The sequence below is a fragment of the Globicephala melas genome, chromosome 7 (assembly GCF_963455315.2).
Source record: "Globicephala melas chromosome 7, mGloMel1.2, whole genome shotgun sequence".
Classification (NCBI taxonomy): Eukaryota; Metazoa; Chordata; class Mammalia; order Artiodactyla; family Delphinidae; genus Globicephala; species Globicephala melas.
In genome coordinates this window covers 18,137,671-18,403,198 of record NC_083320.1, presented here as the reverse complement: position 1 = coordinate 18,403,198, position 265,528 = coordinate 18,137,671, and the positions used below count along the sequence as shown (strand labels likewise).

The 265,528-nt window shown below is 55.2% G+C and overlaps 12 protein-coding genes, 1 long non-coding RNA gene and 1 pseudogene across 38 annotated transcripts; 9 read left to right on the top strand and 5 right to left on the bottom strand.

Annotated features, from left to right (window-relative positions):
* Window positions 1–23,334: 23,334 nt before the first annotated feature.
* DNPEP (aspartyl aminopeptidase) lies at window positions 23,335–33,080 on the bottom strand. Of its 2 annotated transcripts, none has more exons than XM_030841081.2 (15): window positions 33,011–33,080; window positions 32,328–32,421; window positions 32,153–32,241; window positions 31,944–32,057; window positions 31,634–31,759; window positions 31,286–31,416; window positions 30,916–30,991; window positions 30,697–30,804; window positions 29,878–29,955; window positions 28,809–28,892; window positions 27,625–27,785; window positions 27,171–27,210; window positions 26,944–27,045; window positions 23,849–24,016; window positions 23,335–23,478 (listed from the first exon to the last, which is right to left on the bottom strand). In XM_030841081.2, exons 1-15 carry the CDS (start codon window positions 33,014–33,016, stop codon window positions 23,428–23,430), a joined length of 1,428 nt encoding a protein of 475 aa, XP_030696941.1. In that variant the 5' UTR covers window positions 33,017–33,080; the 3' UTR covers window positions 23,335–23,427. The 2 variants fall into 2 exon arrangements, with proteins under 2 accessions (XP_030696941.1, XP_030697097.1); XM_030841237.3 differs by lacking the exon at window positions 33,011–33,080 and adding an exon at window positions 32,823–32,946.
* Window positions 33,081–56,040: 22,960 nt separating this feature from the next.
* Window positions 56,041–64,799, top strand: DES (desmin). Its single transcript, XM_030831626.3, has 10 exons — window positions 56,041–56,060; window positions 56,964–57,612; window positions 58,875–58,935; window positions 59,057–59,152; window positions 59,268–59,429; window positions 59,586–59,711; window positions 60,120–60,340; window positions 61,978–62,021; window positions 63,557–63,639; window positions 63,853–64,799. Exons 2-10 carry the CDS (start codon window positions 57,035–57,037, stop codon window positions 63,892–63,894), a joined length of 1,413 nt encoding a protein of 470 aa, XP_030687486.2. The 5' UTR covers window positions 56,041–56,060; window positions 56,964–57,034; the 3' UTR covers window positions 63,895–64,799.
* A 15,127-nt stretch (window positions 64,800–79,926) lies between these two features.
* On the top strand, window positions 79,927–129,197 carry SPEG (striated muscle enriched protein kinase). Of its 13 annotated transcripts, none has more exons than XM_060301797.1 (43): window positions 79,927–80,003; window positions 80,960–81,002; window positions 81,927–81,956; window positions 82,555–82,644; window positions 82,727–82,886; window positions 86,170–87,470; window positions 89,299–89,442; window positions 89,784–89,966; window positions 98,897–99,072; window positions 99,307–99,395; window positions 100,307–100,482; window positions 102,945–103,205; window positions 104,327–104,485; window positions 104,581–104,770; window positions 104,877–105,100; window positions 107,491–107,610; window positions 107,858–107,962; window positions 108,492–108,698; window positions 109,082–109,205; window positions 109,320–109,495; window positions 112,029–112,141; window positions 112,490–112,658; window positions 112,905–113,001; window positions 113,104–113,304; window positions 114,343–114,400; window positions 114,991–115,068; window positions 115,176–115,354; window positions 115,861–115,887; window positions 116,522–116,674; window positions 116,856–116,898; window positions 118,155–118,223; window positions 118,465–120,406; window positions 120,707–120,841; window positions 123,503–123,619; window positions 123,736–123,903; window positions 123,997–124,119; window positions 124,291–124,458; window positions 124,588–125,203; window positions 125,695–125,934; window positions 126,022–126,245; window positions 127,082–127,157; window positions 127,399–127,548; window positions 128,133–129,197. In XM_060301797.1, exons 1-43 carry the CDS (start codon window positions 79,971–79,973, stop codon window positions 128,323–128,325), a joined length of 9,330 nt encoding a protein of 3,109 aa, XP_060157780.1. In that variant the 5' UTR covers window positions 79,927–79,970; the 3' UTR covers window positions 128,326–129,197. The 13 variants fall into 13 exon arrangements, with proteins under 13 accessions (XP_060157780.1, XP_030696350.2, XP_030696270.2 ...); XM_030840490.2 differs by having other exon boundaries at window positions 82,727–83,063; window positions 120,710–120,841; XM_030840410.2 differs by having other exon boundaries at window positions 82,727–83,063.
* A 2,442-nt stretch (window positions 129,198–131,639) lies between these two features.
* On the top strand, window positions 131,640–133,522 carry SPEGNB (SPEG neighbor). Its single transcript, XM_030830428.2, has 4 exons — window positions 131,640–131,767; window positions 132,113–132,420; window positions 133,008–133,149; window positions 133,347–133,522. The coding sequence occupies exons 1-4, from the start codon at window positions 131,640–131,642 to the stop codon at window positions 133,483–133,485; spliced, it is 717 nt and encodes a 238-aa protein (XP_030686288.1). The 3' UTR covers window positions 133,486–133,522.
* A 617-nt stretch (window positions 133,523–134,139) lies between these two features.
* GMPPA (GDP-mannose pyrophosphorylase A) lies at window positions 134,140–141,422 on the top strand. Of its 2 annotated transcripts, none has more exons than XM_030839745.2 (13): window positions 134,140–134,230; window positions 135,124–135,184; window positions 135,290–135,387; window positions 136,512–136,615; window positions 136,884–137,070; window positions 137,423–137,482; window positions 138,536–138,666; window positions 139,767–139,901; window positions 140,015–140,112; window positions 140,279–140,325; window positions 140,488–140,580; window positions 140,682–140,850; window positions 141,123–141,422. In XM_030839745.2, the coding sequence occupies exons 2-13, from the start codon at window positions 135,145–135,147 to the stop codon at window positions 141,221–141,223; spliced, it is 1,263 nt and encodes a 420-aa protein (XP_030695605.1). In that variant the 5' UTR covers window positions 134,140–134,230; window positions 135,124–135,144; the 3' UTR covers window positions 141,224–141,422. The 2 variants fall into 2 exon arrangements, with proteins under 2 accessions (XP_030695605.1, XP_060157778.1); XM_060301795.1 differs by lacking the exon at window positions 134,140–134,230 and adding an exon at window positions 134,237–134,475.
* LOC115843791 (uncharacterized) lies at window positions 138,071–155,637 on the bottom strand. The gene is made up of 4 exons (XR_009564545.1): window positions 155,500–155,637; window positions 155,108–155,236; window positions 153,255–153,478; window positions 138,071–138,461 (listed from the first exon to the last, which is right to left on the bottom strand). It is a non-coding gene; the product is annotated as an uncharacterized lncRNA (long non-coding RNA).
* Window positions 148,566–171,339, top strand: ASIC4 (acid sensing ion channel subunit family member 4). The gene is made up of 10 exons (XM_030839472.2): window positions 148,566–149,909; window positions 165,478–165,622; window positions 165,709–165,836; window positions 166,027–166,189; window positions 166,706–166,762; window positions 168,657–168,810; window positions 170,016–170,107; window positions 170,184–170,263; window positions 170,595–170,699; window positions 170,897–171,339. The coding sequence occupies exons 1-10, from the start codon at window positions 149,328–149,330 to the stop codon at window positions 170,996–170,998; spliced, it is 1,608 nt and encodes a 535-aa protein (XP_030695332.2). The 5' UTR covers window positions 148,566–149,327; the 3' UTR covers window positions 170,999–171,339.
* A 789-nt stretch (window positions 171,340–172,128) lies between these two features.
* CHPF (chondroitin polymerizing factor) lies at window positions 172,129–176,950 on the bottom strand. Of its 2 annotated transcripts, none has more exons than XM_030839140.3 (4): window positions 176,488–176,950; window positions 174,865–175,438; window positions 174,169–174,348; window positions 172,129–173,835 (listed from the first exon to the last, which is right to left on the bottom strand). In XM_030839140.3, exons 1-4 carry the CDS (start codon window positions 176,799–176,801, stop codon window positions 172,576–172,578), a joined length of 2,328 nt encoding a protein of 775 aa, XP_030695000.2. In that variant the 5' UTR covers window positions 176,802–176,950; the 3' UTR covers window positions 172,129–172,575. The 2 variants fall into 2 exon arrangements, with proteins under 2 accessions (XP_030695000.2, XP_060157775.1); XM_060301792.1 differs by having other exon boundaries at window positions 174,865–175,295; window positions 176,488–176,610.
* Window positions 176,951–177,180: 230 nt separating this feature from the next.
* On the top strand, window positions 177,181–183,270 carry TMEM198 (transmembrane protein 198). Its single transcript, XM_060301794.1, has 5 exons — window positions 177,181–177,628; window positions 177,940–178,144; window positions 180,353–180,928; window positions 181,982–182,184; window positions 182,539–183,270. Exons 2-5 carry the CDS (start codon window positions 177,979–177,981, stop codon window positions 182,674–182,676), a joined length of 1,083 nt encoding a protein of 360 aa, XP_060157777.1. The 5' UTR covers window positions 177,181–177,628; window positions 177,940–177,978; the 3' UTR covers window positions 182,677–183,270.
* A 273-nt stretch (window positions 183,271–183,543) lies between these two features.
* Window positions 183,544–203,236, bottom strand: OBSL1 (obscurin like cytoskeletal adaptor 1). Of its 8 annotated transcripts, XR_009564541.1 has the most exons (22): window positions 201,914–203,236; window positions 200,100–200,369; window positions 199,764–200,015; window positions 199,296–199,598; window positions 198,827–199,123; window positions 197,289–197,561; window positions 195,959–196,231; window positions 195,045–195,317; window positions 191,969–192,241; window positions 190,746–191,021; window positions 190,385–190,672; window positions 189,921–190,196; window positions 189,030–189,299; window positions 188,618–188,890; window positions 187,334–187,600; window positions 186,440–186,552; window positions 185,744–185,900; window positions 185,405–185,566; window positions 184,995–185,099; window positions 184,620–184,693; window positions 184,424–184,515; window positions 183,604–183,696 (listed from the first exon to the last, which is right to left on the bottom strand). XR_009564541.1 is itself a non-coding variant. In XM_060301791.1 (21 exons), the coding sequence occupies exons 1-21, from the start codon at window positions 202,923–202,925 to the stop codon at window positions 183,544–183,546; spliced, it is 5,832 nt and encodes a 1,943-aa protein (XP_060157774.1). In that variant the 5' UTR covers window positions 202,926–203,236. The 8 variants fall into 8 exon arrangements, 4 of the variants coding, with proteins under 4 accessions (XP_060157774.1, XP_030694892.2, XP_060157773.1 ...); XM_060301791.1 differs by having other exon boundaries at window positions 183,544–183,692; window positions 184,424–184,693; XM_030839032.2 differs by having other exon boundaries at window positions 184,424–184,693.
* A 629-nt stretch (window positions 203,237–203,865) lies between these two features.
* Window positions 203,866–206,604, top strand: INHA (inhibin subunit alpha). The gene is made up of 2 exons (XM_030839246.2): window positions 203,866–204,245; window positions 205,611–206,604. The coding sequence occupies exons 1-2, from the start codon at window positions 203,984–203,986 to the stop codon at window positions 206,441–206,443; spliced, it is 1,095 nt and encodes a 364-aa protein (XP_030695106.1). The 5' UTR covers window positions 203,866–203,983; the 3' UTR covers window positions 206,444–206,604.
* A 5,904-nt stretch (window positions 206,605–212,508) lies between these two features.
* LOC132597630 (UBX domain-containing protein 2B-like) lies at window positions 212,509–213,237 on the bottom strand (annotated as a pseudogene).
* Window positions 213,238–220,239: 7,002 nt separating this feature from the next.
* STK11IP (serine/threonine kinase 11 interacting protein) lies at window positions 220,240–237,203 on the top strand. Of its 3 annotated transcripts, none has more exons than XM_030838687.3 (24): window positions 220,240–220,545; window positions 222,628–222,833; window positions 223,047–223,121; window positions 223,400–223,495; window positions 223,894–224,001; window positions 224,127–224,198; window positions 225,218–225,344; window positions 225,575–225,678; window positions 225,808–225,903; window positions 226,156–226,197; window positions 226,394–226,540; window positions 226,718–226,802; window positions 227,346–227,642; window positions 227,815–228,020; window positions 228,328–228,444; window positions 228,543–228,720; window positions 230,083–230,307; window positions 230,402–230,505; window positions 231,545–231,642; window positions 231,735–231,913; window positions 232,111–232,192; window positions 232,396–232,466; window positions 232,942–233,189; window positions 233,926–237,203. In XM_030838687.3, exons 1-24 carry the CDS (start codon window positions 220,494–220,496, stop codon window positions 234,073–234,075), a joined length of 3,165 nt encoding a protein of 1,054 aa, XP_030694547.1. In that variant the 5' UTR covers window positions 220,240–220,493; the 3' UTR covers window positions 234,076–237,203. The 3 variants fall into 3 exon arrangements, 2 of the variants coding, with proteins under 2 accessions (XP_030694547.1, XP_030694479.1); XM_030838619.3 differs by having other exon boundaries at window positions 220,467–220,554; XR_004035614.2 differs by lacking the exons at window positions 232,942–233,189; window positions 233,926–237,203 and having other exon boundaries at window positions 220,240–220,554; window positions 232,027–232,192; window positions 232,396–232,463.
* Window positions 237,204–246,878: 9,675 nt separating this feature from the next.
* SLC4A3 (solute carrier family 4 member 3) lies at window positions 246,879–260,965 on the top strand. Of its 2 annotated transcripts, none has more exons than XM_060301788.1 (23): window positions 246,879–247,004; window positions 247,557–247,698; window positions 248,029–248,194; window positions 248,805–249,082; window positions 249,240–249,355; window positions 249,763–249,962; window positions 251,575–251,723; window positions 251,874–252,054; window positions 252,534–252,669; window positions 252,950–253,133; window positions 253,547–253,646; window positions 254,096–254,280; window positions 254,955–255,180; window positions 255,389–255,607; window positions 255,916–256,064; window positions 256,247–256,441; window positions 256,868–257,086; window positions 257,445–257,534; window positions 258,060–258,226; window positions 258,918–259,171; window positions 259,494–259,663; window positions 259,820–259,993; window positions 260,631–260,965. In XM_060301788.1, the coding sequence occupies exons 2-23, from the start codon at window positions 247,648–247,650 to the stop codon at window positions 260,706–260,708; spliced, it is 3,687 nt and encodes a 1,228-aa protein (XP_060157771.1). In that variant the 5' UTR covers window positions 246,879–247,004; window positions 247,557–247,647; the 3' UTR covers window positions 260,709–260,965. The 2 variants fall into 2 exon arrangements, with proteins under 2 accessions (XP_060157771.1, XP_030694369.2); XM_030838509.2 differs by lacking the exon at window positions 246,879–247,004 and adding an exon at window positions 247,242–247,398.
* Window positions 260,966–265,528: the final 4,563 nt, after the last annotated feature.

Genomic DNA, 265,528 nt, shown 5'->3' with positions numbered 1-265,528 from the left:
TTTAATTTTGGGAGTCCTGAACCCCAAACTTGGTGTCCCAAACACTGTGGAAGCTACAAAAAAAAATCCCTGTTCAGATATTTGACTTTTCCACTAGGTTCCTTAAAATCTCGCCCTGCACTTGTGCCATTTAGAAGGTATCTAAGGATGTGAGGGGAATTTGCATGTGGATTTTGGGTTCCCCTCTCTGTAGCTCACTCATTTCCCAGAGTTCTTGCTCAATTTCTACCTGCTCTGGCATTCCTGTACTCCAACCACTGCTTCCTTGGCCATTCAGACTTCCACTCTCTGCCTTTCCTGCCTATTTCCCCGTGTGCTACAGGAAACTGTGAAGTATCATTAAGGGAAAAGCCTGTTAAATGTGGAACTCATTGGTTGCGGGGGGAGGTTTTCCCTTTTTTCAAGGATTATATTCCCTCTAGTTTTTCTTGCTTGGCTGGTCTCCATGTTTTCATACAATCACTTTTATATTTTGTCTAGAGTAGATATGTTAAATGTTAATGGGAGGGTCTGACACAAGCTATTTTATTATGCCAGGAACTGGTTGTCAATGATTTGTGTTGTACATAATATTCAAAAATTGTTTACAGAAATAATTTAGGCCTAGGAGCAAATGAGTGTGAGCCTGCTTTGAGAAGTACAATGCTACAAGAAAAAGGGACATATTGGTCTTTGGGTGGCTTGAACAGAGGTGGGTGTGCTTCTTTCTCCCTTTTAAGATTTCAGACTACCAGAGAAATAGCTATCAAAATGATCAATTATATGTGCATCGATACTGCACCTCTTTTCCCTATTCATTGGAGGGGACCCTAATGTTGAGAGTGATATCCTCAGAAGACCAAGCAGTTTATCAGGCCTATTGGACTTGGAGTTCAAGGGGAGGAATTTCCTTTCCCAAGGGAAAAAAGACCACCATAAAGTGTGGCAGGTGGTGGGGGGAGGGGAAGTGGATGAGGAAAACTGACACTTCAGCTGTGGTCCTACCCTGCCCTGCATTCATGTTATGAATGATGTCTGGAAAAGAGAAAGGGATCAGAAACCAGGCTTCCAGCTGCATTACATCCCCACCCCAAATGTCCTCTCTGTTCTGATCCTATATATTTTACTGCAGAGGCTCTGCCTGGAGCCCACCTGTCCTACCCCCGGACAAGCCCACAGAAAGGGTTTTGACAAAAACCCGCTTAATAAATTCAGAAGCAGGTTGTCCAAGAACTGCTCTTGTAGATGGCATTGCGGGGGGTGGAGGATAGGAATGTTTCAACCAGCTGCAAATTTTGCTCAGAGAAGAAAACAGTTCAAAGAAGCCCTAACATGGTAGGAAACAAGGGATTTTGAATTTGTGTATATATGTGCTAGATTATTCCCCCTCTAAAATGTAAACTCCCCCTCCCCCAATAAGTAACAGGCTCTAATAACAGCCTTGATCTGGGCAAGTCCTGAGGCACAGTGACTTAGCAACTGCCCCACAGCTGGCCTCACCTTGGCTCCTGTGTTTGATCTTCTCTCCAGCCCCTGATTTTCCCTTAGACTTAGAGCCAGTTAAGGACCTTAACCTGGAGAAGAATGGCAGATTCTTGTCTGCAGACTTTACACCATGGTAACCAGTTCTTATCGTGGGGCTCTGTCATTCAGTGCTGATGTGTCACCCTAGCAACTGATCTGGGCAAAGGAAGCACAGTTGCCATGGTGAGAGGAGTCGGAAGCTGTTCCCTCGGTGAGTATGCAGGTCTGGATTCTCCTTGAACCTCAAGCTCCTCTGGGTAGAGTTCTTGGCCAGCTGGAGGTGCTCAGCCCTCTGCAGTTGCTCAGCTGAAGCCACCACAGTGTCCCTTGGACCAAAACAATACTTCCTAACAGATCTCTCTGTTCCACTCTTGCCCTCTATCAGTACATTCTCTGACAGTGCTAAGGTGGTCTTTTAAATTTTTAAATCATCATTCTATTCATTTCTTTAAAATCCCTGGTGATTTTCTTCTGCCCTTTGTGTAAGAACTAGTACTCTATAGTATTACCTGCAAGGTCCCATATGGTCAGTTCTGGGCCTACTTCTCCAACCGCATTTCCTACCACTAGCTGTTCTGTTTATTTTTCTTATGTGCTATTTAAAACTACAAAATACAATAGCCAAGATAAAAACTCACTGGATAGGCTCACTAACAGAATAAGAATGACAGAGGAAAGTGTTAGTTGAGTTGAAGATGGATAAATATAAATGATCCAATCAGCACAACAGAGAGATAACATTGGGGAAGAAAATTAGCAGAGCCTCAGGGACCTGTGGGACAATACCCAAAGTTCAACGTTCATGTCATTGGAGTCCCTGAAGGAGAGGAGAAAAAGGGTAGTACATAAAAAATTATTTGAAGAAATCATGGCTGAAAACTTCCCACATTTGTCAAAAGCCATACACCTACAGATTCAACAAGTTCAGTGAATTCCAAACGGGATAAACCTGAAGAAATCCATGTCCTGATACATCATAATCAAACTTCTAAAAACTAAAAGCAAAGAAAAAAATCTTGAAAACAGTCTGAAAGAAAAACAGCACATCACTTAAAGGAGAACAATAATCCAAATGACTGTGTATATTTCATTATAAATGATGGGAGCCGGAAGTGTAATAACATTTTTTAAGTGGTGAAGAAAGGAACTGTCAACCCAGGATTCTATATCCAGTAAAATGCACTTCAGGAATGAAAGTGAAATAAAGAGGAAGAAAAACTAATTAATTGTCAGCAGACCTGCTCTTCAAGAATTGCTAAAGGAAGTCCTTTGGATAGAAGGGAAATTATATCTGAAGGAAACCTGAAACATAAGGAATAAGGGAGAGCAATAGAAATGGGAAATATCTGGGTAAATATTATAGACTATTCTTTCCCTCTTGAATCATTTAAAATATGTATGATGGGGCTTTCCTGGTGGCGCAGTGGTTTAGAGTCCACCTGCCAATGCAGGGGACACGGGTTCGTGCCCCGGTCCAGGAAGATCCCACATGCTGCGGAGCGGCTGGGCCCGTGAGCCATGGCCGCTGAGCCTGCGCGTCTGGAGCCCGTGCTCCGCAACGGGAGAGACCACAACAGTGAGAGGCCCGCATACCGCAAAATAAATAAATAAATAAAATAAAATAAAATAAAATATGTATGATGGTTGAAAGCAAAAATTATAACATTGTCTGATAGAGGTTTCAATGTATGTAGGTGTAATTGATTCTAATTGACCACTACAACAGAAATGGGGGAGAGTAATGGGACCTGTATGCTGGTGAGATTTCTACATTCCACCCGAGATGGTAAAACAGTGATTATAAGTAGACTGTGAAAAGTTAAGCATGTATACTCTGATCCTTAGAGCAGCCACTTAAAAAAACATAGGGGGCTTCCCTGGTGGCGCAGTGGTTGAGAGTCCGCCTGCCGATGCAGGGGACACGGGTTTGTGCCCCGGTCCGGGAAGATCCCACATGCTGTGGAGCGGCTGGGCCAGTGAGCCATGGCCGCTGAGCCTGCACGTCCGGAGCCTGTGCTCCGCAATGGGAGAGGCCACAACAGTGAGAGGCCGGCGTACCGGAAAAAAAAAAAAATTATAAAAAAAACCCATAGCGGGCTTCCCTGGTGGCGCAGTGGTTGAGAGTCCGCCTGCCGATGCAGGGGACATGGGTTCGTGCCCCGGTCCGGGAAGATCCCACATGCCGCGGAGCGGCTGGGTCCGTGAGCCATGGCTGTTAAGCCTGCGCATCCGGAGCCTGTGCTCCGCAACGGGAGAGGCCACAACAGTGAGAGGCCCGCATAACGCAAAAAAAAAAAAAAAAAAAAAAAAAAAAAACCCATAGGAATATAGTAAAAAACACAATTGATACACTAAACTAGAATACTAAAAACTGTTTCAATAATCCAAAATAAGGAAGAAAAGGGGAAGCACATAATTATGGAGGTTGAGAAGTCCCGTGATCCGCCATCTGCAAGTAGAGAACCAGGCAAGCTGGTGGTATAATTCAGTCTGGGTCCGAAGCCCCAAGAACCAGAAGCACTGATATCCAACCAAACTCAGAAGATGGATATCTCAGTTCAAGCAGAGATAGCAAATTTTTAATGTCGTTTTTTTTTTTTTTTTTTGCTGCACAACGTGAGGCATGTGGAACTTCACCAACCAGGGATCGAACCTGCACCCCCTGCAGTGGAAGCACAGAGTCTTAACCACTGGACCACCAGGGAAGTCCACAGAGACAGCGAATTTGTCCTTCGTCCACCTTTTTATTCTGTTCAGGCCCTCAATGGATTGGATGATGTCTACCTGCACTGGTGATCTTCTTTACTCAATCTAGTGATTTCAAAGGCTAACCTTTTCCAGAGACACCTTCACAGGCACACTCAAGAATAACGTTTTCCTAGCTATCTGGGCATCCCTTCGTGCAGTCAAATTAACACAGAAAATTAACCATCACAGTGAGCAACTGGGAGTGAATCCTGCTGGGGACCCCTGAGGGTCTGTGTAGAACTTAGATTGACCCCCACCAAGGGAAGAATATGCTGAAACTTTTACCCACTAAACTAAGTCCTTAATTGGTTGAGGGCAGCCTCTGAGGGCGTTAAATCCCAGATAGTTCAAGGCTGTCTTGAGCATAGGTAGGCAAGTTCCCTGGGCCTTGCAGAAAATCCACTGGATGAGAAGAGTCCCATGGCTTGAGGTGGGAAGCTGTCAGCACATGCAGGTATTGTCCACCTGCAGCTGCATGTGGGTGCAGAGACAGGCCAGGGGACATGAAGCAGGGCTTCTATGGAGTCAGCTACGCATGTGTTCAATAAATATCTATTGCATGAATACATTGTATCTACGGCTTACAATACTTCCCTGACTAGTCTTCAATTGCCTTGAGGCAGGAACCATGCACTGCAGTGGCCAGGCACAGTTAATATATGATGGGAAAAAGTAGGGTGGGTGGTAGGGGTCAACCTAGTTCATAAGAGCTAGATATAGACAAACATGCTGAGTGTTATGTTTAGCTCTGTCCTTAGATGCAAGGATACAGGGGAGAGGACATGCATTGGCAGCAATGATTAAGCCTGTATTACCAGAGGAGTGTCTCTTAATTTCTCTGGGCCGTATAAGTGGGTGGGGGCTATGGTCTGAATGTTTAGTCCCCCCCAGATACATATGTTGAAATCCTAACCCACAAGGTGACAGTATTTGGAAGTGGGGCCTTTGGGAGGTGATTTGGTCATGAGGATAAGGACCTCATGAATGGAACTAGTGCCCTTATAAAAGAGACCCTAGAGAGATCACTTGCCCTTCCACCATGTGAGGTTATAGCAAGATGGAGCCACCTATGAACCGAGAAGCAGGCCCTGACCAGACACCTAATCTGCCAGCGCCTTGACCTTGGTCTTTGCAGCCTCTAGAACTGTGAGAAATAAATTTCCATTGTTTATAAACGACCCAGTTTATGGTATTTTGTTATAGCAGCCTGAACAGACGAAGACAGTGGGCTTGATACTTTCCCATGTGCTCCCATTTGTGAAGATCAAATGATCTGGGTGTTAAAGTGCTTTGAGAAATATAGAGCCCGAGGTGTGGGGCAGCTGGAGTTTGGTTGAGCAATGGTGGTTAATGTCCCCGCTCCCAGGAGCAAACTGACCGTAAGTACAAACCTGTTAAATGTGCATTATTCTCTGTGTGGTTTCTTGGCGTCTGGTGGGAAGACTTTCCTTCCACAAATGGAAGGAGGACCAAAAAGACACAGCTGAAGGCTTGGGTGGGCAGTCGTTCCAGCAGCAATTCCACCTTGCCTTTTACCCGCCTTAGAAATGGTCTGTGGGAGGAGGGAGGGATCTGAAACCAGGCCTTTGGTGCAGCCAGGGGCTATGCTCTCCGTACCCCATGCCCCAAGCTTCCCTGTGTTCGGATCCCACTTCACTCACCTCAGAGACTCTGGTCGGGTCTAAATCCCACCCATCCTGCCTCCAGACAAGTCTGTAGAAAGAGTTTGCTTGAAAATCAGCTTTAATAATCCAGATTTGGGTCAGCCTGAAATTGCTTCTTGAAAGCACCAGGGAAGGTGTGGGGATGGGAGTCTTCCCCTGAGGCCTTAATCAGCTGCAAGCTTGTGACTCAGAGTAGGGAACAGCTCAAAGACATCCTAAAATGGGAAGAAAGGAGGAATTTTCAATGAATACCCTGAGGCAGGTGTTGCCACTCCCTCCCTCGCCCACCTCACCCTCCAACTGAATTCAGAACAAGTCTCAACAGCAGCCTTGATCTGAATAAACCCTGAGACTAGTGACTCAGGAACTGTCAGACTACAGGCCGTTCCCTGGTCCCCATCTCTAGTTCCGGGGGTTTTTCCATCAGACACGGGGCTGGTCTGTCCCCTGAGCCTGGAGGAGAATGGCAGCTCCTTGTTTACATACTTGACAGAACCCTGGCAAACAGCCCCCATCACAGGGTCAGCCACAGTACCAATGACGAGGTCTAGCAGCCAGTCCAAGCTAAAGAAGCCCCACTGCCATGGTGACAGGGATGGAGACCAGTGTCTTTGAAAAGGGTGAAGGGCTGGAGCACCTCTGAAGTACAGGCTGCCTCCGGATGGAGCCCAGCTAGGAGCTTCCAGGCAATGTTGCCATGATCTTAATCCAAGCTACCAACAGATAACTCAATAGTCCCAAACAGGTCTACTTGTTTCTACTCTTGTCTGCTTCATAATCTATTTTCTTTTTTAAATATATTTATTTATTTATTTTTGGCTGCGTTGGGTGTTCGTTGCTGCACGTGGTCTTTCTCTAGTTGCGGCGAGCGGAGGCTACTCTTCGTTGCGGTGCGCGGGCTTCTCATTGTGGTGGCTTCTCTTGTTGCGGAGCATGGGTTCTAGAGTGCAGGCTCAGTAGTTGTGGCACACGGGCTTCGTTGCTCTGCGGCATGTGGGATCTTCCTGGACCAGGGCTCGAACCCGTGTCCCCTGCATTGGCAGGTGGATTCTTAACCACACTGCGCCACCAGGGAAGCCCTCATAATCTATTTTCCATCAACATCAGTGTGTCTTAGAAAATTCTTATATTTTCCTATTCCTTTCCTTTAAAAAAAAAAAAAAAAAATCCCATGATGATTTCCGAGTGCACTTCGAATAAAACCCAAATGCTGTCTGTAGATTATAAGCCTTGAGTAGTCTTGGGCCTTGTCCCAAGCTCATCATGGTGTCTGTTGCCCTAAGAGCCCTGCCATCACACCTAAGGGCGATTGCAGTTGCCATTCTCCCTGCCTGTGGGACTCTTCCTCCAGATCTCCCCCTAGCTCTTTCCTTGTGTGATTTAGGTCAAAGTTCAAATAGTCACCTCCTCAGACTGTCCTTAGTGTGAAGAAGTCTGAGTTGTGAAGCAGCCCAACCTCTACTGGGGTCCTTGCGAGGAAGGGTAAGGGCAGTGGAAGGGGAAGGCTGGGACCCGGGCTAGCCCTGCTCCACTCAGTTTCTCAGCTGTAAAGATAGATGGGTACCTACTTCGTGGGAGGTTTCCTCTCTGAGCTCCAAAGAACTCAAGGGTCCCAAGGAGATGCCTGAAAACCTTGCTCAGGGGATTTCCTCAACACCACAGAGGAGAGAAAGGGGGAGGCTGAATGCGAGGGGCTCTGGGGGCTCTCCCATTTAAGAACTAAGGACAAAAGCATAATGTATGTACACATAATGTATACGGATGGATGGGCGAGGGGAAGATTAGGGTCATGTCATACTCAAGATTTTCTTAGAAAGACAGAGCCTGTATATATATCTATATATATAGAGAGAGAGAGAGAGATACACAGCTATCTATCTATACATATATATATATTTTTTTTAAGTTAGAAAATCTCTGAAGTAGATTTCTGCAGGCACTTCAAGCTCTGTGCCTATGCTTGATCTTACAGAACCCCGTGCCGCTGGAGGCCCGCAGCCCCTGCATCCCACCGTCGCTGAAATCTGTGTTAAGGTGTCTGTGAGAGACAGAGAAGGTGGGGGCGCCCTCTAGTGGGAAAAGGAAGAATCCCCCTTAGAATCCAGCCGCCCCTGGCAGGCATTTTTTCATACCAATACATTGCCTTTAATCCTCACAGCAACCCCGAGGGTTGCCATTACTACCATACCCATTTCACAGCTGTGGAAGAAGGGACTTGAAGACCTTAGATAATGGGTCCAAGGTCACAGCTGGGCAGCGGCAGAACCAGGATTGGGCTGGCTCTGTCTGTACTGAAAGCCCTGTTCTTTCCCATCCTCCAGGCCCTCTCTTCCAGATGCCTCTCCGCCAGGTTCAGTGGAGTCCTACCATTCCTTATCAGCCAACATCTATCCCCTCCTTCACCCTGCCTCCCTCCTTAAACAGGCTCTTGGTGGGCTCAACCTTCCCAGACAAGGCCGGGCCCTCACCTGCAGCAAGGCCTTGCAGGGGTTGGTCATCTCTTGGTTTAGGACCTCTGAAACCACTTCAATGTTGCTCCCAGTTTACCTTGGTCACTGGGCTCAGAGGGGAGGCAAGGCAGGAATCAAGGGTGAAGAGACAATGGCGAAAGCACTCAAAGGGAAAGAGAGGAGGCCCAAATGGAGGATTTCAAAATCCCTGAGGGAATCTCACCGTAGGGAACAACGGCAAATAGGAGCTGTGCTTCCCAGTCTCCTGCCTTTGCAGACATCACTAATGGATCCTGGGGTTGCTTCTGGCTGAAATCAGACAGCCCCTCTCTTCATTCTATTCACCGGACTTCTGACAGCTCCTACCTGCAGCCCTAACACTTATTCCCTTCCCAGCTGCTCTGTCTACCAGATATGTGTAGTGCACAGGCCTCACACATCTTAGCCTGGTGGTTTTGGTGAGAAAGGCTGCCTGCCCATCCCTTGAGCAGGTCTCTGGGGCATGGAGGCTGGGCATGTGCTCCATCTTCTGAGTCTTCACACCTTGAATGACATCATGGTGGAAGGATGGAATGAGTTGACACTTGGGACAGTTTGATGGGCCCATCCCAGAAGCCAGAGTGTGATTAGAATTTCCACTTTCCCCAAAGTGCATAGGGACCACAGGGCATTGGAGGGATCCAGAGTACAGGAGTTTGTCTTCTGCCAACCTCAGCATTTGAGTCCTGTTCTTGGAAACTTAATTAAACTTGACAAGCTTCAGTTTTCTCATCCGTGAAATGACTAACCTCATAGGGTTGTTGAGAGAATGACAGGAGATAATGCATGTAGGTTTCGTAGCACAGTACTTGGCATGTAATAAGTGATCAAATGGGAATTTAATAATGATGCTGTTGTGAGAATCAAATGAGGCTGAGGATGGAAAGAATGCCTTGAAAGCACTAAGGCATTACTTTCACATTAGACACTATGGTTATTAGGAGTAGTAATTCAGACTCAAAGCAGATCTCTCTACTGAACCCTGCAACCATGAAACTCTGCTTCCAGGAAGGGTCGGACACTTTTCCTTAAGAAATCATTGCCCACTCTCCACCCACATCTTTCATGTCTTCTATTTGCCATACACTTGGAGCTGCCCAATCCCCCGATTCAGAGTCCAGGATGTATGGAGGTGGGTGGAGAGGTTCTGGCTGGGGACCCCGTGATTCCTGGTTCAGGAGCACTTGGACAGCACCAGGGGGTTGGGCTTGTCCCAAGGAGATGGATGCTGGCCTCTTCCTAGTCACCTCTACTGTGCTCCTCTAAAGAATCCAGGTAAGAGCAGCTCCCCTATGAAAGCTGGGAGGCCACCACCCCTGTCTCGCCCAGGGTCTTGGCAGGTGAGGCTCCAGAGATGGTTATGATGAGAGGTCGGGAGAAGGAGATTTTCATTTCAGTTTGGGAGTCCCTCCCTACCCCTATAGCTGACAGGTCCAGCCTCCCTCCTTCAGCTCTTCCAGTCTCTTCTTGAGGCACCAGCTGCTGGGGCACACCTTGCCAGTATTGGAAGGTCCGGTTGATGACCTCTTGGAGGGGCCTGGTCGGCCACGCCTCCAGCTGGCTCTGTCCCTCTACGGGCACAAGAACAGCATCAGCATGGATCTTGGCCAAAAGCCTTCCAAAGGTCCCGGTTGCACAGGAGCTGCACCCTCTCCGTCATCACTCCCAGATCATCCCCCCTCCCCATCATCTTTTCTCTCCTAGCCCTTCACGTTCACCCTTTGCCTCTTCATCCTCTGGGTCTCACTCACCCTTGGCACAGACTTGCAGGGAAGAGCAGAGTCTTTGGGCAATAGGCTGCCTGTGGACCTGTGGACAGACAGGTGAGCACAGCCTCAAAGGACTACAAAAACTGAATGGACAAACAGGTGGACAGACTAGGCATAGGGGAAGAAATTCAGCTGCTTCCTGGGAGGAGAGCTGGAAAGAGTTCTGGAATCCTTGGAAGGATAAAGCATGGAACCTGGTTTCAGGCAGGTAGGATGGGCGAGTCCAGGTTCTTTTCCTGAAAGCCACAGTATATCCAGCTACACAATGTGGGGCATGAGCTTTCGACTACACAGACCCTCTTCAATCCAGGTAGATGGGGTGGGGTGAAGGAGAATCCAATATGTTTTTTATCCTGAATCTCTCTCCTCCTCCAGTTCACAAGCAGATTCTAACATTGATGCAAAAAGTGAAGACCCAATAAAAAGACAAATAACCCAATTTTAAAATGGGGAAATAAAGTATCCATCAACAGATGAATAGATAAAGAAGATGTGGCACATGTATACAATGGAATATTACTCAGCCATAAAAAGAAATGAAATTGAGTTATTTGTAGTGAGGTGGATGGACCTAGAGTCTGTCATACAGAGTGAAGTAAGTCAGAAAGAGAAAAATACCGTATGCTAACACACATATATGGAATCTAAAAAACAAACAAACAAACAAAATGGTCATGAAGAACCTAGGGGCAGGACGGGAATAAAGACGCAGACCTACTAGAGAATGGACTTGAGGACACAGGGAGGGGGAAGGGTAAGCTGGGACAAAGTGAGAGAGTGGCATGGACATATATACACTACCAAATGTAAAATAGATAGCTAGTGGGAAGCAGCCACACGGCACAGGGAGATCAGCTCGGTGCTTTGTGACCACCTAGAGGGGTGGGATAGCGAGGGTGGGAGGGAGGGAGACGCAAGAGGGAGGAGATATGGAGATATATGTATATGCATAGCTGATTCACTTTGTTATAAATCAGAAACTAACACACCATTGTAAAGCAATTATACTTCAATAAAGATGAAAAAAAAGGGGAAATAATCTGAATGAACACACCTTCAAAGAAAATATTCAAATGGCTAATATGCACATGAAAAGATGTTAATACCATTAACAGGAAAATGCAAATCAAATCCGTGATGAGATAACACTTCATACCCAGTAGGGTGGCAAGAAGCAAAAAGATAGATAATAACAAGTGCCAGTGAGGAACCTTTACACACTGCTGGTGGGAATGTAAAAGGGTGCAGCTGCTGTGGAAAACAGTCTGGTACTTCATCAAAAGGTTAAACACAGAGTTACCATATAACCCAGCAATTCCACTCCTAAGTATACACACAAGAGAAATGAAAACCTATGTCCACACAAAAACCTCTACATGAATGTTGACAGGAGCATTATTCATAATAGCCAAACAGTGGAAACAACCCAAATGTCCATCAACGGATGAATGGGTAAATAAAATGTGGTATAGCCACATGACGGAATATTATTCATTAATAAAAAGAAATGAACTTCTGACACATGCCACAACATGGATGAACCTTGAAAACATGCTGAGTGAAAAAAGCCAATCACAACAGACTGCATATTGTGTGATTCCGTTTATATGAACTATACGGAACAAGCAAATCCAAAGAGATAGAGAGTAAATTGGTAGTTGCCTAGGGGATGGGGTGTTAGAGGAAGGAATGGGTAGTAACCACTAAAGGTTACGGGTTTCTTTGGGAGGTATGATGAAAATGTTACAAAATTGATTGTAGGGATGGTTGCACAAGCCCATGAATATACTAAACACTATTTTAAATGGGTGAATTATATCTCAATAAAGTTGTATTAACAAGTCACCAATAAATCGTTTAACAAAAACATCTTTACCCAAACTTATTTTATTGGCTTACTCTTTTAAGTTGATTCATGTTTTTCACCTAAGTAAAATGATTTTAAAAAGAAACTTTGCCACTGTAAATGGAAAACCAGTATCTCTTGACATAGATTGAAGGTGATTATCAAAAACAAAGACAATTAAAAGAGAGAGAGCGAGCACGCGCGAGCAGCATTGTAAGGTGGGGCTTGGGGAGAGGAGCTGGGCCTTTGAGGCAGAGGTCCCAGGACTTACAGGTAAAGGAGGCGACCCTGGGCACAGTCCCTGCTTTCACCGGTACTGAAACCCTGGGCCAGGCACGGCAGGGTCTTGGTCTGGAGGTGGCTCCCGAAGGGAAGGCCAGGTGGTGACGTCAGGTCCCTAAAGGACCTGACGCCCCTCGGGCCCATCCTGCACTCTTCGAACCCCCAGGCCGCAGGAAGTCCTCTGCCTTGGTCTCCAAGCTCAAGGACCGGCGGAGGATCGGCGGAGGGGGAGGGGCGCGAGCGCAGGGAAGGCTAGGAGTCTTCCCGCATCCTCTGCAGCGCCCTCCCGCAGCCGCGCCTCGGGGCTCAGGTCGCGTCGCCCCAACCCGCCTCCCGGGGCTGGAGGGGGAGCCCTGGCCCCTGGCTGGGCCCAGTTCTCATCCCGGGATCGGGACTGGATGCCCGTTTCTCCAGTGGCCTGGTGGCCTGGATCTACGTCCCTTGGCCGACTCAGGGGTCCCCTCCATTCCTCCTGTCGAACCCTCAGTCTCCCCTCGAGCTTGCATTTCTTTGATCCCACTCCATCATCCGCTTTTTAACCCTCTTCTCCAAGAGGCCCTCTTCCTCTCCCCACCGCACAATTTCCCGAGCTTCCGATCTTTGGGCACCTCCCCCGCTCCCCGCAACCCCGCCTCCTGGGTCGCCCCCGCCTTTTCCCAGCGTTTTTCCAGGCGTTGGGGACTAATGGCGTCCCAGCCCCGCCGGCGGCTGTCCTCCGCCACCCCCGCGCGCCCGACACACAGTCTCGCCCCACCGCAGTGGCAGGTGGTACCAAGGCCCCAACCCTGGCTCTTCCCTCTGGGCGTTGGAGTCCTGCTTTTAAGTGTGGGCCCATCCTGAATATAGTTGACCCCCTCTCTAGACTCGCCACTGGACAACACCGCCCCCCATCCTCACCTCCCGCACTCCATACCCCTCTTTATCTCCAAGGATTAAAGGGCGGGGTGATATCGTCCGTAATTGCACATCGGTAAACAGCACCTGGGAGTAGTTCTTGAGAAGCAAGGTCCGGTACTTGGTTACAGGTTAAGACAATGTGCTGGGCGGGGGGTGTGTGGCTTAGAGTGCGTAAGATTGCCCAGGGTCAAATCCAAGCACTTGCAGGCAGCTCTTTCACTTCTCCGTGCCCCAGTTCCTCAGCTCTAAAATGAGGATGACAATAGGACCTAGCTCCCAGTGATCTTAGAAGGATTAATTAGTTTAAAACCCGTAAAGCATTTAGAAATAGGACCGGTCTGACATAGTAAGCACTCAACTGACACTGGCCACTACTGTTCCTTGACTCGCCTTTCTGTCACTGTCTCCCCCTAGGAATTGATACGGTTTCTCTCTACAATAATGTTCCTCTGTCAGTCATATTTTTTTTCTAGACCCCATGCCACTGCCCTTGTTCAAACCACCATCATCTTTTACCTGGTACTGGGATTGCATCTCATCTGGTTGCTTAGAGTAACTGACAACTTGAGGTGTGTCCCGGGAGTCTAGCATAGTGTCTGGTATACTGTAGGTGCTCAATGAATGCTTGTTGTTCCACTCTTGCCTTTCTTTCTTTCTTTTCTTTTTTTTTTTTTTTTGCGGTACGCGGGCCTCTCACCGCTGCGGCCTCTCCCGCCGCCGAGCACAGGCTCCGGACGCGCAGGCCCAGCGGCCACGGCCCACGGGCCCAGCCGCTCCGCGGCACGCCGGATCCTACCGGACCGGGGCACGAACCCGCGTCCCCCGCATCGGCAGGCAGACTCCCAGCCACTGCGCCACCAGGGAAGCCCTTGCCTCCTTTCTTAATAAACTTTCTAAAATACGACTTGAGACACATCACTCCCGTGTTTAATATTCCTCCGCTGCTTCCCTCTACACTTTCCAGTAAACACTAAACCCTGCAAGGCCCAGCAGGATTTAGGCTTACCTTCCTCTCCAGACATTTCCTTTCTCCTCTTCCTCTCTGTGTTCCAGCCACAACAGCCTCCTTTCCATTCTTTGACCACCTGAGCTCTTCTCACAGGTGACCTCTCCATCCTCCATCCTCTTTGTTTCAATATAAAGTCCACCTTCCCAGAGAAGCCTTTGAATTTTTCTTCTCCCTGTGATTCATTTCATGTCCTTTGACACTAATCACTATTTATAATGACTAATTCCTTTGTTTCCTTGTTGTTTTGTTTATTTTTTCTTCTGTCTCTCCACTGGAGTGTGAGTCCCAAGAGGACAAAGGACATGTCTGTTTCATTGGCCACCATCAGTGTCTAGGTCTAGACCTGAATGCTCAATAATATTTGTTGAATAAATGAAAGAGACTTTGGGTCCAGAGACCTGTATGAAACTTCTCTGCCTTGGTGTTCTCATCTGTTCAATGGGTACCTCATGAGGGTGACGGTGACCATGAATTGAAATGACCCTGTGAAAACAGTCTCATTTTATACGAATACATTGTAAGTCGAATTCTGCTTCACTTCATCTTCAGCCTCCTTGGGATTCTCAGACCTCAGCCCAAGCCCCACGAGTGGGTGGATGGCCTTGAAACCCAGATGGGCAGGCCTGGTTTGGTAGAGAATCAGGAGCAGAACTCATGAGTCCTGCTTCATAGCTCATCAGGGAAGAGGGGTGAGAGACCCCAGCTTTTCCAGGGGAACAGAGGCTGCCTACCCTGGTGGGGAGAGGGGGCACTCTGAGTCAACCACACCAAAGCAGGACCAAAGCGGGCCTCAGCCTTGGAGGCTCCCAGGAGCTTCCTGTCTGTGGGTCAGTTTGACTGGGAGGCAGTGAGAGAGGCCTGGGCCACTGATACTGTGCCTCTTCTTAGATATCCTGGGGGGAGATACTATCATTGTGTTGAGGTCTGCAAGACCCAGACAACAGCCCTTTGTCAGGGAACAGGGTCTTCCCTCGAGGACATGATCACCCCTGGTGGAATCCCCTGGAAAAAGAAGCAGCTCCTCGGAGATGGATCAGAACTACGTGGGTATCTGGATGTTGAAGAAACCAAAGGCGCTTTAAGAGGGGCTTCTCAGGGCACGTGTGTGTTTATATGTGTAAATGTGTGCCATATGCATGGGTGTTTACATGTTTTTATGTATATAGAGGCTTGTGTGGATGTGGGAGGAGGTATTTGTGTATAACTGTATGTGTATGTGCCTGTATGTGTGTGCATATGTGTGTGTGCAGTGTATTTGCATTCATTATTTATTGCTCTATTGATGCATAACAAATGACCTCAAAGTAGCTTGCAACAATAAACATCTCTCTCACACAGTTTCTGTGAACTGGGAATCTGAGAAAGGATTCGCTGGGTATTTCTGGCTCAGGGTCTCTCATGAAATTACAGTCAGGATGTCAGGGCTGTACTCATCTGAAGACCTGACCAGGGCTGGAAGATCCACTTCCAATGTGACTCACTCACCCTCCTCTTGGCAAGAGGCCTCATTTCCTTGCCAAGACAGCCTCACCATATGGCTGCTTGAGTGTCCTCACAACACAGCAGTTGGCTTCCTCCAGAAGGAGTGACTCAAGAGAGAGGGAACAGGCAGAAGCCACCCTGTTTTTATAACCTAGCCTCGGAAGTCAGATACTATCATTTCTGTCCCATTCTATTGGCCACACAGACCAATCCTGATATGCTGTGGGAGAAGACTACACAATGGCACGAATAACAGGAATGAAGGATCATTGGAAGATGGGTACCGCATGCAGTATATGCATGTGGGATTGTGTGTGGGGTTGTAAGTGTTTGTGCATGTATATATGTGTGTGTTTGTGTGTATATGTGGGTTTGTATGTATGTAAGTTTTGTGTGTATATGGATGGATGACTATGTTTGGATATGTTTCATGGTATGTATATTTATTTGTGTATGTGTGTGCCTATGAGTATACGTTGTGCATGGGTGTGCATGTGGTTGTGTATGTGTATGTCTGTGTGTATATGTGTGTACCTGTGTATGTGTTATGTTCATGTGTGTGAGGTATGTGTGTGTGTAGGTACATGAATGTGTGCATGTACATTTTTGTGTATGAATGTGTGCTGGTGCCCACATGCAAGAGTAGAAATGTCCCCTCCGTGGAGGAAAGCAGGAGCCAGGAGTAGGGACACTCAGGGGAGGAGTGCCTTTTACTACTGAGACAGTACATGGACCATAGGGATCTAGAGCCCGGAGAACAAGCTTTTGCTCACATCCAGAGTGTGCAGATTCACGGTCCTCTCTGCATTTGGCTCCCCTCTGTCAAGGCTTTCTTTTTGGTTCATTTTTGTTTGAACATTTCAGTCTTGCCTGAGCTGTGCCCTAAGGGAGCAAAGGAAGAGCTGTCTCTATTCCCTGGAAGCTGAGTTCAGTGGAGAGCAGCGCCTTCTGGGGGAAACCAAGGGAGAAGGGCCAGGGCAAGGAGGTTTCCCTGAAGAGACCAATTGACTGTCTCATCTGTTCTATGCCCAGGGCTGATCCTGAGCTTCTGGGGTTGATTAGGCAAGAAGGGGGCATTTCATTACTTCTAATAATGGAATCATATTAGAAGCAACTCCTCTCTTCTTTTAATTTAAAATGTTCCTGGTGCTAACTTTTGTGTTTAGAGGACTTTGTGCTATTTTCTTTTCCCCTCTTTAAAAAAGTATTTTTACCTTATGATTGTGAAAAGTAATACAGATAAAGTGGATAAAATATAAAGGTGCAGCTCAACAGATTATTAGAGCGTGAGCGACCATGTCATAATCTCCAGGTAACAGAACATTGTCAATACCCCAGAAACATCTCCTTGTCCCTTCCAGATTATAACCCTCCCTCTTCCGTCCTTACTCCCCAAGTTAATAATTGGTAGGGTTCCAATTTCATTTTTCCATATGGACATCCAATTTTCAAAGGACAATTTATTGAAAAGACCCATCTGAATTGCCACTTTTTATCACAAATCACGTATCAGATATTCAGTTGTCTCTACTGGTTTTATTGGTCAGTCTACTCTTGAACCAACAATATGCTGTCTTAATGACTACAGCTTTGCAAGAAGCTTTGATAACTGGTAAGGCAGCCATCTTCTTCAAAGATGTCTTAGCTATTTCCATATAGTATATTATATATATTGTAGAATCAGCTTGTCAACTCACACAGAAGAAGAAAAGCAAGGAGGAGGAGGAGAACCCATGACATTTTTATTAGGGTTGCAGTGAATCTGTATATCAATTTGGAGGATAACTTATATTTTTACAATATTGAGTTCCACATCCACAAATGGTGTGCACCTTATTTAATTTTCTCTTTAGAGATCCTGCATATTTTTTATATTTATGTGTAGATACTTGATTTGTATGCTCTGTAGAAGTAATCCTTTGAAAATCTCATTTTATAGCCATTTACGGCTGGTATATAGAAATAGAATTGATTTTGTACATTGAGTTTTCAGCCAGCTATCTTGATAAACTCTTATTAATTCAAATAATAGATCTTTTGGATTTTTCTATATAACACATCATATCGAAAGGAAGTTTACGCCTCCCTTTCCAGCCCTTCTATCTTTTATTCCTTTTCTCACTTTATTACCTTGTTAAGGACCTACAGTACAGTGTTGAATAGAAATAGAATAGCAGCCATCCTTGCCTTATCTCAAAAGAATTCTAACTTAATTTAGCTTTCCCCAGAAGCAGACCCTAGACGAGAATCTGAGGGCGAGGAGTTTATTTGGGAGGTGAAGGAGAACACTGGTAGGGGTGAAACGAGGAAGAGAGGGTGGCCGATAAATGGGGTGTGTTACCAGGCTTGACACTGGAGCTTAATCTTGTTGGAGAGACTCTGCAAGCCAGTGTAAACTACACACATCAGAGTTATCTCACCCGAGACATGTGAGAGCTGGGGTGTTCACACACAAAATCTTGCCAGTCACCGGTTAGAGCTGCTCTGGGGTAGAGAGCATCAGTTCCCAGCATTTCCAACTGCTGTGTGAGTGGAAAACTAGTCAGGCAGCAAGAGAAAGCCTGTGGGCAAAGAAGTGCTGATATTGGCAGTTGGAAGTGGGACCAAGTACACCGAAGAGGGAAAAGTGAGAGACACAGGTGGGTTACCCGCAGTGTCTTCTATAAAAACCTTCAATATTTTATTTTACTCTGTTGTATTTTATTTTATTTTTTAATGTCCTGTCCTAGGGTTCCAAATGTCCTCTGTTTAATTCAACAGTTTATTATTACAAGTAATAGTTGCAGTCCCCATAGGATATCATCAGCTGCCTAGTTCCAAATCTCTCATGCAGTTCAACAGAAGAAAGAAGGAAATAAAAATACTCATTACTGGGATTTCCCTGGTGGTCCAGTGGGTAAGACTCTGTGCTCCCAATGCAGGGGACCTGGGTTCGATCCCTGGTTGGGGAACTAGATCGCACATGCATGCCACAACTAATAGTATGCATGCTGCAACTAAAAAAAAAAAAAAAAAAAGGATCCCGTGTGCCACAAGAAGATCCCACATGCCTCAACCAAGACCTGGCACAACCTAAATAAACAAATATTTTTAAAAAAATCTCATTATTCATGCTTACAGCGTAATTAGGAGACAGAAAATACTACAGACTTTGGTGGTAAAGTGCTACCACCTGGTCTCTGCTGTTCTGAAATCCCATTATATCCACATCAACACTAGGGAGCTCCGTGCCGAAGCAGCCTTCCCTCCCCTCCCGTCAACCCTGCCTGCAAAGGACAGCTCACCACTGCCTTCCTCAGCCAGGGAGAGGCTTGGTAATTATGATACAACAGCATGTGCTCTTTATCACCAACACACTTAGCACTAACAAATATATACAACTGCAGGTACTTCGAAAAAAATCCACCATATCGGCAAACTACTAGCTAACTTAAGAGAAAAAAGGAGAAAGAACAAACACAAGAAAGAGAAGGAAGGGCTTCCCTGGTGGTGCAGTGGTTGAGAGTCCACCTGCCGATGCAGGGGACACGGGTTCGTGCCCCGGTCCAGGAAGATCCCACATGCCGCGGAGTGGCTGGGCCCGTGAGCCATGGCCGCTGAGCCTGCGCGTCCGGAGCCTGTGCTCCACAACGGGAGAGGAGGCCACAGCAGTGAGAGGCCCGCATACCGTAAAAAAAAAAAAAAAAAAAAAAGAGAAGGAAGAGGAGGAGGAGGAAGAAAAAGAGAAAGAAAAAAGGGAGAAAAAATAGAGAGTGGGGAGAGAGAGAGAAGAGAGAAATTATAGGGAGAAATTATTAACCAGCGGGGGACAATGAATAATAAGAGTGCTTTAGAGAACTGTGCAAATAAATGTGAACACTGAGATAACATGACTAATTTCTAAAAACATAAAATTTACAAAAATTGATGCCATTAGAGGTAGAAAGCTTAAGTACACCAATTCCCACACAACAAAAAGAGGAAGTTATGAAAGAACTTTTCCACAAAGCAGCATCAAGTCCATATGGTTTTGCAGAGGAAATCTACAAATTTTCAAAAGTCAGATAATCCTAATGCTATTTAAATTGTTCAAAGCATACATAAATAAATTAATAAAACCAGGAAAACTTACAAATTATTTTTATGAAGCAAGAGTCACATTAATACCTAAACCTGATAACACACCAACAAACCCTGCAAATCAATCTTATTTATGAATATACACGCAAAAATCCCAAATAAAGTGAAATAAAATGTTGTCAAACACAATTAATGACCCATTAAAAAATAATATGAAGTGACCAAATGGGACTCGTTCTGGGAATAGAAGTATGGCTTGATATTACAAAAAATCATCAGCATAATTCTCTATGTTAATAGTTCTAAGAAGAAACAATCAGATGATTATGTACCAGACACAAAAAGCACATGCTGCATGATTCCATTTATATAAAATTCCAAAAAATGCAAACTAATCTATGGTGACAGAAAGCAGATCACTGGTTGCCTGGAGCCCAGGGGTGGAGAGATTGATTGATTGCACAGGGAGTACAAGGAAACTTTTGGGGGGTGATGGAAATGTTCTATACCTTGATTGTAGACATGGTTTCTCAGGTGTACATATCTGTGAAAATTCATAGAATTGTATACTTTAAATGGGCGCAGTTTCTTGTATGTAAATTATGCCTCAATAAAGTTGAAAAATATTTTAAAAATCAATAGCCTTTACTAGCTACACACTGGGGGACAACATCTGTGACGCACATACCTAACAAAGGACTTGGATTCTGAATATATATGTACAAACATTCAGAATATAAGTTCTGAGTGTGTATATTCAATATATGAATCAGTAAGAATAGGATAAACAATTCAATGTAAATTGGCAAAATATTTGAATAGCAACTTCACAGGAGGACATCCAAATGGCCAATAAGCTCATGAAAAAGTGCTCAATATTACTTATCACAAAAATGCAAATTAAAATCCAATGAATAGTCTTCTCACCTCACACTGGTCAGAATGGCCATCATCAAAAAATCTACAAACAGTAAATGCTGAGAGGGTGTGGAGAAAAGGGAACCCTCTTGCACTGTTGGTGGGAATGTAAATTGATACAGCCACTATGGAGAACAGTATGGAGTTTCCTTAAAAAACTAAAAATAGAACTACCATATGACCCAGCAATCCCACTACTGGGTATATATCCTGAGAAAACCATAACTCAAAAAGACACATGTACCACAATGTTCATTGCAGCACTATTTACAATAGCCAGGACATGGAAGCAACCTAAGTGTCCATCAACAGATGAATGGATAAAGAAGATGTGGCACATATATACAATGGAATATTACTCAGCCATAAAAAGAAATGAAATTGAGTTATTTGTAGTGAGATGGATGGACCTAGAGTCTGTCATACAGAGTGAAGTTAAGTCAGACAGAGAAAAACAAATACTGTATGCTAACACATATATATGGAATACTAAAAAAAAAAATGGTTCTGAAGAACCTAGGGGCAGGACAGGAATAAAGATGCAGACATAGAGAATGGACTTGAGGACACGGGGAGGGGGAAGGGTAAGCTGGGAAGGAGTGAAAGAGTAGCACTGACATATATACACTACCAAATGTAAAACAGATAGTTAGTGGAAAGCAGCTGCATAGCACAGGGAGATCAGCTCGGTGCTTTGTGACTACCTAGAGGGGTGGGATAGGGAGGGTGGGAGGGAGGTGCAAGAGGGAGGGGACATGGGGATATATGTTTACATATAACTAATTCACTTTGTTATACAGCAGAAACTAACACAAAATTGTAAAGCAATTATACTCCAATAAAGATGTTAAAAAAAACCCAATGAGTTACCACTACACACCCAACAGAATGGCTAAAATTAAAGAGACCGACAATACCAAGTGTGGGTGAGGGTGTAGAGCAACTGGAACTCTCATACATTTCTGGTGGGTGTGTAAAATGGCATAGCCACTTTGTAAAATTGTTTGGCAGTTTCTCATAAAAACAAGCATGCATCTACCCTATAACCCACCAATTCTACTCCTAGGTATATATCCAAGAGTAATGAGTATTTGTCCACAAATATATAAGAATGTGCATAAGAGCTTTCCTCATCATAGCCAAACAGTGGGAGCAACCCAAATACCATCAGTAAGAGAATGGATAAGGAAACCATGGTATATAAAGGAATAATATTAAGCAATGAAATGAAAAAAAAAAACTATTTCCACATGCAAGCACATAGATAAATCTCAAAAACACTATGTTGATCAAAAGAAGCCAGACAAGTTGAAAAAAAAAAAAAAGGAATCCGAGAATCTGGACCAAAAAAGAGTATATATGGTTCCATATGTGAAATTTGTGGAATGCAAAAACAGACAAATCTATAGCAATGTTTTGTCAACCTTCTGTATCCTTTTGTTTTAGGTGTGTCTCTTGTAAACAGCTATAGTTTTTTATCGAGTCTGACAATCTTTGTATTTTAACTAAAATAGTCCACTTATTTTTTAAGTAACAACTTTGAGATATAATTAGTCCACTTATTAATGTTATAACTAGAGATATTTGGGTTTCAGTCTACCACCTTAAGTGATTTCAATTGCTTCACCTCTTCTTTTTTTTCTCATTTCTCCTTCTTTTGGATTGAATTTTTAAAATTTGTTCCCACATTTTTACTATAAGAATGTTCAAACAGGGCTTCCCTGGTGGCACAGTGGTTGAGAGTCCGCCTGCTGATGCAGGGGACAGGGGTTCGTGACCCGGTCTGGGAGGATCCCACATGCCGCGGAGCGGCTGGGCCTGTGGGCCATGACCACTGAGCCTGCGCGTCCAGAGCCTGTGCTCCACAACGGGAGAGGCCACAGCAGTGAGGGGCCCACGTACCGTAAAAAAAAAAAAATTGTGCTAACTGGTGTCTTTCCAAATTTTTGGATATCAATATGAAAATTAATTTTTATATAAATATGACCATTTAAGTTTTTAAAAACAATATGATGCATAAAACAATAATATTGCTTGTGGGATTTAAAATATATATGATTAAACTGTATGACCACAATAGCACAAAACTCAGGAGAGATAACCTGGTTAAAGTGTGCTAAGTTTCTTATAATGTCCAGGAAGAGAGTGAAGGAATCAATCAATACTATCCATTGACTTTTCCTATTTTGATTTTTTTCAGTGATAATTGTTTCTTGGTAATGGTTAACATAAGTAACACCAGTGGCTGCTAAGTGGAGTGGATGATGCAGGGCGATGCTGAAGGCCGGACTGTGTCCTTCTTTTGGCAGCGCCTGGGAAAGATGGGGAGGGACTGGGGGAGGGAAACAGCCTGGGCTGCACAGGGAGGCTCTGGGGGCATCTAATGTTGAGCACCCAGACCTCAGAGGGCTGAGCTGGGCTCCTGAACTACTCTGGGATGGGAAGGACTGGGGATGGCAGAAGTGACCTTCCCATAGTGAACCTACCATCTCCACCCACTCAGGCATGAGCTTAAAAAAGAGAAAAGAGATTTGAAGTCAGGCCTCCATCAGCTCCCAGGATTTGCAGGCTCCTCTACCTGTACCCCAGCTGCCCGGTCTGTTCTGGTTCCAGAGGTTTAAGCCGGCTGAACGCCCACGCCTCCAATCTCCAAAGAAGCACAACAGAATGAGTTTGAGTGAAAAATCCACTTTAATAATCCAGCTTCAGCTCAGCTGAGAACTTCCCGTCTCAAGTGCAAGAGAAGTCTTTCCAAGAGGCCTCAATCCACTAGGAGGTTACGGCTCAGAGAAGGGAAAAGCTCAAAGAAGCCCTAAAATAGAAGGTAACATGGAATTTGAGATTAGTGGAGACCAGATGGGGGTGCCCCACTGCTCACCGTCCACCAACATGGCCCCAGCTAGAGAGGAAGGCATAGCTGCCTCACGCACACTTGACAACTGCCCCAGGCTTCCCATCCCTGATCCCCTCTCTGGCATTTCATTATCCTCTGGGGGCTGATCAGGGCCCCTGTGCCTTGAGAAGAATGGGGACCCTTCTTTTCCTACATGGTAGCACCAAGACAACCAGCCCCATGACGTAGGCCAGCCACTCAGTGACGGTGACGTTGCCCCAGCAACCAATACAGGCACTAGATGGGGAAGGAGCCCAGTTGCTACGGTGACGGGTGGGGTGGGAGTCACCTTGAAGAGAGTGAGGGTCTGGAGTACTCCCGTGGTACAGGCTGTCTCCCGGATGGAGTGCATGGCCAGTTGGGGGCTGCCTAAATCCAGCACCCGCAGCCCCAGTCGAGAAGCCAAGATAGGTCCAATGGTGGTTCCGCAGGGAGAGTCATTCCGGACCATGAGATCCTGGGGAGGGGAGGAGAGGTTCATGAGCAACATGAGGTGTGTGTTTATTAAGGCCCAGGAGGAAGTCACCTTAGAACTGCAGGGCTGCAAGGGGTCTGGTACATCGTCCACTTCGACCAGCTCGGAGGGTGAATGTGACCAGCACAAAATCACAAAGCCAACACTAAACGGCAGGCCCAAAGGACAGTAGATTCTGAACTGGTCCCATTCTCTGCATCTGCATTACCACCACCCTAGGCCAGCTACCATCACATTGCCTCCCATGTAATCCATTCCCCACATGGTGGGCAGAGGGATTTGAAAAATATGTGTATCCTGTATGCCACCTTGTTCCTTAACATGCACCCCTCCCTACCCACACACAAAGAAAAATCACTCAACAATCTTAGTGGTTTTAAAAATATGGCTATTGGCATTTTTAAACTATTTTATTTGTATTCTGGTAAAAAAGTAAATAAGAAAATCATAATATGATGTTAGACATCAAGATTTTCCACATAAGGGAAAAGAGAATTACAAAACCAAATAGAGTAATAACTATTCTTTCTTAAAAAATGAGAATCACAGTATTAACTCACCTTTTTTAAAATACATATATTTTTTCCTAGCCATGTCCATAGAAATGGCTCCAAAGCACTTCCCCGCCCCCAATAACAATGAACACTTATGGTGCCAGACTTTGGTCTCTAACATCAGTGTCCATCAAAAGCTACCAAGTCTGGGGAGAGAAATGAACAAGATGAGCCTGCGATTTCTTATTGTGCCAGAAAGCAAGACAACTTTCCAGAGTCATGACAAAGGCCACAGGAGTTATGTTGAAAGGGCTCCCACTGGTCAAAGTCATGACAATTTGAGCATGAAATAACATGATTACAGTGGACCAGGTTCACACTGAACCAACGAAACTGAACCACTGAAAATCTATGATTCTACATAATGATCATCAAAAAAGGAAAAGAAAAGAAAAACTCCTCGTGTTTGCCAGCATTTGAGGCAGGCATTAAAACACCTCACCTTGAAAAGTGGTTATTTAAGGGAAAGAATAACATTTGTCCTGTCTTTCCAGGAGGAACCATACTTTACAATAACCAAATGGCCCTCTTGATGGGGGAAAGTTCTACTTCACAGAAGAATGACAGCTAATAAACGTAAAAGGAGTAAAAGAATGGGGGGGGGGGAATTTTTCAGTAAACTCTAATGAAATTATGGATTTAGGCAAAGATTATCAATTGGTGTTAAAACCAGACACCTTTCTGGTTGATGGGGAACTCATCACTTGCACAGGTTTACTATCCAATCAAAAGAGGAAAACCTCCAGATGGTGGAGGGATTTGGGGGGCACGCCCCCAAATCCAGTGATCAATCTTATTATCGCTAAGAGTGAATCACCAGATAATATGTGGATGACACAACAGGAAGAACACACCAGTCATGATGTCTTCTGGACAAAAATGTTTAACTTGAATCCACTGACCCTTTAGATATGAATTTTAGATTATAGGAGATACAGGGGCTAGAGGCACAAGCTCAATGATGCCAAGAGGAAGCAAATCCAGGAAGGAAATTATAAGGGAAGACCAGCCTGGTTTCTTCAACAAGTCAATGTTACTTAAAGAAAAAGAGAAAAAGAAAAAGGAGGCGGTGCAGCTGTGCTAGATTAGCAACCAGATATAACTTGTGGTCCTGAACTGGAAACTAAAGTGGGACAAACAACTGTAAAGGAAGTTTTGGGGAAAACTGGGGAGAATTGAAAATGATCTGTACATTAAATGAGATATATATTTACTGAAACAAAAATTCACTGAAATGGAAACGTGGAGAATACTCAGTGAAAAAATAAAGCAAAAGATATATCTAAAATGATTTCATTTTTTTAAAAAACATGTGTTAAGTATATACATAGAAAAAAATCTGGAAGAATATACACAAATCTCTGGGGATTGTTTTATTTTCTCATTTCCACTTATATTTTCTAAAGTATACATGTCCTGCTTCTGCTGTAAGCCATTAAAGAAAAATCCCCTAACATCTTCCTACTGCCTTAGAAGAAAATCCAAACACCCTTCCACAGCCTAGAAGGCCCTGCATGACTGGCCTGGGCAGGCTTCTCCCCGGTCTCCCTGCTGCTCTCACCCTGGCTCCACCACTCTGGCTCTGGCTCCCCCTCGTAGACCAAGCTCACTCCTGCGCCCCTGGGAGCTTCTGCCCTTGTTCCCTCTGGCAGGGATGCTATTCACTTCTAGCTGCCTTGTTCTCAATACTTAGGTCTCAGCTCAAGTGTCACCTCCTCAGAGAGGCCTTCCTGAGAATGGAACGACTCAGCTCTACAAGGGGGGCGTGGCCCTGTGCAGCAGAGAGAGCCCTAGGCTGGGGATCATTGCAGGGTCCTAGTCCTGACGCACCAGGACCCGCCTGCTATGTTTGTCACTGGAGCACCTGAGCCCCAGTCCCTGATATATGTATTATCCTAACACGTGTATTATATATTGCTTATCTCCCTATCTTGTTCTCTTCGACTAGATGTGCCATTGACGATGAGTTCCAGGTTTCTCGGCCCTGAACTTCTCTAATGGAAGCCGCCAAGGTGTGTAAGAGAGACACAGAGGAGCTGGGGGTGCTGGGTAGGGAAGAGGCAGGACTAACCCACTATGTGCCATGAGCACACTGTACCTTGAATTCCATTTTACAGGTGTGAAAACTGGAAATCAAGGCATATTAGGAGATGAGCCCAAGGTCACAGACCAGCACCATGGCAGAACCAGCACTGATCCCAGCTCTGCCTACATCCAAACTCCAATGCTCCTCACTCTACTGGGACACCCACCCCCCACTAAAGACTATCTACAAGGCTTCCCTCATTGGGGAGCCATCTGCTTGTGCCCCCCCACTCCCTCCATCACCCCTTCCCAGGTAGGGCCCACCCTCACCTGCAGGGGCACCCCGACAATGCTGGCCACCTCTCGGATCAGGGCCTCTGAAACCGCATTTGAGGCGTAGCGTTGCTTGCTGTTCACCTTGATCACAGGGCCCTGGGGAGAGCAAAACCAGGAGTCAAGAGTGAGGCAGAGATGGGTGAGAGGCCCAGAGGGAACAAGATTAGGGCCTGGAACCAGCCAGGCCTCCAAGTCCCCAAGGAGAAGCAGGAGCCCCTCACCTTGTGGAATAAGGGCCGGTGGTTCTCCTCATGCTTGTCCCTGTAAGAGACAGAGAAGGGACGGGGATGGCAAACAGGAGCTGGGCCTGTCAACACCCACCACTCTCCCATAGCAGACATCACTAATGGATCACAGCATTCTTTCCCACCCAGCCTGGCAGGACCTGAGAATCACGCTGAACACAGTGCTCCAGGCAGCCTCCAGCTACAGATGGAGATAGATTTGCAGATAGAACCTATTTGGATTGGTTAGGCAGCCATGACTTTGACCCAGCTGAGCCTTGGAGCAGTCAAAATGAAGTCCCCTCTGGGGACTTCCCCCTCTGGGGGACGTCCTGGCAGAACGAGGAGGAAGGGGAAGGGGAGAGGCCCAGGCCCAGGGCTGAGCCTGAAGGCAGGTCACGCTCGGGTCTCCGGCTGTGTGAGGACTGCGTGCCTGGCACGGGAGACTCACAAGTAGTTGGGGTGCACAGCGTGGGCCATGTCTGCGCTGATCATGTAGGACTTGGGGATGGCTTCCTCAAAGGCCGTCAGGCGCTGGGGCGAGGCCGAGATCCGCCGCAGCACCAGCTCCGTCAGCAGTGACTGTGCACCCTGGGCACTCTCCGACCCCACCTGGTGATAGCAAAGGCCTGGCTCTAGGGGTCCGGGCTCGGGGGCTGGAGCTGGAGGCCAGGCAGAGGGGCCCACTACCCAGACTGGCCCAGGACCCCACTGAGTCAGTGGGTGGGGAATGTGGGCTGTTATCAGCACCTTCCCAACCCTGTGCCACCAAAAAGCTGATGGTGAGCTGGGGCCAAATTGATCCTTGGCCACCTCCGGGGCAGAACCAGCACTTTCCAGTCTACTTCCCTTCTTGGTTCCCTTCCTTCTGCCCTGACCCTCACATCTGGGGCTTAGCACGGTGCCCCACCTAACTGGTCAATCTTCTTTCATGCATGTGACAGAGGCTGCTAATTGTCCATGATCCCTTCTATAACAGAACACCCGAGCTGTAGCTGAGCATCGGACCGCCCAGCTAGAGATGACATTCCCAGCTTCCCTTGCAGCTAAACATGGCTATGCCAAGTTCCAGGGAAAGCAGGCAGTGATGAATGCCACCCGTGGGTCATGCCCTTAAAAGGATGGGTGGACACTGTCCCTTTGCCCTTTTCTTCCTTCCTAACTCAGTACAGACATGGTAGCAGAAGCTGGACAGCCACCCTGGACCCTGAGATGGACACCATGTGTTTGGGGTGGCAGAGACCTGTCCTGAACTGCTAACTCTGATCTGTGTGGTTACCTGGAGAGAACTGTGCGGCTGTGTGGGCTCTTCCATGGCATCTAAGCCTGCACCCTAACCCAAGCACACAAGGAGAGGACCCAGCCTGGGCTAAGTCCTGGGGCCACCAGGGTAAAAGGGCAGAGTCCCTGTCCTCGAGTAGCTCACCACACGGCACACAGAGAGACGTGAGAGGTGTGGTCACGCTAAGAGCAGATACGTGCTGATCCAAGGGGACACCGAGCGCTGAGGAAGCACAGGCAGCATCCCACCTGTCTTTGCAGCCTCCAGTACAGCCCTGGCTCGCCGCGGCTGCTGGACACGGCTGGCTATAGAAGACTCTCCGGAGGAGACCCTCCCCAGATCCCCTCACGTACCTCTTCGTTGTCGTACAGGGCAATCATGCGCACGTGAGGATCCGCGGCCAGGGAGGCAGGGGCTGCGCAGGAATCGATCAAGGCCTAGTTTGGGGAGAGAACCAGAGCATCATCCTCCCCACTCCTCCTTCCATAACTCAGCCCACCAGCACCTCGGGGGTTCACACTCGCCTGCCGGCTTCCCACCGTCATGGCTGGAGTGAAGCGGGCTCAGCCTGTCACTGGCCTGCATCTCGCAGGGCGCTGCGTGGTAAGAAGACATGCAGGGCCCTTTACAATGGGATGGAGAAACCCCTCTCTGAGTGTTCTCCCCCACGCAAAGGCAGGAGGATGTGTAAGACGGAGGGGAAGGGCTGAGAATCCTGGCAAGTCAGAAGGACCACACAGATCGTGTCAACTAATCGGCCTCAGTGAAGAGACTGAGGTCCAAAGAGGAGACTGTGACTCCGTGAAGGTGACACGAATGGCTGGCTGGCTGCACAAGTGGACATGGGTCCCACGTCTCGCTCTGGTCTCAATTACAGCCCACAGTGTGTCTCCAGGAACAGGATGGGGCACAAAGGAGAGTATGAAAAGGACAGAGGGAGGAACAGGGATGAGACGTGAGAAAGAGAGGGCAGTAACCAGGGTAGAAAGATGGTAGGGAATGTCAAGGTGACCAGGAGGAAGAGAGACCACACCACTGAGATCGCAAGGTTCAAAGACGGCTGGATGGGCTTAAGCCAGGGCTTGGCGGGGAAGGCGAGCAGGGAGCAGAGACAGAAGGATGATATTGCCATGTGGGATTCAAGAGCCTTTCCTATGAAGCAAAGATTAGCTTAAAGGAGAAGCAACAGGAGTAGGCTTAGGACAAGACACTGTGATGCCCTAAACAACCTCTCAGCCTTCCCTCTACCTCAGCCCCTGGCCCCAGGCCAGTGCAAGGATGGGGCCAAGAGGAGCGATGCTGACGCTGCAGCGTTTAGGCCCCTCCCCATGGCCCACCCTGCACCAGGGGCCTTCCTATGACCCATAGGGCTTGAGGCGGTCCCCCCGCCCCAGTGCTCCTGGGGGTGCCCCGGCTCCTCACCTGCAGGGCACAGAAGCAGCTGTGCAGATTATCCAGCCGAGGGGCAAAGATGAACTCCTCATAGGCACCACCCAGGACCTAGAAAGACAGGACAGCCATCCTGACCTTCATCCCCTCCGCCGGACTCACCCTCTTCTCCCAGCCCCAAAGGGCCTGTACTCGAGTGAGTCTCCTTGGTTCCTTGTGCAACCTCTCCCAGCCCCTGGCCTAGACCAAGCATTAGGAGCCCGCTGTGCAGAGCTGAGCAGAGAATGGAGAAGTGCCGGGCTGGAGCTGAGGGATGGGAGGGTGGAGGCCCGTAGTTCGTGACCAGTTCCTGTGGGACAGGAAAAGGGAGGGACTGAACAAGAAAAGAAGACGGAAAACCAAGGAAATAAACAGAGGAGACCAGATGAGAAACAGAAGCAGCGTATGTTCAAACAAGGCCGAACGTCCAAAGACACAGCAATCTCCTACTGTCGGCAACTGGGAGAGACACAAGGACCGGCTCCAGGAAGAGGAGGGCCACATCCAGGCCTCTTGTCCTCAGAGGTCTGGAACCAGCACAGGTCAAAGTGGACAGGGACCCCTGTAGCAGAAACTCCTGGGGAATCTGTGGAAAGCTGATGCCCAAACCTCACTCTACAGTCAAGTAGGTAAGTCTGAAGTGGGAAACCTGCCCTTTTTGAGACCCGCTGCCCTGGAAGCAGAGCGGGGTGGTGTCTACTGGGAAAACAGGGGTGAGAGTAATTGGGGGACTGGCAGAGGTGACGAGCGCTTGAGGGGACATGCTGGGATCCCAGAGGTCCCCACCCACGAGTTCCTGCAGCTGCTCCTCACCGCAGGCTGAGTGTCTGCAAGACACAGCTCCATCTCCAAGATGTCCTCGGGGCTCAGCCCCAGATGGGCACAGAGGAGGGACATGAGCACTGAGTGGTGCCGGTCATCCTGCAGGGCAGAAGGATGCTGGGAGGAGGGTCCGCTCCCCCCTCTCTCCCCTTCTCAGAGGCCAGTCTCTTCCCCCCTGCTCACCCCTTCCCATGGGCAGGAGGCTCTTACTACAGCACTGAGAGGGCCTGGCTCAGGAGTCCCCTTCTCCAGCTCTTCCTGGACGGCTGTAGCAAGAATGGGAACCCTGTGGGGAGACACGGAGGGGGTGTGTGTGGGGAGGACCGGAGGACACAGCAGGGCAGGACACTCCTGGGCTCAGGCATCCCCTGATGGGGAACTGCCCTGGTCCTTCAATTCCCAGCTCGCTCCCCATATGGCAGGGCTGTGAGGGCCCTTGGACATCAGCTGGGTCCCAAGAGTAGAGCCTGACAGTGGCCACCGTTAGGTAGTGGTCTCCCAGGTCCCAGAGGGGCCCCTTCCATCACCTGGTGCCACACCCTACCCCTCCCAGTCACCACAGCCTCCACTCCAGTCTCACAAGTGCATCTCCATGTTGGGGCCAAAGTTCTCATTGACATTTCGCTGCAGATGGATGGCCAGGTGCGGGATGCGAAGAATGGGCTGGTCCACGTGCACCAGCCGCTGCTCCAGCCGGCCTGAGGTAGGGCACTGTGGCCAAACAGGCGGGTCAGCCCAGGGTGCCCTCCCCCAACTGCGGCTGGTTAAATCCCCCACTTCACCCAGACTAACCAAGGTGGTCCTCTGACCTGGACTGCCCCTACCCCCCTTTCCCGGGGTGCTCTCCACAGGTTCCCTGAAGGAAAGTGACAGTTAATCTTCAGGCAGCTGAAGCTGAGAGCCTCCCAGATCCAACCCCAGTTCCCACCTTGACAATGACACGTCCAGCCAAGGTCAGGTCACGGTCAAACCAGGTGCTCCAGATTCCACCACCATAGGTCTCCACACCAACCTGCTGGAAGCCCACCTGGCTGCGGCGAGACCGCCGTTTCACCTGGGTGGGATGATGGGGAATAAGAATTCAGCGAAGGCCACCCGACACGATTTGGAGATGAGACAGACAACTGACAAGCTAAGTGACAGAGAAGGGCCCCAAGTGTGGAGGAAGGGGGTGACAAGTCTTCCTCCCTGCTCACCCCCTGATGCCTCCCCTCCCCAGCACAGCCCCAGTTCCTTACCCGGAGGCAGGGGCTGTCCGTGTGGGCCCCAATGAGGCTGAAACCGTTGCCAGGAACATACTGGCCACCCACAGCAAATGCGATGATGGTAGAGGAGTTCCTGGTCAGGAAGTACTGGGGTGGCGGTTTTGAGTTGGATTAGCCAGCCAGCTGGCGCAGGACTTCGAGCCCCAGCCTAGGTTCCTGCTTCTCCCACCCCACCCTGGTACCTTGCTCTCGGGCTTGATATCCCAGCTCTCCGTCTCCTTGAGTTCATGGAAGCCAGCCTGGAGGAGGCGGTTGCGGCACTCGGCCACAGCTGTAGGGAAAGAACCCTCTCACAGCGATGGAAGCCGGTAGGAGGCACACCGGCCCCCACCTGCCTCGGCTGCCCTGGTCACTCACCGTGGAAAGGAGAGGGGCTCCGGTTCACGAACTTGATAAGTTCCCGGGCCGCTGCTTGCACCGCCTCCTTGCGGGCCCTGCCGCTCATGGCCACCTAGCGGAGTGGGCGCTCAGATTCCTACGAGGTCTAGGACCCCTGATCTATCTAAGCTTCGGGAACTCTCCCAGCCAACCCCCACGAAGTGACCGCTCCAAGGCTCAGACCTCTGCTTCCGCCCCTTTCCTCACCGAGGGACGCAGATGCCGGGCCTCCAGCCAACCAACCAACCCCCAAAGTACCACAACCCGCGCTGCGCTCCCCGCCCAGCTCGTCCCGGACGGCGCGCCCCCGAATCCGAGCTTCAGCCCAGCCCCCCCAAGTCCCCGACCGGCTGGAAACCCCGGTCAGTTCCCAAACTCCGAGCTCGCAATCGGGCCCCTAACTCTGGGCCGGCCTGTACCGAGCGCGCGATCCCATCCAGGAACCAAAGCCCTGTTCTCTAGGGAACACCCCACCTCGGTGTCTCGCAGGCCACCCTTTAACAACCCCAGGAAGGTAAGGTCACCCGGGGCCGGACTTTCGGTTTCGTTTAGGGTCGGGCGGAACCCCCACGTCAGCAAGCGCGCTTCTGAGCTTGGGCCCGAGCGTGCGCCTGGCCGGGTCTGCGATCGAAGTTCGTGCGGGGCGAGCGGTGGCCACCTACCTGCATGGCCTTACGCGTGGGCCTGAGTCCGCTCGCACGGCCCGCCCCCACTCCCGCTGCCCTCCCCGTCCCGCCCCGCCCCCGCCGCTCGCCCCGCCCGCCCCGCCCTCTCCACGGTGGTAGCGGGCGCCCTCTGCCGACCGGGAGGTGCTAGGACAGCCGGGAACCGCCAGCCCCCGCCCCTCCCCCGGGTCAGGGAGTCCAGGTAAAAAAGTCCCTGCTAGCTCACCTGGGCCGAAGGGTGCTGTACAAAGTGCTCTCTCTCTCCACAGGCACCCTGGTGATAATAAAAGCAACGTGGCTAATGTTCATGGAGGGTTCACAATAAGCTTTATGATAAAGCTTAATGTGCTAGCTTAATCTTCACCACTGCCCTATCAACTTTATATCTTTACTGTCCCCATTTTATACGTGACCAAACCGAAATATAGAGACGAGTAACCTGTCCAAGGTGGTAAGTGGCAGAGGTGGGGTTTGGACTCAATTAATTTGATTCCCGGGGCCTGGAATAACCCATTTTCAGACCTTCACTGGGCTTTTTTCTTGGTAAACGTTACGTTACATGGGAGGTCCCTAAGCAACAGAGAAATTAATGGCTTGTCCAAGATCACATAGCTGTTTGGATACATCTGGAATTTGACTCTGACATCTGTACTCTTTGCCCTTCTTAAAACGACAGAAAAAGACAAACTCCATATGTTCTTGGAGGCAATTCCCATATTCCTGTGTCAAGAGTGGTAAGTAGCAATTTAAAAAACCCAGGCAGGGACTTCCCTGGTGGCGCAGTGGTTAAGAATCCACCTGCCAAAAAAAAAAAAGAATCCACCTGCCAATACAGGGGACATGGGGTTGAGCCCTGGTCTGGGAAGATCCCACATGCTGCAGAGCAACTAAGCCCCTGTGCCCAACTACTGAGCCCGCGTGCTACAACTACTGAAGCCCACACGCAGCAATGAAGGCCCCACACAGCCAAAAATAAATTAATGAATAAATAAATTTAAAATAAATAAATAAAACCCCAGACACACACCAGTCAGAAAGGCCATCATCAAAAGATCTACAAACAATAAATGCTGGAGAGGGTGTGGAGAAAAGGGAACCCTCTTGCACTGTTGGTGGGAATGTAAACTGGTACAGCCACTATGGAAAACAGCATGGAGTTTCCTTAAAAATAACTAAAAATGGAGCTACCATATGATCCAGCAATCCCACTCGTGGGCATATATCCGGAGAAAACCATAATGCAAAAAGATACATGCACCCCATTGTTCATCGCAGCACTATTTACAATAGCCAGGACATGGAAGCAACCTAAATGTCCATCGATGGAGGAATGGATAAAGAAGATGTGGTATGGGCTTCCCTGGTGGTGCAGTGGTTGAGAGTCCGTCTGCCGATGCAGGGGACACGGGTTCGTGCCCTGGTCTGGGAAGATCCCACATGCCGCGGAGCGGCTGGGCCCATGAGCCATGGCCGCTGAGGCTGCACGTCTGGAGCCTGTGCTCCACAACGGGAGAGGCCACAACAGTGAGAGGCCTGCGTACCACAAAAAAAAAAAAAAAAGAAGAAGATGCGGTATATATACAATGGAATATTACGCAGCCACAAAAAGAACGAAATAATGCCACTTGCAGCGACATGGATGGACCTAGAAATTGTCATACTGAGTGAAGTAAGTCAGACAGAGAAAGACAAATATATGATACCACTTTTATGTGGAATCCAAAAAAATGGTAAAAATGAACTTATTTACAAAGCATAAATAGAGTCACAGATGGAGAAAACAAACTTATGGTTACCAAGGGGGAAGGGGGGGAGGGACAAATTGGGAGATTGGGATTGACTTATACACACTACTGTATATAAAATAGGTACCTAAGCAGGACCTACTGTATAACACAGGGAACTCTACTCAATACTCTGTAATGACCTATATGGGAAAAGAATCTAAAAAAGAGTGGATATATGTACATGTATAACTGATTCACTTTGCTGTACAGAAGAAAGTAAAACAACATTGTAAATCAACTATCCTCTACTAAAAATTAGTTTAAAAAGTAAATAAATAAAACCCCAGGCCCCTGCCTAGCCATCGATTCTGATCAGGACTTTGGTGGCCCCTAGGTTCAAAACAGGGGCCAACTACCAGGGTTGTTATCAACATTCCAGGGATTACAGGTCGATGGAGCAATCTGCCGTTTATGTACTGGAGTAGGAATGTCAGGGGAGTGGGGAGTAGTTGGAAAGATCCTGCTGCCCTCAATTCAAAGGAGTAGATATTGCAATAGAGTATTCAGGAATATACACAATAGGTGATGGGTTAAATTCATGGCATTCCCTAACCATTCACTGCAATGCCATTATGTATAAAGTTTCACTGCTGAGCGGAACATGGAGAGAACATTCTTGTTCTCTGAGGAGCCAGAGGCTGGCTGCTGGGGAAGGGACACACTCAAGGACACGGGTAAGGGAGAGGGACTCAAAAATCTTTAACAGGGGTCTTCCCTGGTGGTGCAGTGGTTGAGAGTCCGCCTGCCGATGCAGGGGACACGGCTTCGTGCCCCAGTCCGGGAAGATCCCACATGCCGCGGAGAGGCTGGGCCCGTGAGCCATGGGCGCTGAGCCTGCGCGTCCGGAGCCTGTGCTCCGCAACGGGAGAGGCCACAACAGTGAGAGGCCCGTGTACCGCAAAAAAAAAAAAATCTTTAACATTCTGATCACAAAAAAGAGTACATGTTCACAGCATTGCAAATCAACTATATTTCAATTTTAAAAAAGTGAAAATAAAACTTAATTCAAATAAAAGTGCATTGTCTGATAGTTAAAAAAAGAGTATATGTTAATGTGAGCAATTCAAATATCAACAAAATGCAAAACTTAGAAAGTGAAACTAAATGTTTGAAAAATGGAACAGCCAGTCTTAAGAAAAACAAAACCAGGAATTCCCTGACGGTCTAGTGGTTAGGACTCCATGCTTTCACTGCCAAGGGGGCAGGTTCAAGCGTGCCAAAACAAAAACAAAACAAACAAAAAACCCCCAAATCCTCTTAAGAGACCAGAAATCTACAGCAGACATTAGTAGGGAAATATAGAAGTGTCCCTGTTCAAATCAGAAGCAAGGTACTGATGAAATATTATCACTGGTAGTCAGTGTGGACCTGCAGTCAGAGCCAGTGTCACAAAAGAAACAATTATATATAGAAAAGCACAGTCTGTCACTATTTGTAGATTATTTGATTAGCAAGAAAATAAACAGACAAGCTGTTAGAACTGGAAGAAGGGGTGGCCTGATTGGAAAAATCATAGGCTTTCCTGTACAGTAATCAACCAGAAAATATAATAGTAAAAAGGTCTTATTTACAAGAACAAGAAATACTATTAAATTCCTAGGAATGAGCACATGCATGACCCAATCTCACTGTAACCAGGGAAATGCAAGTGAAAAATGAGATACCATTTTTGATTTGTCAGATTAGCAAAAATGAAAAAGATTGGTAATATCAAATGTCAGAGAAGGCTTGGAGTAATGGAGTACGCTTTTCTACCCAATTTCTGTGGTGTGAACGTTACCCGTGGCTGATTCTAAGCTACCAACGTGAACTGAATGTGGAGTTGGGAAGGAATGTGGAAAAGTACACCATTGTGCAGATTTCCACCAAACAGATGTAATAGACACAAATAACCTTAGGAACATAGATTTATAGTAAAATAATTAGGAAAGTGATGATTTTTGAGTATTTATTATCTCTGTTTGTAATATAATTTATTTAATTGTAAGTTTAAATAATTTCATTTTTAATGATTGCTGTGTTTCACACTAGGACCACAGAATTCCTGGAAATTTGACAATCAGTTCTTGTGAGCCGGTCCAAGTCGGTTCTACCACACAACTTCACCCACACTCCACGCCTTTGTTCCTCAAGTTGTGATTCGTTGACCTGGGAATTTTTCAGAGATTCAGAATCTCAAGGTTTACCCCAGACCTACCGAATCAGAATCTGCATGTTAACAAGATCCCTAGATGATCTGAATTCACATTAAAGTTTGAGACACAGTGTTTCAGAGTACCGTAGGGCAGTAAAAAACAATGTGAGGTCAATCTTTATGTATTATCATAGGAAAAAGGGCCAAATTTATTGAGTGAAAAAGAAAGTAATTTCCAGAATAATATTTATAGGACAAGAGTATTTTGGTAAAACTCTCACAGTGAGCTAAATTCCTAGATTTTATATAAATATGTATGTAAATTCATGGAAACGGGTTTGGAAGGAAAGTGGTCATCTCTGGATAAGGAAATGGTATTGGGTATGAAGTGAAGAGTCAAGGGGGGACCTCGGCTATCCAAAAAAAAGTCTCTGAGAATCATTCTTGCCCTCAGCCTCCAGAGAAAACCTTCCCTACCAGCCCTTAGTTGGTGTTTACAATGCTACCATTATTCATTTATCTTCTTGGTTTAACAACTATTAAAGTGCAAATGCCTGTGAGTTACCATAGCAGTAGGTTACACATTTCAGTGTGAGTTGATTTGATATGTGGGTCCTTTCTGATCCATCAGTTTATGAGAGAAGGTTCCTAAGTAGTAATTTGTCACATAATGCATTTGGGATACAGAAGACCAAAGCAAAGCTGTAAGGAAGAGAAGGCATGTGGAGTGTGTGGTGTGTGTGTGTGTGTGTGTGTCCTGCCCTGTCTGCTAAAATGGATGCAGTGAGGAGCTGAATCAGATGATCTTGATTTCCTGATGCCAAGATAGCCCTGGGTATCTCATTGCTGGTAGATATCTTGGTTGTTTCAATAAGTAAATAATTTGCTTCTGGGTAGAATGATAGGCTCTTGCATAACACGGTACAATTTGTTCTCTTACGTTGTTGTTGGAAGGGCACTTTAGTTTCCAACACGTGTCTTCTGCTCAAGTCCTATTTTCCAAGTAAGACTCAGCTGAGTGAGAACTGCAAATCCCAGGATGCCTTGAGATAAGTAGCTCAGGCAATATTATAATTTTCAACCAATCATTTTCTAGGAGGGAGGTTTGAAAAGCATTTTATATAGTTACAAAGAATGAAGTGCCTCTACAGGTACCATTTCCAAGATATATTACTAAGTGAGAAGACAAGGTGGTGCAGAATAGCTGTTATGGCATGCTGTCATTCGTGAGTATAAATACACAGATACACACATATTCTTATGTGTTTAATGTACGTCAGGAGCCACAAAAAAATGGTAACTGACTCTGGAAAGGAGAACTGGGGTAGCTGAGGGCTGGGGAGGTGGGTAGAAGAAACACTTTCTTTATCCTATAAAAAGGGTTCCTAGGAATCCTTTTGCACTTTTTGAATTTTTTTCCTATGTGTGTACATAGAAAAACTTTAAAAAACTAAACTAAAAAGTAACAGGTGGAAAGATGATCTTTAAATACTTTCTGTGACCATAATTTTTGTTTTCTTCTGTACCCTGAGTTGGTAAGCATTTGTTGGTTAGCATTTAACCCTAAAGCCTTCAGTTTAGAAATACCTACTCAGGGGGTTCCCAGGAACTGAGATCCCACAAGCGTGCGGCATGGCCAAAAATAAAAAATAAAAAACCCCACTTAAAGCTGTATTATCATTATCGGGACTTCCCTGGTAGTCCAGTGGTTAAGACTCCGTGCTCCCGATGCAGGGGGCCTGGGTTTGATCCCTGGTCAGGGAACTAGATCCCACATGCCACAACTGAGATCCAGCGCAGACAAATAAAGAAATTTTTTTTAAAAGTTACATTGTTTATTTTAAAAAATCCATATTATCCTCTGATATAGAAATTGTGTCGTTTGTGTTGGATGGAATGTTTCTTTTGATATTGATATTTTAAACAAAAAGTAAACTGCAAACGAGGTAGGGAAACCCTCAGAAAAGGGTACCCAACTCTATTACTTCCTCACCTACACAAGAACTGCAAAGTAGTGATCCTACCTCTTCCCCGTTCCTCACTCTTCTCCTCTCCACTCCCCTCCGACCCATCATAACTCATGTGTTCCATCTGTAATCACTCGTTTGCACACACGTCCGTGTTCCTTGCTTGCTCTAGGTCTGCTTACTTGTCTGGCGAAAACCCAAACGCTGACAGCAACCAGTTCCCCATGCCTCATGTCTGCACCTGGCCCATAGTAGATATACAATGAATATTTATCGAATGGATGAAATTTCTTAAAGTGATTGTTATTTGTGAGAAATGGCCCTCGTAGAATACTCCCCAGCAATAAAAAGGAACAAACTATTGATAACCGTAGCAACTTGGATGGATCTCATAGGCATTATGCTAAGTGAAGAAAATGACAAAATTATAGACATGGAGATCAGAGGAGTGGTTGCCAAAGGCCAGGGAAGGTGGGGGAAGGGATGGGTGTGACTCTAAAAGAGCGGCGCAGGGAACATCTTTATAGTGGTGGAATGGTTCTGTATCTTGATTTTTTTAAAAAACTCTTTTTAGATCAGACTATTTTTTACAAATATTTATTTATTTATTTGGTTGCACTGGGTCTCAGTTGAGGCAGGCGGGCTCCTTAGTTGCGGCATGTGAACTCTTAGTTGCGGCATGCACACGGGATCTAGTTCCCTGAGCAGGGATCGAACCCAGGCCCTGTGCATTGGGAGTGCGGAATCTTAACCACTGCGCCACCGGGGAAGTCCCTGTATCTTGATTATAATAGTGGTTGCGTGACTACACATGTGATAAAGTTAGGGATGCCTGTTAAAATACAGGACACCCAAATAAGTTTGAATTTCAGATAAACAAAGGATAATTTCTTAATATAAGTGTGTCCCAAATATTGCATGGGATATATTTACACTAAAAATAAAATTTAACTGAGTGTTCTTTATTTTATTTTTATTTATTTATTTTTGCGGTACACGGGCCTCTCACTGTTGTGGCCTCTCCCGTTGCGGAGCACAGGCTCCGGACACGCAGGCTCAGTGGCCATGGCTCATGGGCCTAGCCGCTCCATGGCATGTGGGATCTTCCCAGACCGGGACACAAACCCGCGTCCCCTGCATCAGCAGGCAGACTCTCAACCACTGCGCCACCAGGGAAGCCCTGTCCTTTATTTTTATTTGCTAAGTCTGACAATCCTGGATAACATGGCATAGAACTGTTCACACACATTTCACCAATGTCACTGGCCTGGTTGTGATACTGTACTGTAGTTGTGTAAGATGTAACCATTGGGGGAAACCAGGTGAAGGGTACACAGGACCTCTCTGTACTATTTTTGCAACCTCCTGTGAATGTATAATTATTTCAAGATAAAAGGTTTTTTTTTTTTAAAGGCCCTCAAAAGAAAACCAACTGTTCCTGTGATAAAAACAAAGAGATATAGGGAAGTGCTGGTTATTAACCTTGGGAGTTTTATGCAGCATTGTAAAACCAGCATGTCACATAGGTCTTAAGAGGTTTCCCTCTCAAATGTCAATGACCTTGTGTAGTTATTGACAGTATAACAAAGTGGTTAAGCACGCGGGCTCAGGAGCAGACACCCCTGGGTTTAAGTTCTAGCTCCTTCATTGACTGGCCATTTGCAGTGCTGTGATGGAGCCAGCTCACTCTCACCCCTTCCAACTCCACATTCAGTGACTTCAGGCTGGTGGCTTGAGACCGGCCTGGGAGTATTTACACCACTGCAATTGGCACATCCTACAAATTAGGGCTTTGTTCTTTTCCTCCAGAGAGCTGACTGTTAAACATTTACCGTCATAACACAGATATTGAGCCTCAGTTTCCTCATCTGTAAAATGGGGGAAGATAACAGTAATAACCTTATAATGCTAGGAGAATTAAATGACATAATGCATGTGAAATGCTTATCATTGTTTGTCAAATAATAAATGATCAGTAAATGTTAGCTATGATTACACACTACTATATAGAAAATAGGTAAACAACAAGGACCTAGTGTATAGCACAGGGAACTATATTCAATATTTTGTAATAACCTATAATGGAAAAGAATCTGAGAAAGAATATATATATATATCTGAATCCCTTTGCTGTACACCTGAAACTTAACACAACATAGTAAATTAACTATACTTCAATTAAAAAAAAAAGGTTAAGAAAAAGCTGTTATCATCTCTCAATCTTATCTCTCATACTAAACTGTGAGCAACTTGAGGGCAGGTTTATGCCTTACTTTGATACCTTTAGTGATTGGCACAGGGCCCGAAACACATTGAGTGCTAAACATATGTTTAGGAAATTAATGAATAAACCACAAATAGTAGTGACTTGAGGGGCTACACCTCCAGAAAAGGCACATTTCATCAGAGGCGTTTTAGGGCACACTCCTTGATCTTTAATCTTGGAGGTTTCAGGCCCTGTAGCAGGCAGCTGGGGAGTTCTGGGGAGCACTCACACCCACAAGGCTAGTGGCTGCCCTTGCAGGCGTGGCCCTGACCCCCTAATGTGCCCCTGCAAAGCCGGATCATGCCCCCAGGTGGCAGGGAAAGACCCTCACCTCAACTTCTAGGAGCCAAGATGGGGCATTTCTGTCTCTGAACCTCCCTGACTAGAGGTCATTTAATCCTCGCTGGATTTGGCCTGTTTATTTTGGTGAACGGGGCTGTTTACTTTCAGTTCGTATTTCTAGGGGTGCCTGCTCATTTTTCTTCCCTATTATGTACTCTTTGCAAGCACTTGGGTTTGAGTAAATATGTCTATAAAGATCCAGGGACTGGCTTATTCTCTGTCTGGTATTTTAATGGCCTTTAAACAGTGTCTGCTCAGGTAAGCGTTTTATAGATGAATCGAAAAGTTAGAGAATTCTGTTCTCAGTGGCTACTGACTCCTTCCAAGCTGACGGCTGGCCACCAGCAGCCTCTGAATCACGGCTTTTCATTAGTAATAAAGTATCAAAAGCCGACACCCATCTCTGGACAGAGAAACCGACCAACCCTGGGCAGCCAGATACGGGACCTGGGGACTCTGGTAGGTATTTCCACTCCAGGGCAGTGTTTAGGATAAGAAGACCTAGAGTGCTTTTTAAAGTGCAGATTTCACAAGCCCCACACTTGAAAATTCTTCTTCGGAAGATTTGCACGAAGGCCCAGGGGATGCGCATTTTTAACCGGCTGTAAATAATCCTATCTTTAGACCATTCTGAGAAACACTAGTCTAGATTCCCCAAACCACGAGTACCAATGGGTGGGCTGCCCTGGAGCTCAGTGCCCTGCTGTGGGGTGACACGGAGAGAAGCTAGGGAACTAGATTGGGCTGTTTGGAGCATTTCCTTTTTTTTTTTTTTTTTTTGGCCTCGCTGTGTAGCTTTCAGGACCTTAGTTCCCCAACCTCTCAGCAGTGAGAGTGCGGAGTCCTAACCACTGGATAGCCAGGGAATTCCCTGTCTGGAGTATTTCCATCACCGCTTAGCACACTGTTCTGCCAAAGTTAACCAAGAGGATGATGAGTATGTTCTGGTGAGCCCCTTGCTCAGGGTCTAATTTCTCAGCAACTTGAGGACAGGGACGAAGTCTTGTTCACCTTTTTATCCCCCGAGTCCCCGAGACAGTGCATGGCTCACAGCTTGGCGCTCTACACTGTCTGGGACATTCCCACAGGAGAATACGGGCCTAGAATGCAGCCCTGGTTATCTCAGGGTAGCCTGGGAGCCAGTTGTTGGGAACGGACGCGGCGGAGAGGTTGAGCGCCATGGTCACCCGCTGGCCGCCTCCTCCTGAGCTGAGGCCGGGTCTGTCAGAGGCTGAATGGACACCACCATCTCCTCCCCCTGCCTTGGCCCCTTTGCTCTGAACTGCAGGGTCCTGGTCTATCCCACAGGGCCCATTATGATATCATCAATGCAATTTGAAACAGTAAGGTCCTCACAGCACCCAAGGGTCAGTCTAGCCTACTGTGGCCAAGGGTCTAAATGATGACCCTTGACCTGGGGAAGGCTGTCCTGTATTCCAGGAGGCTACAGCAGTCTATTTCCCCTGCTCAGACTGTGAGCTCCAGTAGGCACAGCCCTCGTTGGCTTTGTTCATGCTGAGTCCTTAGTGTCTAGCACAGTGCCTGACATGTAGTAAGTGCTCAAAGATTCTTTTGGGTGCACGAGTACATGAATGAGAGGCTTGGCTGGCTCCAGCCATCCATTCATTTATTCATTTGACAAATATGTTTTGTGCACCTGTTGCAGGTCAGGCTCTTGTCGATCTGAATAAAACTCCTTTTCTGTCCCAAGGAGCTCCCAGCCTGGTGGTGGGATGCCAGAGACACATCCTTTGTGTAATGCTCCCTGACAAGGGCTCTATCCGAGGTCTAACGGAGATGGGGTTGCAGGGAGGAGCGCACGGTGGCAACGACAGGCTCTTAAGCCAGAGAAATGGTACGTGGTCTGGCAGGATTTCCCCGGCCTGGGTAGGTGAGCCCCATTGGCCCCAGGGCTCTGCCTGTGTGGACAACCAGGCTGCTTGTTTCTGCTACTACTGCAGCAGGGTGCATCTATAGAAGCAATCTATAGCACACCATTTACAGCCATAACGAAAACACAAAAATCAATCCCCAGCACTCACTCCCATCAACAAACGTGCTTGCAGAGCCTCGTGAGTGTGGCGCACAGCTTTAAGGTGCCACGGGAGATACAGGGATGAAAAAGTGAGGACTCTGACCCAGGGGACTTTGAATCTCCCTGGGGAGACAGGACACATGGAAATGAGACGATCAGTCACAGAGAGCGAAAGAGGGTGTGCCAAGTAGTGAATGCAGGTTCTGGAACTGCACTGCCCAATACGCCAGCCACCAGCCACCTGAGCAGCTTGAAATGTGGTTAGTCCGAATTGAGAGGTGCTGTACGTATAAAATAATGTATACATCAGATTATGACAAAATATTCATATATCTCAATTTTTGACCATTGCTTACATGTTGAAATAATAATATTTTGGATACATTGGGTTAACTATATTATTGATCTCACCTGTTTCTTTTACCGTTTTAAAAGGTGGCTACTAGAACATTTGAAATGACATATGTGGCTCCCGGTTACATTTCTGTTGGACAGCACTGGTCTAGGAGTTGAGGGGACCCAGCGAGGGCCCAATAGCCTGTGCTACTACAGTTGGGAAGAATTCTGAGGAAATGGAACAATTAGGAGAAAGCAACAGAATACTGAGGAAGGGTGTGGAAAGACATTTGAGAAGTTTGATCATGAAGGGGAGGGGAGATGGCAGCTCAAGGAGGCAACAGAGTCCCAGGAACCATGTACACATCACCGACCCAGCCCTTCCTCCCGTTCCTGACATCTTCCAAAAACATGGTGGTACCTCCAGTCACCCTCCCATGCAATGACTCTGGAGGAAGGCTCCTTCCTCTCAGTCCTGGACAATGGGGAGTTGGCCTATGAGCTGGGGTTAGATGCTAAGTATTGGCTGATTCGATCCCGGGGAAAGGGAAGTGGTGGGGGAAGGGAAGGGAGCTCAGGGACCCCCGTGCTGGTGGAGCTAGGAGTTCGGTCAGTGTTTGAAATGGGGAGGACTTCTCAGAGGAGCAGAGTGGGAGGGGGAAGTCAGCCCTGAAAGCCGGCCAGACAAATCATCCACTGTGGACACGTCTCATCAGGAGACATCAGGCAGCCTGGATCTGACGTTCCTGCCTCTGCCCTCCCACTCAGCCACACGGAGACGCCGTAAACACTCAGATACAAGGATTAACTCTGCATGTGGCGTCTGGGACACTGTGAACAACTCTCGGCAGCTGTGTTTTTGTCTGTGTTAAAATTGATCTTTCTAACCCCCAGCACCTAGGATGTGGGGCCTGGTACACAGCCAGTGTTCAATAAATATCGATGGATGGAGGAAGGAAGGAAGGAAGGAAGAGAGGGAGGGAGGGTGAACAAAATACAAATCTGTCACAGCCCAGAAGTAGATACTTGGAAGGGGCTACACTTGTTCTATGCTAGAGTTTTGGATGTGGGCAGCAAGAGGGGTCTCTCACAGGCCAGATCCCATAGTGTCCAGGTCAGAGGAGAACCGATGCCCAGCACACAGCTTTCCACCACCCAACCTCCCAGCCGCAGGGCCCTGGGCCCACAAGCTTTGAGAGACAGTGTATGTCCAGGCTGTAGCCTTCCTGGGTTAAAGCTCTGCTCCTAGTCTCGTATCCTATTAAGTACTTTTTAAAAGTCTCTTACGGCCTCTGTAAAAGGAAAGATGATGTGAAGAATTCCAGGAGGGTTGGATGAGCCTGTACCGGGCTGGGGGTGGCTGAGTTAGTTCCTGGACCAGCAAAGGAAGGACTCCCGAAGCACACCAGAAGCCTGCAGTTTTCCGATATGGCCACTGGAGGGCACTTCAACCATGTAATACCAGTTCTCCTCCACCTCTCTCGTCCTTGGAGAGCCCAGATTTCAACAAAAGTTTAAAAATCATCACAGTAATGATAGCTGTCCTGGTTGAATATCCAATAAGGGGCTAAACGCCTTAAACATATATCATCTCATTTAATATCCACTACAATTGTGAATTATTTTAGCTATTTAGGAAAAACTGAGGCTTAAAGGAGCCGAAGAATTTACTAAAAACCCCCTAGCTAAATACAATTTGGGAGTAAGAACCTGTACCCAAGGCCTTGGGCACCGACCATAAACAATGAATACACAAGAAGCTGAAAAGGAGACTGGATAGAAGCAGAGAGTCTGCTACACAAATATCGTTACTGAACAATTTACACATATATGAAATTGGAAGACCGCTTACAGATAATTTGTACGTTTCATACAGTAAGGCTTCTTTTCCCCCCTGAAATGATGTAATTAAATAAATGAAGTGTTTCACAATTCATGGTGTCTTAACTTGGAGGAAATAAAGTCATTGTAATACAAGGCAGGAAAAGATATTTTCGTTTAACACTTAAATAGCACTTACCATGTACCCAGAACTGTTCTCAGCACTTTATGTAAAGTAACTCAATCCTCGTAGCCACCCTCTGAGGGATGCACTATTATGATCCCCATTTACAGATGAGCAAATGGAGACTTGGAGAGGGAAGCAAACTGCTCAAGGTCACATGGCTGGTGTGAGGCAGACCTGGGATTAGGGGCCCAGGCAATCTGTGGAATTTGGGAAACCGGGCTTAAGCTGGCCCTTGAGAGGGAAGAGGGTAAGAGTTTCATAGGAAGAAGTGCACTGTGGAGATGAGGGTATTCCAGGCAGAGGGAATTAGCATGGGCAAAGGCTCTGAGGAGGTGGGAAAAGACGAGGTGAGGAATCAGGGTCGTGTCAGGCCTGGGCTATGGAATCCACATGGCAGAGACTTGAGCAGCCAGAGCTCCCTGGGGCCTCCTAGGGGTGGGGAAAAGAAGAGGGGAACAGCAGGAGTGCCCGGGATGGGGCTAGGTGGGGCGGTGCTCCAGTGCAGGGAAGAGCTGAGGCCACCCTGCCTCCACCCCGCCCCTCTCCAGGGACCGGCAGTTTGGGAAGTGCAGTGTGTGCTCAGGAAACAGTCAGATTGCATTACAGGGAAGATTAAAGGAGCTAAATTGGGCCTGGGGCTGGGGGAGGTGTGCGAGAAGGGAGCAGCAAAGGGCCAGTAGCCGGACGACCAGGAGAGGCTGCCGGGAGCTAGGGGTGGGGGCGGGGATCCCACATCGGGCAGGAAGCCCTCCTGACCCCAGTAAGGCTGGAATGTGGGGTCACCAAGCAAGGGCATCCTCACTTAGAGGGAGCTGGGGGACGGATGGGGGCAGAGACCCAGCAAACCCGGCTGGGGGTTGGGGGGCAGGGACCCTGGGGGAGGTGGAGACAGAACTGGAGGGGGAGGGGGAGGGGAAGAGGAGTGACCTGGAGAGGAGGGGAAGCTGTGGGCAGAGACTCAGCCGGAGCCCCGTCCGGAGAGGGTGTCTGGCACTCCAGACCCGTCCAGGCTGGGGAGTGGGGACACAGGCTGCCAGTCGGGTGTTGATGGGGAGCCCGTTGCACTACACTGAGAAGCCGCTGGAAGTGGCCTGGGGCCCTGGAGCACCCTCCTGCTGTCCCAGCTCCCCCTTCCCAATCCCCTCCCCCAGCCTGATTGGCAGCGCCGGCTGTGGCCCCTCCCAGCCCCCAGGGCAGGTGGTCAGTGGTCTATTCTGGTACCCAGGATGGCTGGGGAGCCTGGGGAAAGGCAGAGGGAGAGCCTGGCCCATCTTTTTGAGGCTGGATGGGGAGAGGGCAATGGGGGGGCTCTCTGGGACAGTTGGGGGGTAGAGTTCTGAGCACTGTGGGTGGGGAAACAAAAACTCCAGTGCTCTCAGTTTTCAACAAATTGTATCTCTCAGGACCTTTAAAATTGGGAAGAGGAGTGTATCTGGGATGTCTTTAGGCTCTGGGGCCTGGGAGCTGGGCAGTGGGAATCCCCAGCAGCTGACAGTAGACCCCAGAGTTTCTTTAGAACCTTGAGGCCACAGGACCAAGCCCAGCCCCCAGTCCCAGTCTTCCAGGCAGCCTCTCCAGGACAGAATTGTGGGTACTGTTGCCTAAGGCCTCCTCCCAGGCCTGTTGGGGGCAGTCTGGGGCCAGGGTGCCCTGAAGGGAGCCTCTCCAGCCTGAGGGGGAGCCCCAGTGCCTGACTGGCCTGAGGGTGGCACAGGGCAGAGTGGCCCCTATATTCCCCAGACAGGAAATCTTCAGTGCCCCCCAGCTCCTGTGGGATGAAGGCCAGAGTCCTCTGCTGCTGGTCCCTAACTCCCTAAAACCTGCCCTTTCCAAGCCCAGCCCCCTCTCTGGAGGGCAGTGGAGTTGGGGAGAGGAGCTGGGCAGAATGTCAGGAGGGATTTGTCCACTACTGGACAAAGGACTTTTCAGTGGAGATTCCCAGGTAAGGCCAAGTTAAAAGGGGAAGGACCTAGAGCTGAGCCTGCCAAGTCAGTCTATGGCAAGGACTTAGCGACCACGCAGAGAAATGAGCTGGGTTTCTAGGAGCCATGGACTAAGGCTCAAAACCAGACTTTGTTTTTACTTGCTGTGCCACCTTAGGGAACTTACCTAACCTCTCTGAGCCTAGTATCCATAACTGTAAAATGAGGTGAATAGTTACTTCCCAGTGTTGTGAAGATCAGAGATGCAGTGATTTTATATGGCAGGTGTCCAGAAGACCATGCCTAGTATACGGTAAGTGGTAGCTACGTTATTATCAGAGGCAGCACAGCCTGTGATAGAGAGATTTGGAGTCAGGCAGTCTTGGCTGTGAATCTTGGCCCCCTACGTGCTGTCCTAAAGCAAGGACTCAAGCTAGTTCCTGGACCTCTATGACCTCTATGAAACAGTTTCCTTATCGGTCCAAAGGGGATAAAATATTTTAGTAATGGCTGGCACCTACTGAACACTCACTGTGTGCCAGGCACTGTGCTAAGTGCTTTACGGACAATTTCTCATTTAATCTTCCTCAAATCCTATGCTGTTTTATCATTTTACAGATGAGGAAACCGAGGCTCAGAGGGGTGAAGCAACTCACCGAAGAGTGGTAGATCCTTGAACGCGGGCAGCAGCCCAGCAGCTGCTCCCCAAATTCCTCCCCTTGTCCCTACGTCCACAGAGTCAAATGGAACTTAGGCCATTGACTGTCTATCTGGACAGGTGTGAGAGGGAAGATGAGTGGGGCTATAAAAACACTGAGAGACCAAGAATGGGTGTCTTCTGGAACCCAAGACTCAACTTTCATTGTGTATTCGGATGATTCAGAGAATGAGCATTTGAGCCAGCAGTAAGAACAGCTCAGGGTGCTGTAATGGGCTGTGGTCTGGAGTGGCAGAGAAGACCCCCGGGTCTGAGTGGACTCCAAGCTGACTGTGACTCAGTTGGCTGGAGGAAGAGGCGGTTGAGCCTATAAGGCTATAGATAGCAACTGTGCATAGCGGCCCTGTGAGGTCATTGCCAGCCTGCTCAGCCCCTGTTTAAAGCACTCTACAGCCTCAGAGGATGTAGAAAACCTGGAAAGCACCCAAGACAGCAGGGATATGACCAAACTGGAGGGGCTGAAACCAAAAAAAGCCTATGAAGAAAGATGAAAGGAATGGGGATAAAGCAGGGAGAAGAGAGGGCTGAGTGATGGCACTAAGAAGCTGGCAGAGAATTCCAGGGAAGAAAGGAAGCTGCTTTTCTCTATCTGGGCTAAGGTCTAAGAAAGAAAGAAGGGGCTTACATTTCAGCAGAGGGATTAGAGTTAAGCCTTGAGTGACTCTCTAGGGTGTGAGTCTGTGGGTAGGTAGAGAAGCCCATGAAATCCCCTTCCACGGAGGATGGAGCAGGGCTCAGTGCCACCCTACACCTTCTCAGCTGCTCTCAGCTCACCCTGACACCTTCCCACTCCAATTCTCACACCCCTGCCCCTCTTCCACCCAGATATACCCTAGTCTGGTCAAAGAGAGTTTTCTCTTGTTCTTCTTGGGGGTTTCAGCTGAGGGGAGTGTGCGTGTTTGTGCTGGGGAGAGAGGGCTCCCCTGCCTCTTCAGGAAATGGCTCAGGACTGGGGGGATTTGGAGAAGTTCAAGGGTATCCTCCACAGATAGCTGGGGATCGTGGGGAGGTGGCTGGATGTGGTGGGGGGAGAGATGTGCGGGGACAACTGAGACTCCAAGAGCCCAGGAGGGGGTGGGGGGCTGCATCCATTTTGTTGGGCAGGACCAAACGCTCACACAGTCAGGATGGGAGCCAGGGGAGAGGGAGGAGGAGAGGCCGGGCAGTCAGGGGCAACCTGGGGGGAGGGAGAACGTGTGTCCATTTCTGCTGGCAGGTGTAGCCACGTCTCATCAACACATGGTGGGACTGGGTCTGTTCTGGGGATGCGCCAGTGTCTGGGTTTGGCTTGATGATGAGTCTATCTGAGCAAAAAGGCTTCAGAGAAGGCAGCCCAGGGAGGCAACTTTTCAGAAGAAAGGGTCTCTCTCATTCCTCTTTTGGGGGTCAGAATGGTGGGGGGGGGGGATGTCCAGGATATTTCATTTTAAGCAAGGAGAAACTGAAACCCAGAGAGGGGATGCAGCCAGTCCAAGGTCACTCAGCTTATCCAGGGCTGCCCAGGACTCCGGCCTCCTGACTCCCGGCCATCTGCTGCTCCCAATGCACCAGGATGCCTTCCTGGGGACCTTCCCTTCGTGCTAGCAAAGCCCCCTCCTCTGCCGTCTCCATCCTCCCCGCCTCAAACCTCTTACTGATTCAAATAACACCTGAAATTTACAGGATGCTCAGAGTCCAAAGAGCACTTTCATCTCCACCGTCTCGTTAGCTCCTCCCCTTGAGGCTCAGCTTCCCCCCACCTCCTTCTCCCCAGTCTGCAAGGCATCCTATTTGGTAGAATTTGGGAGCTGGGAGGAGGTGAGATTAGCCTCAGACTTCTCCTACTTTGGCAGAAAACCTGCAGCGCTCCATGTCTGTAAAAGGAGTGTGGGGCTGGAGAGTGTTGGAACCGGGCTGCGGAGCCTCCCCAGAGAAGGAGCTAGGTCAGGGGGGTGGGGTGCCGTGAAGGAAGGGGCCCAGGAGAGGGTCTGGGGTCGGGAGGTGGAGAAAATTGGGAGAGGGAGGCTAGGAGGCCTTAAGCCAATGAGATGTGGATGGTGGCAGATGAGAGGGGGTGGATTGCGGGCTGAGCGTGTGGCAGGGGGGTCAGTGCAGCGCGGGGGAGATGAGATTCAGGGAGAATCCTGACGCCACCCTTCCAGCTGGGCCCCCCAACTCAACCTCCCCCTGGTGATATCAGGAAGGAACAATTGCCTCTGGACATTCCTTCCCTTTTACAGTCACTCCAGGCTCCTCAGCCGCCTGTGGAGCTGAGAGGAAGATGGGGGTGGGGCGGGCAGCATGGAAGGGGACCGTCAGGGGGAGGAGCTCTGGGAACACTGAGGCAGGGAGGGTTCAGCCAGGGACCCCTCCATGTCCCACCCCCTGAGCCCAAAGACCCAGGATGTCAGAAGCTGTGAGGGCTCCGGAGATGACCCAGCCTGATCCCTTTTCACATCTAAGCATGACAGGGCCAGAGAGGAAACAGGAATTGCCCAGGTAGTTCAGATGGTTAGTTGGTGAACTTCCAGGATAAGCACCCACATCTTAGCCTCTGGCTGACCACCCCACCTCCACACCCCCTTGCCTGGGCCTCCTACCTCCCCACAAAGTGCTAAAGTTGAGGCAAGAGCCAGGTCTCAGAGTTCATACTTGCCACACTGTCCCCAAGGCTCTCACGTAATGGCTGTCTCCTGGCCCAGCCCATCTTGGGATGGAAGCATGAGGATGCTGGGAAACAGAAAGAGGAGGAGGATGGGCCCTGGACAAAGGGACAAAGGCAACCCTGGAGGTGGTCGGTCAGTGGAAGGAGGGTGCACCGTGGGGGGGCATCAGCACCCGTCTCACATCTGGGATCCTGGAGTAGACCGGGGTGGATGAGATACTCCCTGACAGGGCCAGGTGGAAAAGTTACTTCTGGTTCTCTCCTTTTTGACCTCTTTCAGTTTTTTCCTCGATCCAAATGCCCTGTGCTGGCCAAGTCAGTGTCCCCATCCCAGCGATCTATCCATAACAGCCACCTGCCCCCTATCCATGCCATCTATGGGGTCTGGGAGGTCCTTTGGGTAGCCAGAGCCCTTGTCTTCTAGGGAGCCCTCTGTGAGGTTCAGTGATCTGCCCAGGCCTCCACAGCCCTCTAGTCACTGAGCTTAGGGGAAGGCAAGGGAGAGCTTGGCAGTGTCACCCAGCAGAAAAGAGGCTGTGTGGCTGAAGTGGGGTGAACCCAAAGGAGAGGTGAGTGAGCTGAGGTTGGCAAGATGGGCAGGGCTAGTTCTGTGGGGCCTTGGAGGCTATGATGAGTTTGGGTTTTGCTGGTTCATTAGTTCAGGGAAGGGAGAGAAATTGGGAATGGTGAAACAGGCAAAGTCTCCAAAAGGCGTGAGCACTGCCCCCAAATATTTGAAGACTGGATCTCTGAAAGCGGTTTCTTCTTGCTCTGTTTGGCTCCCAGGGCGGAATAATAGGCATAGCAGAGACGTCTCCTGGGTTCAAATATAAGGAAATGTTTTCTAACAGCCAAGCTGTCCGCTATCCCATAACAGAGGCTTTTAGGTACCCAATACTCTTTGTGGAATGGAATGGGCTGCCTGGAGTTCCCAGGCAGTAGAGGGGTTCAAACTAGAGCAGTGCTTGCTGGAGTCACAGTAGAAACTAGTTAAGCCTTAACTGAGAAGTGGGGGTGTGGGATTGGTCAACCTCATGACCTATGAAGTTACCTCCAACCTTAAGTTTCCAAGATTCTCCAAGGTCAGAGTAATCTGGGAAGATTTCAAGCAAACAACAAGACTGCCTTCCTTCTGTAATTGATTTAACAAAATATATTGGTAACACCCATTGTACAAGGGACCGTACCATGTACACACATTTATAAATTGTCCCCTTTTCCCGGCAAACCCTGAATGAAATGGTTTGTCTTGGTGGACCTTCCCATTCCCAATATTATTTAGCTCAGGTGAGAGGTGTGCCCATAAAATAATGTGAGTGCTACTTTTTTTTTTTTAGACACCTTACCAAAATTTATATGTTCAAAAGTTTGTCCCAAGGATGTTCATATCAGCATTGTTTATAATAACAAAAGACTGGAAAAAATATAAATGTCTCTGAATAAAAAATTGGCCAATTGGCCAAATAAATTATGGTAAATCCATTCAGTGAAATACAAATGAGGAGGGACTTCCCTGGCGGTCCAGTGGTTAAGACTTCGCACTTCCACTGCAGGGGCCATGGGTTCCATCCCCGGTCAGGGAATTAAGATCCTGCATGCTATGCGGCATGGCCAAAAAAAAAAAAAAAGGAAAATAAATACAAATGAGGATATTAAGAATGACTCAATACCTCCCAATAAGGATAAAAGTAGGACAAGACAGCTCTCTTGGTGAATTCTACCAAACATTTCAGAATTAACACCAACCCTTCTCAAACTCTTCTAAACATTTGAAAAGGAAGGAATATTTCTTAACTCATTCTATGAGGTCAGCATTAGCCTGATACCAAAGCCAGACAAAGACATACAAGAAAATAAACTACAAATCTATATTCCTTATAAATATTGATGTTAAAATTCTCAACAGAATATTAGCAAACCAAATTCAACAGCATATTAAAAGGATTATACACATGATGACATGGGATTTTTTTCCTGGAATGCAGGGATGGTTCAACATATGACAACCAATCAGTATAATATACCACATTAATGGAATAAAGGGAAAACCCCTCATGATGAACTTCATTTACAATAGCAACAAAAAGAATAAAATACTTATAAATAAACATAACCAAGGAGACATAAGATTTGTACATTGAAAGCTACAAAATATTACTGAAATAAAGAAGACACAAAAAAATTGAAAGGCATCCAGTATTCACTGATTGGAAGACTTAATATTGTTAAGCTGTTAATAATACGCAAAGTGATCTGCAGATTCAATGCAATCCCTATCAAAACCCCACCAATGTTTTTTGAAGAAATAGAAAAATTCCTTCTATCTAAAACTCATATGGAATCTCAAGGGACCCTACATAGCCAAAACATCTTGAAAAAGAACAAAGTTGGAGGATTCACACTTCCTGATTCCAAAACTTACTACAAAGCTAGAGTAATCAAAACAGTGTGGTACTGGTGTGAGGACAGATATGTAGGTCAATGGAATAGAATAGAGAGCCCAGAAAAAAACTTCACATATATGGCTAAATTGTTTTCAACAAGGGGAAAAGGACAGCCTTTTCCACAAATGGTGTTGGGAAAACTAGATATTCACATGCAAAAGAATGAAGTTGGACCCTTACCTTATACTATATATGAAAATTAATTCATAATGGATCAAAGACATAAAACTATAAAGCTCTTAGAAGAAAACACAGCGGATGACATTCTTCACATTGGATTTGGCAGTGATTTCTTGGATATGGCACCAAAAGCACAGGCAATAAAGAACTGGAGTTCATCAAAATTTAAAACTTTTGTGCATCAAAGGATACTATCAAGAGAGTGAAAAGGCAACCCACAGAATAGGACCTCTTGAATTATGTGCCAAGTACATTACCCATCCAGATAAATTATCATTATTTTTAGGAAGTCCAGTTCTAAGCAGTCCTCAGGGGAGTCTAAACTCTTACTCCAGTGGTGCTCCCTGCCTGGTTCAGAACATGGTTTGGAATATGCTCCTCTTTCACCTGCCTTCCAAGCCTCAGAGTGTTGTTTCGCTGCCCTCCATGCTAGCAGATCCTCAGGGGTGGAACCGAATTTTGGAAGCAGCTCCAAGTGGTTCAGAGCCAAGTCTGGTAAATGTTGATTTTGACTAGAGAATAGATGGCGTAATTTATTTATTTGTTTTCTGCCTCATTTCACTAAGGAAGCAAGGCCTTGGGCTGGTCCGAAGGGCAATTTCTTTTTGTGGTCTGGAGACTATTCACAGAGAGGAGTCCCAAATATGTTCTGTCCTCCCTAGTGTTGTGGAAATGGTTGCACGGTCTCCTATAGTCTATTAGCCAGGATTGTTTTGGTTACAAGTGACAGTAGCCAATACCAAGTGTCTCAAGGAAAAATAAAGGAAAAGTTTATTGGCCCCAAAGCCAGGAAGGACACTGGGGAAGCTCACAATATTGAGGGCAGAACTGCAGAACCAGGGCCCCAGGGGATGGAATTTAGGACTTCTAGCCCTGCATTCTCCTCCTCTCTAGGTGTCTCTGTTTCTCCTGGCATGCTGACCTCTCTTTCTTCCTATGTCAGAAAGAACTCCCCGGTAGGCAGGAAACATGGTTACCACAGGTTCCAGTTTAGTAATTCCAGTTCCATCTATAAATTCCAGGGTAGGTCTCTGATTGGCCCCGCTCAGGTCCAGGCCTGCCCCTTGAGCCAATCACTGCAGTCAGAGGGATGCAGTTATAAGACTGACTGGGAGCTGAGTCACCTGTCCACTCATGGCGGGTGTGTGTGTGTGTGTGTGTGTGTGTGTGTGTCTGTGTGTCTGTGTAGCAAAATAAGGGGATGGGAAAGAAAGCTTGCAGTCTACTTTGAACTAAAACAAGGACAGTGCTGCCTGGGATGTGCTAAGGATTCATATGATCTCCAAAATTCTCCAGGAGCCTACAGTCTAGTTTGGGAGACGAGACACAAAAATAACCAGAATACAGCAGCTTGCACCGACTCGAAGGCTGGATAAGAATACCTGGAACTCCCCACCCACCTCATAAGCTCGTCTCTAGGATAAAAATTAGAAACTGAATGTGAAAGGGCTTTGCAAATACAGCAGCAACAAAGCCCTTTGCAGTTCACCTGGCACATTCACACCCACTCTGGGGTCAGACTGCCTCAGCCTCCTGAGCTATAAAACGGGACTGGTACTACTTCCTACCTCATAGGGTTGTCAGAGAATTGGGGATCATGGGTGGGGAGTGCTTAGCAGAGTGGCACACAATGGGTGCTCAGAATACATAAGGTGTTATTATCTGCATATGGTCACCTGAGCCTCTTCAAAGCCCTAGACAGTAGACACAGCCAGGCTGACCATTCCCACTTTATAGTTGAGGACACAGAGAAGTGAAGGACCTGCCTGCTTGTAATTACATCTGCTGGTAATGGCAGAGCTAGGGTAAGACCAGTCCTCTATTTTCAAGCTTTGCCTTCCAAAAGGGTCAGGCCTGAAAGAGGCCTGTAGAGTGCCAGGTGGAGGTACAGAGAGACAGCCAGCATTCATGGAGAAATAGGGATGTCCTTAGGGGTCAGCCAGTGCCTTGTACTAAGGAGGAGGCCTGTGAAGCGATGGACAAGCCCTCTGCAGGGCTCCCTTCCTGCTGGGGGCTTGGAGCGTTATGGGGGCGGGAAGTGATTGGGGCTCATCACCCCAAGCCTTGCTCTGCCATCTGACACCCTTGTCTCCTCAAGTACTTGGCCCTCACCCCGCAGAGCTCATCTCCTGCGCACTTGTTTCCCGGACTGATATATTCTCCTCTATAAATACCAGCTCTGGTATTTGGGACTGGCAGGCAGCTGTTGCTGCCAGGGAGATGGCTGGGTCGACATGAGGCTCCTGACAAAACACAAACCCCTGGTGTGTGTGGGCGTGGGCGTGGGTGGTGTGAGGAGGGGGATGAATCAGGGAGGGGGTGGGGGAGGGCTCAAGGCGGGCAGAAGGCAGGCGAAGCTGGTGGTGCGGGGTTGAGAGTGTACAGTTATGTTATAATTGTTATAATTGGAAACTGAGAGCCTACCAGGCCCTTTCTGGAAGTCACCCTGTTGTTTATAAACTTGAGGCCCTGCCCTCACCCGGAGTGGGGAGGAAAAGGGCCTTCACTAGTTCAGAGGGAAACTGAGGCTGGGAGCTGGAACCCAGGGGCTAGTGGACACACCTGAGCAGGAGGGCTCTGGCGGGGATGGCTGAGTGCCCCGGGCTGGTCCCCCCCATCCTCCCTGCCTGTCTAGAGACACTCATCCTCTAGGCCTGGCTAGTGGGCTCGGGGTCTTTGCCTGAGCCCTCCTGAATGTTCGCCACTTTCAGAGACTCTTTAGAAAAAAAGGTGATTTGGAGCCTTTCTTGGAAATAGGCCTTGTCCCTTCAGGAAATGACCCAAAGTATCTGCTTGCAGCAAAAAGGAGCCCCTCAAACTACATGGAAGCGTCTCCCCTGCTCTCTCCCCTGCCTGCAGGCAGGCGGGCCTACCTGGGGGCTCCAGACATGCTTGAGCCCTGGGTGAGGCGATTGGCAGGCCTGCCCATCTTCTGCCCCCCTAGGTCCACCAGCCTCTCCCACGCCCCTCAGGGGGCCCCCACCCGCCGGCTGAGGGGCGAAGGCTTCTTGCGGGGGAGCTGGCCTCCCTGCCCCCACGCCAGAGGCCGCCCTTTCCTGGCAGGACAGCGGGATCCTGCAGCTGTCAGGGGAGGGGCGGCGGGGGCTGATGTCAGGACGCATACAAATAGTGCCGACGGCCTGGGGCCCTGTCTCCCCTCGCCGCAGCCACTCTCCGGCCGGCCGCCCACCGCTTCCTCCTCCGCGCAGCGCCGCCCAGCCTCGCCCTCGCCGCCACCATGAGCCAGGCCTACTCGTCCAGCCAGCGCGTGTCCTCCTACCGCCGCACCTTCGGCGGGGCCCCGGGCTTCCCGCTCGGCTCCCCGCTGAGCTCGCCGGTGTTCCCGCGTGCGGGCTTCGGCACCAAGGGCTCCTCGAGCTCGGTGACATCCCGCGTGTACCAGGTGTCGCGCACGTCGGGCGGGGCCGGGGGCCTGGGGTCGCTGCGGGCCAGCCGGCTGGGGGCAACCCGCGCGCCCTCCTCCTACGGCGCGGGCGAGCTGCTGGACTTCTCGCTGGCCGACGCCGTGAACCAGGAGTTCCTGACCACGCGCACCAACGAGAAGGTGGAGCTTCAGGAGCTCAACGATCGCTTCGCCAACTACATAGAGAAGGTGCGCTTCCTGGAGCAGCAGAACGCGGCGCTCGCTGCCGAGGTGAACCGGCTCAAGGGCCGGGAGCCGACGCGGGTGGCCGAGATCTACGAGGAGGAGCTGCGCGAGCTGCGGCGCCAGGTGGAGGTGCTCACCAACCAGCGCGCCCGCGTCGACGTCGAGCGGGACAACCTGCTGGACGACCTGCAGCGGCTCAAGGCCAAGTGAGGACCCAGCGCTCCCAGAACCCCCCTCTCCATGGGCTGGGCGCGGGAGGCTAGGCCTGGGGCTGGGTCCAGCTGTCAGCACCCTGTCGTATGTACCCAGGGAGAGGGTCGTCTACCTGTGTCTCCCCAGGAGGGGAGAGGGACGCCAGGTCTCTCCCCTGTGCCCGCAGTCTGCAAACGAGGAATTTTCTTGGGGACATCATGGGGTGGAAACGGGAGACCTTGGGAGACCAGGTGCTTCTTAAAAAAGCATCTTAAGTTGCTGGGGGTTGGGCAGGCACATGAATGGAGAAAGGAGGCCCATGTGCAGTCAGAGGGAGAGGGGAGGTTGGTAGGAGACAAGGAAATCTGGGGCCAGCAGTAGCTGTCAGCTCATCTGTGATGAGGCCCTGCGGATGGGGGTAGAGAGGGCATCTTGGCCCCTGGGCCCGGCTGAAGCTTTCCAGGGGGGAGCGATAAGCTAGAGGAAAGCGGAGAGTGGGTGGGGGCCGCAGCCCTTAGAAAGCTTGGAGGACCAGATGGTGGGCTCCACCAGGCTCCCAGTATGTACAGGCAGCAAATGTAGTGAGCCGAGTCACTGGCCCACTACCCAGGTCACAAATGTTAAATGAACACCTGCGTGGGCCAGGCTGGGGCTGGGGCCTGGGAACGCAGAGGTGGATAAAATAGACATGGTTCTTGGACCTCCCTGGTGGCGCAGAGGTTGGGAGTCTGCCTGCCAGTGCAGGGGACAGGGGTTCGAGCCCTGGTCCGGGAAGATCCCACATGCTGCGGTTCGAGCCCTGGTCCGGGAAGATCCCACATGCAACTAAGCCTGTGCACCACAACTACTGAGCCTGCGCTCTAGAGCCCGCGAGCCACAACTACTAAAACCCGCAACAAGAGAAGCAGCCACCGCAATGAGAGGCCCGTGCACAACCAAGAGTAGCCCCTGCAACTAGAGAAAGCCCGTGCACAGCAACAAAGACCCAATGCAGCCAAAAATAAATAAATATTAAAAACAAACAAACAAAAAATAGACATGGTTCTTAACCCCAGGGAGGTCACAATCTGGTGGGGACAGACTTCCAGGGTGTGGCTCCAGGGCAGAGATTGGGCCACTTCCTGTTCCCTCCCTGTGTGGGCGGGGCCTCCTGTCTCTATCCAGCAGCCAGGCCTCCTTTCTCTGTCCTGAGCCCACTCCCTGGACAGCCCCCAGTCAGTCTTCTCCACTGCCAGTTTTATGCCCACCAACTGTCTGTCCTGCCTGTCTCTGCCAGGATGCAAGAGGAAATTCAGCTGAAAGAAGAAGCGGAGAACAATTTGGCTGCTTTCCGAGCGGTGAGCCCTCTTTGGTCCCCCAGCAGCCGTACCCCTTCTGTCCCCTCTGTGTCGCCCTTGGTCTCCCTCTGCCCTGACCGGGTGATCAGTGACCCTCTCCCTCTCACTTGACCTTCACCAGGATGTGGATGCAGCCACTCTAGCTCGAATTGACCTGGAGCGCAGGATTGAATCTCTCAACGAGGAAATTGCGTTCCTTAAGAAAGTGCACGAAGAGGTATGCCCTTGTGAAAGCAGCTGGAAGGGGGGTGGTGGTGCTGGGCTCTGGGAATGGGGGTGTGAGGATACGTGCGGGGCCTGGTCGGGGACTGAAGCCCAGCTGTACCCTGCAGGAGATCCGTGAGCTGCAAGCCCAGCTTCAGGAACAGCAGGTCCAGGTGGAGGTGGACATGTCCAAGCCAGACCTCACGGCTGCCCTCAGGGACATCCGGGCTCAGTATGAGACCATCGCGGCTAAGAACATCTCGGAAGCCGAGGAGTGGTACAAGTCAAAGGTGGGACTCTGGCCCCTCTGGCCCCCTCAATCCCAGTTTGGAGGTACTTCCTATGGCTCCATCTTTGGGGAGGAGGGTGATCCTGGGGTCTCCATGCTCCCTTGCCCACCCCTACCTGTGTCCTGGTCATCTCAGGGACCCTCTCTTTGCCCTTAGGTGTCTGACCTGACCCAGGCAGCCAACAAGAACAATGATGCGCTGCGCCAGGCCAAACAGGAGATGATGGAGTATCGCCACCAGATCCAGTCCTACACTTGCGAGATCGACGCCCTCAAGGGCACTGTGAGTCCCTGCCCACCTTGCCTGGTCTAGCCCTTCCTGTCTGCAGCTCACACTCTGTGACCTCAGGCCCATCATAGAGTCTCTGTCTGCTCAAATCTACCACAGGGATAAAAAAGATAGGTGGATTCCCATTGGGGCTCTCAGGAATCATGGGACTCCTGCATGGAGGCGAGGAGGCCAAACAGTCATGCTCCCTTGTATCAGTTCTGTTCTCTGAGTTTCCACATGAGACTTCATTTGAGTTCATAGTTCCCTGGCTCAGAAGAGTTTGACAAGCCCTAGACTTGGCCATCTGGTGTTGCCTCCCAGCCCTGAGGCTGTGCCTCTCTCCATCCTGGGCCCCGAGTGTCCCCCCGCTACCCCGCCCCACTGCAGCCTGTCCTTGACCCGGGCGCCCCTCCCCTGCAGAACGACTCGCTGATGAGGCAGATGCGGGAGCTGGAGGAACGCTTTGCTAGTGAGGCCGGCAGCTACCAGGACAACATCGCACGCCTGGAGGAGGAGATCCGACACCTCAAGGATGAGATGGCCCGCCACCTGCGCGAGTACCAGGACCTGCTCAATGTCAAGATGGCCTTGGACGTGGAGATTGCCACCTACCGGAAGCTGCTGGAGGGCGAGGAGAGCCGGTGAGGGGCTGGCCGTGGGCTACTGGGGGGTGCTGGGGGCCCATTCCTGCCCTGAAGCGGGGCTCGGGATCACCTTCACAAGATCTGGAAACAATATTATACAAGTCCACCACTCTGCTAATTGCAGAGAATTAACCAAGGCCACCTGGGTAAAAAGTGATTTAATTAATAGCTTTTATAAAAAGAGAAGTATAAGTATTCCCACATCCATCTTCAGAATTAAGAATCAGCAGCATAAAACCATATTCAGCAACCAGTAATAAACCATTACTGCCAATCAAGAGAGAGATGGAAGCACAGCGGGGAATGATGAGGAAGGAAAGGGAGGGGGCAGATAGAGACAAATAGAGACAGAGGGGCTTGGACACGATAGGCTAAGAGAGAAGGTGCGGAGACTCGTGCTCAGAGGGTGCACACACACGCACATGCACGTGTATATGCACACATATGCTCATAGGAAAAGAAACAATGATACGCTCAGAGCAAATCACCTCTAGACACAGAAAACAACATACAACCAGAAAGGGACACGAGGGAACCTTCTTGATTGATGGAAACGTTCTATATCTTGATTTCGACTGGTGGTTACATGTTTGTAGACACTGATCAAAACTCACTGGATTGCACACTAAAGATCTATGCATTTCACTATGTAGACTTTTTTAATATAAATTTATTTTATTTATTTATTTTATTTATTTTTGGCTGCGTTGGTTCTTCATTGCTGCGTGTGGGCTTTCTGTAGTTGTGGCGAGCGGGGGTTACTCTTCATTGTGGTGCGTGGGCTTCTCATTGCGGTGGCTTCTCTTGTTGTGGAACACAGGCTGTAGGCGCAGGGGCTTCAGTAGTTGTGGCATGTGGGCTCAGTAGTTGTGGCACGCAGGCTCAGTAGTTGTGGTGCACGGGCTTAGTTGCTCCATGGTATGTGGGATCTTCCCAGACCAGGGCTCGAACCCACGTCCCTTGCATTGGCAGGCGGATTCTTAACCACTGCACCACCAAGGAAGCCCCTTCACTATGTAAACTTATCATCAATTAATAACAAGTCAATTACTCAACAAAATGATGCCCATTGATACTCACAAAAATGATAAAATCTGAAGTTTAAAAAGATTGGCAGACATATTTAGATACAGATTTATACAAAGAAAGATTTCAGATATTGTAGAATAACATCTGCATATAATGACCCCTTAAGTGGCATTGCATTTTCCCAGCACTAGGCATAAATGGGGGTGGCAGCTCCTGGAACTTGCCCTCAGATGAATGGGCCAGAGGTTCCCAGCCTGCCTGGAGGGTGGGCACACACGGTGGATGTCACCCACAGCTGCCGTTGATACACCCTGCAGTGCCGAGGGCAAGAAGCAAATCCTGGTGCAGTGGAGGGTGCAGTGGGGTCGGGGGTTCTGGTGTCACACCAGCAGGTCAGAGATGGAATGGGTGATCCTTCCAGAAGGGACAGTTCCTGGGACAGCTGGAGTTGGCCTTTGGCCCCATGCCCCAAGCAGTGTTGAAGTCAGTGGGACTGGGACAGCTGAGGATGGTGTTTACAGAGGACCAGGGCAAGCTTTGAGGGGTGGTCACAGAGAGAGATGGAGGGTCCTAACCCTTTGGGGGCTTGGTCTCTCCCCTTTCAGGATCAACCTCCCTATCCAGACCTTCTCTGCCCTCAACTTCCGAGGTGAGTGCATGTTGGCAAGTGGAGGCTGGGGTGGCAGGGGATAGGAGTCCAGCGTGGGCACTACCCAAGGCCAGCCAGGAGGGGAGGATAGAACCGTAGGGACAGGGCTGGGGTCTGGGGAAGAGAAAGGGGGCTGCTACAGGAGGACGGGGGAGTTTAGGTAGAGGCGCCTTCTAACAGAGGGAGCTTTTAATTTTATTTTATTTCATGGTATTGTATTGCATGACCATGTCCCCTGCACCTTCTGGGAGTATTGAATGGCCACTAGTTTCTGTTTCCGAATATGCCCGAACTCCAAGGTACCAGGGGTGTCCTTGGGGACCAAGCATCAGGAGCATCTAGAACCACATATCCTGGGCTACAAGGCACCCACCACTCACTGTCTGTTTGGCAAGTTGCCAAGCACTCCCCCCACCCCCGCCCCCGCCCCCAGCTGCTTGTTGAACACCTCCAGTTTGCTGGAGCAAGACGTTGGGTGCATGCTTTAAAAAATGAAGCCAAACCTTAGCAAAGCCAAACAATTAAAAGAACGAACTCCTAGGGCATTCTGCCATTCTGATGTTAGTAATATGCAGATCGAGTGGTTTCCAAACCCCAGAGAGCAGAAAAACATGCTATAATAATACGTTAGGAAGCAAGCTGGAGTCCTTGGCAGCTTCGCCTTTCCTAGATCAAACCTTTTATGTATTCGATGTTCATTTTCATCAGGAAAAAATACACGCTGTGCTTCACCGAGTCACAATGTTCATCACATGCTGGTTGCCTGCTAAGGAGAGTCACCAACACCAAACTCATAATACCAAGGACCTAGATTTGACCCTTCCCATAAAACTCAGAACATCTCTTTTCAGTTAGTAGTTTATCCAGACACCAAGTGTGAGCCTTGCATTTCAAATCGCTTAATGCTTTTACAAGCCAATAATTCTGGGCCATTATAGGGAAAGTACCATCGTTACCATTTAACAGTGGGGAAACTGAGGCACAGAGGGACAAGTGACTGGCCAAGGGCACCGTGAATCAGTGACTGACTCCTCTCCATCTCTCTTTCATTAAGACATCAAACTGCTCATCTGGAGTCTTAAGGGGGCTGGGTACCATGAGGTCCTCCAAAAGAGTATCTTGGTTCTGGGCTTTGGGGTCCCGTCAGGGTACAAATTCATGCAGGGCTCTCCTGCAGCCAGGGGTGTAGAGGGAGCGAGGAGGTGTGTGTGTTGGGGGGTGGGGGGGGTGGGAATGCTGGGCGGCCTGGGCCTCGGGGATCCCCTGCCGCCCTGAACCCACTGCACCCGGAGCATATCTGTTGGCTCCTGACCTTATCCCAGCCCTGGGACAGGTCCCTGGGTCTGCAGAGCCACCTGTTGGGTGCTGGGCTTAAGGACAGGTGAGGACATTTTGCTGAAAAAGTAACAGACCCATCTTGAGGGGTTGGGTGTCTTCCGGGCTCTGCCCGGTGGGACCAGGGAAGGACTCCCAGCCACAGGAAGAGCCCAGGTGTGGCCTTGGTCAGGCTGAGTATGTGGATGGATCTGTTATAGAAACAAGCCCCGAGCAAAGGGGTTCTGAGGTCCATACCAAGAAGACAGTGATGATCAAGACCATTGAGACCCGGGACGGGGAGGTAAGTGGTCTGCCTGGTCCCCTTACTCTTGGAGGGGGGCCTCTGGGGTGTGTCCGGGGGGCTGTCAGCCAGGTGCTTTCCACCAGCTGTGCTGGTTCAGGCTCCTGCCTGGGGGCAGAGGGGATCCTGCTGTGCTGGGGTGGAGGTGGCCCAGGGCCATGGCTCCGTTCTCTGGCCAGCACTGGGTTAGACTGGGTTTCTCTTCCTCTCCAGGTCGTCAGTGAGGCCACACAGCAGCAACACGAGGTGCTCTAAAGCCAGAGACCCCTCTGCCATCAGAGACCGTCCTCACCCCTGTCCTCACTGCCTCCTAAAGCCAACCTCCTTCTATCCCAGGGCACCACACCCAGACACAGTGCTCCCCTCACAGCCTCTGACCCCTGCTCACCGACCAGCGCTCCCTCACAGGGGACGTGGCCGAACCCTCCCAGGCACAGGGAGCCCCCCGCTGTATGAGGTGTGGATGTTGGAAGTGAGTGAGCCTGGCCCTCAGCTGCCCTCGTAGTGTGCTGGGCAGAGCCGGGATGGAGACAAGGCACAGCAGTGACCCTGCCCCTCCCACACCTGTGACCTCAGGCTCTAGCCCCTGGCTTTGGAGAGGACTCCAGCGCAGGGTGTAGGGACCCCGCAGGGTCAGGCTCAAGCCCCATGGACCTCCCCCACGCCCCCTCCCCAGCCTGAGTCAGAAAGGGCCGCATCCTCAGCAAGCCGGGCAGGTGACTAGGGACACAGCCCTCTGCGGAGGCTGTGGGGCTTGAGACTGACCCCGTGGTCCATTACTTTCCCAGGGTGGACTTAGAAAGCAGGGGCTGCAAGAGGGAACCCCCGAAGGTGCCAGATGTGGGAGCAGGAGATTCAGAAGGAGAGAGGGTGGGCGAGATGCTAGAGAGAAGAGAGGAGAGAGGCAGAGAGCGGTCTCAGGCAGGTGGCCGGGGTGCCCACTTCCCTGTGCCTCCCCCTCCCCTGCTGCAGAGGCTCTGGACAGAAACAATAAAAAGAAAAGCACAAGCCTAGCATGGCCTCTGCTGTCTTGGCTGCCAGGTCTCCTCTGGGGAACCCCAGGGCCCCGTCGCACCACCTCATGAGATGGACTGTGTGCTGCCTTCCTGCCCAGCTAGACTGTCCCCCGGGGCCTGTCACCCCTTCTGTCCCCAGAGCCTTCCAGCCTTGCTGTATGTGTGTAGCATATGGGGGAGGGGGCTGGGCAGGGGGCTTTGGATGGGGAATCACAGATACCTCTCCTTAGGCCCCAGTTCCAGGACTGACCCCACAGACTGGCTCTGAAGTAGGGCTCCCCCGGTCCCTTTCCTAAAGAAACTTACACTTTCTTCCCCCTAAACCTGCATCTTTTAAGCTCAAAGCCAGATTCAGGAAAAATAACAAGGTTAAGAAAAATAGAAAGCTCTATCTTGTTCTTGGAGAAGAAGACTCGATACTCTAAAGATGTGATGGCAAGTCATCCTATGTTAATTTATAATTTCAATGCAATACAATCTCAATTAAAATACCAAAGGGAAATATGGGGAGAATTTGGGAAGATGGGAGGGGAAGGTAGGACATATTAAAAAAAAAAGGAAATCATGGAGTGAAACGTTAACACAGGTACGTTAAAGGTTTCTGTGGGGAAACCTTAATTATTCAATATAGGGCGTGGGGGCATTTGGGTAGCCCTGGGCGAGAGCAGGAGTGAAAGCTGTCTGTCTTTTCACTGCTTCCAAAAAATAACTTCCAGGTGGACAGAGATTTAGGAAGCTTGATGGATCCATGTAGGTCTCAGCCTTCCAGCCACTCCTCAGATTTAAGGGGTTACACTTTAGAGGTGGGAAGAGGGTAGAGATCACAAACGTGATAAATTCGGACAGTCTGTAGGTGAAATAACTCTAATGGGGTTTTCCTCTTAAAGTCCCTGGTGTGCCATTCCTAACTGGCTTTTTCCAGAAGCTTCCAAAGCCTTTCTGGTGGGACTTTCTCCCCCTCCTTGGATGTGGCCTTGGCTCACAAGTTGCCAGGCTCCCCCTCTAGCTTGTGTGGTCCCTCCCTCCAGGAAGGACCCCTTCTTTGACGTATGCTATCCTTCACCTTGCCCTGGGAGCATCTGGGGCTATACCCCATGTCCACACCCTCTGTCACTGGTGATTAAGGTCCCTTTCTTTCCCCCCCAATTCTCCAATGGAGTGAGCCCTGCAGGCCCCAGAATGCCCCCAATCAACTGGTGGTGGAACCCCAAATGAAATTAGAAGTAGCATTTTCTGTGTCTGCACAGTGGGATCAAGGAGGAGGGACGGGTGAGGGGCTTCTTAACCTCGAGCTTGTTGGGGGTGCTGGAATCAGAGCTAGTCTCTCTGTGAGAGAAACACCTGGGTGAGGTGGGCCCGAGTGGATAAGTGGTGGTGTGTGTGTATCTGTGAGTAATCTCCGGAGCCTCTCACTTCTTTCTTCTTTCCCCTGAATGAGTTCCATGCGCTTACCTACCCCACAAAGGATAAAGGGACACAGAGGTCAGAGAAGGTCTTAAAGTCATCCCTGCCTTCCCATAAAAGGCTTAGGTGCAGGGACTTCGCTGGTGGCGCAGTGGATAAGAATCCGCCTGCCGATGCAGGGGACAACTAAACCCGTGAGCCACAACTACTGAAGCCCGTGTGCCTAGAGCCTGTGCTCTGCAACAAGAGAAGCCACCGCAAGGAGAAGCCTGCGCACCACAAAGAAGAGTAGCCCCGGCTCGCCACATCTAGAGAAAGCCCGCGTGCAGCAACAAAGACCCAACGCAGCCAAACATAAATAAAATTAAATCTTAAAAAAAAAAAAAAAAAACTTAAGTGCAGACTGGTCACTAAGAAGGAGAGAGTGTAGGACTTTTAGACTCTCAGATCCAGACCTCAGAGTCCCCCAAGCAATGACCTCTACAATGTGGAAATCCCCTCCCCAGCCTTGTCCCACACCTTGATGAGCAGTCCTCAGGCTCTGCTTGAATGTCTCTGGGTCCGAGAACACAGTGCCTCCTCGGTAGCCCCTTCTAGCTGGGACAGCTCTGAAGGTCAGAAAGTCCTTCCTTCTCGGCACACATCTGCCCCTGTGACGGCTATCCACCTGTCCTCAGAGAAGAGGGGAGGCTCAGGCGAAAGCATTCTCTGAGCAGAGCCTTCCTGGGACTGGAGAGTCTGGAGATTCTAAGCCCTCTGCTTTGTCTTTCTCCTTAGGAGCTGAGCAGTGACCCAGGAATCTAGGGCAGAGGAGACTGATGTGGGGCTCCCAGAGAATGGACAAAAATAAACCAAAAAGGATCTGGGTCTCATGTGGTCATACACATACACCCAGACCTTCAGTGTGCCCTCACCCCGTGCCCACACATGCACCCCATCATGGCCGTGACAAAACCTCTCCCTGCTCCTTGGGACACTGGCATCTCCTCCTTCAAGACTCTGCAACCACCAGGTGTTCATTCACCCTTGGCATTGCTGGGTTTTACCTCCTTCAGCCATGAGTCGTGGGGGAAGGGGAAGGGAGTTAGAAGATCAAAGTAGTGGTGCTCCAGTGGGAGCATATGAGGTGGGGTTGAGCCCTCGGTCCTGTCTTCTGCTCCTCTGTACCCTACCCACAGCACCTCTGGACCTTCTGCCCTCCTGAGCCTAACCAGAAGACAGTGGGGTGTGTGATTAACCAGAAATCATGCAGTTGGAAGTATTTTATTTTCACTTTTTTTTTTTTTTTGAGGTATGCAGGGTTCTCACTGTTGTGGCCTCTCCCGTCGCGGAGCACAGGCTCCGGACGCACAGGCTCAGCGGCCATGGCTCATGGGCCTAGCTGCTCCGCGGCATGCGGGATCTTCCCGGACCGGGGCACGAACCTGTGTCCCCTGCATCGGCAGGTGGACTCTCAACCACTGCGCCACCAGGGAAGTCCTATTTTTACTTTTGAATACAAGCAACAAAAGGTTTAATGCGGCATGATGTTTGTTTAATTGTAGAGTACAACCGTATAAATAGAGAGTAACAGATGAGGTCTTAATATGTGTTTGATTCAGTATTTTTTGAGCATATAGACTGTTTTCTAAAGTACTGTGGAGGAAAGTTAAGCTAAATAAAATACACCCTGCCCTCTAGCAGCTCAGAGTGAAATAGGTAATACAGTTCTTATGGAACAGAACCCAGTTGTTACACGTGTTGTTAAAAAAATGTGAAACTCCATGAGAAAAGCAAATAAAAATGCAATACCAGCATGATTATTTTTAAATCTGTAATCAGAATATTGCAAACTCTTCTTAGAAAATCTAGGAAATACAAAATTTATTAAAAGAAAACCAAAATCACTCTACTCAGAGATTAAAAAAAAAAAAAAAAGACCGAATACTGAGAAATGAGAGGGCTCAGGGAGCGCTAACCAGCTTCGCACTGGACCGGTGGGACCAGTTCCAGACCAGCTCAGGCCCCACTTGAGGAGGTGGAGTGGGAAGGATTGTGGAGGCAAATAGGTCCCTAAGCCAAGAACTGAGGTGTCAGTGGGTACTTTCCTACCCTGTCTGTCCACTCTGGCTACCCTGCCACCCCTCTCCCTGGAGACAAATCATTCCACCCATTCACCGCCTCCCTCATTCCTCCTCTGACCACAAGCCTGACCAGGGCACACATGCAAATATATCATAGACCTTTAATTCGACACCTAAAATGTCAGCTACCCAAGGGCAAGATTTTCATTCATTTTATTCACTTCTACATTCCTGGTGCCTGGAAAAGGGCTTGGTCCATAGAAGGCGCCCATCAAATATTTAAATACTTGTTGAGTGACTACCCACTGGGCCCTTTTATTTACTTTTCTCTAAATTAAGTATTTATCAGAAAGGCTGATGGTCCCCACTTCATTCACTGATTCAACAAACAGTGTGCTTTTACCATGTGCCAAGCACATGGTGCATCATTGTGACTTGGAGGAAACTCCCCATGGCCCAGAGAGGTGGGGTGAGCTGTCAAGGTCACACAGCGTATCATTGGCAGAGGAGTACTGGGGCCCCTGCTCCTTGGCCTCCAGAGCGCGGATTTCTTTCCATGACACCACAGGCTTGTGATTGCAAGGCAGGGCAGACTGGCAGTACACACCAGCTCGGTGCCAGGCCACAGGGCACTGTGGGGCCATTCTGAGGGACATATGAGCGCCTTGCAGCCAGCTGCTCTGGGTGAGAGCCCTGGTTAGGGCCTGAGGGCTTCCAGTGCCACAGCTAGTGCAGGCTCCTCCAGGAGAGGGCGTCCGCGACTTGCAAGGGCCTGTACCCTCCCTACCCACACACTCCTGCCCACACCTCAGTGAATGCCGCCATTATGGACATTCAAACAGAAGATGCACAAGCCATGTTCCAGGCTCTGTGCCAGGCCCTTTTAAATAGTTAATATTCATTTTAATATTTAATATACTAATTTAAAGCCATCACAACAACCTACGTCAGATCATGTAATTCCTTGGCTCACAAAATCCTCTGAGATGACTTCTGTTTTCACTAGGAATAAAAAAGCCATGGCCAGGCTTCCCTGGTGGCACAGTGGTTAAGACTCCACCTGCCAATGCAGGGGACACGGGTTCGAGCCCATGAGCCACAACTACTGAGCCTGTGCTCTAGAGCCCGCAAGCCACAACTACTGAGCCTGCAAGCCACAACTACTGAAGCCCGCATGCCAAGAGAAGCCACCTTAATGAGAGGCCTGCGCACCGTAAGGAAGAGTAGCCCCTGCTCGTTGCAACTAAAAAGAAAGCCCGCGTGCAGCAATGAAGACCCAATGCAGACATAAATAAATAAATAAATTTATTTTTTTAAAAAAAGAAAAAGCCATGGCCTACAAGATTCTAGGTTATCTGACCTCTGCTGCTTGTCCGACCTCTTGTCCCTCCAGTCTCCCCGCTCACTCCCTCCAGCCCCGCTGGCCTCCTGGCTCTTCCAGAGCCCACAGGGCCTATCCCACCTCTGTCTGAAGCAGTCTTGCCCAGACTTCTACCCCGTTTGCCTCCCTACCCCTTCAAGATTGGCTCAACTGCTCCTAGCCAGGCCAATTCCCATCATCACCCTGTTTGAAAGTGCAAGTCCCCCACTACACTCCCATCTCCCTTATCCTGCTCCATTTTCCCACAATACTCATATTCTTCTAATGATCTCTATCATTTCTTTATTTCTTTATAGTTGTCTCCTTCCTCGAATATAAGCAACATGGGGGCAGGAACCCTCGTCTGTTTTGTTTGCTGCTATTTCCCTAGTGGCTAGCACAGTGCCAGGCACACAGTAGGAACTCAAAAATGTTTGTTGAATGAATGAGTAAACCCTGAGTTGGGCTACCCCCAATTTATAGATGAGGAAGCTGAGGCTTAGAGATGTCAGGTGACTTGATCAAGACCATACAGTTCATTTATTCAACCAACCAGCCAACCAGCCAACATTTATTTGCAGACCACCTACTGTTTTCCATGCAAATTTTTGAGGCACTGTGGCAGGAAGTTTTGGATTATTGGTTTTTAAAAACAGTCTTGAATCCTTTGGTCTTGGTGTTCCATCTGCTTACAATGTCTTCCCCCACATTTTTACTTTTTAGAATTCAATTTACATTTAAGAATTCAATTCAGCATCAGTGGTTGCCTGGGTTGGCGGAGGGGGCGAGGTTGATTACAAAGGGGATGCTCCAGCCAATCTTTAGGGTGATGAGACTGTCCTGTACGGTCCTGGGGTAGCAGATGCACAGTTGTCTGCATATGTCAGAACCAGGAGACCTGCACATCACAAAGAGTAAAAGCTTTAATGTATGTAAACTAAAACCAAAGATTTTATTCCTCCAGGCTCTTGGTCCCTGTAGGCATAATTCAGTATTTAAATTGTTTCTTCTCTGCCCTCTCCGTGCACACACAGACACAAGCACACTTTGACTTGGGCCTCCCAGAATGACGGGGTGGGGGGCGTGGGGGGTGAATAAGTACCTTTTTCCATCTAATGACTCCCGGCTCCTCCTTTGACTCCCCCCTACCTTTCCCAGGCTTCATCCCTCAGGGCTCAAGGTCAGGCCTGGGTCTCTCACCTAAACATTTTTAAACTTTTTATTTTGTGATAATTGTATATTCACATGCAGTTATGTGAACTAGAAACAATACAAAGGGACTTCCCTGGTGGCCCAGTGATTAAGGCTCCATGCTCCCAATGCAGGGGGCCCAGGTTCGATCCCTGGTCAGGGAACTAGATCCCACATGACGCAACAAAGAGATCGTATGCTACAACTAAAAGATCCCACATGCTGCAACTAAAAGATCCCACATGCTGCAACTAAGGCCTGGCGCAGCCAAATAAAAAAATAAATAAATATTTTTTTAAAACCCCAATACAGAGAGATCCTGTATATCTTTCACCTGTTTTCCCCCAATGGTAACATCTATAGTACAATATCACAACCAGGAAATTGCCATTGATATAGCCCACCTTCTTCAGGTTTTACCAGTTTGCGCACTCAGTGTGTGTGTGTGTGTGTGTGTGTGTGTGTGTGTGTGAACACGTGCATTTAGTCCTGTGCAATTTTACTGCATGTGTAGATTCATATGACTACCACCAGTCAAGATACAGACTGTCTCATCACAAAAGTCTCACTTAGACTTTTAAAAGCAGTAATGTCCTATCTTTTTTTTTTTTTTCGTGGTACGCGGGCCTCTCACTGTTGTGGCCTCTCCCATTGTGGAGCACAGGCTCCGGACGCGCAGGCTCAGTGGCCATGGCTCATGGGCCCAGCCGCTCCGCGGCATGTGGGATCTTCCCAGACCGGGGCATGAACCCGTGTCCCCTGCATTGGCAGGCAGACTCTCAACCACTGCGCCACCAGGGAAGCCCTTTTTTTTTTTTGTAATGTCCTATCTTGATGTTTCTCAAGGTACAACTCTTAGATGCATCAGAGTCACTGGGCTACTGATGTACCCATTCCTGAGCCCTCCCAGCACCCCATGTTGAACCTGCACCTCTGGGAGTGGAGCCTGGAAATCTGTATTTTTAACAGAGGCCATATTTTGAGAACCATGGGTCTAACTGCCTTCCACATCTCCCATCTCAAATCCACCCTCCACAACTGTGGCTGCTAGAGGGATCCTTGTAAAACACAGCTCTGACCACATTAGCCTACTGTTTAACGCCCTGCCGTGGCCCCCATCAGCCATCAGGATAGAGACCTTAGCAAGCAAAGGTCCTCTTATCAGGCCCCACCTCTCACCTCCACTCACCTCACCCCACTGCGGTTCAATCCCTCCAAACTCCTCTGATTCTTTTTTTGGCTTCGCCGTGGGGCTTGCGGGATCTTAGTCCCCCAACTAGGGTTCGAACTCCGCGCCCTCGGAAATGAAACCGCCGAGTCCTAACCACTGGACCGCCAGGGAAGTCCCCAAAGTCCTCTGATCCTTGGCACACGTCATCTACTTTCGTCATGCTCTGATTTTGGTCACGCGGTTCCCTCTGCCTGGAACATCCTCCCCACTCTTCTCTGCCTGTTGCAACTCTATACAACTACCCATTTTTTACAAATGAGGACTTGGAGCTTGAGAGAGGTTTGATGTCACCCAGTAAGTAAGGGCAGGGAGCCAGTCCACCTGACTCCCTGCTCCAGGTCTTACTGTTCACCACGGCTGTCCTGGAGGCTGGGGGAGGCCACTGGTCCCTCTTCCCCAGGGTCTGCTCACCTCCACTTGGGCCTGCCTGCCCATCTGCCTCTCAGAAGTCTCACCCAGGACCTCCTCTCCCTCTCCCCCAGCCGCGTGGGGCTGGGAATCAGGGGCCTGAGAGGAGGGAGGAAGGGAAATGGGAATGAGCCAAGGGTAACCCGACTCCATGAGTGGGTGGCTGGAGGGGGTGGGGCACACCACGGGAGGGGGCTTGGAACACGTCCTCGGGCACCCCGTTAAGCCAAGGCGGGCGATGGGGGCTCCTAGAGGGGGAGAAGGAGCAGAGTGGAGTCCAAATCCCCTCCTCTGCTGCCCCCTCCTTCCACAGCTCCCTCGGCAACCCGAGCCGGGGGGCCTAAAAATAGCCCCCGAGGCGCAACCGCGGCCGCCCTGGTGACCTTCTGGGTAGCACAGGCCGAAGGCGGGCGGGCAGCAGGAAGGCAGGGCGCCGGTTCCCCAGTACTCATCTCCCAGGGCAACATCCCCCGGGTGGCCCAGTGGCCGTCTGGTTCCAGCGTCCCCCCAGCCCAACTCGCAGAGACCATGCAGAAAACCCGGGGCACGCGAGGCGAGGACGCGGGCACGAGGGCACCCCCCAGCCCTGGGGTGCCCCCGAAGAGGGCCAAAGTGGGGGCCGGCGGAGGGGCGGGGGCCGGGGCGCCAGTCTTCCTGCGGCCCCTGAAGGACGCGGCGGTGTCTGCGGGCAGCGACGTGCAGCTCCGGGTGGTGGTGAGCGGGACGCCCCAGCCCAGCCTCAGCTGGTTCCGGGATGGGCAGCTCCTGCCCGCGCCGGCCCCTGAGCCCAGCTGCCTGTGGCTGCGGAGCTGCGGGGCGCGGGATGCCGGAGTGTACAGCTGCAGGGCGCAGAACCAGCGGGGCCAGGCCTCCTGCGAGGCTGTTCTCACAGTGCTGCAGGTCGGAGGTAATGGGGAGGTGGGGGCCAAGCCTGGCAGGGAGGGCCGCCCACAGGTAGAGAAGGGGTACCTGGGACACACCGGGGAGGTACCTGTTCATCCAGCCTTCTTCTCGCATTTCTGGCTTCTCAGCTGTGCTGACCCAGGAGTGCCCATCAAGAGAAACGTGCAGGGAAAGGGGTGTCAAGGTAGAGAGGCTCCCCACAGAAGGTCAGAGGTTAAGGGTCAGCATTTGGTAAGCAAAGCCTGAGCCCTACCCAGGCGTTTCTGGGAATTCCATAGTGGGAACCCTCCTAGTTTCCCTGTAGAGGGAGGCTTCCTGGGAAAATGGTTTTCATCGGCTCTGATAATTTAGACTGGAGACTCCTAATCAGCCTCTTACAGGTGCGCGCATGTCTGAAGGATGAGGCCAGCTCCCCTGGTGTGCTGCGATGTTGAGGGGATGGGTTAGAACCCCTCACAGTCCACTGCTAGGGCAGGCTGGGGTGGTCAGCACCAGGCCGGTTGGAGGAGGCCAGTGGGTGGACAAGTACGAACAGGGTGCAGAGCATCAGGGAGTAGAGCTAGGGCTGGGGGCTCCTAGGCATGTATGGAGGTGAGTGCTTGAAAATCCACATGCAAGCACGCCCGTGTGCATGTGCGTGTGCACGTACGGGCTGTGCGGGGGTCTGGTGGTACCAGCAGTTGAGAGGTTTGTGGAGTTGGTATAGAAAGTGCATGGGCCATGTGTGTCTGAAGTTCAGAGGGCATGGAAGGGGGATGCTTAGGCCAGTGTTGGGGCCCCAGCCTGTGTGTGTGAAGGGGTGGATTATGCCCGCATTCCGGGCCAGAAGGGGAGGGGTACAAGACTTGGCCTGGTGCTCAGGGTCCTGCTGGGACAGATGTGGGTGCAGGCCAGGGCGGAATCTCCTTGGGTCAGTGTTTGGGCTTCCTTTTTGACTTCCTCAGCCCCAAGCCAGTTCTTCTCTAGGCTGAAGACATAGCCTCAGCAGACTGAGTCTTAAGAAATAGAATTCTGGGCTTCCCTGGTGGCGCAGTTGTTGAGAGTCCGCCTGCCGATGCAGGGGACACGGGTTCGTGCCCCGGTCCAGGAAGATCCCACGTACCGCAAAGCGGCTGGGCCCGTGAGCCATGGCCACTGAGCCTGCGCGTCCAGAGCCTGTGCTCCGCAACGGGAGAGGCCACAACAGTGAGAGGCCCATGTGCTGCAAAAAAAAAAAAAAAAAAAAAGAAAGAAAGAAAGAAACAGAATTCTGAGGAAGTAGGCTGCAGCTGGAGGAGATGGCAAAGAGCTTGGGGTCACTGAGTCTGTCCTGGATATTTTCAAGAGGGAATTCTCATTCCAGCTGGGTAGTGTCATATAGGGTACATCCTTGGGGGCTTAGGGGGAGGCATACCATGCCACCCGGGTTACAGTGGGACTTGGGGGCTCTAGCATCCTGAAGGAACTCAGAAGCTGGAGGGAAAAGAAGGCCGCAGGGTGCAGCTGTGTCAGGAGCTGGAGCAGGGGTTCAGCCTCCCTCTGTCAGCATCTCCACTGTCGCTCTGGCCCCGCCCTGCCCACCTTCCTCTTCAATGACACAGAGGGCCAAGGCTGGTTCCTCTTGGCTGCCTTTGCACCTGGCCAGGTAAAGGCTTTCCTTGCACCCTTCTGGGGTCAGGGGCTGGGGCCCATCCTGGCAGAGCTCTGAGCTGGGGAAGGATTGGACTCCTTGGGGGTCTTTGCTCTGATGCCCTCGGCGGCAAAGGGGACTGAAAATAGAACATAAATAAAGGCACAATAGATAGATTGATGAGAATACAACTTGGAGGAAAGAGATATTGGGCAGAGAGAGGAAGCGCTGAGAAGGAGCTTGGTGTCATAATGTTTGTTTAGAGTCAGAAAGGACCACAGAGAACCGCAGGTGCAAAGGCTGCCTTTTACAGGTGAGGACACTGTGGTCCAGAGCAGAGGGAGAGGCCATCACTAGCCAACTAGCTGAAAGACGAACAGCTAGTTATGTCCATCCCAGAACTCAGAACCCAGTCCTTTTGGCTTGGGCTCTGGGGGCATGTTACCTCTTAAGTTCTGGAGGGAGGAGAGAGAAAAGGGAAGGGGAGCTGTCCATTGTATGGAGGGTAGCCCAGCCCTGGCCTTTCTGAAGATGAGAGGCTCCTAGCCTGTTCTTGTCCCCCAAAGTGGGGAGAATGACATCATGCTAGATCTCCCCAAACCCTCTGTAATCCGGGTGGCGTGGTCGGCAGAGCTGAGCCCTGGCTGGGCATACCTAGCCAGAGGCCGGGACGACGGTCTCCAGGCTGCTGTGGCAGAACAGCATGTTTGAAAGGCTGGGGTGAGGAAAAGACCCTGGGTGCTGGGGGACTGGATTGGGGGCCTTTTGCCAGTCATGTTAAAACAAGAAGAGAGTTGGGCTGCAGCAAGTCACATTTGAGAACTTTTTCATGCTGGTAAAATCTTTGCCCCAAGAGCAGGTTTATAATTATGATTAATTGGTAATAATTCTTAGTAGTATTGATAATTCGTAATAATACGAATAGCTACTATGCCGCTGTGTGGTAGGCAATATGCTATTGTATCCTTTGATATATCATTTAAGTCCCACAGCAACCCTAGGGAAACTGAGGCCCAGAGGGATTAAATGAAGCATCTTGGTTGTACTGATAGGAGGTGGCAAGGCAGGGATGGAAGCCTGGGTCTGTCCCACTGCAAAGAACCACATGCTTAACTACTATGCCCCTCCAACATGATTGGCAAGGGAGGGGCTTTGCTTTGGTGATGTTGGGGGACTGACTGGGTGAGTCTGTCTTCCTCTTCTTCCTATTGCCCGCCTTCCACCAGTCCCTGCCTAGTGACAGGTCCTGGTCAAGGTCAGTTGGGCAGGCAGCTCAGCATTGCTCAGACTTACTCATGGAAAACTTTCTTGGTTGGGATCAACAGCAGGAGGACTTCAGGGTTCTCGAGGAAGTCCAGCCAAGACCTGGCTACAGAGGGAAGAAGGCTGTATCCTGGCTGGGATTGCTGTCTGGCTCGGCAAGACAGGGTGAAGCTAAGGTTCCTGGCGCTCCTGAAGCCTGAGATGTTAGCTCAGGGATAGAGGGATGTTGGCACGGCTGGGGGAGGCTGGGGCCTTGAGGAGACAAGAGGGCTGCAGGCAGGAGAGTCTGGAGGATGGGAAACAGGAGGGTGGGATTTGGGGTGCAGAAATGAGGAAAGACCAGAAATAGTGAAGACGGCAGAGATGCAGGATACTTGCAGAATATGTCACATGTGTAAAGCACCCTATCTCATTTTGGTATTTAAACTTCTAAGCTTCAGGTTACTGTTATGACCATTATATGTAGAAGAAAACTGGGGTTCAAAGAGGGAATTTACCCCAGGTCACATGGCTAGTGAGCTGGCAGGACCAGATCTGAAAGCTGGGTCTCTGGGTCTAGGTCCACAGTGCCTGTCCTCAGAAAGAGAAGTGTGGGAAGACTGAGGCAGGGATCTGTCATCCTGACCATCCTTCTGTCAATATCCCCAAAGCCATCTTCTGCCTCAGTCTCCAAGATAGGCAGGCATGCTTCTCTCTCAAAACATCAGGCTCCCACTTGCATGGGCTAAGGAGCCATGTGCCAATCAAGTAACCAGAGCAAGAGCCGCCATTAAAGCTTGGGGCATGTGTGACCGGAGCAGGAGGCCTGCACTGAAGGATGGGGGGTGAGGAGGAGAGAGCACAGCCAAGGGAGGGCCCAAGCTGACGATGCTCACCGTGTTTGGCAGTTGGAAGTCTCATAGCCAGGGCCTGGGAGACCCTGGTGCCAATCAGAAGGGCCAGAGGTCAACAGATGGTAGTGAACCACGCAGGGGACTTGAAGGCATGGAGAGGAGAGATTAGAGAGAAGGAGAGAAGGCCAATTAGCAAAGGAAAGGTGGTGAATGCACCAGGAACTGCATGCGGGTAGATTGTGCAGTGTCATCTTTTTCACCTACAGTGTGGAATGTCCGGATGAAAAGCCAGGAGGAAACTAGTATGGAGTTGGGAACGGGTATTTACAGTGGCCCCCTTCATTCATGCCAAGCCCTAATTAGGGAGAGAGGAGGGGCCAGACAGAGAGCCGTGAGGAGTCCTGGGAGGGAAGAAAGGGAAGAACAGAGAGCGCATGAAGTTAGCCAAAGCCCGTGCAGGAGAACTTTCCTGAAGCTAAGGCAGGCCCTCCCAGGAAGATGCCGAGTGGAAAGCAAGATCGTCACTTCTCCAGTTTCTGGAAAAGGGTCTGCGTCAGAACAGAGGAGGAAGGCTGGAGAATGAGCTGCTCCGGGAAGATTTACAGTCCCCATCCCCCCATCCCCATCCTGTCCACCGGCAGCTCTGTCGTCCCTTCCCATGTGTATTGAGTGCCCACCGTGTGCCAGTCACTGTGCTAGGTGCTTGAGATTTATAAGTGGGGGGGCGGGAGGGGGAAGACCAAAATTCTTGTCCTCCTAGAGATGACATTCTAGGGAGGGGACACAGCTTATATGCAATAAACAATAAATATGTGAAAATGCTATAGTATGTCAGAAATACAGAGCTGGGTAAGCAGGAGGAAGGAAGGGAGAAGACCGAAGCAAGGCAGGAGAGAGAGGGGAGTGGGGGTCTGGCTCAGAGGAGGGTCTGTGTGAGAGATGAGGCACGGCATGACGACGGGTTTTCTCTGGTTGAGGAGAAATGCTGGCGGGGCAGAAGTTGGAAGTCTGGTTTGGGGAAATGGCGGGGGAGCCCAGCTGCCCAGCCTTGGAGGGAAATGGGACATTCTGGGGCCAGCTGGGGCCCCGAGAGCATGCCCCAGGCTGGCCTGTGTCGGTGAGCAGTGCAGGCCCAGAGCAAGAACCCAGAATCTCATGGGCCTCTCCTCGGCCCAGCTGTCCCGTCACTCACGCCTGCTGCCCATTGGTTATTTTTGCTATGGAATGTGCCAGCCCCTCGGATTCTCCTGGGCAACAGGGGCTCAAGTTACTCCCTCTCCTCACTCAGCTCCCCCATCTGTGAGTGGGTGTGTTTGGGGGTGGGCAGGGAAAGCGCCTGTGTGAGTCCAGGGTCCTCTGGTTGCAACTGATGTGGACATGCACATGTACCCTCTCATTGCACGTCCTGTGCGTGTGTCTGTAGGCGCAACCTCTGCTTCTGGGGGTCTGGGAAACAGAACCACCTGTAGGCACTGAGATTGTACAAGACATGACCTAAAACTTTAAAGGGCCACAAACTCAAATAACTTCAGGAGCCAAGTAGAAACTGAAAAGGAGCGAGCTGCAGTTGTCAGCAGCTGAATTTGAGCGTGTTTGCCGTGCAAAATATTGGGCAGGCTGAACAAAACTCATCAGTTGGCTCTGTATTTATTTTGGACCCATGCTTTAAAGAAAAAAAGTTAGGCGTCCCACTGACCAATCAGCACATGAGGCTTTATGGGACAGTGGTCAGTAACTCAGTCACAGTGCCTGGGTTAGAATCCTGGTCTCCCAGTTACCGGCTCTGTGACCTTGGGCAAGTAACTTCTCTGTGCCTCCGTGCACAGATTAAATGAGTTTATTTATATCAAGTGCCTAGGACATTGCTCAGTACATACTAAGCATGCTGTCAGCATTAATGATGATGACTTAGTAGTCACATCTCAGAAACCAGATTGGCATTACTTGTGCAGGCTGGGGTGGGAATTTGGATCTGGGGACCCATGGAGGCACAGAACCTGTGTGGCTTTGGCTAAGTGATAGGACTTCTCTGAGCCTTAGTCACTTACCAGTTAAATGGAGTCAGTTACATGTTCATAAGGGTTTCAAGCTCACCATCTTGTTGTCAATAAGGTAACGTTTATAAAGTGCCTGGCATTTAATAAATGCTTAAGAAACTTAGTTATAATGATTGTTGGGGCGGGTAGTTTTGTGTAGGCAACATATGCATGGTACCAAATAAGAGGAGGACAAAGAAAATTTGGTGAGTGTGCTCACCTGTGAATGAGAAGGTGGGTTATATGTGTGAATAATAGGAGCATCTCTGGGCACCTTAGCTCGTGTGTGTGTGTGTGTGTGTGTGTGTGTGTGTGTGTGTGCGCGCGCGTGCGCGCGCCAAGATGCACAAAGTACCTATCATCATGGAACTCGAGGGCCCTCTCTGGCTTTCCTAAGCAGCCTGGGGGGGTTCGCATTCTGGGTGCATGTCACTACGAGGATCCTTGCCCTGTGTATGATCTGAGCGCCCCCGCCCGGCGCCACTGCCCTGCGGCGTGTTGGGTACTGCCTAGAAAGGCGGACGCGTGCGCATGTTTGTGGAGTGAGCCAGTGGAGATGCGGCTGACCTTCCGGAGCAGCCCCGCAGGAGGCGGGTGGGGGTGGTGTGGACGCCGCGTTGGACGGCCAATGAGAGAGTGGCCCGAACTCTCCTAGGGGCCACTGCACCCCTTTCTGTGCCTCAGTTTCCCCAAGTGCCGATGCGGGGCGGGGGGGCCGCGAGTCAGGTGATCGTCGCCCCAGGGGACGCAGGGGAGCAGGCGAGGGAAGGGGCGTCCGGTGGGGGGGGGTGCGGGCTGGCGGGGGAAGGGCCGGCTCCGGCCGCCGCCGCCGCCGCCGCTGCCGCCTTCCCCCCGTCTGGGCTCCCGCGGCCCCGAGGCTCCTTCCGCCACCGGCGCCGGCCCCCGCCCGCTCCCTGCCTGCTCCCCGCCTCGCCCCCGGCCCCGCCTCCGACTCCGCCCCGCCCCCGCCCGTCCCCTCCTCGCCCGGCCGCCGGCCCGGCCCCCTCCCCCGCCATGAAGAAGCTGTGGGTGAAGAAGCGTTTCCAGGTGAGGGCTCTGGGGGCGGGCGGCGCAGGGAGGGGGCAGGAAGGGCTGGGCGCCCCGGAGGGAGGGCGGGTCGCCGCGGCCGGGCCCGGGGAGGGGGCGCCGGAGCCGCGCCTGCCCAACCCCGGTCCCCAGGGCCGCGGGCCGGGCGCGCTCCGGGGGGCTCCCCAGCCTGCGTCAGGCCCCTCCCATCGCCCAAGCGCAGACCCCTTCAGCGCCCGCGACCCCCGCGACCACCGGGGAGGCCCCCGCAGCAGCCCTCGGCGTGGAGCGCCCACGGGCTTCTGTGCCGCCTCTCGTCTCTGTCCAACCCCTGGCCCCCGCCTGGCTCTCCCCAGCCCCCAACTCCGGAGCCTTCCATCTTCCGGTGCTCCTGAAAGCACCGCGCAGGGATCTGCGCTGAGCTCAATGCATTCCCCAAACCCTGCCCCGTCCTCCGCGGACCCGGGCCTCCTTTCTGCTTTCGTGAGGCTCCGGCCCTTTGGGAGATCTTGCCCTCTGCCCCTTCATCACCCTCCCTTGCCCTCTTGACACCTATCCCAGATGTCTGTCCTTGCCCCAGCAGAAATCTGTGTCCTGGTCCCTCCATCTCTCAGTCATCCAAGCATGTTCCCCCCACCCACCTCAGTCTCTTCCTTCACATCAGTCAACCTCTGTCTCTGGGGGGTGTCGCTCAGGTCCCCAGTCCTCTGTCCAGCCTTTGGCCCTTAGTCCTCTCTCCTTCCTCCCCGCTCCTCCCCAGAGGCATGCTGGAGCTCCAGCCGGGAGGGCTGACAGGCAAGGAAGAGTGGAGACATTCCATACGGGGGAAGCTAGCTGCCCGGGGTCTCTTCCACTTCCCCCACCCACATTGGCCCCTGGAATGACTTTCTGTTTGATATAGAGGTTTGGTCAAGACGTATAGGGAGGTCAGGAGCAAGCCTTCCCCTCAACAACTCATTCTGGCTTTTCTCTTTCAGAAAACCGGCCACTCCCGCCGGGCCTTTGGCCGACTCACCCATGGTGCGTGGACCATGAGCTGCCTGCTGTAACCCATGAGCACTCCTCCTCTCGGTTCATGTCCCTTCATGAGGCACCCAGGCCTTGAAGATGGCCCATGAGATGCGGGACCCCCCACATGCCCACACTCACCCACTCACCCAAGAAGGCCCCTTGCAGCTGAGAGAGGGCCTAGCAATGGGGGTGAGGGGTTAGCTGGCACACCCCATCATGGGCCTGGGCTTACTGTTCTCCATCTGTGGGCCCTGTGGGGATGAGTTCAGTGCCATGCTCCTATAACCAGTACACGGCTCCTGCTTGTCGTGGCACCCGGGGAGAAACTGAGGCACAGAACCTGATAGAATTTGGGGAAGTTAAAAAATGTGCCCAGGAAACTTTGCTCCTAGCCTGACTACATTTCTGAGGACCATTCAGCAGTAGAAGAGAGAGATCGGGAAGAGGGTGTCTGTCACATCATGATGCAGAACAGATGGGGAGGTTGGTTTGAAAGGAGAGGTCACGTGCAGATGCACAATGCAGATATTGTAATAGAGGGTGGGCCTGACCCTTAATGGGGGGCCTGGGTCTGTGGCTGGGCCGAGCACAAGTAGGTGTGTGTATGTGTGTCCGTGTGTGTGTGTGGCCAGTGGGAGCACCAGTGAAAGTGCCAAGGATGCCAGGTCGCTTGGGTAGTTAGTCGAAGAATCCGCCGAAGCACATGGGCTCCCCAGTGCGGGGCCCCGTGGAGCCTGCAGGCAGTCAGTGGATGAGAGATGCTTTGCCCATCCCAGGTGTCTCCCTCCCCCCACTTCCATCCCAACAGGGCAGCTCTGGGCACTGGGTAGCCTCATGGCCCCTCTGTCCTGCCTGCCCACCGTGCCCTGCCCCACAAACCCTCTGATAACAGTCTGTCCATGTCTCTCTCCTGCTGCTCCTATGGAAGCGAAGTTTTCCGCTCCTGCAGAAAGCAAAGTTACGGTAGGAAACTGGCTCCTGCCCTAGCCCTCCACTTCCCCACTTCCCTGCGCGACCCCGGCCTCTCCTCACCCTGCCTCAGCTGCACCCTGATGTGTTCCGGCTGGTTTGGGGTGGAGGACAGGCTCGCCCTGCGGTTGGTCGAGTGCCCTGACAGTACGACTCTGAGGTGACTCCCCTTTGTTCCTGGGGTGCCAGGACCCAGAATTTAGAGCCTTGGAACCTAGGACCTTATTATTTGGGGGGCTGCACAGGAACTTAAGTTATCACTGGCAGGGGAGGAGGGAGAGGGGCTGCAGCCCGCAGTCCCCTAAGTGGCCGGGAGGGGGGACTGTAGGTAGCTTTGAGGGCACCACCAGGGAGGCAAGGGTGAGGAGCCAGGGCCCCAGAGATGGAGCCAGAGGACTGGCATGGGAGGGGTCACCCTGCGCCTCTCAGGATGGGCAGCGGGATGTGGGGAGAAAAGGGGGGGAAGAGATAGATGCTGGAAGCCCTGCTGGTGGCGATACGGAGCCTCCTGTGGGGGAGGCAGGAGGTGACAGAGGGAAGAGTTGGAGTCGGAGGGAGGGAGCCCTGCCCACACAGACCCCTTCTGCTCCAGACTCGGAGACGGGCGAGGATGACATCAGCGACGTGCAGGGGACCCAGCGCCTGGAGCTTCGGGATGACGGGGCCTTCAGCACCCCAACGGGTGAGCTCTCTGGGGCGCTCACAGAGCCGGCAGGCGGCCTTCCCACAAGAGGTGCCTCGCTTTACTGTGCTCCTTTCTCTAGGCGGCTCCGACACCCTGGTGGGCACCTCCCTGGACACACCCCCGACCTCCGTGACAGGCACCTCAGAGGAGCAAGTGAGCTGGTGGGGCAGCGGGCAGACGGTCCTGGAACAGGAAGCGGGCAGCAGGGGTGGCACCCGCCGCCACCTGGGCAGCCCAAGGCAAGCACAGGCAACCGGGGCCGGGCCACGGCACCTGGGGGTGGAGCCGCTGGTACGGGCGTCTCGAGCTAATCTGGTGGGCGCAAGCTGGGGGTCAGAGGATAGCCTTTCGGTGGCCAGTGACCTGTACGGCAGCGCATTCAGCCTGTACAGAGGACGGGCGCTCTCGATCCACGTGTAAGTAATGGCCTCACCTGGGCCCGCACTGTCCCACCTTACCATGCCATCCTGCACTGCCCCTCACTGCTCGTCAGCCTCCACCCCCCCATCCCCTGCACCATCCATCCCTCTGTGCACTTCTCCACCCCCCCCACCCCAACTGCTTCCACTCCTGGCCCCAGCCACCCACTCTTGTCTTCCCACACGGCTCCATCCTCCTCCTGTGCCGTCACCACCCACACCCTCCTGCTGCCACCTGTCCTGGCTCACTGTGCCATCTCCATGGTCTCGTGGACCCCTCTCTGCCTTCCTCGTCTCCTCCAAAATCTCCACTCTCCCGGGGGCCCTCTCCTGCCTCGCCCATTCAGGCTCCAGTTGTCCCCAGGATCCCCCCCCACCAGGGGCCCCCTCCGTGCCTGCTGTCTCAGCAGCTGCTGCCTTTTCATCTCTCTGCACATTCCTGTTCCCATGTGGGCCTTTTTCTGGGAGGAACTGAACCTTTCCGCACGGCAGCTCCCGGGAGAGCAGGAGGGAGCAAAAGAACACAACCAGGAGACAGAAGCGAGCGAGGCGGTCAGGGGGTAGTTGGGGCCAGGGGCCTGGGAAAGCAGGGGGATGTGAGGTGCGTGGAAGGCAGGGGGCTGGGGCAGGGAGGAATGGCGGCGATGGCGGGGGCCTAGGGTGGAGGCAGAGGGCTGGAGTGATGGAGGTGGCGGCATGTGAGGATCTTGCGGGAGACGCCCAAGGGTGGGGTGAAGGTTGTCCTGGTAGGCGGGCGGTGAGGAGCAGAGGTGTTGAAGGCATTGCAGCCATTTTTGGAGATTTGAGGCCGGCAGATACAGGAGGGAGTGCTATGGTAGAAGAGGGGAGTGGCTGATGAGAGAGGTATTAGGGGGCATTTGGGGAGCCGATGGGGGGCCTGATTCGTGATGGGTATGGGTGTGGGGGGGAGGTACCATCACGGAGGAGAAAGAAGGGGCCTGGTGGGGGGAGGCGTCTGTGAGAGTGGCTGAGCTTGCTAGTGGTAGGCAGGGGAGAGGTCTCGGGCAGGCGCAGGGGAGGCGCCCTTGCTTTATCTGGTTGGCGTTAGCCAGGCACTCCCGTGCCCTGGACTTGCCTTTTCCTTCCCTGCCTTTCTTTGCCAGGCCCCAGCCTGTGCCTGGAGTTGCTATGGCAACTTCGGAGGAACCCATTTCCTTAGTGATATCTGTGGTACAGAGGCTGGCCTAGAGCTCGAAACTGCCGGCAACAGGCCTCCTCTGCTGTCCCCAATTTCTCTCCATGCCTCACCCAGTTCCCAGAGGCCATTCCTCAGGGACTTTGTTGTCCCTCCCCCAGAGTAGACTCTGCCTCCCTGTAGGTGGCTGGCTGAGGTTCTGCTCCCTAGGGCACTCTGGATTGCATCCCCGCCCCCCATCAGAGGTGAGGTCTGCAGTGTAGGTGGCTGACCCGGGTAGTTTAAAACACTCGGCCATCCCTAGAACTTCTGCTCTTGGCCAGTACCGTACTATTTCTCCTCCCTTCTGTGCTGCCAAAATCCCATTTTGCAGGGAACAAGGGCTCAGAAGCCAGACTACCTGGGTTTCAACCTAGCACCAACCATTTACTAGCTGTGTCACCTAAGTAAGGCACCTCACCTCTTTAAGCCTGTTTCTTCATCTGTAAATGGAGATAATAACAGTCCTGTCGCAAAGGACTGTTGTGAGGATTAAATGACTCAGTGCATTTTAAGCATTCAGTACATGCCTGACACATGACAAGTACTCAGGGAGCCACTTCATAAGTTTTTTTGTTTGTTTGTTTTGTAAATTTATTTATTTATTTTTGGCTGCGTTGGGTCTTCGTTGCTGCACACGGGCTTTCTCTAGTTGGCGGCGAGTGGGGGCTAGTCTTCCTTGCGGTGCGCAGGCTTCTAACTGTGGTGGCTTCTCTTGTTGCGGAGCACGGGCTCTAGGTGCGCGGGCTTCAGTAGTTGTGACTCGCAGGCTCTACAGCACAGGCTCAGTAGTTGTGGCGCACAGGCTTTGTTGCTCTGCGGCATGTGGGATCTTCCTGGACCAGGGCTTGAACCCGTGCCCCCTGCATTGGCAGGTGGATTCTTAACCACTGCGCCACCAGGGAAGTCCCCATAAGTTTTCCTTAAGCTGTCTCTTATGTGTTAGGTATGACGCTAATATCTCAGATTCCTTTTCTTGCTAATTTCTATGCTTGATGTGCCCCTAAGAGTCCAGATGGGGGAAACTGAAGCCCAGCTCTTGGGCATCAAAGCTCTGCAGGTGAGAGGGGCACTCTGGGCTGACCAGCTCCTTCCCTCCTCCTCTTCTCCCACACCCACTGTTCAGGGCCACGCAATAGTTATTCGGGAGCTGAGTTATTCCGGAGCATACCCCTCCGGCGACTTTCTGTGTTTCTTAGGGGGGTTTCCAAGGGCTCAAGGTAACTTTCCCAGGGACAGGACAGAGTCAAAGCCCTGTACTGGGGGCAGATTTATCAAAGGGAACAGGAACCTGGGTTTCCCACTCCAGGGACCCCAACTGCCTGCCACCTGCTGTTAGCACTGCTGAGGGGCTCAGGTCTGAGGAGGTGCTAGGCAATCTCAGGGATAAGGGCATTGCTCCTGGAAAGCTTATGCCTGTTCTTCCAGGGGCTCGGTGAAGGGGGTGTGTCCTGCTGAGGATGGGCAGGGCTGTGGGGGCCAGCTGGGGGCAGGAATGAGTGGGAGGCTGCATTCCTGAGGGGGCCCCTCCCCATTCAGCCCTCCTGCCTTCCCTCACCCACTTCATCCTTCGGGTCCTAAGCCTCATTCTTTTCTCTCCCACTACTCAGTTCTGTTTCTGCTGTCTCCCAGCTTCTGGGGCTGGGGGGAGGGGGCTGGCCAGAGCCCCTGGGACTGAGTCTGTACCTGGACCCAGCCACCAGCCCAATCTTCCGGTGCCAGAGCTGCCAGCCTCTCCCCAGCACCTGCTCTGGCTGTGCCTTCCTCTTGGGGGGGGGGGGAGGAGGGGCTGGCCCATGTCACCCCCAAGCCTTCCCAGCATGCCCACCACCCGATTCCTGTCACGACCTGAAGGTCTAGGAGGGGAGGCCCCTGAATCTTCTGCCCCTCTTCGTCTTGGTCCTGCAGCAGTCTCCCTCAGAGCGGATTGCACAGGGAGGAGCCTGACCTTCAGCCTCAGCCGGCCAGCGAAGCCCCCAGTCGCCCGGCCCTCCCGCCTCCCTCCAAATCCGCGCTGCTGCGCCCACCGTCCCCTCGGGTGGGTAAGCGGCCCCCACCGGGACCCGGAGCCCAGCCCCCAGGCCCCCCGCAACCACCCCACCGGCGCACCCGGGAGCCGGTGCCGCCCGAGGACGCCACAGCCGAAGAGAAGCGAGGGAAAAAGTCCAAGTCTTCGGGGCCCTCGCTAGCGGGCACAGCGGAGTCCCGGCCCCAGACGCCCCTGAGCGAGGCCTCAGGCCGCCAGTCGGCGCTGGGCCGCTCGCCGAGGCTGGTGCGCGCCGGCTCCCGCATCCTGGACAAGCTGCAGTTCTTCGAGGAGCGCCGGCGCAGCCTGGAGCGCAGCGACTCACCGCCGGCGCCCCTGCGGCCCTGGGTGCCCCTGCGCAAGGCCCGCTCGCTAGAGCAGCCCAAGTCCGAGGGCGGCGGGCCGTGGGGCACGCCCGGGGCCTCGCAGGAGGAGCTGCGAGCGCCGGCGGGCAGCGTGGCCGAGCAGCGACGCCTGTTCCGGCAGAAGGCAGCCTCCCTGGACGAGCGCACGCGGCAGCGCAGCCAGGCCTCTGACGTCGAGCTGCGCCTCGCCCAGGAGCTGGGCCGCATCCGCCGCTCCGCGTCGCGGGAGGAGCTGGTGCGCTCGCACAAGTCCCTGCGCGCCACGTTGCAGCGCGCTCCGTCCCCTCGAGAGCCCGGCGAGCCGCCACTCTTCTCCCAGCCCTCCATCCCCAAGACCCCGCGGGCCTTGAGCCCCGACGCCGCCCAGCCGCCCCCTCCCAGTGTCGCGGGGAAGCCCGGGGATGAGCCAGGGAGGCCCCGGAGCCGCGGGCCAGCGGGCAGGACGGAGCCGGGGGAAGGCCCGCAGCAGGAGGTTAGGCGCCGGGACCAGTTCCCGCTGACCCGGGGCAGAGCCATCCAGGAGTGCCGGAGCCCCGTGCCGTCCCCGGCCGCCGATCTCCCCGAGACCAGGACGAAAGCGCCCCCGGGTCGGAAGCGGGAGCCCCCGCCACAGGCCGTGCGCTTCCTGCCCTGGGCCACGCCGGGCCAGGAGGGCGCTGCTGTGCCCCAGACCTTGGAGAAGAACAGGGCGGGGCCTGAGGCCGAGAAGAGGCTGCGCAGAGGGCCGGAGGAGGACGGCCCTTGGGGGGCCTGGGACCGCCGAGGGGCCCGCAGCCAGGGCAGAGGTCGCCGGGCCCGGCCCACCTCGCCTGAGCTCGGTAAGGCCTCGGGGAGGGTAGAAGAGGTGCTGAGACCTGGGTGGAAGCGTGTCTGGGAAGAGCGAGGCTGCTAGGCAGCTGCAAGGGTGCGGTGTCGCAGGGTAGGCATGGACCCAGGTTCGAGTTTGAATGAGGGATTGTGAAGGCCCCTTGTGTCTAACCTGCCCGCTGGTGACGCAGTGTGAGAGTGTTTTGTTGGAGGCTGGGCGGAGCCGAGGTGTGAGTAGAGACCTGGTGCCCAGTGTTTGCTATAGGCCCCCTGAGTCCAGTGGCCTGCTGGCCCTAACGGTGGACCTAATGGTGGGGGGAGGTACTGTGGGAACCTAAGGAGCCCCTCCACCCCCCCACCCCTCTGTGGGGGAAGAGACAGAAGCCCGTCTCAATAAATAATTGGTCATGTCCCTATTACAGGTGAGCTTTGGGCCAATCAGTTCTCAATATTTACCTTCCCATCCCGGCACCATCTCCTGACCCATCATAGCTGTTGAGATCTGACCCAGCCTGCCTTCTAGCCGCCTCCTCTCTCCCATCTTTGAGTCCCTGCATGGCTGAGCTGACTGTGTGTTGTCTCTCAGTCTTCCCGTGGGTGGTGGCCAATAGCCAGAATGCCCCTGCTGCCCCTAACTCTGCCTAACTGAACATCAACTTGGGGCCATTCCTGGAGCGAGATAGAGGAAGCCGTCCTTCGCTCGCTCCCACCTCAGCTGCTTTCTCAGGCCAGATACCTCCACCCTCTGCTCCTAGGACGCCCTGTCAGTGTCTCTTTCAGTGCCTATACCACCCCTGGTTGGTTTTTTTTTTAATCACGTTATTTTTCATTTTAGTATTACTGTCTCAAAATCTTTAGAGATGATTAGGAATCTGTTCATGGTCCTGCTAGCCACATTGTTGCATATCCACAGCCATGTCCCAGGCATTGTGTTAACTGGGCACTTAGGGGTGTTACTTTATTTTAATATGTATGTTAGCTCTGCAAGATGTTGGGCGTTATTTATCAGCTCTATCTTATAGATAGAACTGAGGCACAGAGCTTATCTAATTTGCCCAAGGTTATGTAGCCAGAAAACAGCGTAATTGGGATCCTCTCTGTTCTTTTGGCTACATACGCTGTGCTTTAATCTAGCTTATAGAATGTTAGAATTAGAAAATACCCAAAGAAATCCACAACAGTGGAGTTTTATGATCTCTTTGTGTGTACAAGCTTCCTATAAGCAGGGACTGTGTCTTATTTCCTGTTGTGTCCCTGGTACCTGTACAGAGTAAGCAGTAAGTGCAGTGTTACTGTTTGATGAATGAACACAGTCTAAGCTGATCTTCATGAGTCCTCTCAGATGGCTACCGGAAGCACCTGCCACTCCCTCTTTTGAATCCAGTGGCATCACTAGTTTGATAGTTCATCACGTGTTGCCCTGTGACACTGTCATTGCTCAAGTCTTGGTTTGCTGTTGGTTTGTCTTCTGTCTGTTTGGAAGCTCGTGAAGTCTTGTGCCCCTGAGAGCACCTTACACAGGGCCTGATCTGCCATCCCTGATGACTGATTTGTGTAAAGACGTACACAGCACAGTCCCTGTCTTCCTCCAGAAACCAGCACTCTAACTGTGGCTGAAATTGAGCAGCCAAACCACTGTAGAGTACAGGCCACCCTGTCCCGTTTAAGAACTCCCTTCTGTCTTCCTTTCTTTCCTGTCTCAGGACATTCAGGAGAGAGACCCTTTGCTCCCTAACCCTTGCCTTCTAGAAGCCCCTCTCTCTGGGTTTGCCCTCTCTCCCCCTGAGTCATCCCCACAGGGACCGTGTCCCCTTACCCTGTCACCCATGTCTCCGGCAGAGTCTTCGGATGACTCCTATGTGTCTGCTGGAGAGGAGCCCCTGGAGGCTCCAGCCTTTGAGATCCCCCTGCAGAACGCGGTGGTGGCCCCGGGGGCGGATGTGCTGCTCAAATGTATTGTCACCGCCAACCCCCCACCCCAAGGTGAGCTCTAGGCCTGGGGCCAGGCTAAGATTGAGAGAGGGAGGGGAGATCCCCCCTCCCTACCCCCCACCCCAGTCCTCAGAGGGCGGGGTAGGGTGGGTGAAGAGGGGAGATCATCTGCTCCATGGGGCTGGCTGGACTCCTCTGTGTGTGTGTTAGGGGAGCTTCTCCAGAATCCCTTGAGAGAGGGGAGGGCAGGCCTGGGCTTCTGTGACTGAGGGGCATTCCTCGGGTTTCCCTAGGGTGGGAGAGGAGTGCCGTGGGCTCTGTGTGGGGTGGGGCGAGCCCTAGTGGGCCCCTTTGGGCAACGGCAACCTAGTTATCCCGCTGCTTCCGCACAGTGTCCTGGCAGAAGGATGGGTCCTCGCTGCGCAGTGATGGCCGCCTTCTCATTCGGGCCGAAGGCGAGCGGCACACCCTGCTGCTGCGCGAGGCCCGGGCAGCCGACTCAGGGAGCTATACAGCTACTGCCACCAACGAGCTGGGCCAGGCCAGCTGTGCTGCTGTGTTGGCCGTGAGACCTGGTAGGGAGCCTGCGGGCCCTGGGGCCGGGTGGGGCGAGCAGTGACCCTTCCCATTCCTAGCCTGGAGCTTGGGCTCTCAACCAGTGTGCAGTCTCTTCTCGCGTGTTGGCTGCTCTGGTGGAAGCATTTTAAATGGCCCTGGCCTCAGGGCAGGGGCCAAATTCCCGGGCACACACCAGATGGGCCAACTCACGAAGTCATTGAAATTTGTCTTTAGCGTCATCTAAATGCCATCCTCCCATGGCATTTTCCTGATCAGGATCCTGTGGAGAAGGCAAATTATTCTTGAATCTCAGAGAAAAAGAGTCTCCCAGCTCAAAAGGCTTAAAAGCCATCAGGAGTCTTCTGAGGCCATTTCCCGTCTACAACGGTCACCCTCCCCACCCCCACCCCCGCAGTAAAAAGAGATGCTTTTAAGTGCCACAGCCCTCCCCCACTCCCTTGCCCCTTCTGTGGAACCCAGAGCCCTAAAGAAGGTGCAGCTGAGAGCGCCTTTCGGGAGGTGGCAGTGGCTGAGGCTACCTCGTTTTCTATTTTTATGAAAGTCCTTTCTGGGTGTCAGACTACTTCCTTTGGATTTAAGCCCACTTTATTTCAGGTTGAGGAGTGGTGTCAGTGTGCATGGCCAGTTCAAGTCATTCAGGTTGCTGGGCCTGACAAGGTGCTAGCCGTGGGCGGGGAGTGGGGAGGGCGGATAGGTGAGGCTGGGTGGGGGGTGTTCCAGGAGGAAAAGTCGCAGACTCAACCCTTAAGGATATTATCACTGGGTAGTGAACTTAGATCAGAGGACCTGGGTTGGCGGACAGTGCAGGGCAGATGAACTCAGTGCCTAGGACAGCCAAGTGGTCGGTCAGTGTTGTGGGATGCTGGACTGAGAGACATCAGAGCCCTGAAGGGGCCTGGGAATTAGATGGGCAGCGGGTGGGGCCGGGCATGCCTGGAGAGGGAACAGCACGTACTGTTCTGTCCGCTTTCACTCAGTGCTGCAGGAGGCAAGATTACAGAGCCCGATCTGCTGTGGTCCTGGGGCCTCAGCACCTTCACGATTGGGGAGTTCTCGGTGGCATCTGACCTGAGTCCCAGTCCTGCATTAGATCCTTTGGGCCGCACATGTCTGGCTCTGCAGGACTGCAGGTCTCCCTCTTCCTTAGCTTAGGTACACCTCCCAGGAGCCCGTGTGTTAGGCTTTCTCCTTCTCCTCACCCCTCCCGCCACGCTGAATCATACCCATCCCTCCACTGCATGCTTCCGTCCTTCCATCACCTCTGGGATCTGCCTTCTGACTCAGCTCCCAGCTCCCCTTAGGTGGCTCGGACCTGGCTCCAGGACTCCGGTCGATACCTGGCTTGGGCTGAGGTTTGGCACGGGGTTGTGAGCGGGTTGCCCCAATACTGGCTTGGGGCCATTTGGGAGCCTTTTAAGGTTGGGAAGGAGGCTTGGGCAAGGCAGCTGTCAGCACTTGACTGGGAGTTCTGCGTTCGCCACGCAGAAGCTCCCTGCACTTCAGTTTCCTCATTTGTAAACCAGAGATAATTATACCGTCCTTACGAATGAAAGCAAATGTGTGAACGAGCTTTATGAACTGTGAAACTGTAGATAAATGTTAGTTGTTAGCGTCATTAAGGGGTGGTGTGCACAGGAGCATGGGTTTCCACGAGGCTGCTGGGAAACTGCTTCTTCCTCTTCTGCCCTTTCTTCAGACTGTCTGTGCCTTGGGGACTCCTCCCCTGCCCTTGCCAGGCCTGCAGTCCCTCCATATTTCCCAGTCCCTGGGTCTTCAGCCCATCACAGCATCTCTGTGCCTCCTCCACCCCGGGGAGCCAGAAAGCTTCATCACGGGAGTCAGCTGTAGCAGGCATCGCAGCCAGGGAACAGCTTCTGTAAGTCAGGCTGGCTGGAGGGCCCCAGGGCTTGAGGGGCAGGCATGTGACTCTAGATTTGGCTGTCGTGGAAAAAGCAGATTTTCTTACCCTACAAGGCACTGTTTGGTCCAAAGCAGCTGGACGGGGGCCAGTGGACCCAGAGAGCAGCAGAAATGGGCGGAACCGGTGGGTGGCACAGACATTAGGCAAGGGAGGGGGTCCCACTCCTGGAGTCTGTCTGTCGGGAGTGAGGGGGCGGAGCAAGGGAAGGGTGTGTGCGCCGTGGCTGGGAGTGGAGCGGGTTGGGGGAGGGAGTGTATAGCGTCTTGGGGGAAGAGGCCTCACGGAACCACCTCCCTTTCTTGCTCCTCACAGCCCCCCCTGCTAACCAGGGCTGGCTTACCAGTGACCTCTTGGGGTTCCCCCCTCAACAGGACCAGCTTTTGAGATCCCACAGATCTCAGTTCCTGGTTGGGAACTTCGGGAACAGGGAGAACTGAAGAGGTAGTTCCCTGGGTGCTGCGATCTGGGGGGCAGAGCCTGTCTTCACTGCCTCTGACCGCCCCACCCCAGCCCTGGCTCCCTCCCAGCCTGCTCTACCCCGCTGGTAAACTTCGGAGACCATGGTCATGCTCCCAAAGCGGGTGTGTGGATTGGGGCGGGGGCTTGGGGAGTGTGGGAGGTGTGCTTAACCAAAGCTAAGCATTCTCAATGCTGCCCGCACCCATCACACAGGCCTTTAGTGAGCACCAGTCGGGTGCTGAGTGCTACATCTCTCTAAGTAGTTTCTTGTGTTTGGAGAGTGCCAGATACTTTTTTCCAAACCCTTTCACATTTCTTCCCTTACTTGAGCTGCACCGCGCCATGTATACCCCTTGAAGAGGGACATCTCAGGTAGTAATATTACCATTTTACAGATGGGAAGATGAAAGCATAAAGTGACAGAGTTAGCACAAAGCCAGCAGCCTTTACTGAGCATCTATGATCTGCCTAAGAATGTTAGAAGCACCAGGTGATTTAGGGTGCTGGAAGCAGATAAACTTAGTATGGATGGCAGAAGAAGATGACACGACTCCTTAGCGTTTACTGCATGCTTCGTGCATATCAGGCCCTGTGTTGGCTGGGTTATCACGTTTAATCCCCCACTGGGAGGTAGCCTCTATTATCACGCCCATGTTACAGATGAGGAAGCTGAGACTTGGAAAGCTTTAGCAAGTTACTCCAGAGCATCACTAATCATAGAACCGATGATAGGAATGTTCTGACGTGCCCTAAAAGGGTAGCCACTGGCTACATGCGGCCGGCCGTTGAGTACATGAAGTGCGGCTAGTGTGACTGAAGAGCTGACTTTTCCATTTTACTTTAGTTAAAGTGCACTGAAATAGTCTAAGGAAGCTAGTGGCTACCCTGTTGGTGTGCTCAGCTCTAGGAGCGAAGGCCACTGGGAGGCCAGGTCGTGAAATGAAGCCCTGTCCCTGGGTCTCCCAAACCTGTACTCCTAACTACTGTGCTGTATCATCCCTTTTCCCACTACTCTGAAAGGGTTCAGGGTTAAGGTAGAATTGTGAGCCTGAGCTCCTGGGGCAGGGGGTGGAGAGGCGGAGACTATCGATGCCCTCTGTGGGTGGGTCAGCCTGAGGGGAGGGTTCCTCTCCTTCCTCTCTGAGTCCCCACCTTCCCCGTGGCTCTGGTCCTGCTTTGTTTCCCTGAGTGCCTGGTGTGCCCATCCTCGGCTCACCCCCACCGCAGGCTCTGGTCAGGAGTAGGGGGAATATAGAGGATTCGTGCACCCGGGCCTCCATCCTGCTGCCTTCAGTCCTCCCCTCAGGCACAGGTCTCATATATTTGAGCCCAAGGTTCTAGAATTTTCCAGCTGAGACCTTGGCTTCTATACTTCCCCTCAGTTGGCCTCATCTACAAAGCAAGGGTCATTGTAACTCCTGGGCTACTTCCTTGTGAGGCTCTGTGGGGCTAATGATTTACTAAGGACATTTTGGCCAGAGGATGAGGCTTAACAAAGCTCATTCTGGTCCCACCTATAGGACCACCACCACCATAACAGAAAAGAGGTGGTTTATTGGAGGTCATGAGTATAAAAGGAAAGGAAGAAGAAATCACGGCAGCAACATCTGCCCCCCTCTTTTCCTGGCCCTGGTCTTGGCCGGCTGCTGCAGAATTACAGGTTTTCCCTTGGGAAGGCAGTGGCTGCCCATGGAGAGGATCTTGAAATGCCACACGGCCCTTTTGTCCATCCTTGATGGGGGTTTGGACAGCATCTAAGAAACCAGTGTGGTCCCTTGACCCGACTCAGCACTCCCTCCCCACTCCTGTCTACCAGAAGCAGGTCGGCCCCAATCGGTGCCCTTCCCCAAGGCTGTTACCTCAGAATGGGGGTCCTCACGCACAGCTGTCAGAAGAATGAGGGTGGGGAATTCCCTGGCAGTCCAGTGGTTAGAACTCAGCGCTTTCACTGCCGAGGGCCTGGGTTCCACCCTGGTCGGAGAACTAAGATCCTGCAAGCTGTGTGGTAAGGCCAAAAAAAAAAGAAGAAAAAGAAGAATGGGGACCTAATCTATCATGGGTGCCAATTTATCTAAACGTGCAGCAACCCCAAGTAACACACGTAGGGAGTTAACCACTTCCATGGCTGGGTCAGGCTGCCCAGGTGAAATGCTCTCCGCTTCGTTGTCCATTTTAAGCCGAAACGGAAGCATTCTCAGCACAGCCCTTCTCCTTTTCCAAGGGGAGATACTCACGGCAGCACCTGCGGAAATTCCCAGCTGCAGGCCAGCCCTGTGCATTCTTTTCCCTCACTTCCGTGGTGGGATTGCACAGCAGACATATATAGAAATCCTGAGACGGTGCGTGTGGAGAGCCGGCTGTGAGCCGCCAGACCATTTATGTACGTGCTGTGAACCTCCAGCACGTTACTCCTTCCTCAGAAACCTCACGGAGCTCCCCTTCGCCTTCATAGTGAAGGCCACACTCCTGGCCTTGACCACCTGGACCTGAGGATGACCCAAGGGTGGCTGGAGGCACCTGCTCCAACACTCCATGTCCACTTCTTTCTTGTTTACCCGGTTCTGAGCCAGAAGGTTGAGCTACAGTTCTCTGCACACACTTTCTGCCTTTGAGCATTTGCTCAAATGGTTTCCTCTGCTAGGAAACCTGCTTTTTCCTGCTTAAACCAAACTCTTAATTCTAATACCACCCTTCCATCAGTTTTCCCTTCTTCCCTGAGCCAAAAGCAATGTCCTGCTCTCTGTACTTGTCTGGCCTTTATCTGCCCCTCTCTTGCCACCTTATTCGTGCTTGCTGTTGTAGTCGTGTGTGTATCTGGTTTGTCATCCCAACCAGCCAGAGGGTTCCTGAGGACATCACTGTGTCTTCACCCCTGCAGCCCTTCCAGCCATACCTGAGGCCCTCCTGGACAGTCAGGGGCTGAGTGGACCACAGGGACTGTGTGTGAGGTGGCAATGGGGGTAGAGACTTTCACAAGGCCCTGGAAAAACCTGGGTCCCATGCAGAGGCTGGGCGGGACTTGCATCTGCAAAGGGTAACGAGGATCTGCCTGAGAGTGGAGGTTGGGATGGCAGAGGAGACCACAGAGTAGTGGTCCTCGAAGTGTGGTCCCCAGACCAGGAGCGTCGTCAGCACCTTGGGAATGCGTTAGAGATATGTGATATCAGCCCCAGCCGGACCTACTGGATCAGAAACTCTGGGGCTGGGGCCCAGCGAGCTGTGATTTAGGGAGCACTCCACGCGATTCTGGTGCCAGGTGAACTTTGTGCAGCACTGCCGTGAGGCAGGGACCTTACGCCAGGTGGGAGGCCAGGTGGTCAGTGCGAAGCATGTGGGCTGTGGAGCCAGGCCTCCAAGGTTCGGAGCCTGGCCTTGAAGTTTGTTAGCCGAGTGAGGTGAGACTTAGTGATACTACCTTTTTGGGTTGTCCTCCTCCCATGAGGGTCCCTAAACTTTTGTGTGCATAAGAATCACCCTGGGGGGTGCCTTTTAACAAATTTCCCATGTTTCTTCAGGTCAGAGTAAGGCCCAGAAATGTATAGTTTAAACAGGCTCCCAGGTAGTCCTGATGTGGGTGGTTCAGGGACGACTCTGAGAAACCCTGATGTAGAGGGCCCTGTGTGACGCCTTTCATGTAGGTGGCTGTGACTATATCCATCCTGGGGACACCTTAGGGGATGTTGAGATGCACTGGTCTGGAGATGAAGGGCTTCCCAACTTGTGGGCTCCCCAATGCCATTATTTTCATTAAATGAATCTGACCTGGAAGCAGCGTTGAAAGGCGAGACAAGGGCACAGAGTGTGTAGGGGCAGCACATGGCGGGCATATGTGCATCTTAGATTTGGGGGGCACCTGCTGCCGTCTCCTTGGCTGGTGTAACTGTGTTTCCCACAGTGAGAGCCAGGCTTGTGGGTGGAGCGGGGCTGGGATATAGGGACAGAGATGGTTTTGGCAGTGGGGCCAGTGAAAAGTCGGGTGGCGCCAAGGCCTGGTTTGGAGCCCCAGAGGCTCTGCGAGCTGGAGACAAATCCTTGATCAGCCTCCTTGTTCTTGCAGTTCTGGGGGTACAGAGGGGTGAGGGGCCACTGCCTTGTTTTGAAGAGGCCTAGTTATGACTCCTGTGGAGCCTGAGCGTCCTGCCTGGGCTGCTCTGACAGTTCCCCTCTCTAAGGGGCTTGAGAATTCTTGAATCGCTTGGTCCCCTGATGCCCCTAGGGGTGCTATTCCCCCAGACACCACCAGGGGTCTCTGGCTGCCTGCAAACCCTGCCCATCCAGCTCTAATCTGCGCAGTCCCTCCCTGGGCCCTTGAGCTGCTTCAGTGCGGCGCAACCTGGAAGTGACCCCAGAGGGGGAGGGAGTGTCTTCCTCCAGGGACCGTGCCGGTGATCTCAGCATCAGCTAGTGGCCCAGCCCGGAGCAGAGGCCCATCAGGCGCCATCCTGACTTCCCTTTCCACCCCTATGTCAGGACAGACGACCTGAATGGTGCCCCCGCCCCCGCCCTTCTTCACTGGGAGTGTTGGGAAACACGGGTCACAGCTTGGGAATGTGGCCCTGGGGCATGGGTGATAGGAGGCGGGAGAAGGCCATGTGACCTCTCCTCAGCGGCTCCCCTGCTCTGCTGCTCTTCTCCAAGCCCCATCGCCACCAAGTCCAGATGGGTGGTAGTTGTGAGGGGTCACTGAGGGGAGCAGCCCTCATCCTCCTGACTGTTGGCTCTGGTGGGGCTGACGGGGTGGGGGAGCGTTGCCAACAGGTCCCTGGTAGAGCCTGTAGGAGGGGGGTTGGGTGCAGACCCAGGAACGGGGGGAGGGGCGGGGGGAGGGTTGATGGGCCAAAGCTGCCATGGCAGGAACGGGGAGGCAGAGGTGGGATTCCGGGCCCCTCAAGTTGAGGGGCCAGCATCTCTGGGAAGGAGGCTGAACAGCTCTCTGATTCTTAGCACCAGAGTAGACCGGGTATGGCCCGGCTCCAGAGTATTTGAGGCTTGTTGGTGTGGATTGCAGCATCAGGGATCTTGGCAGTTTGGTCAGGGAAAGGGGCACCACAGGGGCCATTTGTCGTCAGTACCTCCTCTGGTGGACACATCAAAACAAATGGGTCAGTGCGAGCACGTTGGCCGCTGCAGTGAAGTACCACCGCCATCTTCCCTGGGGACTGAGGCCCCCGTCCTTTGAGTGGAGGTGCCACTGAGGGGGCTTTGTTTGTCAGGGTCCAGGAGCTGTAAGGAGAGAAAAGGCAGATCCCGCTGCCTGGGAGTGAGCAGGGTGGCTAAATACAGCTGGCTGCCCCTCCCCTCCCCCCCCCCCCCACTCCGGGGCCCAGGCTGCCTGTGGCCTCGCAGGCACCACCTCCCCAGCCAGCTGCCTGCCTGCCGCCCAGCCTGTCCCGGCCTGGCCAGCCCTCACCTCCTCCTTCCCCTCCTCAGGCTCCTTCCCCTCCCCCAGGACCTCGTGCAGAGCCTTAGCAGAGTGAGTGGGGCCAGGCAGGCTGGGCTTCTGCTCCCTGGGGAGCGGCCGGCGGGGGGTGGGCAGTGGGCAGGCAGCCGGAGGGCCTGGTGCCAGGACAGAGCCTTCGGGGCAAGCGCAGGCTGGGGTCCGCGTGCAGAGTCTCGGGGTGAGTTGGGGTGCAGCCCTGCCCCTGGCATAGCCAGAGGGGCTTGAGGTGGGGGGTCAGGAGGAGGGCCGGGGGCTGCGGCAGATTCATGTCTGTATTTGGCAGTCGGATAGGAGCCAGCTCAGTGAGGCTGGGCCCCTGGCCAGTTGCAGGGGAAGGCATCAGGGCTCTGGGGACACCCCTCCCCCAAAGCAACGCTGGTGCCCCCTCCTCTTCCCCAGGCTGAGCCGCCCTTCTCTGTGGATGAGTCAAACTCTGCTTTCCCAGCGCCTGAGAGTTCTGGGGGCTCTGCTGTAGGGATGGGGCCAACAGGTGTCCCTGGGGTATCTGGGGCAGGAAGCTGAGAAGGGAGCGGGGGAAGGGCTGGCTGGACAGTGCCGCCTCATTGGCCCTGGCACTGAGGTCAGGATAGGGCTTGTCTGAGGTGTGTGTTCCTCTGCACCAGGCCCGGCTCACCCGAGAAACAGGTGTCCTGGTTGTGCCACTCTGGGGTCCAGAGACATGAACTGCTTGCATTGGGAGCCTGCAGTTCTGTGCAGGGAATGTGGGTTCCCTGCTCCAGTGGAATTCCAAGTCTCCCACGGCCCCTCTGGTGCCTGAATCCTTTGCCCCAGGCTGTTCCCTATGGTTCCATCACTCAGGAGGATCAGGGTCAGGGTTCGGAGAGTCTGTGGTAGAGCACGAGTCAGGGACTCAGGGACAGGAAACTCCTGGGCAAGGTTACTCAGCGAGTGAGTAGGAACCCCGGGGAAGTGAAGTCAGGGCAGGGCTGGCCTGTGGGAGCTGCCTGAGCTCCTGGGTTCTGGGATATTGCAGACCTTATCAGGACCTTGACCCCAGGCTGTCCCATCCAGTTCTCTCTGTCTCCCTGCCCCCCTTTCTCCCCTGGCATCTCTACGCCACTACCTCTCCTATGTCTCTCCTCCAGGCGGGTCCACGTCCCCTTTCAGCAGCCCTATCACCTCTGACGAGGAGTACCTGAGCCCCCCAGAGGAGTTCCCAGAGCCTGGAGAGACCTGGCCCCGAGCCCCCACCATGAAGCTTAGTCCTGGCCAGAACCGCCGTTCCTCCGACACTGGCTCCAAGGCGCCCCCCACCTTCAAGGTCAGATCCCTGAGGCCAGCCCCCAGATCCCTGGGTGCCCCTATTCCTTTGTGTGGCCCCCTGGTCTTGGGGCCACGCCAGGCTCCAGCAAGGCCTGGAGCCTGGTCCCGTTAGCCCTTCTTATCCAGAGCCAGCCTTAGACTGGTGTGGAAGAGGCCTCTGTCCCAGATCCCCCTGCCCCTAGGAGCCAAAGCTGGGCCTTGTCTCACCTGACGCTTTGGGGTTCCCCTTCAGGTCTCACTTATGGACCAGTCAGTGAGAGAAGGCCAAGACGTCACCATGAGCATCTGTGTGCAGGGCGAGCCCAAGCCCGTGGTTTCCTGGTGAGTGGCAGTCACTGCCAGCTTCCCCCGCTCCAGGCTGGGCCCTGTGAAGCCTGGCTTTGGGTGGAGGGCAGTGGACCCTTTGTGGACTTCCCAGTGATCTGCCCTAGGGGGCCTCATCCCAGGTGCAGTGGGGCCGCTGCCCGCAACATGCTGCTGCCGCCCCTTGCCTGGCGTTCATGCTCATTCAGGGCTTCCCCTCTGGGGAGGGGTTTGGGTAACACGTGGTCTCCTGTCTGTCCGCTTGGCATGACTAGCCAGGAGTCATCTCACTCCTGAAGAAGCCTGTCCCCTGCCATTCCCACCTCAACACCCATCCTTTGACAATAGGGTGATTTTTGAGGCCTGTTCTGCGCCCAGCCCTGTGCTAGGCCCACACACGACAATTTGTGTCTGAGCTGCCAGAGTCCAGAGTTAAACTCGGGCCTCAGCTGCAGCGCTTCATCCCAGGTGCCATTTGATTACTCAGTTCACTTAGCTTTCTGTTGGTTTGGGTTCTGTTTTTTCATTTTTAATTGATTATCTAGTCCCCAGTGTGATCTTTTAACATTCATAGTCCTTTTGGGAAGTGGGAAAGCTATCTGTCCATTAAAATAAATAAAAACAAAACATGAAATCTAAGAGTTGTTAAGATCTGAATAGCTTTGGTGCTGCTCTGAGTGCAGTTAGGTTCCAAGAGGGGAGAGACCCAGGTGGGCAGAGGGGCTGGAAGTTCCTGGAAGGGGTGGGATGGCAGAGTCAGGGTGAAAAGCTAGCCCCGTAACCCAGGGGTGAGGGGTGCCCACAGTCAGCGGGATAGGTCTGAGGAGTGGATAGATGATGTGGAGGGAGGGGAGGCCTGCAGCCCCACTCCCTCACGCCTGCAGGTCAGGACCTTGGGCCCAGGGACTGAGTTCTAGCCCCTCTGACAGGCTGAGAAACCGTCAGCCCGTGCGCCCAGACCAGCGGCGCTTCGCCGAGGAGGCAGAGGGTGGGCTTTGCCAGCTTCGGATCCTGGCCGCTGAGCGGGGCGACGCCGGCTTCTACACCTGCAAGGCGGTTAACGAATATGGCGCTCGGCAATGCGAGGCACGCCTGGAGGTCAGAGGTGAGTACCTCACGCTCTCTACGAACCCCCTGCCCTGGACCCCGCCTCGTCCCTGCCCAGTTGTCAACTTTGACACTAGCTTAGTTATAGCATGCCACAACTGAGAGGGCCTTCGAGGTCCGGAAGTTCAGCTGCTTATGCTGTACTTGAGTAAACTGAGGCCCAGAGAGGGTAGGTGATTTGCCCAAGGCCACACAGCAAATTGTTCAGTGCTCAGCTTCCTACACAGTACTGCCTTCCCTACACTCAATCACGCCTGCCCTGGTGCCAGCCAGAGAGACCCTGCTTCCTGTTGCCGGCCGTCCTCCTCCCACACTCTTCCAAGCCTTTGTCACCTTGCCCTTGCCAGGCCCCTTCCTCATACCCACTCCCCACTCATCTCTCGCCTCCTCTGTCCATCCCACGGCTATGCAGAAGATACTGTGGTTGGGGGTGGCAGTGGGGAGTGTCTGATAGTTGGACCCGTCCGGAGGGGCCCTTGGAGTGACTTGGGCATGGAGCATCGCAGGGCCCCGAGGGGTGTCAGGGTGAACAGAGCCGGGAACTGTGGAGAGGACTGGGCCCCCGGTCTCGGGGCATAAAGGCGGGCGGCCTTCTGGGCGTCAGGGACGGCAGGCCCTGGCCAGGCTGCCCTCGGGGGTAATGGTTTTCCTCGTGAGGGCAGGCCGTCTGCCTCACATTCTACTCACCCTTACCTGTGGGCAGTTCAGGGCCAGGAACTCCTCGGTAGCTCCACGCTCAGCCACCACTGCTCTCTTCCTGGCAGAGGCCAGCTCTGAGAAGACCCCCAGCCCCCTGTTGGAGCCTGGACGCTGAGAGTCATGTTCAGCTCCCTGGGCCCCCCAGCCTCAGTTCCCCTGCCCTGTGCCTCCGGCTCCTGTGGTTGCCACCTCCTCTGTCTCTGAACTCTTCAGCTCTCAGCCCCCCGAACCCAGCCCCACTCTCTGACCTGCTCCTTCCCCTCCAGGGTCTGGCTCTGCCTTGCTTCTCTGTGTTAACCCACATCTCGGTGCTTCTCTCTCTTTGGAATTCTTCCCACTATCCCCCAGGCTTTGGGGTGCCCCTGACGCCTAGGAATGCCTCTCCCTTGGTTGCCCAGGGCTTCTGCCTGCCCAGGAACCCCGGAGACCTGGCTGACTGCCAGCCCTCACCCCAGGGCTGACCTTGGGGGAGCTGAAAGTGGCAGTGCCGCCCTGGCCGTTTTAGGGGGGCCCTAGCCAGGTCTGCGTGCGCGTGCGTGCCTGTGCTGCGTGGGTGTGCGTGTGCTGCACTAACCTGCCGCTTGCTGACTGAGGTTTTTGTCTGTACACAGGCGAGTGAGCTCAGGGGCCGCCTGCGCTCCCCCCGCTACCCTCCGAGCCGCGCCCCTGTCTCAGGCACCTCTCGGACCTCGCTGTGTTTCACTGCCTCCTGCCCACAGACCCTGCCGGCCCGGACCCTGTCCCAGCCTCCCCTCCCCTCCCCACCCACGCAGCATTCTGGGATAGCCCATGAGCCCCTGTGGACCCTTCCTCCCCCAGTGGACATATGGCTGGGCAGGCTGGGAGCCCCCCCACGGACTGAGTGCCAGGAGGGGGCGGCCCTGAGGGGTATCAAGACCACCCCCCAGTCTGTCCCCGAAGGGGAGCACCCAACGAGTGCATGTGCTGCCGCTGCTACAGGCCCTGTCTGTCTTTCCGTTTGTCTGTCTGTGTGTCTGTGACAGTCAGGGAAGGATGCCTCCGAGCTGGTGTGGGGTGAGGCAGAGGGGGAGAGGACAGGGCATGGCATCCATAGGATGGAGGGGGCCAGAGGGGCAGGGGGCTGTGGACAGGTGGATCAGGGGGCACTGACCATTCCTGAAGAGGGGGACATGGGCACTGACCATTCCCGAAATGGGTTTCGGATGGCACAATACTTTTTATTTCACAAGAGACCAAAAGCCAGAGGCCCCTGGGCCTTGTGCTGATGAAGAGGCCTGGCTGAGTTCTGCCCCGGGGCGGGCTTAGGGCCCATTTGGGGCTCCCTTGTTCACGGCGAGGGCCAGGGCTGCTCTGTCTAGGAGTGAGGGAGTTAGCCAGGCTCGGCGCAGGAGTAGGGGCCTGCTGTAGTGGGTGTGGACGTGTTCAGAAGTACCTGTTTCTTAGCTCAAATAAAGTCCAGTTTGTACCCAGCTGGTGTGCTGTGTTTTCTTTTTCCGCCGCCGTCTCTGCCCCTATGTGGCCCTCTCAGTTTTCATGCCTTTGATTCCCTCCCACTTCCCCTGAGTTCACCCTCTGTCCCACGTGGGATCGCCATCCTGAAGCCAGGCCTGGGAGCTCCTTGCTGTCTTGGCCTGCTGGGTGGGTGGGCTTGCCCTGTCTCCAAAGGAACAAAATGCATCTCTCTCTCTGTGTCTGTCTGTCTCTCTGTGTGTGCGTGTGTGTCTCCCTTGCCCCGTGTCTCTCTGCTCCACGTGTGCCCCTTGTGGCTGCTTCCCCCAGCACACCCTGAAAGCCGGTCCCTGGCCGTGCTGGCCCCCCTGCAGGACGTGGACGTGGGGGCCGGGGAGATGGCGCTGTTTGAGTGCCTGGTGGCAGGTCCTGCCGACGTGGAGGTAGACTGGCTGTGCCGAGGCCGCCTGCTGCAGCCCGCACTGCTCAAATGCAAGATGCATTTCGATGGCCGGAAATGCAAGCTGCTGCTCACCTCTGTGCACGAGGACGACAGTGGCGTCTACACCTGCAAGCTCAGCACAGCCAAAGGTAACTGCCCGCTTGGGCCAGAGGGCTGCCGCCGGCACCCGAGAGCTGGAGGGAGGGGAGTGGAGGTGAAGGACCGGCGCAGAATAAGACGCCCAGGAAAGGGAGCTCCATCTCCTGGGAGGAGAGCAGTGGGGTGGGAGATGGTGCTGTACACCTGCCTCCATAAATCAGCACTTGTTGGCGCACCGGGCACACAGCACGTTGTGTCCGCGTTCGCTGTGGTTCCTGTTAGGGAGCCAGCTGCTGAAGTGTGGTGACCACACCTGCGCTTGGCTTCCAGTTCTTGCCCTGCCACGTACCAGCCACGTGACTTCGGACAAGTCACTTCATCTCTCTGAGCTTTAGACTGTTCATCTGTAAAAAGGGATCATAATACCTATCTCATAGGGGGATCGATAGGACTAATGAGATAACGTATGTAAAGGACAAAGCACGGCACCTGACAAGGTGTGGACCTAATAAATGTCAGCCATTATCATTATTAACGACATCTCTGACCTGGTCCTCGTTCTCATTTGAAGAGCTGAGATAACGCCTCATCTGGTTGTGGTGTTGAGCACCTAAGGTGACACTAGAGGGGCTTTGTAAGCAGGAAAGGATCAGGTCAGCGTAAGGGGCTCTTATTTCCCCCAGAAGATTCTGTGTGGGGTGGTCGAGTGGGGCACAGGGGCATTTGCTCTGGGTCTGGGGTGCGGGTGAGGGAGTGTGTGGGCATGACCCATGGACAGAGGAGAGTTCCAAGGGTAGGGGAGAGGGGTGTGGGGGAGGGAGTGGGCTCGGCTTCTAGACCCTTCTCCTAGAGCTGTGCTGAGATTCGTCCTGGGTGGGCAGGATGAGGTGAGGGGGGAAGAGCCAGGCCAGGCCCTGGACTCCTGCCGTATCCCCAGCCACCGTGGCAGCCTGCCGCCCACCCTTGCTGACTGCCAGCCTCCTGAGATGGTCCGCTCTTTAGATCTTAACCATCGCCTCACTCGGGTGCCCTGGGACCTCGCTGGGCTCTCCCAGCCTCCAGGTTCTGGCCCGGCTCCTTTTTCCTGCCCAGCACGAGGTCAGGACCCACGGGTCGGGGTGCCTGGGGCTCTGTGGGCTTCCCTGCCCCAGTGCTGACCCCTCCTCACCAGATGAGCTGACCTGCAGCGCCCGGCTGACAGTGCGGCCCTCGCTGGCGCCCCTGTTCACGTGGCTGCTGGAGGACATAGAGGTGCTGGAGGGACGCGCAGCCCGCTTCGACTGCAAGATCAGCGGCAGCCCGCCCCCCTCTGTTACCTGGACTCAGTTTGGTATGGCCCTCTGCCCTGCGATATTGGGGGACCCCCAGGGCCAGAGGGGAGGGCCCCTGGCTGAGGCTGCTCTCATGCCCGCCCCTCCCTCCCAGGCCGCCCCGTGGAGGAAAGCGAGAACTTGCGACTTCGGCAGGAAGGAGGTCTGCACTCGCTGCACATCGCCCACGTGGGCAGTGAGGACGAGGGGCTCTACGAGGTCAGTGCCACCAACGCCCACGGCCAGGCCCACTGCTCAGCCCAGCTCTACGTGGAGGAGCCTCGGACGGCTGCCACTGGCCCTAGGTACCGCCCGGGGCCCCCGGTGCTGCCAGGGCTGCCTCTGTGGGGCCCTGGCCCTGTGGTGGGAGGTGCAGCTCCGGGCCTCTGGGCAGTTGTGTGGTTCTTACAGCTCGAAGCTGGAGAAGATGCCGTCCATCCCTGAGGAGCCGGAGCAGGGCGAGCTGGAGCGGCTGTCCATGCCCGACTTTCTGCGGCCGCTGCAGGACCTGGACGTGGGACTGGCCAAGGAAGCCATGCTGGAGTGCCAGGTGACCGGCCTGCCCTACCCCACCATCAGCTGGTTCCACAATGGCCACCGCATCCAGAGCAGCGATGACCGGCGCATGACACAGTGTAGGTGTCCGGGAAGGGACCCTGCGGGTGTCCCCTCCAGCACCGTCTTTGCTTGCAGTGCCCGCCCCCTCTCCCCACCCTCGGGCCTTCCTTTCCTCACCTGGTCAGGGATGGGGCGTCTGGGAGAGGGGAGCCCAGAGAGGCTATGGGGTCACTGCCTCCTTCCTTGAGCCCACAAGGCGCCCATCTGCTGGGTCACCACTCTGGGCCTCGGTGTTCTGTTAGCACTTACTGGACTGGCAGTCCAGCCTGCTGCTGACCGTGGGCAAGTTACAGAACCCCTTCAGGCCTCGGTTTCCTCATCTGTGGTAGGCTTGTGGGGAGAACTGAAGCAGTTAATACACAGAAGCGCTTAGAGCAGGGCCTGGCAAATAGCGCGGGGCCAGTGAGTGTTAAATCTTAGTGTTACTGCTGTTACTGCTGCTACCGTCGTGATCCGTGTTGATAAAGTGATGCCCCTTGAGAAATTCCAGTGAAAAGCCTGATGTGGGTCGTGTCTGGCATCAAAAGGATGCTTGGTCCAGGGTTGTTCAGTAGTAAATAAGGAAGACAGAGCAGGGAAAAATACTTTCTCACGGTGTATCTCAGTTCCATCCTTGAAGGAGTCTGAGTCTCGTGTGAGAAAGTCTACCTGTGCCTCATCAGACAGTGCCACCCCATGACCCGTGGTGGGCTCCTCTTACGGCTGCCACGTGACAAAACTCCCCTCTCTTAAGCGCTTCCTGAGTGCCAGGCCCTGAGCTCTAAAGGCCTGACGTGATGATCTCACCTTCCTCACCACGGGCCTGTAAGGCAGGTACTATGACCCCTGTTTACAGATGGGGAAAGTGAGGCTTACAGAGGGACAGGGGTTTACCCAAAGGCAGACGAATACTGTCTGACTTCCTAACCAGGATGTCCCCTGTCACCCGTGCCCCACTCTCCCCTCCCATCTCCAGTGTCACCACTGCGGCTCTGCCCCTCCCCTTGACCCCCTCTGCCACTGTCTTTGCTCAGCCCACAGGCTTCCTATCTCTCAATCTGCTCTGAGGCCCCTGGTGGGTGTCTTTCTCAGGATCTGAGCCGGCGCCTCTGCTTCTGTCTGTATCTGGGGTCAGTGGCAGCCCTGGGCTTCTCTTCCTTTATAAATAGTGTCAGCAGAGATGAATGAATGGGTGGGTGTTCCATGCAGAGATAACCGCTAAGAGAAGGGAGGGGGTGTTTGGGGATGGCCCTGACGTCAAGGAAAGAGGACAGTGCAGATCTCTTCCCCTTCACCTCCCGCCAAGGATGGCCTCCTGACCATCATTCAGGAAGCACGGTGTAGGGAGAGGGCTTTGGAATCAGAGGGAACCAGGTTCAAGCCATGGCTTCATCATTTATTAGCCGTGTGACCTTGGGACAAGTTCGTTAATGTCTCTGACCTCACTGGTAAAACGAGGATACTCTTGCAGGGTTGCTGAAAGGATTATGGAGAAAAAATGTATGTCAAGTATCTGGCGTGGGCTGGGTACAATGCAAACAACTCTTACCGTAATTTATAATCTAATATATTTGCACTTACTGCATGCAACACATCCAGTTCTGGGCCTGGCAGGACATACAAGCTCTGTCATTAAGGAGCTTACAGGAGGCGTGATGTGTGCAAGAAAAGAGGAAGGACCACCCAAAGCACCGTGGGCTGGGCGCTGGAGGTCCCGGGGAGGGAGTCAGAGATGGAGGTGCAGAGGGGACCAGGGGTGTGGGGAGGAGTTCCCAGGGCTGACACTCACTTGAACTGCATCTTGAAGGAGAAAGAGGCCTTAGGTAAGAGGAGAGCTGTCCAGAAGGGAGGAATTTTGTGAGCAAAGGCCTGGAGAAAGAACTCATGTGGCTGTTCAGGGACCTGATGGTGGGTCAGGGTCAGGACGTGTAGGAACAGCAGGAGGAGGCCGGATGGGAGTTTAGGCAGAGGGCTTTGGAGACCACCTGGTTAGCAGTAGATGCCATTAAGGTCCCCAGATCGAGAGATCACGTGCGATGCTGCTGGTGGGGTGTGGACCGCACGCGGGGAGGCTTTCATGGGCTCTGAGCTGGAGATGGGACCGGCAGTGGCTGTGAGGATGGAGAAGAGGGGGCTCTCCAGGGCAGGAACCCGCAGAGGGTGAACTGGCGTGGGAGGAGGATGAGAAGTGGCTGGGCCTGTAGTGCTGGAGGGACAGGCAAGAGGTGCGGGGCTGCAGGTGTGCACTTGGTAGCCTGGGCCTAGAGTGTGCTGCATGATGGACACCCTTCTTGTGTCTGCCCCACCCTTCCCTTCCACCTGTAGCGGGTGGGAGTGAAGGGCCTGGCCTGGCCTGGGGGGCATGGGCCCACCCTCCAAAGTATCCTCCTAGCTCAGACGCGGTATCACTGTCCCACCCCGCCCACAGACCGGGATGTCCATCGCTTGGTGTTCCCCACTGTGGGACCTCAGCATGCTGGCGTCTACAAGAGCGTCATTGCCAACAAACTGGGCAAAGCGGCCTGCTATGCCCACCTCTACGTCACAGGTGAGGCAGGTACCCTCCCGGTCAGCTGTGTGCACAGCCTAGCCTCTGGCCCACCCAGGGGCCTGGGTGAGGGCAGGGCCTCCACACCAGCTCCCTCCCCCTCGGTCCCCCGGGGAAGCCGGCTGGCCTTGCCTCTGCCCCCCGTGGCTGTGCCCCCGGCCCCCAGCCCACTGCCTGGAGGCCTGGTGATCCTGCGGGGCCATTGAGCCCAAAAGGACCCAGCGGACGGCGGACGTGTGGCTTTCAGATGTGGTTCCAGGCCCCCCAGATGGCGCCCCACAGGTAGTGGCTGTGACCGGAAAGATGATCACACTCGCATGGAACGCCCCCAGGAGTCTCGACATGGCCATCGGTGGGTCCCAGCCACACAGGGCTATGGGTGGGGGCGGGGCCACTGAGGGCACCAGGAGAGGAGGGCAAGGCCCAGGGGGGCCTACAGGTGCGGGCCTCTTCCCCACGGTGGACAGAGCCCTGGCTCTGGGTCAGGAGAGGAGAGAAAGGGGGGCTGCCACGTGCCCTTCTCTTCTCAGAGGGACTGGGTGCTTGGGTCGTGGTCCTGGGGAACGCCTCTCCTTCCCTGTGCACGATCTCCTGCTGCTCTGTGCCTCAGTCTCCCTACCTCAGGAAGTAGCAAGGAATCGGGACTAAGTCAAGGTCCCTCCATGCCTGTAACTGGATCCCATGCCCGACACCTCGTGGGCTCTGAGCCTGGACAGGCCTGTGGCTGGGCAGGAGCAGATAGGGGACGGGCAGAAGCGACAGGAGAAACTGAGGCAGGTCCTCAGAGCAGACTGATGATGAATCCCTGAGTCCCGAGCCAGCTGAACGGGGGCGGGGGGCACCCCAGCAAGGCCTGCCTCTAGCAGCTGCCTCCCCACCAGACCCGGACGCCCTGACCTACACTGTGCAGCACCAGGTGCTGGGCTCAGACCACTGGACGGCGCTGGTCACGGGCCTGCGGCAGCCTGGGTGGGCGGCCACCGGGCTGCGTAAGGGGGTCCAGCACGTCTTCCGGGTCCTCAGCACCACCATCAAGAGCAGCAGCAAGCCCTCGCCCCCCTCTGAGCCCGTGCAGCTGCTGGACCGCGGTGAGCCTGGGGTTCTGTGGAGCGGGGGCGAGAGCTGCTGGGCCAGGGAACTGGGCGTCCGTGGAGGAGGCTCCAGGGCCGGTGTGGACGTGATAACTAGGGCGGGACTGGCGTGGCTGGGCGCGACCCCTACCTGTCAGAGCACTTCCTTCTTACTCCTAAAAGGAGCGCACGCAGTGGGCAAGGCTGAGGCTCTGTGTCCAGTCCCAGCGCTGCCGCTTGCCTCTGGCTGAGCTCCCTAGACAAGTCGCTAAACCTCTCTGGACCTCGGCTTCCTCGTCTGTAAAAATGGAGCTCGCGTGGCAATTGGGAGGGTTCAAGGAGCAGTGGGTGCTGAGAATCTGGTGTCGAGCCCAGCATAGAGCCAGCCCTTCTGCTCCCAGGCCCGCCCCTGGAGGAGGCGCCTGCCGTGCTGGACAAGCCAGACATCGTGTGCGTGGTGGAGGGACAGCCTGCCAGTGTCACCGTCACCTTGAACCACGTGGAGGCCCAGGTCGTCTGGAGGAGGTGGGGCCCACCTGGCATGCCCTACTCCTCACGTGAGGCAGTCCCGCTCCAGCCGGCCAGGCCGACCTCCCTGGGGCTGGATCTTGGGTGACCTCCCTGTGCTGTGTCCCTTAGCTGCCGAGGGGCCCTCCTAGAGGCCCGGGCGGGTGTGTATGAGCTGAGCCAGCCAGACGATGACCAGTACTGTCTTCGGATCTGCCGGGTGGGCCGCCGGGACGTGGGGGCCCTCACTTGCACTGCTCACAACCGCCATGGCACACAGGCCTGCTCGGTCACACTGGAGCTGGCAGGTAGGTGACAGCCGCCTCCTTCCCTCCCCTTCCTCTGAGGCCCACAGCCCTCTCCTCACACCCCCAGGTGAACACACCTACCTGCCAATCCTAGGTCTCCCCTCTCAGGCCTGTCCAGCTAATGGCCATGATAATAGCAGTACTAGTAACAACAGCAGTACTAATAAGATACTTATTGAGCACCTCGTATGTGCCAGGCTCAGTGCTAAGTACCTTACGTGTATCACCTCATTTAATATTTACATCAACCCTGTGAGATGGAGTCAGTTATTATCGCCATTTTACAGATGGGGAAACTGAGGCCCAGAGAGTGTGCTAAGAGGCCCAAGGTCACACAACCTAATAAGTGAGGAGCTGGGATTCAAGCCTGGATGCCCTACTCCAAAGCCAGACAGTGTTCTTCGATCCTGTGTTAAACACAACAGGAAATAGTACTTCAAATGAAACAAACTGGGAGGAGGTGGGGGACCAAGTCAATTTAAAAAAGAGAAAGGCCCAAGTGAGGCATCTTATCCCCAGACTCCCAGCTCTGGGGATCCTGGCTGCTGCCCTTTCACACAAGCCTGTTTGACAAGGCCTTCCAACCTTTGCAGTGAGGACCCTTTTTATAATTTCTCCTTTCGAGATGTAGTCTCTCAGACTGTAACATGCATGAAGTAGTAATTGTCTTGTTTTCCGGTTTGTTAATTAACTCTAGACATATGTAACTGCCACTCCGAACGTCAGATCAGCGTGAGCTAAACAGTGTTACCTGCTGAGTAGATAAGATTCCAAGCAACTGCAGAGAAAGTGACATTTTAGTTAGCACAGGCCATCTTATCATGGGGTAAATGTACACATCCTAGTGCTTTAAAAAAAATTGTTGAAGTTCACTTGAAGCCTTCTGATCCTTTGACCTTCATAGACTGACCTCTGTCACTGCCCCCATCCCCACTCCCAGCAGACCAGGGACCAGATTCCTAGAGGGCAGAGCAGGCAGCCTTAAAGTAGGAGAGAGGTGGCAGTAGGGTGTGTGAGGAGGAGATACGGGGATGCTACTGGCCCCGCGGTAGATGGGGTACTGGTTTCCCTTTTATGTGTCTTCCCCCTTTGCCCAGCTTCCCCCCACCTCATCCCGGCACTTCCTACTCAACTGCCACTTTGCTCCTTGGTTGTGTGTGTGTGTGTGGTTTTGTCGGCCGCACTACGTGGCTTGAGGGATCTTAGTTCCCCAACCAGGGATTGAACCTGGGCGCCCCGCCCCGCCCCGCCATGCAGTGGAAGCCCGGGGCTAACCACTGGACCACGAGGGAATTCCCAACTGCTTTGCTCCTTGACAGTACCATCTGCAGGACTCATCTTTCTTCCCAGATATAGGAGGAGCCTTGGGGTTTGGGGAGGCTCTGGACACTGAGAGCCCTGCAGCCAGCCTGGCTGGGACAGTGACTGAGGGAGACCGAGTCCCAGCTGGCCAGGGCTAGAGCAGGCCTGGGGCTTGGAACCACACCCCCTCCTGCTGTGCCCCACCCCCTACCCCCCAGGTGGGTGGAATGGCCTCTTTCCCCCGACACCTGCTCCGCTGATGCATCTTCCCCAGGATGACCTCCCCCTTTATCTGTATAAAGGCTGAGCTGTGTGCCTGTGGCCGGGTAGTGCTCCTTGCCCAGCACCCCTGCTTTTCCCTCAGGGCCTCTCTCTCCCACTCCCTTTAAAGCCCAGATCCTCAAACGTTCTCAGAGGAGGGGGAGGGCACCAGGAAGTCATAGGCTTCTTCGAAAAGCACAAGCACATTGGAATATGTATTTAATTCCATCGTGAGAATTAGAAGCTGCTTTACCAGGAAATAACACAACCGCATGTTATGTGCAGAGAATAAAGTCAGTCACATGTGGGAGAACTAAACTGAGAATCGGTACCCGTGGATTCATCTTGCCATCTCCCAGATGGTTGAAGGCCCCTTAAATATTTAAATAAGATTCAGAGAGAAAACTTCAAGATAGAGGCAATGCCCTCCATGAACTTGATTCAGGGTCATAGACAGCCGCCTGCAGGGCCCAGGACGGTTAGAGTTCGAGAAGCCCACGGTAGGACTGTGCTGAAGGGCCACCACCCACAGGGGGCAGTGTCGGCCACTCCTTGCCAGCCCATTAATGCAGTGAGGGAAGCAGCTCAGGACAGCCAGTCCTGATTTTCCAAGAGAGGCAGGAAGTCCAGATTTCTTTTGTGTGTGAAAATCTCCTAATTTCAAAGCTGGCAAATGAATACTGAGAGCCAAACAAAGCAAGCCTGCGCCCCCGGCTTGGGTTTTCTGGGATCTGGAGAACATCACGTTTGGATTTGCAGGGACAGCGTTTGGTCCAGGCCAGGAACTCATGTTGCTGGGGGTGGAGTTTGAGAGCCCCAGGGTGGGCTGCTGGGGCTCTGGGGGGGGGGGGGCAGGGGGGGTCTGGTGTTTCGCCTGAGCCAGTTTCTGAGGGAGGGCTTAGAGAGGCAGGCCCCGTGACCCCCATATTCTCTCCCCTCCCTCCCCCACCCTCACCCCTGTGTGTTTCAGAGGCCCCTCGGTTTGAGTCCATCATGGAGGACGTTGAAGTGGGAGCTGGAGAAACCGCTCGCTTCGCCGTGGTGGTTGAGGGGAAACCACTGCCGGACATCATGTGGTACAAGGTCAGAGGCTGACGAAGGCGTCCATGGAGTCCGAGCTGGGGCTGGCCAGGAGCCTAGGGGGAAGGGAAGAGTGATTTCCTGGGGGCGTGGGAGGGGTCAGGGGAGCCTGGACAGAGAACAGAGCAGTTGCCAGAGTTGTGATAAGGAGGAGGAAGTGGGACCCAGAGGCGCTGGTGAAGCTGGGAAATAAGGGTGGAGCTGATCCTGGGTCTGAGCAAGGCCCCTAGGGCGGAGATAATGGTGGGCCCTAAGGTAGGGATGAGACTGGGTCTCTGGCGTGGAGGTAAAGCCGGGTCCCAGGTGGAGGGGAAGCCAGGCCTGGACTGGAGGTGACGGCCACCTCTGCAGGACGAGGCGCTGCTGACCGAGAGCAACCACGTGAGCTTCGTGTACGAGGAGAATGAGTGCTCCCTGGTGGTGCTCAGCGCGGGGTCCCAGGACGGAGGCGTCTACACCTGCACGGCCCGCAACCTGGCTGGCGAAGTCTCCTGCAAAGCAGAGTTGGCTGTGCACTCAGGTGGGCTGGAGTTCAAGAGGAGTAAGGCCAAGGGCTCACCCAGGAATCCCATGTGAGCGCCCTCCCACCAGGAATCACTCACCCGGCCCTTCACACCAGACCACCACCTGCTCCAGCCCCAGCAGCGCTGCCTCGGGCGCCAGCATTCTCGCTTCTCTTCCATGTCTTCCACCTGCCCTCCCTGTCCCAGTCTCTGCCCTCGTTCCTTCTTGCCCTCTCCACCTAACACCAGGCATCTCTCCTCAGCTCAGACAGCTATGGAGGTGGAGGGGGTCAGGGAAGACGAGGAGCGGCGAGGAAGGAGACTCAGCGACTTCTATGACATCCACCAGGAGATCGGCAGGTGTGGGGCTAGGAGGGGGTGTGGTGTCCGGGGCCCAAGGGAGGCTGGGCCTGAGGCTCAGCAACTGCCTGAGCCCTGTCCTCTCCCCATGTCCTCACCCAGGGGTGCCTTCTCCTACCTGCGGCGTGTAGTGGAGCGAAGCTCCGGCCTGGAGTTTGCAGCCAAGTTCATCCCCAGTCAGGCCAAGCCAAAGGCATCAGCGTGGCGAGAGGCCCGGCTGCTGGCCCGGCTCCAGCATGACTGCATCCTCTACTTCCATGAGGCCTTCGAGAGGCGCCGGGGACTGGTCATTGTCACCGAGCTGTATCCTGGGACAGGCTGGGTGGGTGGGGGAAACATGGCCTGAATGACTGGTCCTTGTAACAGCCAATTAGCAACACGTTTCACACTTTACAAGATGGTCCCATTGACAGCTGGGAGTTCTGAAGACATCTTATAAATACTTCACAGAGTGGAATCTGGAGACTTGTGTGAAAAACAAAGTTTTTTAGCTTAAATTTACATAGCGCTTGATGTGTGCCTGGCAGTGTTCTAGGAGTTTTACAGATATTAATCTATTTAATCATCGCGTATGCTTATCTCTTGGAATTTTATTATCCTTATTTTATAGATGATGAAACTAAGGTATAGAGAAGTTAAGTAACTCACCCGAGGTCACACAGGTGGCAAAAGGCGAGTGATTTTTATCATGAAATGCAGTACAGTATATCTGAACATTTGCAGTGACCCCATTAATACTTGGCTTTATTTGAGAGGCTCTTCTCATAAAGAATGGATTTTATCCTTTCATAAGAGCTATGGTTAAACAAAGTCACACTGAGGTAAGGATGCTGGATGGTTGGCTTGTCACTGCCACCTGCAGGGTGACCGTGTCCTACATGCTGGCCTCCCAGTCTGTACTGTTCGAACCCAAACCTCAGTAAAATGACAAATTATTATGTGTCGTGGGCCTTCTGGGTCAATCTCAAATAGAGTCAAGGAGTTCCATCCACAGTCAACAAAATGCTGCTCTAACTTGATCCTTATAGATACTTCACAAGGTGGGTGAGAGGAGTCTTATCCCTGTTGGACACCGGAGGGAACCTAGGCTCAGAAAGGTTACGTGACTTGCCTGAGATCCCACAGCAAGTGAGAGTTCAAGCAGGGTTGTCCCATCTAAGCACCCAGATGACAGGGGGAAGAGGGAAGGTGCGGTTGCTCACTGGTAGCAGATGTGCTTTTCGGGGAAGGAGGACCCTGTGCTGAGCTGGGACCCAACTTGAGCTCTGGGGGTGGAGGGCACTGCCTAAGGCAGGCCCAGCAGTTGGCACTGGTCACTGTTCTCCTTGATCCAGGACATAGCTGCACAGAGGAGCTGCTGGAGCGAATGGCCCGGAAACCCACCGTGTGTGAGTCTGAGGTGAGGGCAGTGGGTGGTAGGGGCCAGGTTGGGCACCAGTGTTCACCCACCTGAGCTCTGAGACCCGAGGGGTGCGTCCTGGGCATGCCATCTGTGCCCACGAATAGGCCAGGGGTGGTGTGGAGAGCACTGTTAGGTAGGCAGCAAAGCCCCCTTCCCCCATCAGAGCAGACCCCCACGCTGGGACTTAAATTGTCTTCTGAAAACTTCGGCACCCACCCTGGCCCCCAACTCTGTTGTTTCCCAGTATTCCTCACATAAAGGCTCCTCAAGCCTTACCCCAGAAGGAGCCCCATGTAGACTCTGTTCAGTCTCAATGCTGTCCTGCCATGTAGGGCAGTACAAGTTGTGCACTGCACAATTCTTTTTATTATCATGCAAATGGCGCCCTCCTATAATGGTGCTGTGCCCAACTTCTGCAGCTGTATATGGAAGCCCTGAATCTCAGTAACCCCCAACCTATGTTTCAGCCCCCTCCACCAGCCACCTGAAGGCCACTTCCCAAGCATGGCCTGGCTTCTTGCTACAAGCCTGGTGGTGATCAAACATAATACACCCCCCCTCGGACTCTGGGCCTCCTGTTTCCACAGATCCGGGCCTACATGCGGCAGGTGCTAGAGGGAATATGCTACTTGCACAAGAACCATGTGCTGCACCTGGATGTCAAGGTGAGATGCAGGTGTGGGGTGGGGAGCAGGCAGCACCTGTGGGAGCCAGGCACTGGGGTGTCCTCCCCGCTGCACTCAGCTCCCATGTCTTGCCTTGTGTCCTGCAGCCTGAGAACCTGCTGGTATGGGATGGTGTGGAGGGTGAAGAGCAGGTGAGGATCTGTGACTTTGGGAACGCTCAGAAGCTGACTCCGGGAGAGCCCCAGTACTGCCAGTATGGTACACCCGAGTTCGTGGCACCCGAGGTTGTCAACCAGACCCCTGTCTCTGGGGTCACTGACATCTGGTAACGTTGGCATACTGGGCTGCTGGGACGGGCCAGGGCAGCTTCCCTCAGTGCCATGCTGAGGGCTCGCTCAGTGGCACAGAGGAGCTTTACTAAGCCCGGATGCCTACTGTGACAGTTGGCTGGTGGCATTGCTCATGGGGGTCTCCTGCCCACGTCACTACCTCCCCCTCATCCATCAGGGCTGACCCAGTCACTCAGGGCCTCAGCCCTCACAGTCCTGGGTGCTGGGCCTCCACACCTACAGCCACCTTGTCTCCCCCAGTGAGGCAGGCACAGTCTCTGGGCTTCCTAGGCCGGCCCTGCCATGACCCTTAAGTCCTCCAGGCATGTCGGGATCTCTGGGTTCAGGGTCCTCCTCCAAGGAGGCAGCCCTGTGCCCATTTGTCCACGGTAGTGTTCACAAGGAGGACCTTTCCTCAGTAGATCAGTGGTAGCAAGAGGACTGCTCACTTCCGGTGGGAGCTGGGCTGTCCTCTTACCCATCCACTCTCCTTTCCCCTCAGGCCCGTGGGTGTCGTCGCCTTCCTCTGGTAAGGACCCCTCTGCACTCAGGACCCCGTCTCCTAACAGTCTCGTAGCAGGCCCACCCCTAACGTTTGCAGAGCCTGGGGCAAGAGAGAAGTTGGGGGCCTGCAGCCTGCCTCTTCTCTTCCGCACCCTGGTTCCTTCCTGCACTGGGAGGGGCCTCACATGCGTGAATGTGGATACCCAGACTGAGTGTCCAAGCTCTGTCCGCCACCACACCCCTCCATAAGGGGTGGGCACACGTGGCGTGCTTGGGAGGCCAGTGCCGGCTCAGTGCTATTTAGGCAGGGAACTAGTCCAGAACATGGGCTACGAAGGGAAAGCCCAGGCTCCGGGGGCATATCCCCTTGGCACAGGCTCCTCACCTCAGGGACAGGCCGTGGCTGGAGGAGGGCTGGAACAGGTCCTCTAGAGCACGGGCCTGGGATAAGGACCTGGTGGCCCAGGTCTCAAGGCAGTACTGCCTCCTTGCCCATTCAGGGGATCGAGTAGGGGCAGGACAGGCCAAACTCTGCAAGATTCTGCCCAGATTCACCCAGCCTCCGCCTGTCCCCAGCCCTGTGCTCCCACTGGCACCCCACTTTGTCTCATCTCAGCCCCGGGGCCCACCTCTCACTCCAGCCATCTCCACCCCTGCAGCCTGACGGGAATCTCTCCGTTTGTCGGAGAGAACGATCGGACAACATTGATGAACATCCGAAACTACAACGTGGCCTTCGAGGAGACCACGTTCCTGAGCCTGAGCAGGGAGGCCCGGGGCTTCCTCATCAAAGTGCTGGTGCAGGACCGGCTGTGAGTACGAGGCCCGGGGAGCCTCCCCCATGCAGAGTCCCCTCACGCCGCCCCTACTCCTGCCCAAGCCTCCGCCCATAGACAGTCAATCCCCCAACTCCTTAGGGGCCCCGCTTTCCCAAACATTTATTGAATGAATGAATGAATGATAAATCCCTTCTTAATTCTCTTTCCTTTGCAGGAGGCCTACCGCAGAGGAGACCCTAGAACATCCTTGGTTTAAAGTGAGTCTTGTCTTGCAAAATGGTGATAGAAGAGGTGGAAGGAGTGAGAACATTATTAACAGCTCCATTTTATTGAGTCCCTAGTGTGTACAGTAACCATGATATACATTTTATTTACATATGATCTGTTAGCCTGACAATAGCTGTACAAAGGAAGGTATTATCACTCCCCTTTTGCTGATAAGGAAACGGAGGCTCAGCTTGGGGTATCATGGACTCCAAGGCACAGGTCTGGACCCCCACCCCTCATCCTAGGATGCACATCAGTGTTCTCCCTGGCTCTCGAGAGCAGCCCCAGTCCTCCTCACTCCTGTGGCTCGCCTCCATCCTGCCCTGGTCCCACACACTGTGCTTCGTGGGTGGCCTGGCTGTCTTGTCCTCTTGGCTTTTTTTTTTTTTTTTTGTGGTACGCAGGCCTCTCACTGTTGTGGCCTCTCCCGTTGCGGAGCACAGGCTCCGGACGCGCAGGCTCAGCGGCCATGGCTCACGGGCCCAGCCGCTCCGCGGCATGTGGGATCTTCCCAGACCGGGGCACGAAGCCGTGTCCCCCGCATCGGCAGGCGGACTCTCAACCACTGCGCCACCAGGGAAGCCCGTCCTCTTGGTTTTGAACTCCCTATGGCAGAGTTCTCACTCATCTTCAAATTCCAGCACTGCAGGGCACAGCGCCAGGCAGAGGGAGGGGTTCAGCAAATGACCCAGAAAGAACGACTGAGCAAACCATCCAGGGAGCATTGTGCTGGGTCAACAGAAGGCTGAGGTCATTCTGGTATCTGTACTTGGAGTACAAGCCTGGTCTCTCAGATCAGAAATGAGCTCTGAAAAGGTGGCTGAGGGAAGCATCTGAGGTCTGGCCCCGCAAGGCTCCAGATAGATGTCTGGGGCACTGTCTCTACATGGAGACAGATGGTGAGCTGGGGAGCAGGGTTCAAGCTGGGGGCCTGAGCACGGGCCTCCCAGGGCAGCCAGTGTACCAGGACAGGGCCTTGAGCCCTGGCGTAAGCTCTGAAGCCTGGGAGCCACCGATTTCCTGCCTCACCGCTTAGGTTCAGACAATTCGTCCACACGTGGGAACCTTGAGTGTGGGAGTTATTGTGACAGATCCCCTGGGAAAGGGAGCCCCGGGAGCCCCAGGGGCCCAGACTCAACGCTGCTCTGTCTGCTGTCCCCTCCTGTGGACGTTGTCTCTCCATTGCCAAACCTGGAAGCTTAGGGTTGACAGAGGACTTTCCCTCAGGCCCTTTCTTGGTTTACAGGCACACGCAAGGGGCGCAGAGGTGAGCACGGATCACTTAAAGCTATTCCTCTCCCGGCGGAGATGGCAGGTGAGTTTGCCTGGGCCCTGCTCTGTGGCTTCATCTTCTCACTCTACAGCCTCCTCTCTCTAACCCTGCTTTTTCTATCAGGTGCCCTCACTTCTGCTCATCTGTCTTCATCCACCTTTTAATTCTCTCAGCTCCCACTTCTGCCTGCCGTAGGCCTTCTCCCCCGGGGATGAGGTGGGCCTGAGTGGGTCAGTTTGGCCCCATGGGTCCCTCAGGTCTGACTCTAGTACCCTGTCTCCAGCGCTCGCAGATCAGCTACAAGTGCCACCTGGTGCTGCGCCCCATCCCTGAGCTGCTGCGGGCACCCCCGGAGCGGGTGTGGGTGGCCGTACCCAGAAGACCACCCCCTAGTGGAGGGCTGTCGTCCTCCTCCGATTCTGAAGAGGAAGAGCTGGAGGAGCTGCCCTCAGTGCCCCGGCCACTGCAGCCTGAGTTCTCGGGCTCCCGGGTGTCCCTCACTGACATTCCCACTGAGGATGAGGCCCTGGGCGCCCCAGAGGCTGGGGCCGCCACCCCCATGGACTGGCAGGAGCAAGGAAAGGCCCCTTCTCAGGACCAGGAGGCCCCCAGCCCTCAGGTCCTCCCCTCCCCAGGCCAGGAGCCCAGCCCCCGGCGGGGAGAGCTCCGGAGGGGCAGCTCGGCTGAGAGCGCCCTACCCCGGGCCGGGCCGAGGGAGCCGGGCCGGGGCCTGCACAAGGCAGCGTCTGTAGAGCTGCCGCAGCGCCGAAGCCCCAGCCCGGGGGCCACCCGCCTGACCCGAGGAGGCCTGGGCGAGGGCGAGTATGCCCAGAGGCTGCAGGCCCTGCGCCAGCGGCTGCTGCGGGGCGGCCCTGAGGATGGCAAGGTCAGCGGCCTAAGGGGCCCCCTGCTGGAGAGCCTGGGGGGCCGTGCCCGGGACCCCCGGCTGGCTCGGGCGGCCTCCAGCGAGGCAGCACCCCACCACCAGCACCCGCCCGAGACCCGGGGCCTGCAGAAGAGCAGCAGCTTCTCGCAGGCTGAGGCGGAGCCCGGGGGCCGGCACCGCCGAGCTGGGGCGCCCCTCGAGATCCCCGTGGCCCGGCTGGGGGCCCGCAGGCTGCAGGAGTCTCCCTCCTTGTCCGCCCTCAGCGAGGCCCAGCTACCTAGCCCGGTGCGGCCCAGTGCCCCTAAGGCTTCAGAACCTCCTGTCGCCACACCCAGTGATGCTGCACAGCCCTCGGCACCACAGCCTGCCCGAGAGAAGGCCCCAGAGTCCACGCCAGAACCAGCCCCCAAGCCTACACAGCCCCCCCTAGCTCCGCAAACCCTAGCGCCCCCCCTCACACCCTATGCCCAGATCATGCAGTCGCTCCAGCTGTCAGGCCACGCGCAAGGCCCCCCGCAGGGTCCTGTCGCATCGCCGTCGCAGCCCAAGCCCCACCCGGCTGTGTTCGCCAGGGTGGCCTCCCCACCTCCGGGAGCCTCCGAGAAGCGCCTGCCTTCAGCCGGGTCTCCGCCAGGGCCAGCCGAGAAAGCCCGGGTCCCTACGGTGCCCCGCAGGCCAGGGAGCAGTCTCAGCAGCAGCATCGAGAACCTGGAGTCGGAGGCCGTGTTTGAAGCCAAGTTCAAGCGCAGCCGTGAGTCGCCCCTGTCGCGGGGACTGCGGCTGCTGAGCCGCTCGCGCTCCGAGGAGCGCGGCCTCTTCCGCGGCGCGGAGGAGGAGGACGGCATGTACCGGCCCAGCCCAGCGGGAACGCCGCTGGAGCTGGTGCGACGGCCTGAGCGCTCCCGCTCCGTGCAGGACCTCAGGGCGGTCGGGGAGCCGGGCCTCGTCCGCCGCCTCTCGCTGTCGCTGTCCCAGCGCCTGCGGCGGACCCCACCCGCGCAGCGCCACCCGGCCTGGGAGGCCCGCGGTGGGGATGGGGAGAGCTCAGAGGGCGGCAGCTCGGCGCGGGGCTCCCCGGTACCGGCGGTGCGCAGGAGGCTCAGCTCCACGCTGGAGCGGCTGTCGAGCCGCTTGCAGCGCAGCGGCAGCAGCGAGGACTCCGGGGGCTCGTCGGTCCGTAGCACGCCGCTGTTCAGCCGGCTGCGCAGGGCCACGTCTGAGGGCGAGAGTCTGCGGCGCCTGGGCCTCGCGCACAACCAGCTGGCCGCCCAGGCCGGCGCCACCACGCCTTCCGCGGAGTCCCTGGGCTCCGAGGCCAGCGCCACGTCGGGCTCCTCAGGTGAGGAGGGGCCCAGCGGGAGAGTGGAGGGCGAATGTGTGAACGAGTGTGTTTAGAGTGCGGGTGTGGAGCTGGGATGACAGGTGCGCTGGAGGGACGCTCTGGGAGAAGGAGAGGGCCGGGGACACCCACCGCAAAGAGGCTCAGGTGTTTCTTGAGGCCCTGAGGACGGAACTGGCAGGGCTGGGCTGACGCAAGGCCGAGGGGCAGAGGCTGGTGTGGGAACAGGCTAGGGTCGGGGCCAGAAGTTCTCTGTCCTCTCGTACCGGCTGGGCAGGTGCTCATGGGCCTGGTTCTTAGCAGCTCCTGCAGAAAGCCGAAGACGCCTGCGCTGGGGCCTCTCTCGGCTGCGGAGGGACAAGGGGTTGTCACAGCCAAACCTCTCTGGCAGTGTCCAGGAGAATTTGGGTCACCAGTATGTGCGCAGCGAGTCAGGTAATAGAGGCCTGCTCGGTGAGTAGTCCCCTTTGAGCCTCCCGGAAGGTGGGGAGATGGCCCACGTTGGGGGAGCCCTGGCAGCGGTGGAGGGAGCCTGGAGTCAGGAAACGACAACAACAACAGTAATAGCAGCAGCTACTGTTAATTAGCAATGCCAAGCGTCCTATTAAGCACGTTACAAGCATTGCCTCACTCAACCCTCCCACATTGCTTAGGAACTATTCTTGGCATCTCCCTGTCTTACAGGTGAGGGAACAGAGGCTTAGCCATGCTAAGTAGCTTGTCCAAGTCACAGAGCTGGTAGGGCTGGACTGTATGACCCTCTGCAGTCAGAGCCCACAAGTCGCTTCGCGACATCGTACCAATGCCTTTCTTGGGCCAGCCTCCTCCCCAGAAGGTCTCTGTCACTGGGGTGTGGTACTGACAGAGCTTGGGATAGGGCTCCCTGCCTCTCAGCCCCCCTGCAGATGTGTGTATGCGTGAACACGCTCCCAAAGACACCCTTTCTCTCCCAGCCTAGAGGCCCGCAGTCTGGACTGTGCCTCCAAGCTTCCATTTCTCTGTAGCCCCAAACACCCGATCGCCCCTCCCTGTCCCGTCTGCCCCTACACAGATAAGCAGCCTCCAGGGCTCTTTGCTGGGGGGAGGGACACCTGAGATATGCCCTGGTCCGTTCCTCTTGCCACTTGTCCTGGGGCTGCAGGGAGGGAGGTATTCTCCACCTGGGTCACCACAGTCCTCTACCTGAAAGGGGGGTGTTACTCAAGGACGACAAGCAAAGGTTCAGGAGGCCAGAGTTTCCGGACCAGCCTGCAGAAAGCAGCAGGCCCACCAAACCTGCTGCGAGCAGGACCTTTATCAGTCACCATCTGTCCTCCTCCAGTTTCCGATAAAACTCCTCAGAACTGTCCCAGACGCGCCTCAGCCAGGCTTGCTACTGGACACGTAACCGTGTCTCGCCTTGGTCAGGGGAGCCAGGACATCTCACTCGAGGCAGTAGACGGTGGGGCTCTAGTGAGGGAACAGGAGGGAGGGAGGCCAGCTGGTGGGGGCAGTGGTGGAGAAGGAGCGGGGAGAGAGAGGGAAACCAGCACTGCGGCCTGGGGACAGCTGATCCCTTCCCACCTGGGGCCTCCCTCCCACCTCCGTTTTGCTTGTGCTGCTGATTTCTTGCCGAGGCGAGGCCGTGTCCCATTACTTCATCCTCTCCCTGCTCCCCGCAGGAAGAAGGCCCCATGTCCACTTTACCAACTAGGACTGGCCCCTGGGGAGATGGGGGTGGGACTGGCAGAGCTGGGCCAGGGTCACCTTTCACCTCTCCTCCTCGGCTTCCTCTCTCTCCCCCCTACCCAGTACCCTCACTTGGTCTGAAGGCAGCCCACTGATGAACCTGTATTCACTTTATGTTATTGGAGCCTCGGTGTGGGACCCCTCCTTGGGGAATACTGGGGTACAGTGGGAGAGGGGGCACGCTGCTGTCCTGATCACCCACTTCTGCAGATCCTCTTCGGCCCAGTTCAGCCGTACCCTACTCCCTCCTGATTCCGCAGACAGGCAGCAGCTGGGGCTCCCAGGGGTAACTACCGCAGCTCTTTCTGCCCACGTGAAAGAAATCCACCCCCACCCCCACCCCACCCCCCCATCCCTGGACCAGAATGGGATTTTTCTAAAAAGCCATTCCCAGGGAGCAGGAGTGCAAATCCTCATGGCACTAAGAAGCCACAGGCCAGCAAAGACATTGGCCATCGCAGCCCTGCCGTGGGCCCATTCACCAGCCAGCTGTGAAGCCAGCTTTGCTGAAACAGCCTCTTCCCACGGGGGTCTGTGCCTGGCTTCTCTACTGGGCATAGTAACAAGATAATAATCAACAACAACAATAGGAGCTAACACCTTCGAGCATTTATTATATGTTAGACATCTGCTAAGCGCTTTATGTGCCTCTTTGAATTCTCATAACAACCCTCTGAGCTGGGTGTTATTATTTTCCTCAATTTACAGACGGGGTCCAAGGCCATGCAGATATTGTCTCTTTCCCCTTCAAAAGCTCTCACCACTTAGCTGACCTGAGGGAGTGCGTAGAAGGTCTGGGACGGGCTCCCCAGACCCCAGGGGGCGTGAGGGATGGGGGAGACGGACACACGTTCGGGGTCTGCCCCGGGTTTGCCTTGGCTTCAGGTCTTTTGAGATGGCACGTTTTGACTGAACATTTGTTCACTCCTGGGAGTCTCAGCTCAGGTCACCAGCTCCTGTCTCTTGCCCTACGGTGCCCCAGAAGTAATAGGTATTGCAGGAGCTTAACCACTGTAGTTTTTCAATATTTGGTTTTGTTTTATCTAATAAGTGCTTACAGAGCACTTACTTAGTGCCAGGCCCTGCTCAAAGTGACTTACAAACATATGAGGTAGCAACTACCAAGCATCTTCAATAGTCAGTAGAAGATAATTCTCACACAGTGAGTGCCTGGCAAACTGATGCTTGCCCCAAAGGCGATTCTCAAAGGCAAGGCCTTCCACTTCCCCCTCTGACTGGGAAGAGACGGCCTTTCAGTCTGCTCCCCGAAGGCAGCGCCAGCTCTCACATGCATCCATCCTCCCGTCAGTCAGCAGCGAGTGAGCCAGGGGCCCCGCAGACCCAGGGCTATCTTTGCTCTCCCTCCAGACTTCCCCCCGGTCTTCCACATCAAACTCAAGGACCAGGTGCTGCTGGAGGGAGAGGCAGCCACCCTGCTCTGCCTGCCGGCGGCCTGCCCTGCACCCCACATCTCCTGGATGAAAGGTGAGGCGATCACTTCTCCCCCAAGGCCAGGGGATGTTCAGTGGGAAGTGGCAGCTGGGGGTGCCCAGAGGGGGGCTTCGCTCAGCAGCCTCTTCCTGCTCCTCCTTTGCCCCCAGACAAGCAGTCCCTGCGGTCCGAGCCCTCGGTGATCATCGTGTCCTGCAAAGACGGCCGGCAGCTGCTGAGCATCCCCCGGGCAGGCAGGCGGCACGCCGGCCTCTACGAGTGCTCAGCCACCAACGTCCTGGGCAGCACCACCAGCTCCTGCACCGTGGCTGTGGCCCGTGAGCCCGGGGCAGGGACCAAGGGGGCTGTGATGGGAGATGGGCCCTAAGCTAAGGCACAGGGGCTCACTGTGGCTCCCTTTCTCTTGCCAGGCATCCCAGGGAAGCTAGCTCCTCCCGAGGTGCCCCAGACCTACCAGGACACGGCACTGGTGCTCTGGAAGCCAGGAGACAGCAGGGCACCTTGCACGTACACGCTGGAGCAGCGGGTAGATGGTGAGGGACCGGCAGGCTGGTGGGGGCGGGGAGGGAGGGCGGGTGGAAGGCAGAGAAGCTGGGGAGACGAGTGCCTTCCCCGGGCACAGGTCCCCAGGCTCCTCACAGATGGCACTGGGAGCTTGGGCCACCCCTTCTGTGGCCTCAGCCCCTCCCCCATGCTGCCTGTAGGCGAGTCTTCCTGGCATCCCGTGAGCTCGGGCATCCCTGACTGTTACTACAATGTGACCCACCTACCAGTTGGCATGACTGTGAGGTTCCGTGTGGCCTGTGCCAACCGCGCTGGGCAAGGGCCTTTCAGCAGCCCTTCTGACAAGGTCCTCGTCAGGGCCATGCGAGGTCAGTGGGACAGGGTGGGGCATGTCCAGAGAGGGCAGGGGACCCTGAGTCCAGGGTCCGCCCCCTCCTTGGAACACCCGGTTTTGCCCTTGGGGCACCATGGTGATGATTTTCTCTGTCTCCACTTAGACGTCTCAGCTCTGCCATCTGCTGCTCACAGAGATGCCCCTGTTACCTCAGGGCCAGCCAGGGCCCCGCCTCCTGACTCTCCTACCTCACTGGCCCCTTCACTGAGCCCCTCCCCAGCTCCTGCCCCCCCCGGCCCCCAGTCAGCCCTTCTCAGCCCCTCATCTTCCCCAGCACCCCCCAGCCAGGCCTTGTCCTCACTCAAGGCTGTGGGTCCACCACCCCAAACCCCCCCACGAAAGCACAGGGGCCTGCAGGCTGCCCAGCAAGTAGAAGCTACCCCACCCAGTGCCCAGGTCTCCCCGAGTGAGCCCAAGTCTTCCGTCCCCGACACTGGGACCCCGACCACAGCTTCCACCTCTCAAGGGGTGAAAACAGCATCTTCCTCAACTCCCCTGTATATGGTGACCTCCTTTGTGTCTGCACCACCAGCCCCCGAGCCCCCAGCCCCCGAGCCCCCTCCTGAGCCCACCAGGGTGACTGGGCAGAGCCTCAGCCTGGCCAAGGACGTGGTCAGCTCCCCTGGGGGTGGTCCCCCCAGTGCTCCCAGGCCAGAGAGCACCACTCTTCGAAAGGGCCCCCCTCAGAAACCCTACACCTTCCTGGAGGAGAAGGCCAGGCAAGCAGGGCCGGGGCTGGGGAAGGGAAGGAGGACAGAGGCGGGGAGCGTGTGGAACTTTGGCAGCACAGGGATTTGGAGAGGAGACCAGCCTGCTGGGGCCTGGGGAGGGGGCAGGGAGCCGGGACATGGGACGGGATCTGGGTCCTTAGCATGATTAAGTTCAGATTTTCTCTGTGCCAGGCCCCGCGCTAAGCGCTTTGGCCATATGATCTCATTTAATATTGACAATGAGAGGGAGACACTGCATTATTCCATTCCACAGATGGGAACACTGAGGTTGGAGAGGTTATGGGATTTGCCTGAGGTACTGAGCCAGTTAGTGGCAGAGCTGGGGCTGAAACCCAGGTTCCTGGGATTGAACTCCAGAGCCCATCCTGGGAACCACAGCATTCTTGCCCCCAGCAGTCGCTGCTACTCCCTGCTTAGCCCACAGAATGCAAGTGTTCCCCTCTCTCCTCTGAGCCTATGATATGCCCCCCAACACACAGGGGCCGCTTTGGTGTAGTGCGCGCCTGCCGGGAGAATGCCACGGGGCGAACGTTCGTGGCCAAGATCGTGCCCTATGTGGCCGAGGGCAAGCGGCGGGTCCTGCAGGAGTACGAAGTGCTGCGGACGCTGCATCACGAGCGGCTCATGTCCCTGCACGAGGCCTACATCACCCCACGTTACCTCGTGCTCATCGCTGAGAGCTGTGGCAACCGGGAACTCCTCTGTGGGCTGAGCGACAGGTAGCTGGGCATTCTGGGGGAGCAGGAATCGAGGATGGGGGGAGCTGAGCTGGGATATCACCTGACCCACCCCCGCCACCCCTCTAGGTTCCGGTATTCAGAGGACGACGTGGCCACCTACGTGGTGCAGCTGCTACAAGGCCTGGACTATCTCCATGGCCGCCACGTGCTGCATCTGGACATCAAACCAGACAACCTGCTCCTGGCCCCTGACAACGCCCTTAAGATCGTGGACTTTGGCAGCGCCCAGCCCTACAACCCCCAGGCTCTGCGGCCCCTTGGCCACCGCACGGGCACGCTGGAGTTCATGGGTGAGGGCACCATGCCAGCCGGGGGGGAGGTGGGGTACTGCCAAAGGGGCAGCAGCCAGGGCTCACCCCACTTCACTCACCTGTGTGCCATTTATTGAGTGCTTACTGTATGCAAACAATGAATTAAGTCCTTTCCATGGACATTTTTCAGTTTCTCTTTATAACAGCCCTGGCGATTGGCATAATATTACCCCTATTTTACAGATGAGGAAACAGAGGCGCCGTGAGGTATTTGTTCAATATCAGACAGTTATAAATGGTAGTGCCAGGACTCGATAAAGCTAGAAAGACAGGAGAATCAATGATTAATTTACGTAAAAAAGGGAAACCAGCTACCATTTAGCTGCCTGCTAGATACTTTCTGTTTGTCATCTCCATTCGAGTAATTCTGCAAGCCACACTTTACAGCTGAGAAGATGGAGAGCCAGACAGGTTTCGTACATTGCCCAGGGTCCTGTCGCTAGAAGGGGCAGGCTGGGATTAGAGCCAGCCAGGCTGATTTCAAAGGTGCTTAATCTCGGTGTGGGCCACACCTTTTGTGAATGGGCGCCCACCTTCGGAGCTGATCCAGGAGAACTTGTGACCCTGGTTCTTAGCTCCTCTGCAGTTCTGGGGACCGCCCACCATTCAGTGCCTGGGCTGATTCCTCAGGTGCCCCACATCTCCCCTGGGGGCCGCTCTGCCCGCTGAAATCCAGGGCCTGCTGCTCTGATGTACCCATGGTCTGGTGACCTGGGCACTGTCCTGCTCCTCAAGCCCCCAGGGGCCTCCTCTGCCTCTCCCTGGTCCCTTACCACCAGGAAGCTCGTTCAACTTGGCCTCTTGTCTTCTGTCAGCTCCTGAGATGGTAAAGGGAGACCCCATCGGCTCTGCCACGGACATCTGGGGAGTGGGTGTGCTCACTTACATCATGTGAGTGCCCCCCAGGACCCACCCTCTGCCTGTGCCCTCCCCCCCCACCTCCCCAGCCACACATGCATGTGCACACTCGTGCACGCACACACACACACACGCACATACACACACGAGTTCCCAGGTGCGGGTAGCCTTGTGTCCGAGCGCTGTGCCCCTAAGAACCTCCACACTAACGTCCCCCTGGACCTGTGAGTTGACCCTCAGTCTGCATCTGTCAACTGAACTGTCTCCTCCACAGGCTCAGTGGACGCTCCCCGTTCTATGAGCCAGACCCCCAGGAAACGGAGTCTCGCATTGTGGGGGGCCGCTTTGATGCCTTCCAGCTGTACCCCAACACGTCCCAGAGCGCCACCCTTTTCTTGCGAAAGGTCCTCTCAGTACATCCCTGGTGAGTGGGTCCCACACCTGCCAACCTCCCAGCATTACGTGCCTCTGGCCTCAGACTGCCCTGGCCCCGCCCATGCCTAAGCCCCCACCTCCTCCCCCGCCCCAGTAATACACTGCTGCTGCTGCTACTACTACTTTTCCTACTCCTACTCCTCCTAAGTGGCTGCACTACCACCATTTAAAGCCCATAACGGGGCTTCCCTGGTGGTGCAGTGGTTGAGAGTCTGCCTGCCGATGCAGGGGACACGGGTTCGTGCCCCGGTCTGGGAAGATCCCATATGCCATGGAGCGGCTGGGCCCGTGAGCCACGGCCACTGAGCCTGCGCGTCCAGAGCCTGTGCTCCGCAATGGGAGAGGCCACAACAGTGAGAGGCCCGCGTACCGCAAAAAAAAAAAAAAACAGAAAACCCATAACAGCCCTATGATGTAGGCAGAATCACTGTCCCCATTTCAGAGACTGGGAAACTGAGTCCCAGAGTTGTCTAAGCTCACTCACTAGGGGCAAAGCCCTCTGGGAGGGTGGGGCCCCCTCCCTGCTCTGGGAGCCATGCCTGCAGGCTCACTGTCCCTGGCTTCCCCTGGCAGGAGCCGGCCCTCCCTGCAGGACTGCCTAGCCCACCCATGGCTGCAGGACGCCTACCTGATGAAGCTGCGCCGCCAGACGCTCACCTTCACCACCAGCCGGCTCAAGGAGTTCCTGGGCGAGCAGCTGCGCCGCCGGGCCGAGGCTGCCACCCGTCACAAGGTGCTGCTCCGCTCCTACCCAGGCAGCCCCTAGTGGCTCGGACCACAGCCCGGCCTCGGGCTTCGACTCGGGGTTCCTGCTGACGCCCCCTGGACATTCCAGGGCCCACGCTGAGCCGGGTGGGCCCGGGGCTTTGGACACCAGCAGCAGCAACATCCGGCCGGGCTATTACCTCATGGACCTGCGGGGACAGAGACCCCGGGCTTTGGCCAATGCCACCCGGCCAGAGCCAGAGTGGGAGACCCGTTGTCCAGGCCTGGTGGGGTCAGGAACAGGAAGAGGGGCAAGAAGGGAATGGGCAAGTGACGAGGAAAAGAAGATGAGGAATAGGGAAAGGGAGACTCTCGGAAGGTTCTGGGGGAGGGAGACAGTGCATCTGCGGGAGAACCAACCCAGGAGGGTAGGAGTGGCTGAAGAGGAGGAAAAGCGGGGAGACCAGGCTGTCTACAGGCCATGGGCTGGGAGTGTCAGTGAAGCAGGAACAGGACATGTAGACGGTGCCAGGAAGCCAGAGCCAGTATGTGAGAGAGGGCAGTGAGGTGGGGGAGGGAGAGGAGAGCCGACTCGGGTGGGGCTGGGGTGGCCAGCTGCCAGCACCCCCAGAAGGAGAAGCATGGAGGGCTGGAGGCTGGAAGTAGTGGTCTCTTGAGCCAGCGCTCTCCTCCTGTCCCAGTGGATGCAGCTCTGGGCACTGTGCTGGCCCGAGGATGTTCTCATCACCTCTCCGTGGCCTTCGCCCCTCTGCCCATTAATATTTATTTATTTATTGACTTTTATGAAGTCTCTCTGCCATCCAATCCCTACCGCCTATGTTGTCCTGACCATCCCCGAAGCCATTCAGCTGTCTGTGCAGCTGTCTGTCTGTCTGTCTGTCACAAGGAAAATAAAAACGGCAAGCAGCAGGACCTATGTGTGTGGTCTATGGGGAGGGATGGCTAGGGGTACGGGGGGTGCACGATGCTGGGGGTACTGGGACAGGGGCATTCCAGCCTTCTCCGGGCCAGTGAGAGCCAAGGTATACTAGCTATAGCACCTTGGGACCTTCCTGCCCCACCCCTTGACCCTCCTGGCCCCTCACGTCTCCCTTATTCCTAGAGGGAGGAAAGATGTAGGTCTGTATCTCCATCTAAAGTTTCTGGAATCCTGGCAGGACCACTGAATCCCCACCACCGCCCTCTAACCAGACTGGCGGCCCCCACCTCTTCTCACATGTTCCATCATCACAACTGGGAGGATGCTGGGCTCTGGAATAGACCAGCCCACACCCCAATCCAGGCTCAACCTTCTGCACTCTGCCCAGGAGACAGGGCAGCTCTGGTCCTGACCCCTGGGGCAGAGGGGGTTTCATCATGATGATTGGTCAGAGCAGGATGTGTAAAGAGCTCTAGAGGAAGCCAGGACAGGCCCACGTGCCCACGCTGTCAGTGTTGGAGCACCGATCTGGACACATGGGGTACCAGCAGCACAGGGCAGCTGTGAGCGCTCTGGTTGGCGTGTCTGCTGTGATGGGGCTGTAGACGAGCATTTTCCTAGGGCCCAGGGACACTCAGTCTGGACCTTCTTAGTCCCATGGCAAGCCAGGGTTCTGCTGGGGGCTAAGGGGCCTTGACTCTAAGTGCCCCCTGCGGTGCCACGGAAGGGTCACTGGGTCCTATAACTGAGCTGCCCTGCCCTGAGGTGGGGGGAGGGGGAGCCAGTTCTTGTGTCCAGAGGGACTTTTCCCCACACCCCTCCTCCCATTGCAACTCTGCTCTTGGCAATGTAAAAGGAATAAAGGCTTTCACCATGAGCAGAGGGACCTGGTGCTGGTGTGTTGCTGATTGAGGTTGAGGGCCTCTTGGATGTAGCCCAAGCAACCCTTTGCCCAGCCCACCCCAGTCTCTCTGGCTTCCCAGGACCCCAGGGAAGAGGCAAGCCCCACCATCATAAAGCCAGCTGGAGAGGCCAGAGGGACACCTTTCCCACCTGCCATTTTAGCGATGAAGATATGCAGTTTGCCTGTGAGAAGCTCTAATCCCCTACACACTGCAAATGTTTTCATATAAAAATCAGGTGCCTGAACTCATATCTTGATAAATGGTAAAATTCTTCTCCCCCGTCTGATCTTGAGCTTCCTTCTCATCTCCATTGGAAATGGCATGTGAACTGCTTGTTCCAAACCCGGAGGAGCAAAGGTAATTTATGTCAGCAGAGCCATGTCAAAATTGCTCTGATCAAAAGGTGACAGTGCTCCAGACCTGGGCAGGCAGTTACAAGGAATAGAAGCAAGGCTTACCTGGTGCCCTGGTCTGGGCAGACTGGACTCCAGGCAAGTCTCAGAGGGATTAACCCCTTCATCCCAGGTGCTCTGATGCCCCTGTGCACCAGCTGATGCCCAGAGAGGGAGCTTGGCTTGGGCAGACCTAGAGTTTTAGAGTCAGTGTTAGTGCCAATCTCCAGGGACAGTGTAGCCCAGCCTGACCGACCATGTCACATGGAGGGGAGTGAGTGGGAATGGGGTGGCAGGAGAGGATGCTCTTCCCCAAAGTCTTTAAGGTCCCCTCTAGGTTTATCTCAGTTTACCACCAGGAGGCACAGTGTGGAAATGACAACCCTAGACTCCTGGGGTGGGGGGAGTAAGGCGCTTCCAGATTGGTTCTGACTGCCACGTGACCCTCTCATAATTGGCTAGATGGACAGTGAAGTCCATCGCTATTCTGGCCTCAGTCAAGGGCACCTCCACAAACACTCGCACCCCTTCACTGACTGTGTCCAGGAAGGACACGTTGTCCCACTGTCCAGGGACTGACCTGAGTATAAACTACCCCAGCAAGGAGCTGAGTCTCTTGTCAACCTGAGGCCTTGTCTGTTCCTCCTGGGAGTGGGATGGCTACCTCCTGCTCTGGGAGGGCATGGGGCCACATCCAGCTGCCCAGCTGTCAGGGCGCTGACGTGTGAGGCACCCCAGAGCCGCTCAGGTTTCCCCCCGGGGCTGCCCCTGTGGCTGAGTTAGCATCCCAGGCATTCTCAGGCTAAATAAGGAGCCTGTCTGGGTCAGGGGGCGGGGGCTGGGGTCCCCAGGGGCTTGGGGCAACCACGCCAAACAAGGCAAGGAGAGGAGAGATGTATAAAACCTGGGCCTGGGGCTGAGCACCTGCCCGTGCCCTTGCTGTGCCATCTGGAAGGGCTCCAAGCCTCCTGCTACACAGCCAGTGGACCCGAGTCCCGAAGTCAACCCCTCACGGTGAGTTCAGATCCTCAAGTCGGCCCTAGACACTCCCACGTCAGGAGATGTTCTGAATCTGCTGGGAAAGGGCTGAAGTTTGGAGTCTCTGTCAGCCTAGACCCCTTTGTTTTCTGTTCTCCAGATGTCCAAAGCAGCTCCTGCCAAAAAACGAGTGGCTGCAGCCCCGCCTCCAGGATGTACCCTGGATATCAAGGACCCCCAGGTCCAGAGAGCGGCCATTCGCATCCAGGCCTCTTACCGGGGCCACAGGTGAGGGGGAGCCCTGGAGAACCTCTGGAGGAAGGGAGCTGGAGCTGCAGAATGCTCATGACTGCATTTGGGGGATGGATGGGGGCTGAGCACAGTGTCATGGACCACTAGGGTCACTGGACTTAGGGGAGAGCAGTTACTGAGGTGTGGAAGGGTGGCTGACACAGAGTAGACAATTTTATTAGGGTAACAATTCAGTAGCCATCACCTTCCCTACCCACCCCCATGTTTAAGGGTCTAGTGGGCTGAGGGGGTGGGCAGGGGACGGTGTACGGATGGACAGGGCTGCAGGCCGGCCAGGGCCGTGTCATGGGAGCTCTGGGCCCTGACCTGGGCTGCGGGTAGGTCCCGGAAGGAGCTGCGCGAGAAGGGGCCACCGCGAGTGCTGGAGCCGCTGAAGGATGTGGTGCTGATTGAGGGCAGCGCGGCTAAGCTGACTTGCCGCATTTCGGCTTTCCCGGACCCATTCATCCGCTGGAGCAAGGACGGCAAGGAGCTGCGCGACGGGCCCAAGTATCGCTACGTCTTCGAGGACCCTGACGTAGTCGCACTGGTGGTGCGCGACGGCGAGCTGGCAGATCTAGGCCAGTACAGCATCAACGTAACCAACCCCTTCGGCCAGTGCTCGGACTCCGCACGCATCCTCGTGGAAGGTACGCGCGCCCTGGGTGCAGGGCCACCGTGCAGAGCAGCACCACACAGCGGGCGGCCGCAGCCGGCTCCAGCCGCGTTTACCTCTGAGCCTTGCCGAGTCCGGATGCGGATGTGACCCAGCCCCGGCACAGCCTAAGGCACGGAAAGGGCGCAGCGCCGGCCGCGCGCAGTCCTTTCCTACCCCAGAATTGTGTCCCATACAGTCTAAGAAGTCCGCTATGGGCTTCAGTCACTCGATTCCAGGGCCTCAAGGTCACAGCGAGCCAGAAGCAGAGCCAGGGTTAGAGCCCTGGTCTTCTGGCTCTCAGCCCAGGGCAATTTCCAAGGCGCCGGGAGATGTGTGAACATTCCCGGACTTTCACCCCTAGAATCTCTTTTGATCCTCCCTTCACCTCTGCGAAGGGCAGGGTTAGTCCCGTTTGACAGTTGACGAGATGATGCCCCAGAGAGGCTAAAGACTTGCTCAACGTCACACAGAGAGCTTAAATCCATCTCCTATTTAGAGCCGGGTATTAGCTGGGGAGGTGATGCCCCCGCCCGCCTCACCTCTAGGTTCCTCACTGGGTGGCCCTTTCCCTTCCTCTAGTACCGGCGAAGATTCAGAAGGGACCGAGTAACACTAAGGCGCGCAAAGGCACCACGGTAACGCTGACTGCCGAGATCATGGGCGAGCCTGCGCCCGACGTGGGCTGGACCAAGGACGGGGAAGACATCGATGAGGACGACAGGTGTGGGGGGGGGCGGGGCTTGTAGCAAGGACAGCGCCTGGAGCAGGAGCTTGGGCGGGCAGGGTCCAGAAACTGGAGGGAGTGGGATGGGGGCGGGGAATTTGGGAGGCGAAGAACAGAGCTGGATAGTTAGCTCGACCCGACCAGGGCGCGCGTAAACTGACCGCAGGCCCTGTCCTCCCCTTCTTCCCACCTAGAGTGTTTTTCGAGATCGGCAGTACCACCACGACGCTGACTATCCGCCGGGCCACGCCTGAGGACAGCGGCAAGTACGAGGTGTACGTGGAGAACAGCCTGGGCATGGACCAGAGCTTCGCTCGCGTGGACGTGGCCTGAAAGGGACCCTCAGACACTTCACCCTGGCTGGAGCCCCGGGTGGGTGGGACAGACAACCCTCCTTCATCTTGCTTAATAAAGCTGCTCTCGCTGACCCTCCGCGTCTATTCGGTTCTTTTGAGACGCCATTTCCCCTGCATTTGCACCCACGCTTTATTCCCAGACCTACACCCCGAGGTCACAGAATGTTGAGGTCAGAATGTTTGGGGAGTGCCTAGTCCAGTGCTTCATTCTGCAGACAGTAAATCTGAGATAGAACTTCCCTCACGGTCAGAAGTTCCTTCACTTCCCAGACAGACTGGCAGAGGAGTCTACGACTCCGCCTTCTCTTCTTTTGTATGCCTCAAGCCCCACCCTCTCCTGGGGGTTTGCACTCTGGGCCCTCCCATTTCAAGGCTGGCCACACACCCCTCAGGACTGTAGCCTCGCTCTTCCCTGTGACCCGGCTCTAGGCTTTGGCTGGTACCCCTGGGCCCTTTCCTAGACAATTTAGGTCCTAATCTTAAATTCCAACCTCTGCTTCTCAGGCGCCATCCCTCTTATTTATAGCCGCCCCTAGATTCCTTGGCCACGCCCCCGTACTTTCCCATAAATCCACCTCCTCCCTCGGTTAGAAAGCAAGGAGATAGTAAGAACTACAATTCCCGGCAGACTCCGCGAAGGAGTTCTCGCGACTTGCGCGAAGACACGTGCGCGGAAGGAGCAAGCAGTAGTGGGCGACAGATCTGGCAAAAGGGAACTAATGGTAAAGGGAGCCAGTGGTAAAGGGACCAGGTGGAGGGGCGGTGTAAGGAGTAGGGGGCAGAGGACGGACGGTAGACCGAGAGAGACTCGGAGGCCTCGGGTGGCTCTCCGCACTTCCGCTCTTGTGTTGGTTCCACAACCCCTGGCTACGTGAGGCGTAGTAGTTGTGGGGTTCAGAGGGTCAGCAATCAGTTCTCCGAATCCAGAGATTCAGTACTTGTCGTCAGTATCGGTACTCAGGGCTTGGTAGGTTCGGTGTTTGGGATGCTAAAGGAATCTGTCTTTTGAGTCAGGGTCCATCACCTAGAGATTGGTTTTAGGATTCAGGTTCAGCCTATGTAGTTTTTTTTTGCTAGGATTTGGGATGCATCAGATGCGGATCAGTATTAGTTCAGTACTTGGGATTCATTCTTAGGATTGTAGTTAAATATTTGGGGCTCACTCAGGGTCTGGGGTTCAGTATTCAGGCTTCACTATTGGGGTTCAGGGCTTAACATCTAGAGTGAGGATGCAACAATTGGGAATCGGTGGGTTTGGGGTTTCGGTTTTTTGAGGTTTGGGGTCTGAGAAGGGCTTCTCTTGCTGAGTTTCTGAGTTTGCTGAATTCGTGGCCAGAGGGAGGTCTGTTAGGGGTCAAATTGTGGGGTGTGAATTTCAGAATTTGGGTGAAATCCCTGTGGGATTTGAAGACTGCCTGGAGGCTGGGCTAGGATTTGAGTTGTGTGGGATTTGTGAGGTGTTGTGCCCGGGGCAGGTCTATATTGAACTTCGGATTTACATCCTCCGAGGGGACTAAGTGTTGCTATTTGGGTTTTGGGGGCTTGGTTGGGGTATGAGTCAGGTTCCTGGGTTGGGGTGTGAGATCTAAGCCTGACTTCTCTGTTGGGATTTGAGGTTTAGGTAGCAGTCGCCATCATGCTCAAAGCTGTGATCCTGATTGGAGGCCCTCAAAAGGGTGAGGAGCCAGGGGAATTGGGGGAGGAGGTTGGGCTGGAGTGGTCGGTGGGGTGGGGACAGAGGGAGGCAGGAAGCTGAAATGTGCTTCTTTCTCCTCTCCCAGGGACTCGCTTCAGGCCTTTGTCCTTTGAGGTGCCCAAACCACTCTTTCCTGTGGCGGGGGTCCCTATGATCCAGCACCACATTGAGGCTTGTGCCCAGGTAACCCCATAGGCTCCCCTCTCCCACCTCACTTCCTGCTCATCTCCTTCTTGCTGTATTTCCCCCTTTTCCAACCATGACCTTCCCACAGGGACCACCATTTACAAGTGAAAATGTGAATGTCGCCCCCTGGAGTTGTGCGGTACAACTGCTCTGCTGTCTTCCTCTAACCTAGTGTCTCCTCTGGCCTCCTGCTCAGATTGCACTCCTATGTATTTTTAAAGCATGGAATGTGAGATCAGGCAAGACTCTTAGAGACAATTTAACACTGCAGCAAGGGGAACCTTAATGATAGCAAAGCACAGGACTCATACCTTTGCTCATTGTGGAGCTAATTTCTTTATTGCTTTTGATATTGAGGCAGGCATGGTTTTATTTGAATCCAGTCTCTGCCTCCTATAAGGACTTGAGAGCACATTTCCCATCCTTTCTGAGCCTTAGTTTCCTTATTTGTAAAATGGAGGTGATTAGACCTGCTTTGCGGGGTGGCGAAGCTTGCAATGATGTTTGTAAAGTGCCTTGTACAATGTAGGTGCCTGATAAATGATATCCTCATCTCAAGCTCAGATTGACACATAATAAATATGGGGGGGAAATTATGGGTTATTCTTTTTTTTTTTTTTTTTTTTTTTTTTTGCGGTACACAGGCCTCTCACTGTTGTGGCCTCTCCCGTTGTGGAGCACAGGCTCCGGACACAAAGGCTCAGCGGCCATAGGCTCACGGGCCCAGCCGCTCCACGGCATGTGGGATCTTCCCGGACCGGGGCACGAACCCGTGTCCCCTGCATCGGCAGGCGGACTCTCAACCACTGCGCCACCAGGGAAGCCCTATGGGTTATTCTTTAACGCAGCTTGGTAGGCAAAATCTTCCCTAGGGTGAGCCCCAATTCAGATGTGAGGGGGCAGGGGATAATAGAATAATAAAAGGTTAAAAGGTCAGGGACTGAGACTTCCTCCAACTTCCTCATTGTCCAGAGGAGAAAACGGGCCAGAGTGGGAAAGTGAGTGCCCAGGGGCCCCATAGCTGAGAATGAAACTGGTCTCTCCAGACTTATGGGCCAGTCCCAGGGATTTCTCCCTCCTATCAGATATTTTTTTCTTCCAACCTCTTCCCTTGTCCCCAGGTCGCTGGGATGCAGGAGATTCTGCTCATTGGCTTCTACCAACCTGATGAGCCCCTTACCCGGTTCCTAGAAGCTGCCCAGCAGGAGTTTAATCTTCCGATCAGGTGTTTGTGCACACATGCTGTATGGGGCTGGGGAGTCAGGGCCTTAAGCCTCTGGTTCTGGGGAGTGGGGTGAGTCAGCATTCGCCAGACTTCACCCTCACACGCTAGGAGGGTTCCTATTTGGGCATCTTTGAATCCCTGAGTATATTGCCTTCTCTGTGGGCCTCGGGCAGGTATAACCCTGGGAACAGGAGTCGTCAGGTGCCCAGGCTCCTGGTATCTGTCTCCTCTGATCTCACTGAGCTGGTCCTGGGGTCCCTGGGGACAGGTACCTGCAAGAATTTGCCCCCCTGGGCACAGGGGGTGGTCTCTACCATTTCCGGGACCAAATTCTGGCTGGAGGCCCCGAAGCCTTCTTCGTGCTCAACGCTGACGTCTGCTCCGACTTCCCCTTGAGCACTATGTTGGACGTCCACAGACACCAGCCGCACCCTTTCTTGCTCCTTGGCACCACGGTGAGGGGGCCAGGGGGGCTGGAGGGTGCAGAGGGGGTGATCCAGAAAGGTTTCTGGGATGCAGGATGTCAGGGAGGCAGGGGCAGCCCAGGTGGTGGGATCAGGCATCAGATGTGCCTGAAACCCCAGCAGCGGTGGAGGTGGTGGCGGAGACCCCAAGCCCTTTGGCTGCTCAGCAGTAGGGAGCGGGCGAGGAGTGGCGGCAGCTGTCAGTTCTCACCCTTGCTGAAGCCCTGTCCACAGCAGCAGAGATGCGTGCCAGGTGTTATAGGAGAGGGAAAGAAAGAAAGAGAAAACAGACCTTGCTGCCGTGGAGCTGGCAGGTCACTGTCTCGGTGTGTCTGTCTTTCAGGCTAACAGGACACAATCCCTCAACTATGGCTGCATCGTAGAGAATCCACAGACGCATGAGGTGAGAGCAGGGAGGGGGCTGGCTGGGCGCTTGCTCTGTGTATCATCATTCCCACTCCGCCTCTGGAGAATGCTGGAATGCTTTGGGATGGGCCCCAGTCTTCTCAGGCAGGTGGGGCATACCCTCAGTTCATCCTATATCCCTTCTAGAGAGATCGTTGAGAGTGAAGGGGTAACAGTGGATGAATGATCAGGGTGCTATGAGAGCACAAAAGGAGGCCCAACCCAGCCTTGTCTGGGTGGGGGAGGGGAGGGCTCCCTAGAGAAGGCAAGGTCTGAGCTGAGTTTTCGATTTGTTTAGATGACGGAGACAGGAAGGTATTGCAGGTAGAGGGACCAGCATGTGCAAAGGCCAGGAGGCAGGAAACAGCAGGCCCCCAGAATTATGGAGGGAGGCGCATAATCAGCAAGGCAGAGAGTCTCTGTCCTTGTTTGTGAAGCTCCCTGTCCCTGAGTCTGACTGACTTTCATGCACCCCTTTTATTTGTTCAAGCTTCAGTATTAAAAATACATATAAACACACACACACACACGAATTTTTTTTTTTTTTAAGTTTTGTGCTAGGCACTAGCTAGGTGTGAGGGAAACACAGCCGAACGACAATCCCTGCTTCTCAGGAACCCTTGGACTAGTGGGAGAGACAGTCAAAAACCAACCATCGCAAATGATACAAGTGCTACCGGTGAGGTGTGGCCAGAGGCCAGGGGTGCCCGGACCTGAGAACCCAACTCTGGGGCAGAGTGGACTCATAGAGGAAGTGACAATGCCAGCTGGGTTTTGAAAGCCGAGTTTTCCAGATGAAGAGATGGGAAGGGACATTTTCGGCGCAGGCGTGCAATAGCATGGAGCCGTGTTCTGGAAGCTCTGGGAGGTGGGGAGGAGAAAGGCCTGTAGTTCAGATTTATCTTGAAGGTGAAGGCCAGCCGCAAGATGCGATGCAGTCTGCATTTTAGGAAGACCACTTCGGCAGCAGGGAGGACCTGGAGGTCAGAGGGTCTTAGGGGGTGATGGCAGTGGCCTCTCCTCCACTGATCCCAGCCCACTGTGTCCTCAGGTCCTGCACTATGTGGAGAAACCCAGCACTTTTGTCAGTGACATCATCAACTGTGGCATCTACCTCTTTTCCCCGGAAGCCCTGAAGCCCCTTCGGGATGTCTTCCAGCGTAATCAGCAGGATGGGCAACTGTGAGGCAGGCCCCGTGGCCCTGAGACCCCAAGTGCCCCCGGTCGCAGACCGCCCCCCCAGTCTCTGCAGGCTCCTTCTCCTGAGCCCCCGCTCACCTTCCTTCCCCTTCTCATCTCTATTTGTCCTCTCCAGCTGAGCCTCCAAGTCCCTCCCTTCCTAACCTCATTCTGTCCCTCTTCTTATCCATCCCAGTTCCTCTTCTGTCACCGCCTGCCCACTCCCCTTCTGGTCCATTTCTCTCAAGCCCTGAGTGTCCCAGAGATGCCTTTTAGAACAGACGGCAACACACACAGTTGGGTGCACACAGGCTTGAGTGAGAGACACACACACACAGACACACACACACACACACACACACTGTCTCTCTCTCTCGCGCGCTCTCTCTCTCTCTCTCTCTCTCTCTCTCTCTCTCCCCCTCCCTCCCTCTCAGGCTGAGTGCCCCAGAGCCCTGCTGGCCACAAGCCAAAGTCCAGGGTCATCCTCCTAGGCCTGCAACCTGTTCCTTTCTGTGGATCCCTGCCTTTGCTCCCTCCTCCCCCACCCGTCTCCCCATCTCAAGCCTCATTCATTCATCACCATCTTCTCACTCCTACCCATCTCTCTGCTTCTCTCTCCATTCTCTCCCGGCCTCTCTGTCTGTTTCTGCTGAGCTGGCATCTCCACCATCTCTCTCTTCTCTCTCTTTCTGTGACTGTCTCTGCCCCCACCAGCTGCCTTCCTCTGGGGTGAGTCTGTCTGTGTTTCATTCCAACCAGTGAGTGAGAGGGAGGGTGACCAGAGGCGGGGTTCAGAGGAGTGGATGGGGTGGGGGAGAATGGGAAAAGGGGGAGAAGCCAGGTCTGGTCGAACTCCATGTGGATGTGGGGCAGGATGAGCAGCAGGTCTGTGCATGGGGACACAGACAGCTCAGGGAGGAGAGGAGGTGATGTGTATGCGGGTGATGGGAGAGCTTCCTGGGATGTGAGCATCCTTGTGGAACAGATCTGAGCAGACCTGGAGAGGTGGTGGGATTCACTCTCATTCCTATCCCCAGGAGACTGCTGGCCCCTGCTTGGGCTCAGCTGGGGAACTGACGTCAGCATCACTTCCTCTGTGCCAGGGAGGACTCGTCAGGCTTGTGGCCTGGGGCAGGTACCATCCGCCTGGAGCAGGATGTGTTCTCCGCCCTGGCCGGGCAGGGCCAGATCTATGTGCACCTCACTGATGGCATCTGGAGTCAGATCAAGTCTGCAGGGTATGGGAGGGGCCTCTGATGGGGTGGTTGGGTCACCTGGGGGTTGAGACTTTGGGGTGGTGGGCACAGGCCCTGCTGGCCCCTGAGCCCCTGCACCACTTTCTGGCCCCCAGCTCAGCCCTCTATGCTTCCCGCCTCTATCTGAGCCAGTACCAGCTCACTCACCCAGAACGCCTGGCCAAGCACACCCCAGGGGGTCCACGGATTCGAGGTACCCATCCGGCCCCAATTCCTAACCTTTGCCCCCAGCCCAGCCCCCCTCCCCTCTGAGCTGTGACTCCTGACCTTAGATCCAGAGGTGAAGTCTCAGTCCCTGCCCTCCCTGAACCAGATGTGGTTTGGGGTATTTGCCCCCAGATCCTCTCTTCTGCTTCTAGGAAACGTTTACATCCACCCAACAGCTAAGGTGGCCCCGTCTGCTGTGGTAAGTGATGGCCCAGCCCAGGGGAAGCATGGGTGGGGCAGTGCTCGGAGTAGCGGTCTCTCCACTTTGTCACAGCCTGTCCTATGGCCTCACGCCTTATCTGTTTTATGAGGGGATTGGATTGGGGGCCCTCCAAGGCTATGGTTGTGCTCTTCTCCACAGCTGGGCCCCAACGTCTCCATCGGGGAGGGGGTGACCATGGGCGAGGGTGTGCGGCTCCGAGAGAGCATTGTCCTCCATGGAGCCACACTGCAGGTAGGCACCCAGGCACACACGGCAGCCGTGGCACCCCGAGAGGCTGAGGGGAGGGGTGAGCCCCTTCTCACCCCCTCACCTCACATCGTCCTGTTTGGCAGGAGCACACGTGTGTTCTGCACAGCATCGTGGGCTGGGGGAGCACCATAGGGCGCTGGGCCCGCGTGGAGGGTACCCCCAATGACCCCAATCCCAACGACCCCCGAGCCCACATGGACAGTGAGAGCCTGTTCAAGGATGGGAAGCTGCTCCCTGCTATTACCATCCTAGGTATGCTTCCCAGGGCCCTAGGCTGTGAGAAACCTCCACAGGTGATGGCCATGCCCTGTGGGAGCATTTGTGTGTGTGTGTGTGTTTATTCCTTTAGCAAACATTTACCCAGTGTCTGCTCTATGCCAGGTCCTGTGTGAGTCACGGGGGGCATGAGGCCAGGGCACAGATGGGCAGGGAGGGATCCCTCCCGGATGGCGGTGGCCCCCAGCTCTTTGCCCCTCGCCTCCCCTCCCCACGGCCTCCCCCTGGTGCCCTTGTCCACACTGCAGGCTGCCGCGTCCGGATCCCTGCCGAGGTGCTCATACTGAACTCGATTGTTCTGCCACACAAGGAGCTGAGCCGCAGCTTCACCAACCAGATCATCCTCTGAGGGGGGCTGCCTGAAGTTCCCCCCAGCTCTGATCCGCTCCCCTTGAGGCTCCTGCCTGCATGGCCAGCCTCTGTCCAGGAGGGAGCGGAGGAAGCCAGCCAGGCTCTTCCTGTGCACGCGCACGCGGGGAGCAACGTGGGTGGCCGGGGGACTGGTGGCCTCCCTCTCCACTCCCTAATAAACCCGGGTGAACCTTGGAGCCGGTAAGGACTCCGCTCGTGCCTGGGCTGGGGGGTGAGAGTGGAAGGGGGGCAGCTGAGTCAGTCCCCCCCAACATTAGCATTTAAATTGGAGTCGTTGCTTCGGGCTCATGAATAATGAATCTGGAGCCCTGGTAAATCTCCCCCTCCCACTGCCTCAGCCTCTCGCGCTGCTCTGGAGGAAGGCCCTCAAGGCTCCAGCCGGCTGGCCCCCGCCTTCACCCCTACCCCGACGCCGCCTCCCTGTTCCTCTTCGCTGGGCCTCGCTCAGGCTCCAGAGTGGAAGGATTCCGAAGGGAAGCGGGGAGGATTTCGCCTGGGCAGTGGGGTGCGGGCTGGGAGCGCTGGGCCTGAGGTTGGATCCCCCGGAGCCGCCCTCCCCGGGTGCTGCCGAGCCCCGGCCCGGCCTGCTTTCTGCTCTGCCAGCTCCATCTGCTCCCAGCCTGGCTTTTGGCGGGGTCGGGGGTTTCTCTCCCGCCCGAGGCCCCGTATCTGCCTCCTAGTCCCTGGCAGGCAGGGTGGCCCTGAGCTGGTGCCTTTCTCTCCAGAAGCACAGTGGGAGCTACTCCATTCTGGGAGGGGAGGGGCCCTGGCCACCTCCCACCACCCTGGCTCTGCTCTTTGGGGGGGTCTCAGTCTTCCTTTCATATTCCTGAAGCCCCAGAGATACCCAGCCACCTCTCGTGTTTGCCCACGACCCCCGTGTGCCCCTCCCGGTGCCCCCTTTCCCCAGCTGTGGGTGCAGAGCTTAGTTGCCAGATGAGCGGGTAATGATGGTAATCTGCTAATTGAGAGGAATCTAATTACCCGAAGAGAATGGGGGGGGCAGGGCGTGGGTGGGAGGCAGGAGGGGGTCCTGGCAGCAGGCAGGGTGGCAGGCAGCAGGGTGCTGGGGCCTGGTTATCAGCACCAGGGTCTGGGACAGAGCCCAGGATTTCAGAGCTTCAGGGCTGGGCTGTTAGGAAGATGCACTTTCTCAGGAGCTGGGCTGACGGTGGCCTGGGGATTGGGCTAGGTGTGACCACCCAGCCCCTGGAGGCTCTGCAGGCTGTGTCAGAGCGCGTGTGCATGTGAAACAACCGGGGGTTTTAGCGGTCCTGACCTACAACCTGCCTGGACGCAGCCCTTCTGGTTCCCGTTCCTGGTCCCTCCAGTCTCTGCCTCCAGCCCACACCTTCCGTCACCTCTGTATGGGGTCCGGAGGGGTCTGCAGATGCCTCCTCTGGGCTGGGGTCAACCCCCTGAGGTCAGGGCTGGGAGAGGGGTGGGCTGCAGGGCCAGGGGCTGGGTCCCTTCCTCTCCTCTCCCCAGTCCTGACCCTTCTGTTCCGAGTGGTTGGCAGAAGCCATGGCAGCTTCATCATAAATATGATAATTTAATTATTTTCTCAGCAAAACACCGTGAAATCCAATAAGTCTGTGTCAGGCCCTGGCCCCCGGGACCCCCCCTCCTGGGCCCAGTGGGGGTGGGGACAGGCACTGGACAGGGACGGGGTCAGTGTTTAAAGTGAAGGGGGGCTGGTGAAGCTGAGGTCTCTGTGGAGCCCCCCACCCACCCCACCCCATCCCCGCCACGCGGAGGGCGTTACTGATGTACGCGTGCTCAGGTGGAGCGGGGTCTAAGGAGAGAAGTTCCGATGCCCCCCACTCCTCTCCAGCCTCGTCTGCCCTGGGAGGGCCTAGCATCCCTCCACCTCTGAGGCCACAGCCCAGAGCCCAGGATGTGGGAGTACCCTGTCTCTGGAGGGGAGAGGGCAGGGAGCCCCCTTCACCACCTCTGGGACCTCACTGGCCCTGTAAGGGTAGGAGGGTGCTGGCCCTTCGAGAACAGAGGGAACTGGGGTGGGAAGTAGGGGATGAGGGGGGAGGGATGCGGGGGAGGGGTGCGCTCCTGCCATTAGTGCTTTTTTCGGTTTCCATAAAAAGATTATTCTGTAAAATCAGCGAGGGGGAGCGAGCTGGGGGCCGGGGAGTGGGGGCGGGTCCCTGGCACTGAGCTGGATGGGGTGACAGAGGAGGAGAGCTGGGGACCGACCGGGACTGAGCGTGGAAAGAAATTTGGATGGGCTTCGGGAGCCAGCTAGGGGGAAGAGGCCGAGCCAAGAACGCAGACTGGGGGCAGGCTGGCCAGGATGGGGCGGGGGGAGTGCCAGGGCCCTCATCTCCCTCCTGCCTGGGCCTCCTTCCCACCCCCATCCCCATCCCCTCCCCCTGGCACTTAGCAGCCATCATAGGGGAGCAGATTGCAGCCCCCTCCCCCTCTCCGGGAAGCAGGCACAGCTGGGGCCCTGCCACATCTGCCGCATCAGCACGGAGCACAGCTGGGTGTGCCCAGAGCCGCGCTCCCCAAAACACAAAGTTGGGGCGGGGGCCAAGGAGAGCCCAGACCCCTGAGACAGACGCACTGACACTTCTGCCAACAGACACAGACTCCTCGAGGCGAAGCTACACTCACCACCACACACGCTCCCTCGTGTGCAGAGACAGGAGAACTGACAAACATGCAATTACTCTGCCCCGCCTGCCGCCCCCACCCCTTCCTCCTCCTTCCCTTCCTTCCCTCCAGGCTCCCCTCCACCGCCTTGGCCACCTCTGAACCGCTCTCGCCCTCGTCTGGAGGGAACAGGGGCTTCACCCTCCCCAGGCACACGCTTCTGGGAGGCTTGGAGAACAGGAGAGCAGCGGGTGGTAAGGGGCATCTGAGTCCGAAGCTTGAGCCTGGGGAAGCCAGTCCCCCGCTCCATGCCCATGCCCCTTCCCACAAAGAAACCCCCTCTGAAGCACTGGTCCTTGCCACCCTGGACGTGATGGGGTCTCCATCCCAGGGCGGACTGGCTGGGCACCCTGGAGTGTGGTCAAGGTCCCCGTGACACTCTGTGTTCCACTGGCCGCCTCAAGGAGGTGCTGTACGTCCAAGTTCTAGCCAGAGGTCGGCTCCCAGGGCCGGGCCCTGGCACTCCCGTCCCCAACAACCTGCAGCACCGTCCACTCAGCAACGCACCCCTCTGCTTAGCTTTGCTACCCCAAAAGGCGCAGGGTATGGGGCCTCCGTCGGTGGCGGAAAAGTCCCCCCTCCTCAGCAGGGGTGATCAGGAGTCCCTTCTCCCCGCCTCCACCATCCCGCTTCCCAGGCGATGACCACCTCTGGCCTCTGATTAAATCCTGCCCCTTGGCAGCCCTCGTTTCTCCGCGCTCATCTCCTTGGCCCCGGTGTCTTGCCCTCAACCCTCTCCTCCTGCCTGCCCCCACCCCCGTGTCCCACGCCTCGTCCCCGCCCCTGCCCCTCAGAGCTTTAATCCCTGCTGCTGCCGTGCCGCCTTATCTGCTCTCAGCAGCTTTCCCTGCTGCAAAGCCCTCTCCCCCTCCTTCTCGGGATCTTCTTCCCCCCTCCTTCCCCGGTTCTCTCTTCTCTCTGACCAGCACCCCCTGGCCTGTCTCTGCCTCTCAGGCCCCCCATGATGACTCCTGGCTGACGCCAGATCTGCACCCCAGTGCCCTTTGCTCTCTCTCCAGCCTCAGCCCCGAGGTTGCAGCTGCCCACCCAGTCCCACACTGATCTCCTTCCGCCTCAACCCTCCCCCGCAGGCCCCACAGACTTGGTCAGTTTCTGACCAGCCAAGATTTTCCATCTTTCTTCCTTCCCTGCCCTCCATCTCCTGGCCCCCTCCCCCGGTTCTTCCAGCAGCCCCTCAACCTTGGACACGGTCCCCTTCAATCCCAGTAACCCACGGCCTCGGCTTGGGTTGTTGGTGCCTGCCACAGGAGAGGGCTCAGGGCTGGGCAGGGCTGGGCTGGTCCTTGGACAGGGTAGGGTGTGCAGAGTGCTGGTGGGCAGTGGGGGCAGGGCCTGGTGGCGGGACGCTAACCCTCTTCAGTTGCCTCAGATCACGTCCGGGCCTCCCCACCCCCTTCGCTGGAACTCTCATTAACCGCTTCTCCTGCCTCGTCCGCAGCATAAATAACCCAGATAAATCAGCCGCCGTCCGCCCCCCGCCCCTCGGCCCCCGCACAGCCCGTTTGTCACCGCTGCTCGCTCACCAGCCAGGCCTGGCCCAGTCCCGGCCTCCGCACCCCCCCCATCCGTGTCCCTTCCCACCCACGTCTGTCCCACGCTGGCTCATGCCTTGGTCCGCAGCAGAGCCAGGCCTGGGACAGGTGTCTGATCTGGGCAGGGTGGCAAGGGGTGTACTCTGCGAGCAGGGGGAGACTGGGCCCTCCCCCTAGAATGCTATCTAGGAGTTTGGGGGTCATGTCATTTAGGAGTGGGGCCACCCAGGCTGGGAGTCTAAGGCCCACAAATGGGGGAAAGGGGCAAATGCAGCTCAGCTTGCGGGTCCCTGCTGGGAAGAGGGAACCCCAGAGCTCGGGGTGCGGGATGCGCCTTGGAACCCGCAAGCAGGATCCTGGGACGTCTCCAGGTCTACCTTTTGGAGCATTTTGCCCAAAGAAAAACCTCCGTGCCCCCTACCAGGTGCTCTGAGTCAGGACCCTCCTGCCCTCCCTACCTCTCTGCCCCCCATTCCCGTGCCCTGCCTGGGCAGGCTGTACAGATGGTACTCTAATCTCTGCCTCTCAGTCCATCCACTGTTCTGTTAGGAAGCCTAGTTCAGCCCCTGGGGGGTGGGTGGAGAACTGGACTGCGAACAAATCTGGGGAATGGGGACAACTGGTGGGCAGAGGATGTCTGGCTGAGGCTTCACATCCTGACCCTGCACTCCACACTCCCCCCCGCCCCCCCCAACCTGCACCCACATTCCCACCCCCAGAGTCCTTGGCAGCCCCTCCCCCTTTGCTCACACCCAGCTTGGGTCCTGGCTAGCCACACTTGGCCCTGATGCTCACTGCAGGGGGCAGCTGGTCCCCTGGGAGTGGGTGGGGGAAGCAGGGAAGGGATGGGGGAGCTTGGGCGCAGGGCTGGGCGTGGGGGTGGGGAAGAAACTGGGCTGGGCCCCAGGGACCAGCTGGGCAATGAGCCGGGGAAGCAGCCGGGAGGCTAAATGAGGGAGATTATCACCCAACTGCAGCCGGGCAGAGAGGGAGGCAGGCAGGGAAGGGGGGGGGGAGGGAGGGGAGAAAGGACGGGGGCCAGAGGGAAAAGGGGTGTAAGCGGACAGGGTGGGTGATAGAAGAGGCTGGAGGAGTAGGGGGAAAAGGCCAAGGGACGGGCTGAAAGGACATGGTGGGGGCTCCCACTGAGCACAACCATATTCCTGGGGCCTGGGAGACTGGAGGATGAGGGCTTGGGGACAATTGAAGACAGCTCGCTGTAGGGCAGCGGGGGGTGGGGGGCGGAAATGCAGCTAACTGCTGCTCCACTTCCCGCTGGCCTAGAACTCCCCTCACCATCCTGCCCCTGCCCCGCCCCCCAGCACCGGCTTACCACCCAACTTCATTCCTCCTAGAGGTTGAAGGCTCCCCGACATGCCCTCAGGAGAAAAGAGGGCGTGCTTCGGGCTCGTGACGGAGGCCAGTATGTTGGGGAGAAAGACCCTGTGATCTCATTGGATGGCAGGACAATTTAGTGACACACACTGAGTCCTGGGCGGCAACCAGTGCTGGGGAGAGCTTGGGGGGCAGTTCCCCGCTTTCCTGGCAGAGCCCCAGACTGAAGTAACCTTAAAAAAGCAATTAAATCACCTTTAAAAAAAAAAAAAACCCAGTAAAGAAAAATCAATACCAGGAGAAAGGGGAAGAGAGAGGCTGGGGACGATAAGGAGGTGGGGGAGGAGGTGCTGGAAGGGTCTGGTAGTCCAGCAGGGAGGGGTGAGCGTGGGAGGGGGCTGCCCCTGGGCAGCGGGCAGAGATGGGGACAGTCTGTCATCGCTTGGGGGCTCCGGGTGCCAACCCCTTTCCCCTCTGGGATGCTGCCAGATGCAGCCCCTGAGACCCCAGGGGTCGCAGCTCCCCAGCTTGGGGGGGACGGCTGGTGGGGAGGCCCAGCCAAGGGGCCGCTGGAGACAAACCCCAACAGGGTGCCCCAAAGGGCCAGGGTTGGTGGGCGGCTGTGTGTGGGTGGGCTCCGTGCTGGGGTGACCTGTGATGGACGGGGCCTGACCCGGCCTTGCAACCAAGGGTGAGCAGAGTGGTTCCCTGCTCCCCAGGGGAGCCATCCCTGGGCCCCTTTCCCAGGCTAGGCGCAGGGGCTGCGACCGGCAGGGCAGGCCCGCCGCAGGGGAGAGGTGGCCACTGGGCAGCGGGGGGACCTCGGACTCTAATCCCCAGCAGCTGCTGTTTCCCTCAGATCGATTCCCTTCTCACTTTTTTTTTTCAGCTGCCGGTTCCGCGGCTCGGATCGATGGAGCTGCCTCCCCCACCCCTCTGAGCTTCCTCTCCCTGCTGCTCATTAGTGCCCCGATTAATCAGCCCCCCACCTTTCCTCTAGGGGATGAGTACTTCCTGTCCCATGAGGGCTCTCGCTCTCACACGGGCACCCACCCCCAGAGCACAAGCTGCTCACGGTGACCACCCCCACCCTGGGGGCACCCAGGCATCACCTCCTCTCCGCCGGCCACCAGGGGCCCCATCCCCGCCTGTGATAGCAGCCCGCATGCCTGCTTCCCCTCCGCCAGGCGGCAGCCACCCCAGGGCTCCCCTGCCCCTCTGCCAGGCGCCCCCGTATCCGTTTCCCTAGGACTGCGTTCCTTCCCATTCAAGCGCAGCACCTCTCTGCTCCCTCCAGCACCCCCATGTGGGCTCTTCCTGACCTCCGTTCCACACCCTCTCACCACATCACACCTCCTCTGCTCCCTGGCCTGTCCACCCAACACGCGCCCCCAACCCCCGGCCTGGCAAGGGATTTGGGAAACATTTGGCGAAGCAAAGCGGCCACAGATGTGCAAGTCAGCCAGGGTGCCCTCTGTCCCAGACACATGAGACACTGAGTTTCGGGGGTGGAGGTGAAGTCGGGGAGAGGGCGGCCAGCATCCCAGAGGGGGCGGCCAGCATCCCAGAGGGGGCAGGGGTATGGTGGGTGTTAAGTCGGGAGCAAAGCTGCAGGGAAGCCACGAATCTTGGTGGAACCACCATTGTCCCCTTGTCTGTCTCGCCTGCCCTTCTCTGCTCTGCCCTCCCCTCCCCTCCCTCATTCAAACAAGTGGCTCTCCCAAGGAGTTTCTGGAAGCCGCCGTGAGTGGGGTAGTGGGGTCAGGTGGTGGCTGGGTGGCTGCAGTCAGGAGTCAGGGAGGCCAGGAGGTCGGGGATGGAGTCGGCTGGCCCTTCCTGGGGTGCGGTCCAGAAAAGTGGCAGAATGAGCGAAGGACTCCGGGTGCAGCCCTCCTCCCCGGGTGGCCTGGGAGTGGGGCCATGCGGGGACCCCACGAATGGCTAGGGTGTAGCAAGAGTTTGGGGCTATCCCGACGAGGTCTCAGGCAGCAGGGACGGGCGATCCCTGTCCCGGGCTGGGGGCTGCCCCCTCCCCTGGCCTGGCTCCTGCCGCCCGTGCCGCCGGTGAAACGCTGTTGACATGTCCTGAATTATTAAGCACGGGGTGGGCTCCGGAGCACATGCTGAGCGGAGCGGCTGGGGCTGCGCGGCGTGGCGGAGCAGCGCTCGCTCCCTCGCTCCCTCGCTCGCTCGCTCGCTCGCAGGGACACACGCAGGGGCTGACAGCTGTGCCGGTGCTGATAAGGGAAGCCACAAGGAGACGATCGAGGAGAGAGACAAGCGGCGGCAGAGGCGTCAGCGGCAGCGGCAGCGGCAGCGGCAGCGCCAGGGCTGCGGAGTCGCCGGGAGTGGGAGTGACTCCCCCACCTCAGGCCCCCACCCTGTCCCCGTCCTCTTCCCGTTTGCCCTGAGTTTAGAAGAGCAGCCGCTGCCCCCGCAGCCACTCCGGAGGGCACCGGGGGCTGCTGGCCAGGGAGGGACAGGGGCAGGTAGGCTCCAACCAGTCCCAGCAGCTGGGCACAGATGCCGATCGAGATTGTGTGCAAAATCAAATTTGCAGAGGAGGATGCGAAACCCAAGGAGAAGGAGGCAGGGGATGAGCAGAGCCTCCTGGGGGCCGCGCGGGGGGCATCAGCCCCCCGGGACCTGGCCACCTTTGCCAGCACCAGCACTCTGCACGGGCTGGGCCGGGCCTGTGGCCCAGGCCCCCATGGACTGCGCAGAACCCTGTGGGCACTGGCCCTACTCACCTCGCTGGCTGCCTTCCTGTACCAGGCGGCCGGCCTCGCCCGGGGCTACCTGACCCGGCCTCACCTGGTGGTAATGGACCCGGCTGCCCCAGCCCCAGTGGCGGGCTTCCCGGCCGTCACCCTCTGCAACATCAACCGTTTCCGGCATTCGGCACTCAGCGACGCCGACATCTTCCACCTGGCCAACCTGACCGGGCTGCCCCCCAAAGACCGGGACGGGCACCGTGCCGCTGGTCTGCGCTACCCGGAGCCCGACATGGTAGACATCCTCAACCGCACTGGCCACCAGCTCGCGGATATGCTCAAGAGCTGCAACTTCAGCGGGCACCACTGCTCCGCCAGCAACTTCTCCGTGGTGAGTCCTGCCAGCCGGCCCGCCCAGCCTGGGGTGGCCAGAGGCTGGCGGTGGGGGAGGGAGTGGTGCGCAGGGCATCCTCATCAGGGCTTCCCCTCCTGCCGCCGCCAGAGGCTGGCCTCGTGTCGCCCCCATGCCCGGTGTTGCCCTCGGGCTCCCCAGCATGGAGCAGTGGACGCTCGTGGGGGCTTACCGTGCTGCTGCTGCCACTCTCTTCGGGCTCTGCCGCCGCTGCAGAGCCTAGGTCTGGGGGCCAAGGGTCCTGGAGTGGGCCCGGGGGCCCAGAAGCTGGTCAGCTTGCAGGGGAGGGATGCACCATGCTACAGCCGGACCAAGTGACCCCCGCTTTTCTCTTGCTCTCCTTTTCTCCTGTGGTCACTGGATTCTTCTCCCCACCCAAAAGGGCGATGGGGAGAGGGTGTTCTGGGGGCTCCAGCAAAGGGGGGACTCAGGGCTGCCTCTGGGGGAGCTGGCCCGGCAGGCAGCCTGGACAGAGCCGATCTTCGCGTACACTGGGTGCCAGTGTCTCTCACACACACCCCCTTTCACTGACTCGCTCACACATCCCTCTTTCACGCTGCCCCTCCAGCTTCTCCCGCTTTGCAGGCCCTCCCTCTGTTTCCTGGTTCTTGCCCGGCTCTGGCTCTTACACTGAGGGTCACTCATTCACTCTTAGGTGCATGGCTCACCCTCACTGCTGCCCAGCGCGCACACACGCACACACACACACACACACACACACCCCTACCGCATGGGGACATAGTTTCCTGCACACTCTCTCACACAGTGTCCCTGTCACTACACTCACGTGCACACCTGCACACCCACGCACCCAGAGAGCTGCTCATCCCCGTGCCCACATCCCAGCTCTTACTAAGCTGCTGAGGACAGGGTCACACCGTGGATGCTGTCCCCTCTTGTGACACCCCCACCTGCCTCAGCCCCTGCTCCCCGTCTCTCACATATGTGCAAACACACACACACACTCTCACGAGGAGTGGAGTGGAGTGTTGGCTTGGGCTACCCTCCCATGCACACCTCCCACAATCGGGTGTGTGAGGTGTGTGTGAAGTGTGTCTTGTATGCTGTCTGTCTGTCTGTCGGTGCTCCGTTCACCCATAGTCACAGGCTGTCTGTTATTCCTAGTGCTTGAGTTGCTGTCCCCAGTCCACAGTTTACCCCCGGCATCGTGTACGTGTGGTGTGTGTGGGGTGTGTTTTCATTCTTGTGACCACCGCCCAGCGCGTGTGCAAATACATAGCATCGACGTGGTGCCCATCCAGCCCAGCCTCCAGCTCCAGCCCCAGATGGGGACCTTTTCCTTCTCATGGCCCGGCGCCCGCACGCGGGCTCTCATTCACTCACTGCCTCAGTAGCACCAGGAAACATGCTCCACCCGTGTTCCTGCCCCCACCATGCCTGCAGCCTCGGGGTCCTCCTGCCATTGGATGGCGGGAGTTGCGTAGAAATGGAGGAAGGGACGAGAAGGAGGATGTGCTGGGAGAGGAACCGGGGCGGGGAGGGGATGGCGGGGGCCTGTTGTCCAGCTGCACGCCCCTTCTTCCAGGAAAAATTCAACGCTCTCAAAGCGATTGTCCCTAAGGAGCAGTGTGTGAATGTGGCCTTTCGGGTCCGTGGGGCTCCTCTGTGAGACATCGTCACTCCTGAGTTTTGGGGGTGGGGACAGAGCCCGTGTCAGCAGGTGCTGTTGGGGCAGAAATCAATGGGGCCTTTGTGTCCCTGAGTGGGAGTTTGTGTCCCAGGCCCCGGTGAGGGGTGGAAGGGCAAGAGGAAGAGTAATGAAGCCTCAGGGGGAGGGGAGGGAAGGAAGAGATAGAGGGGCAAGGAAGCAAGGTGAGGGAGGCGGGGGGTAGCTGCCTGGCCTCCAGGAAAGGAGGAGGTGCCTGGAGGATATGGGAACAGGGAGCCCCCGGATTAAAGCTGGCGAGTCCCTGTGGATCTGGGGATGGCCAGGCAGAGGTGAGGGTGGACATCCCACAGGCCCTTTCGTACCCTGAGGATGGAGAGAAAAGGACAGAAGTTTGTGGGTCTCTGCTCTGGGGCTGCAGCAGGACAATGCGGGGCAGAGGAGCAAAGCAAGCACGGGGGGCCAGGGATTCCCCTTGGATCCACCTGTCCCCCCACTCAGCCTAGTCCCCATGCCCTTCTGCCCAAACCCCACCCCCCATGTGCTGAGTGTAACTCTCCCTTGGACCTGGCATTCCAAGGCTGAGTCTGCTGCCAGTTTACAAGGGTCTGGGATTATGGTTGGGATGGGATGATCCACGGTAACGGGGAAGATGGGGGTGTATTGTGTGGGCAAGACTGGAGAAGGGGTATGGAGACAAAGACATCAGGGGTCTCTGATGAGGACATGAGGTCCACAGTAGACTCCGTGGTGAGAATATGGAGCCCGTGATGGGGATGTGGGATCGATGGAGGGGTGATGGGTGCAGGAATCAGTGGTGGGAACCTGCCAGGGCACGTGTGCTGAGATGGTCAGAGACAACGACGCGCTTTGGGGAAGGTATGTGTTTTCTGTTGCTTTCCCCATTTCCTCCTTCCCACTCCCCACTCTGCTGTGACCTTTCTTCCGGAATCCAAGTTAATAAATGTCACATTTTCCAGCCTATTTTTACTCCGGGTAAAATGCCCTCCCCCAGTCCCCTCAGCTGCCGCTCTTGCTTCTGTTACCACTGCAGTCGCTCTCACCCCCACGCTCCCTAATATCCCCTCACTGATTCCCAATCAGTCCCTCAATCAACACGGAGTTCTGAGCACCTACTGTGTGCCAGGCTCGCTGCCAGGTGCTGTGGTGGAGAACAAAGAAGGGGAGCCCTGGTCCCCAGTCCCTGTCCTCAAGCAGCCTCCACTCTTGTGGTGGAGCTGGGATGGGGACACTTAAAAAGCTTTGCCAATGGAGGAGTTAACCAGCCATGCAAGCAGTGTCAGGAGGTGCCGGGATTAATTGCCAAACGAGGTTACATGGATAGTAAGAGCCTGGGTTCAGAGAGAGGGGCCATTCTGGGCTGAAGAGGGCTGGGAAGGCTTAACGGATGAAGCAGCCTGGGCGAGGTTTGGAGAGGAGGGGAGGGGAGAGAGGCGAGAGAGAGGAGCGATGCTTCCACCTCTCCACCCATATGCCCCTCCACCCAGCTCACCCCATCTCTTCTCTTCGCCGCCCCCCTCCTCACCCAGTCTCATACCAACCCACTCCCACCTCCACCACCACTTATATGTTCTCTCTTCCTCCTCAATTCCTACCGCCGTCCGCTCCCCCAGCCCAGCGCGCCAAGCCCCATCTATACTTTCCCCCCTGCGGCTGCTCTCAGCCTGCCCACTTACTAGAAGGCAGAAATCACTCTTTCTTCCTAGGCTTCGTCTCTTCAGCTGTAAAATGTGGCTCTAAATTCCAGCGTCTCCTCTCAGCTGGGGACTGTACGGTGGAGTGGTCAAGTGTGTGGGTTCGGGAGCCAGACGGTCTGGACTCAAACCTTGGCTGGGTGGCCTTGGAGAAGTTAGCTTCTGTGAGCCTCAGTTTCTGTATTCGTGATATAGAATATTAGAACCTAAAAAAATTCGGGTGGTTGTGAGGATTAAAAGAGGTGGCTGTAAAGGGCATAGCACACTGCCTGGCACACACACCACGTGCACTCAGAGTGTCAGCTGTTAGAAATGCCACCACCCCAACTCCTGGCTCTCTTTAACCTGACTGTTCCCAGCACCACCTGCTGTTTTCCAACCTACGTGCTGGCATCTTCGCTAGTCTCCATCACCTAGCCTTCCTCCTCTCTTGACCCTCAAGCCTCCGCCCCCCACCCTATTATAGCATCCCCATGCTTCCCAACCCTCCCCAGGTCTCAGGCACGCGTGTGCATGTGTAGTAGTGCATACACTTGAGATCCGTGCTGTCCCACAGAACACTCTGTGATGACGGAAATGTCCTGCATCTGCGCTGTCCAGCGTGGTCATCATTAGCCACACAGGCCAGTGAGCATCTGCAGTGTGATTAGTGTGACAGAGAGAATGAAGGTTCTATTCAAACAGCGGGGTGTGGCCAGTGGCTGCCATATCAGACAGTGCTGCTCTAGGTGGTCCTGGGGACGTGGTTCAGGCTGCCAGGTTGGTCAGGGCTAGGCTTTCCAACGGGCATCAAAGGATATAAAGTGATGGTGGTGGGCTGTGATCAGAAGTCCGGCCATCTCCTCTCCGGGCTGAGGTCCCCGGTTGAGCTGAGGATGGGGCCTGTGTCTGGGGACATCGAGGTGTCTGGAAACACCACCGAACAGATACACCTTTCTTCCCAGGTGCAGGACATGACCTTGGTCTTTTCCATTCTATTGTCTGGAAAATCGAGGCATGGGGAAGGCAGAGAATCCACGAGGAGGCAGGGGGAGGGCCAGCCCCTCTCTGTGGGGTCCTCCGGGGTCCAGGCAGCCCCCGGAGGTGCAGGTGACCAGAGACCTGTGGGCACTTCCCTGTTTCTATCCCCTCTCGGGCTGTCAGCCTTCCCTCCCCGCCTCCCAACCCTCCTTCCCCACACGCTGGTGACTGCCGTGACTATTAATCACTCGCCCTGTTCTCTTCCTCTCTGCTAATCAGGCACAATTAGACAAGGCCTCTTCCAGCTGGGCAGTCCTCCTCCCTGCCCCCTTCCCTCCTCTCCCAGCCCCACCCCAGCTCAGTCGGGATGGCTCTGAGGCAGAGGGAGCTGCGTGCCAGCCCTCCCTCACTCTCTGGCTCCCTCAGCCCACAATTCCAGGCTCCTCCGCCATCCCCGGCCTTCTATCCAAGCTTCCTCCTGAGCCCGCCCCTTCCCTGGTGTGGTCAGGCCGGTACTGACAGTCTCTGCACCCACTCCTTGATTGCGGGAGGGGCTACTCCACAGACGTCCCAACTCCAGGCCTCCGCCACTGGCGCCGAGGGCCTGAGGGCTGCCCCTTGCCCCCGCGACTCCGGAAGGGAGAGGATTCCCACTGCGGCCTCTCATCTACCGGATGAGCTTACCTCGGACCCTCACTCCCAGCCCAGCCCTCCGTGCCCTCCGGCCCCACCTTCTCCTGAGGCGTGAACCTGGAGAACGTTTAGTTCAACATCTAGTTCAGGGGTGGTCCTGCCTTCGGGAGCCAGGCAGATCAGGTCTGAGAAGGCACACAGTAGGGAAGGGTGGGGTATGAGGGGAAGTGAAGGTCACTTACCCTTGAAGGGAGCAGCTGTTTCTCAGCCCCAGCTAACTGTTGCCCTGTGGTCAGGGATGCCCGGTGTTAGGGGGTCTTCCAATTTGTCCAGAGAAGCCCCGAGTCTTGATTATTTTAATTAAAAATTTCCTGAGTAAAAAAAACATTCAGAGGTCTAGCTACAACTCCGACTGCAGGACCCAGCGTGCCTGCCCTCCCCACCGCCTGCCCCACTGCTGGCTGCTGCCCCTCAGGCCCTCCTGGAGGGGGCGCTCTCAGCCTGGCCGCCTCCCATTGGCCGGTGGAGTTGCTGGAGGGGGATTTGAGCCCAGCAACCAGCGGCAGGGACTGTGACTGTTACCCGGGGCTGGCCTGCAAGGGCAACGGGGAATGCCAGGAGGGACGTGCCCCACCTGGCCCTGCTCTGCAGCCCCGTGGCCTCTTCATTAATCAGGCATCAGCCCCGAGCTGCGCTCATTATCAGCTCAGCTTCTCGTGGCACTGCCGGAAGATGCTGATTAGCCTTTGAAGAAATGGCCCCCGCGTTTCCCTCTTGTCCTCCCTCTTTCTGCCCGTGCTCCTTCCTGGACACCCACCCCGGCCCTTCTGCTTCTCGGGAGGAATCTGCTCCCTCTCGCGGCTGGTGGCAGGCCTGTCTCTGCCAAGCCCAGGCCAGGGACAGAAAGGACCAGGACCAGGGGGCAGGGAGGCAGGAGCGCCCCAAGGAGTACTCGGAGTGCAGAGTTTCGGGACTACTCAGGCTGAGGTCACTGGGCGGAGGAGGGGGAGTGAATGCGGGGTGGAGACTCAGGGTGGCGGGAAGAGATGGACAGCCTCCCTGGAGGAGGGAATGAGAGGGCAGCCTCAGGCTGTTATCAGTGTTTCCCTGTCCTTCTCCTGGCAATGCCACCTCCTTGGAGCAGCTGGGCAGAGGGGGTGGGGACAGCCAGAACCGTGGACAGGAGGCCTGAGGGTTTGGGGTTTTTGTTTTTTGTAAATCCTGGTGGAGGCTTAGGGTCTTGGAGCCATCCCACATGAATGGCGGGTGGGAAGGCAGGAGGAGGACAGAGACCCCGTGGGTGGAGATAAGAGGCTTCAGAGTGCTGTGTGTTTTCCAGAAGAGGGAGGGGGTATCTGCAATTCTTCCCCGGCGCTCAGGCCCCGAGGAGGCCGGGGTTGGCAGCGCTGAAAATCCAACCTCCCCCCCCCCCGCAAATGTTCACCATGCCCTTGGGACACCCATTTTCAGTCAGAGGGGGAACAGTTCCAGAAAGACAGGCACAGGCAGCAGCAAGAGAGTTCAGAGAGGAGCCACGGGATGATTAAGGGGAAATGGAGGATTGATTTAGGAGGAAAGATTAAAGGAGCTAAATCCGTGGCGCTTGGCTCAGCGGTGACTAAGCGTGGACAGGATAATAGCTTTACAAATGTGTGAAAGGTGTAAATACCAAAGGGGGGGAGGGGAGGCGGCTCGGCGGGCCAGGAGAGCGGGGCTGGGGGCTGAGGAGGCCCCCGGAAGGGCTGGGGGCCCTTGGGCGACTGCCCGGTAGGGCTGGCTCCTCTCCAGTAGGGGTGCAGGGGGAGCAAACGGGGTGTCGGGGAGCCCCGGGTTCCAAGCTGGGGTTCCATTTCGGGGCCGCAGCTTCGCCGGCCTGTGCTGACCTCCACGTCCCACTCCCGCCCCGCTGAGGATCTGAGGCCGCGGGTTCAAATCCCATCCGAGTCCCTCTGCGTCCCTCGGCACCGGGCCTTTCCCTCTGCATCCATCCGCTGGGGCCCGGGCCGCCGCCCCGCCGTGCCGGCTCGCGCCCCTCGCTCCTCCCCGGCCGCGGAGCGCGGCGGGAGGCGGTGTCTCCCTCCGCGGTGGAAGCCTTTGGCGCGGCTGTGTGCGGAGGTCACTTTGCCGAGGAGCCGGGAGCCGGAGGAATGCAAATGAGGCAAACCCCGGGAGGAGAATGGAGGAGCCCGGAGGAGACCGGAGGGAGGGCGCCCGGGCGCCGCGATGGATGCCGGCCCCGCGGGAGGGAGGAGGGGGGCGGCGAGGAGCACGAGGCGGTGGGTGCGGCCTTCTGGGTGCGGCTGGGCCCAGCCTGGAGGCTCGGGCGCACTCACCCACCTCCTCCATCTCCTCCACCTCCTGGGTCTCGGTTCCTGAACTCCCTCCTGGACACGGATGCGATCCACTGTGTAGGCAAGCTCTTAACGAATAACTTTGCATCGAGGGCTGGAACGTCAGGGAAGGACTTCGTTACAAATTAAAAATATTCCCGTCTGCAAAACTGACTTTCTAGGGTTTAAGGCCTATGCGGTCACTACCTGGGAACAGGTTTGGCTGTTTACCTGCGTCCTGGAGACCCCGCTCTCTCCTCTCCAGTGGAGACGCGGCGCTCCCTGAGATCACCGTGTTCTTCCACGGCCCCAAGGGCTCCGGGCTCCCAGCTCCAGCTCGGCCTCAGCCTGGCCTCAGCCTGGAGTCGTACGGCCTTGACTGTCTCCTACTTCTCCACTACTGCCCACGCGTTTACATTTGCTCAAACGTCGTGCCCATTTCCTCCTAGACTCACAAGCACTTCTACCTTGGAGAAGAAGTCGCCTTGAAGAGCACCTGGGTGGCTGGGGGCTGGGGGGATGCTGCGTTGACCCTGAGGGGGAGGGCAGGCGCACTAGGGCCGGGGTGGGGTGGGGTGGGGGGTATTCTCCCTGTGTCTGACTGTGGTGTGATCGGATGCCCTTCCTGGGTGGATGAGTGCGCTTGCTCTGGGAAGCTTTATACTCTCCAACCCAAGTCGAATTCCCGTTCCACTCTCAGGGGACTTGGATTGGTCTCCCTATCATACCACCTATCCCAGCAGTAGTGATTTGCCTGTCCCTGGGATTGTTGGTTTTGTGTGCTTTGTTCACCACCGCTGTATACCTGGCTCCCAGCCTAGGTGCTCAATAAACACTTTTGGAATGAATGAATGCCTTTGGGGCCAGATAGCCAGCTCCCTCAGGGCAGAGACCAGTGATTTTGTTCTCCGAATCATCCCCAGTAGCAGGCATAGTACCTGGCGTATTGTACAGGCTCAAGGAACGGTGTTGGACAAGTAAGTGTGATGTGAACACCCACCATTTCTTTTTTTCTTTTTTAAATAAATTTATTCATTTATTTATTTATTTTTGGCTGCATCGGGTCTTCGTTGCTGCACGTGGGCTTTCTCTAGTTGCGGCAAGCGGGGGCTACTCTTTGTTGCGGTGTGCGGGCCTCTCAATGCAGTGGCTTCTCTTGTTGTGGAGCATGGGCTCTAGGCGCACGGGCTCAGTAGTTGTGGCATGCAGGCTCAGTAGTTGTGGTGCACGGGCTTAGTTGCTCCACGGCATGTGGGATCTTCCTGGACCAGAGCTCAAACCCGTGTCCCCCCGCACTGGCAGGTGGATTCCCAACCACTGCGCCACCAGGGAAGTCCCCACCCACCATTTCTTAAGCACCTCCTATTCACTGGGGCTGTGCCAGGTATGTTTCAGCACGCAGTGGCTGTTAGCGCAGAGTCCAGTGCCAGATCACCTGGTTCCCTCCTCTGCCACGTCATGTGACTCTGGCCAGCTCCTTACCCTCTCTGGACTTCCACTGTCTTGTCTGTAAAATGGAGATGTTTAGAAACCTCCAATAGAGGGTTTTTGTGAGAATCAAGGAGTTAATTGATATAAAAGGCTTAGGACTATGCTTGACACAGAGTAAGCACTGAATAAATGTTAACTGTGGCTATTATCTGTGTACATTATCTCTTTCCTCATAACACCTCTGACATGCCTATTATTATTCCTGTTGTACAGATGAAAAGTGGCGGGTCAGAGAGGTTAAATGACTGAACCCGAATCCCACAGACAGTAAGGGCAGGGCTGCAGGCCTGTGCCCTCCTCTGATAGGACAGCCAGATCTCAGACCCTGGGGGGTTTGCTCTGACAGAATTCCATCCTCTCCCACAATTGCTGAGAGGGCCTTTACCAAGGTGCATGATGCCGTGTGAGAATGGGCCCAGTGGGGAGCCGAGATCAAATGGCCGCACCGTCTTGGCAAGGAGATTCCCTAAATGGGCTCCCCTGCTTTCTTGAGCACCTTGCACACATCCCTCTGGACTTATCTCTGATCTTCACTACTAACCTTAGGAGGAGGAATTACCATTCCCCCTTTTACTGATAAGTAAACTGAGGCTCAGAGAGGTTAAATCGCCACCCACGGTTGTTTGTCCAAGGCTGGGGGCAGAGCCAGGACTTGAACCCTATTCTGTCAGCTCCAAAATGTGCACCCATTTTTCCATGTTATGAAGCTTAGGTGGATCCTTTTCCAGCACCAGATTCAATGGTCGATCTCTGCCCCAGTTTGGGCCTTACTGGTCTCCACAACACTCTTATTACTAACATTGAGGCCTCATGTATATGATGTTACCTTGCAAATGCCTTTCACCTACTTCATTTCTTTTGAGACTTATAACAAACCTGTGAACTAAGTCGAGCAGGAATTTCTATCCCCACTTGACGGATGAGGAAACTGAGGACCAAAGAAGTAAAAAAATCACTTTACTAACCAAGGTTACACAGCTGTCACTGGTGGAGCCAGAGCTGGGATCAGGGTCTACTGACCCCCAGGGGGGTGATGGAGGTTAGTGGAGAATGCTGGGGCCCAGTGGGGGGTGGGGGACTGGGCTCAGGTTCTGAACGTGCCCTCTTTTTTCTGTATGTCTTTGGATATGTCCCTTGCCATCTCTAGGCTTCCAATTTGGCCTTTGTACAGTGAGGGTTTGGACTGAGTTACCTCCCGGTTCTGACCAGCGCAGACACCTTAGGCATTCTGAGTTGGTACTATCTTCCCTGGCGAGGACAGAGGAGGAGAAGGCTTGGAACCTGGGTGCTTGGGCCACCCCTGAGTGAAGCTGGGGCCCCAGGACCATCTGAATTGGGATGCCGGCCACAGTCCAGGGCAGATGAAGAGGTACCCACTTCCACTGGCCCACTCTGGACCCCAGGGCACTGCAGGATTAAGGGGAGTTCGCTCCAGGGGCCTAAGTGAGAGGCATGGGGCCGGACCACATCAGGAGAGGGCTGATGGAATTTGGAGGGATAAAGCAGCCATGGAAAAGAGGGCTGGGGGGAGGTGCCAAGGCCTCGGCAGAGGCAGGGTGCCCAGAAGGCACTGGAGATAAAGCCCAGGCTGCAGATTAGCGCTGGGATTAGCCCAGCCTGGCTGTTCCTGGCTGCTTCTTATCTCCTGGCGGCCCGGCGGAGGAGCCCTCTCCCCCACCGCTCTGAGCCCTGGCCCTGCTAATTGCCTGTTAACCCTGTGGGCTCCTTGACTGCAGGGAGGATGAGGGGTGGGTAAGAATGCGAGGAAACGGGAGCTGTGGACAGATGGAACTCAAGGGACTGAGAGAGAAGCCACTGCTCAGAGGAGCAAGCTCTGGACTGATCTCTCCGACCCTGATCATCGTCTAGGGCAGACCTGGAGGGGAGGGAAGGGCGCCTGGGGAGGGGTTCCTGGCTTGGGGAGGTGGCTTCAGGCCCAGGGAAAAGTCAAGAGGAGGAATACAAGAGTCAGTGACTGGACACCTACACTGGAGAATAGAGAGAAAAGGAAACAGTATAGAGATGCAGCGGGCAAAAGAACAGAGAGGCTGGGGGGCAGCCAGGCCAATGGGAGAAAGACGAGGCCAGGGGGACGGACAGGCTGACAGAGGGCAAGGGACAGAGACACAGACCAGATGGATAACTGATCAGATGCTGAGGACAGACAGGCCAGGAGGATGGAGAAAGACCTGAGAGAGAGACAGATCAGGCGACCGAGGCTAGGGAGATGGACAGACCCAGGGCAGGGTCCAGGCCAACACTAAAGGGGAGGTGGTCTGAGAGGGACAGGCAGAGGGCTGGCAGGAAGGAAGCTGGTCCACGGGTCTGCCTGCAGCATGGACACAGACCTATCTAGAACCCGTCCAGCCTAGGTCTGGAGGGCTTCAGCCCAGGGCCAGGGGGATGGACCTAGGAGTGAAGGCAGAGAGCAAGGGAGGGCCGAGAAGAGGGAGAGCCAGACGGAAGAAGAAGGTGGGCTCTGAGATGGGGACAGGGCCCAGAGGCTGAGGCTGGTGGGGGGGGGATCTGGAAATAGCCCCTTGGCCCATCAGGGCACATCCTAGCCCAGGAGCTGCCCCTTTCCGTGGCTGGACTCTGGACCCTCAACTCCTGTCCACACACCCTCCTCTGGGGCCATTCAGGAGAGAGCAGTGGACAGCCAGTGGGACCCTGTGGCAGAGCGGCCGTGCCGTCTCCATGGAAGAAGATGTGGGCTGTGCTGCTACCAGAGTTCTGCCACTTAGGAGCTGGTGGTTCCACCCGCTGCTGCCTGCCTGGCCCAGGGACCGTCTCCAGGGCAATGCTCTGCTCTGCTCTGCCCCACAGTCGGGCCTGACCCGGGCTGTGCAGGTGTCCTGGCCCTGCCAGTCTGGCCTGTCTACTCCCTGCAGACCATTGTCCATCAGCAGACCCAGAGTCCTTCCACCCATCTCCCTTTGTCACCCCCACTCTACACAGTCGCCTCAAGGGCAGGCGTACCAGGTAGCCACCACCATCTGAAGCCATTGGAGCCAAAGCCTTCCCAGTTGGCTCTGCCCTGTACAGGGAGAGTTTCAGTGTCAGGTAGCCCGTGTCTGTGTCTATGTGGTGGAGGTATCGAGCAGGGAGGCTGCCCCAGCCCCACCCAGGTTCAGGAGGCTACCAGACTCATTCATTCACTGAACACCTACCAGGTGTTTTATAAGCACTAACTCTGCTTTGGCATCAGGCTCAGTTCTGCTCGAATCTCTGCTGTCATTTACTTGCTGTGTGCCCTTAGCCAAGTCATTTTCCCTCTCTGAGCTTCCTCAACATGAAATGGGGGCTACAATGCTTACCTCATGTGGTTTTCTTGGAGGCTCAAAGGAGAAACTAGATCAAAAGTACAGGACCCAGTACAAAGTGGGAATGTTTGATAATGTCCACTTTGCATTCCTTCCCTCGACCTCACTCCTCCTTCTGCAAATTGCACTGGGCTCTGGGGATACCAAGATGATGAAACGGGGCTCCCAGCCTCAGGGAGTCCATGGTCCCATGGGAGAGACCATGACAGTGCCCAGCGGTCAGGGTCAGCCGCTGCACACCGGGGGGCGCGAGTGAGCAGCTCACTACTGGGATTCCCCCATGCAGCCCATGCCTTGTTTAGCCTCCCAACTGGAGCACACACTGAAAAACGGCTGCAGCAGCAAGAGCTGATTCCAGCATCTTCTTGGCCCAAAATAGGAAGGGGATGAGTGCTTTGAGATTTGGGACAAATACTTACATATTCCCCCCATCTGCCTTGCCCCCACCACTGAGGACACAGGGATCTTGCCCTCAGCCCTCTTCAGGGCTCTCCTCCCTCCAGTGGCATGTAAAGCACAGGTCTAGAGTCAGCCTGTCTCGCTGGACTCTTGCCCCTTCGACTAGGGCCTTTCTACTCACGGTGCGGTCTGCAGACCAGCAGGTTGTTAGAAATGAAGAATCTCAGTCTTGCTGCCCAACACACGTTTACTGAATCAGAATCTGCATTTTAGCAAGATCCCCAGGTGCTTTGGGTGCACATTAAAGTTTGAGAAGCACTGATCTTGGAGACCTTGGCAAATCAGCCAACCTCTCGGAGCCTCAGTTTCCTCATCTGTAGGATGTAGGATCATTGTGAGATTCGATCGGAAAGAACATATTAAGCATTTAGTGCAGTGCCTGGGGCAGAGCAGATGCTCTGGGACTGTCAGTGATGCCTACTCCTGCCCCCAGATGGACACACAACAGGGAGCTGCGGCAGGGGTGATACAGACAACGTCAAGGAGTGGAACCCAGAAGGTGGCGAGGGTGCAGAAGGAGGGGGGAGGGACAGGTGAGGAATTGAATTGAGAGGCAGCAGATATGGAGAAGAGAGTAAGGAAGGTATAGAGGAGTGGAGTGCAAGGGAAGGAGGGATGGAGGAAAAGGGGTCGAGCGTTGAGACTCCAGTCTTATTTCAGCTGGATGGGGTTGAAGCAGGAGCCGGGGCTTGGGGTGCTGTAAGCTTGGGTTGGGGGAATTGCCAGCAATGGATTGTGGGAACACCTTGGGTCTTGCATCTCAATGAGTTCCACCTCTCCCCCTAAGCTGTGTGACCTTGGGCAAGTCACATCACCTCTCTGAGCTCTGGTTTCCTCATCTGTATTAATCAGGCTAATTAAACCTACCTGATACCAGAGTGGCTGAGGAGATGAAATGGGGTGGCAGATGCTGCCATGTTTTGTAAACTGTGCAGTTCTTGTTATTTGCGCGCTTTTGTTTTGGGAATCTGAGGCAGGGTGTTTGGGTGATAGAAGAACTGTCTTGAGAGGGGAGAATCAGCAGGGCAATTAAACTAGGGGGATGGGGATGGGAGACAACCCTGCCTCACAACGAGGGCACCCCCAGGCCCCCAGTTCTTAGAACTCCTCGCTCCTACTGCCCTCCACCCAGCCCTCTCCCTTCCACAGCCTCCCTCTGGAGCCAGGCACTTAGGAGTCTTTTCCCCTTACACTGCCTCATGCCTTTTCTCCCAGCTTTCACCAGAGTGAAAATGTTCCCAGGGACAGAGGCCGGGGAGAGAGAGAGTGATTGAGTGCGCTGACCTCCTTACCCCCAGGGAAGGTACCGCCTGTGATGGGTTTGACCCGGGGGCTGGTCTCTGTGGGGTGAGCCTGGCAGGGGGGAACTCCCATCTGCCTCTCCCTCAACTTCCTCCCGACCCCAGCTGCTAGCAACTCCCATCGGTAGCTCTGTCCCCGCCAGAGCCTCGGCTTCCATCTCCGGGGCTGCAGCGCCATCTGGTGTTCACATGGGAGGACTCTCTGCAGAGGAAAAGCGAGATTGGCTGCTTCTGCGCCGGCAGAACCGCGTATTAAAGTATTCCTTGTGCCCCGCCCTGGAAGAGGTGCTGGACTCATTGCCCCTGTGCAGCATGAATTCTAGTGGGGGGAAGATGAGCAATGAACAAGGAGGCAAACAGATAAGCAAGATCATCTCAGGTCTTGATGAGGACTTTGAGCAAACCAACAAATGCTTTTGATGAGGGGAGGCTGACACTGGGAACGTGTGTGTGGTATAGGAGTGTGCATCTGAAGAAGGGACACTTAACCTCAGGCTTAGAAGATGAGCAGCTAGCCATGCCAACTGGGGGCAGGGGAGCATTCCAGGAGAGGGAACTGCGTGAACAAAGGCCTGGGCAGGGAACTCGCTCCGAAACTTTGAATTTGTCTCAGAGATCTGGGAGTGGAAAGGCAGGAGACAGAGGCAAAGGTTACCTCATGTGGAGACTTTCAGGCAAGGGAAGGAATTTGGCTTTATGCTCTGGGATATGGGAAGCCATTGGTGGACTTCAAGTTGGCAAGTGGCTTGATTGGATCTCCTCAGTTTAGAATGAACACTCTGGCTACTGTGTAGTGAATGGCTTTGGAGAGAGAGGCAAAGACCGATGAAGGGCACCAGTTAGGAGCCTGCCGCCGTGGCCGGGGGGGAGATGATGGTGAAAGGGGAACATGAGATGGAAGGAGAGTAGATGGATTCTAAATAGATATTGCCTGGGACAGCAGCTGCATTGTATGCCTGGTCACCCCTGTCCCATATCCCAGCAACCAACCTACAGGGAGAGGGAGAGTTCAGGGATTCTGACTTGAGAAACTAGGTAGGTAGTGGGGCCCTTTACTCATAAGAGGAGAATGGGTCGGGGACAGGATTTGGGAAGACATCAAGAGTTCTGCTAATTTTTAAAATTTTATTTATTTATTTATTTTGGCTGTGTTGGGTCTTCGTTGCTGCACGCGGGCTTTCTCTAATGGCGGTGAGCGGGGGCTACTGTTCGTTGCGGTGCGTGGGCTTCTTATTGCGGTGGCTTCTCTTGTTGCGGAGCACGGTCTCTAGGCACGCGGGCTTCAGTAGTTGTGGCACGCAGGCTCAGCAGTTGTGGCTCGCGGGCTCTAGAGCACAGGCTCAGTAGCCGTGGTCCATGGGCTTAGTTGCTCCGCAGCATGTGGGATCTTCCCGAACCAGGGCTCGAATCTGTGTCCACTGCATTGGCAGGCGGATTCGTAACCACTGCGCCACCAGGGAAGTCCAAGAGTTCTACTATTGATATGTTAAGCTGGAGGTGCCTTTTAATCATCTAAGAGAGGATGTCAGTAGAAATGATGGAGCTCAAGGGAGGCTGGGCTGTCGGTTGGTTGCTGGGATATGGGACAGGGGTGACCAGGCAGGTCTGGTGGCCGTCACAGGGGACAGGGAACCCTAAGCCTAAGGCATTGTCTTTCATCTCCCCCTTCCACACCCCCGCCCCTCCCGCTCCTGTCTCTTATTCCCAGGTCTATACTCGCTATGGGAAGTGTTATACCTTCAACGCGGATCCACAGAGCTCACTGGCCAGCCGGGTGGGGGGCATGGGCAGTGGCCTGGAGATCATGCTGGACATCCAGCAGGAGGAGTACCTGCCCATCTGGAGAGAGACAAGTACGCAGGCGGGAAAGGGACAGGGGCTCCGGCCTGGGTCCTCTGCCTAGGGTGGGTTTCCAAAGGTGCCCATCTCTACTGTGCAGACGAGACGTCGTTTGAGGCAGGCATCCGAGTGCAAATCCACAGCCAGGAGGAGCCACCCTACATCCACCAGCTGGGCTTCGGCGTGTCCCCAGGTTTCCAGACCTTTGTGTCCTGCCAGGAACAGCGGGTGAGCACCTCCAGCTGGGTCCTGGGTCAGGCACAGGGCTGGGCCTTTGGGCTCAGAGGGGATGCTGACCAGATCTGCCCCCCAGAAGCTCACATCCCACCAGCCCTCACATGGACTTTACTGGGGCTGTGGGCGCCGGAGGGCCGGGTGGGAGGTCTGTGCGTGACCCCGTCATGCCCCACCTCTGCAGCTGACCTATCTGCCCCAGCCCTGGGGCAACTGCCGAGCGGAGAGTGCGCTCAGGGAGCCTGAGCTTCAAGGCTACTCAGCCTACAGTGTGTCTGCCTGCCGGCTGCGCTGTGAAAAGGAGGCCGTGCTTCAGCGCTGCCACTGCCGGATGGTGCACATGCCAGGTGGGCACCCCACCCCCTGCCAGCTCTCTGTGTCACCCTGCCAGGCTCCAGAACCTCCAAGGGCAGAACACTGCTCATGTGCAGGGGGGCAGGTGCACGTGTATGACAACATGTGTGCATGTCTCTGCCCACGTGAGTGTACATGGTATGTGTTCGGGATTTTATGCATGTTTTCACGTATGCATATGGGATGCACACGTGCATGTCTGTGTGCCTGTTAATATGTATTTATGCGTACATGTACTTGTGCATATCTGTACTTTTGTACTTGAGGTTGTGTGCATGTGCTTGAACACGTGCATGCAAATCCATGTGCATATGTGTGTGTGTGCAAGCACGCATGGATTTACGTGCATATGTGCATGCGTACATCTCCATGCTTCTATGCACAGGCATGTATAAATTCATGTGCACACATTTATGTGTGTGCATGCATGTATGTGCCCACATTTGGGAATATGGGGGGGGAGAGTGGATGGAACTATAGACTCCAGGAATAATCTTCTCTCCTTTCAGGCAATGAGACCATCTGCCCGCCAAATATCTACATCGAGTGTGCTGACCACACACTGGGTCCGTGCTGCCTTCTCCCCTCCCCACCTCTCCGGCCCCCTCCTCCTCTTCGTCTCTCTGTGCACCCTGGTCCTCACTGCCTTGCCTCCCCTCCTCCCAGTCTCTTCCTGGGTGTTTTTTTTCCCTGGGGGTTGAGCCTTATCCCGTACCTCCAGGGGTCTGAGGACCTTTGCAGTTGTGGTAGAGAGAGCAGGGTGGGGGGTTGCAGAGAACCGGAACTGAGAGTGAAGGGCGGGGCTTCTCATCTTGCTTCAGCCAATGAGCTTGCCTCTCTGGGAAAGTGAAATGTCTTCTCCCTTGGTATGAGAAAAGATGTATTGCTGGCTACCGGTGTGGGTAAGGCAACCCCATCTGTCCATAGGTGTCGCCTGATCCACACTTCATTCATTCATTCATTTATTCATTCTACAGGTGTTTGCAGCCTGCACTGGGGCCAGAGGTAAAAGTGGGAACAAGAGCTCTGCTCTTGTAGCGCTTACCGCCTGGCGGGGCTGTGGACGGGCATCACAGCACCGCGTGTTAGTCCTTGTGTAGGGGAACCTCAGCGATCCTACAGGGCCCCAGCAAGGGCATGCAGCCTCACCTGGGCAGGCAGGGAGGATTCCCAGAGGGAGTGACATATGAGCTGAGACTGGAAGGATGTGGAAGAGTCAGCCAGGTGAAAAGGGGGGACATGTTCTAGGCAGTGGGAACAGCTCGTGCTAAAGACCTGTGGCCAGAGAGAGCGTGTGTGTCTGGAGCCCAGAAAGGTCAGTGTGGCTGGAGGTCAGAGAACAAAGGAGGGCTTGGAAAGAGCGGGGGAGGCTCTGGGAAGCCAACAATGGCTTAAGGCAAGGCAAGAATGTCTTCTGATTTTAGGAAGGGGACCCTGATTAGATGTGAGGATGGATAAGCGGGGAGGAAGACTAGGAACAGGGTGACCGGTCAGGAGAGCTCGGCGGTAATCCAGACGCTGGGGCCACGGGGGCGGCTTTGAGGTGCTGCGGCAGTAGAATCACACCTTCTCTGTCCCACACACCAACTGCATCTGCCAAAGGGGTGATTGAAGCGTGTTTAATGAAGGAACAGATGTAAGTGGGGATAAGGGAACCACAAGGGGTGGTGAGACTCCACAGAACTAAGGAGCCTTTCTTGCCCCCGCGCCTTAAGGGGCAAAGGAAGGGGTTGCTACTGGCACCCAGAGAGGGACCTGTGGCTGTCTGAGATGGACAGGAGCCGGGAGCCGGGACCACAAGTGAGGAAGCCTGGCATCTCTCCCCTCCTTGCCCTGTGATCCTGACGGGGCCTCCCATTGGCCAAACCCAACCCAAAGCCATAGGACAGGGAGTCTAGGTGATGCATTTGGCAGAGATTGGCATCCTGGGACAGAGCAAGGTGGGGAGAGTGGAGAGTGGATCTGTGGGGGCGAACATACTGAGCATAATAACCCTGCCCATTTGTCCTTCTGTCCGTCCATCCATCCATCCATGTATCCACTCATCCATCCACCCATCCGTAGGCATACGTGAACACATGCATACATCCCATTCATCCCAGCATCCTCTCCAAGCCCCTCATGTGTCTGAGGCCTCATGTGGTTAATTAGCTCTGGTGGGTGGCCCGTGCCCTCCCTCTGAGCCAGGAGGACCTCTCTGTCCCAGGGGGCTGGGCAGCAGAGGGATGAGCCTATAGGAGTGTGCTGGGGGTTCTGCCTCCGCCCACTTTCTTGGATGGTCTGAAGCTGGTCCAGGAAGGGACTCCCAGCCAGTCTCCCCCAGGCAGTGCCAGTGCTGGCCAGACCGGGCCCTCAGTTTGGGTGTGCCTGCCTCAGGACAGCCCCTAAGCTTCCTCCCTGCAGCTGGTGTGCCTCTGGGCCATCCCACCCCGCACAGCAGCTGGCGCCTCTGTGTTGCAGATTCCTTGGGTGGGGGCTCCGAAGGCCCATGTTTCTGCCCTACCCCCTGCAACCTGACCCGCTACGGGAAAGAAATCTCCATGGTCAAGATCCCCAACAGGGGCTCAGCCCGGTACCTGGCAAGAAAATACAAGCGCAATGAGACCTACATACGGTATGTATGTGTGTGTGTGCGTGCGTGTGTGCGTTTGTGAGTGTGTGTCTGTGTGTGGTGGAGGCCACCCTCAACAGGCCTGGTGCATGGTGGAGGCTGGGAGTGGGCTGCATCTTTGTTAATAATGAGTCTCCTGCCAGGAATGCCTTTCACGATCTTTTTCTTCTAGCTAACCCCTACCCATCCTCCAAGTCACATCCTGTGTCTCCACCTCCAGGGGAGCCCTTCTTAGCCCAAACACCTTTCATCTGCACCCCCACAGCACCCTGTACATACTTCTGTCGTTGCATTTACCCACTGTTTTGTGTTTGCATGTCCTTTGCACGTCTGTTTGTGCGTCTTTCTCCCCCAGCAACCTGGAGCCGCTAAATGCATGTCCAGTGAATGCTGTGCAGAGGGAGAGGAACTGGAAGGGATGGGGGAGGAGCCAGGTGGCCCACAGGAGGGGTCCCACTGAGCCTTGGGCCTGGTACCCTGCAGCCAATCTACCAATGCTGAGCATCCTCTGAGTGCCAAGCCCAGCGCTGGCTCCTATGGGGACAGAGATGATTATAACACAGAACTCATGCCACAGTTTGCGGATGGGGCCGTGTTTGAAGGTGTGGGACTGATTCTTAGGCCCCAGTAGAGATGAATGTGCATAGGGGAAGTAGAGGAGGCATGAGCTGGGCCTCTGAGCATGCCGGGTTTGGGTCCGTGAGAAGAGGAGAGAGGGGAGGCATCCCAGTTAGAGATCTATGGGCTGATGTCAAGACCAGCCTGAGCAGCAGGGAGGCTGTGTGGAAAGAAGCAGATAAAAAAGCGGTTTGGATAAGAAAGTACAGTGCAGCTGATCATGGGCAGTCTTGAAGGTCTGGAAGAGGAATTCTGGAGTAGACTGTCAAGCAATAGGGAGGCACTGAAGGTTCTAGAGAGGTATAGGGATGGGTCAAAGTGAAAACTATTTGCTGCTTTAGAGAAGGCAGGGTTGGGGCGGGGAGTGGGAATCTTGCCGGCCCAGGAGTTTTGTTTTATTCTCCCAGGCCCTTTGCTAGCCCTCAAAAGATGAAGCTGACAGGCATCTGGGCCTGTCTCACCTCACAGCTTTTGGGAGCTTCTTGGCACAGGGGGGCCTCAGATCCGGATCTGCTGGGCCTGGGATGTCCCGCCAGCCGTCTCCTCAGGAAGACGGCCCCTTAAGGATACCCTGCTTCCTGTCTCTACAGGGAGAACTTCCTGGTCCTAGATGTCTTTTTTGAAGCCCTGACATCCGAGGCCATGGAGCAGCGAGCAGCCTACGGCCTGTCAGCCCTGCTGGGTGAGCCCCAGCCCCGATTCCACAGGGGTGGACCGGACCCGCCTGCCCCCTCTGACCCTGCTCTCATGCTCCCCAGGGGACCTCGGGGGACAGATGGGCTTATTCATCGGAGCCAGTGTGCTCACGCTGCTGGAGATCCTAGACTACATCTATGAGGCAAGGGATGGGGCCCTGGTGGGGGCCACCCAGATGGGGAGGGGCAGGTAGGAGGAAGGGCTGGGGGGAAAGCAGAGGGGCAGTGCAGGCTTCCTGGTGGAGCTGGACTGCCGGAGGTCAAGCTCAGGGTCATTTACCAGCGTCCCCTGACTGGTGGGAAGGCCCGAGCGCACTGAGGAGTCAGGAGAGGGGGATGGGTGAGGAGGACTGGGGTGTCCTAGGGGGGGTTTGCTGGGCCAGCAAGTCGTATGAGGTGGGCCTGGTGGGGCCCGTCCTTCTCCTCTAGCGAGTTTCCTGAGCCCACTGCTATCCTCCCACCCCGAACCCCCAGGTGTCCTGGGACCGACTGAGGCGGGCGTGGCGTCGTCCCAAGACCCCCCTCCGGACCGCCACTGGGGGCATCTCCACTTTGGGGCTTCAGGAGCTGAAGGAGCAGGTGAGGGTGAGCGCTGTATACAGCCAGCGTCCTCTCCCAGGACTGAATCCCCCCATAACTTCTGAACTAGCCTGCGGGGGGGGGGGTTCCTGGGCTCCCCTGAGGCCTCTGCCCCAGGGGACAGGGTAAGGCTGGCTGTGTGAGGCCTGGGGGTACCACGTGAGCTCTCCCCGTCCCACCCGGTCTTCGCCTCGCAGAGTACCTGCCCAAGCCAGGGCCGCGCTGAAGGCGGAGGCACCAGCGGCCTGCTCCCAAACCACCACCCCCCGGGAGGCCTCTTTGAAGACTTCGCTTGCTAGGATGGTGCTGCGTCCAAAAGGACCCAGGAGTCTGGGACTCCAGCCCAGATCCCCACCGTAGCCTCCCGCTCTTAGGACCGAAGTCTTGGGGGCAGCCCAAAGCTGAGGGGAAGAGGGCGGTGCTCACTGGGAGGGTGGGGACTCGGTCCCTGCTCTCACCCACCCTAGTGCCAGCTGCTTTGCACAAGGGTCCCTCTTGTCCACACCCTCCACCCCCAGGCTGGTGCCCAGGGAGGGCTGGGGACCAGGCCATGGGCCCCAGTGGAGGGGAGGAGAAAGGGAGGTGGAAAAAGGGGCCCACCCCAGAGGGGGTGGAACCCTCTGTACATTTGTATATATTTAGGGAGGACAGGGTGGGGGTGGGGACACAGATGTAGCAGGTGGGTGGGGCTATGAGGGTCAGTAATTTAGAGACAGCCGGGGTCCCAGCCCTAGAGTGTCAGCAGGAGAGGGCAGGCCCCCAGGACTCAGGACTGCTGGGCTGGTCCTGCTTCCTGCCCCTCTCCAGGCCCAGCATCCCTTTTGGCAGGGGGAGTGTGTGCTCCAGCAGGCCTGGTCCAGCTCCCAATTCCCTCTGCCCCAACCGCACTCCCAGAGTCCCCTCCACAGGGAGAGGCAGATCCTTCAGAACTTGGCTGAGCTTGGGGGTGGGGAAGGGGGCCTTCTCAGGCCTCTCTGCCTCCAGTCTGGTTTTATAAAGTGCTGACAAAGTTGGGAATAAAGAGGCATAAAGAATTCTCTGTGTGTATATGTGACTAAGCTGGGAGCTGGGGCGGGGCTGGGCATATGCATGACTTGGTCCCTGGGAAAAGGAAATGCAGGCCCCAGCCCGGACAAGGAGCCTCCGTCCTCAAAGCCCTCCCTGTCCCCATGTCTGCCTTACAAAAACTCAGGAATCACTAGCCGGGACTTCCTGGTGGTCCAGTGGTTAACATTCTGTGCTCCCAACGCAGGGGGCCTGGGTTCGATGCCTGTTCAGGGAACCAGATCCCACATGCCACAACTAAAAGAGCCCGCACGCTACGACTAAAGTCCCGCATGCCACAATGAAGATACCATGTGCTGCAACTAAGGCCCAGTGCAGCCAAATAAATAAATATTAAAAAAAAAAAAAAAAAAAGAACCATTAGTCCACACTCAGCCAGTTTATTAAAGGCAGGGAGCTTCATCAGGACTGCAGAGGAGAGAAGTTGGGAGACACCGCCCCTTCTCTCTCAGCTCCCCCGCTTCTCCAACAACTCATCTACAGCCCAGCCCCCCAGGGGACCCTAGGAGGTGGGGCTGGCGTCAGGCAGATTGCACTGCATAAATACTCGGAGGCCACAGCCTGAATCAGCAGCGTCAAGAGGGCAGGGAGACCGGGTTTGGGGCAGAAAGGGGTGGCTCCAAGGGTACCTCTTCCAGGGCTTGCTCTAAGCCCAAGGGTCCCCCAAGCCAGAGAGAGGGGGCCAGCGGGCTGCCCTGGGGTCTGAGGCTGCGGCCAGCCCTGTCCTGCGAGGCTGGCAGGTGGCTCCGGGTGGCTGGGGAAGAGCGGGGCGGGGCACCGCCTTGCCAGGGTTCAGGGGCGCAGGGCGGGGTCAGGTGCTGTTGCCCTGCTCCTGCTCGAACAGCAGCATGGCCAGCTGGGTGCGGGAGCCGAGGCCCTCGAGCGCACTCTGGCGGCAGCGGTGGTACAGGTCCTCGCTAAGCCGCGCGCTGCACGTCTGGGCCCGATAGCGCTGCAGCAGCGCGGGCTCCACCGCCCGCAGCACGTGCAGGCTGGAGAAGCGCAGGAACAGCTCATACACATCCAGGCTCTCCAGCAGCTCCTCCTCCTGTTCCGAGGCCGCCGCCAGCCGCGCTCGGGCCGCCACGTAGTCGGAGTTGTAGAAGCAGGCCTCATTGGCTGCCTGGCGATCAAAGCGGCCTGTGTCTCGGCCTAATTCAGGGGGTCCCGGGCCCTGGGGTGGGGCCACGGCCGGGTGGAAGGCCTGGAAGTGCATGGGAAAGAAGGCTTGCCAGCCAGAGATGGCATGCATGCGGCAGCGGTTCAGGAAGTCGGGGGTGAGCACCGTGTCTGGCCCGGCCAGCAGGAACAGCGTGTCCAGTGGGTGCTTCTTGGAGAGCAGATCCATGAGGCGCAGCGGTGAGGGTGTGGCTGTCTGCACGCTGAGCCAGGGCACCCGGGCACCGGGGAAACGCCGCTCCAGCTCTGCCACACGGGCCTTGACAGGTGCAAAGACATCGGCGTGGGCCGCCCGCTGTGCCTGTCGTGGCTCATACAGTAGCAGCAGGGTCAGGGTTGCTGCAGAATCGCCAGGCTCCAGTGCGGCCACGGCGAAGGCCTCCAGGAAGCCAGGGGCCAGGTCACACTCGGCTGCAGCCAGTGGCAGTAACACGGTGAGACGCGAGGCCTCGGTGACATAGGGCACGGGCAAGATCTCCACGCGACTCAGTGGCCGTAGCAGCTGCACTCGGCGGGTGAGGGGCCGGCGGCCACCCTGCGGGGTCAATGCCTCCAGCTGCAAGTCCAGCGTGTACTCCATACCCCGGGCAGGATCGAAGCGTCGGTAGCCATTAACCAGCTGCTGCTTCTGGAGCCGCAGGGCCGGGTGGTACCGGCGGTTGAGCTCCTCCAGGGCTGCCCCCAGAACGTTGGCCACATCAGCCTGGTCAGCCCCACGCAGTGGGCAGCGGGGCGAGCCATCAGCGCAGGAGAAAGCATGCTGTTCTGTGAAATAGTCCCAGCGCAGCACCTCAAAGCGGGAGGCCGGGCGGGACGGTGCTGGAATGCCCACGGGCCAGGTGGCTGCCCACTCCCCATCCGCTGCCAGACGGCTGGTGTTCTGGATCTCCCACTGGGTTGGAGGAACAGGCCATGAGCGAGGCATAGACCACAGGGGCCAGCACACAGCTGGGGGGCTGGGCAGGCAGAAGGTGCCACTCAGGACAGGTTCCCAGTCCCTTGCCAACCTCTGCCCACCCAGGGCCCCCCCTTATTCTTTCCCCAGATGGAGGCAGCCTAAGAGTTAAATGGGGGTCTCTGGAGAGGCTCCAGAGAAAAGGTAGAAGCAGACAGGGACTGGGAAGCAGGTTTGTTCTGTGATTCTTGTGCTAATTTTGTATTTCCCTGGGATCTCTGAGACCTCTCGGGATGCCCTCACCCCCCCCACCTCCAGCCTAGACCATACCTGTAACTCCTGGATCTCCTGGTATGTGCGTTCCAGTTCAGCTCGGGCAAAAGCCTTGTGCAGCTGGTACATGTGTACAGGGTCACGGACAGGGTGAGCTGTCAGGGCACTGCGGAAACGAGGGTCCCCCTCCTGCACGGGCTCCCCAGGGCTCAGCTCCAGGTAGCTATAATGGACTCCCTGGGGAGAGGAAGGGAAGTGGGAAACATGAGGGGACAGTCGCCCCCCCCGACCCCACCCCACCCCATAGTTTGTGTCTCATCCCTCTATCCTATGACCTGTTGTGGACTTGGGGTCAGAATTCTGTGGGCTTCAGTCTACCGTGACCAGTTGTGAGCTTGTGTGACCTTGAGCAAGCCTCTGCTAGCTCATCTGTGAAATGGGCATGCATCCTATCTCAGAGCTGTCCAGGGGCTCAAATAAAATAATAATGGCCAACACCGAACACCTACTGTGTGCAAGCCTCCCTTATTTTTTCTAATCCTTATAACAACCCTGAGAAAAAATTATTTCCATTGGTACGGATGAGGAAACCGAGGTTCAGGAGATTCAGTAATTTACCCAAGGTCACAGGGATAGAAGATGACAGAACTGCATGGAAACCCAGGCCCATATCTCCAACCACCCCCTCTGCCTCTCAGGGAGAAGTGCACACGCCCAGACAAGAGGCACCAGTGGGGTGGCTTATCTTCCTACCTCGTGGCCGCCAGTGCAGCCCACCCCGGTGGCATCGAGGATGCAGCGGCCCAGCCACTCATCCGGGTGCGCACTGACGATGTCGTTGCGGCAGGCTTCCAGGTGGGGGCGCAGCTGCTGCAGCAGCGTGCGTGACAGCAGCACCCCAAAGCCACCGTGGCAGTAGCGGCCTGGGGCGGGCTCTCCACTGATGAAGTCCTGGGGCCGGCCCAGATAGAGGTGGGCAGCGGCTGCCAGGCTGAGGTGGCCAGCTAGGCGAGCCAGTCCGTGCGCCTCCGTGTAGGTGGCATCGGGCACTAGGAAGAACCAGTCAAAGTCGTTGCCGTGCTGCTCCAGAAGGTGGCGCAGTGCCAGGTGCAGGTGCCCGATGGGCCGCTCCTCGCCTAGCGTCACCACGGCCATCCCCGATGGTGCCCGGCGGCCCCGCGAGCCTGTCAGGAACACCACACGCTCTAGCCGGTGCCCCAGCGTGCGGTTCACAGCCACGCCCAGTGTGGGCAACGTGGCCTGTGAGGTCAGCACCGCCACGAGCAGCCTCTGCCTGATGCCCAGCTCTGTGCTGATGTAGCGGGTCCTGGGGGTGGGGGAAGAAGATGGCACAAGGTTACTAAAAAGACAACAGGGCAGGTAGAGGGCAGCATACACAGGTTCCGGCAGGTCATGTCCTCTTTGGGCCTGTTTCATTTATGATAGAATAACAACCCTCCCCCAGGGATCACGAGTATTTAAATGAAATACTGGCCTTACCATAGTGCTTTTGGGAGATGGCATTATCCATGCAGATATGAGAGATATATTTGGGGTCTGATTCCCTGTTTCATTACTTAGTGGTTGAGTCCTTGAGCAAGTTATTAAACCCATCCGAGTCTTGGGTAGCCTCATCTGTAAAATGGGGCTGATTGTATCTCTTTAAAGCACTTAGCCAAATGCTTGGCATATAGGTGCTCTACACATCATGTATACACTAATTTCTAAATAATATGCCATTATACCACAAATACATCACATAAATGATGTAACAGAATAAACGGCATAGAGATGTAGTGAATGTGTTTGGGGGGGTCAGGGGTTCCAGTAACTTACCTTCCGTAACACAGAAGGTAAGTTGCAGAACTGGAATTTGAACTTGGTGTTACTTCGGAGAAATTATTTCAACTCATAGGCACAGAGGCATTAATGGAATGGGTACATCACCCTTTTCCCACAAACCTCCGCCCCCCCCCCCCGCCAGGTGCCCACCCAGGAACAAGAGATACAGGTAATCCTACTTCTCTCTTTTCTCTTTCCCTCTCTCTATGCACCCACTCTATATACTAGTCATTTCTCTAAACCTAATACTGAGCCAGGGAGCTATGAGGACCTTTGGGGGGGGGGTCCATGGGGTCAAGCAGGTTTAGGGCAGAGGCGAGCAAGTTCTGCCCGGGCCTGGATGGGGCCCAGAGAGGCCTCAGATGGGCTCCAAACCTCCCTGGGAAGCAGGGCCGTCGGAAATTATCGGGGCCCAACGACTTCCTGGCCGGTCAGACCCTTCCTTCCGGGGCCTGACCCAGCCCCTGGCGGCCTCCACTGCGCGTCCGTCCCAGCCGGTTCCCAGCGGGTGGGGCTGGCGAGTCTGATCCCTACCTGACGGCCTTTTTGGCGGCCTGGCCAGGCTGTGCGGGGTGGTAGGGCAAGACACGCGGTTCCCAGTTCTCCCCGGCGCCTGCACCGGCCCCGGGCCTCTCGCGCTCCGCTCCGGGCTGCACCGAGTTGGGCCGGCGCGCCGCGTTGGTGTTGCCGCGCGGCGGCAGCTCAGAATCTCCGGGTTGGGGCGGCCCTGGGCCACAAGGCTCCTCCACCCAGGTGACGCTGAGCAGGCTCAGAGTGAAACCCAGGGAGATGCCCACGGCCACGGGCCCTGCGGGCCGCAGCACCGACAACAGCAGCGATGCCCGCATGGCGCCCGGACCGCGGGCCCCCGGCCCTGGAGCAGCCCCAGAGCAGCAAGAGGAGGCTTCGAGGGGGCGGGACCGGGGAGGGGGCGGATCCGGAGGGCCCGAGCCAAGCGGGCGGGCCCCCTCCCTCCCCGCCGAGCAGAGCCCGCGGCCCGAGCCGAATCTCCTGCGCCTCGTTCCGATCGCCCTCCAGCCGCCGCTCGGTACCGCGCGGGTCCCGGCGCTGGGCGCGGGAGCCTCAGCCGAGGCCGCCGCTGTCCGACGTGTCACTGGGAGGGCCCCGCCCCCGGGGTGGGGTCTCGGGCTCCGGCTACCGGAGAGGGAGGAGAAGGGGGAGGTTAAAGGGGAAGGACCCCCGGAAGTGCCCCCTCCTCAGTGCGGGAGAGGCAGACGTCGGGGGCGGAGTCCCCGACCTCCCCCCGGCGTGGTTGGTGCGTCCTGTGTGACGTCAGAAGCAGCCCGCCCCTGCCTGGATGGTGCGCCCTGAGTGACGTAAGGAGCAGAGGCCGGAGCTGTCCATCAGCACCAAAGGCCGCGGGCGGGCTCAGGGCATGGGGCCGCGGCTCTGGGGCAGCCCGAGCCCCTGCTCCTGCTCCTTTCCCTTCCCCAGGCCCAGCCTAAGTGCCTGGACGTCGCGGGACTGGAGTGCCAGCCGGTGTCGGAGGCGGAGCGGCGTCGCCGCCGCGCAGGGACCGGTCCGTCCGGCTCAGCAGCCCCCTTCTCCTCACCGCGGACTTTTACCGGACACCAGTCAGCTGGAGCCTCTGGCGCCCGGCAACCCCGGCCGGAGAGCCTCCTTCGCTCAGAAGCTCAGGTCGCCTCCAGCCCAGGTAGATCTTGGACAATCCCAGATTTAGCCGCCCACAGACCAGTCTCCTGGCTGCCTCCTCACCGGCAGCACACTGCCCTCATCTCCCCCCAACCCCGTCCCCCTTTTAACTTCTTCATCCCAGCTCCCTCTAGCCAGGCACTTTCCCCCCTTTGTCTTTTGTCCCTTACTTCAGGGATGCTTCCAGAGCTGTGTGATGTGTGCACCACTCCTTTGTCCACTGTGTCCTTCCCTAGTTCTCCACTCCTACTCTCACCCTCATCCTGGTGGAGACCCAGGACTCCTCCTTGACCCCAACTTCCTCTCTGTCAGGCTGACGTGGGAGGGTGACTCCCTACTGTTCCCAGCACTATGCCGGGCACTGCGGCGACACTTCGGTTCCAGCTGCTGCCCCCCGAGCCAGATGATGCCTTCTGGGGTGCACCCTGCGAACAGCCCCTGGAGCGCAGGTACCAGGCACTGCCAGCCCTCGTCTGCATCATGTGCTGTCTGTTTGGAGTCGTCTACTGCTTCTTCGGTGAGACCCCATCTCATTCCTCACTCGGGCCCCCCACCGTTTCCTCAAGTTATTTTCCTGAGGCACCCCAAACGTTCTTTAGAACTTTAGCACTACCATGAACTATGTTTCGTTTCTCTTTTTTTCATCCCACACGTTTGTAGATAATTTAGACTGTAGATCCTAGAGAACACAGGGTTTTGAATTAGGCATGCTTGAATTTGAACCGGGTTCTGCACTTTACTAATTATGATGCCTTGGGCACATTGAACTTTCTAAGCCTCAGTTTTCTCATCTGAACAGTGGGAACAAAGATATTTGTCTCACACGGGGGGCGGGGGCGCTGTGAGAATTAGTAAGCACTCAATAAATAATAGCTATTGTGGTGAAGATGTGTTTAGGTCACTGTGCTAGGTAGGCATTGAAAACGTTTAGGAGGGTGAGTTAACATGGTCCCTTACCACAGGGCATATTGTCTGATGAAGAAGAGACTTCTGGAACATTCACATCTGTGATACATATTAGAGGAAGCTAAATGATACATATCAGAGTCACACACATGGAGATGTGTGTACGAGTCAGCCTCCAGTAATTGGGGCTGCTGTGTGTCCAGGACGCACAAGGGAGTTCACTTGGAAAGGCAACTGGGGGCTGAAATCCAGCCCATGCTCTACTTGCCAAACTCTAGACCTCGGCACAAGGCTGTTTTGCCTAGAGGAAGGCACAACTCTTTTATAATTTGCACCAAGGTGCCAGATGGTCTAGTGGAGTAAGTGCCCAGTGACTCTACAGCAAGAGGTACAGAACTTCAGGTAAAAGAGAGCTTTATGGGCTGGGCATCCAAGGAACGCCTCCAGGCAGGGCATTATAGGTGACTGGATGAAGTGAAAAGGAGGCTTGGAGGTCTGCGTTCCAGGTTGAGCAGAAGTGGGGCAGGACTTGTGCTCGGCAGCCTTTACATCTCCCCCTAGAATGGCTGGATAGTAGGCAGGGATGGGAGCCAGATGGTCCCTCCACTTCCACCCCCAGACTCTGGACCAAACAACTGCAGAGTGGGCAGGGGGAAGAGCCCCTCTAAGGGTTCAGGACACATTCTGGGTCTCCAAGGAGTCTGTGTCACCTCGCCCCCTCCACTATTCCTACCCACTCCCTCCACAGTTGCTCAGTGCAGCCTGCCATTCCCTCTCCTGGGCTTCCCTGACAACCTACCCTTCTTGGAGGCTCCCATTCTCGGGCTCTTGGACTCTTTGAGCCCTTGTGCATGCCCTACTCCTCTTTCCAACCCCAGAACCTCCTGGACTCCAATGCTTCCCCTCATTCTTAGAACGGACTCTTCTCATTATGACCTTTCTCTTTGGCTCTCCCTGACCCTTTGACCCCCATCTCTGACTTCCATCTTCTCAGCTTTCCAGGATCTACAAGTCCCTCACACTTCCAGTTACCCTTAATGGGCCTAATGGCCCTATAACCTCCATTTTTCTGAAAGACCACAACCACTATTTCCCCCGATAATCCTCTCTGACCCCCTATGACTCCTTGTAAGGCCCAGTGACCCCTAATTACCCCCCAGCTATCTCATTACCTTCCATCCCTCTGACTCCCTCTATTACTCCTAACATAGGGGAATCCCTATGACCCCATTGTCTGTTTGCCCCCACCACGATTTCAGTGATTCCATTTCTCTGGCTTCAATATTACCCTCGCTCAGAAACCGTTTCATACTCTCAGTGATTCCACATCTGTCAATTCCCCTGACCTGAAAAGACCCCATCTTTCTGAACCCGTGTGACCTCACCTCTCAAGTTCTTTCTGACTTCCAAATACCTCATGGCTCTGAACAATCTCTCTCTAAGGAGCCCAGTGACTCTACTGCTGATCCACTGTGACCCCAGTGGCCTCTCTCTCTGACCTCTATGATCCCAAAGACCCCAATGACCCTATTACTGAGTCACTCTTGACTCCAGTGATCTATTTCTATCTCAAAAATCCAATACTCATCTCAATGACTGTCTGTTTTCCCAGTGACTCCCGATGACCTGTTTCTCTGATCTTCCTTGACCCCAGTGGTCCCTTCACTGCCGCCCTCAGGACCCCAATGACCCCCAGTTCTCTGATCTTACTGTCCTGCCTCTGGTTCCCCTGGGATTCCTTGTCCTTGACCCCTCTGACCTCCTACCTCCAGCCCAGTGACCTCATTTTGGTCTCTCACTAGCCGCTGTTCGCTTCCAGGTTACCGCTGCTTCAAGGCAGTACTCTTCCTCACTGGGTTGCTGTTTGGCTCGGTGGTCATCTTCCTGCTGTGCTACCGAGAGCGGGTGCTGGAGACGCAGCTGAGTGCCGGGGCGAGTGCAGGCATCGCGCTGGGCATCGGGCTGCTCTGCGGGCTGGTGGCCATGCTGGTGCGCAGCGTGGGCCTCTTCCTGGTAGGGCTGCTGCTCGGCCTACTGCTCGCCGCTGCCGCCCTACTGGGCTCCGCGCCCTACTACCAGCCAGGCTCTGTTTGGGGCCCCCTGGGGCTGCTGCTGGGGGGCGGCCTGCTCTGCGCCCTGCTCACGCTGCGCTGGCCCCGCCCGCTCACCACCCTGGCCACCGCCGTGACGGGTGCCGCGCTCATCGCCACGGCTGCCGACTACTTTGCCGAGCTGCTGCTGCTGGGGCGCTACGCAGTGGAGCGTCTGCGGGCCGCCCCCGTGCCCCCCCTCTGCTGGCGGAGCTGGGCCCTGCTGGCACTTTGGCCCCTGCTCAGCCTGATGGGCGTTCTGGTGCAGTGGCGGGTGACCGCCGAGCGGGACTCCCACACGGAAGGTGAGGAGGCACAGGCCAGGGTGGGTGTGAGAGAAATGGGTGCTTGAGGGGGGTGGGTCTGAGCGACGGTGCATGGGGGAAGGAGCTGTACACACCAGCAGCAGAAGGCCTCAGCTGAGTTAGAGAGCTGACCGGCTCTGGCTCTGGGAGCTTCAGTGCCGGGACGGGAGCTTCAGTGCCACCATTCCTGCCACAACAACAGATGGAGCAGCGGCTCTGCGCCAAGCCCATTCCAGGCACTGGGGATGCAACGGAGACAAAACAGAAGAGGCCCCTGCCCTGATGGGGTTGCATTCAGGGTGGGGGAGACAGACACTAGACACGCAAGTTAACAAGATAATTCCCATTGTGTGGAGTGCTATGAAAGGGACGTGCAGAGTAATGTGAAATACAGACAGGGTGGCCAAGGAAGGTCACCTGGAAGAGGTGACATTTAAGCAGAGACCTGAAGGATAAGGGGCCAGCCATGCAAAGAGCTCGAGAAGAGGGAATAGCAAGGGCGAGGGGAATGAGCTTGGCCTGTTGAGGAAGTCGGGCGGGAGTGGTGGGTGAGGGATGCCGATTGTGTGGGTGCCGTGGGCCGTGATGAGGACTCTGGATTTCATTAGATGGGTGGTGAGATGCCACTGGAGGTTTAAAGGAGGGAGGATATAATCTAATTTAGCATTTGGGATGCTCATTCTGGCTGCTGAGTGTAGAAAGCATCAGGGAAGGCAAGCACAGAAGGGGAACCATGGAGGAGGCAGGTTAGTTGTCCAGTCGAGAGATGATGATGGCTGGTCTAGGTGAGTCACCTATGGCTCCAGACTGGGAGAGGGGTAGCAGCTGGGAAGCAGGCACCTAGAGTCTAGGAATCTTCCATGAAGACCTTTGGAAGAAAAGAACTGTGGGAAGTCCCATCTGGGAGGTGGGACACCAGGAAAGTAAAGGAGGGGAGGTTTCGGATGAGGGGAATCTGGGAGCCTGGAGCCCTCAGGTTAGAAGGGACAGGGAGGCTTGGGCGAGGTGAGGCACGTGGGCCTCTGAGACCCTGCTCCGCCCACCCCTTCACAGTGGTCATCAGTCGGCAGCGCCGTCGTGTGCAGCTGATGAGGATTCGGCAGCAGGAAGAGCGCAAGGAGAAGCGGCGCAAGAAGAGACCCCCAAGGCCTCCCGCTAGAGGCCCCCGGGCTCCTCCAAGGCCTGGGCCCCCTGACCCTGCTTATCGGCGCAGGCCAGTGCCCATCAAACGCTTCAATGGAGACATCCTCTCCCCGGTGAGCACCCCGAGTGGGGAGAAGGGAGTGTTGTAGACTCTGTCCAAGCAGGACTGGGCCTTCCCCAGGGGCTGGTCACTGTCTAGAAGGCCTAGCACTTGTCCACCCATCGTAACCCCTGTACTGGGAGCCTGATGGGTTGGGGAGAGGTGTCCTGAGCGTGAGTTTTAATGAGGTATAGTAGGGGGCAGCATCTCAGTGCTGTGGACTCTGGGTGTGGTGAGGTCCTAGGCCGACAGCAGACCATGACACGTCTCAGGCTCGTGACAGTGCAGGCTGAGCATGTCTGCCTGGGTGGCTTTCAGGGCAGGGGTCTGCAGCGGCACTCTCACACCTGTGTTTACTCTCCCACAGAGCTACATCCAGAGCTTCCGGGACCGGCAGACAGGGAGCTCGCTGAGCTCCTTCATGGCCTCGCCCACAGATGCGGACTATGAGTACGGGTCCCGGGGACCGCTGACGGCCTGCTCTGGGCCCCCTATGCGGGTATAGCAGTCTCTCTGCTCCTGCCCGCCTACACTCATCGGTCACCAGCTCTGCCAGTTTGGGGAGGCCCGCTGGGCCATGACTCAGCCCACCTGGCCCTGTGGCCTTTGGCTGTCTCCTTCCCCACCCCGGAGAGGGATGGCCTGGCCGCCAGAAGGGAGGACCTATCTCAGGCTGCCTGGCCTGAGGGGAGAGCCTCCTCCCAAGCTCCCGAGGGGCTCCTGAGGGACGCGAGTGTGAGCCCCGCTGGGGTGTGCTCAGGGTTGTGAGTGTGTCGCCTGTGTGTGCGTGCGTGGAGGGGTGGGCTTGGAGAGGACACTGGGACCCCTGCCTTAGATTTCTGACTGGTAGGGCTTCTCCAAGGGTGGCCCTGCCTCCTCTCCCACTCCTGGGGTCCCATGGGCTACTCTCCTGCATGTCTAAGTGGAGGAGGTCTACCTTCCTCCCCCATCGCCTCCACCTCTCAGCCAGACTCATCTAAGACTTCTTGTCTTTGTCCATGGGGCAAACTGCAGCAGCCCTCACCCTGGTCCCCTGTCCTCTGCAAGCCACCAGCCTGAGGGCAGTGGCAGGGAATGGGGGTGGGCGGGTGCTGCTCTGGGCTGGGTCAGGGCAGGGGGCTGGGGGAGGGGCTTCAATGCACGGTGCATGTCTGGTGTCGGTCATGCCACCCTGGACACCTCATGCTTCTGTCTCCCCCCCACCCCACCCTGTTTGACATCTTTTATAAACGTGCCAAACTGTGAGGCTTCTGCCAGGAGTGGTGGTCTTTGGTGGCTGGTACTTCCATGGGCCAAGATGGAAGCACTGCAGCCCTTGGTCCCCTGTGTCACTCACTACACAGGGGCTCCAGGCAAGTTCTGCCCTCCCACGTCACACAGAGAGCCAGGAAAGGGGCTGCACCACTTTTATTGTCTCCCAACACCTCTGGTTCCCCTCCCTCCCCACCCCTTCCCAGGGTAAGGGCATGCGCCTTCCAAGCTGTCCGAGGGCACCCGCCTGGCCTGGTTCGGTCCTCCTAGCTACCTGCGGAGGAATGACTGCGAGTGGGGCTGGGGAGACAGTGGGCACCACAATCCTCTCCCCTGGCAGAGCCTGGGCACCCAGACAGCAAGAGCTGGGCCCTCACCCTCTGAACCACCCTTTCTAGGCCTCTGTCAGGGCTGTCTGTGGGGGCAGGAAAGTGAGGGTGGCCAGTCAGAGGTGGGGAAAGGTAGGCACCTGAAGGGAACACAGGAGTTCAGGTGGAGAGGGGGGCACCTCCTAAGTGGAAGAGGAAAGAAATGGGACTAGCAGAAGCCCTCTGCCCAGGCGGAGCGCAGCTTGCTGAGATGGGCAGGAGCCAGCTGGGCAGAGAGCAGGAGAGGGTGAGGGACAGGCGGGGGGCACAGACCAGGGGCTGGTAGGTGGGAAGGAGAGGAACTTGGGTACAAATGGGGCATTCAGGAGAGACGAACATGGTCCAGAGGCAGGAGGGAGTAAGGAGAAGCTCGGACAGGAAGGGGTGTAGAAAGGTGGAAACAGCTGCCCTGAACCAAGTGGTTCCTGTTGAGAACACGGGACTCCCTCCTCTCCTCAGCCCTGGCTGTGAACTCCCGCCTCCCCATTCCACACCTCCAACACATCTCAGAACCAGCTTGCCGTCCCAAGTCTTGGAAAATCTGCAGGAGGTGTGTCTCAGCCCACCAGCTCCTAGGAGACCCCTGGCCAGCCGACCTGCCTTTCTGACCTCTGCCCCGTCGGCTTTACTCACCCTCTACCAGCAGCCGTGTGTGGGCGCTGTCCTGGCCGGCCTGGCAGCAGTAGGTGCCCTGGTCCTCAGGTCGCACGTCATGGATGACCAGGCTGTGGGTGTGGCCATGACTGCGCAGCTCGTACTTGTCTCCCGGGCACAGCGCGACCCCCTCCCGCAACCAGCACACTTGGCCCCCCGAGCGGGACACAGTCACCTCCAGCACCGCCCGGCGGCCGACCAGAACTGTCTTCTCGCGAGGGGGGCGGCGGCATATCTGGAGAGGCAATGCTGGGGGTGGAGGATGAGGGCTTAATAGGGACACGCTGGGTCCCAGGAAGAGAGACGCATCTTCCCTCCCGCTGTGGCCTCCACTCCTGGTCTTAGACCTCTATGCCACCACCCCGTTTCTCTCTACCCTCAACCCAAAGTCTCCTGCTCCCCAGGAAATACACTGCTCTCTGTGATCCGCCGCCGGAGAGCCCCGGGAGGAAGGGGTGGGGAAGGTAGGGTTCCTTGGACCAGCCGCCAGCTTGCCAGTTCCAGGGGTAGACAGTGTTCACTCCAGGTCGTCCATGCCCCAGTTGCTTACCCTCCACCTCCAGCTGAGCCACGGACTGGGCGGGTCCCGCCTGGAAGCGGACCTCACCAGTGTCCTCCGCGCGCAGCACGCTCAGCACCAGAATGTGTTTCTTCCCTGGGGGTGAAGGGGGCGCTAGTGAGGCCGGAGCCGCCTCTGGGGAGGGTTCGGGCATGAGGGTGGGGCCAGAGTAGGTCCCCGGGTCGGTTCGGACGCGGTAAATGTGCGCTGGGCGGGGCGGAATTGAGATGCCGAGGGGTAAGAGGGCAGGTCCAGGACCGAGGGCTCAGAGCTGGGGGCCAGGGAGAGATCGAGAGACTGCTCCTTGGGCCGTGGGGCGGGGCCCATTTGGCCTGGAGGTGGGACTTATCCTGGTAGGGCGGGGCAGCGAGGGGCCAGAGCGGGTAGAAAGTCGGTCAGACCTTCCTGTCGGATGCGGACGCGGCCTCCGGGTCTCAGCGGGCGGCCTCCGAGCTCCCAGCTCCCGGTTGGCTCGACCTCCGACACGGTGCACTCGAACGTGGCTCCGTCGCCTTCGCGGGCGCGCACCGACAGAAGCTCGGAGAGGACAGACACCTTGCGCTCTGGGGCGGAGCCGGGGCCGTGAGGTGGGCGGGGCGGAGCGGAGGGGGCGGTACCCTGCCCCGCCCCCGCCCCCCGCTCCCCTCCTTAGACGCCGCAGAGCAGGACCCCGGGGCAAGTCCGGTCCGCAGACCCGGCACCCACAGCAGTGCCCCGCCCGGGCAGCGACCGGTACCCACCGCGAACCACCAGGTGGACGGGCCCGGCTCGGGCCATCCCCACCACGCAGCTGTAGGTCCCGGCGTCCAAGGGACCGCAGCGCCGCAGCTGGAGAAGGCGGCGGGTGCCGAGGGCCTGGAGTCTGAGCCGAGGGCTGGGGGTGAGCGGTTGCCCGTCCTGGGGGCGGGAGTTGCAAAGGGTCGCGGTGAAAGCTCGTCTGGGCACAAACGGCCCCTGCCCTCCTCGTAGGCGGCCGCTCCCTCTGTTTGTGCCAAGCGGTTTCGAGGCACGTTTATGCTGTGGAGCAGGGCCGTCCTGCGCCTTCCGGGACCTCGCCAGGAGTCTCATTGGGAAGGTGTCACCCTTTGGGGACGTTAGGGCTGAGAACGGAGCCACGGGCGCGGGAAGCCTAGAGTCATGTACTGCTCATACCAGCCATGCGTGTGGATTCTGGACCAGGAAACCTGGATTCAAATATGGGCTCTACGTCTGCCCCTGGGCAATACTTCACCCCACGGCGCATCAGTCTCCTTATAGATAACATGCAGATAATAAGACCTGCCTCATAGGGCTGCTGTAAGGTTTAGAGGATCAAATGTAGAGTAAATCTTAGCACAGTGCCAGGCGCATGGCTCAGTGAGTATTAGTTATTTCTGTTGGGGGTTGTTACTGATGTTATGATGCCGAGGTGGGCTGGGCTGGGGCTGGGCTCTGACCTTCTCCCAGGTGACATCAGCCAAGGCCTGGGAAAGTTCACACTCGAAAGTAGCTGTGTCACCCTCGGTCACTTCTAGGTCCTGTGGCCCCCGCACAATGGTCACTGGGGCCTCTGGGAGTGGGAGAAGGCAGACACATTGGGCACAAGGGGTCACTGGTGGGCACATTTAGACAAGGTGATCAACAGAGGCCACCAGTGAGTGGAGCGCATGCTGGGACAAAGTGGTCTAAAGGGGATGCTGGTCAGTGGGGGGGACATGCTGGGGCTAGAGGGGCATAGTGGAAACTGAAGCAGAGATGCCAGTGGAGCTACCCATAGGCAAATGTGGTCAGTGGGGGCCACACTGGCTGGAATGGACAGGAGACACTGGCCAGTGGGGGACACCATGGGCTCACAGGAGCAATGGGGGAACCCTAGAGCAGATATGGTCGGTGGGGAACAGACCAGGGCTGCAAACAAGAATGGGAGATACTGAAACAGAGTTGCCAACGGAGTCACCCTTTGGCATAGTCAGTGGATTGTTGGGACTTGGGTGGTGAGAGGGGCACACTCAGACAGGCAGAGGGGGCTGCAGCAGGCAGGCGTGGTCAGTGGGCTCACACTCAGAGTGGCCAGCAGGGCCATGGTCAGGCAGACAGACACCACACCGGCACAAGCACCTCACAGCAGCACAGTCAGTGGTCCATTGGGACGGGGGGGTTGGTGGAGACACACTCAGGCAGGGCACTCACTGGGGCCACACATGGCCAAAGGGTCAGGGGAGTCAAACTCTGGCAGGGAGGTCAGTGAGGGCCACACTGGGACAGGGTCAGTGGGGGCCACACGGGTAGTGGGATCGGTAGAATCACACCCAGAGCTGTCAGCAGGCAGGCAGCGGTTCCAGAGGCCGCACCTCTCACAGTGAGTCTGGCTGCACAGCGCAGGGCATCCGCAGTGAAGGAGATGCAGCCCGAGTCGGCCAGGCCCAGGCCACTGAGTACCAGGCAGTGAGCGTGGCCCTCTGCGTAAATTTGGCATGTGGTCCCCGGCTGCAGCCGGACTCCACCCCGGGCCCACTCCCCGGTCACATCCTCCTGGGACAGCTCCAGCTGGAAGGTGGCGCTGCCCCCCTCGATGACGGTCACATCCTCCAGAGGCCGCAGCACCCTTAGCTGCCTTGCTAGTGGGAGGAGATGGGGGAAGAAGGAGGATGAGGGCTCCAAATCTGGGCGGGGCTTTCGGGCCCCCCTCCCCCCCCCTCCCCCCCTCCCCCGGCCCGCCACACACACCTTGGCTCTGCCGGCACCACCCCTAACACCCAACCTTGTAAGGCCTTATAGAACTAAGTTCAGAACCAGGGTGCAGGAAGAAGGGAGCAGAGCCATTCAGACTTGGGTGGAGAGAGGGGCTTACTAGGGTTAGGAGAGGAGATACATGAAGGGGGTGATGTGTGGTTAGGGGGGTGAGGAGTTTGGGTGAGGGGTGCTGTGACACTGGAAGAAGCACAGAATTTGAAGTCAGACACACCAGGACTGGACCCTGCCACATAGTTTGTGTGCTGTGTAACCTTTGGCAAATTGCTTGACCTCTCTGGGCCTCAGTTTCTCCAGCTATACAAGGTTAATAGCATTGAGACATGGGTTTATTGTGATTAAATGAATGAAATAAATTAGAAGAGTATACACACCACCAACAACCATTTACCAAGCTCTCTGTGGGTATTTCTCATTATCCCAGTCAATGTTCCCAAAGACCCTTTTTAAAGAAAACTTGGCTCAGAGAGGTAAGTAATTTGCATGAGGTCACACAGTTAATACCACACCATCTTGGGGGAGTGGGTGCTATTTGCCACCCATCCCTACTTCTCAGCTGGGCCCATGTATCCCGGGGCAGGTGACTGAAGGATAAACACGGCAAGTCTTTCTGGAGTATAATATTTACGTTTATAGCAAAGCCAACTTGGACATACGAAATGGAATGCAAAATCCACATGGACTTCTAAGGTAAATAGAAAACATTAGAAAAAGAAGAGTTTTGCTTTGGGCAGGCTGCTTCAGGTCACACTCCTGGGGGTCAGCCAGGGCTGACTTGCCTTGTGGCGAGGGGCACTTTGGTGGGGGTCTGAGGGGCCCTGGGCCAGCCAGGAGAGACTGTGCCACGGGGCGGGCGATGTGTTAGGAGAGGACGGGGCACTCACGCTTCACGCTGAGCCTGGCCAGGGTGCGATCGTGGTGGCTCTCGCAGCCGTAGGTGCCCTGGTCGGCCAGTACGACACCGTGGATGAAGAGGCGGTAGATGTGGCCATCCTGGGCTGTGGACAGGCGGGAGTCGGGTGGTAGGGGTGCCCCACCTCGCACCCAGCGCACGGCCCCTGCCGCACCCACTCGGCCTGTCTCTACTTCGAGGCACACGTCCTGGCCTTCCTCTGCCCGCACGTCCTGCAGCCGCCGCAGGAACAGCAGCTCCGTCTCTGGGGAGAAAGAGAGAGGGGGCCGTGGAGCCTGGTGGGCTGACCCCCTGCTCCCTCTCAGGGATCTGTCCCCTGTCATGGCCGGGGCTGGGAGAATAGGTTCAGGAACAAGACTATTGTGTCTCCATCAGGACCAAACCTCGAACGTGGAGCCGGGCACTTGTGGATGTGCCCCCTGCTTGGGCAGTCACGGTCCCCGCGTCCTCGAGCTGGCAGCCTCGCACGGTCAATATGCGGCTTGAGCCATTCTGGGCCACCTCTAGCTGGGGCCCTGGGGTGACAATGGCCCCATTGTGCAGCCAAGTGACGTCGGCGTCCGGTGGGGAGACTTCACACCGGAACGTGGCATCATCACCCTCGTGGACAGTGAGTGGTGTCAGCTCTGAGACCAGCTTCACCGGCGGTGGTTCTGGGGGTGGGGTCAGGCAGTGAGGTGGGCTGGGTCTTTCCGCCTCCCTCCTCCTCATCCCCTTTGCATTCCCTCACCTCCAGTAACAGGCCCTCATCCTCCAGTTATTGAACAGAACCTTCCTGAGGACCTACTGTGTGTCAGCCATGAGGTGTTTCAAAGGACAAGACGTCAACGCCCTGCTACTCCTAGCCACTTCCACCCAATGCTGGCCTGGCACCCACCTCTCTGACTCCCTAGTAATAGTAGGTCATTTACTATGGACCCAATTTATCTCATTTAACTGTCACAACAGCCCTATAGGACAAACATTGTCCCTCCACTTTGGAGCTGGGGCTCAGAGAGTTTAAGTAAGTTGCCAGTGTCACACAACTACTGGGAAGCAGAATCTAGATTGGAAACTGGTGTGGGTGGCGCTGACTCCAGAGCCCTGCTTTTAACCACTGGTCCGTGCCCCTCCTATTATTTGAGGGTTCCTGGAAAAGGGAGCCCTGAGCCCTCATCCCAGGAATAGTCACGCATGCATGGGTTGGAGCCAGAGGCAGAGAGGTGGGGTCGGGGCGCGGGGGCCCAGAGTGGTTCAGGCGTGTGGCCCTTGGGGTGTGAGTGGTGCACTGTTACCTTCCACGCTGACGAGGAAGATGCGGCTGTCCTGGGGCGTGTCGCACAGGTACTCCCCGGCGTCCCTGCTCCGGGCCCTCTGCACCCGCAGCACCTGCCTCGCCCCGTCCTGCTCCAGCTGCACCCGCCCCTGGCTTGCCAGGCGCTCCCCGTCCTTGTACCAGCGCACAGGGCCTCCCGGCCCGGAGAGGTGCACCACCAGCTCCAGGTCCCCGCCTGGGGTGCTGCGAACCCTCGTCTGGGCTGCCTCGGGGTCCACCACCCGCACGGGGGGCTCTGTGGGCTCAGAGCCGGAGGTCACCAGGAGGGAGTGGCTCGTGGGCTGGGAGGAGGGCAGTGGGAGGCAAGACAGGGAAAGGGACCGAAAGCAGTGGGGCAGGGGGTGGGCCAGGTGTGCTAGAGAAGGGGGAGACTCGTGGGTTTCGGGGTGCGACTCTCAGGCTTCCTGCCCGGGCTATACTCACCAGCCACTTGGACGGTGAAGCTGAGGCTGGGCGCCCCCGGGGCTGCCCCTGCCTGGCAGGTGTAGAGGCCTGCGTGGACCGGGTCTGCAGCCCGGATGCAGAGGATACGGCGGGGGCCCTCGGCTTGGAGCTCCAGGCCCTCACCCTCCTGCACCGGCCTCCCGTTGTGGCTCCAGAAGACGAGGGCGCCAGCCCGGGACAGTTCACAGCTCAGCACCAGCGGCTCCCCGGGGGCCACGCAGAGCGGGCTGGGGGCTGCCTCTGGGGCAAGGAACTGGACTGGGGGCTCTGGACAGAGAGGAGAGGTATCAGCTCGGTGATGCTCCCACCTCCCGCACCTTGGCTGGCCGGGAGCACCCACCAGCCAGGCTGACGTTGAAGGTGACGGCTTCATCACGAGTCTCGCACACATACTCCCCGGCGTCCTCAGGCTGGGCGTGGGGCAGGGTCAGGGTGCGAGCGGGCCCCTTGGCACCCAGCTGCAGGGCATCTGACGCGTCCACCTCCAGCCCATCCTTGTACCAGCGCACCTGGGACCCAGCCGGGGCCACCTCGCAGCGCAGCTCCACGCGCCCTGGAACCCCGAACTGCAGGTCCAGGGAGCGGGCCGCCGGGTGCACAATCCTCTCTGGAGTGGCTGGTGGGTGGATAGAGAGAGGGGAGAGTGGGCTCGGCCAGCAGGCCTCTACCTGCCTCCCCACTGGATTCTCAGCCCTTTGCAGGGCAGCTCTTGGGAACGGTGCCACTACAATCCGTGGGCACTCACCGTGTGCCAGGTGTTGTGCTAAGCGCACTGCAGCTCTTTGCTCAGCTACTCCTGACATTCCCTATTGTTGGCTTCACTTTACAGATGAGGACCTGAAGCCTCTTTATAGAGAACTGACTTGCTCTAGGTCACACGGGAAAAAAAGAGGTAGACCCACACTCACAGCCACATCTGTCTGACCCCGATGCACATCCCTCCCTACCCCCACCCGCACTTCCTATCCCCTTTGCCTGCTCTGCCTCCGATCACCACCCGAAAACCCCTCTATTTTCCTTATTTGCTGCCTGTCCACTCTCACGAGAAGGCAAGCTCCATAAAGACAGGTTTTCTCTCCCTGGTTCACTGCTGTATCCCTCAGCATTCAGCACAGTGCCGAGCACATCAGCATTTGTTGAATAAGTGAATGAATAACTCTCCTTGGTTCACTGCTGTATCCCTCAGCATTCAGAACAGTGCCGAGCACATCAGCATTTGTTGAATAAGTGAATGAATAACTCTCCCTGGTTCACTGCTATATCCCTCAGCATTCAGAACAGTGCCGAGCACATCAGCATTGGTTGAATAAGTGAATGAATAAGTGCTCCTGGAGGCTGGGCTCTCTCCACCAGGTCTCTGGTCATTGTCCTGGTATGATTTGGGCAAGTCAGGGCTCTCTAATGGCTGAGAATGAGGAGGCTGGGGGAGGGGGAAGGCTGGACAAGGGGAGAGCCGTGTGCAGCAGTCAGGGACCCTGAAGGTGCAAGAACTGGGAGGGTTGGGTGTCTGTCCCTCAGCCTCCTGCCTCTTTTCCTCCCCAGGGTGTCCCAGAGACCGCCCACCTGTGACGGTGACAGTGAAGAAGGCTGAGTCGTCTCCAGCGTCGCACACGAACTCGCCCCCGTCCTCGGGCTGGGCAGCAGGCAGCACCAGGCGGCGGCGGGGCCCATCACTCTCCAGCACCAGGGCCTCACTCTCCTCCACCTCCAGCCCATCCTTGTACCAGCGCACGGGGGCGTCCTCCCGCGACAGCTCACACGTCAGCACCACACACTCCAAGCTCACGGCGACCAAGGTCACCTCGTCCCGGGGGTGTATGATGCGCACCGGGGGTTCTGTAGAGTGGGGACAACCACAGCCTGTCACAAACTCACCGTCAGTCTCCCTGGAGCCATCTGGCAGCATGAAGCCCCGGTCACCCACAATCATAAGAGTAATAAGGATAATAATAGGCCCGAAATCTGTTCTCTGAAATCCCTGGGGCCAGAAGTGCTTCAGAATCCACAATGCTTCCGATTCCAGAAATGGTGCGTTCATCATACATCACCTACCGCCATCAGCCCCCACTGTGGTCCCCCCATAATCAATCACATTAACATTTCTGCAGTGTAACATACAGATTCACCCTAAGCAGGCTACTTAAAAAGTACAAATAGCTTCACAGAGTTAAGTTCAGATTTTACTGAAATGACTTTTAATACCAAACTTACAAAAAGCCTTTTGATTTTGAGCAGTTTTTTTTTTTAATTTCAGAATTGTGGATAAGGGATGGTGGATTTGTAATAGCAAGTACTTATATACAGCTTGCTAGAGTTCCAGGAACAGTCATAAGCACTTTACACCCTCGTAGCAATCCTAAGGAGTAGGTATTATTTTATACCCATTTCCCAGATGAGGCAACTGAGGCATGGTGTGATTAAGCAACTTCCTTATGGTCATAGCTGGCTATACCTACTCAAGGGCAGGAGGAAGAACTACCATCTGATAAAGGGAGGGTCAGACTCTGCAAGCAGTGGTAAGGACTCCAAGCCAAGGCTTGCAGGAAACAGTAATGAATTTTGCATCTGTGCATGAGTTGTCAACACCTAAGATTTCCCCAGGGATATTAAATGCTGTTTCTAGGAGTTCATCTCCAGCTGCTCTGGAGTGGTCAGTCTCTCACAGAAAGGAGCCATGGCAATATTGGTGGTGACCAGTGCACTGAGCCCGGGCCTGCCCATGCTTTCACGTACCTTGGAGGTCTCCCAGAATCAAGTCTCCACGACACTTTCGTGTTCCTTTAGCATTTGGCCCCCTTGTGGCTGGGCTGGGGAACTGCTAGCTTCCTGGTCTAGGTCTTTGCAGAGGCGTGTAAGGGCAGATGTGCCCACCAGTGCACACTGAGCCCTTGCCTCCGCCTCCTCCCTAACTGGGCTTATTCTAAGAGTCTACAGGATGCAGGCTGGTTCTCTGAGGCCCAGCACCACCAGTAGATTGCAGAGTGCGGCTGCCTGAGTGGTGGGGGAGGTGATGGAGGCAGTGGAGTGAGAATGGGGTGCAGCCATGGGGCTGGGGTGCCTGCACAGCTGTGGCCCACAGCTTGGCATCAGACTTGATTCTCCTGGTCCACACAAGGTGTGTTGTGTGAGCCTCTCACGAAGAATCTGGTGTTTTGCGGGAGGCCAGTTATGAGCTGGAATGTGTGTGTCTGCGGCCATTATGTCTGGCCAGGGGTTGGGGCGGGAGAGGTTGAAGGGATTCACTACGGGACAGAATGTGTGCAGAAAGGCCTCTTCGGCTTTGTGACTTGTGTGCTTCTGGGGTGCAGGGAGTCGGGGGGCCCTAAGTAGCTCAAGCCTAGGCTGAAGCATTGTTCCTAGGGCAGGGCAGGGACAGGGCAGGGTAACCAGATGATGCCAGCATCAGGATGGTCGCTCCAGTGCAGCCAGTGGGTTCTTCTGTGCCGCCCAGAGCTGCCTAGGTCCCACCCTCCCCATCCCCCTCACACACGGTGGGATTGGCGCTGTGGGCTGCAGTCCCAAAGTTTCTGGCACTGAACCGTCACTTCCAGAGTCCTCCTGTGCTTTCCCGATTGGAACATTCTCCCCCCACCTTCAGCCCAAACCCTGACCCCCACTTAGCTAACTCGGCCGCTGCTCCAGATGGCCACTTCGAAGGCACTTCCTGCCTGCCAACCAGGTCATCAGCCCCCAGCTTTGGGTACCCACTGCACCCTATCACGACACCCGGCAACCCTCACTCTGAGACCCTCTAATGTGCCCGGCTCTCCTGCCAGTCTGTGCACTCCCGGAGGGACGTGCGCGCGTGCGTCTGTGAGCTGCTGAGTGGCCGTCCGGAGCCCACCCCGGGTGGCACGGCGACCGACTTTCCCCGAGGCCCTCCCTGACCTCCTGCTCTCTTGAGACCTCACCCCTCACAGCACTTGTCACGAGGTGTCGCTGTACATTTATTTGCGTGTTTATTGGTTAAACACAGGGGTCGCAAACTCAAATGCCCACGGGGGCCAGGTAAGGTAAGGTCAGTGGCTGAAGTGGTCTGGGGGGAGCAAAAAGGAACAGCGGGCAGGGTGGGACAGAGGAATGTGGGCCCCGTGTTACAGGGGCAGCTGCTACTCAGCGCCAGCTGTTCGTCGCCAAGGGGGGAAGCGGGACCAGAGGCGCCGGGTCTTCGGCTTTTTCAAGAGGACGCATAACTCCGGGTTGTTATTTGAACTGTCCTGACTTTGGTAAGACTCTGCAGGCCAAACAAAACATATCTGTGGGCTGTATGGGGCCCTAGGGACTGCCCGTTTGCGACCCCTGGTTAACGGCTGACTCCCCAGCTCTCTGGCAGCTGGGAGCAGGGACCACGTCTGCAATACGCACCAGTGACCTGCAGCACCTGGCCCAGTACCTGACACGTAGAAAGTGCTCAGTAAACGAGCCGGTGGAGGATAGCTATTCCTGGCCCTGGGCGCCGGGGAGGAGCCTGCTTATTCAAACACAGACCCTGGGGTCTTCCGGGCAGGGCCCCCCGGTCCATGCACCTGCAGCCCCCCTCCCCCCTCCCCCACATGCTAGCTAGGGGCTATGTGGCCAGCTCCCGCAAGGGCTCAGGACTGTCCTCTGGTGACCGCGGGCAGCTGGGGTGGGCCCACACCTGTGACAGTGACGGTGAAAGAGGCAGACTCGTCATCGATTTCACACAAGTACTCGCCCGAGTCCTCCAGCTGGACGGCGGGCAGCACCAGGCGGCGGACGGTGTCCTCCTTCTGCAGGAGCAGCGCGGGACTCTCCACCACCTCTTCGCCATCCTTGGTCCAGCGCACCTCGGCCCAGGGCCGGCAGAGCTCGCAGGTCAGCACCACACGCTCCAGGCGCACGGCTGCCACGTACACCTTGCCGCTGGGATACACGATCCACGAGGAGACATCTGGAGGACAGGGACAGCTGTGGCCGGGCGTCAGGGGCTGGGGCCGAGGTGCCTGGCTGCCCCACCTGGTCCACGCCTGTTCCCTACTCCGGGAAGGTGGGCTGTGTGTTGAAGAAGAGGGTCTTCCCTCGGACCATGGCTCACAGCTGCTCGGACAGTCAGTCACAGTTGGGGCACGGTGGCACAGTGGGGACTGTGGTGTCAGCCTCGGCTGTAGAAACTCTTTATATTCTCTGGGTTGGGACAGGGACAATACGAAGGGTAGGACTGGGGAGAGGAGGGTTGGGTGCCCAGATGGAGCTGGGGTCTCCTGCAGGCCTCAGACCTTCTGACCCCTCTAGTGCCTGGGCGCACCCACCCTAGACCCTGCCCTGTGGTAGCACTGCCACCCCTAAAGCTCCCCTTGGAAGATCTTCAGAACAGAGAAGGCAGGCTTTCCTTTGACTGATGTAGCTGTGACTGGTGTGTTTATGACAATGCATTTTCTGCGGGTGACTGAACCTCAGGGTGCAGAGCCTGGTTTGGGGAGAAAGCTAGGGGAAGGGAAGCAGGGGCTGGGAACAGTGGCCCAGGAGTGTACCAGCTGCCCAGGCAGGGGCAGGGCACACCGTCCCCCTCCTGTGGACTGCCTGGAGCCCCACCTGTGATGGTCACGGTGAAGTAGGCGCGCTCGTCCCCAGCGACGCACTGGAACTCGCCCCCATCTGGAGGCTGGGCGGCGGGCAGCACCAGGCGGTGATGGGGCCCCTCGTTCTCCAGCACCACGAAGTCGCTCTCTTCTACCTCCTGCCCGTCCTTGTACCAGTGCACGGGGGCGTCCTCCCGGTCCACCTCACAGGTCAGCATGACGCACTCGGAGGTTATGGCGTGCACGAACACGTGCTCCCGGGGATCCAGGATGTGCACGGGGGGGTCTGGGGGGAGCAGAGATGGGGTCACACAGACACCCCAAAACAGGAGACATGAGTGCACACTGGCTGCTTGGCTGGGGTGGGGTGCTCTGGGGCAATGACACAGACGACTGAGGGTGTGGCGGGTGAGGTGTGACCGATCACATGGCACTGGAGGGCTCTGTGAGTTCCCAGAGGATCAGAGGGGGGTGGCTGGGGACACAGAGGGCTTTGTCTAGGCTGAGAGGAGGTCACATCAGGGCCGTACTTGCTGCTTTTTCAAGGAAGCCCCCGGAGGGCTGATCGCAGGACGGGGAAGAGGTGGGAACAATTTAGTGGTGATACCGTGGGGCAGCGCTCCCTATCACTGGTACATTCAGGCAGGGGCCAGAGGACCTTCTGGCAATGGGGCCACTCAAAGTGAGAAGATGGAGCTGGATCAGTGGTTCCTGAGTTGTTCTCCCAGAGTGGATCTCCAGGCTCTGTCCTGGATGTTCTGGCTCTGGAGGGCTGGGGGAGCCTATGCACTTACGGCTTCCAGGGTGGTTCCGAAGCAGCCAGACATGTACTGGCTTCTGAGAGCCTCTGGACCACTGCACCTAAAACTTCCTTTTGACCCTGGCCACCTGGGGCAGTGGGATAGGCAGTCCTGGGTGTGAACCCAGCTAGGGTATTTGCTGCCGTGTGATCGTGAGCAAGTTGCATAACCTCTCTAAACCTCAGCTGCTTCATCTGTGAATGGATATGTACTGCCCCTCACATAGTTGTGAACACTGAATGCAAGTGTACATTTGAAGTATACAGCATAGGAACTGGCTAGTAGGTGCCTAACAAATGTTAGCTCCCACCTCCCTTCCCTTAATTGAACTGAGGCCCCCCCACTTTCCCACCCGCAAAGGCTACATGGGGGCCAAGTGTGCTGGAGGGTGGTGCATGGGCAGTGTGATCTGCAAACATGTCCCCTTGCCCCCTAGGGCCCTTCGGAAGGGACCCCCGAGCAGGCAGACCAGGGGGGCAGGGTTCACACAGCCCCCAGGGTCAGCCTCAGCTTGGGGGAGCCCAGGCCGCCACGGTCCCTGACCTTGGACGGAGACGCTGAAGAAGGCTGAGACCCCTTCCGTTCTGCACTCAAACTCGCCACTGTCCTGGACCTGGGCCTCAGGCATGATCAGGCGGTGTTTGCGCCCATCCATCTTCACCACCAGCGACTCGCTCTCCTCCACCTTCTGCCCGTCCTTGTACCAGCTCGCTGGGAAGTCCACCCGGGAGAGCTCACAGGTCAGTACCACCCGCTCCGAGGTTGTGATGGTCAACGACACCTTGTCCTGGGGGCTCAGGATGTGCACCGGGCTCTCTGCTTGGGGAGAGGTGTGGTCATGTGCGGCACCCTAGTTGTGCTCTGCTACCCCAATAAACACCCCACTCCAGGGTATGTGCTCAGGGTAGGGGGGTGGGCACATCAGGCTGGATGATTGCCATCGATGCATTTGCTGGTTTTAAAAATTAGTTTTGGGCTGGGACTTCCCTGGTGGTCCAGTGGTTAAGACTCCACACTCCCAGTGCAGGGGTCACGGGTTCAGTCCCTGGTCGGGGAACTAAAATCCCGCATGCCGCATGGCGCAGACAAAAAAAAAAAAAAAAAAGTTTTAGGCTTAAGACCAACTCTTAAGAGCAGTGGTTTTAGTGTGCATAAGAATTCCCAGGGAGCCTGCTGAAAATGCAGATTCTTAGGCTCCTCCCCCCAAGCGTGCAGGGGCCCGGGAATCTGCATTATAGACCAGCCTCCACATGACTCTGATGTTAGTGAACCTGGGTTGCACTTTAGAAACGCTGCTCTGGTTGCTGGTTATTTCTCACTTTGTCCTCCTCTTGGGATGCTGGCAGCTAACCACCTCAAGGCCCTGCACTTGGGCACTGAGGAATTCCTTGACTGGCCGTACAAACTCCAGCAATGGTGCAATGGCAAATGCCAGCATGTTCCCTGCACTTTCAGACCCCCACCAAGATCTGTCGTCCTCGGGGAGGCCTCATTCCCTCTCCTGCCCTCTTTCCCCAGGTGGCAGAGTGTGATTCTGAAGCCAGACCGCCTGGGTTCATAATCCAGCACCAGCACTCGTTAGCTCTGTGACTTTGGGCAAGTCACTGAACTTCTCTGTGCCTCAGTTTCCCCACTTGTAAAACGGGATGACAAAAGAACCCATCCTGTAGGGCTGTTGAGAGGATTGTGCTAATTAACATATACAAAGCGATGTAGGATTGTGCCTGGCACACAGAGAGTTGCTCCGATAGCGTCAGCCGTTACGCGATAGGGCAGGAAGCAGTCAGGGACCTGGAGCCGAGGTCTGTGTCTCTGAGATGACACACATGACAGAACCCTGCACAAAGTGCCCCAGAGAATTTCGCTATGATGCTGGATAACCAGGGGTCCCCCATATGTTGCACACGAGTTGAAACTGAACCTCGGGATCACTGAGCCCTCTACCTGAGCTAGCTCACCATGGATGCCCCTTACTCTCCTGGCCCAGGTGTGAGAAGCAGCAATAGCATCTGTCGCATTGTGCTAACGGGACTTCTGTGTCTTGACCCTCTCTGCCCACCCTGGTCCCCACCTGCACGAACCTTGGATGGTGAGGGCAGCCGAGTCCTGCACACCTGGGCAGCTGAAGCCAACCAGGGCCCCGCTGTCCTGGTGCCTGACAGCTTGCAGGATGAGTCTGTGCTGCAGGCCCTTGTGCTCCATCCGGTACCGCAGGGCCCCAGGCTCTACCTGGCCCTCTGGCTCATTACTCTTGAGCTCTTCCCCATTAAGGAACCAGGTGCCCTGGATGATGGTGGAGAGATCGAGGGAGAAGACGGCATCTTCCCCGTCATATACCTGCACGTCGTCCAGACCGGCCACCAGGCGAGCTGTGGGCACTGAGATGGGACAGAGTTCGGCCATCAGAACCAGGGGGCAGAGGGCAGAGACTGGCAGGTAGAAGGCATATAACAGGACAGGGACTGAGGGCCAGGGAAGGGAGGAAGGTGATGGGGAGGGTGTGACTTGGGGTGCAGCGGTTGTCAGCCTGGGCTGGCGGGACCGACTCACCGAGGTGAGCAGACCCATGGAACACGACATGGGAGCTGCGGCCGTGTTCGCTGACGGTGCAGACGCGGAAGCGGTAGTCGCCCTCGGAGGGCACACAGTCTCCCGGCACCTCCACGGCCCCAGCTTTCTCAATGCTGAAGCACTGGATCCAGTCTTCTGAGCCCACCTCCTGCCGTTCCAGCCGGTAGATGAAGGGGGTCTCGGGAGCTGGCTCGGGAGGCTTCCAGGTCAGCAGGACCGTGTTCTTGTGGCCCTTGAACATTTCTGCCAACACTGGGGGTCCCGGGGGATTGTGCTTGACGCCTGAGACAAAGGCAGGGTTTGCGTCCGAGCCCTGCGCCAGCCTCCCACAGCCCTCTGACCTTAAGTCCACTTTGCCAACCCAGACTGTGGCATCTGATCACCTTCCAGCCCTGACCCTCCTGTCCAGCCCTTGAGGAGGCTGCCTAGGGATTTTCAGGCCCTCACATTTGACTCTGAGCAGAGTGGTGGTACGGGAGTTGCCCAGGCTGAAGGTGACCTCGCCAGCATCTTCTCGGGTGACCCCTGGCAGGACCAGGGCATGCATGTGGCCGGAGCTGCTCTGGCAGGTGGCCGGCAGGTCCTCCCCATCTCGACTCCAGCGCCCTTCCACCCCAGCCTCGCGGGTCTCCACCAGCAGCACCGCGTTCTCTCCCTCAAAAACATCAAGCTTCCGGGGCAGCCGCTTCAGGATGGGCCCTGAGACACGGATGGGAGTCCGTCAGCCCGGGGTCTGGGCATCTGCCTGCCTCGGTCTCGGCCTCCTCCCACTGGCCAGCCGACCTTTGACTGTCACATTGGCCACGGTGCGCACCCGGCCGCGCATCTCGCACAGGTAAACTCCATCGTCATCTGCCTTCAGCCTGTGGATGATGAGGCGCCGGACCGTGCCCTCCTCGATCTGCTCGTACTTGCGGCAGGGCAGCAGCCGCTGGTCCTCGCGGAACCAGGCCGTGGGAATGCGGGAGTTGGGGACTTTACACTCTAGCACCACAATCCCATGCTCCCGGCCCTCCACGTCCTGCAGGGGCCTCGTGAAGCGGAGGCGAGGCTCTGTGAAGAAGGGAGAGACCAGAGAAGGCTCTGGAGAGGGCCCGACCAGGAGAAAGACTCTCCTCCCATCACCTACTGCCTAAACCCACATTAGCTCCGGCCATTTGCTCTTCTCCCAGAGCCAGCAGTCATTGTGAAATCAGAGAAACCCCCAGAAAGGAAGTCAGGGGACCCATATTCTCATCTGACCCTGACACTCGCTAGCCACATCACCTTGACCAAGGCCATTTTCATGATCCTGGATCTCAGTTTCTTTCCTCGTAAAGTGGAGAAAGGGATGGAAGGGCTTGGACCACATCAGTGATTTTCAGATTGTTCCCTGGGGCCCTTCACAGGCACCACACACAATTCTGCAAAGGTCTGAGTTGAATTTCGTTTTGAAAGTACTTTAACCACGTTCAAAACTGCATTTAACAAAAAGAAAGCAGGATGATGGAAGCGGCCAGTGGGCTCACTTGGGCTGCTGGGGAAGCACGTCTGTCTTGTCATGCGGCTCTGGGAAGCTGTGTCATCATGTGGGGCTTTTGTCTCCTCGGGGGGTTAGAGTTCAGCCCTGCCTGGCCAGTTTGTACGCCTCAAACTGTACCCAAGAGGCCACCACTGTGGCACAGGTGCCACACGCTTCACTGCGTGCCAGGCAGGGGTCAGGAGATTTGCCAACTCTTTTTCCTCTGAGGGAACAAGTTGGGTAATAACTAGTGAGGGTATAATGTCATGAGTTGTGATGAACTCCTATTACGGAGAGCTTTAACTTCCAGTGTGAGTTTGGGGTGTTTTCCCTCCCTGAATTTTCTATTTATGAGCAATGTAAGCAGTTATTAAATACTGTTGGGGACTCAACTTTGATATATAAATTTCCTCTCCTTCACCTTCTTCTTCTTGCAAACCTGAGAGCAGTCTAATGAGTGAATAGTCAAAAATTGCGGGGCATTTTTTTTTTTCTCCCTTTGGTGCGAATCAGGAATTTCTCAATGTGACACCTGCAACCAGGCCTTCCCCATAGGGCTCACAGACTAGACCCAGTTATGTGTGGTTCAAATGTGTATATTCAATGAAATAGACCCCTTGTTCTCACTGACTGACTTTATAAGTACATGTTATAAATTTGGATTTAGAAGTTTACACCCACAAAATGATCTTTTTATCTGTCTTATTTATTGGGGCCCCAGATGGGATTTCCATCCGGGGACAGGTTGGTGAAATAACAAAGAGGTTGAAAAACAGTGAACTACAGGAGTTGTAGGTCCCTCTGGGTCTGTACATGAATCATTCCTTAAAGCCCTTTATCTAAGAGTGGTTTTCCACCATCTGCCTCAGAATCATTTGGGGAGCTTGCTAAGAAGTTCCTGGAGTAGGTACCCTGCAGACCTACTAAATCCGAATCCCTGGGGGTTGCGAGGTGGGCGGGAAATGGCATTTTAATACTTAGCCTCCCTTACTCCCCACCGTCTTCTGGACACTGAGTGGGGCTGGAGTTAGGAGGGTCTGGGAGGGCGCTGGAGGCCCCTCCCCAGGGCCCCGGCCGCCCGGGGGCGCCGCGGTACCTTTAACATGCAGCTGCACGGCACTGAGCGTCTGGCCCGCCGAGTTGCGCGCGGCACACACGTAGAGCCCGCGATCCTTGGCCTGGCAGTAGAGCACCTTGAGCACGAAGCCGCCATCGCGGTCGCGGTACATGAGGCGGCGGCGGTCAGGGAGCAGCGGGTGGCCCTCCCAGTGCCATTCGATCTCGGGCTCGGGCTTGCCCATCACGTAGCAGCGGAACTTGGCGTGCTTGCCCTCGTTCACCCAGAAGGTCTTGGGCGCGCACTTGAGCGGCTCCACCACGGGGTTGGGGGCCTCGTCCGGGTCCTCCGGCGGGCTCTCGGGGGGCTGCTGCACTTGTAGCAGCGCGCCGGCCCGCGCGTGGCCGTGCGCGTTGCGGGCGTGGCACACGTAGACGCCGGAGTCGGGCAGCCGCGCCGCCAGGATGCGCAGCGCCAGGCTCGCGCCCGGGCGGCCCTCGGCGCGGCCAGGTTCGAGGGAGAAGTGGCTACTGTCCCACACTTCGTCCAGCGCCATCCCGTCCTTCTCCCAGTACAGCGTTGGCACGGGGAGGCCCCCCACCTGGCACTCCAGCACCACCTCCGCCCCCCGCAGCACCCACTGGGACCGGGGCCCCGTCAGGAACACCGGGGCGCCTTCCCCGGCCCCGGGCGGCGGCCGCGGGCGTTCGGCAGGCTGGGGCTCGCGCTCGGGGGCCGGCGGCTCCAGCACGGTGACGGCGGCCGCCGCGTAGGCCTCTCCGGCTGCATTGCGGGCGCGGCACACATAGACCCCCGCGTCGGTGGGCAGCGCGCCGCTCAGCAGCAGGCCGTGCTCGGCGCCGTCCGCCGGGAAGCTCAGGCGCTCCGAGGCCGCCAGCTGCTGCCCGCCCTTCTCCCATACGACAATGGGCGGCGGCTCCCCCAGCACCACGCACTTGAGCTCGGCCTCGGCGCCACTTACCACCCGCACGGGCCGCGGGAAGCGCAGGAAGCACGGGGGGCTCCCCTGGTCCCCCGAGCCCGCCTTCATCGCGGCGGCGCGGGGGAAGGCCGGGAGCGGCGGCGGGGCCCGGGAGGCGGGGCGCGTTTGGGGACCGGGCGCCGGGACTCGCGGAGCTTTCCCCTGGCCGCCCGCTCCCGGTTCCCCTCCTTACCCTCGGCCCGGAGCTGCGGGTCTGGCGGCGGCGATTCCCGGGCCGGGGCCCAGGGCTCAGGGGGCAGTCCTTCCTGTTTGCCTCCCCAGCGAGGGGCCCCTCAGACTCCCCTGCCTGCGGCCTGGCTTCCTGCTCCGGAGAGCCAAGTCTTCCCAGCCCCCTCCCACAGCCAGGGCCTCTTTCCCCTCCTCCCTCCCACCTCCAGCCGCCAGGTCCCCAGCCGCCCGCCAGGCTTGGGCCTGAGTGGCAGAGGCGCCTGCAGCTGCCAATCCCCAAAATATTCTCTGATGACACAGCTGGAGGACGAGAGCCCAGACTGGCTCCTCCAGGCCAAGTTTAGAGCAGGCGGGACCACCTGGCCCCCGCCCTAGCCCCAGTTCCAGCCCCCGCCCCAGCCCTTCCCCCCAGGACTGGCCCAGCAGCTACGCGGTTGAAAGGGGCCCCAGAAGCTCTGAGGGGCTGGCGCGCTCTGTCTCCCTGACAAGGAACGCTTTTAGGAGCTGGCAGACCCCCAGCTTCCAGGCTCCTGTCCCACCTGGTGTCACCTCTGCGCTGGGTGCTGGGTTGTGACTCACTCTGTGTGTGTGTGTGTGTGTGTGTGTGTGTGTGTGTGTGTAGCGGGGAGGGGTTGTACGTGTGGGTCAGGTCACTTGGGGTGAAAGCCCTCGCCAGCCCCTCCCCCACATTCCTGGCGGGAGTGGGAGATAAGGCTCAGGGCCACAGACATCTACGTCAGAGATAGGAGGTCTCAATGCCATGGGCAGGGGCAACTGGACTGCGGGGCGTGGGAAGGGCTGGGGAAGACTGGGGTGAGAAGGGTAGAAGAGGGCGGGTGGTGGGATGGGGAGGGCAGAGTGGGGAGGCCCTGGGCAGACCCTGGCAGAAGGGGTACGGGGCAGGGTGCGGGTTCACCGTTGGCAGGGCCAGGTGAGCTATGTGGCCTCAGCTGCTTCTCTTGCTGCTGGCCCCACGGGGTGGGCATGGCTGCCATGGGCCGGAGCTGGACCGGGAACTTGTCCTGGCCAAGGTGAGGGCCCTGTTCCTGGATGCGTTGGGAGCCCCAGCAGTGACTGGGGAAGGTGGGAATCCTGGAGTCAGGCGTCTGCCCCGAAGACATGCTGTGAGGGGCTTCATGCGCAGGGGCTCTGAGCCCGAGGAAGAGGATGTCTCCCAGGCCATCCTTTTCCCGGCTACAGGTAACGAGGGTGGGGAGCTGGTAGCTTGACTTTGGTAAACAGTGTGGTACTGCAGGGGCTTGGGAGCCAGGCAGGTCTGCGTTTGAATCCCAGACCTGCGACTCAACTGGCCTTGCAGTAATGGACCAGTTACTGAACCTTCCTGAGCCTCTGTCTCCTCATCTGTAAAAAGGGCAATAATGCCTGCCTCTCAGGATTAAGTGAGATGGTGTATCTAGCGTGCATGGTTCACAGGAGGCATTTGGGAGATAGTCGTCTGGGAGGCCAAGGGTCTCTAGGGACAGAGATATCTGGGCATGGGCCCCTTCCTGCCATCTTTCCTTCTATCTTTGCTTTTGTTCCCTGCTCCAAACACTGTTTCTTTAGCCCCAAGTAGCTGAGACTTTAGAAGGTATCAGGGATGCAGGAGAAAGATTAGCTGGGAAACTAGTCTACCTTCTGTTGAGTTCTCTCCTCATCTCCCCATGTTGCACTGACTCAATGAGTAAAGCCCTCCTGTGGCTAAACTTTCTTGTAATCTGGCCCGCTTTGCTCTCAGAGAGGAACCCTTGCCTCCCTGCACTTCGGGCCCCGTGCAGCACAGTGAGTGTGGCTTTGGGATCAGGCAGAGTCCCAGCCTGGCTACTTAGCAGTTAAATGACAGTTCATCTTTCTAACCCTCAGTTTTCTTATCTGCAAAATGGATCAATTGTGAGGTTTATATTGAGATAACCCACATAACCCTACAGCCCAAGCTGCCAGTTCTTCAGCTCATGCTGGTTCATGATCGTTTGGTGCCATCTATATACCTGTCAGGGTAAGGATGCCAACTGCATTTTCTTAGAAAGCACTGTCCTCGTTCTGAGTTACATCCTTTCTCCTCCCCGCTCCTCCTTCTCCTCCTTCTTCTTGGTGTTAACCTGCCTTTTTAAGGTGGAATTATTTTAAAGACTTTCTCATGCAGTATTTCTGACACATAAAAAGACATAAAGAGTAATATAACGAGTGCTTGTGTACACAGCATTCAAGGTACCATTTCATAGTATCACATGAACAAAAATTTAAATATAACTATCAATTCTAGGCCTTGGTGAGGGGAGAAAGTGCAGGCCATCTTACACGTCGCTGATGGGAATATTAATTGGTAAAACCACTTCAGAGAGAAGTTGGCAACGTCTGGTATTTTTGTAGTCCTTTAATGATGAAATAACAAACGGGGAGCCTCTGTCAGTTCCCCCTGAGACTGAGGAGAGTCCCGCTCTGGCAAAGCACTCAGTAGGGCGCTTGGCAAGCTTATGAGTGGCAGCCACATCCCTCCTGCTGAGGAGGAGGGTCCCGGGTTCTGCCAGTCAGGGCTGCTCTCTCCCTTCCCTCTGCCTCCTACAGGTGCTCGCCTCGGGGACAAGCCAGCTGCCGGAGAGCTGGCCCAGGAGGCCAAGGAGGGCCTCTTTACATATGTGTTCCGGCCATCCCAGCACACACGCAGCCGCCAGGTGACGTCGGCCCAGCTGTGGTTCCACACGGGACTGGACAGGCAGGAGACAGCAGCCGCCAATAGCTCTGGGCCCCTGCTCGGCCTCCTGGCACTGTCGTCCGGGGGTCCCACAGCTGTGCCCATATCACTGGGCCAGGCACCCCCTCGCTGGGCTGTGCTGCACCTGGCCGCCTCTGCTTTCCCTCTGCTGACCCATCCCGTCCTGGTGCTCCTCCTGCACTGTCCTCTCTGTTCCTGCTCAGCGCGGCCCGAGGCCACCCCCTTCCTGGTGGCCCACACTCAGGCCAGGCCTCCCAGCGGAGGGGAGAGAGCCCGCCGCTCCACGCCCCCGCTGCCCTGGCCTTGGTCTCCTGCCGCGCTGCGCCTGCTGCAGAGGCCTCCGGAGGACCCCGCCGCGCATGCCGACTGCCACAGAGCGGCCCTCAACATCTCCTTCCAGGAGCTGGGCTGGGAACGGTGGATCGTGCACCCTCCCAGTTTCACCTTCCACTATTGTCATGGGGGCTGTGGGCTGTCCACCCCGCCGGACCTGTCCCTGCCAGTCCCTGGGGCACCCCCTACCCCTGTCCAGCCCCTCTCTCTGGTGCCAGGGGCCCAGCCTTGCTGCGCTGCTCTCCCAGGGACCATGAGGCCCTTACGTGTCCGCACCACCTCGGATGGAGGTTACTCTTTTAAGTATGAGATGGTGCCCAACCTGCTCACGCAGCACTGTGCTTGCATCTAAGGGGGTCCATCTAAGGGGGTCCTGCTGGTGGCCGAGTCGCCACCATTACCAGCCTGGAGGAAGGGCAGGGTTCCCACCTCCCCGCTCCTTCCACCTCTCTGCCTGGAGGCTCCCCTCCCTATCCCGTCCCTGTCCCACGGGTAACGTGACAATAAACAGCATAGTGCATATGACTCGGTGTGTATTCTTAGGCTTCTCTGACACGTTGTGTGTGTCGGGGTGAGGTCTGGGCCCCGGGAGCATGGGATTGTGGGATCTCAGGTCACTCAGCCTCAGTTGACCTCAGAGATGTGGGGTTTACCAGCTGTAATTGGATGTGTATCTGGTAGGAAGCTACAATGCTTGGGGATGACAAAAAGGTGCTTCCCAGCTCAGGACAGCCACTCTGGAGCCAGAACTGGCCGTCATACAAGCTGGACCTGATGTGTCGGTTGGGTGGCCTGCTGTGCACACCTCATAGTGCCTACGCCCAAGTGGCCTAATCGCCCCCTCCTTGCCACACTCTGCCCTAGCTGATGGATGCCTAGCTCAAGGTCAGGCGATTTATAGATGTGCCCTGTGTATCTTTACATAATCCCTTAACTCAGCCCTTAATGTCAGAAGGTGGAAAGGCAGAGAAACCATTTGCTCTTGTGTGAACTTGTGCCCACACTGAGAGCCCAGAGTGCACAGAGTCCTTTTCTTTTCTTTTCACGTTGCATCTCCTATCAGTCCATTCTGCCCCACCTTGACCGGGCCCCACTTCCCTGGCCTTCCTGCTTTCTTTTTCACTCCCCTCCTTCTCCCCTTGGTCTTAGTATCCTCCTGCTCTGCCCTAGGTCCTGGCTCTCAGCCAGTAGGTTCCATCCAGTCTCCCTTTAAGGGGTGTGTGTGTGTGTGTGTGTGTGTGTAGGGGAGGGTTGGGGATGTTCAGGTCCCTCAGATCGAACTCTAGAGCACTTCCTGATGTTGACTGCACAACTGCAAAGTGTAGTTATGCTAACACAAGACTCCCTCCTACTAACCCAGATCCACGGGGTGTGGGATGGGCCGGTAAGTTCCTGTCCCAGGAGGGGGTGTGGAGGGGGGACAATCCCAACCTGTCACCTTAGGCTAATGCCTTCTCGATACTTGAGCTGAGCTGGGTGAGCTATTGTTCCTCACAGCACCAGAGCCCCCAGGGCAGCCCACTCCGACTGCATGAGGCCCGGTCTCAGTTGATGCTGCTGCTAGGGAGTTGGGAACTCGCCTGTTCACAGGCCTGGGTCTCTCCAAGCACCTTCATCGACACCCAGCATTGCAACTGGTACGCTCAGGGCCCCTGGGCTCCCCACTCAGGCGGGGGACTGGGGAGAGGGCTGGTTGGGCTGGGCCAGTGGTGGGAATGGGAGATTTTCCTCAAGGCCGTCTAAGCACCGCTCTCTCCCTGTCTGGCTTCCCTTGCCTGGTCACCCCTGCCCTGAGCGGGGCTTGTCCCTGAGACCTTCAATCCTCTTACTAGGCTTAGGATGCTCCCTCGTCCTGCTGGGGCCATCTAGGACCCTGTGATGTCCAGACTTTCCCTGTGCCAGGGATTGGATGTCATCTGAGGGCTGGGGACACTCTACCTAGGGCCACAGGGTTCTCTACTAGGCCAGTTAGCAGATGGGTGTTGCTAGGGAAGTGTTTTCACATATCTGATACAGAGTGAGAGAAATGAGTGCCACATAGTAACTTTCACAAAGCCAAAGGTATTCTTTCTAAAGGGCTGCCCTGTATTCTAAAATTATCCTTCCTGTGTATGTGTGTCAATATGTTATTTCTTTTATGATATCATAGTGATGGTAGACGGTAGGGGTTTGGTTTGTTTGTTTGTTTTTAAGTTTTTACTTAACAAAATTAAAACTTGGCAATTCTAATTTGGATCCTAAGATTTTTCTTTGTAATTTCGCTGCTGAAATCTGTGAAATCCTAAAGTCTGGGAGTCACTGGGATGGGCCACCCTTCCAGGGTCTCTAAGGCCTTTGATTCCACTAACTTAGCAAGTCAGGAAGAAATGTTCACCCCTCCCTAAGAGGGGCCAACAGTGGCTAAGAAAATCTGTCTTCACTCCTGGCCATGAGACTAAAAGCAGTAGACTTCAGAGATTTTCCCTGTTCCCTGTGGTAATCATTAGAGACATTTTGAATAATCTTCACTCAGAGACAAATTGAACAGAAAATTCAACTCAAACTGGCTTAGACCAAAGAAAAATAGAATTAAAAAAATCACTGGCTTATGACAAGTCCACAGGCATAGCTGGCTAAGGTATGGCTTGATTCTGGGGTCAAAAGACACTACTGTACCAGGATCCAGCTATAGGCTCTACGTCCCCTGATTGGGCTCCATCCCAGGTCCAAGGCAGCCTGGGCAGTTCCAGCCTCTCATCATCACACCACTTGGTCTAGTAGGAGGGAGTTTGCTTATAGAAGTCCCAGATTGGGTCTTGGTGGCCTGACTGTCCTGATTAGGGTCATGTGCTCCTCCAAGAAAGGTGGCTGAGGGAACAGAATGAGTTAATGACTTAGATCATGTGTCCTACCCCTGGAGTCCAGAGCCTAAAGCACAAGGTGAAGTTATTACCTGCTTCCCCAAAGTAGAGTGCAGTTACCACACAAAGGTGGGATAGATGCTGAAAGAAAAGTACCGCTGGTTCCTCCTCCTAATTATGTCTCAAATCAAGCCCTTTCTCTCTCTCTCTACATAGACACTATTTTGCCATTTAAAGGGAACTTCTTTTTTTTTTAATTGAAGTATAATTGATTTATAAAAATTGTGTTAGTTCCAGGTATACAGCAAAGTGATTCAGTTATATACATATTTTTTCAGATTATTTTCCATTATAGGTTATTACAAGGTATTGAATATAGTTCCCTGTGTTATGCAGTAAATCCCTGTAGCCTATATAATTTATGTATAGCAATTTGTATCTGTTAATCCCATACTCCTAATTTATCCCTCTCCCCCACCCCCTTTCCCCTTTGGTAACCATAAGTTTGTTTTCTATGTCTATGAGTCTGTTTCTGCTTTGTGTATAGATTAATTTGTATTACTTTTTAGATTCTACATATAAGTGATATCATATAATATTTGCCTTTCTCTGACTTACTTCACTTAGTATGATATTCTCTAGGTCCATCCATGTTGCTGCAAATGGCAATATTTCATCCTTTTTTATGACTAATATTCCATTATATATATAATATTCATATATATATATACACACATATATATGTGTATATATATACAACACTACATCTTAAACCAATCACCTGTTGATGGGCATTTGGGTTGTTCCCATGTCTTGGCTACTGTAAATAGTGCTGCTATGAACACTGGGTACATGCATCTTTTTGAATTAGAGTTTTTGTCTTTTCTGGATATATGCCCAGGAGTGGGATTGCTGGATCATACGGTAGCTCTATTTTTAGTTTTTTAAGGAATCTCCATAGTGTTTTCCATAGTGGCTGCACCAATGTACATTCTAAAGGGCGATTCTTGATTGAGCAATTCAGCAGCCTCCTTAACCAGTCTCTAAGCAGTCACTCCCTACCTCTCCAGTCTATGTCACACCTGGTGCGGAGAGGATAACTTCTTTGGTGATTTTGTCCCTTAGGTGATGAAAAACTTGTCTACCCAAAGTTCAACTTGCTTTGTGTGGTGTAACAGCCCTTTACAATAGACCCTACACCTATCCTTGCAGACTTGGAGTGATACAGTCATGAGCTAAGGGATGCCAGCAGCCTCTACAGGTTGGAAGAAGCAAGGAACAGATTCTCTCCTGCAGTCTCCAGAAGGAGCCTGTGATTTGTTACTTTACATGGCAAAGGGGACTTTGCAGATGTGATTAAGGTTACTACAGACCTTAAGGTGGGGGGAGATAATTGTGGATTATCCAGTGAGCCCAATCTAATCCCATGAGCCCTTAAAGACAGAGAATATTTCCTGGCTGCTGTCAGAGAGTTGTGATGATAGGGAAGAGTCAGAGAGATGCAATGTTGCTAGCTTTGAAGATGGAGGAAGGGGGCCAAAAGCCAAGGAATACAAGCAGCCTCTAGAAGCTGGAAAGGCAAGGAAATGATTCTCCCTCAGAGCCTCTTGAAAGGAATGCAGTCCTGCCGTCACCTTGATTTTAGCCCAGCGAGACCCATACCAGACTTCTACATAATCGTAAGATCATTAATCTGTGTTCTTTTAAGCCACTAAATTTGTAGTGATCTGTTACGGCAGTAACAGAAAACTAACCAGAAACAGTGACCAAAGATGAGGTGGTGTCTGGGAAGAAGCAAACCCTTTTCTATCATCCCTGATGTAGTCTGCCTCATCCAGGAAATACGTGGCTGCAGCACAATTCAGAATATTTATGCTGGTCATTCTTTGGACCAAGTATGTTTGACAAAAAATACATTCCTGAATTTCTACACTAGTTTTGTCTTGGAGTAGAATATATTCTGGGTTGAGCAGTTAGAATAGTGTTAACATAGGGTGTCCCCTAGAAAAATGTGTTGAATGAAAAAATGAATGTGATCAAGACAGGCTCTGAAAGGGATTGTAATCATTTGAATTTTTTTTTTTTTTTGCGGTACGCTGGCCTCTCACTGCTGTGGCCTCTCCCGTTGCGGAGCACAGGCTCCGGATGCGCAGGCTCAGCGGCCATGGCCCACGGGCCCAGCCGCTCTGCGGCACGTGGGATCCTCCCGGACCGGGGCATGAACCCGTGTCCCCCGCATCGGCAGGCGGACTCTCAACCACTGCGCCACCAGGGAAGCCCCTCATTTGATTTTAAAGTGCTGTTTAACACATATTCCCAAGGATTGCTGACCTTAATGTCTTTTTGTTTCTAGTTTACGATGGTCATAGTTCTATAGGTAACAATGCCAAGCTGTATTATTATTTTTTTTTTTTGCAGTACGCGGGCCTCTCACTGTTGTGGCCTCTCCCTTTGCGAAGCACAGGCTCCGGACGTGCAGGCTCAGCGGCCATGGCTCACGGGCCCAGCCGCTCCGCAGCATGTGGGATCCTCCAAGACCGGGGCACGAACCCGTGTCCCCTGCATCGGCAGGCGGACTCTCAACCACTGCGCCACCAGGGAAGCCCCAAGCTGTATTTTTTTGATACTAGTGATATAGCTAAATCAATAAGTCAAAAAATGCATAAAATCTTAATAGGAGAAATAATTATTGAATGATCAAGCTAGTTCAAAATAAGAATACAAATACTTTTCAGTATATATCAAAAAAACCTTATTTGACAAAAAAAAATGTTTCTTAATGGCTGTTGGTCAAGGCAGCATCGAGAAACTTGAATGCAAATTCTACCAAATGATTTATCAAAAAGGGGTTTTGTTCATTTTTTTTTTTTCCTGCAAACAAATGTGGTTACATTAACACTGAGCACATAACAAACTGGTTTGCCTGGATGTTTAAACATTATCAACATAAAACTAAAACATATTTATCTCAAGATCTATTACTAGTCCAAATGTATCTATACTAAGGCTGGAAGACAGAATAAGAATAAAACCAAAATGTATCTGTAAAGTAATAAAAATAATTTGATTGTTTTTATGCTGGAAGTATGTTTCTTGTTAATACAGCACATCATCTTTCTGATCTGCTACTGCTTGGATATTCTTAAGAATATCTGTTTCAGGCTCTCATCAGTGAGCTCTATGGAAATGAAGTCCAAGAATAAAGTCAAGAGTTGCAAGTTCAGGATGGGACTGTACAATAAAGTCCGGAACATCCGGGATCCTGTGTGTAATGTATTGAATGACTCTCATTGGCTAACCTGATTGGAATTTTTGTCATTGGCATGGAATCGTCAACAGGAACAACTGCATTAAGTACTGACTTCTCTTCTGGAGAGGAAGGTGTATTGACTATTTCAGGTGTAAGGCTTCCAAGTTTTTGCTTTCTCTACTAAACCTTATTTGAACCTTATTCTAGGTTGTATGTATTCTTGATCTTGATGATCCTCCATATCCAAATTCACTTGGCCATTCTGAACCAGTTGCAGAAGCGCCAGAGGAATTTCTTTTGCCATCTTCTGACAGCAATAATGCCACTTTAAAGGATTTCTAATATTAGTTGCTGAATTTCAGGTATACATGCAAAGAGAGTCACCGTTCCCTTAACAGACTCAAGAAACTGAGCATTTGTTGGGTTCGTTGTAAGGTCTCAATTCTCCATCATCTAAATGGAAACTGTTGCTTCACAGTTTAAGCAGAATCTGATATCTTGAAGCTGATTTTCTCCACTGATGCATTCAGATCGCATACGAAAGGAATGACCCGATCTGTATCCTCCACCTGTAGATGATTTAGATTTGTGATCACCCGAAGCTCTTGAGGCTTAATTCAGAGGGACAGTCCCATGTTCCCTTGCCTCTTTGAAAAGTTCATTCACAATTTTCCCAGTAGAAGGTCAAATTATATGTAATCCACTGTACCCATGTTCACCTGAATAGAACCTTACTATGGAATGATGTGGTGGTCAGCACCTTAAACAAGTGAACATCTCCCCAATAGTGGGAAAACATTTGGGGTGGCATTTGTGGGCTTTTAAAGACTGTAATTTTAGGTCTATCAGATTAGGAAGATTTGCATTTCACTTCATACAATTCTGCTAAGGCCAATTTATTTCTTGATACATCATCGCTTTGATTGTTTTCAGTTTTTTTTTTTTTTTGCAAGCTCTTCATATTCTTATTAAATTCTGCAAATCCTGTGCTTTTGGGGGCCACAGCCCTGAAGACCTCCTCTCCCTACTCTGCGGGCTAGGTGCTGCCTTGGCCATTTTCCACCAGCTCCCTGGCTTCTTACCCTTTTAATGTTTCTCTCCATCCCCTCTCCCCCATTTTGTCCTACTCTTTAGTGTGAACAAATTTACTAAAGTCTTTGCTCACCATTGCTTTTAGCCTCTCACTTCTTTTTTTTTTTTTGCGGTACGCAGGCCTCTCACTGTTGTGGCCTCTCCCTTTGCGGAGCACAGGCTCCGGACACGCAGGCTCAGCGGCCATGGCTCACGGGCCCAGCCGCTCCGTGGCATGTGCGATATTCCCGGACCGGGGCACGAACCCGTGTCCCCTGCATCGGCAGGCGGACTTTCAACCACTGCGCCACCAGGGAAGCCCTCACTTCTTTTTCTTGGGCTCCTTTTTCTTGGTACTGATCTATCCTCTTTTATTATTTATTTCAGAGCAAGTCTGTAGGTGATAAACTTTCTGAGTCCCCCACTACAGAAAAAGTCCTTTTATTTTTGCACTTGAATGATGGGCTGTGTATGTAATTCTAGAGTCAAAGTAATTTTTCCTCTGAATTTTGAAAAATTCTCTCCCTTTGCTTCTTGTATCCTGTTTTTCAATGAGACTACATGATTCTCATACCTTTGTAGTTCATTTTTTTTTCCCTCATTGGAAGTTTTCAAGATTTCCTCCTTACCATGGCATCTGAAATTGCATCACACTAGATCTCATGTTAGTTTGAAAAAGGGATCCTAACTGGCATTTGGTGGGCCCTTTCAAACTGAAGATTCATGTTTTTCTTCAATTCTAGGATATTTTGTTCTTTATTTGACTCTAACTTCCTCTCATATTCTTTCTATTTTCTTCTTCAGAACTTTATTATTGGCTGATACTGAAAGTGTTAGATCGATCCTCTGTGTATCTTAGCCTTTAAAAAAATAAAATACTTTGCATATTTGGTGTTGTGCTATGTGATAGAAAAACGTATTTACTCAGTCCTCCGGGTCACACATGTACCCTTTAGCTGTGCTTATTCTGATCATTCTTTTGAGGATTTTGTTGCTTCAGAATCATGTTCAATTTTTCAGTTGATTTAAAACAATCAGTGTGATATCCTTTTCCACTCAAGAATGCTACAATTATTCTAAAGTCTTGGTCTTGCTCTGTGATCTATTTCACTGCACGAAAGCTCCTCTATGCACTGATATCTCTTTTAAGATGTTGACTTTCTCCCAATGTTTGGTAATTATTGGTTGGAAGCTCATCCTTTACCACAGATTCCAGTCTGATTGTTTGTACCCTCCTTGGCAAAGGGGGTATGAGATAATGTCATGGTGTACATCAAAACCTTGTCAGTTACCGTTGGCAGCGGCATATGCTGTGAGGTAGGGTGTCCTGGCAGCTCATCTTCTGCAAATGGGTGCTCCCTTTACCTCCTACGTGCCACCAGTCACCAGGAACACTGTCCTTTCTCTCCATCTAATGATCTTATATCCACTGCTCCTACCTGAAGGCAGATAATCCTGCTGGAATTTCTTGGCCCCAGGAGACAAGAAGGGGGAGTGTGTGTGGAATGGCTGACGTGCTGTGGCATGCTGAAAAATCAGTGCGCTGTGGATGGCCCTTGAGCCCAGGACCTCTCAGGATCCGCCCTCTCTGGGCACAGAGCGCTCTTGCGGCTCCTATGGTACTCTGCTGCTATGCACATTCTGAGCTGTGGTTTTCTCCTCTGACCAACTTGCACCTGCCATCCTTCTTTCAGGGATTCCTCATGATTTCTGGCCCACCACGGGCTCTCCTTTTTGTCCAGGATGATTATGAATTTATTTACTTATTTTTATATGTTTTCTGTTATTTCTAACCATTTGGGATGGGAGGTAGAGGCTGCAGCATGTATTCAGTTGGCAGTTTTGGACAGGAACCATCTCCCATAGCACTGTCTCTACCATAACATGCATCATGTTTGTGATAGACAGCATAATGGCCCCTTCCCCCAATGATGTCTATGTCCTAATCCCCAGAATCTGGGCAAATGTTATACCTACACTCTAAATTTACACAATGTTATATGTCAAATTTATTTAGTTAAAAATGTTATGTTATATGGCAAGGGAGAATTGAGATTGTGGATGGAATTAAAGTTGTTAATCAACTGACCTGAGAATAGGATGATTACCTCGGATTATCCAGGTGGGCCCAGTGTAATCACAAGGGTCCTTAAATGGGGAAGATGGTGGCAGAGTCAGTGTCAGAGTGATGTGATGTCAGAAAGACTCAGTCAGTCACCACCGGCTGTGAAGATGGAAGGGGGCCATGAACCAGGGAAGCAGGCAGCCTCTTGAAGCTGGAAAAGACAAGAGAACAGATTCTCCCCAGGAGCCTCCTGAAAGTAACAAAGCCCCGCCGACACCTTAATTTTTAGCCCAGTGAGATCTAGTTTGGACTTCTGATCTTCAGAACTATAAGATAATAAATACGTGTTGTTTCAAGCAACTGTTTGGTGGAATTTGTTACAGCGGCAATAGGAAGCGAATACAATGCTGAGATGTGATTACAGGAGTCTCTCTTCCACCACACTGCCAGCCTTTGAGAACAAGAGCCATACTGTCGTCGCCAGTGTTTACCCGGAATCCAGCACAGGATCTCACACATAGTCAGTGCTCAGTAAATGTTGGTTGAACGAATGAAAGAATGAAAGACTGCTCTGAATTTGAGGTTCTACAGAGGCTCTGAGATTCCCAAGCAGGCTCTGCCTTTCCCCTTCCCCTGGTCCTGGAGACCCTAATCCCTCTGATCTCGCTTGTCTGCAGGTTTTATTGCTATTCCATTTGCAGCTTCTTCCCTTGCTGTGGACCATTTCTCTCATCTCTTCAGCCCTGCGTGTAGGCAGAATTGAGATGGAAGACACTTGGCACATAAGTACCTGACTTTACCACAGGCCTTCCCTGGGTTATGCCTGAAACAGTGACTTTTTCTTCCTCTCCGAGACTCTGCCTGCTTTCTTCTCTTCTCCATAGCTGCCTCCATTCACATTTCCAATCAGGCTTTTGCTGTTTTCCCACCAGCTGGAATGGGGAATGTAGTTTTCATCTCATCTTTTCCTTTCTGTGTTCTGAATTAAGCACAAGGCCGATCTTTCTTATAGCCCTTCTTAACCCCCTTCTCAGATGATTCCATGGGTTTCCAGGCTAGGTAATGAAAAGAATTAAAGGCACCCTCAGGTGACCTCAGGTTTTCTATAAAGCCACTCAGGGAATCCCTCAATATATTTTGTGCAGAACTGCAAATTCCTCTTGGGCTGGGTGACCATGGCTGCTGTTGGGTCACTGAAATATTGTTATTTTGTGGCTTTTCAGCCAGCCATTCTCAGGCTCTGGCTTCTCTCATTTCGCATTGAGCTTGGCTTCTGCCTCTCCAGCTTTCCCTCTGTGCACCTCACATTCAGTCTCTCCTGGAACCAGGCAGGATGCTTGGTCACGGTCCAAAGCAGAGTTCTCATGCCAGATCTCCTCCAGTACTGCTTATTTGTCCCATATGTTTGATTTTGGTGACTCGATCAATGCCTGCACCAGTCTTTTGTGGCTCAGTCTGGCAGCAGAGCCAAGAAACATGGTATGTGGTTACTAACATAGAAAGAACTGCCTCCGACCACTCAGTCCTGGGGCTGAGGGGGCCAGGCGCACAGACAAACTAGTGCAAGCTCTTTTACTAAAATCTATTTTTGGAGGTGATATGCACCTCTTCATTCCTTTCCATTGTGCCCCCCTCCCCTGCTGCCTTCCTGATCCATGAAGATACCTAGTTGAGGAAACAAAGAAATCATGCAATTTCACCCTCCCTACCCAGAATGCAATTTCAAGTGTGAAATTTTCATTATGGAGGAATCCTTAGGTTTCGGTTATCCGATCTGCTGCAGGAGTCTGTAGCACCAGATGGTGAGGTCCAGATCAGAGACAGTGGCTCATGTCCTAAAGGTGAACTTCTGTTCCCCCGTGGGCAACAGTCCAGGGAATTGCCTGCTCCAAGGCAGCAGAAACAAGCAAGCTTTGGACCGGGATGCTGAAGTTTGTATCCTCCGGTAGCTGACTTTGTCATTCTTGTATGAAGATACCCTCTCTTTCCTTCTCTCCATTCCTGCTGCCTAAGTTATAACCAGCACACCTTCCCTTACCCCTTTGGTAACAAGCATTTTGCAGATGCCACCCCAGGGAACTTAGGGGTGGCAGGGAAACTACCAGTGGCAGCCGCTTACAACTCACTTTCCTCCTCACACAATAACATGGGGCTGAAACCTGATGCACATTTCTGATTTTAGGTGGAGTGTTATTCCTGTGGAATAAAACTCAGAAGAGTGTTTGTCAATTAAGAGCATGATGTCATGACATTTCTTTGAGGAACATAATTTCATTCATGGTAACATGAAATTATGCAGTAGCAAGCCCTGTATATTACTTTCTAAGGATAATTTTTTTTGAAATGGCATTGCATGTCTTTTTAATAAAGATAATAATTCTTTAAGAGGTGAATTGAAATTTGAACTTTAAAGAGTCCTTAGATTTAATTGTTAAAATAATGTTTAGCTCTTTAATCCTCCTGGAATTTCATGTGTGTGGTGTAAGGGAAGGAACTTAGTGTTTTTCAGATGGGACAGCTAGCTGTCCCAAAACTATTGAACAACTCACTTTTTTTTATACCATTAAAATCAATTTTATCATGGATAGTAAAAAAAAAATCCCCATGTAATCTTGGTTGTTTCTGTCAATATTTGTCCATCTTTTTGTCAGTATCATGCTGCTTTGGTTACTGTGGCTTTATAGGACATTTTGTTATCTGGTAGGGCAAGTCCCCTCTAAGTGCCTCTTATTTTTTTTTTCCCTCGAAGTTTCTTGGCAGTGCTCATATGTATAGTCTCCCAGAGGAATTTAAGAATCAACTTGTCAAGTTCCAAAATCTTCCCACTGAAATTCTGATGGAAATTGCATTAAATTGACATCATTATAATACTGAGTCTTCTCATCAGGAACATGTTATCTTTTAATTACTTAGGTCATTTCTAATGTCCTTAAAGTTCTCCAGTTTTCTTCATATATATATGGCATATTTCTCAAAATGTTCTAGGTCCTCTCTTTTTCTGTTATGGTGAATGGATAATTTTTTCCCCTTTCAGACTTTAAGTTTTTGCAAAGGTTTTGTTTTAGTCCAGGTCCTTATGGTAGCACTTTACAGAAATACACTCAAACTAACTTAGGGGAAAAAAAAAGGGGTGGGGTGGGGAGAATTCTTTGGAAGGTGGCCAAGGCCTGCCCTGCAGGCCAAGGGCAGAAAGGGGAGTGGGCCTCACACAGGGCTGGAGAAAAGAACTGCTTGGTCTCTTCTTGTTGCTTCTCTCAGGAGATGGTTTCCTCTCCCTCTGTAGTTCAGCTTTCTTTGCTGCTTTTTGTCCCCCTTTTACATTCAAGGGGATGCAGAACAAATATGGCTATAGGAGCTACCCATGTGAATGGTGAAAAACGATGTGGGCTGGAGAGGCACCTCTGAAATTGATTTCAAAGCACTACAATGTCACAAACATCAAAAGAATCTGTCTCTTCTTGTCTAAAAAGGATAGAATTAGCAGTAACAGTATGGGAGAACCCGCCCTCCCAGGTTCCAGGCAATTGCTAAAAAGGGACTGACAATCATCACCCTTATGGGATTAATAATTCAACAAAAATATATTGAAACCTACTGTAGAACACAGGGAACTCAATGCTCTGTGGTGACCTAAATGAGAAGGAAATCTAAAAAAGAGGGGATATATGTACAGGTATAGCTGACTCACTTTGCTGTTCAGGGTAAACTAACACAATATTGTAAAGCAACTATACTCCAATAAAAAAAACAAATATATATATATATCGAGGTCCTACTTTTACTTCATATTTTTATACTGCTTCGCTGATCATGACGTGCTTCCTCGTAGTCGTTTCACTGCCTTTTAGGGTTTGGGCTCAGACCACACAAAGTATGCCATAGTCGCCAAACTGTGTGCTTTAGTGGCATAACTTGCCATTTCAAATAATTTGCCTTCAGAAAAGAAGATCCTTCAAATTTTGCAACTTGGGATAAAGATGCCTATGACCTTATTCCTTATTCCTACTCTCAACTGGCTTACGATTCATTTTGAAAATAAATCAGAAAATTGGGCACTACATTAAAAAAACCCAACCAACCAAACAAACAAAGCCTCCTTGAAAACAAGAAATTCTGTTAAGAGACATTATTCTTAATCTAATTCTGTAGTCGATGTCTGTTATTTGACCGGGAGCCAGGTGAAAGCTACAACGGGAACTTGGCAGTCTCAGCAATATCGGTTACTAATTGAACGACCTTCCCAAGTAACCTAAGCTTTGTGAATCCGTTTTCTCATTTTCAATCCCGAAACAATAACAACTTTTAAATTCAGGTGTTAGAAAACAAAGTAAAAACAACAACAACAACAAACAAAGGACGAGGTGCACGTGGAAGGCTAACAATCGCTAATGAGAAAGCCCGATATTGATGAAGGAAAAAAGAAAAGCGAGTCTGGAGCGAGATTAAGTAAAACTGTCAAAGAAACCCCAGAGATGGCACCTCCGCCAGCTCCAGCTCTTTCACACAGATGTCAAAAAAAGTCCCTCCATGGCGGACATACTCTCCTTTAATTGAAAAAGGAGTGTTCACGTTGGACGAGTCTTTTTCTTACTAACAGAAAATTCCTTTTCTCTAAACTCTGCTTCCCCACCCAGTCTGCAAACAAGGAGTCAGATTTTCCTCACTGGCTCGGAGGAGCACCGCCGAGCCCAGCGGGCGTCTCAGGACGTGCGGAGCCCACAGCTGGGTGCGGTCGACGGAGGCCCAACTTGCAGCAGTGGTCTGGGCTCAAGCAGCTGCCGCCGCAGAAGCCCCGCCCTCGACAGAACCAGCGGGCACCGCCCCCCATCCGACACGTTCGCACGACTTAGGGCGTGGTTTCCGGCAGCGGAGGCCTGCTTTACGGCCGTCCCTCCCGCGCGCCTTTCTTCCGGGGCGGGACTTCCTGCCCATTATTGATAGGCGCCGGGCTGCAGAGCTGGTGGCAGGATTATACAGAAAGCTCAGTCTGGCTGGCCAGACCTCATGCTCCTTGAAAAGGCACCAAGGAGGAGCTCTTACTCGCCCTCTTTTTTGTTTGTTTTTCTCTCGGCGAGGCCTCGGTTTGCGCGGACGTCTTGGCCTTTTGGCACTACCACCCACCTGAAGCTCTTCCGCTTCCTCTTTGTTCAGGCTCCGCCCCCAGCGTCCTGTGGCCATGACTACCGCCCCGCGGGACTCCCTGGTGTGGAAGCTCGCTGGGCTGCTGCGTGAGTCCGGTGGGTAGACTTCTGGTTGGGCTGGGGCGAGATGGGGTACTTCCTACCTTCCAGAGACACGCCCCGTAAGAGTCGTGGGGTTACAGCTGTTTAGGGTTCCGAGGGTTTGGGTGTCGAAGAATTCATTTCTTTACTTCTCTGGGGTTTGTTCGTTCTGTTGTTCTTTGTCTTTGACAGTCTAGACCTTAGCCATCCTTCGAGGCCAAACTCCAGTGCCACTTCCTTCATGCGTTCTCTGATACTCTCAGAGGGAAGTGATGGTTACTTGGCCGTAAGCCCCTCGAGACCAAGGACTGGTCATAATCCTCGTTCTGTGGCAAAGCACTAAGTTTAGCATAATTAAAAGCACGAGATTTGAAGTCAGACCCACCTGGGTTGGAATCCCAAGTCTTTCAAACTTGACCAAATTGTTTAAGTTTTCTGAGCCTTACTTTTCCTCACCAGCAGAACGACATAATGATTGTACTTATCTTAAAGGTTGCTATGGGGATTAATTTTAATTCACATAAAGCATTTAGAACAACGATTGCATATATAGTAAGTGCTCAAAATTGGTAGTAATTATTATAATTTCTTTCCTCGGAGCCTGGGCACAGTGGAGCCGTAGTCGTTGTTCAGTAATGGATGGCATTAGTTGTGGTAGAACAAGTCCTGGCTTTGAAATCAGATGGACAACTTCCTACCAGCTGTATGATCTCAATCGAGATTCTTCTTTTAAGTCCAATTTCCTTATTTGTAAGAGAGTGTTAGCAGTGCTTCTTAGGAGATTCTGATGACATTTAAATGAAGTAACATATGTCTGGCACATATTACTCAACGTTAGCTGCCTTCCATCACTCTGCACTCCTATTGATGGTATCTGTGGAATCTCTATAGCATTTTTACTTTCTGGCTTGTAGTATTAACTGTGCACATGTCTTATCTCTGCTTGTAGACTGGGAGGCTCTTTGAGGGTGGGGAGAATCCTTGAACCTTGTCTGTATCTCCTCAGTGTTTAGTACATAGAAAATCCTTCATACAAGGTTGTAGGATTTGATAATTCAGCAGAAATCTGACTTGGTTCCAGGGGTTAGGGCTGATGGTGTGTGTGTGTGCGCGTGCACGCGTGCATGTGCAGGGACACAAGTGACTAAAGAGGTAGCAGGAGGGAGAGTGTGGCAATGATGGAATAGATTTGTATCTTGATTGGAGTGGTGGTTACGGGAATCTACATGTAGCAAAATAGCATAGATCTATATATACACATTGTACCAATGCCAATTTCCTGGTTTTGATATTGTACTCCATATAAAATATAACCATTGGGGATTAAATTTTAAAGGTATGAGGGACCTGTCTGTACTATTTCTGCAAAATCCTTCTAGTCAATCCTTATTTTTTCAAAAAACTTTAAAAAAATTCCCTTCGCCTACCTTGTAGTTGTACTTTTTTAGTTGCAGTAATGAATACCAAAGATGCCCTCAAGGATGAGAGTCTCATTGGAGAAAGCAGTTTTAACATGGAGAGCAATAACAATACCTTAGTGCTGTAGAGTGGTTATTTCCATGACATGCATTTTAGTGTTGTTTGAAAGTTTCTGTAAGTGTGCATGTTACTTTTGCAATCAGAAAAAAAATACAGACAAAGCAATCAACTTTAATGTAAAATGAGTGATTATGGGAAAAAGTTCAGCAGTGTTGTGTGTTGAGAAAGCTTCCGGGAGAGAAGGTACGTCTCAAGCTGGGCAGAGTGGAAGGGGGTGTGTCAGAAAATGAGGAAGCTGGGAACCAAGTCGACTGTATTTCCAGCACTGTGAGTAGGCCCGGCTCTTTTGAGCAGAAGGTGAAGGAATATTTAGAAAAGTTGGAGTCTTGTAGCGAAGCAGTCTGCTATATCAGGCTGAAAAGTTAGGAGTTTCTGAAGGTAGAGGGGAGCCGTTGAAGACTTTTGAGCAAGGAAGAGGTAAAAATTTGATCCTGTAGTGGAGGATCGACAGTACGGGTTGGAGTGGGTGTATGCTGGGGTCACAAGTCTTAGAATAAAAGGAAAGAGCCTTTTCTTATGTGCTCCTCCTGTCTGCTCCTCTCCCTGCAGGGGATGCAGTCCTGTCTGGCCGTAGCACCCTGAGCCTGCTCACTGCCGCGCTGCAGCAGCTGAATCACGTATTTGAGCTGCACCTGGGGCCATGGGGCCCTGGCCAGACAGGCTTTGTGGCTCTGCCTTCCCACCCTGCCGACTCTCCCGTCATCCTCCAGCTTCAGTTCCTCTTCGACGTGCTGCAGAAAACACTTTCACTCAAGGTTCTGGGGTGGGAATGGGGTAGGATATACAAAAAGCCCAAAAGAGCAGTGGAGGCGGGGCTGGGGGTACGGCCTAAGTGCACGAAGTCTGCAGGGCCCGGATTCAGATGAGGTGAGAGCTGTGCTTGGCCGTGCTAGGGAAGAGAGGCCAAGGAAACGGACATGTGCTGGACCTCAGTGACCTGAGTGTTTTTTTTTTTGTTTTTTTTTAAGCTGGTCCATGTCCCAGGTCTTGGCCTCCCAGGGCCCATCAAAATCTTTCCATTCAAGTCCCTTCGGCAGCTGGAGGTATGGGGTGTTGGGGGATGTCGGTGCACAAAACCCAGCATGAGCAGCCATTTGGGGCAGAGAAAGAGATGTGGCCTCTTTTGGTGGGGTGTCGGGGGCAGACCTGAGTGTGCTCGTTGTTCTGCAGTGCTGTGCCACCCACTCTCATCCACTTAATGCTGCCCTGAACCATAGGTGGCTTCGTCATCTTTTCCTGCCTCCCTGTTGGGAGGTGGGGATGAGACCTCTGTCTTCTGTGAAGTTCAATCTTCCTCCCTCCCTCCCTTCCCTTGCCCCAGCTCCGAGGTGTCCCCCTCCACTGCCTCCATGGCCTCCGTGCCATCTATTCCCAGCTGGAGACCCTGATTTGCAGCAGGAGCCTCCAGGCATTAGAGGTGAGGAGGGTGAGGGGTGAACGTGGATGCCTTGTCCTGAGAGATGTGGAGGACCAAGCTCTGGGGTTCCCCCTTCTCTGCAGCCTTCCCTGCCTCCTGCCTCCCACCTCCCTCTGGACCCAGTGTCCTTGCTTCTTCTGCTGTGTTCCTGCAGCACTCTGTGCCTGTCCGTATGTTTACAGTCACACCTAGCATATTGTATGCAATATCCTCATGTCTGCCTCCCCGCTCTGCCCACGGTGAACTCCTTGGGGACAGGGCCCTGGGCTTTCTTTAAGTCTTCATCTCCAGACTGAGTTCAGTGTATAAAGAGTGAATGAACGGCCGGCTGATAGAGCGTGGTCTTGGCATGGTAGGGAGGGGAGAGTGGAGGTAACAGCGCCTGCCTGCCTGCGCAGGAGCTCCTTTCAGCCTGCGGTGGGGACCTCTGCTCCGCCCTGCCCTGGCTGGCTCTGCTCTCTGCCGACTTCAGCTACAACACTCTGACTGCCTTGGACAGCTCCCTGGTGAGTGAGCCTCAGAAGGGGCTTTGGGGAGCTGGGGAACGACAGGGATGGGTCCTTAGGGAGGAGGGCCAGTTGGCTGCCTGGGGGCGTCCCATTTTCCACTTCCTTTCCCCATCCTCCCTCAGCGTCTCTTGTCAGCTCTGCGCTTCTTGAACCTGAGCCACAATCAGGTCCAGGACTGTGAGGGTTTCCTGATGGTGAGTAGGAACAGCCTGGCTGGCCCCAGCCACTGGGGCCTCTGATTGTTCCGCTCTGACCCTCTCTCCTGGACTCCTTTTGCTCCCACCTTGCCCTTGCCCTCGCCCCCAGGCCCCTAACCCCCTTGGAGCCACATTCTGGGAGGTGATACTGTTTGGAGGCACAGATTCCAGCATAAGACAAAGCAGTGTTCAAATCTCAACTCCTATCCCTGTGTGATTTGGGACAAATTAGTTAGTCTCTCAATTTTTTTATCTGTAAAGTGCACATCCTAGGAGTATCTACTTTTATTGTATTAAAATGATTGTGAACGGTATCTGATGTTACTTAGCCCAGTGCCTAGCTCAGAAAAGGGTAGCTTTCGTGGTGAGGATGAAGGACACTTCTCCCATGTCTCCCTGTTAGATAAAGCTGGATACTAGTTAAAATGGTAATAAACTATTTGTGATATTTGATTAGTAGTAAAACTATTTTAATCAGTAATAAGCTATTCAGCGTGAACTGAACTCAAGTTTGATTTGTGCATCGGTGGGCGTTCTCAGCGGAGAGTGAGCTAGTGGAAAGGGGGACGATGGGGGCCTTGAGCAGATTCTCTCCTTGACCAAACTCTAGACGAGTTCCTCTGAAGTCAGGGAAGTGGAAATTTACAAAAAGCAGGAAACGGGCATTGGTCTGTGTGAAACCTGTCTGGTCTGCTAACTGGCACTTTTCGAAGTCCCATGGAGGCTGGGAGACCTGGGCCCTATCTTCAGGCGTTGGCTGGAGCAAACTAAGTCCTTCTGGCAGCCTTGAGTTTTTCTGGGCAGCAGTGTAAGGGGACTGGAGTTGTCATTCTGGAGCTATCGGAAACTGGTAGATTTGTGCAAGCCTTAATGTGGAGGGAGGTGGGGGGGATGAAATCATTTGTGCTGACAGTCTTTATAGGCCAAGGTTGAGGCCTAGTTGAGAAGAGGGTTCAGAGGAGCCTGACTAGAGTTTGGTCAAGGAGAGAATCTTCCTCACCCCCACCCGCTCCCAGGACTTGTCTGAGCTCTGCCATCTGGACATCTCCTATAACCATCTGCGTCTGGTGCCGAGAATGGGACCCTCGGGGGCTGCTCTGGGGACCCTGATACTACGAGGCAATGAGCTCCAGAGCCTGCACGGTGAGTGGGGGAGATGGGGCGGCCAGGCTGTAGGGGAGGACAGGGCAGACGTGGAGGGGAACGGCGGCAGTGTGAGACTCAGGGCGGCCTGGGACCCGTGTGCCCCCAGAGCCTCTCATGCGGCCTTCGGGCAGGTCTGAGGTGCCCAGGCTGGCCTTTCTGCTGTGCCCCCCACCCCCTCCACTCTTGCTCACCCGCATGCCCCTCCTCCCCTCTCACCCCTGCCCCAGGCCTGGAGCAGCTGCGGAACCTGCGGCACCTGGATGTGGCCTACAACCTGCTGGAAAGACACAGGGAGCTGTCGCCACTGTGGCTGCTGGCTGAGCTCCGCAAGGTGAGGACCCAGGAGCTAGCTTTGCGCCCCTCCTTCCTTCCCTCCCTCGCCCCCATGCTGAGCCGCTCAGCATCCCTCCTCACACGGGGGTGCCCGAGGCCTGCCTCAGCCTCCTCTTCCTGTCCCCAGCTCTGCCTGGAGGGGAACCCTTTGTGGTTCCACCCTGAGCACCGAGCGGCCACCGCCCGGTGCTTGTCGCCCCGTGCCAGGGACGCTGCTGCTGGGGTGAGTGGTCTTCCCGCGTCTGCTCTGCCTTCCCTTTCCTGCCTAGGCCTCCCCAGCCCCTGCACCCTCTTGCCTTTCCACCCCCATCCCTAGGCTAGGGACCAAGGCCTCGGACCCCCTGCCTATCATGCTGTTCCCCCTCGCCGACCCTGCTGGTGCTTACAGGGCTAGGAGGACCCCCAGCCCTGGCTTGGGGCTCCCCAGGGCGTGTGCTCCCCACCGACACTACCCTCCCCTTTTATCTTCACTCAGTTCCTTCTTGATGGGAAGGCCTTGTCACTGACTGATTTTCAGGTTCGTGTGGTGGGAATGATGGCGGGATCGACTTGGGAGGATGTGAAGGGAGGGCACTGGCTGAGGAAAATAGAGGGCTGTGCAGGAGGGGGCTGCCTGCTCAGCTGCAAGCGGGTCCCGTCTCTCAGCGAGCTCGGGCGGGACAGAGGTGCTCCCTGGCTCCGACCTCTTTCTCCTTCCTGTTGCCCCACGCCAGACCTCCCCATCCTCAGGCCTTGGCCCCATGGCCCCACCTCTGCCCCGGCCGGTGGGGAGTACCACAGAAACCTCCGGCGGCGCTGACTTGAGTGACAGCCCCTCGTCGGGGGGCGTTGTGGTCCAGCCCCCGGTTCGTAAGGTTAAGGTAAACGGTGTCCTAGGCTGCCTCGTGCCCGGGGTTGGGTGCCTCAATGGCGGCTCTGGTTAGCCAATGCACTGGGAGTAAGTAAGGGCTTATCCTTGCCTGTGGGTGTGTATCTTGGGCAGGTTGGGTGTCAGGCCCCTGGCTTTCATAGAATGTGGTCCCTCTACCCAACCTCAGAGCCGAGTCCGTGTGAGGCGGGCGAGTATCTCGGAACCCAGTGATACGGACCCGGAGCCCCGGACTCTGGACCCCTCCCTGGCTGGTGAGTTAGCCCCTCGCCAGCCCCCCGCCCCTGTCCAGCGCGCTCCAGTCTCTGGCTGGGAGGACTTTTAGTTTTGGTGGAGTGGAGCATCGTGAGGGGCCTCGTCGTCCTTCCTCTTTCCTTTTAGTCTGGGGAAGAGAGAAGAGACTGCTCCTGGGCAGCACTTATCAAAGGGTTTTTCAAAGAACACTGTTTTTGTTGGATGTCAGAGGTCAGGTGATGAAAGGATTCCGTGGCCCGATCAGTCTGGGAAAAGCTGTGTTAAACGAGAGTTAAGTAGTTTCTTCAGGATGCCTTAGGACCTTAAATGTGCTGCTCGGTCTGTCCAGTCTCCCAAAGCAGCAGGTGCTGCGTGCTTCTGAGTCGCACGTGACCACGGTGTCCCACAGAAGGCGCTTTGGGCCGTGCTCCTTCTGACCTGGCTCTCCCCCTGCCGTCGCAGCCCCTTTTCCTTCACCCTGAGGGGCACGCTCAGAAGAGGCCGGGGCCGCCGGGGACTGTGGCGGTCTGGGCTCGCTAAGCTGCTCTCCCCCGCCTGCCCAGGGTGGTTTGTGCAGCAGCATCGGGAACTGGAGCTCATGAACAGCTTCCGGGACCGCTTTGGCCGTGACTGGCTGCAGTACAGGAATCACCTGCAGGCCTCCGGGACCCCTGCCCTAGGCACCCTGCGTCCGGGCACACCGAGCCCAGAGACTGTATGCAGCCCTCCGCCCCCTGAGACGGAGTCTGCACAGGAAGAGGCAGAGGAGGTCGGGGTGGAGCCGGAGCCGCAGGAGGAAGAGGAGGGAGGGGAAGAGGAAGAGGAGGAGGAGGAGGGGCAGGAGCCACGCGGAGTGGAGGGTGAGTGCGCGGTGGGCGTGGAGGCTGGGGCCAGTGGTGGGGTGCGTCTGGGAGTTAGGAGACCCCAGGTGCGGGGTGGCTGACCCCTTGGGAATGGACGGCCACCCCACGGGGGGCAGAGTCTTGGCTGCCTGTCTCTCCTTACAGGGTCCCTCTCTTGGTCTCTCCTCAGTGGAGCTCTGCCACCCCATGTTGGTGTGTCCCCTGGAGGGGCCCGAGGGCTTGCGGGGCAGGGAATGCTTTCTCTGGGTCACTGCTGGCCACCTGTTTGAGGTGGAGCTCCAAGCAGCTCGAACCCTGGAACGGCTTGAGCTCCAGAGTCTCGAGGCAGCTGAGATAGAGGCTGAGACCCAGACCCAGAGTGAGCCGGTGCCCGAGGTGAGCGACGGGAGCCGGGCTTCTGGAAGCGGTGCTGGGCTTCTATGGGAGCCGGCTCTGACAGCATGGCGTCGGGCGCCAGGCACTGGGCGGCGTGCTTCCCACACTCTCTCTGAGCTTAGAGCCTCGGAGGGGCGCTGAGCGGGGCAAGGTGGGCCCCAGGCGGCCTGGGAGGCTGGGCTGAGGAGCAGAGCTTCTGGGCTGGAGCATGGCGGTCAGCAAAAGCATTTTGACGGAGTCCAGAGCTTTGTTTTCCTCCACGCTCTCAGTATAACCCTCATCCCTCCGACCCCCTCTTCCTGCGCAGGGCTCAGATCCACGCCCTGGGGGCCCCGTCCTCGTTCTCCGCTTCTCCTACATCTGCCCCGAGCGGCAGTTGCGTCGCTATGTGGTGCTGGAGCCAGATGCCCAGGCCGCTGTCCAGGTGATGGGGCCTGGCGTGGGGCCCAGGAGGCTGCGGGAAGTTGGAAGCCCGAGGGCTGGGGTCCTGCTCACGGCGCTGTTTGGCCTGCCCTGTTTCAGGAGCTGCTGGCTGTGTTGACCCCAGCAGCCACCTTGGGGAAGCATCAGCTTGGGGAGGCGAGGGACCCTCCCGGCGGCAGACTCCAGTGTCTGCGCTGTGGCCACGAGTTCAAGCCAGAGGAGCCCAGGTCGGGACTGGACGGTGAGGAAGGCTGGAGGCCTCTGTTCCGGAAGACAGGTACCAGCCCTGCCCTTGACCTCCCTACCCACGCGCCTCCTGCTGCTTCAGGGAAAATGGTTTTGAGGTGGGAGTGGGCAGGGGGAGCCCTAGGGCAGAAAGGAGCGGGGACCAACTTTTCTGCCTGGAGGAAAAATTAAAACCAAAAAAAGAAAGAAAAGAAATTACATCCTTTTTCCCCCTTTAAAGTCAGGAAATACTGTCTCTGTAACTGCTTAAACATACCCATTAATTTTTCATAACTTGGAGCCTTTCCCTCCTTCTTTTGACTAATATGTCAGAAACTACATAAAACCTCCTGAGCCCCCACTGCAGTGCTGGGTTGTCTTGCCGCTGGGTAGGATGCTGTGGGAGTTGGCTTAGACTGTCCTTCCCTGACTGACCTTGTGAGCTACTTGATACCCAGTAGTGCCTCGTGGCATCTCTTCACATCCTGTTCTCTAAGACGAGAGGTTTTTCCATTATAGACCAGTCAAAAGCCATGTCTTTAAAGACACTGAAGAAGAAAGAAATATGTTTGGTAACACTTGCGTTGAAATGTATGATTTTTTTTTTTTTTTTTTTTTTTTTTTGCGGTACGCGGGCCTCTCACTGCCGTGGCCTCTCCCGCTGCGGAGCACAGGCTCAGCGGCCATGGCTCACAGGCGCAGTCTGCTCCGCGGCATGCGGGATCCTCCCGGACCGGGGCACGAACCCGTGTTCCCTGCATCGGCAGGCGGACTGTCAACCACTGCGCCACCAGGGAAGCCCTCAGGAGAGTTTTGATACAACGTCAAAGGGTCTAGCACGTTCCCAGTGCGTTGTAGCTGCTCAAAGAATGTTTCCTTTCTCATCGCTGATCTGTGTCCTGGAATCTTTACCCGATTCCATTCCGTCGTCCTGACCACCTTCTAAGATAGATACCATCATCATCCCCGTCTCACAGATGAGGCACCAGGCACAGAACGCTTAGGTGGCTTGTCAGAGTTGCTTAGATGACAGCCTTCAAGTAATGGAGCCTGGAATCGGACCCTTATCTGTTGATTTGGGGCTTTCAGACATCAAGTGTATGCCCAGCCCAAGGCTGTGAGAGGGACCCAGAGCAAGGCCTGGCTGAGTTTGGCCCTCTCTGAGACAACCTGAGATGAGAAGGCAGGGTGTGTTGAGGTTGTGGGCCGAGGCTCCGGGCTTGCTCATCCCTCACTGGGGCGGGGAGCGATTGGTCAGCAGCCGCTCCTGCAGAGGGCATCAGGTGGGTTGGGAGTGCCTGGAGCTAGCATGTGAAGCTGGAGATGGGGGAGTGGGGAGGGAGTGCTGTGAGCACAGCAAGGGGGTGTGGTGCTGTGTGTGTGATTCACGGGACTGTGCCCATCCTCCCTCCAGAATCGCCTGCCGTGTGTCCAAACTGTGGCAGTGATCACGTGGTTCTCCTGTCCCCTGGAACCCCCAGTGGGAAACAGAGGCAGGGAGAGCAATCGCCGGCCCCCTCGCAGTCTCCGAGCCCCGTCCATGGCCCTCCTGGCCACAGTGCGTACGGCACCAGGGCCGGCAGTGCCCCATCTCAGGCACCGGCCTCCCGTGACTGCCACAGTTGGAGCCTCAGCCCCCGTGAGTCTAGGAGAACAGAGACGGGGCTGTTTGGGGGAGGGGCACTGGAGCCAGGGTGGCCGGTGCAGGCTGACGGCCCACTGCTTGCCGCCAGCCCCTGAGCGCCGTGGCCTCTGCTCTGTGGACCACCGACTCCGGCTCTTCCTGGACGTTGAGGTGTTCACCGATGCCCAAGAGGAGTTCCAGTGCTGCCTCAAGGTCTGTGCCAGCCTGGCTCTGCCCTGTGGCCCCAACTGACCAGGGTTTCCGCCTGTTTCCACCACAGCAAAGTGTGTCCAGGCGGTTGTGCTGGAGCCTCCAGGTCTGGCTTCTGGTTTAAACTCCGGCAGCTGCTCTCAGTGTGGCTGTGAATATGTTTCTTGGTATTTGAGTCTCCGTTGTCTCCCCTCTACCACGGGGAGGATACTGCCTACCTCACGGGGTGTGGAGCACACGTGAGAGCCGATGTCTGCAGGCTGCCTGGTGCAGCCCCTGGCGCTTAGTAAGTGGGGTCTCCAGCCGTTATTGTATATCCCCCACGCCATCAGACCCTCTCTGTGGAGCTCTGAGCCCTGCAGGACACTAAGGATCTAGAGTACATGGGTCTCGCCCTCCATCTTCTCCTCTGGTGTGAGGAGCAGTCAGTCATGACGCGGTGTGAAGGTGCTGGAATCAGACTCAGGCCGTAGAGGGGCATCTGACCCAGCCTGTGTGGGCCAGGGAAGCGTCCCCTTCCTGTGGTGGTGGCTAAACGAAGTCTTGAAGGATGAGTTACAGAGGAGGGAGGAAAAGAATGTTCTAGGACAAGGAAGCAGCAAATGCATGGAGGCCTGAGAGAGTAGCTAGTGGGGAGAACTGGCTGTGATTGGGACAGCCACAGGGTGGGGGTCCTGAGAGGAGTCTGAACAGGCAGGCAGGGGTCATGCAGGAGCATTGTCTTGTGTCGGCCACGGAGTTTGGACTTGACCCTGAGTCTTGCGGGAGCCACTGCAGGCCTTGGAAGCAGGGGAGCGGCAATTGGTTTTTTGTTTGGGCACAGTTGTTCTGTCAGAGGGTGGATTGGAGGGGGCGAGATGACAGGCAGGGAGACCTGCTGAGAGCCTGCCGTGGGTCTGAGTGCAGGCGGGGCTGTGGGATAGAGAGCAAGGCTGATGGAGAGCCTGGGATGGACGCGCAGGGTCACCGGTAGCTCGGCCCTCAGCCTGGCAGCCGCCTCTCTAGTTCTCTCTGTTTCACATCAACTTACTCTTCCCCTTAGGTGCCAGTGGTGTTGGCAGGGCACCCTGGGGAGTTTCTGTGTCTCGCGGTTGTGTCTGATCATAGGCTCTACGTGTTGAAGGTGACAGGGGAGATCCGGTGAGTGAGCGGGGCCATGGCCAGGGAGGGGTCCGTCCGGGGCCCCCATGCTCTCACTCATTCCTGCCGCTCTGCCCTCACTGTCTCCACAGCGGGCCTCCGGCTGGCTGGCTGCAGCCGACCCTGGCCATTCCCCTGCAGGATCTGAGTAGCATAGAGCTGGGCCTGGCAGGACAGAGCCTGCGGCTGGAGTGGGCGGCCGGGGCAGGTGGCTGTGTCCTGCTGCCCCGAGATGCCAGGCACTGCCGGGCCTTCCTGGAGGAGCTTACGGGTGAGAGAGGGAAGGGGGAGGAGGGAGGGTGGGGTGGGGGCCGAGGGCCACAGCGCCAGCTCTGGTGCCCGCAGCGGAGACAGCCAGGTAACGGGACCCATCCCTCTTGGAAGTTCCGCAGTGCAGAGGATGGGAAGGTGTTGAGAGGTTGGGATGGAGTCTTTGAGGGATCCCTGTCCCTGGCTGGCTCTGTCCAGATGTCTTGCAGTCTCTGCCCCCCACCCGGAGGAGCAGCGTCAGCGCCACGGAGGAGGAGGTGACCCCGAAGCATCGGCTCTGGTGAGTCGATAAGGAGACTGAGGCCAGGCTGAGGCCCAGACGCTGCTCGTGGAGCACAGGCCCTCTCTCCACAAGCCCCTGGTCGGGCCCTGAGCGCCCATGCCTCCTGACCCGGGCCTGGCCTTCTCCCCACTCTACCCTGTCGTGGTACTTCCCATCCCCTGGCTGACTACTCCTTCCTGGGCCTGCCACTTTCTCCCCAGGCCGTTGCTAGAGACAGACCCTTCCTTGGAGCCTCTCCGGTTCTTCTATCTTCGGGCATTCCTGGTTGAAGGTGAGGCCACTGCCCCGGCCCCCCAGCCCCCCAGCGCCTCTCCGTGCCTTTGTAGCAATTCTCAGTGCTGGGATGTGGACTTCCCACCCAAATAACAGCCTTGGTGTTCCCTGCCCCTCTGGGAGGGGCCAGGAGGTGCCCTGGGGCGTCCGTGGCTCAGAGACCTTTGCTTCTGGGCCCAGATCGTCTGGGTCTGCTCCACCTCTTCCTTGTGGTGAAGACGAGAGCTGGTCCTTTCCGACGGGGAGGTGGGGTGGTCAGGCAGGTCCCCTTCGTCTTGGGCCTCAGCGGTCTTGGAGGCTGGAGAGCCCTGGCGTTTGGGAAAGGGGGGCCTTGGCCCCCAGAGGCACAGGCCGCGTTGTGGCTGCCTCAGTGTGGTCACTCCTCTTCTGAGCAGCGCTGGGACGCTGCCCGGGGGGTCTGGGCTCTTCCATGGCCTTTTCCTCCAGGCCTCACCCTGCCTCTTTCCCTCCAGGGCCTTCTACCTGCCCTGTGTCCCTGTTGCTGACTCTGTCCACCCTGTACCTGTTAGAGGAGGACCCTATAGGGTCCCAGGCAGAGGCCCCTCTTCCAGCGGCATCGGGCGAAGCCTCTGAGAAGGCCCCACCCCCCGGGCCAGGTCCTTCAGTGCGTGTCAGGGAGCAGCAGGCACTCAGCAGCCTGAGCTCCGTGCTGCTGTATCGCGTGGCCCCAGAGCACCTGCGGCTGGTCTTCTACGACGAGGTGTGGGAGCGTGTGAGAGGGACAGGGGCAGTGTGTGTGCGTGTGTGTGTGTGCGTGTGTGTGTGTGTGTGTGCGTGTGTGTGTGTGTGTGTCGGGCTGTATGGAACTTACCACGGGCAGTCAAGGTAGGGGGGAACACAGAGGATTAGGGTGCAGGGAACCGGGAGGCTGTCACGGGGGGGTCGGACAGTAGGGAGGGAGGCAGTTGTAGGCAGCAGAAACACCCTGGACTTGAAGCCCAGCCTTGTGTCAGCTGGGAGGCCCTTCGGAAGCACCCGGCTACTTGGAGTTCGTGTCTGCTGGGGCCCGTGTGCCAGCCGTGTAATCTTTCAGCTTCCACGCGAGGAGGTACTACGATTATTAGTCCAGTGACAGTTGAGGACACTGAGGCTTGGGGATGTTAACCAACCTGCCCAGGTCACAAGTGGCAGAGCCAGGACTGAAGCCCAGGCAGTTCCTTGGAATTGACTCCAGAACTGATGATATTCTGGAAACAGGGAGGATTAAAGAAACCAGGTGGTAAATGCGAAAGCCCTTTTGGGGCCTTCAGTCAAGGCTGGTTGGGTTCTGTTTAAAAAACTCAGAGTCAGGATCTTTTATGGGGAGTGACACAGGCTTGGGGATGAGAAGAGGCCATGAACCAGGGAGGGGCAGTGGGTCCTCCTGAGGCCTTCCCTGCCTCCCCTGCTCTGGTGTGGCCCTTGTGAGTCTCACCTCACTACCGGTTGTCTGCCAGGTGTCCCGGCTGGAGAGCTTTTGGGCACTCCATGTTGTGTGTCCGGAGCAGCTGACGGCCCTGCTGGCCTGGATCCGGGAGCCCTGGGAGGAGTTGTTTTCCATCGGACTTCGAACTGTGACCCAAGAGGCTCTAGATCTTGGCCAGTGAGGCTGCCATGCTGGTCCCGCCCCCGGCCTCAGGAGCCACGGCTACAGGTGTTCTCTCTCCAGACTCTGGCTGCGGACTTCTCTGGCCTTTGGGCACTGGTCAGCAAGGCCCCAAATGACCCAAAACTCAGGGGCAGGGTGAGAGGACTGGTCCAGCCTCCAGATGACCTGGCCCGAGGGAACGGGCTGAGTGGTCAGAAGGAGTGTTTCTCCTGCACTTTTTCTCAGGTATCAATAAAGTTGTTTCCATTCCGGATGCCATGGGTGCAGTTGGATGTGTCACTCGTGAGGCCTGCTGTTCCTCTACTACTTCTAACAGAAACTGCCCCGCCCATGGCTCTTCCCCAACGGACAGGCCAAGCAGCCTGTTTGAACTGTGAGACCCCATCTTCCAACCCTGCTTTTTGCCCCCTCTGATGGGATCCAGTAGGACTCCTACCTATGGGCACCAGTCCTCAGCCAGCAGCACCTGTCATGAGGCCTGGTGTGGAAATCACTGCCTAACAAAGAGCTGGGACACTCACATTGTCACTCTCCTGAGTTTCAGCTGGGAACTAACGAGACTCTCAGGCCATTGGCAGTGGGAGCTGAATACGAGTGCGACTGGGTAGCGGGTTCGTGGAGCCGGGCTGTGGAGGGAGGGCAGCCACCTGGTGGTTTCCGTTCCTGCCTTCTTGTCAGTACTGCCTCACTCAGCCCAGGGGCCTGGTTGGGTTGACCCCACTCCTCTCCCTGTGTCTCTGTGGCTGTGGTGATCGGTTCAGGAATTCCCCTGTGGCCCAGCTTGGCCTCTACCAAGGCCCAGTCCTGGCCTTTTGCTGGAGCAGCCGAGAAAGACGCAAGTTTCCCCCAGGAGGGCTGAGAGGACGAGCCTGCAGCTGCTGGCCCTGAGGGGAGGTGGAACCATGCCGAGACAGGGAGGCAGAGCTGAGAGGTGGGGCAAGCAAGGCCAAGTCTGGGTGGTGTCCGTGGAGTCCTTGGGTCCAGAGTGACCGCAGGCAGATAGCCCTGGAATTTTAGGTTATGTGAGCCAAAGGGGAGCCCCTCCTTTTTTCTGTTCGGCTTAAGCTAATTTGAGCCGAATATGAGCCGCTGAAGGGTCCGAACTACATACACCCCTATTCTGACTTGACCCAGCCTGAGTAGGGATCTGTTTCCTGCACCCAAGAATGAACACAAGGGGAGTAGTGGCTCCCATACGTTCGTGTAGAGAGGTCCTGGTAAAAGGGCTTGGGAAGGGAGCGTGGGGATTCCCACGGAGCCCCAGAGCCTGGCTCTGGTTGAGTGTGTGTGTGGTTTTGAGAACTAATGGGTGGGCCTTATTTTGGGAGCAGGTACGTGCCAGGCACTGAGTTCAGTGTTGACAGTCTGCTCCACGCAGGGGTCCTGGGAGGTGGTGGCATCTTGTTACAGGTGAGGAAACTGAGGCCTAGAGGAGGTGGATGATTTGCCCAAGATCTCGTCAGTAAGGAGACCTGATGAGTCCAGGCTAATATAACTTCAAACCTGCGCTGTCAGCAAACCACTGGGCGCACTGCCTGCCCCTTCACTGCAGTGCGTGGGCCTCTGTGCCAGCCCCGCTTAGAGCGGGATCACTGCGCACTTTATCCTGCGCTGGGGCTCTCTGAATAACCGTACACTTGTCTAGGACGGGGAGGCCCAGATGCACCATATTTGAAGTTTTTCTTTCCTCCAGAGTGTGGTGAGATGTTAGGAGAAGTATTAATTCGTGGGTGGTTTTCACCCCTCCCAGCTGACTGGAGAGAACAAGATGCTGGGTCTTGCAGTTTTAAGTGAAAGGGCTAAGCTGTAAGAAGAGATGTGAAAGGGACCTTAACTAGATAAGAGGTCTGGAGCGGGAGAGGGGAGGGTTTTTAGAGAAGAGCATTAGAGGCAGTGTCGGTGCAGCTCCCCTGACGTTGGGGGGCTCTCAGGGCGGCGGGCCCTGTGCCTTGCTCCCTGTTTGGAATTAGGAAGGACAGTGACCTGTCAGATGCTCCCCAGGCCACCGGGGCAGATGGAGATATGGCAGTTGGGAAGGACCTGGAAGAATAGGGCTGGTGAATAAAAGCAAAAATAAATAAATGAGACCTAATTAAACTTAAAAGCTTTTGCACAGCAAAGGGAACCATAAACAAAATGAAAAGACAACTCTCAGAATGGGAGAAAATACTTGCAAACGAAGCAACCAACAAGGGATTAATCTCCAAAATATACAAACGGCTCATGCAGCTCAATATCAAAAAACAAACAACCCAATCCAAAAATGGGCAGAAAATCTAAATAGACATTTCTCCAAAGACATACAGTTGGCCAAAAAGCACATGAAAAGATGCTCAACATCACTAGTTATTAGAGAAATGCAAATCAGAACTACAATGAGGGGCTTCCCTGGTGGCGCAGTGGTTGAGAGTCCGCCTGCCGATTCAGGGGACACGGGTTCGTGCCCCGGTCCGGGAAGATCCCACATGCCGCGGAGCGGCTGGGCCTGTGAGCCGTGGCCGCTGAGCCTGCGCGCCCAGAGCCTGTGCTCCGCAACGGGAGAGGCCACAGCGAGAGGCCCGCGTACAGCAAAAAAAAAAAAAAAAAAACTACAATGAGGTATCACCTCACACTAGTCAGAATGGCCATCATCAAAAAAATGTACAAACAACAAATGCTGGAGAGGGTGTGGAGAAAAGGGAACCCTCCTACACTGTTGGTGGGAATGTAAATTGGTACAGCCACTATGGAGAACAGTATAGAGGGTCCTTAAAAAACTAAAAGTAGCGCTAACATATGATCCAGTAATCCGTCTCCTGGGCATATATCCAGAGAAGACCATGATTCGAAAAGATACAGGCACCCCAATGTTCACTGCAGCTCTATTTACAATAGCCAGGACATGGAAGCAACCTAAATGTCCATCAACAGATGAATGGATAAAGAAGATGTGGAACATATATACAGTGGAATATTACTCAGCCATAAAAAAGAACGAAATAATGCTATTTGCAGCAATATGGATGGACCTAGAGATTGTCATACTGAGTGAAGTAAGTCAGAGGAAGACAAATATCCTACCACTTTAATGTGGAATCTAAAAAAATGGTACAAATGAACTTATTTACAAAACAAAGTCACAGGTGTAGAAAACAAACTTATGATTACCGGGGGGAAAGGGGTGGGGGGGATAAATTGGGCGATTGGGATTGACATATACACACTACTATATGTAAAATAGATAACTAATAAGGACCTGCTGTATAACACAGGGAACTCTACTCAATACTCTGTAATGGCCTATATGGGAAAAGGATCTAAAAAAGAGTGGATATATGTACATGTATCACGGATTCACTTTGCTGTACAGCAGAAAGTAACACAACACTGTAAATCAGCTATACTCCAATAAAAAGTAAAAAAAAAAAAACTGAGCAAGATCAAAAAAAAAAAAAATGAATAGGGCTGGTGACATTTGCTCAGACTTCTCTTGACTGGAGAAGGGAGGTGGCCCAGAAGATCCTGCAGGCCTGCAGTGGGGCCTGGAGATCAGCTGAGAGAGTGCTGCAGGGGTCACTTCAGGAGAGCGGGATAGGCCTGGCCCCCATGTGGGGAAGTGACCAAGTTAGACTTGAATTGATTGAGTTTAAATCACTGATTGGGCTGAGTTTATCAGAATGTTACCAGGCTGACTTTTCTGTCGGTTAGAAATGGGGACTCATCACGAAGATAAAGTTGAGTTTTAGAGGAAAAAGTTCTAGTTTTTTGCACACCTGAATTTGGGAGACCACTATGTTTCTGGAATTCCTATCTGTTACTTTTGGAAAGGTCAACACTGAGTGTTTGGAAGGTGTGGCCCTAGAGGGCAAGGGAAGTGGTTCTTTCACAGTGGTCTAGAGGGTGACTCCCTACCCCTGACTAGAGGCGTTCAACTTAGGGTTCCCCAGGGAGGGATGTGTTCTGATAACTTAGGCCTCACTGTAAAGCTTTGTTTGGGGGAAGTCCAAGGCAGGGGGTGGCTCCTGGGACTGGGGGGTGGGGAGAAGACTTAAATCCTCCTGGGATCTTGTTCCACCCTTGACCCAGCCAGCCCTCTGCAAACCCTGGGCCCCGGCAGGATGGAACCGTGTGGGAAAGAATCAGTGCCACTGGAGGACAGTTAGCCTCAGGCCCTCCTCATGAAGGACTGAAAGTCCCATATCGAGGTCCCTGGATTCCAGGGAGGGAAAAGAACGGCTGGGCCCCAGCGGGGGAGAAGGCGTTAGGGTGTTTAGGGCCACTCTGAGCAGCTGTGCCTTTCCTGACCTCCATGTGGGTCGGCTTTGTTCTTCTCCTGAAGCATGTGCATTACATACTCATTCATAAACCCAGGGAATGGATGCATTTATTCATTCCTTCACTCCACAGAGATTAATAGGACACAGGCTCTATCGCAGAGTCCATTAGAGCATATGTCAGGGCCAAAGGTGTTCCCCAGTGGCTCATAAACTACTCCCTCGAAACAACTACATTCTCTGGGCCAGGACTGCAGGGAGGATGTGGTGGGGCCAGTATTTGAGGCTCCGTTAGAGATTTATAGAGGAACACCCCTAAATACTGATGAAGGTAACAACCTAACAGCTGTGGCTTAGTGAGCCCTTACTGTGTTCCATGCATTGTTCAAAGCATCTAATCTTCTCAAGTGTTTCTCCTGTTCCTCTGGTTGTAAGATACAGAGCCAATAAGCTCAAGAAAAGAACCCTGAGTGTATAGACATGACCCAGACCTGGAAGGCTGGCGCTGAGGCCCCAGAGACAGGTTTTTCCTGTCTCTTGGAGCCAGGTGGTTTCTCTCTCCCATCCCCAGCAGGGCCCAGGTCTGATCTGGCCGGAGAATGGGGAGGAAATTGTGTGAATCTTGGAACTGGCCAGTTGGGAAAAGCTGGCTGGGGTGGAGGTTCTCTCAGCGACAAGCCTCCTTCTGCAGGGGTGGAGGGGCCAAGAAAGGATGGTGCAGAGTTTCAGGAAATAAGTTCACCTACTTCTGTTTTGTGCGGAGCTGGCCTGAATTTTTAATTGAAGCAAATTAAAACTTCCCAAAAATATTAGTCCACTTTCTTGGCAGTGTGCACACTCCCCTTCCCCATCAGTGATTTTGCACCATCTGCAAACAGAGCCTGTGCTGGTCCTGACAAAAGCCTTCCCCAGCCTCTGGCCCAGAGCTACCTTTCATGGAAGCCGGGCCCGTCAACAAGCACATTCCCAGAAGCCCCATCAGGTCATGGTCCGGATGGAGCAGAATAATCTCCAGTCATTTTAGGGTCATCTGAAAAGCCGTGTGAGGCTGGGGGACTTGAAAGAGGAGCTTCTTCCATTTCCTTGTGCTTAAAATCTCTGGGCACATCTTTGTTTTCTGTAACAATTCAACGAAGTCCTCTGCGCCCTTTGTCCTGAGGACGCTCTTTGTTTGGTGAGCCAGAGGACAGAGGTGCTGGTGTTGCCTGCCGAGGTCATTACCACTCCTGGGAGCGTCTGACCTTTAGCTCTGCACCCCACCTGGAGGAGTTGCCGGGACGCACCCCACCTGGAGGAGTTGCCGGGACACACCTCCTCCTCAGACCCTGCTACATTCTGAGAAACTGGGGCTGCTTTGCCACTGACACTTGTGCACAGACGTCAGTCTGCAGGACTTGCCTTACACACCCTGGACTGACACCGGAGATCGATTTGTCCGCTCAGTCTGGCCTTTCCCCTCCAACGAGTGCCTATCGATTGCCTGTCTGGCCTTGGGCTTGCTGGCAGTGGAGGCCCAAGGCAGTGGAGGGAAAGGATTCACTCCCTGAAATTGCACATAACAACATATGTAGAAATAAGGTGGGAGGGGATAAAATATACATTCCTGTGTGCTCCTATTTGTGTAAATAAATTCTGGAGGGAATAAACAGATATCTGTGGTAGGGGATGAAGATGAGAACGAGGCAGAAGGGGGAGAGGGGTGGAATTGACTTTTATGTTTTATTTACTTTTTAGCTGAAAAGTATTTTAAAAAACTCTCAATGTGTTATGATTCAAAAATTATATTAAAAATTTATATGAAGCCCTGGGGGGCGGTCAGTGGCCCAACTGAGTGGTGTAAGCTTTGATTCCTAAGACTTTGGAAGAGGGGAACAGCTCAGCTTGAAGACCCATCCCTCTTTCTCAATGCGAGAGGGTCCATCTTTGCTGATGAATCATTTCATGAGGAGTGAGGGGTGACGTCCTTCTCTGTTGCCAAGATGCTGCGGTAGCTTCTAAGAAGACCCCGCCCAGATTGGTTAGCTGTGGCTGGAATTTCACGCGCCGTTCTGTGTGGCTGCTTTGCCCATCTCTGGGTGCATGCAGCATTTTGCATCCACCTAATCAAGAGTCAGTGTGTGTGATGGTCATATGGGAAAAGGCACAGGGGATTTAGACCCAAAAGATCCGGGATTATGGTTTAGTTTTGCATCTCACTATTTAACCACAAGCAAGCAACTTGCCCTTGCTGCTCTGTGGCTCCTTCATCTACAGTGAGGAGAGGAGACTAATCAATATCTTATCCAGGTCACCAAATTGTTGAGTGCAGTGATGTACATGGAAGCACTATGTGAATCATAAAGCAGTAAATAAATGCTGTTTTTAAAAACCCTGCCTGGGGGCTTCTGTGGTGGCGCAGTTGTTGAGAGTCCGCCTGCCGATGCAGGGGACATGTGTTCGTGCCCCGGTCCGGGAAGATCCCACATGCCGCGGAGCGGCTGGGCCCGTGAGCCATGGCCGCTGAGCCCGCGCGTCCGGAGCCTGTGCTCCGCAACGGGAGAGGCCACAACAGCGAGAGGCCCGCGTACCGCAAAAAAAGAAAAAAAGAAAAAAACAAAAAAACGAAAAAACCCTGCCTGTTTGTTATTACAACCTGCTATGTTGCCTAGAAATGCCCTTTGTAAGCGGAGAGGGAAAGCCTGCATCTTCCTGCCTGTGTGTTTATGAGTGGCTATTTCTCCAGTGTGCTTCAGAGGGAACCTCAGACACTGCTGGGGACGTAAGCAGACCATGGCATGCTTTCTTCTTGGCCCATCCTCAGTCATTTGATCGTCTTGGACTCAGTGACTTCTACGCCCTCCACAAAAACATTCTTCAGTTTATTAGTTACTATAACTACTTGTGTACTCGCCTTCAATGCCACAGACATTACCGAGCTCCTAAAGTGTGCCAGGCTCTCTGTGAGAGGAGGGGGTGGGATATGAGGATGAACCAGACATGCTCTGTCTCTCAAGGAGGTGGAGGGAGTCCGTGGAGGGAGTGGGGGAAAAGCACCTTGGAGCTGGGTCATGAGGACAGGAAAGATTATGGAAAGAGACTATCATCCTAACAGCATTTTGGAGCATCTACTTTGTACTAATCATTTCATTGACATCATTGCACTTGGTACAACCTTGAGGGAAAAGTGTGATCTCTAGTTTACAGGGGAGGAAGCTGAGACTCAGGTTAAGCAAGGTGATTCTCACCAAGGGGATGCTGGATCTCCAACGCCGGCCCTTCTTCTCTTTCTCTGAAACCTTATTGCCTCTTAGACCTTCCAGGGTGCCTACCCTCTAGTCCTTTTCAATCTGCCCCCTTGTGGCACCAGGTTCCAGGGATACCGCATCCTACCACCATCCAGACCCTCAGCACCCAGATACCTGTGCAGATGCCAACCTTTCCTGCCACGGGGCCTTTCCCGAGCTCATCCTTCTGCCCGGGATGCTTCTCCTGCTTCCCCAACTCACCCCTCTTTGCATGGCTGATTCTTTCGTACCCTTCAGGTCTTAGCTTAATTGTCTCCTCTTTACAGAGCACGTTCTTAACTCTGTTACATGAATGTTCCCTGTAAATGGGCTTCCCCCCGTGGCGCTTGCTGCATGTCATCATTATGATTTATGTTTTTGCTTGTTTGTTGTCTGTAAGCTGCCCCAGGGCAGGGACCATGTCAGATTTTCTTCACTGATGTATACCCAACACCTGGAGTAGAGTGTAGAGTGAGTGTGTGGGTCTCAGTTTACACACTTGGGAGTGAAAGAAACATTACAAACATTTTCAAAACAACCTTTTAGGGCCTCCCTGGTGGCGTAGTGGTTGGGAGTCCGCCTGCCGATGCAGGGGACACAGGTTCGTGCCCCGGTCCGGGAGGATCCCGCGTGCCGCGGAGCAGCTGGGCCCATGAGCCATGGCCGCTGAGCCTGTGCGTCCGGAGCCTGTGCTCCACAGTGGGGGAGGCCACAACAGTGAGAGGCCCGTGTACCGCAAAAAAAAAAAAAAAAAAAAAAAAAACAACCTTTTATTTCAAGCCCCCATTCCATGGGGTTGGCAGGACTCACTGACCTCCCCCCATCTCGGGGAACGGGGGGTAACCTCCTTCTGCTTTGCTGATCGGGGAGGGCAAAGGGTGGCTCCTCCACCCCTCCCTCCCCTCCCCAGTTTCTGGCCAAGACACTGAGGGTCTTGCTAACCTTTTCTTTTTCTTCCTCTGCGGGCCTCCCTGGGTTTCCTGAGACTTCGGCTCTGTATGAGCAAAAGGCAAAAAGGCTTGCTGGCTTTCCGTCCCACCCATTCCCCCCAAATGACAAAATCCAAAGCAGGCTAACTGTTTGGGCGGGGTTAGGGGAGAAGAAAGGACCTAGACTCATATGTCAAAATGTCACCCTAGCACAGATGAATCCATTCCTCTGGAGCTGAAAGGTGGGCTCCGCAGGGCGAGAGAAACTTCAAGGGCAGGCGGTGTTGTCCTGGGATTGGGTTTGTTTCAAAACTGAGTCCAGGCTTACTGATGGACACATGGATTATGACAGGATAAACCACTGCAGAGTAACAACAATAGTAAATAAGAAGAATGACATTTATTGAGCACATATTCTGTGCCAAGCATTGAACTGGCATTTATATACGGTATCTCTAACTCCAGAGTCTAGGCTTTTTATCAAAGCCACGTTACTTCTCTAGTAAAAATAAAATAAGGTCTTACTCACCATGAGGCCAGTCAACAGCATACGGCACTGGGTGCTCTCTTCTGGGAAACAGGGAGGAGGTACCGTTGGCAAGAAAGAATTCCAGGCCAGTCTCAGTGACAACCTGGGGCTACCTGAACCCACACCCTATCGTCTTCCAGAAACTCTTCAGCCTGCCAAGTTAGGATTATAATTGCAAAGATTGGTTCATTGGCCAAGGACTGTCAGAATCTACCCTGATGGAGTTAGATCTTGGATCTTTCTGTCTTCTTTGAATTGGCGTGGTTGGTATCTTCAGTTTGGCTGGAAGACTTACTGCGCTTTGAGATATAAGCCAACTTCTACTTATTTCAGGTGTGTACATTTCATCATTTTTCAAATCTCAAGTTACCTGAGGCTTTTGTGTCTCTGATTTGTAGTAATATTGAAACTAGCTTAGCGTTTATTGAGCACTTACTATGCGCCAGGCACTGGTCTGAGTGTTTCACACAGATGAACTCATGTCATCCTCTCAACAACTCTGTTCTTACTGCCATTTTGCAGATGGGGAATCTGAGGCCCATAGAGGGTGAATAACTTGCTCCAGGTCATGCAAGTATCAATGGCAGAGCTGGGCTAAGAACTTGTGCTGCTTGATCACTCCCCTATATGGCTTCTAGTAGCAAAGAGGAAGTCTCTTTAAAAAACTCATCCGCGGAGCGAGTGGTATATTTCAGTTTGTGCTCATGGCACGGAAAGTTTAACACTTGTGGGAAGGCACCAAGGCGTGGTGGGGGTGGGCACGGGGCGCTGTGGGTGTGCGGATAAACACGAGACATGAAGCCAGAAGCCCTTGGGTTCGGTCCTCCGTTATGCTGCCTATGAGCCTTGGACCTTGGCCAAGTCACTTAAACTTCCTGAGCCTCATTCTTCTCACCTGTCAAATGCGATTAAGATGCTCTACCTTAGGCTTCCCTGGTGTCGCAGTGGTTGAGAGTCCGCCTGCCGATGCAGGGGACATGGGTTCGTGCCCCGGTCCGGGAAGATCCCACATGCCGCGGAGCGGCTGGGCCCGTGAGCCATGGCCGCTGAGCCTGCGCGTCCGGAGCCTGTGCTCCACAAAGGGAGAGGCCACAACAGTGAGAGGCCCGCGTACCGCAAAAAAAAAAAAAAAGATGCTCTACCTTAGAGGGTTGCTGTGAGCTCATGAGAATATGAATATTAAAGTGGCTTGTGCCGAAATTTAAGGTAATAAGATGATCATGGTTGTTATCTTTAGGACTGAAGGATGGAGTTGGTGAGGAATGACGTCGTAATAAGAGAGGCAGGGGTTACCCGGGCCTGCTAATAGGATATTATTCTCTCTCTTGCTCTCCCCCAGCTCCGTGACATTGGTACCATTAATGTCTGGTGCCTGTACAGCTCGTGCCCTGGACTCAGACCCCGTTTCTCTGATTCTATCAGTCAGGACGCCGAGCTGCAAACGGCAGCTACTCTAAGCTGGAAAGGAATTTATTAAAGGGAATAGTGAATATTAGGTGGTAGTTTGGGGAGGAAGAGAGAGCTGGGAATAATGAGCAGCCACATCACCAGAGCCTCTGTCTCCTATCATTGGGCAACAAAACCTCCACCACACACACACACACACACACACACGACATGCATACAGAGTGGCCATCCTTTGTGCATGCAAGGAGCACTCTTTTGTCATAGGAATGAAGACCTCATCGGGCACTTTCCGCAGGGGACTGACAATTACAGATGCACAGTGAAAAAGCCTCCCGGATGCCAGCAGATCTGAGTGGGAATAACGAAGGCACACACTGCTGTCTAATAGGATGAGTTGGTATGAAACAACTGGGGCCATCAGCATCTCTTTCTCCACCCTGGAAGGAGAGATGAGCATGGGTGTCTAGAGATCCTTTGAGGGGAGATTTCACTCCATCTCACTCCCCAGGGGTTAGGGGATAGAGGAAGGGGCTTGCAAAGCTAGAGATCAAAGCTGCTGACTGGGCATGGGGTGGGGGGACTCCCCAACTGGGAAGAGAATGGGACTCTGAGGACCCCAGGAAGACGAGGCTTGGGCTCAGGCTGTTTCCTGGGGAGGGTGGGGCCTCAGAGGGATGAGTCGGGTGGTAAGGCATCAATGTCCAGGACCCAGGCTGGCAAGACCCTCCCCAGGCTGTCTTGGTATTAAAGCAGGTGCTGTCCGACTTTACAGGCTAGAAGACAGGGACGGGGGCCACGAGCAGGACAAAGGTGTCAAAGGTAGACTGAAGGTCAGAGAGCCCTGGGAAAGGTTCCCAATCGGGGAACTCCAAGTCTCCTGTGTGTCTCTGAGCAAGGGCATGCCCTGCCGAAACGCTCAAGGTAGAGACTTGGAACCGCGTTACCTAGCTCAGAGCGATAAGGGATTGGGCCGTGTATTAGTGTGCTAGGGCTGCTGTAACAAAGGTCCACGAACAGAGCAGCCTAAACAACAGAAATCTGTTGTCTCACAGTTCTGGAGGCTGGAAGTCTGAGATCAAGATGCCAGCAGGGCCCTGTTCCCTCTGAAGGCCCAAGGGAAGGATCTGTTCCAAGCCTCTCTCTCAGCTTCTGGTAGTTCCTGGGCTTGTGGCAGCACAACTCCAATCTTCACATTGGTGTTCTCCCTGAGTATGTCTGTGTCCATATTTCCCCTTTTTAGAAGGACACCATTCATATTGGGAAAGGAGCCCACCCCACCCCACCCCAGTATGACCTCATTTCCAAATAAGGTCACCTTCGGAGGTACTGGGGGTTGGGATTTCAACCTATGAACTGGTGGCGTGTGTGTGTGTGTGTGTGTGTGTGTGTGTGTGTGTGTGTGTGTGTGTGTGTGTGTGTGTGGTGGAGAGGGACACACAATTCAACCCATAACAGATGGGTCTCACATCCTGAGTTTTGGGGCACAATTCACACACTCTACTTACACACAGCTGGCTCTCAGGTGGGCCTTATGGTTCATGCTCTGCACACCCTTTGAGACGGGGAGGCCGAGCACATCTCTTTCCCTGAAAGAGGCTTGGAGCGGTAAACGGCTGTGGCTGGGACATACACCCATGATGCCCTGTCAGCAGCCAGCTTCCCAGCTGTGACCATGGCAGGGTAACAAGGCTCCATGAATCTCTGTTGTGGTGAAGCCAGGATGAGTATGGAGAGGGCCCAGCACGGGGCTGCGGGTGCAAAGCCAAGGGCTCAGCAGATACTAGCTGCCTTCCCCTCTTCCCCCTGACGGCTCCGAACGTAGAGAATCTTCCCTCAGGTTGAGCTGAGACCCAGGTGAGGACAGGGCTGGGAGAGGGTAAATTACATGCCCAAGGTCACAGGGTTAAACCTCTTCCCCACACAGAGACCATCGTGTCCAGCATCCTGTCATCCCCTGCCCCTCCCCCCCCCCGCCCCCACCGGGGCAGGCGTTGGTTTCTCTCTCCTGGGCCTGGCCCCTCTCCTACCCAGCAGCTCCACCCTGGGTTCTCCCCCAGCATCCTCCTAAGTTCTCCTCAGGATTCAGGGACGTGACTCCACCAGCTATTAATGAGGGGTTGTTAGGGACATGGCATTGTGCTAGGTGCTCAGTTTCAGCGAGACCCCCAGAAGGTCAAATTGGGATCCAGTCGTTCCTTCCAAACACCTTTGCCCTTGGAAAAGGAGATGTGACCTAGGGGGGTGGAGGAGGGTGTAGAAACTGAGGTGCAGAATCTTAGAGCTGGATGGAACTTCGGAACACCCCGTTTCCAGGCCCCTCTGGCTACGTTGAGGAAACCGAGGCCAGGGAGGTAACTGCCAAGGTCAAATGTTGGGCGCTGCCTGGTGGCAGAAGCCAGGCATCTGAGGCTATACCGGAACCGAAGGGACAGGTGGTGGGTGTTCCCGTAGGCCTGCGTGCTCAGTTCCCAAGATTGGAGGGGCTGGCGTCTGCGGAGGGGTCGCCTCCACGGCTCTTGCGGGGAGAGGAGGCTAAAAGGAAGGTGGTGCGTGCATCTGGGGATTGTGGGAGTGGAGGGCGGCGCACCCGCCTTCGGCAACGCGTGGGGCGCCGGAGAAGGGATTGCGGGGCAGGTGGGGTCCTGCGGGGGCCCACGCGTGGGGGCCGGGCCGGCCGGGGCGGGGTGAGTCACCGCCCGCCCGCTCCCATTGTGCGGCCCGGCGGCGGCGGCGGCGGCGGAGCTGCGGAGCCGAGCGAGAGGAGGTGGAGCCGCGGGCTGCGGGCTCCGGCGCCTGCGTCCGCCCAGCCCGCCAGGCTCGCTGCCGCCGCGGGCGCCCCCAGGCCGTCCGGCCCTGCGCAGCGACAGGCCCCGGGGCGAGCGCGGGAAGGAGATGGGGCGCGGCGGTCGGCCCGAGCCCCGCACGCTCCGGAGCCCCGAGGTACCGCAGGGCGGGGCAGGGAGCGGCGGGCCGGGCCCCGGGGCATCCCGGGCGCGGCGGGGCCTCGATGGGCGCTCGGGCGGGCGGGGGATCCAGCTCCGGGGAGGGGGAGGGGGGAGCGGCCGCGCGAGGCTCCTGACCCCGCCCTCCTCCCCCAGGGCTCCCCATTAGGTCCGCGCAGCGCCCTCTTCTCACCCGGGTCACGGGTCCCTCAGTGAGTCAAAGTCCCCCCAAGCCGCCTCTCCGGACATGGCCAATGGAGTGATTCCGCCGCCCGGGGGCGCCTCCCCCCTACCCCAGGTGACTGACGCTCGCGGGGGTGGGAGAAGAGGAGGGGGAGGGACCTCAAGGAGGATAGGGGGGTCTTCTGGTCGACCCTGGGACCCCCAGATCCAGGGATAGAGCTGGGCGGGAGATATGGAGAAAGAGGGGGTCTTTTGGTATTTCTCGGGTCTGTTGCCCCCTCTCCTCCCAAGCCCTGGAAGCCTGGGAGGTTGACCCCAGCCTGGGCCACAGGGAGTAGAAGACGAGTCTGCTGGTCTCCCCCATCTCCACCTAGGGCTTGGAGTTGGGGTGGGTGTGTGGCGTTCATGCGTCAGGGTTCCTTAGAAGAGGCTGTTGGGTTTGCAGGTCCGGGTGCCCTTGGAGGAGCCCCCTCTGAGTCCAGACATGGAGGAGGAGGATGATGACTTGGGCAAGACCTTGGCTGTGAGCAGGTTTGGGGACCTCATCAACAAGCCCCCGGCCTGGGACCCCAAGAAGCCCAGCCGCAGCTACAGCGAGCGGGACTTTGAGTGTGGGTAGCCTGGGGACCCCTAGTGTGGCCGCCCTCACCGCCATCACCTTCATTGCCACCATCACCGTGCTCACCACTGGCTTGGTCACCCGGTGTCATCTTATGCTGGATGCTGTGCTGGATGCTGTGCTGGGCCACCATGCCATGTTAAGTCATCCTGCCTCACTTACCCATCACCTGTCTGCCTGCTAGGGGAGCTGAGCCCCAGACACAGGGGAGATGTAGGGAGATGGGCCTGAGGCCTCCCTTGGTGACCTTCATCTTCCTCAAGGCTCTGTCATACCTCTGGCCCTGCTCTCGTCTCTCTGCCACCTCTCCTCCCCTCCTTAGCTCTGCTGACTCTACCTTTCCCTTCCTTGCTGTGTCCTGTCCTCTCATCCCCGCATCCTCCCTGTCACAACCTCCCCTCTCCATCACTCCATCCCCCCAACTCTACCAGGCCTTCCCAATGACAGGCTATGGGTACAGGTGTTGGGGGGAGCCTGACTCTGGAGGAAGGACTAGGGTGCCCTTGTTTGAGGCCTTGAGCTAGAATAAGGCATGCGTCCCTAGGGTGGTGAGGGGCCCCCTTCTGCTGTGGGGGCCCCAACCAGCTCTCCTGCACCCTCAGTTCACCGGCACACATCCCACCACACCCACCACCCGCTCTCGGTGCGCCTGCCTCCACCCCACAAGCTGCGGCGACTGCCCGCCACCTCTGCCCGGCAAACCAGGAGGAAGAGGAAGAAGGAGAGAACCTCTGCTCCCCCCTCTGAGGGGACCCCTCCCATCCAGGAGGAGGGGGGAGCCGGAGTGGATGAGGAGGAGGAAGAGGAGGAGGAAGAGGAAGGGGAGTCTGAGGCAGAGCCTGTAGAACCTCCACCCGCAGGGTCCCCACCCAAAGCAAAGGTAAGGTCTGTCCCCAGGGAGGGCTGGCTGCTCAGGGAGAGGAGGGGAGGCCTGGAGGGGGGAGGGGAGGCCCGGCAGGGTTGGGGGAGGCGGGGCTGAGTGGGGTATTGGGGCTGAGTCAGGGCAGGGACCCAGGTCACACGGGGTTTATCCACAGTTCTCCATTGGAAGTGACGAGGACGACAGTCCCGGCCTCTCGGGGAGGGCCGCCTTCACCAAGCCCCTGCCCGCGGTGGGCCCGCGCTCCGACAAGAGCCCCCAGCACTCGGTCAGGTACTGGCCTCCAGCCCAGCCGAGAGCAGGTCCCAGGCTCCTTCCTGACCCCAGTGGAGAAGCTAGGAGGAAAGGAGGCGGGGCGGAGGAGCCGGGGAGGGCGTGCCCCTTCTCTGCATGATTGGCAAGGAGGAGAGCACCAGAGGGCGGGCAGGGAGAGTCCTCCAGGAGAGAGAGGGTGTCTGGGTGAAAAGGAGGATGGGGACAAAGAGGAACTGGGGACCAGTGCAACGGGGGCAGGAAGGTGGAGGTAAGCTTTTCTCTGCTCAGGAGGAGCCTGTGTGTAGTCCCCAGGGGGCCTCTCCAGGCCCTGCCCCAAGCTGGGGGAGGGCAGAGGAACCCCCTCTCCTGGCCCACCTCCACCGAGGGTCCCTGCCAGTTTCAAGGCTGCCGTGTTGCCTCCTCAGCTCCCCTAGTCCCCGGGCCCGGGTCTCCCGAGTCGCCGGAGAGAAGAGTCGGCCACGGAGCCCGTCAGCCAGCTATGACCTGCGGGAACGGCTATGTCCAGGCAGTGCCCTGGGCAGCCCGGGTGGCCCGGAGCAGCAGGTGCCCACTGATGAGGCGGAGGCCCAGATGCTGGGCTCCGCGGACCTGGACGACATGAAGAGTGAGTGACACCCACTTCCAGGGGTGCCCAGCCTGTGAGGGACCTTGGAGAGGCTCTGTGTTCTCCCCCACCCAGGGCTGAGCTCCTCTGCGGTATCCCTGTCTGCTGGAATGTGGCCAGTGATGGGGAACTCACTACCTAACCAAGCCATGCCTCGGGTGCCAGAGCTGAGACTTCCCCTCATGATGCCTTTGCCCTTCCGTCCTGGTTGTGTCCTCTGAGTCACCCCTGGAATAAGGCAGCCCTTTTTCCACACGACGTTTGGAGACATCATTGTACCCCCCCTCCTCCGACGCTCCTCTTCTCGGGGCAAACTCTTTTTACCCGCTTGGAACCAGGGCCCTGAGTCCCAGCCACTCCACCAGGCCCTGCCTCTCCCTGTGTCAGGAGCCTCCTACTCCCATCACACCACCCTCGGCCGGGCCTGGCTGTGATCTCGGCACGTTCCTTCCGTCTTATCAGTGCCCTGGTTTCTGTGCCACCTGTCCGCACCCATGGGGCTCTGTGCCCAGCCAGGGGCATCACCGACCCCGCCCTCCTCCCCCTTGGAACCACAGTGTGTGCAGGGGTGGGGTGGGAGGGGGGAGGGCTCTGAGTGCAATACGTCATGGAAAGTTGCCAGGGCCTGAGGACAGGGACAGGAACAATCCGATGGCAGCAGCAGCAGCAGCGGCGGTGGCAGCAGCGGTGGGATGGGGGGTGGTCAGGGGGAGGGCGTGTTTACAGACCTAGGGTGCAGGCTGGAAGCAGCAGGGAGCAGGCCTGCGGACCTGGGGAGTCGGGGTCAGGAGGCCCGGCCATCTTCAAGCTCTGGTTGGACCAAGACCACTGCTGTCCAGGCTCCTGCCTCTCAGGAGAGCCGGGGCTCTAGGAAGGAACAGGGGCTGAGGCCTTGGCCATCTGGGGAATGATGAGCCCGCTGGAGGAGGTCACAGAGCCCAACAGGGCACTGAGCCCTGGGCCCGGGGACGCTGAGGGTCAGAGCCCTCAGAGGGCTCCAGCCCCCAGCCCTCGAGACTCGCTGGCCTCAGAGGACTTAGAGATGTTTGTGCTGGACCTTGAGGACTATGACCTGTGGGAATCCATCAGGGGCCAGCTGAGCCCCATGGTGGGCGGACCAGCTTGTGAGTAACTGGGCTGCTGGCCTTCCCCCAGCTGTGGGCCTGGAAGGGGCAGATGGGAAGGAAGGGAGAGAAGCTCTGCCTGAGTCCATCTGGATGTGTACCCATGGGGGAGTACACATGGGTGCCGAGGGGCACAGGGAAGGTGCCGAGGGCGCGGGGCCTGGTGACTTAATGTGGGTCCTGGCACTGCCGAGTAAGAGGCAGTGGCCGTGACCGGGGCTGTGGACTGAGTTGGGAGTCTGCCTTTTTACTGTGGCTTAGCCAGTCTCCCTGTGTGACTTTGGACTAGTCCTTTCCCCTCTCTGGGCCTCAGTCTCCTTATGTATGAAATGGCCCAGCTGGACGATATGGTTTTGTCGGCATGGTCCCTGGGTGACTGTGGCACCCCCCCCCCCGAGTAGAATGGCTGGGCAGAGCTGGAGGGGCTGGCAATGACCCCGAGGCCCTGAGCTGGAACCCTGGGACCGCCAAGCCCATCTTCTCCGCAGGTCACCGGCTGGAGGACAACCCTGGCGTGCGCCGGCACCTGGTAAAGAAGCCGTCTCGGACGCAGGGCGGGAGGGGCAGCCCCAGTGGCCTGGCCCCCATCCTGCGCAGGAAGAAGAAGAAGCAGCAGCTGGACCGGAGGCCTCATGAGGTACCGGGCCCCGAGGAAGTGGGCCTTTGGATTCTTCTCGCCTCTCCTCCCCCCTTCTCCCTCCCTCCCTGCCTGGCCCATCGCCATGTCCCCAGGACAGCCGGTCCCACCTGGCGGCTCCCAGGCCTTCACCCTTGGCGCCCACCCCAGGTGTTTGTGGAGCTGAATGAGCTGATGCTGGACCGCAGCCAGGAGCCCCACTGGCGGGAGACGGCTCGCTGGATCAAGTTTGAAGAGGACGTGGAGGAAGAGACGGAGCGCTGGGGGAAGCCGCACGTGGCCTCGCTCTCCTTCCGCAGCCTGCTGGAGCTCCGGAGGACCATCGCCCACGGTAGGGGCCCTGCAGGCCTGTCCCGAGAGCTGCAGGCCCTCTTCACAAACCACAGAGCTCGGCCTGTGCTGGGCTGCCCAGCTCCAGGGACTGCTCCCTGGAGCCCTGGGGCCAGGTGAGGTCTGGCTGCCACTTTGGGGACATGGGGTCCAGCTGCCTGCACAGCCATAAGCTCTGAGGGGTGGGACTGTGCCCAGGTACCTAGCACTGTACCTGGGGCACAGTAGGTATCTGTCCACATGCAGTAAATCAACAGATGACCCCCTCTCTGGGCAAGGAGGGGCTGTGCCCTCACCCCGTGCTCTCTTTTTGCATCCCTCTCGGGCTGGGCTGTGGCCACATGGAGCTGTGTATGCACCTGGGCACATCAGATGCTTGGCTCACCCAGCATGTCTGCCTGCCCTTGGGGAGCAAGCCGCTGGGGGGTGGTTTTTTTCTACCTGACGGGACCGTGCTCCCTCCCCTGACTGTGCCCCCAGGAGCTGCCCTCCTGGACCTGGAGCAGACCACTCTGCCAGGCATCGCACACCTCGTGGTGGAGACCATGATTGTGTCTGACCAGATCCGGCCGGAGGACAGGGCCAGTGTCCTTCGCACCCTGCTGCTGAAACACAGGTGCCAGGGTGGGGCGCCTGGGAGGGCGCCTTCAGGTTCAGCTGCCTTCCAGGAGCACAGACTCTACTGAGTGGCTCTCGAGCCTCTGCTTGAATACCCCAAATGATGGGGAGCTCATTCCTTCTTTATCTTTGGACAGTACCAACCGTTAGAAAGTTCCTTCTTACATTGAGGCAAAAAGGATGGAGGCCCTGACCCTCCGTTTCTCATTTCCTCATGACCTCAGGCCACCAAGGGGCTGTCTTCCTAACCTGCCTTGCCCCCTCTGCCCTCTCCCCAGCCATCCCAATGATGACAAGGACAGTGGCTTCTTTCCCCGAAATGCGTCCAGTTCCAGCGTGAACTCGGTCCTAGGGAATCATCACCCAACCCCCAGCCATGGCCCCGATGGTGCAGTGCCTACCGTGGCTGATGACCTGGGGGAGCCAGCCCCACTCTGGCCTCATGACCCTGAGGCCAAGGAGGTCAGTCACCTTGCTCTGACCTGGGCTGGGGGATGAGGAGGGCTTCCAGTTTCAGTGGAGGCCACGGATGGCTTCATTGAGTGGGTCAGGAAGGTTGGTTGCCGGGCACCATACTAGGGATGTGGGGGACATACATTCAGGAGGGACCCCTGCCCTGGAGAAACAGAAATTTTAAAGGGGATGACGGGGCAGACCCAGGGGAGCCATTTAAACAAGGTAAGGCTGAGATGGAGGAGGGTCCAGATCCTGCTGTGGGGCACTTCACCAATAGTCTCCACCCTGGCTGGGGATGGAGAAAGCAGGGCCCAGATCCAGGGGTTGGTGGGCAGAGTCCAGGCCTGGAACAAGGGATGGGAGGGCCTGCCATGGCCTCCGGTCTGGGTCCCAGCCCTATTCCAGTTCTGCGTCCTCAGAAGCCCCTCCACATGCCTGGGGGAGATGGTCACCGGGGGAAAAGCCTGAAGCTGCTGGAGAAGATCCCTGAAGATGCTGAGGCTACTGTTGTGCTCGTGGGTAAGGAGGGCTGGGCCCTGGGGGCATGTGGGCTACAGGGCGTGGATGCCCCCACCATGGTCTGCTTGTCTTGAGCTCTGGCCTGCAGGCTGCCTCGTCCATCCCCAACCAGGCCCCCACCTTGCCCCTGGTTTTTCTCTCAACCCATCTTCCCTAATCCTCTGCCTGCTTCCCATCCAGTTTTCTGCTATCTTGGATTGCTTCTAGTCCATATAACACCGTTGTGAGAATTAGGAAAAAGCACCCCTTCCTCAATACCCTTGATTTCCGTCTGCTGGTAAATTGTAATAAATGTACAGACATACAAGCAAATAGGGCTTCTTTAGATTGGGGTTTCTTTGTGCAGTACACAACCTGCTCAACTGTACAACATGGCCCCAGATATCCCCCCAGGGCCTGCCTTGACTGCTCCCCTTTGCCCAGCACCCTGTGCCTTTCTGTCCCCCCAGGCTGTGTGCCTTTCTTGGAGCAGCCAGCGGCAGCCTTTGTGCGCCTGAACGAAGCTGTACTCTTGGAGTCTGTGCTTGAGGTCCCCGTGCCGGTTCGCTTTCTCTTCGTGATGCTGGGGCCCGGCCACACCAGCACTGACTATCACGAGCTTGGGCGCTCTATTGCCACCCTCATGTCTGACAAGGTGGGTCCGGCAGCCCCCAGGCTGGGCGTTCTAGGCCTGTTCCCCTGAGCCCTGCTTGTTCTCTGTCTCACACGCTGCCCCCAGTGGTATCCATGGGTACAGGGGTGCTAGTGGCCCTTCGGGGTGGAGGCAGCGCTCTGGAGTGGTGGAGGGAGGGGTGAGCTGAGGGGGAAAAGGGAGCCTTGGGCTGGGGCTATGGGAGGGGACAGGGAGGTGGATGCCGGAACGAAGAAGCCCAGACGCTGAAGCTTTGGATGTGACATGAGACTCGAAAGGGAAGCTGGACTTGGACAGGAGGGTCCTCTAGCCAGGGGTGATGTTCGAAATATTTCCCAACCAACAGGATGTGGGCACTCTCCAGTGAGGATGGAGATTGGATTGGTAACGCTATGCCAGGCGTCATCCCTTCAGTTGTTGCATTGTGGAAAAGTCTGGAGGCTCCCAGGGGAAGAGCGCGGGCAGTCATGGGGGTTTGGGAGGTGTTCAGGGCCGTGGCTGCCTGCCGGCCAGCAGGGACATGAGCCAGAGTTTTGACAAGTGGACTGGACCTGTGGATGTGGCTGAACGTCCACCTTGCCTCTGGGTCTCTGATGGCCCAACACCTCCTCCCCGAAGCGCCCCCTCCCAGGGCCTCCCTGGGCTGTGGGCTCAGTCCCTGGCTTTCCTGCCTCCAGCTATTCCACGATGCTGCCTATCAGGCGGATGACAGGCAGGACCTCCTGAGCGCCATCAGCGAGTTCCTGGACGGCAGCATCGTGATCCCCCCGTCCGAGGTGGAGGGCCGAGACCTGCTGCGCTCCGTGGCTGCCTTCCAGCGCGAGCTGCTCAGGAAGCGGCGGGAGCGGGAGCAGACCAAAGTTGAGATGACCACCCAGGGCGGCTACGTGGCCCCTGGGAAAGGTCAGACCCTTTGGGGCCCGGAGCCCCCTGAACCTATGCCCCCTCCGCGGCTCCCACGGCTCTGACCCCAGCCCCATCCCGACTCTTGAACCCTGCACGTCAGCTTCCAATCCCTGACCCAGGTCTCTGCACTGCGTCCCAGGCTGGGAAGGATTGGGCCCAGGGCCTGCTCCAAGCACGAGGTTCCAGCAGCCTCTTGTTCCCCCAGAGCTGGCGATGGACTTAGGGGGCTCCGAGGTGCCCCCTGACGACGACCCCCTGCTGCGCACTGGCTCGGTGTTTGGGGGGCTTGTCCGGGACGTGAAGCGCCGGTACCCGCACTACCCTAGCGACCTGCGGGACGCCCTGCACTCCCAGTGCGTGGCTGCCGTGCTCTTCATCTACTTCGCTGCCCTCAGTCCCGCCATCACCTTCGGGGGGCTGCTAGGTGAGGGGCGGGAGGAGAGGTGAGGGGGCTCACTGTCATCTGCAGGGTTGCTGGGTCAGGGTGTTCCAGTGGTCACTTCTGGGATGACAGTAAAGTGAGAGGGGGTGGGTGCAAGGGGTGGGAGATCCGGAGTGGGGGGCTGGTGGTGAGAGGCAGGAGGGCTGAGAGTGGTGAGGGTCCCTAGCTACCACTCTGGGGAGCTGCTCCATTTTTCTTGGGTCCCCAGGTTAGGGGAAACTAGACGAGAAAGAGGGGCCAGGTAGAAAGAGCCAGGCCAGGGCCGTCCCACTGACCCTCGCCCGCCCCAGGGGAGAAGACAGAAGGACTGATGGGTGTGTCTGAGCTGATCGTGTCCACGGCTGTGCTTGGTGTCCTCTTCTCTCTGCTGGGGGCCCAGCCGCTGCTTGTGGTCGGCTTCTCGGGGCCACTGCTCGTCTTCGAAGAAGCCTTCTTCAAGGTGACAGCCACCCTGCCCCTCCCCAGGGCTCACCTGCTCCACCCTGTGCCCCTGGCCCAGGGCATGGGCCCCTGCGGTCTTTCCCCCTCCTCTCCCTCGGGGTGCACCTCCTGCCCGTCCCGTGGGGCCCCGAGGGCCGGGTCAGATGGCTGTGGTGACCGCCTCTCTCTCCCGCCCTCCAGTTCTGCCGAGCCCAGGGCCTGGAGTACCTCACAGGCCGGGTGTGGGTTGGCCTCTGGCTGGTGGTCTTTGTTCTTGCCCTGGTGGCCGCGGAAGGCAGCTTCCTGGTCCGCTACATCTCACCCTTCACCCAGGAGATCTTCGCCTTCCTCATCTCTCTCATTTTCATCTATGAGACCTTCCACAAGCTCTACAAGGTGGGCCCTGAGAGGTCTTGGGGGGGTGGGTGTAGGTGGGGGCTGGGCAGCACCCTGGAAAGGAGAGCCTGGGGGGAGGAGGGACGAGGAGGAAGGCTCTGTAGGCTGTGGGCATGGGGGTTGAGGACGCCCTAGGGCTACGTCTGAGCTGAAGGGCAGGGAGTCAAACCCAGAGGTTTGAAGTCCAGGATTCACCTGAACAGGTATGGGACGGAAAGGGGGCGTTGTCAGGGCTATGGGTCTGGGGTCCTTGGGTCACTGTATGTAGAGGAAGGGCGTCTGTGTGTGAGATGGAGCTGCATGTCCTGTGTTATGTTGCCCGGTCAGGTGTGGGAGGGGCCAGCCCTCTCCCTCACAGGTGTACTGATGCTATGAAATCAGGCACCTGCCCAGGTGAGCACTAGGGCAACCTCGTAACCCACACAGGTGTTCACGGAGCACCCACTGCTGCCATTCTACCCCCCTGCGGGAGCCCTGGCTTCTGAGCTGGACCTGAATGTGAGTGCCCTGCCCCCCACCGAGGGGCCGCCGGGCCCCAGGAACCAACCCAACACGGCTCTGCTGTCCCTCATCCTCATGCTCGGGACCTTCCTCATTGCCTTCTTCCTGCGCAAGTTCAGAAACAGCCGCTTCCTGGGTGGCAAGGTGCGTGGCCGGCGGGAGTAGGGCCTGTGGACCCCCTGTGGGTGTCCCTCGGTTCCTGCTGTCTCTGCCAGGCTCCGCTCGAGAGAGGGGCTGTCCCCTTCTCCCGGTCATGGGAGACCTCATCCAAGTCTGTGCAGCCTCTGCCCCTGTCTGAAGCCTCAGAGAGGTGTAATCAGGAGAGGAATGCTCTCCTGGGCTGGGCTGGGCTGGCACCTGTGGGGTTTAAAGGGACAGGTCAGGGGACCCCTGGCTCCTGCTCAGGCCCAAGAGGGGTCCGGGTAAAAAACCCCCATGTTAGTTTCCTGACCCTCCGCTCCATCCACCTTTTGCTCCCTTCCCCTCATTGGCCCCTCTCAAGGCTCGCCGTATCATCGGGGACTTCGGCATCCCCATCTCCATTCTGGTGATGGTCCTGGTGGATTACTCCATTACAGACACCTACACACAGGTGAGTGAGTCCCGACCCCCTCTGGCAGCTGGTTCTCACCCCAGGGCCTTGAGAGGCAGGCCATAACATGTCCCCATTGCGCCAGCAGCCGGTCAGGGCTGGAACCCAGCTTTCCTAGTGGAATGGCTACGTGCTGGGGCTGCACAGGGGTGGGTGGGCTGGGGGTTTCAGAAGCAGCTGTGTGGTCCAGCTGAGGAGGCCGGCCAGGGAGTCTGGGGCTGTGTGTGACGCTTAGTCAGGACTCCTGGAGGAGCAGGTGTGGGACTGGGGGCAGAATGACAGGTGCCCCTGCAGCAGGTCTCCTGGCAGCTCCGGGGCTCAGGGAGAAGGTATATCATTTCCTCATTCGCTGCCAGACCCCTTGGAGGAACAGTGACTTTGGAGGATACAAAACTGATTTTCCCCAAACCTGTTCACACCCACATTCCCTGGAGTCCTGGTACTGGAGACACAGAGCTGGGTGGGAGCAGCTGCTACGTGGAGTTGCTAGCGGCCCTGAACCCGGTCTTCCTTCTGGTCATGCAGAAGCTGACGGTGCCCACGGGACTCTCAGTGACCTCCCCCCATAAGCGCACATGGTTCATCCCGCCCCTGGGTAGCGCCCGTCCTTTCCCGCCCTGGATGATGGTGGCAGCCGCCGTGCCCGCCCTCCTGGTCCTCATCCTGATCTTCATGGAGACACAGATCACCGCGTGAGAGGGCTGGGGGCGGGGCGGGGAGCCGTGGGATTGGCGGCCAGAGGGTGTCCGTGGGCCTGGGGCGTGGTTTCCCCGTTGTGCTTTTTTTTTTTTTTTTTTTTTTTTTTGCGGTTACGCGGGCCTCTTACTGTCGCGGCCTCTCCCGTTGCGGAGCACAGGCTCCGGACGCGCAGGCTCAGCGGCCATGGCTCAGGGGCCCAGCTGCTCCGCGGCACGTGGGATCCTCCCGGACCGGGGCACGAACCCGCGTCCCCTGCATCGGCAGGCGGACTCTCAACCACTGCGCCGCCAGGGAAGTCCCCCCGTGGTGCTTTGACATGATATCTGTCTGTTACCACCACCACTTGCAGGGTGGCACTTGACAGTCCTCAGAAAACCCTGGCAGCATTTTCTCTCAGTGACGCTCACATGTGTCTCATTTTGGTTAAACCACAATGATGTGGTGAGAGCTGGCATCTGGCTTTTGTGGTGTTTTAAGTATCCACAGTATGGGAATTTGCCTCAGATTTGCTTAAATATGAGAACTTCAATTTGAGAACTTGAAAGAGGAAGCGGGCAGGTCCTGGGAGAGTTCTGCTCTGCATGTCCTGTCCCCTCTACACCGTCCCTGCTGTGAGTGCCTGACCCTGTCGCTGGCCACCCCCCCGCCCCCGACTCACCCCCGCTTCCCATCCTCTCCCCGCAGGCTCATTGTCAGCCAGAAGGCGCGGAGGCTGCTCAAAGGCTCCGGCTTCCACCTGGACCTGCTTCTCATCGGCTCCCTGGGTGGGCTCTGTGGCTTGTTTGGGTTGCCCTGGCTCACGGCCGCCACCGTCCGCTCGGTCACCCACGTGAACGCGCTGACCGTTATGCGCACTGCCATTGCTCCCGGCGAGAAGCCCCAGATCCAGGAGGTGCGGGAGCAGCGGGTCACTGGAGTGCTCATCGCCAGCCTCGTGGGTGAGAGCGCCCACCTTGCACGGCCCCGGTCCCCACCCCCCAGACTTGCGTTCTTGGACCTTAAATCTTTTCTCCATCCCAGGCTTGACCCAGATCCCTTCTGAGTTTCCAAACGCATCGTGACTAGCCCCTGCTCTGACCCCCAGACCTGCTTCTTGACACTCCATGTGCCTTTTTGCTTGAGCCCTTTCTTGGCTCTCTGTCCTGTTGCATCTTCTCTTGGTCACAGTGATGAGGCCCGGCTCATCTCCTCCCCACCAGGCCCTTCCATCCTCACGGGGGCTGCCTGAGGGGTCACGTAGGTGTGTGTCACCTCCTCCAGGCCTGTCCATTGTCATGGGGGCTGTGCTGCGCCGGATCCCACTGGCTGTGCTCTTTGGGATTTTCCTGTACATGGGGGTCACATCGCTGTCTGGCATCCAGCTGTCCCAGCGTCTGTTGCTCATACTCATGCCAGCAAAACACCATCCCGAACAGCCCTATGTGACCAAGGTAGGGCCAGGAGGCACAGAGGTGGGGCGATGGGGTGATGGGGAGCGGCGGGAGGGCCGAGGGATCTCTGGGCTGGAGATGGACTCTGAAGGATAAGCTGGGACCTGGGGACCCGAGTTCCTAGAGATGTGGTGAGACCTGACGCCTGTTCCCCAGGTGAAGACCTGGCGGATGCACCTGTTCACGTGCATCCAGCTGGGCTGCATCGCGCTGCTCTGGGTGGTCAAGTCCACGGCGGCCTCGCTCGCCTTTCCCTTCCTGCTGCTGCTCACGGTGCCCCTGAGGCGTTGCCTCCTGCCCCGGCTCTTCCAGGACAGGGAGCTACAGGCGGTAAGGGAAGGCGCTTGGGGCAGTCTTAGGGGCTCGGGCCCTGGGTGCCAGTCTTTGCTGTTGTGTGACCACAGACAAATTACCTAACGTTCCGAAATCTCATTTTCATCTGTATGACGGGGCTACTAATAGATTCTCCCTTATAGGATCGTGGTGAGGATTAAACACAGTTCCAGGTAAAGCAATGAGAACGGTGCCTTGGTGTGAGAGAGGCACAGGGCTGCTGTAGACAGCTGTGTCCTGAACAAAGGCACACAGCTGAGGGATGAGCGGGCGTGGGGTGGTGCTGAGATCCATTCTGAACCCTGTTTTTGTCAGCTAGAGGAAGGGACATCTTTTTGAAAATCCTCCGCCCACGCACGGTGTACAAAGGTACCACAGGAGCTCAGAGCCCCAGGAAAGTGCTTCTGTGTGGTAGCTGCTATCATCATTATTATTATTAGGAGGTATCGCTGGGGGGTGACCTCAAGGTTTTGGCCAGAGGGAAGTGCTTCAACCTGGGGCCACAGTCCCTGTAGACAGTGAGGCTTGGAGAGGTCTAGGGGCAGTGAGGGCTGCCGGCCCAAGGAGGAGCTGGGGAGCGGGAGGCGGTGAGTCCGCTTCCCGGCCTCTCCCAACCTTCTGCTCCCTTTTGCAGCTGGACTCTGAAGATGCTGAACCAAACTTTGATGAGGACGGCCAGGATGAGTACAACGAACTGCACATGCCCGTGTGATCCTCCACCATGGTGCCCCTTGGAGACCCCGACACCTTAGTGATTGACACCAGGCCCCAGTCAGAGCCCAGCCCTAGGGCCAGCGGGCTCGTCATGACCCAGAGATGTGCCTGGAACCACTACTGATGCCACGACTAGAGTGGCCCCCTGACTCTGCCCTGGGCACTGACCTCGTCTCACCCAGGCCCTTTCACAGACCAGACCGGCACAGGCTTTGAGCTCATTATAACCACACTCCTTGTCTTGTGTCTGCCTCACTTTCTTGGTTCCATCTCTGGTTTCTCGGGTCATACTTATCCATCTGGAATTGGAAGAATTCTATTTTCAGGGTCGTCCAAATCAGGGAGAGTTTTGAGGCAAGGACAGAATTCTTGGAGGAAAGGGAGAGAATCAAGACCACAGAAGGTCAGAGCTGGATCTTATCAGCACCCCCTCGACCCCCCCCCCCAAGTACAGTTGAGGAGCTGGAGGCTCAAGGTCTGGCTCAAGGTCACACGCTGTTAATCCAGCCCCTGCTTAGAAGGGGGAGGTTGGGGGATGGGAGGGGGAGGAGGTTGCTCTGCTTTAGCCACTAGGGAAATCAGAGCGTCCCAATGGCTGTGGGGCTACAGAGGGGAATGGAAAATGTTTATTTTCTTTTCCTGATCCTTGGCAGTCCAAAGGGCAGGGACAGGAGCTGCCCAATCCCCTAGACGCCAGGGTCGTGCTGGCTTTGGGGTCCCTGGACCATTTTAGAGTCTCCAGGCTTAGAAGAGAGGCAGTTCTGGGATTCCTGAGGCCACTCCTTGCGTGCAACAGTCTTTGTTACGCCAGAAATAACCTGGGAGGCCTTGCAGAGGGTGCAAACTGGGAGCCCATTTCGTCACAGTTGCTAGGCAACCAGCTGCGTGGTTGAGCGTCTGTCCCTGTGTTGCCCTCTGGTGGCCGCTCTCTCACTGCAGGCTCTGTCTGGACTGGGCCCGGGTAACACTGCCACCTGGTGGACCCGCTATGATCAAAGATCCCATTCAAGCACATTTAGTTCCTCATTGGGATGCAAGCGGGTGGGGCAGAGAGGTTCCATGGACTTACAAAGCCCTGGGCAGCTCTGAGCATCCAGTGCCAGGATGCCTCAACCCTACGTTACCCATTTACTCTGGAGGTGGCCCAAGTTCTTCCTTACCTTTCCCCAGGTTCCTCCCAGGTGTTCAGGCCAACGGCTAGAGCCCTGAAGTTGGTCAAGAGAGAAGGGACAGATTGCTGTGAGGCTATTTGTTTTGTTCATAAGGAAGAGACGTGCCCCTCCAGCTGTCCTGGATTGTCATTCAGATTTAAGTATTTCAGTCCAGTCGGCCGCTTCGGTCTCTGGCGCCGCGATAGCCTCCAACTGCATCTGGCCTCTGACTGATCCTCCTGGCCTACATGAAGGCAAGATTCCTTTTCCCTTAGATTGGCCAAGGCCAGGTGGAATTTCAGAGTAACTTAGCCAAGGAGCAAAGTGAAGGTCAAACACAAAAAACTAGAACACAGACGTGTGCAGAGAAGATTCCAAACGCAGAGATGGCAGGGGCCACACGTGTAGATAGGCGTGGCTGAGAAGCTTTGCACGCAGGACTCTGTTCCTTTTCTGAGCCCTAAATCAGGTTGCCTGGTCCCCCCATCGGGGCCTTGGTGTGGGCGGACTTCCCTGTTGGGTCTGTGGGATGCTGAGACCCCCACGGGAAAGAACCTGCTTCTTCCAGAGCCCCTGAGAGAAAGTAGTGACCTGAGCCCTGAAGACTCGGCTCTACATTGGACACAGGTTGTGTCAGTCATCTCTACTTAGCGAATAGCTGAGAAGTATGGGTGTTGCTCAGCTGGAAAGTGAGAAACAAGAGGGCGGGGGCTTTTGAAACTGAATTGAGTCTTGGTCCTGGCTAGTGGGTCAGGGCGGCCTCCAGTATGACAGGGCCTTCAGGCCCCAGTTGGAACAATAGGTGAACAAATTTCAGTGAAAGATCGAGCCAGACATAACCTCGGGCTAACATGCCCCCTCCGCTCCCCCAATGGGAAAGGACATGAATAAGCCCTAAGAGCTTGGAGTCTTAAAGACCACGGCCTGTAAACCACCCTCCCCCGGCCCCGCTCCCCAAGGGAAGGCAACTGCAGTTCAGTGCAGTACAAGGCTGTAGTTGACCAACACACGCGCTGGGCTGGGCCTGGTTAGGGGGGAAATTCTTTCTCACCCAGGGTGGAGGCCTGTGGAGGCTCTGAGAGCACTTAGCACTTAGCTCAAAAGAACCCAAACTTTTGCCAGGGATGGGTCCCTTGAAGGAAGGCAGAGGACAGAATGACAGTGGGGGCCAGGGAAAGACAGGGGTGATGGGACAGTGGCAAACCCACCGGAAGACAAGTGGCCTGGCCTTTCAGAGATCATCACATTTGGGGATATTCAGAGTTTGTCCTGAAGCCTTGGTGTTTTCTCTTTCTCTTCACTGACCCTTCAACCTTATCTTCCTGGGGGGCTGCAGCTTGACCGAGGCTGCCTTCTTCCAGGTGTGGAGGGGAGCCAAAGGAGAGGATCTGCATCCGGGCCTGGTGGCACAGCTCTGGAGGACTAAGGGAGGGTAGAGGCCATGGTACTTTTGAGTGACAGGTGCTGCTACCGTCTGCTTTACAGTGGAAGCAGCTTGGCGAGCGGGCACATCCCAGGTGGCACAGGACCCTTCCAGTAAGGAGGATAGTGGGCCCGTCGCCATCTTAGCCTTCTCCTTGTGGCTCTCTGTGTGGGGTTAGGGCCGCATCCTGGGCAGCTGCCCCGAGCTTTCAGTATCCTTGGTCTAGTTCAAGCCCACTTCAGGCCCAGAGAAGTGCTAATTCATTCTTCTGCTTTGAGCAAAGACAGCGGCTGGCATTTCCTTGTTCTGTGCTGAAGATTCAGCTCACTCGTGGTCTGATGCCCCCGTGAAAACTTCTGGCTGTCGAAGCTCACAGACCATCTGCTTGGATTGCCCCTGCCCTCTCCCTTAGGGCACGGAACCTGGCAATAATAGGTCCCGTTTGGCAGCCGGTGTGACATCTCTTCTTGTATCAGGTGACTCAAATAATGATCGTGCCTGTTGACACTTAGAGCTCTCAAAGGGAATTCTGAAAGTGGAAAGACGAAACAGAGCTCAAGGGCACTTGCACCAAATGCTGCCCGTACAGCTGGCGCTTAAGCCGTTGCTGGAAATAACAATCAAACAGGTTCCGGGCAAGCATCGAGCCGGGGATTGAATCCAATGTGGCAGTTAGGAAACTCAGAGTGAGGAGTTTGGGTTCTAGATAAATAAAAGATATAATTATCTGAGAGAGAACTTGATCAGTTGTGTGGTTCACCACTTGTGCCAAGAGCAAACTTCAATATTTGTAGGGTTTATGTTCTAGAAGGAAGATTTAATATTTGAAGCCTCTGCTTGGATTATTTTTAATTTAGTTAGAAATGTTTGCCTTGAACAACGCTTTATCAAGTGCTGAGTAAGCACACAGTTGTTGGGATGTTCTCTGGGTGGTGGGTGAGTCCCACTTGGATCTGGGGGCCGAGAGGAGGAGCAGGGAGCTCCGGGGACAAGGCTGCCTGGACCGTGGGAGGGGAGGGATAGAGAGCAGGTGGGGCACAGCTGGAGATGGAGCAGGGGCTGGACGCTGCTGGAATGACGGAGGGGGACGGGAGCGCTGAGGAGCACGCGAAACAAGACTTTTTTTAAAAAATTTTATCAGAGTATGGTTGATTACAATGTTGTGTTAGTTTCGGGTGTACAGCAAAATGAATCTGTTATACATATATCCACTCTGTTTTAGATTCGTTTCCCATATAGGTCATTACAGAGTATTGAGTAGAATTCCCCGTGCTATACAGTAGGTCCTTATTAGTTATCTATTTTATATATCGTAGTGTGTTTGTGTCAATCCCAATCTTCCAATGTATCCCTCCCCCTCCCTTACCCCCCAGGAACCATAAGTTTGTTTTCTACATCTGCAACTGTATTACTGTTTTGTAGATAAGTTGATTTGTAGCCTTTTTTAAGATTCCACGTATAAGCAGTATCATACGACATTTGACAAGACTTTCTTTAGAGACTCTGTTGACATGCCTGCCAAGGCGCCTTTCCTGCTGCACCCCCGTGACTTGTACTTGTCTATCTCCCTTCTCGGCCATAAGATGGGCAGAGACCCAGCCTGTACCTTTTTTGTACCCTGAACAACAACAAAACAATGCCTGGGCACAGGGTGCTCAGGGCCTACGGCTGAGCAGGTGGCAGAGGAGGAAGGGCCAAGGGGTCAAGGACACTGCCCCGCCGAGGATTCAGTGACAACCAAGGTGACAGCAATAGAACTTTTAAAGAATTCCGAGAATGTTTCGGTTTTCATGTTTGTTAGTTTCAATTACAGCCGTCACTTTCTCTGTGTCTGTTAGTAAAAATCCCCTCAAAACCCAAAGAGGCATCGTGGGTTTCTTTCCCAGCCAGCTGGAGGGAGAGATGCTGGCGAGGCTGCATACCAGGCTGATGAGTAGACAGTGGCCGGTGGGAAAGAGGAAGCGTCATCAGAAGCCCCAGGAGCCGTAGGAGACAAGATGGGACATGGACGGGAGCCTGGGAGATGGCCCTGGGGTTCCAGCGGCAGGAAGGTTTGCATTCTCTTAGCTGTCCTGTTCCTCCTCCACCAGTGGTTCTTTGAAATGCTAATGATGGAGGGACCAGAGCATCATCAATCCGGCTTTTGGAGGGCCCGTTGTGTACAGGGCTTTTTTGGTAAGAGTTTTCCCCAAGGATGGGACCCCTGGAGGCCACCCCTATGCCTTGTTTTCTCTCCTCCAGCCT

Coding starts and splice junctions, on each gene's coding strand:
- DNPEP (XM_030841081.2), bottom strand. Junction 27,046..27,170: donor ACCGGCCCTTATTCCACAAG/GTGAGGGGCTCC, acceptor TGCTCTCCCCAG/GGCCCTGTGATCAAGGTGAA. Junction 24,017..26,943: donor TTGTCGGGGTGCCCCTGCAG/GTGAGGGTGGGC, acceptor TCCCCTCCCCAG/GATCTCATGGTCCGGAATGA.
- DES (XM_030831626.3), top strand. CDS start 57,035: ATGAGCCAGGCCTACTCGTCCAGCCAGCGCGTGTCCTCCTACCGCCGC. Junction 58,936..59,056: donor ATTTGGCTGCTTTCCGAGCG/GTGAGCCCTCTT, acceptor GACCTTCACCAG/GATGTGGATGCAGCCACTCT. Junction 59,153..59,267: donor TTAAGAAAGTGCACGAAGAG/GTATGCCCTTGT, acceptor TGTACCCTGCAG/GAGATCCGTGAGCTGCAAGC.
- SPEG (XM_030840410.2), top strand. CDS start 79,971: ATGAAGAAGCTGTGGGTGAAGAAGCGTTTCCAG. Junction 81,957..82,554: donor CTGCAGAAAGCAAAGTTACG/GTAGGAAACTGG, acceptor CTTCTGCTCCAG/ACTCGGAGACGGGCGAGGAT. Junction 99,396..100,306: donor CCCAAGCCCGTGGTTTCCTG/GTGAGTGGCAGT, acceptor CCCCTCTGACAG/GCTGAGAAACCGTCAGCCCG.
- SPEGNB (XM_030830428.2), top strand. CDS start 131,640: ATGTCCAAAGCAGCTCCTGCCAAAAAACGAGTGGCTGCAGCCCCGCCT. Junction 132,421..133,007: donor CGCACGCATCCTCGTGGAAG/GTACGCGCGCCC, acceptor CCCTTCCTCTAG/TACCGGCGAAGATTCAGAAG. Junction 133,150..133,346: donor GACATCGATGAGGACGACAG/GTGTGGGGGGGG, acceptor CTTCCCACCTAG/AGTGTTTTTCGAGATCGGCA.
- GMPPA (XM_030839745.2), top strand. CDS start 135,145: ATGCTCAAAGCTGTGATCCTGATTGGAGGCCCTCAAAAGG. Junction 135,185..135,289: donor GATTGGAGGCCCTCAAAAGG/GTGAGGAGCCAG, acceptor CTCCTCTCCCAG/GGACTCGCTTCAGGCCTTTG. Junction 137,483..138,535: donor AGAATCCACAGACGCATGAG/GTGAGAGCAGGG, acceptor CTGTGTCCTCAG/GTCCTGCACTATGTGGAGAA.
- ASIC4 (XM_030839472.2), top strand. CDS start 149,328: ATGCCGATCGAGATTGTGTGCAAAATCAAATTTGCAGAGGAGGATGCG. Junction 170,108..170,183: donor CGGCCTGTCAGCCCTGCTGG/GTGAGCCCCAGC, acceptor CATGCTCCCCAG/GGGACCTCGGGGGACAGATG. Junction 170,700..170,896: donor TTCAGGAGCTGAAGGAGCAG/GTGAGGGTGAGC, acceptor TTCGCCTCGCAG/AGTACCTGCCCAAGCCAGGG.
- CHPF (XM_030839140.3), bottom strand. CDS start 176,801: ATGCGGGCATCGCTGCTGTTGTCGGTGCTGCGGCCCGCAGGGCCCGTG. Junction 175,439..176,487: donor GCCGCCAAAAAGGCCGTCAG/GTAGGGATCAGA, acceptor CCCCACCCCCAG/GACCCGCTACATCAGCACAG. Junction 173,836..174,168: donor AGGAGATCCAGGAGTTACAG/GTATGGTCTAGG, acceptor CCTCCAACCCAG/TGGGAGATCCAGAACACCAG.
- TMEM198 (XM_060301794.1), top strand. CDS start 177,979: ATGCCGGGCACTGCGGCGACACTTCGGTTCCAGCTGCTGCCCCCCGAG. Junction 180,929..181,981: donor GCGGGACTCCCACACGGAAG/GTGAGGAGGCAC, acceptor ACCCCTTCACAG/TGGTCATCAGTCGGCAGCGC. Junction 182,185..182,538: donor ATGGAGACATCCTCTCCCCG/GTGAGCACCCCG, acceptor ACTCTCCCACAG/AGCTACATCCAGAGCTTCCG.
- OBSL1 (XM_060301791.1), bottom strand. CDS start 202,925: ATGAAGGCGGGCTCGGGGGACCAGGGGAGCCCCCCGTGCTTCCTGCGC. Junction 185,100..185,404: donor CGTCCGCATCCGACAGGAAG/GTCTGACCGACT, acceptor CTTCACCCCCAG/GGAAGAAACACATTCTGGTG. Junction 183,693..184,423: donor CACACGGCTGCTGGTAGAGG/GTGAGTAAAGCC, acceptor CTCCGCAGGTAG/CTAGGAGGACCGAACCAGGC.
- INHA (XM_030839246.2), top strand. CDS start 203,984: ATGTGGCCTCAGCTGCTTCTCTTGCTGCTGGCCCCACGGGGTGGGCAT. Junction 204,246..205,610: donor CATCCTTTTCCCGGCTACAG/GTAACGAGGGTG, acceptor TGCCTCCTACAG/GTGCTCGCCTCGGGGACAAG.
- STK11IP (XM_030838619.3), top strand. CDS start 220,494: ATGACTACCGCCCCGCGGGACTCCCTGGTGTGGAAGCTCGCTGGGCTG. Junction 220,555..222,627: donor TGGGCTGCTGCGTGAGTCCG/GTGGGTAGACTT, acceptor CTCTCCCTGCAG/GGGATGCAGTCCTGTCTGGC. Junction 225,679..225,807: donor TGCTGGCTGAGCTCCGCAAG/GTGAGGACCCAG, acceptor TCCTGTCCCCAG/CTCTGCCTGGAGGGGAACCC.
- SLC4A3 (XM_060301788.1), top strand. CDS start 247,648: ATGGCCAATGGAGTGATTCCGCCGCCCGGGGGCGCCTCCCCCCTACCC. Junction 249,083..249,239: donor GGTCCCCACCCAAAGCAAAG/GTAAGGTCTGTC, acceptor GTTTATCCACAG/TTCTCCATTGGAAGTGACGA. Junction 258,227..258,917: donor ATGGAGACACAGATCACCGC/GTGAGAGGGCTG, acceptor CTCTCCCCGCAG/GCTCATTGTCAGCCAGAAGG.